Source organism: Vanellus vanellus (assembly GCF_965231255.1).
Source record: "Vanellus vanellus genome assembly, chromosome: 22".
NCBI classification, from domain to species: Eukaryota; Metazoa; Chordata; class Aves; order Charadriiformes; family Charadriidae; genus Vanellus; species Vanellus vanellus.
The window spans coordinates 4,537,074-4,767,972 of NC_138927.1; the positions used below are offsets into that span (position 1 = coordinate 4,537,074).

General features: G+C 50.3%; 11 protein-coding genes and 1 long non-coding RNA gene across 20 annotated transcripts; 6 read left to right on the top strand and 6 right to left on the bottom strand.

Annotated features, from left to right (window-relative positions):
• Positions 1–5,193: 5,193 nt before the first annotated feature.
• TRIM63 (tripartite motif containing 63) lies at positions 5,194–8,876 on the top strand. 2 transcript variants are annotated; one of them, XM_082494238.1, is made up of 9 exons: positions 5,194–5,380; positions 5,560–5,726; positions 6,887–7,055; positions 7,363–7,458; positions 7,627–7,860; positions 7,998–8,020; positions 8,196–8,320; positions 8,433–8,510; positions 8,618–8,876. In XM_082494238.1, exons 1-9 carry the CDS (start codon positions 5,222–5,224, stop codon positions 8,626–8,628), a joined length of 1,062 nt encoding a protein of 353 aa, XP_082350364.1. In that variant the 5' UTR covers positions 5,194–5,221; the 3' UTR covers positions 8,629–8,876. The 2 variants fall into 2 exon arrangements, with proteins under 2 accessions (XP_082350364.1, XP_082350365.1); XM_082494239.1 differs by having other exon boundaries at positions 6,890–7,055.
• Positions 8,877–9,898: 1,022 nt separating this feature from the next.
• SLC30A2 (solute carrier family 30 member 2) lies at positions 9,899–12,340 on the top strand (the record flags this gene model as incomplete). Its single annotated transcript, XM_082494152.1, has 8 exons — positions 9,899–9,948; positions 10,147–10,346; positions 10,566–10,712; positions 11,005–11,158; positions 11,246–11,402; positions 11,592–11,697; positions 11,789–11,923; positions 12,011–12,340. The coding sequence occupies 8 exons, from the start codon at positions 9,899–9,901 to the stop codon at positions 12,154–12,156; spliced, it is 1,095 nt and encodes a 364-aa protein (XP_082350278.1). The 3' UTR covers positions 12,157–12,340.
• A 389-nt stretch (positions 12,341–12,729) lies between these two features.
• Positions 12,730–20,128, bottom strand: EXTL1 (exostosin like glycosyltransferase 1). Of its 4 annotated transcripts, XM_082494226.1 has the most exons (11): positions 18,783–20,128; positions 15,578–15,671; positions 15,386–15,493; positions 14,827–14,946; positions 14,609–14,741; positions 14,409–14,527; positions 13,963–14,058; positions 13,794–13,880; positions 13,433–13,593; positions 13,187–13,358; positions 12,730–13,099 (listed from the first exon to the last, which is right to left on the bottom strand). In XM_082494226.1, exons 1-11 carry the CDS (start codon positions 19,715–19,717, stop codon positions 12,914–12,916), a joined length of 2,211 nt encoding a protein of 736 aa, XP_082350352.1. In that variant the 5' UTR covers positions 19,718–20,128; the 3' UTR covers positions 12,730–12,913. The 4 variants fall into 4 exon arrangements, with proteins under 4 accessions (XP_082350352.1, XP_082350350.1, XP_082350351.1 ...); XM_082494224.1 differs by having other exon boundaries at positions 12,730–13,358; XM_082494225.1 differs by having other exon boundaries at positions 14,409–14,741.
• A 4,050-nt stretch (positions 20,129–24,178) lies between these two features.
• On the top strand, positions 24,179–28,276 carry PAFAH2 (platelet activating factor acetylhydrolase 2; the record flags this gene model as incomplete). Its single annotated transcript, XM_082494236.1, has 10 exons — positions 24,179–24,268; positions 24,407–24,557; positions 24,717–24,813; positions 24,949–25,017; positions 25,134–25,248; positions 26,655–26,768; positions 27,127–27,218; positions 27,333–27,503; positions 27,624–27,772; positions 27,978–28,276. The coding sequence occupies 10 exons, from the start codon at positions 24,179–24,181 to the stop codon at positions 28,070–28,072; spliced, it is 1,143 nt and encodes a 380-aa protein (XP_082350362.1). The 3' UTR covers positions 28,073–28,276.
• An 11,207-nt stretch (positions 28,277–39,483) lies between these two features.
• STMN1 (stathmin 1) lies at positions 39,484–43,883 on the top strand. Its single transcript, XM_082494248.1, has 5 exons — positions 39,484–39,508; positions 40,984–41,054; positions 41,804–41,976; positions 42,793–42,984; positions 43,381–43,883. Exons 2-5 carry the CDS (start codon positions 41,042–41,044, stop codon positions 43,447–43,449), a joined length of 447 nt encoding a protein of 148 aa, XP_082350374.1. The 5' UTR covers positions 39,484–39,508; positions 40,984–41,041; the 3' UTR covers positions 43,450–43,883.
• Positions 43,884–46,062: 2,179 nt separating this feature from the next.
• Positions 46,063–50,081, top strand: PAQR7 (progestin and adipoQ receptor family member 7). 2 transcript variants are annotated; one of them, XM_082494233.1, is made up of 2 exons: positions 46,063–46,208; positions 48,771–50,081. In XM_082494233.1, exons 1-2 carry the CDS (start codon positions 46,092–46,094, stop codon positions 49,851–49,853), a joined length of 1,200 nt encoding a protein of 399 aa, XP_082350359.1. In that variant the 5' UTR covers positions 46,063–46,091; the 3' UTR covers positions 49,854–50,081. The 2 variants fall into 2 exon arrangements, with proteins under 2 accessions (XP_082350359.1, XP_082350360.1); XM_082494234.1 differs by lacking the exon at positions 46,063–46,208 and adding an exon at positions 47,867–47,895.
• Positions 50,082–51,213: 1,132 nt separating this feature from the next.
• AUNIP (aurora kinase A and ninein interacting protein) lies at positions 51,214–54,917 on the top strand (the record flags this gene model as incomplete). Its single annotated transcript, XM_082494235.1, has 3 exons — positions 51,214–51,306; positions 51,793–51,928; positions 53,744–54,917. The coding sequence occupies 3 exons, from the start codon at positions 51,214–51,216 to the stop codon at positions 54,700–54,702; spliced, it is 1,188 nt and encodes a 395-aa protein (XP_082350361.1). The 3' UTR covers positions 54,703–54,917.
• A 1,515-nt stretch (positions 54,918–56,432) lies between these two features.
• MTFR1L (mitochondrial fission regulator 1 like) lies at positions 56,433–69,139 on the bottom strand. The gene is made up of 7 exons (XM_082494244.1): positions 69,067–69,139; positions 68,764–68,889; positions 67,679–67,783; positions 66,094–66,203; positions 65,110–65,321; positions 61,819–62,131; positions 56,433–57,476 (listed from the first exon to the last, which is right to left on the bottom strand). Exons 2-7 carry the CDS (start codon positions 68,776–68,778, stop codon positions 57,371–57,373), a joined length of 861 nt encoding a protein of 286 aa, XP_082350370.1. The 5' UTR covers positions 68,779–68,889; positions 69,067–69,139; the 3' UTR covers positions 56,433–57,370.
• A 2,958-nt stretch (positions 69,140–72,097) lies between these two features.
• Positions 72,098–88,013, bottom strand: SELENON (selenoprotein N; the record flags this gene model as incomplete). The annotated part of the gene is made up of 12 exons (XM_082494232.1): positions 87,896–88,013; positions 82,855–82,972; positions 81,910–82,040; positions 81,206–81,418; positions 80,225–80,349; positions 79,287–79,424; positions 77,557–77,638; positions 76,403–76,591; positions 75,226–75,331; positions 74,282–74,394; positions 73,477–73,578; positions 72,098–72,268 (listed from the first exon to the last, which is right to left on the bottom strand). The coding sequence occupies exons 1-12, from the start codon at positions 88,001–88,003 to the stop codon at positions 72,098–72,100; spliced, it is 1,596 nt and encodes a 531-aa protein (XP_082350358.1). The 5' UTR covers positions 88,004–88,013.
• Positions 88,014–95,865: 7,852 nt separating this feature from the next.
• On the bottom strand, positions 95,866–159,949 carry MAN1C1 (mannosidase alpha class 1C member 1; the record flags this gene model as incomplete). The annotated part of the gene is made up of 12 exons (XM_082494231.1): positions 95,866–96,966; positions 97,632–97,747; positions 98,584–98,756; positions 100,920–101,139; positions 101,333–101,448; positions 105,023–105,116; positions 107,633–107,756; positions 112,052–112,146; positions 114,332–114,412; positions 116,624–116,739; positions 138,808–138,904; positions 159,371–159,949. The coding sequence occupies 12 exons, from the start codon at positions 159,947–159,949 to the stop codon at positions 96,849–96,851; spliced, it is 1,929 nt and encodes a 642-aa protein (XP_082350357.1). The 3' UTR covers positions 95,866–96,848.
• A 352-nt stretch (positions 159,950–160,301) lies between these two features.
• LOC309680455 lies at positions 160,302–161,400 on the bottom strand. Its single transcript, XR_014269946.1, has 3 exons — positions 161,358–161,400; positions 161,148–161,177; positions 160,302–160,394 (listed from the first exon to the last, which is right to left on the bottom strand). It is a non-coding gene; the product is annotated as an uncharacterized lncRNA (long non-coding RNA).
• Positions 161,401–181,098: 19,698 nt separating this feature from the next.
• Positions 181,099–199,118, bottom strand: LDLRAP1 (low density lipoprotein receptor adaptor protein 1). Of its 4 annotated transcripts, none has more exons than XM_082494002.1 (9): positions 198,967–199,118; positions 196,170–196,312; positions 194,775–194,887; positions 191,881–191,995; positions 188,949–189,021; positions 188,427–188,510; positions 186,878–187,005; positions 185,192–185,226; positions 181,099–183,185 (listed from the first exon to the last, which is right to left on the bottom strand). In XM_082494002.1, the coding sequence occupies exons 1-9, from the start codon at positions 199,049–199,051 to the stop codon at positions 183,041–183,043; spliced, it is 921 nt and encodes a 306-aa protein (XP_082350128.1). In that variant the 5' UTR covers positions 199,052–199,118; the 3' UTR covers positions 181,099–183,040. The 4 variants fall into 4 exon arrangements, with proteins under 4 accessions (XP_082350128.1, XP_082350127.1, XP_082350126.1 ...); XM_082494001.1 differs by having other exon boundaries at positions 186,878–187,008; XM_082494000.1 differs by lacking the exons at positions 181,099–183,185; positions 185,192–185,226 and having other exon boundaries at positions 186,375–187,005.
• Between the last annotated feature and the right edge of the window lie 31,781 nt (positions 199,119–230,899).

Here is a 230,899-nt window from a genome sequence, read left to right on the forward strand (position 1 = left end):
AAGACCTTGAAAGGCGGGAAACAAAGAAACAAGTGGTGAAGCAAGAGGCAAGAAGGAAGTGAAGAAGCAGAGACAAACAACTTTGAGAAAGTATGTTTAGTTTGAAGCAACCGATTATATTAGCAGCTTGGGCGCGTGAACAGCGTGTTTTGTCCAATAAAAATTCGTTGTGATTCGCGTGTTCCGTGAGAAAGGATATATAAACGCTTGCTTGAGCGCAATAAAGGGTCTTCTGATTCACCTACTTCAGGAGTCTGTGCCAATCAGTCTCTGACAAATGATGATGCCGACGTGATAGCGTTGAGACGCTGCGGCGCCGGGAGAAGCTCCAGCCCAACGAGTTCGCTACGGCAGCAGGACTGACCGAGCACATATACCCGGGTCAGTCACCTCTCCGCTTGAGTGCAGGTGAGCGGCTGGATAGCAATTAAGATGGGAGCACATGTGTCTGCAGAAGAGAAAGCTATAGTACAAATTTTGCTTAAGATATTGCAGAATTGAGGTGTTAAATATGATGAGTATAAGATAAAACTTATGTTAAAATGGTTAAAGGCTAACGGCACCCACGTCGACTCTGTAATGGCGTTTGAGGTAGCCACGTGGGAAATGGCCGTTGAAAAAATTTGGGATGCCACATCTCACGGAGATTCTACTCCAAAGACATCATGACTACGTGGAGACTAATTCTAGAAACTTTAAAGGACAAAAAAGCTGAACACAAAGCTTTGGGGGCAGCTGTCGCAGCACTTAAATCAAAGGAAGGCGAACAGCAAGCCGAGGGGGCGAGCTCTGAACATACGGGACGTGACTTGATTGATCTATCGGGCCCTGATATCAATCCCACTCCAAAGCCTCCCTTGCCAGCCTTTGATGAGCCATCTAGGGAGGAGCAGTGGCCTTCGCCGCTGACTGCCCCAGAGCTTAGGTTTGACCCAAAAACTAACGCACCGAATGAATGGACTCCATTTCAGTGGGGCCACATAAAAGAAACACACAAAGCAATAATGGATTACGGTCTAACTTCTCCATTTGTGATGCCTCTACTAGAGAATATACTGGCAGGGCAGACGGTTACCCCATATGATATTAAACTCTGCCCAAATGATATTAACACCCACTCAAAAAACTGTTATGGGAAAGTAAGTGGAAAGATTTATGTCAGGCCGCCGCTGTAGAGAATCTAGACAGAGACCAAAATGATCCAAGATTTGGCACCGGTACTCCACAGTTGATGGGTGAAGAAGATTTTACTGACCCGGCTCGGTTACATACAGATATCTTAAGCTGCGGAGCTCGCAGTACGAGCCATCCGTAAACTCCCTGAAGTAGGGAGACCAAAACAGTCCTTTACAAGAGTGATTCGGAGAAATAATGAGACCTTTATGAAATTTGTAGACAGACTGAGAGATGCAATAAACAAGTAGATAATAAAGAAGCCAAATAGGGTCTCATAATGAAGCTGGTAATAGAAAATGCAAATACCGATTGTTGGAAAATCCTTAAGGGTCTTCCTGTGGGAACCTCTCTCGTGCAAATGATAGAAGTGTGTAACGCCGTTGGCTCAGTGGAGCATCACATGCAAAGTTTAACATTAGCTTCTGCTGCTGCCTTGAAAACCGGGGCAACGCCGAAGCAGTGTTATGTGTGTGGCAACCCAGGGCATGTGAGCTACAATTGTCCTAACCAAAGAGGGGGGAATCACGAGACCCGCCGTGACTGGAACAGTGTGCCCGGAATATGTCCTCGCTGTCATAAGGGGCGGCACTATGCCAACCAGTGTCGATCAAAATTTACTAAAGAAGGGAACCCACTTCCCCCGCGATGAGCAGAATTGCCCAATTAGTCCCATTTAAATCACAGACTATAAGTAAAACAAATGTTGCAAGAGGAGACAGTGGCTTTGGTTCTACCGGTATAGCAGAACTTTATTGGACCATAAAAATCAGGGAAAGAAAACCATGACTGTAACCATCACTAATCTTGCAGCGACACCTAGAGAGGTAAAGCTAACAACGCTACTTGACACTGGAGCAGACATGACGGTAATTGGTGCAAAACGTTGGCCGAGCGCTTGGCTAACGCCAACGCCTGGGAACGGACTCATGGGTGTAGGAGGAGTCTCGCAGACAAGACAGAGCAAAATACCCGTCCAAGTAAAAACAAACGATGGCTCAACCTGTCACGTTGTGCCCCTTGTGGCAAACATTCCGATGAATCTCTTGGGAAGAGATGTCCTCAGCCAAATGCAGTTTGTGTTAACAACACAAGAAGATTTACGGCGATGGCTGCTGATCGGCGACCTATACTCAAGCTGAACTGGAAAACAGAGAACCCAGTTTGGGTAGATCAGTGGCCATTAACAAAAGAAAAGTCGCAGCCATACAAATGCTAGTAGAAGAACAACTATCACAAGGGCATATAGTTCCATCAACTAGTCCATGGAATACTCCCATATTTACAATACCCAAGAAAAGCGGAAAGTGGCGGCTGTTGCACAACTTACGAGCAGTGAATGAAGTAATGGAAGATATGGGATCATTGCAACCAGGAATGCCATCCCCAAGCCATGATTCCAAGAAATTGGGACATTTTAATCATCGACCTAAAGGATTGGTTTTTTACCATCCCGCTACATCCTGAAGATGCGCCGAAATTTGCGTTTTCTGTTTGAACAGCAAATAGGCAAGCACCCATGCACCCATTGGGTAGTCTTACCCCAAGGAATGAAAAACTCACCAATGATGTGCCAGCATTATGTGGACTATGCATTAAAGGACATACGAAAAAAGAATGCCAACCTTGTGATCTATCATTGTATGGATGACATATTGATAGCGGGAAAAGCATTAGGAGACCTCAATAAACCGGGATGTTGGCTAGCCAAACAAACAAATTTATCCTCACAAGCTTTGTCCGCTTTGCTTGTCCATGTAGATTCTGTAAGACACACCACTTTGCAAAACCGAGCAGCAACAGACTTTTTGTTGTTAGCACAAGGTCACGGATGTGAGGACTTTGAAGGTACGTGTTGCATGAACTTGTCAGACCACTCGGAATCAATACATAAACCAATCCAAAAACTGAAGGAACCCACGCAAGACTGGAACATGGCAATATAGGCCGTCGCGAGTGGCTGAGTCAGTGGGGCATAACGGGATGGTTAAAAGATCTGGTGGTGCAAGGTGGTACGATATTGTGGGTCCTAATGGGAATTGTATTGATTATACCTTGTTTGTTACGGTGTGTTCAAAAAATGACTGAAGATGCGACGAAAAAACTCTGGATTGTAGAAAAACAAAAAGGGGGAATTGTGGGGAATATTGACGCAGATACCGAAGGCCTATGGAACGACCTTGAAAGACCTTGAAAGGCGGGAAACAAAGAAACAAGTGGTGAAGCAAGAGGCAAGAAGGAAGTGAAGAAGCAGAGACAAACAACTTTGAGAAAGTATGTTTAGTTTGAAGCAACCGATTATATTAGCAGCTTGGGCGCGTGAACAGCGTGTTTTGTCCAATAAAAATTCATTGTGATTCGCGTGTTCTGTGAGAAAGGATATATAAACGCTTGCTTGAGCGCAATAAAGGGTCTTCTGATTCACCTACTTCAGGAGTCCGTGCCGATCAATCTCCGACACTTGTGCACCCGTATTACCTGTACACCCCATACTTGTGCACCCACGTAGCCCTGCACCCTTATACCCATGTACTCATGGACACATGTACCCCTGTACCCGTGCACCCCTGTATCTATCTACCTGTGTACCCCCGCACACACGCACCCCTGCACTTGTGCACCCATGTACTCACGCACCCACGTGCCCCTGCAGCCACGTACCCCTGTACGTGTGCACCCACACACCCCTGCACCCGTGTACCCCTGCACTTGTGCATCCATGTACCCGTGCACCCACGTACCTGTACACCCACGTACCCCTCCACCCACACACCCCTACACTTGTGCACCCATCTACTCATGCACCCACGCACCCCTACACCCACGTACCCCCATACTTGTGCACCCACGTACCCGTACACCCACGTACCCCTCCACCCACGTACCCCTGCACTTTTGCACCCACGTACTCATGCACCCACGTACCCCTGTACTTGTGCACCCACGCACCCCTGCACACACGTGTCCCTTCACTTGTGCATCCCCACTCCCCAGCACCCCTCCCCTCCTGCCGCAGCCACCGCAGCAGCAGCCACCCCCCCACCCCACCCTGTCCCCCCGCCAGCGTGACCCACATGCGACGGCGCTATAATTACCCCTCTCTCCTCCTGCAGCTGCCAATATTTACAGGTCCCGCTGTGGACGGGCGCTGGCATTTGGCACGACACCCTGTTTATCGCCGTGCCAACCGGGCACCGTGTGCCGGGGCTGTTTTCCCCGGTGGGTGCGGGTCCTGAGGGACTGTGCTCGGCCCCTTCCACCCCCCCCCCCCCCCCCCAAGAGCCTTTTCTGGGTCAGGTTTTGCAACCGAGCGGAGGGGCTGGTCGGGTCATGGCCGCGTACGCCAGCGCGGGGAGCAGCCCCAGGAGCCCTCCCTGCATCTACCTCTGCATCTGGGGGTACAGAAAAGCCCCCCAACCCCTGCCTGGAGAGGGAAGGGGGGACCCCGGTACACGTGCCAGGGCTGGGGGCTGCGTTGTCCCCTCCAAGCACAGCCCAGGCACCCGCTGGCGAGCTGCCTGTTTGCACCCCAGTAGTGGCGGCATTTTGGGGGTGCAAAGCAAGATGCTCTCTGTAAGCCACTCCCCCCACCGGTGCTGGCCCAGCTCTGCCCCATTCCTGGCACCGTCACACTGCCTGAACCACCGCAGGGCTGGTTTTAGCCCCTTCGTGCCCCCACCCCGATGGCCTTGTGGGGTCCAGCCTCAGGATCTGGCCACGCTGTCCCCTGTGTGTCCCCCCCAGGGTGTGCGGCCATTTGGCCCTGGGGCAAATCCTGGCCCTGTTTAACCCCCAGCTCCATTTTCGGTGTGCCAGCACCCGCGGCACGGGCGGGCAGGGCCCCCCGAACAGCCTGTCCCCAGCTTGTTTACCGCCGCCGGCGGCATCCTGATGGCTCAGTCCCGTGTGACAGGTGCTGCTGCTTCCCCGGACACCCGACCCCGCGTCAGGATTTGGCTCCTCGTGACCGGGGAACGACTTATAAATAGCGGGACGAGGGGTGCTGCCGGCAGACGAGAGCGGGTGAGAGAAGCGCGCCGTTGTTCCGATGGATTTCCAAGCCGGCATCCTACAGGATGGCAGCCCCATGGAGAGCCTGGAGAAGCAGCTCATCTGCCCCATCTGCCTGGAGATGTTCAGCAAGCCGGTGGTGATCCTGCCCTGCCAGCACAACCTCTGCCGCAAGTGTGCCAACGACGTCTTCCAGGTGAGAGGGGGTCCCCATGCCCGTTCCCCTCCTCTGCCGGGGCTGGAGGTCACTGGGATGCTTGTGGGGCTGTGGGGACGCTCGTGGGGCTGTGGGGATGCTCGCGGTGCTGCAGTGATGTTCGCGGTGCTGTGGGGATGCTCATGAACCTCCCCCCAATGTGCATCTCCCCCTCCCAGGCCTCCAACCCGTACTGGCAGAGCCGGGGCAGCGTGATTTCGGGGGGCCGGTTCCGGTGCCCGTCGTGCCGCCATGAGGTGCTACTGGACCGTCACGGTGTCTACGGGCTGCAGAGGAACCTGCTGGTGGAGAACATCATCGACATCTACAAGCAGGAGTGCTCCAGGTGGGCATGGGCGGCTGTGGCTGAGTGCCTGTGCCTTGCCCCAGTGAGGACATGGGGTCATGAGGACATGGGGACGTGGGGACATGGGGACGTAGGGATGTGGGGACGGCCATCTCTTGAGTCCCAGCACCGTCATTGAGGCCGCAGGAGACTGCAGCTGGGCGAGAAATTGTGAGGCTTAATGGTTCCTGACCTACATTTTCCTCCCTGACCCAAATCTTCCTCCCCGAACCCAAGTCCCCCTCATCCAGAGAAGTTTGGGTCTCCAGGTGGCTCAGGGGGACGATGGGTTCCTGGGGGTGCAGTGGCAGTGGGGCAGGTCCTGCCTCCCCCCGCCCCGTGCTCTGCTTCTGCTGCTGGAGCGTTCGGTGGGAGATAAGAGGTGTGGGGGACAAATCCAGGCTCTGCTCGTGACAGCGGACACTGCTGGCTGATAAGGGGCAGAGGGACAGTTTTGAGGGGGGGGGACACGGAGGGATCACAGGTTCTCAAGGCAGAGTGGTGGCCCCGGCCAAATTCCCCGAAGCGCTGTAAATATTGTTTGAGAGCCATGGGGACGGGGACGATGGCACGTGGCAGGTGTCTGCGGCTGCCGGGGGGGGACAGGGGGCTTGAAGGGCCAGCCCTGTCTTTGCCTCAGTGGGTTGGCTTGTCCCCATGTCCCCCCCCCCCCCTTGCTGCAGAGGGGACGATTCGGCTGCAGCCCCTGGCTGAGACCCCCGTCCTGGTCACGCGTTGGGTGACAACAATAAATCCCGGCAGCCCAAGGCTAAAATTAGGCACTTGTGCAGCGTCCCTGGAGCGCAGCCCCAGGGCCACCCACCCACCTGCCGTGCTCAGTGCTGCACTGGTTTAAACTGGTGCTTACTGGGCTTGGGGCTTAGGGGGGCGCAGAGGTTCATGGCTCCCAAAGGAGCAAGTGTGGGGCTATGCCAAGATCTGCCCTCTTCCCCGGGGACCTGATTTTGGGGTGACTGTACAGCATCAGTGGGGATGTCACCGCAGTGGGGGTGATGCTGCAAGGGGGGGTATCACCACGGAGGGGACGATGCTGCAATGGGGACATCATCACAGCAGGGATATCACTGCAATGGGGACATCACCCCGATGGGGATGTCATCCTGAAGGGGACGTCACCGCGGCCGTGCCGCTCTCTCCAGCAGGCCCCTGAAGAAGGGGGAGCACCCCATGTGCAAGGAGCACGAGGACGAGCGGATCAACATCTATTGTGTCACCTGCGAGGTCCCCACCTGCTCCATGTGCAAAGTCTTCGGTGCCCACAAGGACTGCGAGGTTGCCCCCCTGGAAACCACCTTCCAGGGACAGAAGGTGCTATGCGGGGGGGAACGGGGGGGGGGGGGGGAGGGGGGCTGCAGGAGACACGGCCAGTCTCGGGGTGATGTGCTGAGCTGGGACGGCCACAAATAGCACAGGGACCCGCTCACGGGGTATTTATAGCCCCCGGGTGACTTCGCCCAGGAGACAGACTATATTTAGATTGGCCGCGGCTCAGGGGGACGTGGGGGGAGCAGAGCTGGGGCCGGTCAATGCCCAGCCCGTCCCCGTGTCGGGATGGGAGATGTCCCTGTGTCCCTGTTGGGGTTCAAACTGTTTGTGTCCATCCACCCCTGCCCAGACCGAGCTGAACAACTGCATCTCCATGCTGGTAGCGGGGAACGACCGGATCCAGACCATCATCTCCCAGCTGGAGGACTCGTGCCGGAGCACCGAGGTGAGGACAGGGGGAAAAGGAGCCCACCAAAACCCGGGGGGGGGGGGTGAAACCTCAGCCAGGGGGGCATTTGGGATGGCCAGGAGGGAGCTGGAGCCCACGGAGCAGGGATGCTGCTGGTGCCGAGGGACATACACATGTGACATCCCTTGTCCCTCGTCCCTGCAGGAGAACAGCGAGGCGGCCAAGAGGGAGCTGTGCGCTCGCTTCGACGCCTTGGCAGCGCTGCTGGAGGAGAAGAAGTCGGAGCTGCTGCAGCGCATCACCCACGAGCAGGGCGACAAGACAGGCTTCGTCCAGGGCCTCATCCGCCGGTACAAGGAGCAGCTGGAGAAGTCAAGTCGGCTGGTGGAGACGGCCATCCAGGCCATGGAGGAGACCGGGGGGGCCACCTTCCTCATGGTGAGACCCCCAAATCTCTCCCTCCCCCCCCCCCCCCCCCCCCCCTCCTGCTGGTGCTTTTATGTGGTCCCACCAGTTTGGGGACATCTCGGTGGCTGCCATGTGGCTTCACTCACCTCTCCTCTTCCTCCCCACAGAACGCCAAGCAGCTCATTAAAACGTAAGTGCCCAAATTGCAGAAAATTCGGTGATCCCCAGCCCCTGCCCTGCAGATGGCCGTGGGGTGCTCAGGCGGTGAGCGTGGGGATGCCCAACCCCTCCACGCCAGCACCCCACGGTCCCCCAGCCTGCTGAGGGGACAGAGGGACACACGGCCATGCTCTCTCTGTGCCCAGGATTGTGGAAGCCTCCAAGGGTGGCAGGCTGGAGAAGATCGAGCACGGCTACGAGAGCATGGACGCCTTCTCAGTGAGCCTGGACCACCTCGCCGAGGCAGTCCGCGCGTTGGACTTCGACCCCGGTAATTCAGCCCCTGAACTCCCCGATGCCCCTTTACCAACTCCCACCGACCTGGTGGCACCCGCCATCTTTCCCGGTGGCACCACAGTGATGTTTTGGCTGCCTGTTTGCAGCCGAGGAAGACGAGGAGTACTTTGATGGGGAGGAAGAAGAAGCAGAGGAGGATGAGGCGCCCGAGAGGCCAGTGATGGGTAAGAGGGGTCACATGGCCAAGCCCACCTCCCCGGGACCCTCAAGCTTTGGGGGAGCTTTGGGGGCTTGGACCCCACTCAACCCCTCCATCCTCTCCTCCTGGCAGCTCCCCAGTAGCCACAGCGACGTTGCCGGCGCAGGAGAAACGCCGCGGGCGCAGGATGTCCGGCGACGGGACTCGGGACAGTGGGGGGACACACTGCGGGGGCTGGTGGCCTTGCGAGCCAGCGCCTGCTCCAGCACGGGACACTTTTCTATACGGGTGCAAACAGGACAATTCCGCACGTTTTATATCTTCCTTCTTTTGTATATAAATGTCACGGATTTGAATTTTGTGTATTTTATAAAGAAAACTGGTGTTTTGAGTGCTTGGGTTTTTTTTCCCTCGCTTCTCGTTTTCAGCTCGCCGGCCCCGCGATGGGCACTGGGGATGTGGGAGGGTTTGCTGAGCTGGTGCCGTCACCAGTGTCCTGGCTCGGTGGCCAGCGTGGTAGAGAGATGCCTCCTGGCCCAACACTTAATTGTCGGCCTCATTAGCACCTCTGGCAGCGCTGGCACCCGGCGCCTGGCCGCCCGCCCGGGGATGTAACAGGTCAGCACCCGGCAGGATTTATCTCCTGGCCATGGGGTGCCCGGGGCCAGTGCTTGCCCAGGGCTTGGGGATGCAGGGGGTGGTGGGGGGAAGAGGATGCTCCAGGCTGTGCCAGTCCCTGAAACAAGGGACAGATTCGTCATTGAGCTGCCGGTTTGCTGCCAGCTGAGCTGACACGACTGCAAAAATATACCGCCACTGCAAAAATATACCATGAGCGCTTTTGTCCTGCGCCTGGCCAAGGGGAAACTGAGGCAGCACCCGCAGCGGTGCTCTGGGCTGTGCTGTAATTGCAATTAGCGCTGGGGCAATTAGCACTGCCCTCCCCCAGGGCGGTGGGTCACTGCCATTTGGGGGGGGGGGGTTGTCTGGCCCCAGGCTTAGCTGTCACATGGCTGCTCCATGGCTGGACCTAAACCTGGGAGGGCCCCGAGGTGGGGAGGGGGGTCACCGTGTGCCTTTTGGGAGGGGGGACAGGATGCTGCTCCATCCTCCCCCCGCCTCGGGGGCTGCATCCGTGTCCTGGTGCGTGGTTCCTGGGGGGTCCATGGGGGGGGTCCTAGGGAAATGTCCCCCACCCCACCCCCCGAGCCTAGCAGCAGCCCCCCGGGTGTGGGGCGAGGGGGCAGGCGGCCACGGGTGCTTTGCAGCCGGCCTGGCCCTCCCTCCCCGCACGGCCTTTGCACACGAGTCCCCACAGCTTCACACGAGCCGAGGCCACCGGCGGCCACCGGCTGCCACCAGCGCCGGCCACACACCGGGGTCACCCACCCTGGCCCACCGCCCCAGAGGAGAATGGCAGCCGGCGAGGAGAAGCGGCATCTGCTGAGCGAGGGCGCAGGCGGGTATGGGGGTGCCCCATGGGGGGTTGGGGACATGGTGTCCCCTCTTCCCTGTGGGGCTCCCAGGTGGGGTCCCCCGGAGGCATCCAGCCAGAGAAGAGGATGGGGGGGGGGGGGAGGGGAGCGTTCAGGGTCCAACCCGCTCCCCAAAATCCTCCCGGGCCCCCCGCTCCGACCCCCGACGGCCCCTCTCGCCGACAGGTCCTACCTGGGGGCTGTGCAAAAGAACGGGCACAACTCGCTGCAGGGACAGGCGCCCGCCCTGGAGCTGGGGACACGGCGCAGCCGGCACTGCCACACGCGGGGGGCCGACGGCCACCCCAGCCAGCAGCAGCGGGCACGCAGGAAGCTCTACCTGGCCGCTGCCATCTGCCTTGTCTTCATGGTGGGGGAAGCCGTGGGTGAGTGGCGGTGCAGGGTCCAGCTGGGACGGTCCCCAAGGGCCACCCCAAGTGGCTGCCCGCAGGGTGCGGGCAGGGCTCCCCGCTGCTTTTCAGTGGGTCAAAGCACTCAGTGGGGCCCCCACTGCAGCACGGGGTGACCTGGTCTGTGTCTGGCTTGGGGGGAGGGATCCCCCACCCCAATGCCACCCCGATGTCCCTGCTGTCCCCTCTCCGCAGGCGGGTACTTGGCGCACAGCCTGGCCATCCTGACGGACGCAGCCCACCTCCTGACGGACTTCGCCAGCATCATGATCAGCCTCTTTGCGCTCTGGGTGTCCTCACGCCCCCCCACCAAAACCATGAATTTCGGCTGGCACCGGGCAGGTAACGGGGTGGCACCACCCCCGGGGCTGCCATCCGGCTCCCGGGGTCCCCAGGGAGCACCCGGAGTATCCCAGGGTGCCCTCTCCATGGGGACCAGATGCCTTGGGGAGCTTTGGGGGGCATGGGGAGCCCTGGCAAAACCCCGGCACCATGGGCACGGGTGGAGGCACCAAACAACCGGGATGGGTGCTGGGTGCCCACCCCGAGCCCTGGTGCTGCCGGGGGCTGGAAGGGTGCTCAGGCTCGGCCGGGTGGTGAAGCGGCAATGTGGGGCCGGGGGGGCTCTCCGCAGAGATCCTGGGGGCCCTGCTCTCCGTGCTCTCCATCTGGGTGGTGACGGGCGTCCTGGTCTACCTGGCGGCCCAGCGGTTGCTCTCGGCTGACTACGACATCGAGGGCGGCGTCATGCTCATCACCTCCGCTTGTGCCGTGGCTGTCAATGTCGTGTACGTATGGTCAGCTCTCACCCTCCCTGGGTGTCCCCCATCCTGTGCCTGGTGGCCCCGGGGATGTCACCGCTGTCCTGCCCACAGGATGGGGGTGGCTCTGCACCAAACGGGACACGGGCACAGCCATGAGGCGGCCGGCGAGCAGCCCAATGCCAGCGTCCGCGCCGCCTTTGTCCATGTTGTGGGGGACCTGCTGCAGAGCGTCGGTGTCCTCATCGCATCCTACATCATCTTCTTTAAGGTCTGGGTGGTCATGGGGGCGAAGGGGATGCTGGGGACATAGGGACATGGGGACAGTGGCTTCAGCCAGCCCTGGCCCAGGCACAGGGGTGAGATGGAGAGGGCTGTGTGCCCTTCCCACTGGTGCTGATGTGGATTTGGGGTGGGGTGACAGCACCGGATGGACCTCACTCTCTTCCACTCCCCCCAGCCCGAGTACAAGTATGTGGATCCCATCTGCACCTTCCTCTTCTCTGCGCTGGTGCTGGGGACAACGCTGACCATCCTCCGTGACGTCCTTCTTGTCCTCATGGAGGGTAAGAACCCACCAGGGGGGTCCAGGCCACGGGGCCACCCATGGGTGCCGTGGCCCCCGTCCCTCCAGCGCCCGCGGCTCTCCCTCCCCAGGCACCCCCAAAGGGATGGACTTCAACGCCGTGCGGGAGACGCTGCTGGCGGTGGGGGGGGTGGAGGCCGTGCACAGCCTCCACATCTGGGCGCTGACGGCGGCGCAGCCGCTGCTCTCGGTGCACATCGCCATCAGTGAGTGTCACTCCCCAGGGAAAGCGATGGGGGGAGGGAATCTGGGGTTCACCCGCACCCCGACATCCCCTCCCTGGCTCCTTGCAGACGCGGGTGCCAGCGCGCAGGAGGTGCTGGAGGAGGCCAGCTCCCGGCTGCAGGGCACCTTCCACTTCCACACCACCACCATCCAGGTGGAGAGCTACTCCGAGGAGATGCGGGACTGCCGGGAATGCCAGCCCCCCCGCGACTGAGATACCCCCCCGGCAGCTCCCTCCCATCCTTGGCCGCAGGGGGTGGGGGGGGCCACTTTTCATACGTGGAAAATAAAGCGGAGCAAAGGGTTGGCTGCGTGCGGGGGGGGCGATGTTGGGTCTGGTGGCGCCGGGATGTTATCTCGGGTGTCTGCTGGGAGTGAAGGCAGCAAGGACGGACCCACGGCTGCGGCGGCTGGAGGAGAGCAGCTGTTGGAGGCCAGCGGCCTTAATTTTCCCTGTTTCTATTCAGCTGGGGGGAAAGACCGCTGAAATTACCCTTTTCCCTTCTTCGGGGAGCGTTGGGAGGCAAGGGGGGTGCTGGGGCGCCCAGGGGCTGCAGGGGGACCCATCGCAGCTGGGGGCAGGGAGGACACGCTTGACACGCTCTCGCCTCTTATCACTCCTCTGTTTGCCCTTGGGAAGCCAAAGGACTCACCCTCCCCACGGCGTTGGGGGCCCGGGGGGGGCTGCGTGTGTGGCCGGGTGCTGCCCGGGTTATTCCCAGGGTGCCTGGATGGCCGCCGACGGCAGCAGCACCGGTGCACCAAACCACCCGTGCTTCCAGCGCTCCCTCCCAGGCATAGCCCGCTCCCCGCATCCCGCAGCCGCCGGCCGGACTCTGCCTCTCCACCCACCTTTATTGCACTGGTAAAACCCAATAACGAGTAAAACCCCGTTAGCAGCAACTGGGAGGGCTCCGCGCACCGGGAATAGGGCACCCGGGGCCGACCCCGACCCCGCTCCCCGGCAGCCCTCAGAGTTTCTCCAAGCGTGGGTATTTCTTGCGCAGGACGGAGACCTGGTCCTTGAAGAGGACGGGGTCGAGGCGCAGCTGGGAGGACACGAGGGGCATGTAGCCAAACCAGTCCACCAGCTGGTCGAGGCAATCCTGCCGCTGGGAGAAACGCCGGCCGCCGGCCGCCCCCGCCGTGCCCTTCACCTTGGCAGGAGGGGAGCGTGGGGGTGAGGGGCTCCGCTCCCCAACCGGGGGATTGGGGGTCCCCGCATCCCCATCCTTGCACCCTACCTGCTGGGGCACGGTCTCCTTGTGCTGCTTCCGCTGGGTGACCTTGATGGGCGGCAGCTTGGTGACGGCGGCCACGAGGACGTTCATCAGGATGTCCTCGCAGGCGGCCAGGCCGTCCACCAGCTCCCGCAGCCCCGCCGGCAGGTACTCCGTGAAGAGGCTGTGATAATACCTGGGGAGGGAGTGAGGAGGGGGGCAGGATGCGGCCGAGCCCCCCACCCCGCCGGCCTCTCCCTGGCCAGGTACCTGTGGTAGAAGGCAGCGGCGGTGAGGACGATGGAGAGCTCGTTGGTCCATTTGGAAGTGTAGCCCCAGCGCCTCTGCTCGGGGTCCCAGAAGTGGCTCTGCGTGGGGAAGCCCACGATGCGCTCGGGGAAGCTGCGCCACACCACGAAGGCAAAGTCCACCTGGCACGGGACGGGGGACGGTGTCACCTGGCTGTGGGGACCTGCTGGAGGGGGCTCACCATCGCCCCCAGCACGGGGATATGGGGACAGGGGGCACCGCTCCCTGCCAGCCCTACGGCGACCACTCAGCATCCTTCCCGGCTCAGCACGGGGCTTGCCCCAGCTCCATGGGGTGGGGACCACAGTGCCCGTGGCCTCACCTCGCTGGTCGAGAGGCTGGTGTGCTCATCCAGGCTCAGCACGGCGTCTGTCTGGATGGCCGCGTAGGGGAAGAAGCGGTCGCTGAGCTACGGGAGAGGGAAAAATCAGGTTGGGATGTGCCATGGGGTGGATGCCCCAGCTCCCTGCCCGCATCCCAGCTCCTCTCACCTTCCCCCTGCCCTGGATGATGGTCAGAGGCACGGTGGTCTGGGGCCATTTCCCGCTGGGCGGCGGTGGCTTCTCGCAGCTCCACAGCACCAGGATCTGCAGGGGGAGGACCAGTGTGTCTGGGGGTGTCTGGCCGGGCTGACCCCTCAGGGTGCGTTGGTGCATCGGTGTTCCCAGGGCTGAGCGCTCCCCAGCCCCGCAGCAGGACCTGCTTTAACCCAGCTCACCCCAAAACCATCTCACGGTAGTTTGGACCCCAATAAACCCGTGGATGGTTCCACCTCCAGCCCGGTGGGCTGGGGAGACAGCTCTGCTCACCCATGGGTGACACCACCAGCCACCCCATCCCACCCCCAACCCACCCTCGCCCTTCCCAGCCCACGGGACTCTGCCCCATCCCTCCCACTGGAGCTGCACCGAGCGGTGCGGGGCTCAGCTCCCCCTACCTGGGCGCAGTACTGGGATGCGGAGACGGCCTGGATGAGCCTGAGGATGGGTTGGGAGAGGGAGTCAGACGGCGAGACGGCCCGGATGAAAGCCGTGAACTTCTTGGAGGGGCTGGAGCCTGGAAAAGGAGGGGGAGAAGGAGAGATGTTGTGGCATGCACTGAGTTGGCCGTGCTCAGCCAGGGCAGGCGGGGTCCTACCGTGCTGCAGGTAGTAGAAGGGAAAGTCCCCGAGGTGGGTGGAGAAGTCGGGCAGGGCCAGGAGCCCCCCGGGCAGCGTGTTCCAGAGGAAGCGGGAGCGGGAACGGTGCGGGTGCAGCCGGTCCTTGATGATCTGCCAGAGGTTGGGGAGATGCTCTCAGCACCCTGGTTGTGACCCCGGGGTCTGGATGGGGGAGACGACGGAGGGAGGAGCTCACCTCCAGCGTGGTGTGCACGATCTTGTCGACGGAGGAGAAGTACGCGTCCCACAGGAACTGGGTCTGCTGCTGGAAAGCCAGCACGCGCTCCGGGTGGATGCAGCGGACGGCAGAGGGAATCTGCAGCAGGAGGGAGGGGAGCGCTGGTTTCTCACCTCATCGTCGTCCCCCCCAGCGCCCTGGCAGGGCTGCCTTGCCTCTGCCACCTCCATGCCATCCCGAGGGACACCCTACGGCCAAAGACGCTGTGCCACCATCCCACTACGACTCTGCCACCTCCTCTCCGTGGAGCAGGATCTAGCCCGGGACCCTCAAGTGCTTTGGGTCTGGGGAGATGTTCAACACCCCCCTGAGACAAATGATGTTACTGGCATGGGACCCCCACTCTGGGCTGGATGAGACCCTCCTGCATCTGCCCATGGGAGGGCTGCTGGGCTCAGCTGCGGAGGTTTCCCCCCTCACCCCTCCAAGCTTGACTGGGGGCTCCACCACCACTCTGGCATCAACATTTGGGGGGGCTCCCTCGTGTCTGGCGTGGGACAGAATCCAACCGCGGTACCTGCAGCAGCAGCCTCTCATTGCCCACGACGGCAGCTTTGCCCCAGTCGATGGCTTCGGCGAAGGGCAGCTCCCAGCCGTCGCTCAGCAGCACGGGGATGCAGGCAGCCTGCGGTGGGACCCCACACAGGTTGGGACAGAGCCCCCAGACCCCCAGGTGGGGGTCACCCATCCCCCCCTACCTGCCCCATACCTGCAGTGCCTCCAGGAAGCGGAAGGAGCCCAAGCGCCGGCCCCGGGGCACGATGCAGAAGGTGGAGTTGTGCAGCAGCTCCTGGTAGTCGAACCTGGTGATGGGAGATGGGATGGGGGTCAGGCATGCCCCCCCCCCCCCCCCCAGCCCACAAACATACTGCGGGGGGTCTCACCGGCACCTGGCAAGGCTGAGCATCCCCCCCAAAGGGGCTCAGGGCCAGCTCAGGGGGGTTAGCATTGATCGGGGCTGATTTTGGCCCTGAATAGCCCCCAGCTCTGCAGGGCCGGTGGAGCGGAGATGCCCCGGGTGATGGCGCGATGTGCCTGGGCACCGCTTAAAGAAGCGGGGGTGGGGGGGTCAGGATAGGACCCCGGTGCCCTTCGAAGGCATGACCCAGCTCCCTCCACCCGCCTGTAATGAAACCCCACACAAAGCCAGCACCCAAACCCCCGAGCCCGAAACTGCGGCGACTCCTCTGCCGTGCCCAGACTTGCCGGGCAGGATCGGCCCTGCCCGCCCTGGCAGCGTTTCGGCGGGGGCAGAGGGCCGGCTGCCCGCAGGGACGCAGGCAGCGTGCCCCCCCCCGCCCCGGGCTGGGCTCGCACCGTGGGGCTATGAAAGCCCCTTCTGTGCGTCCAGGAGGGAGAAGTGCGTCCGCTGCCGGGTCCCCGCGACCGCGCCGGAAAATCCAATATTGACATTAGGTTGGGACAGACCCCGTCTGTTCCTGCCCGCAGGGAGGGAGGGACGGGGCAGCCGAATCCTGGATGGCCCCAGGGAGGGGGGACACGCGCGGTCCAGCCAGGGAGAGCCGCAATGCCAAAGGGCTGCTTGAAATGTGCTGGTCCCCAGGGGGAAGGGTCTCCCCACACTGGGGATGGGATGTGGGGCTGGTGCCAACCTGGGGGTTGAGGACGTGTCCCCTCCATGGGGGCTGGAGCACCCTGGAACATCCCGGCAGCCTGGGATGTGGGAAACCGGCCCCAGTGCCAAGGCATGAAGTTTTGCCATCAAAATCCGCCTCCGGAGGAACCATCCCGACATCTCCAATGGATGCTGAAAGCCCCATTAGAGCACTCTGCCCCGTTAACACCCCGGCGACCTGCTGGAGGGGCGAGAGCGGCTCAAACAGAGCCCAGACCCCCCCTCCATGAAACCGCAGCAGCGACAGCCACGTCCCCGGGGCCGGACGCTGCCGGTGCTCGCCGTCGGGGCACCCGCTCCTTGGGAACTCCTGCCCAGCTGTGACCCCCAGCACCTCCGTGGGGTTGTCCCCACCGCCAGGGCTGGGTGGGCAGCAGGATGCGTCCCTGGAGGGGGCTCAGAATGGCCGCGGGCAGCCTCCCCTCGCAGGCAGCCGTCGTGGGGAAGCTGGCGCCGGCCGGGCTGCGGGGCCAAAACCTCCCGATGGAAATACTTTGCTCCTGACGCGCTGCGGTTTCCGGGTAATCACGCCGTCAGGGCTTCCTTGTTTTGTTAGGAGCCGAGACGGGCGCCCGCCACGCTCCCTCCGCCTGGCCCCTCCGTGGCTCCGGCCGGGCACGGTGCCGCCAGTGGGACCCGTCGGCTCCAGAGCGCCTTTCCCAACCCACTTCTTGGATTGCTTTAAACCCGGGGCAGCGCCCAGTGGGGCCGGACCGCAGCGCTCCTACAAGCCACCCTTTATCTGGGCACAGAACTGGTTTGTTTTAGGCAGCGCCCCCCCCAGCCCCGGGTGCGAGGAAGGTGATGGAGCCCCCAACAAGGCCTTCCTCTGGTCCCGGTGCTGCCCCCCACCGCCCCGAGCAAACGGGGATGCCCCCAATGCACTGGGTGAACAGGGCAGCCGGGGTCTCACTTTGCCAACCGTGGTGTGTCCCCTCCCCGCTGGCCCGTCCCCACCGTTGTTCTGCCGCCGTCCCAAGGTCTAGGGACATCTCCTCCTGGGGTGGGGGGTCATAAATCCCCAGGACGGGGTCGGGCAGAGCTGGCCAAGCACGATGGAGACACTGAGGACTTTTTGCCCGGGTGTCCCATGGGGACAAGTGGGACAGCAGAGGCTCGGGGTCACGCGCGAGCACGCCGTCCTGCGCCACGTGTTGCCCGTCTATCTGCTGCTTAAAGCTGTCCCGGACGAGGTGTAAATCTCCCTGTACTTGCAAACAGCATTAGGGGATTACCTGGGCCCGTCAGGAGGGGGATTTCCTATCCCACCACCCCTTGGCACAGCGCAGGGCTGATCTTGCCCCCCCCTCCCCGTCCCACCCGCCTGCGGCATCTCTCACTGTCCTGCAATGCCCTGTCCCCAAAAAAGCTCTGCCGCAGGGGCTGACCCTGCCGGGCTGGTGGCACCCGCCGGACGGGGCCATGCGGTGCCTGAGCCGCCCCAAAGCCCCGGCTAATCCCGGTGCCCACGTACCCCAGCTCCGCTTTTACCTCCCGGCACCTCCTAAGACGCTTTGAGGATGATGCCCAACGTGGCCTTTCCCCATCTGCTCTCCGGCCGGGTGGCTGCGGGATGTCCCCAGGCAGCAGGACGGGGACCTGCCCATCACTGGCGGGACAAGGTCTGTGCTTACCAGCCCTGGAGCTGGTGACGGGTCCCATGCAGCAGGATGGGGAGGTGAGGAATCAGCATACGTCCCTACAGCACGGAGCCCCCCAAACTCACAGAACTTTGTCCCCCCAGTTTTTCCATCCCACACTGCTGCTGCCGCCATCCCTGTTTGCAAGAGGGGACCCCCTATCCCATCACATTTGGGTGACCTCAGGGACGCCCCACACTGGGGTGCCCAAGGACCTGCCAGTTTGGTGGGATTTTTAGCAGAGCCAGCGAGGGGGGGATGTTTCGGGCTCATCTCCAAGAGAAACATTTATGTTAGGGGAGGGCGGGAGGGGGGAGAAGAAAAGCATCATTCATCAGCGTTAGGAAAAAGGGAAATCGTATTAAAGGCGACCACGGTGATTGCAGATAAGCGCCGCTCTCACCAGATTACTTGAACTTTAATACAGAACAGGAAAGCCCTGAACAACCAGTGCCTCGCTCCCCGCTACGGAAAGGAAACTCTCATCTATTTTGGGAGAGCCCAAAACTTTCCTCTCTCCCCACGTCTGGAGGTCCAGTCACCACAGACAAGCACGGCTGCGCCCCACAAAGGGGCAGGAACATTTGTGGGGTGTCCCCCCCCGCCAGACCCCCTTTCTCACCCCATCTCTGACTCACTTTTCGTAGTCGACGTTATCCTTGTCGCAGCGTGTGTCCTTGTGCTTCTCCCAGTCCTTGCCGTGCTTGCAGGTGGTGAGGGAGACAATGTCCTTCCCGTTGTGGATGTGGTGCAGCGCGTTCCTGGTGCCGGAGCCAATGCCGGTCAGGTACCGCTTCCCCTTGAACACCAACAAGTATTTCTTTTTTGGGGGGATGGAGTCCTGATACAACCACCCCCTCTCCCCGCCACGCTGCGGGTGGTCCTTGGAGAAGAGAGGGATGGAGATGTCAAAGCCAGGCCTGAAGTTCTCGGTGTAGAAGCTGGCTTTGGCCAGGATGGCCTGGCCGATGTCGAAGCCCAGGTCCTCGGTGTAATTGGGCCAGGTGCCCGAGTAGAGGTTGAAGATGAGGTGGTTACGGCCGCCATTCCAGAGCGGGAAACCACGGATTTTCTCATCGACGTTACGGACGTATTGACTTGAGAGATGGTCGCGGTCCAGTGTGTCGATGCTGAGGATGAAGAGGCAGGCTTCCTCGGGGTTCGGGGTGTAGTAGCGAGAGCGCTTGATGGAGGTGAGGATTTTGCTGTAACTCTCCGAAAGGGGCTGGTCCCTCTCCCGGGGGTAGGTGAAGACTTTGAAGCCGTGCTTCTCGCACCTGGAGAAGTCGAAGCAGGTTTCCATCCGGCATCTGCTGTTCTTGTAGATGCTCAGCCGCGCCGCCCGCCGCTCCCGGGGCGATGGCAGCGAGGGATCTCCATTGCTCTGGAGCTCCTCAGGGTCTGCAAAGCTTTTGAGGACGGACCGATCCGTCCAGAGGGGCCAATTCCTCCGGGCTTCTGTTTTCCTCCCGGAAAAGAAAGCGAAACGGCGCAGCTGGTCTCCTCCAAAGAAGAAAAGCAGGAGCCAAGAGGCAAGGAAAGTCAGGAAAATGTATTTCTTCCTGGTCTGCATAGGTTCATGCGCAGCCCTGGCTCCTCATCGGGCTCAGACTGGCACCGGAGTCCGGTCAAAAGGCCGATGTCCCGAACCCTGAGTGGGCGGTGGGACGGCTCCCAGTCCCCAGGTATTATTGTCCTGTGGCCCTTGCAGCCCGTGGGAGCGTGGATGAACCCCACGGTCCTCTTGCTGCCCCTTCCGACCGGGGCTGCGCTGGCTTTTCAGGGCCGTCGGTCTCTCTGGCTGCGGAGCAGAGCTCGGTGCAGCAGCGTCCCGCTCCCTTCCCTCCGGCGCAGCGTTTTACTTTGCTGGGCCCCTGTGCCGCGACAATGACATTTCCATCGCCACTTGGCCCAGCTTCAAATCCCTGGAGAAGGGGAGAGGTCACGCCGTCGCCGTCCTGCTGCCACCAACTGTGTCACCGCAAGCAGCTCCCCACGACAGGACATCCCCCCACACTCTCCTTTTCCCAGTCTCCCCCCGGGAATAAAACCCCCCACTGCCTCCGGAGCCCCCGGTTCTCGCCAAACTGCTCCTTCCCCGTCTCCAAGCCCGGTCCCCCCCGTTACCTTTGGGGACACGCAACCCCGGGTGGCTTTCGGACCTCCGTGTCCTGAAGTCTCGATACGCGGCTCCCCGCGGCTCCGGGCGGCATCCCCGGCCGGGGAAGGCGGCGGAGCAGCCGCCGTACCGCCCTACCGGGCTCTCCCCGCCCGTCGCCCAACGCTCCCGGTGCGCGGCCGCACGGAGGAGCCGCTGCGGGAGGCTCCGCGCAGCCCCGGTCCCGCGGGAGTGTGTGTGTGTGGGGTGTCTCCCCCTCCGCCCCCCTGCCCCGGGGGTGTCCCCGGAGGGGTGCGCCTGCCAAGAGGGGGGGGCTGGGGTGTCCCCCCCCCCGCCTTGTCACCTTGTCCCTGCGTTGGGCTGACTGTCCCTCTGTGTGTGTGTGTGTGTCCCCGCTGCTTGCGCCCCCGGTGGCTGCCTGTCCTCCTGCCCCCGTGTCAGGCCGCCTGTGCCGTGTGTCGTCCCCCCCGCCCCCGGAGCTGGCTGTCCCCCGTCCGTCTATCTGTCGCCCCCTCCCCGGGGTTAGCTGTCCCCTGTCCGTCTGTCCGTGTGTCCCCCCCCGCCCCGAGCTGGCTGCCCCCCTGTCCCCTTGCCTGCCCGTCTCCTCCCCGGTCAGTGCCCGACCCCGCTGCCCGGTGGGTCCCCGTGGTCCATCACCCTCCGTGATCCATTCCCCCCCCGGTCCATCCCCCCCCCCGCCGTCCAGTGCCCCCCCCCCCCCGTCCGCATCTGTTACACCGCGTCCTATTCCCACCGTCACAACATTCGCCCTTGGCCCCGCCCACCCGCCTTCCCATTGGTCTCCCGCGCTCCCGTAGGCGTGGCCCGCGCCGGCCAGCGGACACGCCCCCCCGCCCTGCGGCGCCTTCCCATTGGCCGCGCCCGCCGCCCTCAGGGCGCCCACGTGGGACGGGGGTTCCCCGCTCACCCAAGGTGGGGGGGGGCCGGAGGGGGGGGCCGGGGCTCCGCAGGGTCCCTGCGCCGCCCGCCCGCTGTGGGGCCCCACGCGAGGGCCGTCCCACGTCCCGCCACTCGCGTCCCTGTTCGAGGGGGCGTCCGGTGCCGGGGAGGCCCGAGGGGAGCAGCCCGTCCCTCTGGTCACAGCCCACGGGGCTTCATCCCCCCCCCCCAGCCCCTCTGTGCCCTGGAGCCACTCGGGGAACCCCCAAAGGGACGGGGCAGTTATAGGGCAGCAGGGACAGAAACAGCTGGGGCCACCTCCACCAGCGACACCCTTGGGCTCCAATGTCACCCCTGGGCTCCAGCGACCCCCGGGCTCCAGTGACACCCCCGGGCTCCAGTGACACCCTCTGACAGCTCTTCTCTAAGTCAAACCCGGCTCCAAACCCATCCACTCACAGGAGTCGGGGCCACAGCACAAACCTGGTGGTGGACTGTGGGGTTCACCCTCCCACGGGGCAGGGATGGGGGTCTCAGCCTGGCCTGACTGTGTCCCTGTCCGTCCCACCCCCCCCCCAAATCACAAATCCACAGCTCACGGCTGTGAAAACTCTTGATGGGGTGGCTGGAATGGGAACCGAGCGGGACCACGGGCTGAGTTAATTAATCCCTTTAACGAAAGCCCCTGTAAACGCTGCGTGAGCCCAGCGTGGGGGAGCCGTGGTCAGCAGCAAAGCCAGCAGGCCCCCAGCGCTCCCCCCCAGCACCCCCCATAACCGGGACCCCAGAGGTTTGCTGGCGGGACCCCCGCACCCCTGTCCTGCAGGGCTCCATCGGAGGCGAGAGCGACATGGCCCCCCACAGCAGGACTCGAGCAGCCCCCACCATCTCCAGCCGGAGCCCTCTCCGATGTGGGGGTGCAGAGGGGGGCTGAGCCCCACCGTAGGGAGCCAGGCGTGGGCTGGAGCGGGCAGCGCAGGCAGGTCGGGGCTCGCCTCTCCCACCCTGCCTCGGCATCCCCGGCCGCACCAGCCACCCTCCGCCCAGCCCCGCCGGCCGGGCAAGCTGGGACGTGATGCCATGCTGGATCCCGTCCATGGGTGTAACAACCTGGCCGGCCTCAGCCTGCGGCTGGTCCCGGCCTCTGGGCACGTCGGGTGCTTGGCACAGGGCACCCCAAGGTGGCTGTGCCGGTGGGTTCGGGATGGGGGGATGGGGTCCCCTCTCCCTGCTCCAGCAGCCGGGTGGGACCCTGGGGACAAGGTGACACCGGAATAGCCCCCTTTAGTGTCCATCCCATGCCTCAGTTTCCCCGTGCACCCAGGAGACCGCGCTGGGGAGCCCGCTGTGGGGTTGCATACACAGCAGCTCGGTAGGGATGTTTTTTACCGAATCTTTGGATATTTATTTGCCGGGCCCGGCCGAGGGGATGGCTCGGGAGTTAATCCCTGGCCGCGGAGGGGATTACTGCGGGCATGGGGCTGCCTTAGCTGGAGAAAGCGGATTAACCAAAGGACAGAGAACGTGGGGATGGGCAGCTCTGGGGCAGCTCTGGGGGCTCGAAGGGTCTCGGGGGGACACACACGTGGGGACAGTCCCCAGCGCCGGGGGGGTCAGGAACCCAGCTGGGGTACAGACAGGGCCAGGGCAGCCCCGAGGTCAGGGTGCTGCCGATGGGCACTGCCCCCCCATGGCACCCCACGGAGGGGCTGCTGCTGTGGTGGGGGGATTGGGGTTGTGTCCTGCACTGGGGGTACTGGGAGCTGTGGCTTTGCACTGGTGGCGCTGGGACTTGCATCTTGCATTGGTGGCACTAGAAGCCGTGATTTTGCACTGGTGGCACTGGGAGCTGTGTTGTTGCACTGGTGGAACTGGGAGCTGCGACGTTGCATTGGGAACTGCGATGTTGCACTGGGGGCACTGGGAGCTGCATCTTGCATTTCTGGCTCTGGAAGCCGTGATTATGCACTGGTGACACTGGGAGATGTGGCTTTGCACTGACGTCACTGGGAGCTGTGTCCAGTACTGGTGGTTACTGGGAGCTGTAGTCCACGTGCACGGGTGGCACTGGGAGCTGTAGTGCAGGACACACTGGTGCGTGCTGGGAGCTGTGACCCGGTGCACCGGTGAGTGCGGGGGGTGGGGGGGGGCTGTGGGGGGGGGGAATGGGGGATACTGGGTGTTGGGGGGGGCTGTGCTGGGAGCTGGGGGGCACAGAGGGAAACTGGGAGCTGGGGGAGCCCTGGGACCTCGGGAGGGACACTGGGAGCCGCAGGGGGAAGCACTGGGAAATGCAGGAGTGGGGGCACTGGGAACTGCAGGGGTGAGGGCACTGGGAGCTGAGGGGAGTACTGGGAGCTGCGATGGTAACTGGGGGCGCTGGGGGGAGCACTGGGGGCTCTGGGAGACGGGTACTGGGAAGCACTGGGATCTGTAGTTCAGCTGGGGATACTGGGAGGTGTAGTCCTCAGCCAGGGCTATACTGGGAGTTGTGGTTCCCCAGCCTGGGGAGCTGCTGGGAGCTGTAGTTCTGCACTGGAGGGGGTGCAGGGCTCCGTCCCCCCTGTGTCCTGGGTGGATCCCGTGGGTGCGCAGGGCTCGCAGACACCATGTCAGCCCCACACTGACCCCTCGCTCGCACACCTCCCGGCCCCCCCAGCCCTGCAGTGCCAGCGCCCCCGGGCGCAGGGGGAGATGGGGACGGGGATGGGGACGGGATGGGGACAGGGATGGGGACAGGGATGGGGACAGGGATGGCTGCCCCGTAGCAGGGTGGCCGTGGGGCAGGTTCTGCCGAGCCCCACCTGCCTCGTGGGAATTCGGGGGGGTGAGGGGGGAACTGGGAGCCTCCTTTCTCCTCTTGGTGCCGGTGCGTTTGCTGGTGCAGTGTGGGGGGATGCCCGGGGTGTGGGCAACGGGAGAGAGGTGCGGGAAGGAGGAAGGACCGAGTCGGGGTCCCCCGGGTGGGGGACAGACCCTGACCCCATGCCTTTACCTCGGCTGGGCCGTGGCAGCATGGGGGGGACACCGTCGCTGGCGCTGCCCCTGGGGAAGGGACCTCACCACGTGGGCTGCGCGGATGTCATGGTGGGCCACACGCGGCAGGTACGGGGACGGGGTTCCATGCGCAGCAGGGTGGCTGCAGCCAGATGGGTTTTGCGAGAGCTGAGCTCACCGAGGACACGGCCACCGCTGCTCTGTGCTGTCCCCACCGTGTCCCCCCCCTTCCCCTCTCTCCCCCAGGGGCTCTTCCTCCGCCTCTTCTACCCCTGCCTGCCCCGGGCAGGGGCTGAGCGGCCCCTCTGGATCCCGCGCTACGAGTACTGCGGCGGACTGGCCGACTTTGCCCACCGCAGCCGACGCTGGTGCGCGCCTCTGCTCAACGTCACCATCGGTAAGGGGGCGGCCAGCACCCTGTCCCCCATCCCGGGTGCTCCCCCATCCCCTGGGCACCCACTCCCTTAGCGGGGTTTGAGGACACCGAGCCCGTCCCCAGAGCCGAGCCGATGCCCATGTCCCCCGTCTTTTCCTGGGGGGTTTCTCTTTCCCACAGGCTCCTGCAGAGTGCCCGTGAGCTGGAACGGACCTTTCAAGCCCTGCAGCAGTGGGTACCCACTGATCATCTTCTCCCATGGCCTGGGAGCTTTTCGGTAGGATGAGCCCCAACTGGGTCTGGGGGTGCTGAGCCTGTGCTAAGGGCTGGGACGGGGACACGGGTGTCCTGGGCCCACGGTGGCCCTGCTGCCTTGCACTGGTGACTCCGCTCCCCCTCGGCTCCCTGGCAGGACCCTGTACTCCTCGGTCTGCTCGGAGTTGGCATCATGGGGATTCGCGGTGGCAGCGCTGGAGCACAGGTGAGTGTCCCTGTCCCCACCGAATTTGGCAGCCGTGACGGGGCTGGCAGGGCATCGTGGCCCAGGGAGCTGCCGGTGCCCCCGCGACGCGGCTGCCTGCCTTCCCGCCGCTGCAGGGACCATTCTGCCTCCGCGACGTATTTCTGCACGGCAGAGGCTGGGAGAGAGGAGTGGATCCCCTACCAACGGGTGCCCCAAGGGCAGAAGGAGTTTTATTTCCGAAACAAGCAGGTACTGGAGTGGGGGGTCAAGGGCGGGCAACCCGGCAGGTGTGAAATCCCTCCTGCAAGCCAAGCTGGCCCCTCATCCCTGGGGTCTTCATCTCCCGCCCTTCCCAAACCCGTACCGCCGTGGTGCTGGGGCTGAGCTCCCTCCTTGCAAGCTGAGAAAAATCTGTTCAACCTGTTTATCTCTGTTTCATGGGGTGTCTCTGTCTGGCTCCAGCTGACCCTGGCAAGAGCCGGGCTGGGTTTTGCCACGTCCCCCCCGCGGATGCTTAATGTCACCCGCACCCCGGGGAGAAACGGGCTTTCTGCCCAGCCCAGCGCCGCCGGCTGGCGAGGCTCCGGACCGGCTGCTGGGTTTGTTCACACTCTGATTTTTGTCTCTCTGGGATTAGCCCAGACAGCTGCTTGCTGGGGAGCAGGAAGGTTTCCTGCTGAGCCCGGTCCCCCCCTGCTCGTTTCTGCCTCATTTAAAAGGACAACATCGAGTCGAGATTTGTCGTAGAAAAGCTCTCTAGGAAACGTAGTGGTTGGAGGTGCTTTTGGCAGTCTTAAATCCCCTCCTGGCCTCTTATTTTTGTATATGCTCTGTCACACGGCACATTGCACAAAGAAGGGAAACAGTTTTGCTATAAAGATGAACCCATGAGCATAAGTGTTGAGGGTGAATGAGAAATATATTATAAATAGAGGGAAATGGTTGCCAGGTCAGCCTCGGTTACGGCATCTTCTGTGTTAGAGGGAGCAGGGAGGAGCGGAGAGGGGTTTTCATCTGAGTTTTTTGTCACTTGTCACTTTGGGGGAAGGTCTTTAAACGTGCACAGCCAACAGCATTTGTGTCCTTAGGGGAACAGAGGACTTAGTCCCAAAGTGGCTCCAGGTCGGGGCTTCCTCCCCCCAAATTGGCAGTTTGAGCTTTTGAGCCGCTCCTGGATGGAGCCCCCGAGCTGGGATTCGGGGGGACGTCCAGGTTTGCTCCTGGCAGTTGGGGGGGAGACGGGGGGTCGGGGCTCCCTGCGGGTGTTCGCACCGGCGGATGGCTTCGGCAGGATTGGCCGGGGGGCAGCTGGCGAGGAAAGCGGGCTCTGCCTCCCCTGCACGCCCCGCTCCTTCCTCCCCGGAGCAGAGATCTTTTGCTCATCTCCAGCCGTCTGCGCTATCAGATTAACTGAATTAAAACCAAACCAAACAAGAAACCATTCCAATAAATTCACTGCGGCCCCGCGGGAGCCGCTGCGGTGCAGCCTCTCGCTTGCTTTTACGTTTGCCATAATTGAGGGAAAGCCCCGTCGGGTCTGAGCGCTGCGGTTTTGGAGGGATGAGCGTGGGTGGACGCTGGAGGGAGGATCTGGCCCCAAACTTGTGGGGTGGAGGAGCTGGGTTAACTGGGGAAGGGGCAATTCTCACTCCCAGGTTCATCAGAGAGCAGAGGAATGCGTGCGAGCGCTCCGGCTCTTCGAGGACATCAACAGTGGTAAATCTGTCCCGAACGTCCTTCACCAGGACTTTGATCTCTCCGTGCTGAAGGTATCCGAGTCGGTCTGTGCTGAAGGACCAGCCAGGGGCATCGTTTGGCTGATGGGGGGGTCCGGGTGCCCTTTGCTGGCAGGATCAGTCCTTGTTGCATGAGTCTTTTCCTCCTGGGACAAGCAGGGTCTGTGCAGGGCCACAGCATTCCACGTCTCGGCTTCTTGGTTCCTCTCTTCTCCTTTTTCTGCCCCGTGCATGCCGGGGAAGCCGGGTCCCATTGCACCGGTGGTGAATATGGGACACGGTGTCCCTTGCAAAGGGCTTTGCTGATCTTCCCTTGGCTTTCTCTTCCATAATGAGGGACTTTCTGCAGTGAGGTTTGGGCACAGGCTCCTCAGCCTTCTCCTTTTTGCAGGACAGCATTGATCTGACCAAAGTCGCCGTCATGGGCCATTCCTTCGGCGGGGTGACAGCAGTGCTGGCCTTGGTGAAAGAGCCAGGCTTCAGGTAAGCCGCAGCAGGGACAAGGAGCTGTGGGAAGCTCCAGGGACACATGGCTCATCCCGGTGGGAAGGGAAGCTGTGGCGTGGGCGGCAGCGCCGGGCATCCGTCCTGCCGCAGGTGCGCGGTGGCTCTCGATGCCTGGATGTTCCCCCTGGAGAACTCACTGTACCCGGAGGTGCCCAAGCCCGTGCTCTTCATCAACACCGAGAAGTTCCAGACACCAGAAAGCATTGCCAAAATGAAGAGGCTGAGCTCCAGAAACAGCCAGACAAAGATTATAACCATCCTGTGAGTCAGGGGCTGGTGGCACCCACCCGCTGGTACCCTCCTGGGAGCACCTACAATCTGTGTCCCAGCAGGAGGACCTCTCCCCAGCTCCCGCTGAAGCAGATCCCTTCCCTGTCCCAGGGGATCCGTGCACCAGAGCCAGACCGACTTCACCTTTCTCACCGGGAAGCTCATCGGCCGCGTCTTCGGTGCAAGGGGGACCCTCGACCCCTACAGGGGTCTGGATATCACCAGCCGGGCGGCTCTGGCCTTCCTGCAAAGGCATCTCAGTACGGCGCGGGGTGGAGGGCATGTTGGCCGGGGGTTCGGGAGGGCACGAGAGCTCCCCCGCTTGCAGGGGGCTGCGAGGCGGCCGCTGCCTCCCTGGGCTTGGGTTTGGTGCTTCCCATCCCATTGCACAAAGCTCCTCCTTTACGCCTGGAGCCGGGCTGATAATCGCTGTAGTAACCCCGTCACCATCTCTGCCCCGTGCAGACCTGGAAGAGGAGTTCCATCAATGGGACGACCTCCTCGAAGGCATCGGAGACTCGGTTGTTCCAGAAGCACCGTTCTGCCGCTCCAATCTGTAGCCTGCTCCGAGGTCGCTGGTGGGAGCCGGGTACCAGGAAAGAGGCGGCTTCTTGTCCAGAATCAGCCGGCCCCAACAAGGGCAGGAGGACCCATGGGGAGAGCAGGACCTGGGGACCATGCTTGTAGGATGTCTGGTGGCCAGGAGAACCCTCCCTGCTCCAGCGAGGGCTGCAGTGAGGGCTGTGGGGCTAAGGGAATAAAATCCCCAGGGATGAAGACTGAGTTGGCTGTCACTTGGGCCCGAGGTGACACCCTTCTTGCACGCAGGGGGTAGGTGGGCATCGATCCCGCGCTGGTCCTGGCTGGATCTGCTGCAGCTGTGGCACATCTGGCAGGAGCAGGCGGTGGGGTCGTTCGCCGCGGGCTGGGGGTAGTTCAACCACGGCCGAAAGAACCGGCGCAAGGAGATGCGGCCTCAGAGCTCCAGGCACAAAGGTAATGAAAATCCTATCGTTGTCCTGGAAAGCTGGCCAGATCGCTGACTCCACGCCTAAAATCCAGGGGGCAAAAAGCAAGAGGACGGTTTTAAACAAGGGGCCGGCTGGAAGTATGTCTGAGCACCCCAGCAGCACAGGGGATGTGAAACGGGGACTGAGATCAGCCCCAGGGACGGAAGGAAAACAGCCCAGCCTGGTTTTGCAGCACGAAGAGCAACGCTGCGGCAAACGGGCGCAGGCTGGCGGTGGGAATAAGGCACTTCGGAAGTACCTACAGCGCCTTCCTGGGTAACGCCAGAGATGTTAGAGCAAGGGGCGCTTTTAAAGGGGGGTGCGATCCTCATCCATCCCGAAGCAGGGCTGAAGCCAGTGGAGCTGCGTGGATTTACCCTACCGGAGACCCTCCCCAGGGTCGTCGCTGGCACTGCGGCGGGAGAGGCGGCAGGCAGTCCTGGACACGCCGCCTCGGCAGCTGCGGGGAACGGCCGGGCTCCGGGCGCACCATCTGCTTTTGCATTGTCCCCGCCGCCACCGGCACGGCATTCCTGGCTGGCGTTGCTTCCCCTCCTGCCATCGCAGAGAGGAGCTGCTGCAGACGACAGGCAGGATCTCCTGGGGTGCCGCGGCTGGAGGAGAGGGGGGTTTGGGTGGCACATGCTGTTCCTCCCCCAGTGACAGCAGATGACACAGGTGCCAGCGAAGCCCTTCTCCCAGGGGAAGGAAGGAAAAGCAGCATCTCACTCTTCCTGTGCCTGAGTTGTTTGTGTCACCGTGATGGCCACATCCTTGCCACCCTGGTGGCCCCTGGACCCTTTGAGGGTGAGTCCCAGGGCTCAGGATGCTCCGGGATGGCCTCGGTGGAAGGCGCAGGGCTGTGCAGCAGCAGGGAGGACATCTTTCAATGTCTTCTCCGCTCTCCAGTGACACAAAGGACTGATGTGAACAGGACCACAAGACCCCAGTGCTTTTGAGGCTTCCAGATATTTTTTTTCTTTAATTGTTTTACACCTAAACCACCATTTCTAGCCCTGCGAGCAGGCTGGGCTGTGACAACCCAGGGAGCCTCAGGACTGCTCCTGCTGAGATGCCGAGGGGACATTCAAGGTCGATGTATGCGATGAATGGTGTGGGCGAGCCGGGGGGGGACGACACACACAGAGCCCGTCAGGTCCCATTTTAACAGTGAAAGACAGTGACTGGTGCAGAAATCAAATCCCATTTTCCTCCCCGAATTAGCACGGCCAGGATCTGCGCTGGCAGCTACAGGGGAGCAGCCCCGGTGGTGGCTCCAGCACGGCACAGCTGAGACAGGCTATAAATTCTGCAAGAGTCTTATGTAAAGGCTTTCGGGGAAGGGGATGGCAGAACCCGACTGTGCTCAGAGGGTGACTCTGACAGTCGTTAACCCTTCGGTTCACAGAAAGCTGTTTATTCCCCTCCCCAGTGCCCGTGGGGCTGGGGGCATGGGGAAGCGGGCAGATGTCCCTCCGTCTGCAACAGCATCCCTTTGCTCCCCACTCCAGAGCTGGTCTCTGCTCCCGGGACCCTGTTCCCAATTGCCCTTGTGCCTCTGGAGGAAAACCCCGCCAGAAGAGAGTTCAGAAAAGCCCTGGGGCCACTCCAGCAGAGCAGATACCCTTCTTCCTCTGCTCCATCAGCCCTTCTCTGCCCTCTGTGGGATGTGGCTGTGCAGGAGCCCTCTCCGAGCATTTTCTGACTTCACTCGCTGCTTTAAATTCCGACTCGCTGCATCTGCTTTAAAATCCAGCCCGGAGCCATCTCTTCAGTCAGGCTCCCCTCGCAAACAGCGCTTTCCTCCAGGTCCCCATTGCATGCTCCAGCCCCGAGGCCGGAGGCAGCGTGCATAAAAGAAGCGGCACAAATCCCTGGCGTAGCACGCCGGGGAAGGTGTTTTCCCCACATCGCAGCTTGCCTGGATTGCTTTGCTGGGCCCGAGAGGTCGGAAAGGAAGGGGCTGGCAGAGCTCTGCCGGAGCCGGCGTTTCCCAGGCCAGCCATGGGCTGGGATAGAGCATCACTCCCGGCCACCCGCCGGGGCCAGCAACTGGAGGGGAGTCCTTCAGTCTTTGGGGTGGCCCCAGCTGCTCCAGGCTTTCCTGTGCCACACTGGAAGGTTTTCTGGGAAAAAGCAGGAGTGAAGGGTTATCCTGGTGTGCGATCTGCCACAGCAGCCCACCAGCACCAGTTCCTGGTTGCTGTGTCCTTACAAGGCAGAGGTGCGGGTTTGAACGTGAACTAGCCAGGTTTTATATTCATAAATCCCCTGTGGTTTACCCACAGAGGGATTTTGCTTCTCAGGGACGTGGGAAGGAAACACCGGCTCCGTTACCTCGGGGGTTCGGCACCCGAGCACCCACCTGCAGGTTGGCAGCCCAGCCGTCCCCTGCTCCGGAGGGTTGTGCGGTGGAAAGAGTTCACTTCCAGCCAAGAATTTCAGTGTGTCTGTTCTGCTTAAATATTCAAACCGGTGGCTTTAAAAAAAAAAAAAAAAATAAAAAACCCAACCAAATCAAACCCGTTGCCCATTTATATTCCCCTCACAGCTGTGCTTGCAGCACGGCTGGGGTATGAATGGACGCATTCCTCTTACCCACAGCTTATCTCCGCAGAGCAACCTCCGCTCTCCCACCGGCTTCAGCTTCAAAGCTTTCCAACTCTCCGGGCTCGGGGCTGAAATTCGACAGTGTGTTAGCACAGACCTGGCTTGGAACCTTTAGTGTCTCAGAGCTGAGAGTCTTCTCATCCTCCCCACCCCCAGCCCATCCCGCCTGCGGCTCCCTCCCTCCTGGGAAGCCCCTTCCAGCCGGCAGATCCCTCCCCAGCCCGCCGCACATGCAGGCAGCAAACTGGAGATACCAGCTCCAGCCTGCCGCAGCGTTTGCTGCTGCTTAGGAAAAAAAAACTCATTTACTCAATTGAAGCTTCCCTATCGATTTAATTAATGCAAATTGAGACATGTGTTAAAACCTCCTTGTAATTACCATAACGCTTACTGTTGTGGGGTGGTTTTGTTGTTTTGGGGTTTTTCTTCCTTTTTCTTGTATTTTTAAGGAAAATAGTAAGGCCTGGATTCACGACAGCTTGTAAAGGTCCGCGGCCCTGCAAGCTGAGCCCAGTGCATGCAGCGAGAACCGCACAAGTGCTGATAGAGGAGCTCGGTGTCCGGCTGTGGGCTGCGATACAAACCCCGAAGACCAGCGTGGATGCAGGTGCGGTGCTGACCCCGCTCCCAACCCAAACCCGGGCAGCACCCTCTTGAGCAGAGTTCCTTACATTCTTTTGACTGGTAAGTATGTGCTTGTTTCTATGTTGATTTTTCTCTTGGCACTTTGCTCTGGGTGAAGTTCCGAAGAAAAATTGAGTTTCTTAATCTCTGGAGTGCATTGTTATCATCTAATGTGTCAGCTTCCAGGATGCCTTGAGCTGGAAGCCCCGGATGCTCGCAGTCACGAGGGATTTGGCTCAATTTTGTCATCTTCCCAAGCACCAGTTCCTCCCGCGCTGGGTTACAGGGCAGGACCCGTGCTCTGCTGGGCGGGCAGACCTTTGGGATCAGGCGCAGGGCACGTGCTTGTCGGCTTCGAGGTGCGATGCTGCAGGGCTGGGCTGCAGGCGTGATGCTTGCTGAGTTCCTTGGCTTTCAAAATGCGATGCCGCGGGGCAAGAGAGCTCCTGTTCTCTCAGCTGGCAGCATCGAGGGTATTTTGATGGCACAACCATTTTTTCAACAGTTTTCACTCTGCAGCAGAAGCCCCGTTTCAGGCTGGAGTGGTCTCTTGCTGACCCTAGAGATGATTCCTGAATAAACAGGGGAAAACAGGACTGAGAAGGAAAACTGAGGTGCTGGAGGAGAGAAGGGGCTGCATGAGGTCTCTCTAGTTCCAGGCTACTCCGAAAAAAAACCTGGAACAGCTTGGAGGGATCAGTTTTGGTCAATATCCAGATTTCCCCCATTTTAGGAAGGACAGGCTGAGCTCAGCCCCGTGAATGCTGGCTCCTGCTTTGCCCCCAAGCATGGGTGGGGGAAGAGGGGGCTGTGTGAGGCGGGGACCCCAAATCCTCTTTTTTAACCCCTTGACTTACATCGTCACCCTGTACCGGGGTGCAGGGTGGTGCTGAGACTGTCAGCACCCCTCCCCAGGTGACACGGTGGTACCAGAACCTCCCCAAACCACCAGCTCCAGGATGCCTTCGTCTCCTCGCGCTGATATCAGCCCTCTAACGACGATCATCACGCAAGGCCTGAGTTTGGGGGGGTGGTGGACATGTGGGTTGTTTTTTTTTTTTTTAATTAAAATGAAGCACTTATGTTGGCAGTCGCAACATGAGCGCGTCTCTCCGGGTATTGATTTTAGCGTACGGCAGCAGTTTGCTGGTTTATCGCATACAAGAGAGATGTGTTTTTCCTGCAGAAAGGCTGGCTTTGTTCGCCTCTTCTCACAGCTGCAGTGGATGTGTCTGGTCTTTTTTCTTTTAATATATATATTGATGTATTATGAACTCAAATTAGTGGGCGGGGGGGGGGGGAAGGGATCAAAGAGCACTGAGCAAATGTTAAGTGCAGGTATTGTTTCCATGCTGGTATTGCTGAGCGATTACAGGCAGTGAGTGAAGAGCCAGCGGGGACGGAGCAGGAATTAACCCATTTTGATGCAGAATTGTCGGTGGAGACAGGAGAGGAACTGCTTATTGTCCTGAGAGGATCTAAAGTGCCAAAGCACAGACCTGGACCTCCTCATTGGACTGAAGTCGAAAGGTGCCATAAAAAAAACCCAACCAGACTCGTTTCCTTGGCTCACCGGTCCTGTGGGAAGAGGTGTGTTTTATTGTGCCCATGGTGTCTGACAGATCTCGTCCATAAACAGCACCTATAGATATTGCCAGGGAAAAATGAGCTGCGGCTGTTGCACTGTGCAGGTCAGGATCTCCCGTGTTACCCGAGTGCGGGGCTGGATGTAAAGAAGGGGGGGGACACGCTTCAAAATGCTGCCTTTGGAGCTGAATTCGACCTCGCGCTGTCGTCTGAAGCGAGCCAGGCACTTGAGAGTTGCAAACCCACCTGCTCCCCAGGCGGCAGGTTTCTGCAAAAAAATCAGTAAAACCTGTTACCACTTGGCTGCGCACCGATTTTGTCAGTGAAATAGCTTTGACAGCAAACGGCCCGAGAGCCCCGCGTTGAGTATTATTTTCAAATTTGCTCTTAGTGGGAACAGGCTCAGTCTGGGGGCTGTTACAAGCTCATTCATATTGTTTATTTGACATCGGGGAAGTCATATTCCTTTAAGAGGATTTCCATCCCTGAACTCCTCCCATCGTGACACTTCCAAGCTACATTTTGTCTTGAAAGGGTGGCAGTATTTTTAACTATATCACGCCAGGAAAGTATTAATAGCACAATAGGCTTGCTGAGCTGCTGGTAGAGCTGAATCCATATTTTAAATTCAAGGAACTAATTAGGAACTGGGGAATAACTAGTGCTATACCCAGTTTTTCTCCCCACCCCCCCACCCCCCCTTCATTTTCAAAGAGCCAAAGCAAATGTCTTTACTGGAATCTTCTATGGCTGTTGAATATTTGATGGCTTCCCTATGCATTGCTATTCCATGGGGTTGTCAAAATCACGCTGTCTCCTTTGCTCTATCCCAGCTGAAATGGCTGACTCTGACACTTCTGAAATATAATTAGTGCATCTCCTGTTGGCTCACATGTAAAAATAAAAGCCAACCATAACCCCTTTTCTCCGTGCTTCTCTCCCAGCCGCTCGCTATCCCCGGGTGATGCAGCTCTGTGCAGCGCAGTTATTTTTGAACCCTCGGCAGTGAGCTGTTTACGGGCTTCCCTGAATAGCAAAGCTCTTGGTGCTCCATATGGGAAATGCAAATTTGTAGACTCTGGTTGGGAGCGGAAAGGGAAAAGCAGCGAGGATGCCGAGAAATGGGTCGAGGCTCCCAGCTTGGTTGGGAGCTATGGGAGTAAGGAGGAGGGGAAAGCGGTGCGAGGAGATCTCCAGGCCAGCTTTCATTCCGTGTTTCTGGACGTAGTGGAGGTGGGAGGCAGTGTCCACATAGATCTGTCCCTACGTTTGGCAGGTAGCTGCCGGGAGAGCACAGCTGCGCATTAGCGTCTTGGAGGATCTGCTGGTGCCGCAGACAACCAGCCCTGAAACTGTACCCGCTGCTGGGAGTGCCTGTGATAGCTCTCCTTGGTGTGAAGTCTCTGGTCTCTAATAATAGTTGGGCTTGTGCTGAAGCTTTTTGCTCACTCTTCCCTCTCCCCAGCCATCTGTTTTCAAGAAACTTGTGGAATTCATGGCACTGAGCTCTTATCCATATTTATCGGAGAGGCAGAGACCGGCTCGCAAAGCTAAAAACTGGGAGAGAAGACTAGTTAAGAGATACAGAAGTAGTTTAATCATGTAAAACCTCATTTTCTGAGGAAACAAAGAATGAAAAACATGCCAGGAGATCTACCAGCAGGCTGGGAAGGGAATTCTGCTGTTCCTTTGCCCAGGCTGGATCGAAGGCAGAGCTCACTGTTCAGGAGGAAGAGCAATTCTCGTTCAGCATCCTGCTGCAGCCAGGGTGAAGGTGCTCCTGTGTGGGTACCGCAGCCGCTGCCCTTACTTCAGGGTCTGTCGCCATTTCAGTGTGTTGGAGAATTTGTGGGCAAGGACAGCACAGCACTTGTGAGGCCTTTGTCTTTAGTTCATTAGAAGCTTAGATCATTTTTCTACTCTATTTAGAGCCCTCATCATCGTAGTACTTGGATATCGTGCAATACAGTCCTACGACTGCATTTGAAGAGGTGAGTATGACGTTTCAGGGTTATATTGCCCCAATAACAAAGCAATTAATTTATATTTTCATCTCTCTTGCTGCAGGCGCAACTGCCATCTGTGGCGAGTGCTTTTACTTGTCTCATTTTATGGAGGGAAGTGAGTTTGAGTGAATTTCTCAAAAAACAAATGAACAATGTAAGCCAGGCGCCCTGTCTCATTCGAAAAAAAAATAAAATGTGTCTAACAACACATCGGCAAGCGCAGATTTTATTCTGAAGGGAACATTTTCTTAATGGCATTTTTCAGCATAAATATAGTATCAGCCTAAACACCTCCAGTAAGCAAATAACAATTTCCTTAAACATTTCTTGCCTGTGGAAGAGCTTTCATTGTGAGGGAGACACTCCCTACAAGTCTCGTTTTAGTCTTCATGTCCGCGGACTCCTCAACTCCATTTAGATTAAAATGTATTTTTACCTGAAGATCAGTGAGACCTTTGCAGCCACTAATTTTCCTTTCGAGACCTTTGTCAGGCAGCAGCACGTCGGTACAGCCAGTGTGAAGATGGGTAAGCTGCGGTGTGGAGAAAAATTTGCTGAAGGTTAATACAAAGACTGAGAAACCCAGAACGAAATCTTTTAGCCCTTCTCTCTACCTCTGAGTGCAAGTTTCTTTTAAATTAGTCTCCTCTAGCAGGTTATTTATTAAATCAGTTAAACCGATTGACTCAGGTCAAATAACATATCGGATTTCTAGTTTTAAAATGAACTTTGCTAATGCAGTGACTGTTACCAGACTCAGCAAATGTTTGCTAATATTACTTACCGAGGTACTTTAAAACATTCTCTGATTAACAAATAAGCTGTCAGTCCATCCACCATGGATGCCTAAGAGTGGCAATTTAATACTCAGAAAGCACATTTTCTTAGTGGAGATTAAATATTTTTGCAAGTTAAAAGAGCTGCCGTGGGCTGAGTTGTCACCTAATTATGTCAGTCTCTTTGTGGGATATTTTGATAAGCACATCAGAGGAGACGCTTTAATCTTTATGCTAAATCTGATCACGTCACGTCCTAAATTCACACGTACAAGGAGTCCTCCTGATGAGACCTTGACTTAGATGTTTCACTGAGAGCGCGGTGTGTTGAACCGCAGCCGAGGGTCCCCGTGTTTTGTCTGTGCTGAGAACGAGCCCACTTGAGCTTGCTCTTTTTTTGGAAAAAAAAAAAAAAAGGAATTATAGCAAAAAGCTCTTGGTGATGAGGAATCCAGGAGACAAAAACTACTGCAGCCACATGCCGCTAGGCTCCACGAAAGAAGAGTCTGTTTGGAATGGCAGTAAATGTGTCGATAAACACAAATCAAATGCAAATTAAATAAAAGCTTTTCATATACTCCGTTCTCCTTGAAATCAGGCAAAAATAAATGCCACATAAACAAATGAGTTTTATGAAATGTTCCAAAAATAAATCCACTCTTGCAACGAGGCCAAAAATGAGATCGTCTCCATGCCTTTCCAGCTGCTAAGAGCTGTTATTTCTCTTTGTGTCACAATAATACTCAAAGATTTTGGTTTAAATTGAAACCACTTGTGGCAGGTGGTGTAAAGGGGTTGCTACAGAGTCTCAACCTAAGTGACACGGCATGGAAAATCTCGGAGCTGAGAATAGATCCCGAATCTGATTCCCCGCTCAGTGCCTCTCATCAATAAACCGCGTTGTCGCTCGCATAGGAGAGTTCTTATCTGAAAGAAACATTTTTGGCTTTAAAAGCAATCTGCAAGTGAAGGTAAGTTACATTTGGGTCTTTTTCTTTTTTCTTTCTCTTTTTTTTCTCCTGTGAGAAGCCCAGGAAATAAGATGGAAAGCCCTGAGAACAGCCCCTGCATGACTCGTAGTTTTATCTCAGCCTGCATCCCTCCTTCAAAAGCGGTAAATGATATTTCATCATCATCTCTCCGGGGGGTGAGGACGGACTAAAGGCAGTCACACAGGTACGAAACAAAAAGCCCCGAGCCCAGGAAGCCTTGTTTTCTCTGGGAAATCCTGAGATCATCCCAGGGTAAGCTCATTGATTTTACTAAAAAGCATTAATATCAAAGCATCCAACACATTGTTGATCTAGACGGATGATAATTAATAAATGATAAAATAAAACACAGGCTGGTGGCATGGTCTCTTGGCTGCTTTGTCTTCCAGCAACATTTGATGCAATTTAATCCAAGCACGCAAGATGTTTCATTTAAAAACACGTGTGTCGTATGTGAGATCTATGCATATACCACTGGTACTGAGTCAGAACCCCGTGAATGTACCAGGCATTATCCAGAAGGACCAAGCAGCCAAACCATTTTGGATCTGAAATCCCTTCAATCCCACAAAAAGGTTATACCATGCTGCTGGAAAATGGCTCTTCCCATGCCCAGCGAGCCACTCCGGCAGAAACCTCTCCCGGTTCTAGCAGCTCGGCTGCTGGATGTGGTTTCCATGGAAATAGACGTCAGATCAGCAAAAAACAGGGCAAGTGTTTAAAATAATCTCTGTTTTGAAAGCTTTATGCATTTCTGTCACAATATTAACCTTCCTCAAGGTAGGAATTTTTTTTTTGGGTGCAAAATCCTTGATTTTAAGAGTGTGCACAAGGGTGGGTTCCCTCAGAGAAGTCCTTTCTTCGGTATTTAGGGTACGGAGACCACTGGGCTGGGCTTGTGTTGTAGCAGAAGATCTGTGCTGTTCTCCAGCCATCTGCCTTTTATGCGTGTTGACTCTTGGTGTAACTCCGGTGACTGTAGCGTGGAAACTACCCCGGGAATTGTACAGGAATCAGTTGCACGGAACACGCGAAAATGCAGCCAGTTCATTTACAGCACATTTGCGCGGGAACCACTTCTCTGCGCTTGGCAACAGCGTTATCTTGGGAAGGGAACTGCTCCCAGTGCAGCCCGTGGGACAAAGACAGATCCTCTTTACACAGCTGTTATGTACATACTATGGAATCTGCATGAACGATGGCTTTTCTGGACATGCTTTGACTTGCTGGTGTCACCCCAAAGGAGAGGGTGGCCATGTAGCTGTCCCCCAAAACACACTGCCAGGGGCTGTGGGGCCAACGCATTGTCAGACCCAAAGATCCTCTTTGAGGTTGGCCTGTGGTGGCTGTGACCCTGAAGTGACTGAAGGAACATGGTGGTCATCTTGATGATGACCAAGAGCCCTGAGGTTATTGTGGCCCTGAGATAATGGACTGGCCCTGAGGTGACCGTGCCCTCAGGTAGGTGACCATGGCCCCGAGGTGACCATGGCTCCAAGGTAAATGGTGATGATGCTGAGGTGACTGTGGTCCTGAGGTGACCAAGGGCCCTGAGGTAGGTGACTGTGGCTCAGAGGTGACCATGGCCCCAAGGTAGGTGTCCATGGCCATGAGGTAACTGTGGCCCTGAGGTGAGTTGCCATAGCCTTGAGGTGACCATAGTCCTGAGGTGACTGAAAGTCCTGAGGTAAGTGGCTATGGCCCTGAGGTATCAAGGGCCCTGAGCCAGGTGACCATGACTCTGAGGTGATCGTGGTCCTGAGGTGACCACAGCCTCGAGGTAAGCGGCCATGGCTCTGAGGTGACCATCGTCCTGAGGTGACCGTGGCCTCACGGTGACCGTGGCCCTGAGGTAAGTGGCCAGTGCCAAGGTGACTATCCAAGCCACGGCTCCGCTCCTGCCGAATGCCCCTGAGGAGACCGGCGACCCTGACCAAAGGAGGCCACCACGGGGCCCCACTCCTCTCCACCACCGGGGTGGGAGACAAAGGGAGTCTCACCACCAACCAGGGCGTGGAGGGAGAGCACGGCGCTGGGGGCCGCACGGCCCCGGGGCGACCCGCGGAGACGAAAGGCGTCGCGGGGAGGTCCCGCACCCTCCGCCCGGTCCCCGCCGGGCCGCGGGGGTCGCCGCCCCTCGCCGCCACCGCCCGCCCATGGCGGACTACGTTTCCCGGCATGCAGCGGGCGGCAGCGGGGAGGAGGGGTGGTGGTCGCGCGCCCCTCGCCTCGCCCAACCCCCCCCCCCTCCCGCCCCCCCGGCGGGTGGCACGTGCCGCCGCGCTCGGCCAATAGGGGCGGGGCGGGGCGGGTCACGTGCCTTTGTTTGGCGCTTTTGTGCGCGGCGGGGCGGGCGGGAGCGGAGTGTGACCGGAGCGGCGGAGCGGGCAGGTGGGTACGCGGCGGCGGCGGGACGACCCCCGCGGGCCACCCGGGGCCGGGGCGGGTCCCCACGGGCTACCCGGGACTAGGGCGGCCCTTCGGGTGTCGATGAAGGCGGAGGCGATGGTTCGCGGAGGTCCATTCTCCGCGGCGGTGGGGCTGAGGAGGGCTGTCAGGGCGAGGGGGGCGGTCGGGGGGCCCCGCGCCGGTCCCTTTTGTCCCTTCTCCTGGCGGGAGGTCGCGCCCTCCCCGCCCGCTTCTGGGGCGTCGCGGTGACAAAAGGAAGGGGCTGCGGGAGACAATGGGTGGGGGGGTGGGGGTTGTCTCCCGATGGAAAAGGGGGTGTCTATTGTCCCGGGAGCCGCTGTGTGAGGGGTGACGCCCTTCTGGCGGCGGCGCCCCCTCCCCTCGCTGACAGGACCCCGCCATTGTTAGTGGGGAAGGGGCGGCGCCCGGCCGCGCCCCGACGCCATCGAGCTCGGAGACCCGCCGTTGAGCCCCGTTTGGCGGCGGCGGGGTGAGGGTCCGTTCCCGTCCGTCGCCCCCCCTCCCTACCCCCCACCCCCCCACCCCGAGGTGGAGGCGGGGGCCCGCACCTGCGGCGGGGGGCGGCAGGTGCCCGGATGTTACCGTTAGCCCCGCCTTCCCTCGAGCCCCCCGCGCGCGGGCGCGCGCGCGCTCCCGCTCGCTCTTTCCCCGGCGGTTTGAATTCGGTGCGGTTAGGAAGGGGGCGGGGCCTCCGCCTCGGCTCCTATTGGTCGGCGGCGGGTGGGGCGGTACCGCTGAGGTCCGGGTGGGTGCGCGGTCCTAGCGCCCGTCCGTGCGGCTCTGGGGCGGCGCACCCACCCAGCCTCCGCTTCGTCGACAGCTTAAAACCTGGGAAAAAAATAATCCTCCTTTTGGGGTTTTTAGGGCCTTTTATGGCTCTTTTTTTATTGTGTCCCCTTATAACAAGAGGTGCTGGGCAGCGTGCGTGCTGCCTGTCTGTCGTGATGCACAGCATCTGGTTCCGTGCACAAATAAAATTTTAAATTAGGTCAATGTGCGCATTTAAGATCTTTCGGTCGTAGCAGGCATTCTGGCTCTGCTGGCCCGTTGTGTGCTGTATTTTATTTCAGAGAGCTATATCTGCTATGTGCAATATTGGTGAAATATCCATAGAACCATACGCTGCTGACTTAATGGTAAAATGGGACTCTTTGTTTGCATATCTTAATTACGGTGGAGTAAAACAAGGACTCGGAATGCCTGGTTATGCAGTCCTACATGCAGATCCTGCAACCCCAATAACAGAGCATTTCTGCTGTTCCTAGCAATGTACATCAGCCTCAGCCTCACAGACTGACTGGAATTACTGACTGCAGTAACCCACCCGGCTGTCTTTTGTTCAGCAGGTCTAATTACGCTTAGCAGTTTTTATTAGGAGTTAGAAGAAATAAAATTCATGTATTTAATGTTCAGTGGCATGTCTCTTTGTTATCTAGGAATCCAACCGATTGAAGCTCTCCCAGAGTTGGCTTCTAGAGTCATATTTTCTTGGTCATGGCTACTTCTGGTATGTAGTATTATGTACTAAATGATCTTGTGTCTTTTTTTGTTCTCTTAATTTCCTCAGAAATAATTTAAAAATCTAATACAGTAAAATAAACTGTCATCACCATGCTTTTTTCCCCATCCCTAGGCTGCTTTGGAGAAGCTGTTAAAACTGGGTGCTTGTGAAAACATACCAAAAGCCCTCTCAGATGAGGTTGTTGGCAGATGGGCTTCAGCTCATCTGCATGCCATCTGCTCTGCTAACAGAGCTGACTATCATCTAGGCGTCTTGGTGATCAAAACTGGTGTGTGCTGGTACAACTGACACTGCAGGGCTGACGTGCCTGTTCAGAGGTGTTTGAAGAGAGAACACTGGCTTACATATTTCTTTGAAAACTGGTTTCAGCTCTTGGCTGTGTCAGGTCTTAAGTGAACACCTTGAATTCTTCCTCAGACTTGTCATGGGAGACAGAATTATTATTTTTTTTTTTTTTCATTTGAAGTGCTGATAAACTTGCTTTCATGATGCTGGATATTAATGCCTAAAATAAAATATTGGGTGCTTGTGTAATGTCCTATCAAGGAAGAATTGCAAACAAAATTTCCTGCCACGTATTTGAATGGCAGTGCTGCTGCTTTACATCGGAACTGTTGACTCGGATGCTGTGTCCCTAAGTGAGCCTTGTGGTGTTGAGTTTTTGAATGTTCAAGTTACCTTAGCCAGTTCCTGGCTTTAAAACACTGTTTGTGTGTTTTTTCCCATGTTCCTAGATATTCAAGTGAAGGAACTGGAAAAGCGTGCTTCTGGGCAGGCCTTTGAGCTGATACTCAGTCCTCGCTCAAAAGAAGCAGTCCCAGAATTCCCTCTTTCTCCCCCAAAGAAGAAGGATGTGTCATTGGAAGAGATTCAGAAGAAGTTGGAAGCAGCAGAAGAGAGACGCAAGGTAAACTTTAAAACAGGTTAAGTGAGCTCTGCTCAACCAGTCCGTGCAAGTTGTGTTGGTTTTAGTATTTTGTTATTTTTTTTTTAATTTACTTGTTGCTAGGGTCAAGTGATCAGCAGTTTGTGTATGGTAAATCAAATTGTAATTGAACTTTGTTGGAATATCTGGAGCTCTGGTGAACCTTTATTATGGTCTGCAAGGCCATGCCTTTGTTCCCAAAGTGATCTGGAATGGTCACATGAAAAAACGGGAGAAAATGTTTAATTGAGTGGTGATCTTCTTTCATGAAGAAGCTGTTTTTTTTCTTGTCTTTAACATAATAACAGATCCATTTTCTCTTAGAAAAATGTAGTGGTGAATCTGTAATGAGAAGGTTTGTCTGACTTGTTGTAAGACCTTGCTGTTGAGATGTAGCTTGGAGCTCTTGGCTGTGCAGAGGCTTACTAACTGAAGTGCAGCCTCCTGTGTGACGTGAATCACAGCGATTCATCATTCTGAGAAGCGAGAATCTTCTAGGAAACATTTATCAATGTTAATGTAAAAAAAAAAAGTTCTTTTTTTCCAGAAAAATCCCACTTAATGGGAATTGCAAGTGATAACAGAAACTTAACTTTCCTGGTAGTTTGTAATGGTGAAATATGGGTTATGTGGGTGGTGGAAGCACCAGGGAGCTCTGTCCTGCATCGCAAAGTTACGCAGTTCTCCAGTAAAATAGCAGAAGATATTTTTCTCTCGGGAGTTGTGAGCAGCTCAACTATAGTTGTCTGTGTAGTTCATGTGGTTTATGTTCAAAGTGGGCATCCTCTCTTTTGCTAGTCTCATGAGGCAGAAGTCTTGAAGCAGCTAGCTGAGAAAAGGGAGCATGAAAAAGAGGTGCTTCAGAAAGCAATTGAAGAAAACAACAACTTCAGCAAAATGGCAGAGGAGAAGCTGACCCACAAAATGGAAGCTAACAAAGAAAACCGTGAGGCACAAATGGCTGCTAAACTGGAACGCTTGAGGGAGAAGGTGGGTGTAGAGTCCCAGTTCCCCTTTGGGGGAGGGATTATCCATACTCCTTTGATAACTGGTGAAATAAAGCCAAGTAAATGGGGGGTGAGGGTGGGGCGGGGGGAGGTACTGTGAATAGATGGACATCCTTGGAAGTTCTGTGGTGGTCTAATCTTGAAAGATTATTAAATCTGCAAAAGTCCTTGCTGGAACCCTCCTCTTGGGGGCGGGGGGATGGATGGAGTTAGAGCAGCATCTCTCTTGTAAAGCTTCATCCTGTAGCCCTCGCTCATGGGTTCCTGCTGTGAGCTGGGGGGTGGGAAGCAAGCAGGGGGTTGCTCTGCCGGCCTGGAGCACTGCCCCTCTGCGCCCGGACAGCTAACTGCTTCCCTGCTGCTGTCTTCTGTCTTTCAGGACAAGCATATTGAAGAGGTTCGAAAGAACAAAGAAGGCAAAGACCCCGGTGAGGCTGAAACCGACTGACTTAATTCTGGAAACTGACTCTCCCCCTCCTCTAAATATCCAAAGACTGTACTGGCCAGTGGTTTTATCTTTGGTTTTGTTTTTGTTTGGTTTTTTTTTTTTTAAGTTTCTAGAAACTGATGTAGAACTGTAAAATTAGATCCAAACTGTACACTTGCTTTGGGGGCTAGAGGGGAGACCTTACATGTTTCACTTTTCTAAAGTGTTGTCTTTCCAGTGTAGCTATCTTCTTGTTGCATCCTTTTCTACTCCAGTGCGCTTGCTACTGGGTTGATGGCTAGTACTGTATCAGCTCTGTAAGACATTGTGAAAGGAATATGTAGTATACTGTTCCATGCTGAATATCTGTTACACTTCAAAAATCTGACTGTCCCACTCTGCTAAAATACTGCTGTAACTGAGTGACTAAATAAAGCTGCACAGTGCTGTTATCATGAGAATTACTTCTGAAAATGATATGAGAAACAACAAAAATCAGTTGGCTGCAAGAGCCATCCTTACCCTGTGCTGGTGGAAAGGGCTGTAGCAGCACTTCTCCTTATGCCCCTGGGCACGCTGCGTGGCTGCCTTCCCTTAGAGTGCACTCATTGTCTTAATTTTACAATCGGAGCTTTGTTTTGACACCTCAGCAGTGGTCAGCTGTTGTGTGTTTTTGTTAAAAAGAGTTCAGAACCACCTCCCTTTGGATGCTGACACTTCAACAAACAAGTCCTTGTTACCACATGACTGATCTGAGCCTTGGAGTTGGTTTGGTGGTGTGTGTGTGTGGTGGGTTTTTTTTTTGTTTTTTTTTTTTTTGGTGAGGGTTTCTAGAAGATGACTTGTGCTATTGAATGGTGACTTGTGTACCGCTTCCTGCATAAAAGTTGGAAACCTGTTCTGTGCTGGGCTGGTGAGCCTGCCCCAATTGAAAGTGCTGTTGGGGATAAGACTTGCTCTTGTTTTGGTGTGTGCCGCAGGTATGTTGGGATTGTATGCTGTGCCACAGGGCCAGTCTGAAGATTAACTCCTTCCCACAACGAGATGTGTATCATCTTTGTTCTTTCTGGGGTGTGAGAAATGAATATGGCTGTACTTGTGCTCTGAGGAAAGATGCTTTTTAGGTGGATTGGGTTCAGAGTTGCTGTGTTGTACAGGTGCCTTAAAAAAAAAAAAAAGCCAAACCAATCCAGATCCTTCCTGTAAGGACATCCACAGGTACTCATGCCGATCTGCGGTAAAGACAAGGTTGCCATCTTTTTCAGTATAAACACCACGGTCTGAAGTATGGCTTTAAGTGCCTTCCCTCAGAGCAGGGAAGCTGTGGGTGTCACAGCTTCTGTTAATGCCACTTGGTGGTGCTGGTCTCACTGAGGGACACTCGGTCCTACCTTCCCCCAGTTGTGCCCTTGATCTTGAGGCCTGGCTGCCAGGTTTGTTTTCGGGTTATCTCCACACCTGGAGCATCTGGCACTGCCCCAGTGACAGAGTTGGTGACAGGTGATGTGTTCTGAGGATGGAAAAGCTGGTACAGAATTTATTTTAAGGGGCTAATTGAGTCCTGGAGCACTTGGCCCGTCTTCTGGGGCTTGCTAAAGCAGGAACCTCAGTTTAGAAAGCTTTCATGTATCACACTTAACACTTTTGCACCAGAGTTGTACTTGACCCAAAGCTGATATACTCTTTGAATGAAAGAAGAGCAGTGAGTTACAGCCAGGCTCGGTGCAGTGGAAGGCTGGGGTCAGACCCTTTCCCTGACGGATTTTCAGAAGCATTATGATACTTCATAATTTAAGGTAAGAGACTGTACTTCTACCTGTTGGGGAGCAACTGCCTGTCTGCAGTGGGGGCAGTGCAAGTTTGGGGGTTTTAATGGCACACACTGATGTTGGGTAAGCTGAGAGCGTGGGGCAGTGGGGAGGACAGGGGGATACAGAGCTGAACTTTGAGACAAAGGCTTGAACCCCTACATAATGCGCTCACAAAAGAATATCTTGTGCTACATAATGGAGGTTTAAGTGATCGCTGGCTCAGATCCCATATGCAAGATCAGGCATAAGTAGCAATAAAAAAAAAGTCAGGTCTTTCTTTGAATGTATTTCTCTACCTGCTGAGACAAGACCAAGTGTCCCAAATCCTGTGTGGAGGGTTTTCCCCCCATCTCTTCAAGGGGTGGGGAGGAGGATGACAGCACTGCCAAACCCCAAATGGCGTTAAGAGCACAAAGAGATGTTAAATGTGAGGTTTTGACTTGCCAGAGCTGTCAGATCTCAGCTTGGGGCCTTCTGTTCCCTTGTCTGAGTTCTGCTTTACGTGGCTGCCTGCATTACGCTTAACTGGAGCTTAATGCACGGGGTCTGAGCCCAGTTCCTCTGCGAGCTGCTGGGGAGGAGATGGAAGGTTTTTGAGGGGTGGGAATGAGATTGGGGAATGCAAATAGTGAGAGGATGGTAGTGATGTGAGAAGGGAGTAAGAGGAGGAGGGGAAAAACTAGCATGGAGATGGTGCTCAGGCAGGAGAACAAATAATAGCTGGACTATAAATAGGTTGGTTTAAAAAAAAAAAAAAGACAAAACTAAGACAAAAGCTCCAGAGCTGTATTTCCTAGGCTAGACAGCCCACCATGCGGCAGCAAGTCACAAAAGCAACTGCAAAGCCTCCCGATGGGTGTGGTAGGGGAAATTGGAGAAGTAGCGATTGGAACCCGCTCGGCCATGGGCAGGGGCTGCGCCGGGGGCGGCTACCCCCGCCGCTCTGATTATCCTCCCGATCTGTGGCAGGTAAATCATTAAAGAGAGAAGCCCAGCCCGCGGCCGGCGGGGCGAGCCGCTGGATGGGGAAACGGCGCATCCCCGGGGGTGAGCGGGCGCGGAGGCCTCCGGCGGCGGCGGTCCCGGTGTGGATGCGGGGGGGGGGGGGAGGGGGCGGCCTCTGCGGGGCTCGGCGGCGGGGAGCGGAGCTGCGGTGGGCTCGGCAGGTGCCTTGGCCGGGGGGGGGGGGGGGCTCCCGGGGGAGCAGCAGGTCCTGTTGGGGCTGCGGGAGGGGAAGGGCACGGTCCCACCGACCCTGACCTCCAGCTGCAGCCGTGGCCTGAAATACTCCCCTATATGCACACCGGGGGGGGGTATCGATCCCTGGGTGCCCCAGAGGGGTTTTGGCAGGGCTGCTCTGCCGGGAGGAAGGAGAGGCTGCCTGGGTGCGGGTCCTGGAGCCCAACCGCCAAAAACACCCTGGTTTCTCACGTACCGCAGGGACTCCGTGAGTCTGTGCTGGGAAGAAACCGGTCATCGCTTGAAAGAGATGTATTCGTGCTTTAAAAGGCTAAAGATGGACGTGTGCGCAGGAGCAGGCAGGGATGTAAACAGCTGGGGGCTGAGTCTGTATCATTGAGAAAAAATTCAGCAGGATGGGTGGATGCTGGTTGAGAAAGGAAATACTCCATAGGAAATAACAGGCGTTTGAGGCAACGTTATTGACATCTTGTAGGTGCGCGGAGGTTATTATTCAGAGCACAAACCAGATTAATGATTTCCAGCGCTGCGCAGGATGCGCTCCCTTCATAGCTGAGCGTTGCTCAAGGCTTCGTAGCTAGGAACAGCTTTGCAAACTAGGTTCTGCTCCGACAAGTTTTGGAGGACCTGAAGTAAACACCGCTCCCTTTCCTGCCACGTGCCTGGCCCCGCTGAGCACAGCTTCTTCCCGCTGCTTGTGCCTGAGCAGAACCAGGGATGCCTTTCCCATAGAAATTTGTCTTCTGGCAGCTGTGACGAGTTTGGACGTGGTCTGGAGCTGAGCCCCCTCCCCGCGTACCCAGGCGTCTTCGTGGGCAACCCTGGCACAACAGGCAAGTTCTCTGGGCAGCAGCAGGGCAGCAGTTTCTTCTGAACTGCCCATCAAGTTTTGTCAAAACAGCTTAACCTGGGAAGTTCTGCTTTTGCCCGCTTCTCCCCAGCAGGACTCGAGGCTGTTTCAGTTCAGTGCAGTAGCTGCAAAATCCGGAAGACGTTTATGAAGTTAATTTTTCACTGGCAGCCCGCGCGTGTTGCAGTGCTACAGGAGGGTTTAGGAGGCCAAGCAAGGGTCAGGACTGCTCGCTGCGAGGTGCTGCCCTGATCCAGGCGGGTTGGTTTTGACGTGGGGCCTCTTTAACCATGCGAGGTGGGAAAAGAGCATTCAAGAGGGGAGCTGAGCAGCAAACAGCCTGTTTTTTAGCTGCATCTGTACTCCTCAGCTTCGGGCAGGCATGAGTTACAGACCTATCTGCTCTCTTTTTATGGGGAAACTACAGAGATTTTTAAAATAAACAGTCTCATCCTCCTCCTCCTCCTGTTCCCAAACTTTGAAGAGCTTTTCCTGTCTGAGCTGTCCCTGAAATGACTGCACTTGCCAGGAGTTGAGGCGTAAATTGGCACTGGAGCTGGACGGGAGTTGGGCTGTTTTCTTCAGAACTCGTCTGAACAAGAGCAGGTAAAGAAAGGGGGGGAATCACGTTTCGAGTGCGTTCTGTTAAATGTGTTTTTAAGGCTGCTGTGAAAAGGCAGAACAAGCCAGCATGGCTGCCTTTATCTTGGTAAGGACAGCGGCTTCAAAAATGTAAATATGGAAAGGCTTGCTCGCAAAGATTACGCTGCCGGACCTCGGTGATGCAACAGGATGAACTCACTTGAGCTGCGTCGTTTTCGTGCAAAGCCGCATGGAAAATCAGGAGCTGAAAAAAGACGGTAAAACCTCTAAACACAGAAGTTACATCTTCTGTTACTGGCGTTACAGATGTTTTTTGTGTTCTGAAACGTACCACTCATGAGGCAGAGCAGGTCGTCTCGGGGCTTGTGGGAACGTGGTTTGTTGTTACTATTGAAGACAGATACTGCAAACAGTTTACAAGGGGGAGAATCTGGGCCGCCTCTGCAGCGGGGAGTTTGTTTGGGATGTTTCATTTGTTTCCCAGTTCCCAAACTGCTGGGAAAGGGGTGAGCTAGGAACTGACGCATCCTGGTGTGTTAATTATTGTATCAATTAACCCCATACTCCTGTCCTCTACCTCTGTAGTCCTCCAGACAGTCTGTCGCCGGTGTAGCATGGGGCACTCCAGGGGGGATTTTAAATCTCCCTTGAGCCTCCTTCCTATTACTATTTTTGGTGATTCTTTTATTTCAGCTACAGTGAGGCCATTCTCCAGTCACATGTGATTTTACATGTCTTTGGGGAAAAAACAAAAAAACAAAAACAAAACAACAGACAAAGCTTTCAAACAGCTCCTGCTTGTTGATTTTTTTTTTTTTTTTTTTTTTTTATAAAGTCACTGTTAAATCCAGCAGCAAAACTTTCTTTCCATCCCAAAGGTTGTTTTGCGTGGCAGGGACCCAGAGTTCAGCTGCATCATGGCAACGGTCGTCACCGAAAAGCTTAGCCGCCTCTTCATTAATGTGCGGCAGGTCCCTCAGCTGCTGACCCCCCTCTCTCCCTCCACTGTCAGCAGTTCGGAGGTGCCAAAGGTCTTCTGGAAGCCCTACATCCACACCGGCTACCGGCCGGTGCAGCAGACCTGGCGCTATTACTTCTCGACGCTCTTCCAGCAGCACAACGAGGCCATCAATGTCTGGACCCATCTGGTGGCAGCACTGATCCTGCTGCTGCGGTTCCAGCAGCTCTCGCAGCGGGTGGATTTTGGGCAGGACCTGCACGCTCAACCCCTCCTCATCATCATTGTGGCATCCATCACCTACCTGACGTTCAGCACCCTTGCTCACCTTCTGCAGGCCAAATCTGAGTTCTGGCACTACAGCTTCTTCTTCATGGACTACGTGGGGGTCGCCATTTACCAGTACGGCAGTGCTCTGGGGCACTACTACTACGCCATTGAGCCAAGCTGGCACGAGAAGATCAAGGGGTTTTACATGCCGATGGCTGTCCTGTTAGCGTGGCTGTCCTGCGCTGGTTCCTGCTATGCCAAGTACCGGTACCACCAGTCTGCTCGCCTTCTGAGCCGGCTCTGCCAGGAGTTGCCCTCCGGCCTGGCGTACATGCTGGACATAAGCCCTGTGGTCCACCGCATCTATACCGCGCCACCCTCCTCCGAGCAGGCTGACCCAGCCCTTCTGTATCACAAATGCCAGGTGCTGTTCTTCCTCATCGGTGCCTTTTTTTTCTCGCACCCTTACCCCGAGAAGTGGTTCCCTGGGAAATGTCACTTCTTCGGGCAGAGCCATCAAATTTTTCACGTGTGCCTGGTACTCTGCACGCTGGCGCAGATCGAGGCAGTGGTGTTGGACTATGAGTCCAGGAGACACATCTATTCCACTCTTCAGGGTGATTTGGCACACAACTTCTCTGCCCTATGCCTCTTCACTGTGACCTGCTCTGTCCTCACAGCCGCTTACATGGCCCAGAAGGTGAAGAACAAGCTGAGCTTCAAAGAAGAGTAAGAGCCCTCAAGGAGAAGCGTGTGAGCTCACCCAAACGGTTGATGTGCAGCCATCTGTGGTGATGCTGGCATGAATCCGGCCACAAACTTCGAGAAGAGGAATGTAAAGCTTTGCGAACTGTTACTCGGCAGTGCTCTCTGTAGGGAGGGAAAGTTAAGAGCTGCTTTTTATGCTTTTTTTTTTTTTTTTTTTTTTTAAATTCAGAATTAGTTCCAGCTTGCTCTTGAAATGGTACACTGGTTTAATTCACGTATCTGAATAAACAGTTGGAACAAAATGTCGTTAAACGCTGCAGCCCTGTACCCGAACAGCAGTGGGCTGGGAAAGGTTCTTGGAGGCTACCAGGTCTTACAGCAGAAGGTAAGGAGGTGCCATCCACCCCCCCATTAGCACTGGCTAATGGAAACAGACTGGGGTAAACTTGTATAAAGCACAAACAAGGGTAGAAAATTAATTTAATATCCCTTTGGGGCCTTTTTATATGGCTTGGGGAGTTGTACAGAGGTATCCACACAGAGACAGGGCCCTGTCCCTTCCCTGGTGAGAGCATTGGGCGGGAGAAAGGCAGGGACCCTGTCTGTAAAAGCACATTAGGACACAGAGAGGGCACCATTGGGGTTGACCTGATGGAGGCTGAGCCCCGGGGCAGTAATGGGGAACCTCTGCACCCTCTGTGGTGGATGAGGCCCTGGACTCAGGCACAGCTCTGTCGGTTTGAAGCACAAAGCCTGGTGTGAAGAGAGGGCAGACCTGAAACTTGTAAAGGCAAGGTGAGAGGGGCTGGGGGAGGATGGGGCTGGGGTTGGGTTTTGCAAACAGGTGGGCTGGGGGCAGGGGAGAGAGAGGAAAAGACCCAGGTGTATGTGCTGCTCCCCCTCCCACCTGCACAGCAGCCCCTGTTTCCCGTCCCCCGTTGGTATCTCTGCCTCCGCCACCAGCCACCCCTCTCCTGCGCTGGTCAAGGCAGCCGGTCCCGACCTCGGGGGCCACGCGATGCCGCCTGTCCGCAGACCCACCGCAGCGCCCCGCTACCCGCCGCCATCACTCCTCTCAGAGGGCCGCCACCGCCCCGGGCCTTATGTAGAGCACGGCCCAGAGTGGGCGGGGCTCCGCCTGCCGCTCATCCCGCTCCGCCGCTCGGATTGGTTCCTCCTCACCACGAGCGCGCGCGGTGGCCGTTGGCGGCCGTTGGGCGGGGGCGGCCCGAGCGCGAGGCGGGAAGAGGCGGTGGAGCCGGCGCCGGCGCCTGAGGGAGCGTCCGGCTCGGCCCCGCTCCGCTCCCCTCGGGCGCCGCTCCACCGGCGGTCTACGCCCCGCTCAGCCCTGGGGTCGCCGGCCCGGAGCCCGCCCGCTGCCGGGGATGAAGCGCAGGCGCAGAGGCGGCGCGGCCCGGCCCGTCGGTGCGTGCGATGTGTGGCTGGACATGGCCCGTCTGAAGCAGAGCGCGGCGCAGGTGCGGCTCGGCGCGGGGGGACCTGGCCCGGTGGGGGGGGTGGTGACGGTTGTTTTGGTGCTGCAGCCACCTCCAGCGCTGCCAAGCGGGGTTTGCCCAGGTCCCCGTTCCGAGGGAGCGTGTGGCTGCCCGGGGTGGGGGGTACCGAGGTGGTGAGAGCCCGGAGTGGCCGGCTGTGCGCTGGAGAAGGGTCTCAAGAGGTGCCAGAGGGGCGGGTTAGGGTTGGCAGAGCTCGGAGGCTGTGGCAGGGCCGGGCCAGCCCACCGCCTTGGTCCTGAGCATCCTGCTGTGGGGGACCCTGCCTGAGCAGGGGGCGGACAAGGTGACCTCCACGGGCCCCTTCCCACCTCAGCCGTTCTGTGATGGTGCCACAGGGAGAGCTGACGCATTTAACAAAGGTGGGAACCGTGCCACGATGCTGGAAGAAGGGTAGAATTGTTTTTAATGGCATGTGTTCAGTTTCCACTTGTTTCTTTCCCTACTTAGTCTCTGGTAGCCAAGCCAAAGGCATCTAGTCGAGTTCTGGAATGGAAACACACCTCAGTCGCTTTCACGCAGGCAAGCGCCTCTCAGCCACGCACCAAGCAAACCACCATCTCTGCCTTCTTCAGCGCGCGGACAGGTACTGTGGAACAGCCTCTGCCCCTGTAGGAAAGTAGTTTCAGGCTGTAATAGGAAATCATCTCGCTTTATTTCTTGGCAGCTTTACTAAGCAGAAAAATATATTTTCTAGTGAAGAGGGTGAAGGTTAAAGGCTTGAATTCCCAGAAATAATTTTATTGTGATGGTTAATATAAATGCAGGCACCTTTTACAGTGTTAAGAGTGTTACTGTATAAGTAACAGCAGTCACAGTCAGTCTTCACTGGAGAGCAATCTGGACTCTAAACAACGCAGCAGGCATTACTCCCTACAAAACTGGAATTTTCAGAGGAACGTTGGGAAGCCTGGCTCTGCCCAAGCGCTGATACAAACCATCCAGGTAGCAAAATGTCCAGTTCTGTGTTGCCGGCTGGTATTGCACAAAGGACAATCCAGTCGGGAACGCTGCTTGGGCTGGGACAGGGTGCCGTCTGGGCAGGAGCAGCAAACCTGGCTGTGTCCTGTGGGCAGCTCTCCCTGCCTGGGGAAGGTGCAGCGTCCAGGGCGTTACATGCCAGGTTTGTTCCAAACGGTAGCAGCTCTAAATTGTCAGTTAAATACCCTTGGAATTATAGCTGGAAGTGAAAATTCATGTTACTTGGTTCAAACAAGCTCCCTACAAGGGGAGTCAACAGGAGGTGTGCGAGGAAAGCTTTTTATGAAGGGTTGGATAAAGCCTTTTCTAAAGAATGCAGTGTTTAATCTGAACTGAACCAATGAAGGAATCACAAGGGAACTGGAATATTTAAGCTAATTAAGTCGGCTCACGACCTCTGAGCTTTTGAGGCTGCTTTTATGCTCTGGAATACAAGAAACTGTGATTTGTCTGTGGGTCTCAAAGTAACAAATATGGAGAGAAAAGAAATGGATGCAGAAACCAGTAGTGTAGGATTGTGTTGCTGTTTGTATATTGTGAGTTGTGTGAGGGCTTGTTCATCAACACTGAACTCATTTAGCAATAGAGAGATGGGAGGAACCATTACATAAATTGTACAATTTAATTATTTGACAATTTTTGTGTTGTGACAGGGCCACTGATGGTTTTTGCTTTGAATTTATTATTCCTCCCCTTTTTTAATGTGTTGTGTGCTTTCTCCTTTGTTTTCGTTTGATTCCCTCAGCGAATTGCATTCTTATTCACTGTGTGTGTTTGGATTCATTGAACTCTGCTGCTGTTTGTCAGAGGGCTGTAGGATTTAAGATGCTGGAGTATTTCTTAGTTGTATTTTTTTTTTCTGTTAGCATATCCTGAATTGAGGATGAGCTCTCTTATATTAAGAAGTTATATTAGATTTTATATTAAATGGTTTCAGAAGCAAATGTGGGAATTCATGCCTTCCAGTGTTGAAGGTGAGCTGTAGAAGTTTCACTGTGGACAAACAAACAAACAAACTGTGAGCAAACAAACAAACTTGTTTGTTTGTTTTGTGTTTTTTTTTGTTGTTGTTTTGGTTTTTTTTTTACTCTTGAGCTGCTGCTTTTAAAGGGAATGTCCTAGGTGAACTGCCTGGAAAGCTGAGAGGAGGAAGGCAGAGAAGCCGGAGACTGCCACAGTTGGAGACGCAGCTCTTGCATCTCACTTGAGGGAAGTTCACTTTTTGGAACTACTCCAGCGTTTTAGGCTGCCATTCCATCGCAGCCTCAGCAGCACAAATGCAGATTGTTGTGAGGAGATGGAGGGCCCCTCCAAAGGGTAGTTCTGAGTCAGGCATCAAGGAATGGTGCTGTGGGTAGTGACTAACCCTGGGAAACGTGTGTGCCAGCTCTGGCTTTAACCAAATCTGTATTGTTTTCAGATGAAAAAGACAAAGAAAACACCAGGCCATCTCCTTTCATCCCAAATGAAGACTGTAAAGAAAAAAGTATTTCTTTGGCTGATTCCCCTGTGAAGATTTTGGCTTTGCCACAGATGGAGGAAGCCCAGAAAGAACTGTTCAGAGTGGAGGTGGGGATGGTGCAGGGTACACCCCAGCACCATGTACAGAAAGCACCAGCCTCACTGACTCCTTTGCCAGACTCTTCAGTGTCACAAGCAGAGTCCCACAGCAAGAGTGAAGCCTCCTGTGGGGCAGGAGAGGATCGCTGCTTCTTCAGCTTCACCCAGGATTCAGAAGGCAATCGGATCATCGCTCACAGAAATGTGTCTGATTTATTTGCTGGAGAAACGGTTTCAGCACGTGGCAGGGTCACGTCAGAGTGTGGGACAGATGAACGAGAGGGCCAGCCACTCCCAGAGGAGGCACAGACCAGACTTGATTTCCAGCCAAGGCTTGGTGCAAACCAGAGTAAGAAACCACATCAATCGAGTAGTGTTAATTCTTTATTTGATTTCACTGAGACTGAGAATATAAATCCTACTGTAACAGAGGACGGTACCTGGGCTGTTGGCTTCTATTCATCTCCACAAAGACCAGCTGGAGCACAGCCTCTGAGGGAGCGCATCCTGAATGCTGGTGCTGGTTCAGCCGAGGAGGGATGGGGCAGTAAGAGGGGGCTGAGCAGTCCCTGCAGGCAGCTGTTCACCCAGGATTCCGAGGGGAACAGAGTAATCTCTCACCACGGCCAGAACCTCCCATCTCCTCGCAAGGACAGCGGCAGAGCTCGCAGGCAGCTGCCGAACTCTCCCTACCAGGGCTGGTCCAGCCATGCTGCAAACAGGAGCCTGAGCCAACCGGGGGAGCAGCAGCTGGATGTGTGCTATGATTTACTGTTCACGCAGGATTCGGAAGGGAACAGAGTGATTAAACACTGGTAAGTGACCTTCAATGGGTCCCCTAATGACCTCTTCTGAAGCCTCATGAAAGCATTTTTTTTGTAAGAAAGCAGTCAGAATTAGTTAAGTGTACCCATTGTTTCTGTATGTGTGGTCTAGCCAGCACATGCAGTGGACCCATGCAACAGGCAGGACCTTTTTGTTCTCTGAAATTTTGATTTAATAAAAATAAAACTTTGAAGGCGTATGTTCGTAATGGTTCAACTGTTTCAATCACGATTACAGCCCGTGTGTGGCTAAGGCCTGGCTTTGGTACTGCCTGGGGCTGATGTATGTCATGGTCAGCCTGAAAGCCCACATGGCTGTATTTCTCAGGATCCTGAAGTCCAAATTTAAAGGTTTTCTAGACTCAGCTCAGGAACCACACCGTCCGCTTCACCTTAGCGGCCTTGAGGAAGCACTCAGCTCAGCTGCATTCTGCTTAGTTGCGGACTGCGGTTGCACCAGCCCCTTTTCGTGACAGCTGGCGTGTGTGGCAGCAAGGGGAAGTTCATGTTTTTCAGCTTGTGCATCTGGAGCTGTGAAAGCTGCGCCTCTGCTAGCTGCAGGTGGGATCACAGCACTTAACTGCTGTTGCCAGACTTACCAGAGGTTTAAAGCGAGGAAGACTGTGACAAAGAGGAGGGATTGTCACAGCGCATCTGTTCTGGGTGAGTCTGAACTGCAATCCTGACAGTGGACTTGCAGCTCTTTCACAGGCGGGGACACAGCTGGCTGGAGTGCGCTGTGCCCTCAGGCTGAGTCCCTCAGTGTGGCCCTGCTGAGGTGAAGAGCGGAGCAGTGAGCGCTGCGGGCTGCACCAACGACCGGTCAGTATTGGTTTATCTGCGTGTGGCAGCTGCCATGTCTCACCAACAGTGGCGGTGTTTCCTGTACACTGTTTGTAGGGCTTGTTCAACATAACCCCCTGCTTTGAATACACAGCATTTTGGATGGGTGTGCTTTAGATTGTATCTGGATCCGTCCCTGAAGGGCAGGGACCAGCTGCTCAAAAACCCCAGGGGTCATGCGCAGCAGAGGCCATCTGTGACCACGATCACACTCCAGAACAACAGCCTCCTTTGTCAGCAGCAACCGCCCAATTTTTTACTTTTTTTTTTTATAAAGTGTTGAGTATGTCTAACACTGCAGGTGTTGCCATTTAAGCTATCTTTACTTTCAGTGCAACAGACCAAACTGCATTTACACCATAGCCCAGAGGTTAACTGCTCTGATGCACGCCTATATCCAGCCTGCACATGGAGCACGTTCCCAGGAACAGGGACTCTGGGTTACAGCTCTGCCTTCTCCTTAGGCGGGTGTATTCCCACCAAATCATTACGCAGTGGAGCCTTATTGGGACAGAGGGAGAATGATTGTATGCTCCAGGGGCTCTTGGTGTGCATCTGAGGGGGGAGAACTGTAGCAGCTCCCTATAAGGCTGATTAAGTCGTAAAGGGTATTTCTGCTCTCACCCACTGGGTGGCCAGAGACAATACAAGCGCCTCTTCTCTCACTTTTAAGCTTGGGATGATGGTTTAATTTTCCAAGGGCTGAGCCCCCGGTGGATTAGGAGAATCTTTGGCATCTGAGTACATTCATCTGCAGCACCACCAGCCAACACCTCTGCTGCAGCAGCTGAAATTCCACACACCCCTCAACCTCTCAGTGATACAGGCACTGCTGCTGACATGTGTGAACACCTGTGTGTTAATGATATCAAGGACAACCACTGTCTTATTAAGGCTCCATTTTATATAAAGGAAAAAAATCATACTTTAAATACAGCCATGAGGAACATTGCAGAGAATGTGTAGCTGAAGGAAACCTCCTTCTCAGTTAGTGAGAACTGTAGCCACAGACAATGCCAAGTTCCTTCTTCCCTTTTCTCAGATGACAGCTCCTGTGGTGGGTGCTCGGTTCTTAGCATTGGTGGTTCAATAAATAGACCTTTTGAATGCTAAATAAAATACATTATCTGAATACAAGGACTATTAATGAAACATTACATTACTGGCAAGAAATTAAGGCCATTCTGTCATGCAATTGTGGGGATAATTTGTGAGTTGAGAAAGACAAAGGGCATCCTAAAACCAGCCAACGTCCCGCAGGTGTGAGGGAGTGGTTTGATCATCGACTGCCATCGGGTCAGGCAGAGTTAGCGGGAAGACGCCTTTTACCACTGTGGTTCAACAGCCTCCCGAACACTGAAAACGTGCAAGCGTTCATTAGCTTATTCTCAGTAGCTCTGTACCATACTCAGAACAGAGAAAGAACTGGATGTTTGACATCCGTTTACACTGGAAATGGTAACTAGTTATATTGTAACAAGGCCCTTATAAGTTAATGCTTAATTTGAACTTAAGGAAAATCATAGGTAGAAAGAACGTCATCCAGCAACACTCATTGCACTCTTCAGAAGATCCTTATCAATAATCAACATCAAAATACAGGTGGAAAAGAATTTCCATCTTCTTAAAAAGTTTTTTCTTAAATATAACAATACATGGAAAACACATCAAATCCATAGGGTCTTTCCTAAGTAAGTGTCCGGTGCAGAAACCATTTCTAATTAAAAGAGGCAAAAGGCTCAATCCTTAGGAAGGCAGCTACTGTGGAGAAAATTTTGGGAGCATAACACTTTTGCTTACAGAGTTTAATGACAGTAACATCATTTCTCCTTCATGGCCAGATCTTCATCCTTTAGGGCAAATTTTCTTCTCAGAACTTCTGCGATAAGAACAGCAGGGTCGTCTTCCTTCACTGAAGTTCGGTTTCTACATGGAAGACAAAAGCACAGCAAACGAGTAAAGAGATGTGCCAGAGCTGACAGCTTACAGCTCTGCTTAGAGTCCTCAAAGTATTTTTCTCCAGCCTTTATCATCGTTTTTTTGTCGCAAGTGGAAGAGGTGCAAGAACACCACAAAACAACAAAAAGTAGCTGAAAATTCAGACCTTTCGTGTTGGCTTTAGAAAACCCGGAGCTCAGTTTGTGGATCAAGGGGCATCCTGAAAATCTCAGCACCAAAGCTCTTCGTAATTTTTATTCAACTGTGTCAATAACAGGTAAGTAAAATAAAACTTCACGAGCTATTTACAGCCTACATACCCTCAATATAAATCTACAAGTGGTGTGGTGTTTGAGTTGAAGTCCTAGAACTAATTTTTCATTAATTTTGCTACACAGTGGGTATATACTTTTATATTTAAATAGAGGGAATTGCAGGTATTTTACAGGAGGGCTGGTATACGTTTCCCTCTGCTTAGCTACTGCGCTTGAGTCTTTCTGTAGCATTCTATTCCCAGAGCACCCTGCCTCTTTCAACAAGTTAGACGAGCAGTTCACTGTAGTAGTAGCTTATTTTACAAGAAGCTAAAACCCATTTTTTTTTTCCCTCAGATCTTGCCAATTGCTCACTAAGGTTTTGTTTAAAACCTGCAATAATAATTTCAGAGCTTAACTTTTTTTTATAGCTGAAGTCCTCCCTTGGTTAGAAAACATTATGGGTGTTTTAAAAATTCCTAAAAGAAAAAATCCCCCCAAAGTATATCTATACGTGTTCAGGAGGGGCGTGTTCTCAAATTAACAGTGAAGGCTTTAAGTAATCTGTGTAAGATGCCATCGAGCTGCTCACGGGTAACCCTTAGCGCTATGTCAGATTTGTCTGATACAAGTTCTTAATTTACAGTTGCATAAATGCATCACTATTTAAAAGATGATTTTGTAGCCAGAATCATGCCTTTGATTTCAGCCGGATAGAACTGTTCCTTCAGAAAAGGGTGCAGAGGAAGCTCAGAGTAGAGGGTCTGGAGCCCTCCCCAGACTGTTCCTTCCACACAGGCGAACCTGAGAATTCAGTTACCCACGTGTCCGTCAGCTGCCTCTGAAGAGGGACGGGGAAAACCGAGGCAGCCAGAGGAGGAGGTGACACTGACAGCAGTGAGGAGGAACAGCACTGGCACAGCCTCAAGCTGTGCCGATCACAAGGCAAAGCTCTCCCAGGATGAGTGAAGAGACAGATAACCCACACCGGGGTGAGAAAAGGAACCTCTCCTACCAAACAGTACAAAGTCCTACAGCGAGGCACAACCAGCAGCAGACCACAAAGCACCAGCATTCACCTTCAGTGTCTCAGCCCTTTACAGCCGCTTGAGGGGCCAAGGAAATAACCGTGGACAGATTAAGTTGTTCAGCCCCGTACCAGTAGTACTTACAAATAAAAGTGTACTCACAGTCCGAGCAGCTCCTCACGCTACCCGTCTCCCCCCCGGCCAAGCGCGCGGCTCAGCAGGCACACCACTCAGCCACTGCCCGCGCAGGCGGCACCACAGACACTGCCACAGGCTCTAGTTCACATCTGTTGAAACACGCACATTTCTGCAAGCGATTCTCACTCATTCCTGAAGCTTCCAAGGTTGTGTTTTAAGCACCAAGTCCTAAATAGGAGCATCAGAGAAGCATCTATGTAGTTATCTCGTTAAGCACCATTTGGTACCTTCATCCACTTAAAGAGTACATGATCCTTTTAAGTGTTACCAGCACTGCATAGCTACACCAGCAAATCCACTCGGCATAACCTAACAGCATGTCCGCACAGTGAGCACAGCGGTAGAAGTGTGGGGCTGCTCATAAAACTGCACGGACACTGGAGGATTGTGTCTAGGAATGAAAGCTCATCAAGTAATGAACACCAGTAATTTATTTAATGGAATTTTTCAACTACCTGTGATTCTTCAAACAGCTTTAATTAAGCCGTAATAACCGTATCCTAAAATGTCACTGTTGCATGTAGGAGGCTGAGACAAAGAAACAGATGAGAGGAAAAGAGTTAAGCCCCAGCAAGAAACGGTCTTCAGCTTTTCTATTAAAGTGTTACCGGCCTTGACGCAAGCAGCAGCGGCAGCAGCAGCTGCGAGGGTGACCCAGCTCATCAGTCACGCTGTCGCAAGGGGAGAAAGGGGTCCCGGTGATTCAGTTCCTTTGCCCACTGCACCCCAGTGAGGAGGGGTTTGGCAGCCATCCCCTTCCCCCAAGTGTTCCACAGTACAAAATCCTTGCTCTCCCCCATCCCCTGTAACATTAAGATCAGCGCTGTTGGTAAATCCCGCCCTTGTGCACAAGCCACCTCTCCCTCCCCCTCACGCACACAGCTTCTCGCCCACGGTAACAGCAAGATCAAACGCCGTCACATACTGTTAGCTGTTCTCATACATTCTGTCGAGGAAATTGAAGTCAAATTGTGATCCATTATATTGCAATGTTCCCCGTCACCTACATGCTGCTTTTCACGCAGGATCAGCTACACGGCTGCTGAAGACACACTCACGTGCCCCACAACTGCCACATGCAGAAGGGTAACACGGACAGCGGATTATCCCAGCTTCAGCATAACACCTGCTAAGGGCCCAGCACACGAACCGGGCTGTGGCTAACAAACACTCATACATACATGTCACATTTTCGTTTCTGCCTCATGGACTTGCTCCAGCCCTCCTCAAAGGCTTCGCAAACAGCCTCCCCCCAGTCAGCACCCGGCTCCTCGCGATTCCGGGGCTGGCAGGAGCCTTGCTGGCATAGCCAGGCATGGATAAGAAATGCCTCAGATCTCCCTACCATAATCTCTATTTGTACAAGTTTGGTTTTTCCCCCCCAAATAATGCATGTTTCCCTGTCTTCATCTGGCACAGATGGTGGCAGTTTTCTTTCCTGAAGAGTCTGCTTCCATAGTTGGCTGACATACCAGTCTGCACTAATTAGAAGATTGATAATTACATTGTTACATGTGAATGCTTAGTCCTACAGGTACACGTGTTTCTGATAAAGTTAAAACATTACATGTCACAACATGAAGCATCTGCGAGCTTTTTCCGGATTTAACAGAGCCCCTGAACGACCATGAGCATGGCACAGGTAAGTCACCTAAAGCCCAACCCAAACCTCTCTTGAGCCAATGTGGCCGAGTCGCACACAACTGCAGGTGTTTGTCTTGAGAATTCTCTCTCCCTTTGACTAATAATTCAGAATTATTTTTGGATGCCCAAAGCATTGCTTTGCAACAGACAGAAAGAAAGAAGAGGAGCAATTCATCTGTGGTCCATGAATTCTACTCACCCTCCAGAAAGGTTATAGGCATTTATATATAGCAAGTGAGCGTTTAAGCTTTCAGTAATATTTAACGCTTAGGAAAACAAGAGCAAAAGGGTACAGTGTGAATTATGGATGTGTAATACCATACTGACGTTTTGCATGCAAGCTGAACATATTTCTCTCATTTGACTATATAATTTTTTCAGTGCCGAGAATTTAATTTCTTTTAAACTGAATTAGGCACAGAAATTGTGAACAGCCATCATGCAACATGTTATTTTTGGCCCAGAATCTTACTCGCGCAACATAATGGCTGGATAGATCTTCGGGCTGAAAAACGTGGAAACTGAATTTCATCACTGTGATTTCACAGGTGAGACAAAGGCAGCACAGCTAACAGGAAAGAAACTACTTTATCAGCGGGGCAGAATCCCGTCTCAGCCATGCAGCAGCTGGCATGTCAGCAGCTTGACGCGCTCTCATGATCAATGTGTAAACTCATCAAGAGACAAGTGAAAACTCATGCTGCCCACGCTCAGAGCTGGGCCAGAGGCAAAAGCTGAGAAGCTGAAAAGTTCCGTGCGTTAATTCCTGCATGTGCCACATGGAAAAGGTGCTGAGCTTCCCAACTGCCTGGGGCTGCAGGATGGTCTGAGCACCTGGAACCACTGCAAGCAGAGCGGCCCCCACTGACAGTTGCCAATACACATGGTTCTGGTTTTCATCTGGGCAAAGACAAGCTTTTTTTCAGGTGAACAAGTTGAAGCAGCCAAACACAGTGCTAATTGGTTTAAGTGCCCTTCCATTGCTTTCTACCCAGGCAGGTAAGCCATCATTAAAAAAACAAACCCAGAAACATTAATGGTTAGCAAGTTCTGCTACCAACAGGTATTTCCTCCCTGTGAATCGTGAATATAGAGCAGCATCAACAGCAGCATCAACAAGCAGTGAATGCAATGTCCAGTGTCCACAATGATTTGACCACCACCAACAAAAAGATATAAAATCAAGAGAGTTCAGGAAGTACTTACAAGTCTTTGCTCTGCTTCATCCTATGAATGTCTTTAAGAATGCCCATCATGTCTGCAAAACTGCTGGCCTTTGAAAGAGACACGGAATCTTCCTCGTCAGGATCCTTTGGTTCTGGTTTACAACACTCGGAGGTTGTAGAACAAAGCATGGAGACCGATGGGAGGTCGGGGCTTTCGAGTTCTGCCTCCTCCTCTGTGATATCGCTAATGACAAAGGAAGTTGTAGATTGGAAAGAGGGTCCGAAACAAGGTAAAGGAGAAGATGCATTTGAACTTCCTGGAGATAGTAAATCTGGTGTTAATGAAGCAGAAGCTGAAAAAGAAAACAATATAGGTGGATAGATAAGCTAATACCAAACCATGTAGATATTTTTTTCCCCAAAACCAACAGAATCTAAATCAAGAGGCATCGTCAACCACCCTCCCCCATGCTCTAAGAAAACAAATTTATCACATTCTGCTACTCTCCACGTCCACTCTGCTTCCTATGACGCCATGTTGCAACACAAGACCTTCTCCAGTACCTTTTATCCCACCAATCCCCTAACGTATCTCTATTCCTATCATGCCCGTCACTGTATCACCCCTCCAGCTCACACACTGCGCCCCGTCCCTGCAGCAGTCAGGCAATGTTTACTTTTTCCATTTTTACAGATAAGAAATAGAGGAACAGAGATTTAGCTGCTGCTCAGGGCCACAGAGGGAGCCTGTGTCAGAATGTCAGTCTTAATTGTCTTAACTCTTCTCTTTTTCTTCATCGCCTTGAGAACTGTTTGCCTTTCTTTTCCTTTCGGACTCTTTCCCCCATAACCACTACGCCTGGTGAGAATCCGGAGCTGGTTTAGGAGCTCCAGCGTTTTACACTAGACCGTCCCAGCAATTCGCTGTGTGACTGAAGGCTTTCTGACCCGTTTTGCTTTCCATTGCCATCTGTACAGTGAGAATAGCATCCACCTATTCCACAGGCCACATGGGATTTATTTGTTCATGCTTTAAAATGCAGTGAGGGGAAGAACAGCTATATAAATTCTGAGTTATTAAGTGAAAACGAGTTACATATTTCCAGGGTAAAACGCTAAGGGAAAACAACTACAAACCCAGAAAAATGCTTAGTGCACATCTCCTTGAGAGAACCTCCTGTATTGAAAACAAACTGTACCTGAAAGCACTAATGCCCTTGGCCTCAAGAGTAAACTTGTAGATAGTTATCAATTTCCAATTAAGAGATTTCTCTAACAGTATATAATAAAGCAGATTGCACACTATTTCTTTTTTGACATCGATCTTTCCAAAATAAGCCTGCTAAATAGTTATCTCCTTCATCAGATTACTGAGCCACAGCTCAGCCCTAAATCACAGCTCCCTGTTATTGACTTAGAGGACGTGAAGTCAATACGGACTGTTCTCAAATGCCAGCTGATAACAACCAGGCACGCTGCTGAGTAGAGAGAGAGAGAAAAAGGTATTAAATGATTAAATCATTTTTCTCCCATCTGGATCTCTAATTTTCCTCGTTATTACTCTCCTTGAATTAAAGTGGACTTTTCCAGCACACAGCTTAAGCAACTGCAGAGCTAAGACAGCACTTAGAAGGGAAAAAAAAAAAATAATCACAGAATTTCCCCTGTTCTTTACTCCAATTCGGTTGTTCCTCTCATGCTGCATAAAGAAGAAAGACACACGCAGCCTCTCTGATGCCTTGTTTTATGCTTATTCCCTGCAGAGTTGAGGGCAACGTGGCTCCCTCACCCCCAGAGAGGCTTCGCTTTACCATGCTGCTGCGAGAGTGGCACATGGGATCCTGTGTACTGTGACAGCACCAAAGACGACACAAAACACCAGCACGCGCATTATCTCACAACAGCCCTTTACCACGGAAGTGAACAAATATCTTGTCTAAATACAACTTCACATGCCAAAAAATATATATATTCTCACGTGATGGTATATATATTTACACTATTGATATCAAATAGATTCTTACGAGTCCATTGATCATCACAGAACTGAAAAAGAACCCCAAGTCTCCCATGTAGAAACCAGCATTTCAACTAAATCAAACACCACAACTCTGCTTCATGTTCAAATGCATTTATGGCTCCTGGATGGCTGAATCTAACATAATCAGTCATTAAAGCTACAGGTCCCTTGGGGCTACAATAATCAGACAACCACGTCATCTTTTGCAGATCACCAGAGATTTGGCCTCGTGCACACACTACACAGTGCAGCGCAAAGGAGCAATCTGGGAATGAAAAAAAATATTTGCTTTCAGATATAGGATGAGGACAGTTCTATCAGCCACTATTACCCATCATAAACAGGAACTAACCCGCCTGATATAATTTCAAGTGTGGCACAATCCTGTTTGGTTTTTTTTTTTTTTTTTTTTTTTTTTTAAAGTAGTGGGAATAATTATAGGTCCTTCTTTTCCTCTGGAAAGCAGCCATAACACAGCTGTTGCCTTAATTATTGGCAAAAGTATTCTGCATAAAAGAAATGCAGCTTTTAAGAAAAACTGTCTTCAAGAAGGACTAAATTCCTTTACTTTGCAAAACTGTTCAATGTTTTTTGAGTTAGGAGATCAACAACTCTGCCTTCTGAGTACTCCATAAATAGTTATCAAGGTATTTCTGTCTTACTAGTTTCCGCACTCTAAACTGGCAATTGGTTTTAACAAGACTTGTAGAACCCCTGAAATTTGGATCCTACCAAATATCTCCGTATTTTCAGAGCTGAGTATACAGGAAAAGCCATGCAAGGAAGAGAACAAGTCTTTCCTCATGTTTCCGCTTTGCAGCTAAAACACGGCTTACAGATTTACTAAAGGACATAAACGAAGCAGTTCAGCTAGGCTTTTCCCCAAATACCTCATTTGCTACAGAAACGGCACTGTCATTTTCACAACAGAAACAAAAGACCTACATGTCACTCCTACCCAAATCAATACATAACCCTTGCGCTCAGGGCCGATTTGGAGCAGGAATGGCAAGAATACACCAATGTTTTCATGAAGCAAGGTGCTTGAGATGAGCCGGCCTCTAGATCAAATGCAGTCACAAAGCAGCATGTGGCATTTCTTAAAAACAAGCTGGAATCCTCCAATGAAACAGATGTAAACATCTAAGTACAGAACCAGCACTGAGCTGACACCAAAGACTGCATCCCACCAATGGGAGCCACAGCTCAGCTGGAAAAACAACACCCAAGTCTGGTTTGTAGGGAAGAAATAACACGGTTCGCTAACCCAGCCCTTCTCATTCAACAACAAAAAGCTCATAATATTCCTACCTGACTCTGCAGCGACTATTTTAGCTATCTGACTCCGAAGGTGACTCAGCTCATCCTGGAGCTCTGTTGTTCGGCTCAGTGCTGGTAAACCAGGTTTCTTCAAGGCGAGCAGCTTCTCCTCCTGCTTCCTCAGGTTGGGGACTGAAGCATTTCGCTGTATAACAGTGAAGGGACTCGGCTTCCACTTGTGCTTCAGCGGGCGAGTGTCACTTCTACAGGACAAAAACCTGTTTGTCATTTACAAGGCCCAGACCCCTCTGTGACAACAAAGCTCGGCACCACTCTGCCTCCACCTCAGGACAGCAGACAACTTCAACCCAACAAATGAAGCCTCTGCACCACTAAATCTATGCTGTGCCACTGTATGTGCTCTCTCTGCGTTACAAGGAACAGAAAGTCTGTCACAGAAATCATGACCCAACGGCACAAGACGTGGTGAGAGGACACAGGGGCAAAAGCTTGGGCATGCTCGCATGGTTGCAAGTCATTTCTCTGTGTCTCCATGCGCACTGGATACACGTGGGAAACGTCACTGACCCGTTAACTTTTGCCTCTCATTTCAAAGTCCAATTTATCTTTCACAAGATACCTATTAATATTGCCCTGCTTTAAGGACAAAAGTTAAACTGCCCAGAACCAAACTCCTGGGGACAGAGCATTTCAATCCCAGGAGAACTCAACTCTTCAACTTTCTAACCAAAAAATACCATGGATCCGGGGGGGGGGAGGTCTCTCTGCACACATCTTTCAGTGAGTACAATAAGGTATGGCACAGGCTCTTAGCATTTCCTACAGGAATTCCTCCCAGGGTCCTTTGTCCATTTTTTTTTTCTCCTGGCTCTTGGGAAAAATGTCCTTCAAGTGGCACCAGATCAGACCTTGAGGACTGGAAGTTGTGAGTGTTTGATCAATGTCTGGCCTATGCTGAGCGAAATAAACCAGCGGATAAAAATAAGGAGCAGCAGACACAAAGAGGAAACCAACCTGACTCTGGCATATGTTTCTTCATCATCTGCTGCTATCCACACAATATCTGCCAAGGTGGGGACTGGAGGGACATCATTTAAATAGAGATCTGAAACATTTGGTAGAACCTAAGAGAAGAAAGTTACATTAAGGAGATGGTGGTCCTGTCCGCTGAAGCTGCCCCAGATGCGCTGCACAGGCTGTCAGAGCCCTTCTCCTCCACACCAGGTCAGCAGCTGCATCTGTCAGATGTGTGACATCAACACCATTGGGCTTATGGAAATGTAGTGCTTCCATCTGTTGGCTTCTGCACGTGTTTTTGGGTGCGTTGCTGTGCTCTGTGAAACTGAGCAGCAAGGCAGCAAAGGGACACTTGATACAGCTTAGCCCGCTGCCAAGGCCACGTGCAACACTTTGCCGCTGCAAGTCCCAGCGCTGCCCTTGAACTTAAACAGTGACGTAAGCGTTTCCATAAACCCTGTTTTACTGTTTTACAGGCCCAGAGGGCATGTGGCTTGCTGGAGGTCGTACAATGAAGCACTGGTTCTGCAACTCCTTGTTTCTGTCTCCTCTAGCTTGCTAACCCAGCCCACGGACACTACTCGAGGAGGTATTTTCCTCAAGTTGCCAATGACTTATTTACAAGAACAGAATTTCAAAAGCAAAGAATTAAAAGAACCCATCTTACTATACTGCTACATGAGTTTTGTGAATACAACTCTGCAGACAGATGCGGCTGACAGAATCACAGAATCCCAGACTGGCCAGGGTTGGAAGGGACCTCTGGAGCTCATCCAGTCCAACCCCCTGCCAGAGCAGGGGCACCTACAGCAGTGGCACAGGACGGCGTGTGTCCAGGCAGGTTTGGAATGGCTCCAGAGTGGGAGACTCCCTCACCTCTCTGGGCAGCCTGTGCCAGTGCTCTGCCACACTCACAGGAAAGAAGTCCCTCCTCGTGTTGAGATGGAACTTCCTACGGTCAAGTTTGTGCCCGTTCCCTCTTGTCCTGTCACTGGGCACCACTGAACAAAGATGGTTCCCATCCGCCTGTCACCCTCCTTCTAAATATTGATAAGCATTAATAAGATCCCCCCTCAGTCTTCTTTCCTCTAGACTAAAAAGACGCAAGTGCCTCAGTCTTTCCTCGTAAGAGAGATGCTCCAGTCCCCTCATCATCTTTGTAGCCCTTTGCTGGATCCTCTCCAGCAGTTCCCTGTCCTTCTTGATCTGGAGAGGCCAGAACTGGACACAATGCTCCAGATGTGGCCTCACCAGGGCATAGTAGAGGGGGAGGATGACCTCCCTCAACCTGCTGGCCACACTCTGCTTGATGCCCCCCAGGATGCCATCAGCCTTTTTGGCCACCAGGGCACATTGCTGGCTCATGGGCATCCTGTTGTCCCCCAGGACTCCCAGGTCCCTCTCCACAGAGCTGCTCTCCAGCAGATCAGCCCCCAACCTGTACTGATGCATGGGGTTATTCCTCCCCAGATGCAGTACCCTACACTTGCCCGTGTTGAAGCAGCTTGTGACAGTGTCTTGCCGTGCTCTAGAGCAGCAGCTTCCTATACACCATCACCAAACCCCTTATGAGTCCACTTACCTCAAAGGTTGCTCTGGGACAGGGTTTTAAAGGGAGGTTTGACCCAATTCTCCTGACAACGCTGCGTGCTGAACCATGGGGTTTGTTCTGCCAGATGGGGATTGTCTACAAGAAACCATGTGATATAATTAATATTTCATATCAGTTGTCCTTCTTAAAATTTACTTAGTTGGAAATTGTCCCATACAATCTACTCAAGAGCTCTGATCTCTGACTTTTTGTCGACTGATACTTTTAATTGGGAACCTGCTAATAACTAAGGTCCTCATTCCATAAAATGGTGTTTCAGCTGAAGACACGTTAAAATCAGCCAGTTACTAAGGGGCATTTTAAACAAGGCTGTAGTATTTTCAGAACTGAAGACTAAAAGCACTCAGTAACAGATGCTGAGCTCCAAATGAAAACATGCTAAAAGGAGGAAAACAGCATCACATGAGGGGCCCAGAAGAAAAATTAGATCAGAAGAAAGTCTCACTTGCAGGAACACTCTCACTTTCACATGATCTTTAATACAAGCAATACTGATAATCCTATGAACATCTTCTGTATGATGGCAAAGTGACAGTGTATGCAACGCCTATCCCAACTGAGGGCTGATGAGAACAGCCTTGGAGGGTGTTTTCAGAAGGAGCAAATGTTTTAGTGATCTCTGGATATTTTTAAAACAGATTCAAGGGGTGAAGTTCTGTCCTTTGACTGTGTTCCCCTCTGCCAGTTTTACAGCCGTCACAGGCTCTCGTGACAGGATGCAGCACAAGACCGGACAACAAATACCACAACGACAAACTGGAATCCAAACAGGTTATTTCACTCAGTCCACCAACAAATCCACTAACGTATTTATCACTGGAGCTTGTTATGGACACAATGCCTGAACATTGGTCTTATGCAGTTAGATTTAAAACTCCTGATGTGTGTTTTAAAACTGAATCTCCAAGCTGGGAGTGCACTGACTGCTGTCATGGCCTCTCTGGCTACCGGCCACGGGGGAGGAAGGGGCCGGGAGTAGGGAAAGGGGCCCGGGGGGTTGGAAGGGGCCCGGGTGCCCGCCGGCTGGGCGGTGTTCCGGGCGGCGTTCCACTTACGGACTCCGCTGCCATCTCCGGCTCTGGCGGCGGCCGCCGGGGCGGTCTCAGCGCTGGGTGCTACGGCTCCCGCGGGCGCGGACCGGGCTCATCTTACCCCGCTCCCCGCCGCGCCGGCGCTTCTCACTGGAAGACAGAAGTGACCCGCTGCGGGCCCTGCCCGGGGCTCCCGCCGCGCCGACCCACACGGAGCTCCCCGGGGACGGCCCGAGCCTTCCCTCCCCCCCGCCGGGGGCAGCAGCGACCTCCCATCCCTCAGCCGGTGCCCGCCCCGCTCCCTCCGTCCCGGGGCCCCGCCGGTACCTGAGGGGCGGCGGCGCAGCTCAGCCCCTCTCCCTGCCCCTCCGCCGCCATCACCCGGAAGTAGAACCCGCCCCCACACTTCCGGCGCCACCCGCGCATGCGCCGTTACCGCGGCGGAGGGGTGTAACGGCGACCGGGGCCCCGCTGCCAGGGACCGGCCGCCCCCTGCTCGCCCCCAGCCGCCCCTCTCCCCGCTCCCCCAAACCCGGCCCGGCCGCCCCCCACCCCCGCCCGCCCCGGAGGAGGCAATGACTGCAGGAGGCCGAGGGTGGTGGGATGGGTTTAACAAGCGCAGCTACAGCCAGGGCCCGACGGCCCCTCCCGCCGACCGGCACCGAACCGCGCACGACCGCTCCCCCCCGGAGCCTCGCTGGCGGACATCGGCTCTGACCCGCCGTGGGTTTCAGACCAGAGCGTCACGAAGCACAGGAGGTGGGGAGAAGCAGCTCCTCCTCCTCCCACCCCACCCCGAGGTACCACAAACCTATCGGAAAAAAAGTTTACAAATAGGAGACAAAAAAGCTTGGCACGTACTGATAAGTCTCAGGCAAGAGCTTCTGTCCGGAGCCCACCCCCGGCAGCCAGAGATCAATTAGGCAGGTGCGCAGTTAATAGGGACACAGTGGAGTCCCCACGGGACCCCCAGACTGCCCAGGGGCGGCTCCGGGCAGGGCTGCGAGAGCCCGGCCTTTCACGAGGGGAAAACCGAAGTACTTCCAGGGATCTCCGAGGCCTCCTGCGAGCCCGGGCTGGCCACGGGCCCTGCTTGCATGCAGAACTGTTGCTGGCACGGTCTCTGCCAGGCAGCTCTGCGGCTGCAGGATCAAAGGTGTGACGCTGCCCCTTGGAACTCCCAACATCGGCACTGCAGGAGGCAGAGGGGCTGCCCTGGTCCCGCAGAACCGCTGCCGAGCCTGTTTTGCCAAGCCTGTTTTTCTGAGCCTTGAAAGACAAAAGGAATCCCTGCCTGTTCAGCCACTGCCCTCTCCGGCCTCTTCTGCTGCAAAACCGGTGGGAAGAATAAATGGAATGAACTCTCCACCTGAGCACAACTGACCGACACCACTCCCAAGACTGAAGCCCCTGAGGGAGGGGCTCGGGAAAGGTGCAACAAAAATACCCCGGGTGAAGCTTTGTAAAGGCCAGAAGGGCAGATGTATACTGCAGCTGTGCCTCCCACACAGCTCAGGGGAGGCAGGCACTTGGTCTCCGCTGCTGCTCTCTGCTCAGGGCAAAGTCCCCTGAAGGGACAAGACCGCTGGTGTGACAGAAGCTCAGTCTCTAACGCTGCCTGGAGGCTTTGGCACTTTCTGCAGCTGAAAGTGGTGCCAGATCCAAGGCTGTCATTACTGCAGGCCCCTCGGAGTGCTAGAAAAGTGCAGAGCTAATGCATAGTTATAAAGCCGATACTGAGAAACATCCCAGGGGTAATTAATCTCACTAGAGCAATTAGTGAAGCTACACTGGTTCTACCCAGAGGTCCATCTAAGCTCCATCTCCAGCCATGGATACAGACAGGAGGGCTGGGGCAGGGCAGGGACAGGGTAATCACCACCCCTGGGTTCCTACCAGGTCCTGGAGCCCAGGAATGAAAACACCCCTTCCAAAAAAACCAGTCCCCCCACCCCCCATTTGATTTGGTCCAACAAAATTGTGCTTCAGAGAGCAGAAAAAGCATCAATAGCCATGGCTGTTTGCAGCCACTTACTGAAGATGCTTTGTCTCCTCACCTATCTACAGGAATATGCTTTAAAACCTGTTTCATTTAACCTTTCCTTCTCCAAATTGCACTCACTCTCTAGCCATGCATTGGTACAGAGTAGTAGCAACTGTTCAGGGTGGTTACAGATAAGACAATGGCATTCTGTCTGAACTATTTCTTTGGAAATATCTCCTGAAAATTTCTTTTAGTACTGCTGGCTTTTAAAACTGCTTAGTTCTCAGCCAGTTTCTGCTCTCAGAGCAACACTGAACCTCATGTTCCCAAAGGGAACCTCATTGTGGTTCATCATTCAGCATGACTTGGAAGCTCAAAGCAAACAAGGACGGAGCATTTCACCAACTCTGAGGAGACCCTGCGAGAACAAAGCTCCCAAAGCTGGTGGGGTGGGAGCGACCCTGGGCTGAATGGGATGGGGGCCTGGAGTGCACATGCTGCACTGGTGGAGCTAATCAGGGTTCTGGCCCCTAATTCCCCGAGTTAATCCATGCCTGACATCTCTAAGCACCACCGTACCTCTAAGGCCCTCGTCTCCGTTCCTAATTTCACTCTGTCAACCTCAGCACCTCCCTAAGATATAAAGAACCTGAATCAGCGAGACCACTCTCCCACCACGTCACAAAGGGTGCGGGGAGGAGGCTACTCCAGAGCTCCAGCCTCCACAGTTTGAACCTCCTGCTTTCCTGTCTACGCTTTACCAGCCACAGTCTCGTTATGCCATTGCTGTCAATAAACACCGTGGTGAAGAGCTGGCGTCCAAGCCACAGGGCAGCTTACAGCTCTGAGCTGCCGCTGGCGATGAGGTGAAGAGGACGCTGGCGACCAGGAGGGAGCTTCCCACTTGCGCTGGGTTCTGCGCCTTCACCCACAGGGCACAGACGCTCACCACGAGTGTTTGGTCCTAATGGCAATGCTGTTCCCCGTGATTCAACGCGCAGTCCAGTCCTTGAGATCAGATGGTTCCGGGTGATGCTTGGTATAGCTGTTACATGAGTTTCATCACAGACTCTGAAGAGCAGCTGGAAAAGCACTGGGGTGGGTGGCAAACCAAGGCATATGCACTGAGAATGTTTATAGATTCAAGTATTTTCACTCCTGTAAAAATTTGCCTGAACTCAAAAGGGCAGGTTATGTAAACTGGTACCACTTGAAACTTAGCCTCAAACCAACATCCAGAGCAACGCCCCAGGCCTGGGACTGTCTGCATCTTAACATCAGCGTCTGGCATGGAGATGAGGAAGAATTTCTGTAATCAAAATAGAACTCTGAAGTCTTTGGCCATCTCTGTGGGGCATTCGAGTGCCTTTGTTTTTAGGTCTGCAGGTATGGTTTTGCTCTTTGCAGTCCTTCCTTCAGGAACTGGAGGTAAGTTGCAGTTGAAGGGTCTTCAAAATTGGTTGAGAAACTAAAGATGCTACTTTCAACATCTTCAGGCTTCATAGAAGTAATATCCAGGAAGTAGTTGGCATTGATATGGTGAATCTGGGAAAGAAAACAGATGAGGAGAGGAGACTTTAAAGGCCAGAACAATTCCCCAACCACTGCCGTGGCCTCTTGCCAGGACATAGCTGACAAGACTGTAACAACTCTTAAAGAATCTCTAACACTTTGTGAATGCTAATTCAGCATCCAGGATTCAGGTTCGAATTTTACAGTCAGAGGAAGATGTGTGAAAGAAAACGGTCTTTCCCCCCCCCCCCCCCCCCAAGAGTGCTGACCCCTCACTTGGGTTAAGAAGATGAAGGCGATTTGGGAAAAATCACACAGGCATAAAACCTCGCTCTGAGCAAGGGCTGGGGAGATGGCAGCCTGACCATGCTGACTGCTGGGGTGCGTGCTCCCAGCCCAGAAGAGCTGCAAAACCAGCTTCAAACCTGAGCTTCAAATGCCTCTGCGCTTTCTGCTCCCCCGTGGAGGTGGGAAAGCAGGACACGCAGCCACTGACCACAGCAACCTCGACAGCCTGAGCTGAAGCCACCCACCAGCCCACAGCCTCATCTGGAGGGGAGCCAGCAAGGAGTCACTGCGTGTGTTACTAACTAATAGCTGTAAGTGTGGGGCACGATCAGATTAGCCCTGGCAGGATCCTCCACCGCAGACGGCCCAGCTGCTGACACACAGCAAAGCGCCACACTGTCAAGTGTCAGGAACCGTTGTCGTTCTTCAAATCCAAGGCAGGGGGGTTGTTCGGGGAAACAGCAGAGCTGAAGTGTGCGGACTTGCTAATGGCTGATCTGCTGTGACACACGTGGGGAATGAAGAGAAAGATAAATGTGCTAGAAGGTGCTGATAAGGAGAGATTTTCTCCAAAGCACGAGCACAAGGGACAATGGGTGCAGGAAACAAGCTACAATGGCTTCCCAAAGGTCACTGACTCCAACTAGGTACAATGAGGAAACACAGGCAGACATTTGGTTCAAGTCTGATTGTTTCCCCCCAGCCCAGAGCTGCTGTTGTTCTGTCTCTTGAATAAAGAGACATTTGTTTCAGACTTCTTCGTAGAGCTGCTGTGCGTCTGCTACAGCATCCCTGAGAGCACAGCACTGGGAGGGCCTATGGCCCCACAAAGGCTTGGGAAGCCAGGGTATGGCTGGGGGAGTGGACACTCACTTCAGGGTCTGAGGACGACCCTGAAAAGATCACATTCTGATGGGAAGAGCCAAGCCCAGCTAAAGGGGTAATGAACGTACCACCGTGCCATTGGGGAGGCAGATGATCATCTCCACAGGGAAGTTGTATTTCTCCAGGTGCAGGTCAGCCAGCTTGCTGTAGAACTCATTCTCTCTGTTGGTCTGTAAGAAGCCCCCAAAGAAACACGTTTTCACACACCAAAACTAGCAGAACAGTGCAGGAGGAGTACACTGAACACAGGAGGTGTTTTTGGCAGACCGAAAGGCTGCTCTGCAGCATGGTAGTAACTGGCTCCATTCTCACCATCTGCTTTACTATTCCACTTCAGTCAGTCTCCCCCTCACTTTTCAGCTGCAGATTTTCTCCCCAAACAATAAAATCACCCCATCACTGGCAGTTCCCAGACACACCAACAGCCTGATCCCAGCTTTTCCCAGAGTCTCCAGCTCCGTGACTGACCCCAGCTGACAGCATAGGCCCAGGGACAGGCTGATAAGTGGGGAAAGGTGAAATCAGGAGACTCAGGGTTCAGACAGTATTTGGTTGCTCCCTGGGTTACAGAGAAGTCAGTTTGTTGATGGCACAAATGGCCTTGGGCAGGGCTATCTCACAGTGAAGCATCTGGTTTAGCTTTTAATATTGATACCATGACAGAATGAAGGGGGTCATTGTGCCATTTTCGTAGCCTGCCTCCATCTGGTGTTTGCTTGGCCCCTGCGATTGCTAGGACACAAGGTTTGGAAACAAAATCCCCCACTGGCACAGGTGTGAGCTCCCCCCTCGTGCTGGCATCCCCATGCCAAGCACTGTCTGCGTTCACCAGCACCAAATGCAAAAGAAGGCAGAAGTGGCTGCAACACTCACCTGCAGCTCTTCCAGCTCTTTCACCAGTGACCAGCTGCTAATGAAGCTCTCGTTCAGCAGGGTGAGGATGGGCGAACTTTCCAGGACAGTCTCCCGGAGAGTTCGCCCTGAACCTGACATAGGAGGAGAGGCAGACAGTGGTTTGCTGTGTTTCCCGAGATGACTGTTGCCATGTTTGATGCCACCGCTCTGGTTGCTGCAGCAGCTGGCTCAGGCTCCCCCTAGCTCAGCCCATTGTCTTTTTTCTCCTTTGCTGGCAGTTTTCCACAGCTTATTGTTTCCCGTGTGTGCTGCTGGCAGAGAAGACTCACCAGAGCAGATCCCAGCCACTTGCAAGGCCACAGAAGGACCAGAAGGTCCTTGCACGCCATGGAGGCTGACTAATTTGGTGCATTTGGGAAAGGATCAGGCCCTGTGGATCCACCCTGAATGCCCCTTGCTGTTTATGCCGAACAGTGCTCATACATGCTGGAGAGTTTTTAAGGGCAGATAGGACTGCCCCTCTTCCACCCATCACTCCTGCTCTATGTGGCATGCAAGTTCTTAGGCATGAGGGGTGGAAACAGCTACACATCAGGACAACCCCAAGCCCACATCTGGCTCTGGCTTCTGCTGTTCAGGTGTCAGAGACAAAGCAGAGAGCAGTGTCCCTTTCACCCTGCAGATGCTGGCTCTGAACTAGACCCGTGCCTCCCCCTCAACAAAGGCACTTGAATTAGCAGGTTGGTCTAGGGCTTGTCTCAAGAGATCTGATCCTGCTACTGGGGACCTAAGCTCTCATCAGTAATTCCCCACTTCCAGCTCCTTTCTATTCAGCATCTTCAGTCCCAAAACAAGTAACACAATGTTTACCGCTGGTGTCTGACCAGCTCCCTGACCCCCAGCCACTCTCACAGCCTGAAGAACACGCATCATTTCTCCAGCCATGCAGGTAATATCCTCACCTCAGCAGGACTGGTCGTCCAGGGCACCCCACAGCAGGATTGAGTGCACCAGTTTCTTTTCTGCTTTTGCTCTCTCAAAAGCTTGTGTGAAGGGAAGATAGGAGACCTGGAGGCAGACAGACAGCTTGAGAGATAGACACAGAACAGCCCATCTCAAATACGAGCAGGGCCTGAAGGAACCAGACCTGCTGCATGCCACAGGTGACACACACAGAGTTTAATCTGCAGTAGGTTCTGCAGATTAAAGCAAATGACAACTGTGCAGCTCTCCCCAGAGACAACTTCATCTCCTGGTGAGATTGTAGCGAGACCCTCCCAGCGTGCGGGCTGTTACCGGCACCTGCAGAGCTCCACCTTTACACACTGCAGAGAGCATCTGCACAACTGCGGGCAGACTGTCTGCAAACATACCTCAGCAGCCTGGGAAATCTGGTCTTGAGATATTTATTACAAATCCTCACTGAAACAGCCTAAAAACTGGCTGTGAGGGACCCTACACAGAGATTGTTCCAATCGCTCAAATGAAGGGAACTTTATTAACATTTTGGCAGCTCTAAGGGACATTTGTAAGCTCAGGCACAGGGAGGCAGCCATTGAAACGTGTCCCTTCAGCCAAGGAAGCAGTGACAGGCAGTAGCCATCTGCTCCACAGGCTACTGGCATGTTAAATAGTTTGGGTCACCCAATGCTATAAATTTGTGTCTCACTGCAGAATGCAGAGGCACAGGCCGATTGTGTGTTTCCTGCTGATAAGGAAAGCTTGGTCCAAAGGTAGCTGAACATTGCAAAAGTAACGCCAGAGGAAAATAATTTGTAAGCAGTGTGATTACCTGCCTCGCTCAGAAATCGTGTCAGCAGCTACTGATAAGAGGAAGGAAGGAAGAGCCTACATTTACAATACAAGCCTGGGACACATGACATCTAGGCTTTGCTGCTGTGCAACCCCTAACGGCCTTTCAGAGGTGCTGTACTCCCTCATCTGGGAACTGGAAGTCCATCAAGCCACCCACGCAGTGCCTGGGAGGCACAGGCTGAGCTGGGAGACCCTCACACTATTCTGAATGCTGATCAGGTTGTGGCCTCTGGTTTCTGCTGGTCCTCGAGGTGACTGGACATCTCAGTGAAGATGACCTGCCCCAAATAAACATGCCAGGGAAGAACCTGGCCCCTTCCTCACCTTCTTAAATGGATACATGGCCACTTCCAGCTTCTGGGCTGCCTCTTCCCAGGGGATTTCCTGCTGCCAGGTTATCTCTTCAAACACAAACTGGATGGGCTCCCCTGAGGGATCCCTGCTGTCAATCACATTTCCGTTCTCATCATGGATCACAGAGGGGATTGAAGGCCCTGTTGATTCCAGCTCCATCTGCAGGAGAAGAGGCTGAGAGTTGAGCACTGCAGATATCCCACTCCCATTTTTTCTGTACTCCAGGATGGGATAAAGATGCAAAATAAGACTGTGCAGCTTCTAATTCAAGATACAGCTTGATCTATTCTCTTCTGGAGCTGCACTTTACCAGTTGCAGATGTGTTTTACTGAGGAATAGCAGGAAAGCAACTTCATTTCCTTCAGTTATTGTCTGACTGTGCTCACTAGATTGGGAACCCATGAGACCTGTTCACTCCGTGTTCCCACCATCCCAGTGGAGATTTTTGACTGTGGGACACCAGACCCTTAAAACCATTGGGATCTGCAGGGCTAGTTTGAAGCTCTTGTTCATACTGACAGCACAGCCCTTACACAGCCCGTGGCTAGCCACAAGAGGGAGCAACAGGGAAGGCTGTTCAGGAGCTCCCCAGCAGTTCAGTGTTGTGGTACTTCTGAAATTATTTTGGCTTTTGGCAAATAAAAAGAAACATGGATCTAGTTTAGGAGAAAACATGACTGTTAAATTCAGGCATTCAACATCCTGACTTATGTTTCCTGTCCCAAGAGCTGCGCTTACCACAAAATAGAGGAATAACCTCACACAGTTTCTAAATTCAAACACGCTGCTGTTCATACACCCCTCTGGGCTCAGGGCCTGGGTTCTGCTCCTATTCTTCACCCCCCCGCCTGTCAGACAACTTTTTAAAAATGGAAAAAGTCACATGACTCCAGGAGCTTAGGATTCAAGCCACACAGAGGGAAAAAATAAAATATCACAAGCACTGGCAATAGGGAACCATATTGCTGCAGAGGACATACACAGATCATCAGACATTATATTGTTATATTGAAATGTTCAAGAGAAAGCTCTAAAGAACAGGGTTATACAGCTTAGGGACATGGCAGCATAAATCCCTGCTGGGATGCTGCATGCACACAGAGGGCCGAGAGTGACTACAGACCTGAGGCAGGTAACCGATATCCACTTCCATGTTGCTGCTTTCACTCGCCCCATACAGCCATTCCATATCAACGTTCAGAGACCTGCAAGGTGAACCCGATATGTTCAGAGTCATCCAAGGCTAAAGCTCTGTATGGGAAACCCCAAACAAATGAGAACATCCAATGCTCCTTTTGCAGGGTCAGCACGGAAGTCCAGAGCCTCTGGCTCCTTGGAAATGACCATGCTCCCTGCATGAGACCAGCAACGCCAGACCCCTGCTGGATCAGGGCCCAGGCACCCACCCAACACTGGGCAAATGTGCTCACACCTTTGAGTACTGTCAAAGCACGGACGAGAGAGGTGTCTTTGCTCTCCCTTCCTTCCCAGCACTTAACTTGCACATTCTGATCCTGCTGAACTTTTAAAAGCATTTTTTTTGGAAGCAAAAGGCTTTTGTAAGGAGTTGCTGGCAGAGCCGTAAGTGTCTGCTTGCTGTAACAAATGTGCTGACAGAGCCGTAGGGATTGAGTCGCCAGGGTAATGTTATAATAGAATTTTCACTCCAGCCGTCATGAGCAAAGAGATTTGAAGCTTCTTTCCCCTGAAACGCTTCCAGCTGCTTTCCAGAGAGCAGGAATGAGCTAGTGCAAAGCTATGCACACAAAGCCTTAACCTGTGAAACACCAATCAAAAAATATGCTGAAGCAAGAGCATCAGGCTTTGCTGAACTTCAGTGCCTTAAGCCAGGCACTGGGATTGCCAGGAGCTGCTCTCCACATCCTTCGCGCCTCTCCCCATCCTCCAAAAGGGACAGCTACTGGTGAGTGAATCAGACCCTGAAATGGGTCAGGGATCCTCAGCGACTTGTAGAGATGCACTGGCCAGTTTTACAGTCAACTGCAGAGCTCAATTCACTCAGATTTTCCAGGGACTTGGCTGAAAAGCATAAGCTCATCCATCACAGATGCCCAAGGAGTCTTTTGCAGCTTGCAACAGGTATCCGACATCTGCAAGAGCCCCTGCTACAGCCAGGGACTGCTGGGACAGGTCAAGGGGAGCAGTGCTTACAGCAGTGCTTGCAGAAGAGGCTGCTGCCTGTCTCTAGGGTGATATCAGGACAACCAAAATTCCCCATCCCTGTGTGTCCTCCCATGTGCCTGAGGTACCTCCCTCTAAAGTGGTTTGGCACAGGACAGCTCAGGCTTGGACACTGTTGAGGCACGTGCCAGTTGCAGCCAGGTTGTGCAAGGACATCCATCCCATGCTGCATGTCCCCAGCAACCTCTGCCCTGCTTCTCCTGTCCTTCCTCTGCCCTTGTCCTTCCCTGCCTCTTCCAAGCCAGATGCCCCCCAGACCTGTTGATAAACAGACCCATTCCTGAAAAAATTGCATCAGAACCAGTTTAGGGAGCAACTGTATCTAGAGAATTGAGGACACGATGACCATGATGACCGCTGGCGAGAAGGATGTGTGGGGAAAACAGATAAGCTAACAACAGAACTAGCCTGCCCAAAGCTCAGGCTGCAGATCTGCCTTCCCTGCACGGGCCAGGACGCCCTCATACTGCAAGGGACAGGGCTGTCACTGCACTCCTATGTTCATATAGAAAGAGCCCACTAGCCTCTCCCCACGCACGGCCCCTGGTCCTGCACAGGACAGGATCCTAGAGCCCCTGGCTTTCACTGGACCTCATTTATAACAATCCTCAAGTCTCTTTAGCACCCAGGAAGAGAGGGAAAGAGCTGTACCTGTTGTTAGGGACAAAGAGCTTAAACTCTCGGACGTGGGAAGAATCCTTGGAGAGGATGATGTGACCTGTGAACTGGCCTGGGGAAAACCAGAAGGGGAAGTCTGGTGGCTCGTTCAGCTGGAACTCAGCGTGGATCCTGAAATGAGAAAGGACCCATCAGCTGCAGTGCCGGGAGGAGGGAATGGATCATGCACTGCAGATGACAGTAGGGAAAAGTTACCTCCAGGCACCAGAAATTATTAAGCTAAATTGGGGCAGAGAGGTTCCATTCAAAAAGCTTTTCATGTCACACAATGAAAAGAGCAAAAGACTGGAGCAGATCCCCTGGGTCAGGATCACCTCCAGGATCAATGCCTTTTGGAACCGGGCAATAAGTGTCCATCCAGGAAGGATGAATTACATTATCATTCCTTGAAACACAGGAACAGACTAAGACCCTTTCAGCCTCCCTTCCAGCTTGATCAGGCAAATAAAAGCTGCTCCCAGTAAAACAAAAGAACAATTTCCCAGACTCTCCCCCTTGGAAAGGCACTCCACCCCCGGATTAACCAAAATCTAATATATTTCTTGCTCATCAGACTCCCCTTTCAGCCAGGCATAGCTCCAAACCAAGGGTGATGGAGAATGGCTGCTGTCCTGCATCTGGGCAACAGTCCCCACCTCACCAGGGACCCAGCGACACTGGGAGCGCGGGTGCCCTCTTCGGGCGTCAGCAAAGCATCACACACGGGCTGTGAACCACCCTCTATCTTGAACTGCTTCACCTCCCTCCCAGCCAGCACACATCTGATCTTGCTTGGGAACACGACTGCCTGTGCAATGACACACACACGCTCTGCCACGGGCTCACAGCAGCCTTCTCCACTCCCTGAGATATGGAACAAATTCAGAAGTGCCCCCAAGCCCTCCTCTAACACCCCAGACCTGTGGACATACCTGAACGCTATGGTGTAGTAGAAAGTGCTGATGGCTTGGATGCAGGCCACAGCTCCTTGGGGAGCAAAGCGGGTTTTTACAAAGGGGCGTGGGTGGAACATGCTCAAAAGCCTGTGGATTATGATCTACGGAAAGAATTGTAAGAGAGCAAAAATGAGAATAGCTCCTGCACCACAGGTCGGCTGCAGCTCCAAAGTAACTCTCTCCACCAGATCAGGGAGGCAAGGCAATTGCTATGGCTTAAAAATTAGCTCAGAGACCTACCTAATCACAAAACAAGGAGATAAAGCAAGAGACTGCTTTTAAAAATAAATCCATCTTCCACACTTGTTATGCTATTCCCATTGTTTGCAAGTTTCCATCATCCCAGTCGGTTGAACGTCTGAGTACAGTAAACTGATCTACGAGGCTGCCTCCATCAATACTACTTAAGACTTTGAAAGAGTGGGTATGCAATCAATAAACACACTGGGCTGGGAAGGTATATCAACTATGTGATCACTAACACCTACTGGGCACCCCAGGGGAAAGTGTTACACACACCTACCTTTACAAACTACGTATACGCATCCTTTCACTTGTCAATGAAATGCTCACCTCTGGGGTGGCACTTGGCAACTGTTCCACAAGGCACCATCACTTCATACAAGCGCTTTCTGAATAACCCTCTCCCCTTCCTGTCTGGGAAAGACTAGCCCAAAACCCCACACATTTAAAGAAAGCAAGATGAAGATACTCAAGTCAGCCTCATCTGGTCATGACAGACACCCAGAACTTTTGCCTGCTCTCAGTTTTACCTCCAATTTAGGAGACGGTACTCCTGGCTGTATGCTGCAGCCTTTTTGCTCACCTAGAAAGTCCAGGGAGACATAATGCAATAGTCTTGTCACTCTAGAGATTCTTGCGATTCATCTGGGCTATAAGGCAGAACATTACACACAATACCTCTCAGGTATATAGAAATTGAGTTTCATATCTCACCTCTTTGCCCTTGGGAGGCGGAGGGTAAAATCTGTTGTTGGAAAGATACCCAGTGAAGATGTTCAATTCACTAGGAATTATCCACCATGGATCCCCAAGATCCAGTTTATTCTTTGGAGGAAGAAAGGCTTTAAACTGCCTGGCAAGTATCACGCTCATAGGGGCTGCTGGGGCAGTCCAATTCCTCAGCCCAGACAGAGCGACATGAGAAATCTGTGAACAAAAGACACTATCAGAGCCTAGACCTTACTCTTCAAATATGCAGTAATGCTGATGGATGTAACTAGGCTTTGGAGAAGGGTGAAAAAAAACACAACCCAACCACGTTTTAAATTCTTCCTACCACACCAAACACCACCAAATAGTTCTGTCAACTTTCAATTATGTGAGTAATAGGAAATGGGAGAGAGAGGAACATACCACGTAACACCACTGCTTTTGGACTTGGCTCCAGGAGAGCCATCACTAATGTCTGCTTCAAGCTTCCCAGGAAGGGCGTAATAATCGGGGCACAGCGCTGCTGAATGCACTGAAAACAACAAAATGCTGCAGAAAGCGATGACTTTGCTTGTCAAAGCAAATCCCACGGGCTTGAGCAAGACCATCTCCTCCTCCTAACACGCTAGCACTTATTCCTGGTGATGTTATGAGCCCATTGGATGTGGCCAGAATTTCTGGCCATACACATCCTGCATGATACCTACTCCCAAGAAACCATCTTTGCTCTTCGTCATTGTTTCCATGACCAAAGGCTGGAATTTAGCCACAACGGACAAGGTCTCCCCGCTTGGATCAGGTGTTTCCTCCTCTTCAAATTCGGAGATGGGAGCAACCCCTAGACAAAGGGACAGGAATTTAAGCAGCTGTTTCCCCTCCCTCCCCTTTTAAGTAATTGTGAAGTGATTACACATTTATCCTGGCAAATCCCAGAGCACTGGGAGCTTCCCAGCTGTCTCTACGCTGTATGCAGCAGCAGAACTCAGACCCACCCCAGAGACCAGCTTTGGCTGCATGAATTAAAGGGGAGCCCTCCTTTTAGCGGGCGACTCTCTAAACCCCATGGCTCAGTTAAGCAGTCTCCTTTCACCTAGGAGGGATCAGAACACAGAATTCATTACAGCACAAGCAAACAACTGTCTGTATTTCAACTGTACTGTAAGCTCTCCTGTACATTATCGTCATCACACTTCTTCCTGCTTGGCACCACCATGAGACATTTGCTACACACTGATACAGTCTCCAAACACGATCTCTCACAATTGCTATCTGAGAGAGACCGCTACAGCCGCAGGAATGTATCAATGAAGTGCTGCGACTCACTAATAGATTTGGCCTAGCCTGGGCTGAGCTGTATTTGTTGCATTCACCCATCCCAAATCCCCTTTAAGCTCTAGACAAAGTAACTTATGTACTTTGCTAGTCCAGCAATGGGATCTTCCGTCTTATAAAACTCTACTTTGTGAAAGTGATGTCTAGTGCTTAAGCCTTTTCAAAAACATGTAAAGCTCAGCAGCCTCTCTTCATGTAAATAAGACCCAAAACAGCACCCAGAAAAAAATAAAGATGTGAATAAAAACTGCTGAGTGCATTATCTTTGGCTTTTGCTTGGTCTGTGCAGAACGAGCTCTGTGAGGTAGATAGATACCTACCCGTCAGCTTCTCAGCTATCGGCTTGAACTCTTCTGGACTGAGGTACAGATCGTTGTTTGTGTCCAGAGAAGAAAAGAGAAACAGCCCCTCACTTCCCAAAGACTTCAGTGCCAGCTCCTAGTTCAGGAAGAAGATGCAAGTGAGATTTCATTCCAACCTCTTGCAGAAATTCACTCCGGCCCCTCTCAGCTTCAGAGTTTATTTGCATTCTTTCCAGCTCACAAACACAGCCATCAAATCGAAAGATTAACGCCCTTGGCAGGATTTTGTGCTATTTACAATAGGGATCGGTGTCCAGGAACTGTTGGCATGAGCATATTAAAACTACATCTGGCTGAGTAATTCAAACTGAATCATTTGCTCAGTCAGCCTCAAAGTCTTTTGTCAGAAAAATTTCCAACTTTTTCCACATAGTTAGTCCTAAACCTGTAGATATTCAGAGCACCTGGAGATCGTGATTTCTGTAATTAACCGATGTGCAGTGAAACAAAGGCAGTCAAATACATAACTATCCACATTACAAAAACACAAATGAAATGAACCGAGCCCTTGTAACTCTAATGGAAAGCAACTTAACTTAGACCCGTGCTGAGATCCATGCCAGCAGTACTGCACGCAACTGCCCTGCTCTAGTCAGGTTCCCCTCCAAGTCCCCAGCCTCAGGACTGGACGGAGCATTTTGGCCCCTTGCTCCGCAGGGAGCGCTGCCTATTCATACATCAGGCAGCCACAAATCCCAGAATCTTCTCCAGAAACTTCTGCAAGATCCCAGCCACCCCCAGCCTCAGTTTCTCCCTCTGCAAAGCCCACACGGAGATCATCCAGTGGAAAACACCACTGAAATGCAATGTCTCCCTTGGAGCAGCCCCAGAAAAACTCTAGATGCTTCTAGTCACTTCTACTCCACAGCACTCAGCACTGAAGGGAAGGGGACAACTTGCAGGCATAACAAGAGAGCTCCACGTTGGTGTGAGAGAAAAAGAGAGACACACAGCAAGTCAGACAAGCCACATCACTGCCAGCCAGCCTGCAGCACATCCCCTGTGACCCATCATTTGGGGCAGCTTCCCCTGCCACCCCCGTAAAAGCCTAAAGCTGCAAGGATAAATACTCTGTATTCTGCTGTTTAACCGTGTTTATTCTCTACTGCCTGCAGCACCATTACCATCCCCAGAGCTCCTGAACTAGTTTATTTTCCATCTGTTGCCTGCCAGCCTGAAGCAGCACTAATGCAGCCTGGAAGGCTTTGCTCCCGTCAACTGCAGCAACAAAAGCACTTAAGAGCTTTCCAGGGCAGTACCAGGACCACAACAGACAGAAATAAAGACCCTGGAATACAAACCAGAGATCTGGACACAGCCATGGCTGAGGAAAGACAAGGACGGGAGTGCGCAGGAACTACACAGCTGAAAAAATGAATGAAGGAACAAGATGGTTATTTATCTACACACAGGAACAATCCACTCTAGCCTGTCCACGTTCCTGGGGCAAAAACTGTGCCTTCATTCCCCAAATGAACGGCGATGCACATCCTTGGCCCTGCACACAGAAAACAACATTTTCTTGAGCAACTGCCCTGCTCCCTGACAGCTGGGTGCTGGGGTCATGTCGCGAAGCCTCAGGCCAGGCTTCAGTACCCCTCTCACCTCTAGACCTTGCTTGTGCCCGGCATGTAATGCGTAATGCATGAACCTCGTCAGGTGTGATTGCCCACTGTCTGGGAGCCAGCTCATGGCGCAGGGAAGCGTGCGGGGAGCGCATGATGGCCTCCCCCTCTGCAGAGGGGGCTGTTCTGGACGTGTACTGAGCTCTGAAGATATGGTCCATTTCCTAGTCCTCTCCACAGTGCGTCAGCGATTCCCTGCTGATGAATCTTCTTTTTGCACTTCACAGACATGGACCTCAAGGGATGGGAGGCAAATGAGCGACAAAGTTTTTAGTTGGTTAGACCGCCTGCTGCTGTACTAAAAAGTCATGATCGTTTACTTAACAGGGCTGAAGGCAGAAAGAGAACCAGTTATGCCCCACACATACAGAAGAACATCTCTGACTGCGTCTAATGCAGCAGAACATGAAGGGGGGAATATGAGTGCCTGGTGTTGGACGTTAGCCTCCAAAAATCAATCTAAATTGAGAGCATGCGCCCATCCCCTCAGCCTGCACTTTCACATAGGTTAAGCAATGAAAAGCCATCGGCTGCAGAACCATCAGATAATTATTCCTACAACTACAATTGGCCTGAGACATGGTAGCTTTGCGGTCAGGCGACTTATGTGTGCGCACACATCTCACACGTGCCAGTGGCTGGCTGAACGCCGCCTCCTGGCTAACAGGATCAGTACCGGGCTCCTGCCTGCTCCAGACGATGCTGCCCTCTCCAGAGCTAGTTAAAACAGCCACTTCTCCAGCAAAGGCGCGCTCCAGGCAGTATTGGCACAGCGCATCAGTTCCACACAACCCTTCAGGTCAGATCGCTCCCTCTGGAAACATTTATTTACACCCTCACAAAGCACGGCAGCTCAGTGGCAGCATCGCGCGAGCCCCTCGCCACCAGGACTGCAGGGACCCACTCGGCCGGAGATAAGTCCCCAACCATGGAGGAACAAAGATTTCCACTGGTCCTGCTGCACTCAGTCAAAAGGAATGATAAAAATTATGTTTAAAAGGGGAGAGAGATGTCAGGGCTTGGCCTTTTGCTTTCTGATAACATTCACACTAAAGAAAGCTCTCCAGAGCTTGTGGTTTTTTTTTCATTCTAATCTGAGATTATAAGAAATAAAGTTTCCCTGTTTGTGCCAGAGCAGTAAGACTGAGCTTTTTCAGTCTTTTCGTAGAGAAGGAGAGTTGTGTTTTTCACAAAGAGTTTTCTTCTCCCACCTGCTTGTGGGTTGTTTAGCTAAATAAACATTTCCATAGAAAGAGACAAGACATATGTTTTAAGCAGGACGAAGGAAAATAAAAACCTTGGGCTGCGCACATGTTGTTCTCCTCTCCAGCAGCGCCTCTCACAGCCCTCTGCCTGTCCTTCAGGAAAATCAAAACCTCCACAAGACCTGGCTCTCTGTCAGGCAGGGCTGAAGTCCCCTCAGCCAGCCTGCGAAGGACTGTCCTGACCCTTCTGTCCCCACCGGAAGAATTCTTCTCATTAACTGTTTTGAGCCATTTCCCCCTTTTTTTGCAATGCAAGAGACAAAGAAAAGAGGCATCTTTTAAAACTACTTGTCTTTTTACTATAGAAATATCAAGAACAAGAAGTCTGCTCTTTTTCGCGAACCTTTTTAGATGTTCAAGGATGCATGCTGAAGCGAAGAGCCAGGGGAACGGGACCTTTAACAAAGGCATGCTTTCTCCAAAGCACGCAGCTGTCATTTGAATTATACAGATTACAATCAAAACCAATGTTAAACACCTAATTTAAAAAAAAAAACAAAAAAACCCAAACAACAAAACACAAACATAATAAAGCCCCTAAAAAAACCTTCCCATTTTTCAGCTCATGTTCTCCATTCTTTTGCTGCTTCTACAGTCAGAGTTGCTTCGGGCACACAAGACTTGCATTTCTAGTATGGCACAAATCCACAAACTTCTGAGTTTTGGGCCTTTTTTGCAGGGAATAAAGCAGGAAGGAGACACCTTCTGAGGCCACGTTGAGAGGAACTGTGAAGCGTTACGCCAAGAGCAGGGCCAGGGTCTGGGGCTCCTGCTCTCCCTCCATCTTCTGGCAGGAGCAGCTGGCATCAAAGCTGGTGCCTGGTGGTCACCACCTGTGGTTGTTTCAGCTGGGTGGTAGCCACCACAATCCCCATGGCCACCTCAAGCCTAGTGTCCACCACAGCTCTACAGAACCTCCACCTGGCAGTGGCTATCTCAAGCCCATAGCCACTGACATGTGATGAGCACAATGGTAACCTCAGACTGGTGGTGGCCACCACAGCCAGGCAGTGGCCACCTCAAGCTCCACAGCTGCTGATACATGGTTTTCCCCACAGCCTGACAGTGGCTGCCACGGCTTCATGGTCACCACAGCCCGATGATGGTCACCTCAACCCTGGCAGCCACCTCAAGACTACAGCCACCTCAAGACTACAGCCGCCAATGCCCTGTGGCCACCACAATACAGTGGCAGCCACCACAGCTCTGTGGTTCCCTCAGTCTGATGATGGCCACCTCAACCCCAGCGGGCACCTCAACCCAGTAGCCACCAATGTGTGGTAGTCACCTCAGCCTGGTGGCAGCTACCTCAGCTCCTGTGACCACCTCACTCTCAGTGGCCACCACTGCCTGGTGGTCACCTCAACCCCAGTGGTCACCTATATGTGATGGTCCCCTCAGCCCAACAGTGGTCACCTCAACCCCCATGGCCACCAATGCCTGGTGGTCCCCTCAACCCAGCAGCGGCCACCTCATCCCCAGTGGCCACCTCAACCCCTGTGGCCACCGATGCCTGAGGGTCCCTTCGACCCTGCTGGCCACCTCAAGCCCCAGTAGCCACCTAAACCCCCATGGCCACCGTTGCCTGGTGGTTCCCTCAGCCCAGCAGCAGCCACCTCACCCCCAGTGACCACCTCAACTCCAGTGGCCACCGAAGCCTGGTAGTCACCTCAGCCCCAGTGCCCACCTCACCCCCAGTAGCCACCTCAAACCTGTGGGCACCAGCGCCTGGCAGTCACCACAACCCTGCTGGCCACCTCAACTCCAGTAGCCACCGCTGTCCGGTAGTCACATCAACAGCGGTGGCCACCTCTGCCTGGCACTCACCTCAGCCTGTCCATGGCCAACACATCCCCAGTAGCCACCTCAACCCCGGTGGCCACCGATGCCTGAGGGTCCCCTTAGGCCAGCAGTGACCACCTCAACCCCAGTGGCCACCGATGTGTGGCGCTCCCCCTCAGACCAGCAGCGGCCCCCTCAGCCCCGCGGCCGCCACAGCGGCGGGAAGGGGCCCGCCCGCCATTTCATCCCTCCCCTCCCTGAGGGGCAGCGCGGCTTCAGCACCGCCTCTCCCCTTCCACCCGCCAACCTCTCTCTCCTTCCCGTTACCTGCTGACGGGCTACTTCACCGTCTCGGTAATACTTAACGGCAACCAGCGCTGCCAAAGCGGCCAGGGCCAGAGCCAAGCGCGGAGGGGCCGCGCCGGGACCCGCCATACTCGCGTCGTTCAGCGACGATGCCGCCGCCCCGCCGCCATGGCCGCGCCGGCCGGGGGAGGAGGCGTCAGGCGGGCAGGGCCCGGCGAGGAGGGGCCGGGGCCGGAGCCGGGGCCGGGCTGGAGCCGGTGTCCTCCCCGCGGGGACCGGAGGGGGGGGAGAGGGGCCGGACGGGGGCCCCCGTCCGGCCCCTCTCCCCGCTTCCGGGTCCTCGCCGAGATTTTCACGCAATCCTGAGGAAAAAACACTTTTTAGCCTTAAATTTATCCGCTGAGGGGACTCTGGTAGGAGAATCGTCACCACCTTCTTCAGCGATCTCATTGCTTTCCGTCGTTTTGGCTTTTAATTAATGATGGGAGCAGTGGCGTGTGTGCGCCCCCCCCCCCCCCCCCCCGCCATTAATTTCCAAAGTGGTCGTTGGTCCTTAATTCACCGTTCCCCCTCCCCCCAAAAAGGAGATGTATCTCGCTCTTCTACTTGGTTTCAGCTCACCAAAATGGATTTCTAAAAAAAAAAAAAAACAACAACCCAAACCAACCAGGTATTAGCGTTTTCATTTGCAGTGATTTCATGGGGGTTTAAGCCCCAGGACTGCAGGGACGGGAATGACTTTGCAGCCATGACCGAGCCTCAGGTGTCGCGATCCCCAAATTTTGAGTCCTGTCTGCCATCACCCCACATTTTGAATCATTTCTATGGTCCTTTACGACCCCCCCCCCCCCCCCCAAACTTTTCCCCCCTCCCTGTGTTCTTTGTGCCCTTCAGGTTCTTCTGCACGGTTGTCACATCGCTCCTTAGCGGCAGCTTGGCCAAGAGATATATATTTAGTCATTTTAATCTTTCCTCATAAATCAGTCTCCTGCTCCTCCTCACATGCGATCCTGCACCGCCACCGAAATCCCCTGATTGCTGGGGAAGATTTAGTACCATTTTCTGCTGCTGCAGGGCTAACGGCGCAGAATGTTTGATCTCTCTAAGGGAAGCGTTAGCATTTAATCCTTTGAAGCTTTTGCTGTTTTCCTAAGCCTGCCTAATCATTTTTTTGTTTTAGGTTTAAAGAGCGTTTTGGTTGGAGATGAGGAGAGCATGACCAAGCCATTAAGAGAGTGGTGGCAGCTGCACCGAGGACGGAGGAAGAGGCTGGTAATCCTGGGCAGAGCAGGCCAGGAAGGTTGGAGTTTTGATCAATTCCTGGGACAAGACAAAAAAAATCCCACTGTGCATTTTCTTGTAGACCACGGCAAGGAAGATCGGAGGCAGCAGGACTTGGTTGGTGAAGAGGAGCCTTCTCCCTGGGACTTGGGCACCGTTCCTCTCTCTGCCGCAGATCCCCGCGTCGCCCTTGATGTTTCTTTTGCAGCCATGGTGCAAGCTTGGGCAACGCAGCGCACCAGGCTGGGGAGCCCAGCAACAGAATAAACTCCGGGTTATTTGTAACTCAGATCAGTGCTGGTACATCTGCATGGCCAAGGGAGGAAGGACAGGGTTCCTTCTGCCAGCTCCACCATAAAATAAAACATTCACGAAACTCTGCCACCACTCTTCGCCCTCTACCTCCCTATCCGTCAAAGAACTGGTGCTTGGGAGGAAACAAATTAACAGAGCATTGAAATAACATCTGGGAGCAGAGATAGGTGTGAATGAGTTAAGCGCTCAAGCACTTTAAGCAGATGTGCTTTAAAACTTTCTGGACTCATTAGGTTGGGCAGTGAGGTGTGGAGAGCTTTTGCTTACCTCAAATAACCTAGCAGGTACCTTTAGAGCACAAAATGTAACAGGACGAGAGAGCTTTGAAACAGGATAAATGTACTTGGGTGTCTGGGAAATGAGCAAGAGCAAGAGGTGATAGGAGATGACAAAGCCTGCAGACACCCCGATGGAGAAGGCAACCTGACAGGGTGGCAGGAAAAGCCAAAATGATACCATTTAGACGAGAAGCAGAGGGGCTTATTTTACATCTGAACCGTTTCCAGTGTCACCAGCGACCACATAAAGATGACAAGCAGATAAATTATTTGATAGGAGAAAGAATGAAAGACAAAAGGTGAAATAATTCAGGGCATCCGCTGGGAACTAATCCTCCTCAAAGGAGAAAAAACCCAGCAACTCCTGGCTTTACACTGCTGGTTCTCAAGATTACAGATTACAGCGCTCAGGAAGAATTTTAAATATCCAGACATCTGCTGCATGGCCCACCCAGGCACACTTCTATCAAAGAAAATCCTCGTGACAGAGAAATAACAAGGAAGATTTCCACCAAGAAAACTCACCCAGCAGGAAAAACTATCCCAGATTCCTTTGCCAGCAGGGAAAGAGTCTGGCTGAAAATAAGGAAAATAGTGAGAAATTGGTAGCAGGGATGAAAAGCTTGGAGCGACCTTTTTTGAAGTACAGGGGTGGGTTTCCCATATGCTGGAGTACACACAGTAACTCCACGTTCCAGGGCGGCACGTTGCGAGAGCAGAGAAACCCTGTTCTCATTTCAATTGATGGCCCCATTCCCATAGCCTGAAACCCTGGCGCATTCTATAGTCAAAGCGAGCACAGTGTAATGGAAGGCGGCATTAAAATCTGAGCTCTGTGCACAAATGGAGAAAGCACCTGGAAACAGAAATCCCCTGAGGAAGCAAGTCCTGATCAGACTGAGGCCCAAAAATATTAATCCTCTGAAAAACAGTAAGGAACAAGGAATATCCAAGTCTGGTTTCACATGGGGCTTTTCGAAGGGGATGAGAAAACCAGTGCTGCAGTAAACCTGCAGAAGAGGGGTTTGTATCCTGTGACAAAGCTTCACACCCACGGAAAACATACGATTCATCCCAGAAAAAGAATGGCCAGCAAAGGCTGTGGAGTGAAATGACCTTTGATTGAGACGTTTCAAAGTCAAGTTGAAGAGCAAGAGCCAAAGCCTACCCGATTCCCAAGGGCCTGCACCCCTAACTCCCCCATGGCCTTTCCCGTTCAGTCGGAAGCAATCCGGTCTGGTGGGTCACTTACAGTTCTGACGCTCACTGGCTCTTGCCAAACGAAAGCATTTACAACACAGGGGTGTTTTAGTGAGAGGATTCCTAATTACAGCACCAGTACCTGTTTGAGGCTCCACGGGGAATGAAGCCAAAGACCCCAACCATGATCAGAAGTAACTGCTGAAAGTTTGAAACTGCTCGCACTGGGCACCAGCGCTCCATGCATCACATCTGAAACAATCAGATAAATAGATCAGATCAAAATGTATATGGAAAAATACTACGACTGCCAGGCTTTTGAATTCAATAACCAATTCTGCTGAAAGCCTTCCAAGGGAATTTAATAACGCCGTAAAAAATGAAGTGTGGGTTACAAAAAGATGCATTTGTTTTCTGGGTAGTTTTGTCTTATCTCCTTGTATGGGCAGGCGACAACAGCCGGCTGGTCTACAAGTGATAGTTATTAGTTTTAATCTCTACCATTAACGTACCTTTCTTTTATCAGAATTTCATTTACAGGAAATTCCTTCTGACATAAAATAGGGCCACATGTTCTAGTGGTGAAAATTAACATGGTAATTGCGGCTCCTGAATTTGAATGTAACAGGGGAAATGGGAAATTACCTAGGCTGGTCACATTTCCTGGTACGGTGACTCAAAAATAGAAAAAACCCTTCATAAATCAACAACAGAATTCCCGCTGGTGTCCCACATGCCTGAGACTGAAAGGCAGGAAAGCAGCTCAGAGATACACATCTTCCCAGATCCTTTCCATTAGACATTTAAAACCAAACCTCTGGTTCAAATGTAACAGCCCATTTATTTGTCTCCTCAAAGCTCCCACCTGGACGAACAGAAGTCGTCCCGCCACCCCTGCCAGGCAGGAAGCATATAGGGGGGTGCGAGGTAAGTGAGGGGAAATCCCAGCGCCCGCTTCCGCGCACAGCGCTCCCAGAGCACCCAGCCAAGGCTCGAGGTGCGCAGAGGAGCGAGGAAAGAGCTGAAGTGTTTCAAGACACCAGCGGGGCAAACGGTTCCGTTACCTGCATTGCCGTGGGACAGAGAAATCCCAGTCGCGGCTCAGGGCCAGGCCTTGGAACAAAGCTGATCCTTGGAACAAATCTCTACTCCCGCTGAACTCATGCACGCAGCTCGGTGACTGTAATGAATCCCCTGGCCTCAGGGATTTAACTGTGGCTATCTGCGAGCACAGGGTGAAGTATTTGCAGAATTGTGGTCTATGAGAGCAGAAATTTTCAAGCACAGCTGTTTGCAACAAAAAGCTTTTGTTGTGACTGGTGCTGAACTCCATACCAGTGTCTTGGTAAGCAAACTTATCAGTAAGCTGTGTATCGTCAGGCATGCTGGGCAACTCAGAAGCCTCCCTACTTGCGATGCAGCCACTGACCTGCAGGAAAGCAGCAGCTCTCCTCCAGAAGTGTGTGTGACTTTACTAATCCTGTTCCTGCTCACTTGTGTGGAAGAGAAAACAAGAGCAGAGTTTTAATGGAACACCAAGGATCTATTTCTAAAGGAAACTAGAACCATACTATTTGTTTTGGGGGTTTAAATTTTGCCAGGCAAAGTGTTTTCAGTTACTCCAAGAGCAGGACATTTTTATTTATGGAATTCCTTAATCCATTATAAAACCCCTCTGAGCTAAACCAAATTCCTGGTACCCAAATCTCTCGGATAACACAACTCACTCCCAAGATGTTTATTTACCAATAACCATTCCTCTAGACCAAGCTTACCAGCCAGTATCTTTATCCCTGGGATAATGCTAAGTCCCCACCTGACAACTTTATTTCTCTTGGGGAATTACAAAGGCATGAACTTACAAGCACATATTTTTTTTTTTGTTTTCACAACTTGCTCAAAGCAACTTCATCTTCCCGAGTTGCTGAATAAACCAATTATCAAAAGAATGTCACAAGAACGAACAAAAATGTTCCACGCGGTTCTGCAGTGACCAGAGGAGAGACTGCTGGGAGAAAGGATGCTGATCCCAGATCCAGCCCTTGTTGCAGGTACTCACAATTGCCGGGGTGAGAACAGGAGCGGCGCACGAACACCTGTGCACAGCCATCCTGCTTAGAGTCACAGAGGACAGCAGGCTAAACTGTGGCAGGAGGCACAGAAGAATCTGGCTTCAATTTTTTCCTGTCTTCTTATTCTGTTACTTCAGTCCAGAAACAATGTATATCGAAGAGCAAACTTGGATGGAGATTATTTATTTTTTGCTAGAAAAATAAGACATTTAGTAGAACTTCTGCTAACTCGTATCAGATGGTGAACAAGCAATTTAAGAGAGCTGGTGCAGATGGGAATTGCTGTCCATACACTGGCTAGATTACTCTGGAAATCAACATCTATTGTGAAATATTCTTGAAATCAACCAGTATTGTCACCTAGTTATTCCAAGCATGATGTAACAGGTCTTTGACAGATGGCTTTGAAGAGAATCAACCCAAACATGCTTTTTATTTTACAAGACTTTTATTCTGTTTCACAGATCTGACTATTACAGCAGTGAAATTATTACAAGTGACTCATAACATTTAGTTCCAAATAAAAGTAGAAAAACACAAGAACGATAAAGGAAAGTTAAATGAGACGTGATGTGTGGTAAATGTGTTTTAAGAGCACAGAAAAAGTATATAAAAATACATAGGATCAAGAATTTTGTGGACAGGTTTTGATCGAGTTACAATTTTGACACCACAGAATCACAGAATCACAGAATGGTTGAGGCTGGCAGGGACCTCTGGGGATCATCTGGTCCACCCCGCTGCTCAAGCGGGGCCACCTGCAGCCAGTTGCCCAGGACTGCGTACAGGTGGCTTTTGAATATCTCCAAGGATGGAGACTCCACAGCCTCCCTGGGCAACCTGTGCCAGTGCACGGCCACCCTCAGACTAAAAAAAAAAGTGTTTCCTCATGTTCAGAGGGAGCCTCCTGTAGTTCAGTTTGTGCCCATTGCCTCTGATCCTGACACTGGGAGCCACTGGAAAGAGCCTGGCTCTGTCCTCTTTGCACCCTCCCTTCAGGTATTTATATACATTAATATACAAATTTATATATTTAATGTATATAAATACCTAAGCCTTCTCTTCTTTAGGCTAAACAGTCCCAGCTCTCTCAGCCTTTCTTCACAGGAGAGATGTTCTAGTCCCTTAATGATCTTTGTGGCCTTTTGTTGGACTCTCTCCAGTATGTCTTTGCCTGTCTTGTACTGAGGAGCCCAGAACTGGACTCCGCACCTCAGGTGTGGCCTCACCAGTGCTGGGTAGAGGAGAAGGATCACCTCCCTCATCCTGCTGGCAACGCTGTGTCTAACGCAGCCCAGGATACCCTTAGCCTTCTTTGCAGCATGGGCCCACTGCTGGCTCATGGTCAATTTGTTGTGCATAGGACCCCGAGGTCCTTTTCTGCCAAGCTGCTTTCCAGCCAGGTGCCCCAGCACCTATCAGTGCATGGGGCTGTTCCTTCCCAGGTGCAGGACTTCGCACTTCTGCTTGTTGAACTTCATTAAGTTCTTATCAGCACACTTCTCCAGCCTGTTGAGGTCCCTCTGGATGGCAGCACAATGCTCTGGTGTATCAGGAGCCCCTCCTAGTTTGTGTCATCAGCAAACTTGCTGACAAAACATTAATGAAGATGTTAAACAGGACTGGACCCAGTATTGACCCCTGGGGTACCCTGCTAGTTACTGGCCACTAACTAGACTTCGTGCCACTGATCACCACCTCTACGCCCAACTATTCAGTCAGTTTTCAACCCACCTGACTGTCTGCTCATCCACCCCATACATCAACAGCTTGTCTATGATGATCTCCTTTGATAGTGTCAAAGGCCTTCCTGAAGTCCAGGTAGGCAATATCTGTTGCTCTCCCCTCATCTACCAGGCCAGTCATTTCAATTGTAGAAGTTTATCAAGTTGGTCAATCATGAATTCCCCTTGGTGAAGCCATGCTGGCTACTCCTGAAGAGTTTTCAGTTGTTCACGTGCCTGGAAATGGTTTCCAGGCTAAGCTCCTCCATCACCTTCCCAGGCAGTGAGGTGAGGCTGACAAGCCTATACTTCCCTGGGGCCTCCTTCTTGCCCTTCTTGAAGATAGGAGTGACATTTGCTTTACTCCAGTCTTTGGGCGTTTCTCCCAGTTGCCATGATTGATCAAAGATTACTGAGAGTGGCCTCGCAATGATATCTGCCAGCTCCCTCAGCACTTGTGGGTGCATCCCTTCAGGGCCCAGGGACTTATCTATGTCCAGTTTGCTTAAGTAATCCCCTGACCTGATCCTCTTCTACCAAGGGCACATCTTCCTTGCTCCAGCCTTTCCCCCTGCTCTCTGGAACCTGGGATTCCTGAAGGTTGGTCTTCCTAGTAAAGGCTGAGGCAAAGATATTTAACATTTCAACCTCTTCCATGTCCTGTGTAACCAGGTCCCCTGTCTTGTTGAGCAGTGGGCCCATATTTTCCTAGTCCCCCTTTTGTCACCTATGTTCTTATAGAAGCCCTTTTTCTCATCTTTGACATCCCTGGATGAATTAAATTCCATTTGGGTTTTAGCTTTCTTAACATCAGCCCTGGATGCTCAGACAATGTTTTTGGAGTCCTCCCAGGTTACCCATCCTTGCTTCCACCCTCTGTACGCTTCCTTTTTGTGTTTGAGTTTGGCTAGGAGTTCTCTGTTCGTCCACGCAGGCCTCTTGGCATTTTTGCCTGACTTCCTGCTCATTGGAATGGAACTTCTTGGGCTTGGATGACATGATTCTTGAATATTAACTGGCTTTCTCAGGCCCTTCTTCCATCCAGGGTCTTATCCCACAGGACTCTTCCAAGCAGATCTTTGAAGAGGCTGAAGTCTGCTCTCCTGAACTCCAGGGTTGTGAGCTTGCTTTTCACCCTCCTTCCTGCCCTCAGGATCCTGAACTCCACAATCTCATATGGCAGCCAAAGCTGCCTTTGATCTCCACATCCCCAATGAGCCCCTGCTTGTTGGTGAGTGTGAGGGCCAGCAGACCACTTCCCTTTGTTGGGTCCTCTGTCACCTGGAGGAGGAAGTTATCATCAATCCACTCAAGGAACCTCCTGGATTGCTTATGTCCTGCTGTGTTGTCCCTCCAGCAGATATCGGGGTGGCTGAAGTCCCCCATGAGGACCAGGGCCTGCAAATTCAAACCTGAGGCTGCTCCTATCTGTCTGTGGAGGACCCGATCCTCTTGTTCTTCCTGGTCAGGTGGCCTATAGCAGACACCCACTATAATGTCACCTTTACCTGTCCTCTCTTTAATCCTAACCTGTAAGCTCTCAGTCAGCTCCTCATCCATCCCCAGGCAGAGCTCCACACGCTCCAGCTTCTCTCTCTCACATAAAGGGCAATGCCACTTCCTCCTTCTCCTGTCCTGTCCTTCCTAAAGAGCCTAGAAAGCCTACCGCCTAGAAAGCACAGTATATTGAAAACTGTTAATTAGAAAGGTGATAAATCCAAGAATATATAAAAGGCAAAAATGAAACAGAAAAACAAAAGGAGGATGCGTATGTGTGTGAAGTCTATTTTATGGCAAACTTCCAGTCCTTTGGCCACTATAAAGCAAAGTCAGTGGATTTCATATAAATTCTCTGTATAAAGGAATGTCTATGAACTGTGTACAATATGGCCCAGAATAAACATCTCATTATCAGGCTAATAAAGCTCCTCACAGAGGAAAAGAAGGTGCTTATGTCATGGTTTCATCTCCCCAATATAATACTGTCCGGAATTGGACTAGTGCCCCAAAATACCATTTTAGGAACAACGCAAATTCCTTTAATGGAAAGGAAGTGCAGTAATGCGCCGATGCTGCAGAAGCAGAGCGCTGGGCAATGGCCTTCCTACTGCACGCTTGCTTTAAAGTTCGTGTGGTTGACTGGCAGGGGGTGAGCCTCTGTGTTGAACACCCAGTCGTCCAGGGACAGCACATCATCTTCACAGAACAGAAGATAGAGGTACCTGGAGCCATAAGGCGAGGGTGGGCGGGAAGAAGATGGACACAAAGGGAGATTAAAAGAAACTCAAGCGGTACTCTAAGCATGCACAAGCAAGCACTGTCAGCAGGACTGTGATGGGAACTGCCACTGGCCTAAGCTGCCACAGTGACACATTTCCCACCTCCCTGCCTCACTCTCCTGCTGGAAACTACCACCCCTGGTGCAAGGGTGGCAAAATGGGATGGGCATCTGCACTCCGCCACCCTGCAAACATTAGCTCACGCTACCAGCAAGGGCAGATCTGCACCAAGGGGCAGCAAATTCAGGCCATAGTCACACCTCCTCTGCACGCAGGACATTAACCTGGCAGGGGACACAGCTGCCTCTTAAACCATCAGCGCTAAATTCAAGGGAGCTCAGCAGTCAGATCCTCCCACTTCGGGCAGCTCTAAATCACGGGAAGAGTCCTTTAAATCCAGCACATGAGCAGAAACCTTGAGAGTGCCAATGGCAGCAGTGTTTCTACAGGAGGAAACTACCAAAGCTTTGCGGCACCCATAGCCTTGCCCAGTCTTCCCCTCAGAGAATAAGACTTCCCCCTTATTATTTGAGTCATCTTAGCAGGCAAGAGCGTTGATGCTGCAGGAATTATGCTCCTCTGAAAGACCTCTGTGATACTACACTTACTTCAGAGTCTCTGCGAGGAAAAAACTCTGTTGCATGTTGTCATGGGTTGGGGTTGTGGTGTAAACATCTCGGATGCCAGAAAAACCAGCTTCTACTCTACAATGTTTTTCCAGGGCCTGAGAAAAGAAAAGAAATCTCAGTAACACACAATAGCGTGGAGTAACTCATTAATCATCATCAGTTGCATTACAAGTCAGCTTTACAAATCAAATTCCAGGTTTATAGTAGCCTCTGTCTCTTACTGAAGAGCATGGTGATTACTCCAGACTCTGGGAATAAAGCTAGTTCTAATGAAACAGCAAGAGAAACATAAACTGCCTAAGTTAGTTGATTGATTGACCTTGACGTTACACACAGAGCAAAAACACATCTCAAATGGCAACTACAGCTGTTTGCGGAGCCTCTTTTCCAGGGCAGTAGACAAATGACAGTTCTGCCACTGAAACGCAGCCCCTGCTAGGATGTGGGGCAGCAGCCAATGGGCTATTGTACGAGCTAGAAAGAGGTGAGGCACTTTCTGGCTGGGAGGTCTTTGTGGGAAGAAGACAAGACAAAGGGCAAAGGCAGGTTTGCTGATTTTCCCTGGCCGGCTACGAACCAGTGGTTCTGAGCAGACCAGATATTTCAAATAGAAGGCTGACTTCTTTTTGCAGAGGGCTGTTACATTAATAGCAGGTTTTGCTGTCTGCAGCACTCATCTCCATAAACGTCCATGGTTTTGATTGATTGATTGATTTTAGCATAGCCCAAAAGGGAGAAGAAAACATTCACAATGATCAACAGAGACGCCACACTAAATTGAGCTATTCTGTGTATTCCTGCCCCATTGCTAACGTGTCTTAGTGTCTAACATAATTTAAATAATTTCTGCTCTTTTTATTGACTGAAGGAAAGATCTCTGTAAGAATCCAGCCGCCTGTAAGAGTTATTACTGTGAGTTTTCCAATCATACCTTCACAACCTCCCAGCCCCACTGCCTGTATTTGGGATCATGTGTCAGCCGCCACATGTACATGTAGCTTTCTACCACTTCTGGGCGTAGGATGTAGTAGCGCTCGCTGAGTCTGGTTGCCATGGCTTCAGTTCCAGCATCAAAGCGAAAGGCTTCAGGGCCGAGTTTGGTATCTAGACAAAATCACACACATGCGATGGTCAGTTTGAGGAGAAAGCAAGTAAACAGACTGTCCAGGGGCTTTTATGCTGCTCAGGCTGCCAACATTTAAGTAAGGCTTGTGGGAGGTCAGATGAGCAGATCAGTCATGCCTGGGTATCACATCAACCTCACAGCTGATGTCAAAACAGGGGCAACACCACAGAGTGCATGAACTGTGCCCACTGCTGCTCCAGGTGTTGCTCATCCTGTGGTACATCTGGGTACTATCTAGGTGAGGATAAAGTGTTTCTGAGGGTGGATACAACTGACAAAACACAGACTTGGACCACCTTTGAGTGTGGAGAGGGCAGATACAAATCTTCCCCATGCCCTAGCACTTTTGCTGGGCTGGTATTTGCTCCTAGGAATTGCGCTGCCCCTGACCCTGAGAGCAGAATTTGTCATTGAAGGCAAACTCAGAACCCAGATGGGAAAGAACAGAGAAGCAGATCCTGTCGTAAAGCCTCAAAGAGAAAACACATTAAAAAGAAAATCTAGCCATGCAGCTGACCCTGCCATAACAGAGATATTGATATGCTGCTCCCAGGCAGGGGGTTTGTTTCACAATTATCAGTCCACCTGACTGAGCCATTTTGCCTGCACTGCAGCACAGAGGCTGTAAGAAGTGGTACCTGGGACCTGCAATCACTTCTTCTGCCATTCCTTCTTGTCCACTAGCGGCCTCTTTGAAAAGAAGACATCAGGATGATGGGGAAACCTTAATCAATTTCACTGGTATTTTATAAATAAAACATTAAGAGTACCTTGGTCCTTCTGAGTGTCCCTTACACAAGAATCTCAATCTCTTGCAAGCATTAGCTAGCACTCATCCCTACTTTCAACACCAACCCTCTCCCTGATTAAAAAAACAGGGAAACTGAGCATAGAGGCTGCTTATGATCGTGTCATGAGGTTTCTCTTGCTGTACGCATGTGTCTACCACAAGGCTGTATTTCAGGGAGTCATTTTATTTCTCTAAATATTTTGCATGCTTTCCCTGGGCCCTCCACTCTGTGTGGGCATCTAACAGTGTTCACTAGCTGGACTATTTGCTGAGAGCCAGGGTGACATGCACAGACGTTCTTTGCAAAACAACGAGCTCGCTGAAACGACAGCACCATAACCAGTGTGGGCAGCCTTGCTATTGTCCTTTCTATGCTGATGGATACTGCTGAAGGTGAAAATTGGCTCCAGGCACTCACAACCAGAGGGTTATTAGTTCGGGTGGCTTGTTTTAGTTCTTTAAGTGCTGGGGGGAAAAAAGAGTTATTTGCAAATATCATTTCAGGTTAGCTTGAAGTTTATTGGGCAAACATGCTGGACACCAGCTGCTGACGTGCACTTTCTGATGTGGGGAAGGTGTGAAACAGCCTTTGGGAACAGTTAGTGCAGACAGACCTGTACTTGACAAGGTCCTGGAAAGCAGACTGCTGCATCGCTGCCTACAATCTCAGAAGAGCTACAGAGATGCCTACAAAGAAAGGAGCAGAATCCAACGCAAACTTATCATGCTGAAAGCCCTGCAGGCAGAGAACTAACCCAGTCTCTCATTCATCACCAGTCACTGCTCTCCCAAAGCACTGATAAGCACGCCGGGTGGCGAAACAAATTTTACTGGACTTGTGAAATAGAAAGACTCAGCCAGCCTCTGCTTAGGCAGCTGAGAGAGGCTGAATAACTTCACTTTTTTTTGGCTCCTACCAGCAGCTGCAGGTCTCCAACACTCTCCTGTTGGGTTTCTCAGCTGCTCTGCTGCATATAGTGGGACACCCTGCAATTAATCACTATTAATCTCCCCTTCTTGTCTGCAAAGGGGTGTGGAAAGGCAGACACACACTATAGCCTTGCTGGGAGAAGGCTAGTTCTGGGACTGGGAGGCGGGACTAGGTATTCAGCTCTGGGTTCATTTCCCAACTCTGCCACAGGAGCTCACATCTGCCTGTCCCCCTCGGCTCCAGCTCTCCGCTATGTAAACCATATTGCTTTCTCTTCTAGATATCCCAGAAAAGACAAGTGAAAATCATACACAGGGATACAGATACACAAAATACCCTACTGCAAACCTCTGCCACACAAAAGCTGAGTCTCCTAAGGCTATCCCTTACCAACATTTTCTAGGCAGCCCACAGGTTTACCTGAGCGTGCATAAGACTCGTGACATGTGTTTGTTATTTCTGCAGCGAGGTCCATGTAATGTTGCTTTCTCTCTTCTCCAGCATGTTCAGCTCCGAGTGCTATCATGCCCCCAGAGAAGCAAGCCAAATGGCCCATTTTGTGATCCAAGATGCCACCCCTCCATTCAGCAATGTAGGTCAATCCTCCAGCAGACTTTTTGACCAGATGCTTTTCTATTGCCTAAAGGGATGAAAATCATGATTTCAAGCTACTCAGAGGACAGTAAGTATAACTTACTTACTAAGTAATTCAAGATACTTAGTGGACAGGAATGAATACCAAGGAAACCCAAAAATCTGAGATGTTTTTGCCTGAAACATTCTGATGAACAATGTCCCACACAAAAAATACAGAGCAGCAACCTGCTCCTTACCTCTAGTGCATCGTCGTACATCTTTTTAGCTTCAGAGTCTTTCTTGTCTGACATCAGCCAAGATTTGATGAGATACTCATAAAAGCTGTCCCCAAGCCCCCCAATGGAGACATGGTCTGTAGTGGGAAAGCCAGAAAAGAACTTCAGGTTCATGATATACAATGAGCAGTTGCTTTACAAAGAGCAAACAACCATGTCCTATTTAATGCCCTTGTTCTCTCCTCCCTCTTCCCAGTTTCCTGGGGAGACCTTGCAGCATTTCTTTTTCAAAAAGGAAGAAAGGTGGAAAGTGCAATCAGAAGAAAAATGTTCTGTCATTTTACAAAGCATTAGTATCCCTTACCAAAACTATTCAGAAGCCCTATTTTACAAGTTATTTATACTGCAACTTGAAGATGCTTCCTGTTTATGAAGCAATCACCATAAATCCCAGCCTCATAAACCAAAAGCAATGGCAGGTATCGATGGATCTCAACCTATATGAAGCCACTGGGTGCTGCCTCCCTGCCTCGGGAAAGGAATAACGCACGTTGGATCACACAGAGCTGCCAGCAAGGGGCTGCTGTAGGGACCTCTCGATCGTGCCATTTGTATTCCTGGCTCATGGCGGGACTCTGTGGCCTGGGGAAGGCTGGGGTTGTTGGCGTATTAAAATGATAAAGTCAGGTACAAGGATGTGCACTGAATATTTTCTTCTGCAGAAATCGGATTTTCAAGGCTATCTCTTCAGAGTACACAATGCTCTGACCTTACTGGAGAGGAGGATGCTGAAGAATTGTACTGTGAAATGGGCATGACAGCTGCAGGTTTCTGCCTGGGGGGAACTGCTGGATGGATTTATATCTTTGAACTATACCACAGGGGGAAAAGCAGCACTCATTCTCTCAAGCAGCCAAGTAGTCCCCTTTTTAGAAGAGCAAGATAAATTACCCACCGTGGACTGAACCATCCCTGTTAATTAACAGTGTCCACCTCTGTGTCTGCACGCATCCTCATTTCAAACGTAAGCAGATGCAGCAGGGTTTTCAGAGTTAGCTGTTCAGATTTTTATTTTCCCTTTCACTGTACATATATAAAGTCCTAAGGCTTATTCTAAATGCTAAATCCTACCGACAGAAGAGATCAACAGCCATGCATTTTCCTGACCTGAAGAGCAAATATCCCTGATACAGTGTGTCCAATGATCCATGGAATAATCCATAGCAAAACAATGAGATTAGACGCATGAATTCAGAAAGAAAAAAGAGGACAGACTATTTGCAAACACTGGCTGCACAGCCTGTCTTTAAAGAGAAGCTCTGTGATCCTAAGTGTGTCATTCATAAAATCACCAAAGCAGGAGCTCTGGTACATAATTGCTTTCCATATGGCATCAGCTTTGCCAGCATTTGCCTCCTAGGCACTTTGCATAAACAAATCTCTTATTTCAGCAGGGGACCATGCTTTAATTTTCTAAAGGTAACAACCGCACTCAGAAGAGGTACAGCACTGCCTCTTCATTTAGAAGATCTGCTCATTCAGCCAGGTCAAAGATACACCTTTTAAGAAAATCACAGCAATTCCAAGAAAAACAGCTTCCCGCAAAGAGCTTTAATGACGAGAGAAAATGAGAGCCTGGCACCTACAGGGAACATCTCTGTGGCAGGCTGCAGCTGCCTCCCTACTTTGGTCCTAATCTATTTCTCACCAGCAGTATTGGAGATGCAGAAGAGGCTGATCAGCCTTTTCCCCCACTGGAATACGGACTCAGACCACAAGGTCATGTTATGAGCAACTGCCACAAACAGCCTGTGCCATGAGTTGCCCTCTTGACATAAAACTCTAGGAGAGAGGTTATCTCTAGTCCTTTTGCATAAATCAGCCTATCCCAGAACAAGTAGTCAGAGGTTACTTTTAATAAGCTCCAAGAACCAGCAAAGGGCCCCTCTATATGTCAGCAAGGGGTGGGAGTGGGTCAGTACAATGAAGTAACATTTGCAGACATAAATAGAATTAAATTAGTGGCAGAAGAGATGAGTGCTGAGTATCAAGCTGAGTAGTTTAACCATCTGAATTAAGAGCACAGCTCTTCAGTTTCCCAAAGATTCTGTAACGATCAGTTATGGAAACAGACAGGCACTTCTTCTCCTCTCAGCACCAATGAATAGGCAGAATTAATGCTTGTGTCTGGGAAAATGTGCAGTGTGGCTGCCAGTTGAGAATAACCTAAAGAAAATGGCATCTCAGGGGTGCAGTAGGGGATGGGAGATTAGCTTTTCAAGTGGAACATATTGCAACAACTCTGCAGAGACAAATGTGGAGGGGAAGCTGAACTGCTTACAAAGAGATTGGATAACTTTGAAGATCAATTAATGGGACAAACACAGAAGTCTACTTTCTTTCCTCGTGGCACCAAAGGACAGCTCTGGTTTAATGGGACAACCACAACCATCCAAGATGCTTTGTTAGGACACCTTTCAGGCCAAGCCCTGTCAATTACCGCTAGAGATGCTGATGTGGCAGTTAAAGGTCAGGGATTGCTCACAGCTAGGGCTCCCTTACTGTCTCAGATGATGGCAGCCATGCAACTGCCCATCAGTTACAATCAGAGCTATTAATACAGTAGTTGTAAAGGTCTGGAGCAGAGCAAACAGTGCAACGGGACGTGGGGCACCAGGTAATGCAATGACTCAAAGAAAACTACTTAAATGATATAAATGCAATCCACTGACAGGTTAAAAACAACTTCTGCAAAAAGAGACTTTTCTTTCCTTTCACAGAGAAACACAAAATCCAGCAACCCTCCTTTGCCAAAACAAGCAAACCCTTAACAGAGTGGAAGGTTGAGGTCAGAGATCTGGGGCACAGCAGCAGAAGTAACCTCTCATGTTCCTACCAGAGAGTAAGCTTCTGCCCTTTGGTGGCACAAAAAGAGGGGTAGAGTCTCTTCTCTGGGTAAGGAAGGAGCTGTGTGTGTAAAGTAGGAAAGTAAATAATCTTTCCCTGGGCACACTGCTTCTAATATTTCCTTGCTCTTTTCAAGCCCTTTCCTGGTTATTGCTCCTCATTTATATCAGAGCAGTATCTATTTATTGCCCATGTCTCCAGTGCTGGCCAGGGCTGGGTTCCCAACAAGTGAAAAGAACACCTGCTTGTCTCACCCCTCTTGCACAACATTGCACTATGTGCAGGTACCATGGTGACAGGTACACAAATGCACACAAGAGAACACATCCCTAGATCCTAGGGGAATCTGAGACTCTGTAAGCCCTCTCCCTCTCCAGGTGGTTCCTTACTTGCTGCAGCACACTCAGGAAGTAAATCTCATAGCGCTTCTGCTCACAGCCTTCATGTGCAACTCCCAAGTAGGTCTGTGGCTATGTGATGACTGCAGGATGAGGTTTTAAAGAGATGTACTGATTTCTAATATCTGTGTGATGAACCATGTACCATTATCCTCCCCTGTGCAAGAGAGGCCCTAATTCTCTCTGGAGGTGAGACACTCAGCTGGAAACAAGGCTGATGGAATAAGTGTACAATTACTATATTGCATCTTACAAATCAGGTTGCATTATCTAATCACATGTATAACAGGCTGCCTGACATGACACTTCTTTGGCTTGCTACTCTGACAGTTGCCATTGCTTCCAAAAGAATAATGGAAAGACTGAAATGCTCCAGGCAGGACTCTCAACGCAGAGTGATACCTACGCTGCACCCAGTTCCCTGTCACTGGGCTGAGAAAGTTGGGATAAAGGCCCTGCGGCTTCTCAACTCTGTTCAGGACTTTGCGGATGTTCATCACCTAGGAGAGATGAGAGACAAGAACTATGTTACTTCTCTGCTGAAAAAGCCGACGGTTTTGCACTGTCACCAAGAACTCTGTAATTCATCAGTGCTGATCCCTGGCTGAACAAGCACAGCAGCCTGTAACGCTGTGAATCATCATGCAAGCAGAACCCAGTGACATAGCTCTCCGGTGAGAGGGCTGATGGAGAAACTTTCCTGCTGGACTCCTCAGCACAATCTTTATCCAGCTCTGTGGGATTTTAGAAATGATTCTAAAAACCCTGCAAGGCCCCATTTCAGCAAGCAGTGGAAGCAGTTCGCTAACAGTGGTCCAGAAGCAATCCTGAGGATTTGAGGTTTGGGTGGAAATGTATGAGATGCAGAGGGTGATTTTTTTCCATGATCCAAAGGGAAAGGTGTGGCAGGGATGAGTGACTCACACAGTACTTATATTCACCATGTGGTCATTTAACATGATGAATTGGGGCCTTTAATTTCAACAACAGACAGCTCCTTTAATATGCTAGAACAGCTGTACTTATTTTCTAAAACCTCCCTTGGTTTCACCCCCATTAAATCCAATAGGCCTTCCCCATAAGAGACAAAGTTAAATAGTATGCAGCATAAATATTCTATTATAACCTACAGAGCAGCTAATACACTCTAAACCTTTTATAAAATTAGACAATTTGTACGCCAAAAGCTGGCTACAGACTTAAGTCGATGCTTCCAAGTAAGTCGTCAGGCTGGATAATATTTACTGAAGTTTAGTAGCATGGCATATTAATGACATGTTTGAATAAAAGACACAGATGGACTTTATTCTTGCTAAAATCACACAAGTCCCAAGCTGCAAGTTAATGAGTTGATCTGTTCCTCTGAAGTAATTTCCCACAGGATGGGCTGTTTGAGCCCACATCATCCTACAATTTTTCTCTCAGAGGGTGTTAGGACGAATGTGATACATTTTCTGTGGCACACATCAGGCATGCTCAGCTCAGGAGAGTCCGTGAGCAAGGTTCTACCCTTATCCCTCTATGGGCTTAGCAGGAAAAGAGGGAAACTTGTTAGGCTGGGGACAGAGACTTGACCCTGGCTCAAAATACCACAGTTTGAACCCGGAATATGGATGCAATTCTAGTTTTTAACAGTGCATCTTCTTGCCCTTGTGTTTTCAGTGCTCATCTCTCTTCCCTCCTCCTTCATCTCCTTCACACACATTTTCTTTCCATGCTGCTGTTCCCTTTGCCGGTCTTTTCTCAGCTCCCCCCTTCCTCTGAGCAATCTGTCATTATCACTGTCCTAAGGAATCTTTAGCTTGTCTCCTCTATTTCAAATCACCAGTCTGTCTTTATCTTCCCTACAGTTTCCTGGGTTTCTAGTTTCCCTTCAACCTCTGCTTTTCTCTCCTGCTCAGTCCTCTGCAACATTCCTCTTGCTCACCCCACCCTTATTGCTTTCCATACACTCCATCCTATTCTCCATTTTGCTCTCCTAGCTGCTTCTTTCTCTTTCTTCCTGTCTTTTCTGCAAATTCTCTTATTGTTTCACAACTGACAGACCTGCACCACAAATATCCTGGAAAAGTACCATTTCGAGCTTCTTTTTGACAATCCCAGAATCACTGTCTGTTTTCACCCCACCGTGGGACTCTGGACAGGCCCCATTTCTTTTGGGCTCATGGGGGCAGTTTGGATTCTAACTGGAACAATTTGTCTCCCTCAAAGCTGGTTCCTCAGGGACGTGCAGTGAAGGCTAATGACCTGCTGGTATCCAACAGCATATTTATTAAGTTGCTCTCGCATGCACTACAAGATCACTTGTGGAAAAAAAAGCTCAAGGTAATGTATAATATTAATAGATTTTCAGTTACAAGTTACACAAAAGGAATCCAATATGTCAACTGTCAGGGCTTTCCTACATAAGAGACCTCAGCAGAAATCTTGCTGGCTGGAGCATAACATTTAATGCCTGTTTAGAGTAAAAAGGTCTGCAAGTACAAGGCACTACTATTAGGATATCAGAATTAACAATTATCTTTGCAGTCTGCATCCAGCAGATGGTTTAATTTTGGCTGTGCCCTTGTCTGACTAAGTTTTTGCTACAACTTCACATGACTGAGACATTGGGAAAAACATTCCCATCTCCCCAGTGGCTGCAAGTGATGGAGAGGCAGATGAAGGGGCTACAGCAAATGTAAATGGCCAATGAAAGCACTGGGGTAGCTGCCTTTCAAGGCCTATTGGTGTGACGGGATCTCCAAGAGGAGCTCGCTGTGACCTTTTCAGCGAGCTGGTGCACAGGATGCTCTGAGGCCTGGGAACCTCTGCAGCCTGCAAGGCGCAGGTTTCTGAACCCGTGTCGCACTCTGGAAGGTTCCTCCTCTGTTGAGTTCTACTGGGACTGGTGAGAAGGAGCACTTTGCTGCCACGCTGTATGCTGCAGGCAGAGCACAGTGCTGCTCTGCTCCAGCGCTGACCCCAGGAGTACGAAGAGACCAGTTCACTAAACACCAAGTTGGGAAGTACTTGCCTTTTCTGCAAACACTGGGTTGCCAGAGAGCTCCGAGAGGTGCAGGAATTCTAAGTGCAAGGTACCAAATTCTGCTAAGATGCTGCTTCCGGCAGATGCCCAACCCCAACTCCAACTCATGCCGCTGCAAGGAGAGAAAAGGGAGCCTTCATTGCAAGGAAAACACAGCCAAAGCCTGAGGTCCCCCCACCACCCCAGTGCAGATCGTGCCCTTGCTACGTGCATGCAGTGCACACCTGATGTCAACAGGGGCCATGTAAAGGACATACACAGATTTTTAGGACTCTTTCGTGGAACAGAACAGTTCTAGTGGGATGGATTGTTTAGGACAGGGCAAACACACAGACTGTACCTACTGTGAAACTGCAGGTTTTGTGGGAGAATAATCCTTCCCAAACAGATCGGCTTAAAGGAAACTTTGGAAGAACACTGACAACCTGCCCTACACAAGACATTTTGGAATATAACATGTCTCTAAGTGGCTTGGGTTGAACTCTCGCATCTCAAATGTCCCACAAGTCCAACAAGGCTGCTACTTTATGGAGAATCCATACTGTCCCTAAGCACCTTGTTTCAACAAGATCTCACACTCTTTGTATGTCCGTGACACTGACGTTCCCAGCGTATGCTCGCTTGCAGAGGATAAAGCACACAACAACATCAGCGCTAGAGGAAAGATGTCATTGGGCAAACCTGAAAAGCCATGGGGAACCTTGTGCCTTGCAAGAACAGGAGGGCCAGCATAAACCTACAGAAGCTGGCAAACACTGTCTGAAGAAGCTATACAAAGTGCCTCTGCCCCTACTTTTGATGTACTGGGATCTCTCCTCAGTTTCTGTTTGTCTCCCCTCACCCTGCCAAATCCATGCAAAGAGAGAAATCAGCACTGAAGGAAAGCAAGGAGTCGATTCTGGGGATGAGGAGGGCATAACTTCTCCCTTAAATCTCAAAGAAAACTAACCAGAGGATGTGGGATGGCAGAGCCTCTTCCAAGCACTAACAGCCTCACTCTTGGATTTGCTTTTACATTCAACCACTTCTTGGATCCCACTGCTACAGATTCCAGCTCTGCGCCTCTCTGAAACCTACACAAACATGAAAATGCCCTATATCCTTAAGCCTTGGTCCCAAACTAGCCTCTGCAGGTGTGGGCCCAGGGAAGCTTGGCTAGGCCATCTCAGAAGTGACGCGGCTTTGATTTTCACATCTCTGCGAGCGCTGTTTGCAGTTGATACTGATGAGGTAACAGGTTTCCTGTGTTGGGGGGGCGGGGGTAACACTAGATGGCGCCTGAAAGCTTGGCTATCAGAAGAAAAAGGTTCCTGTTGTTTACAGGAGGCTAAAACTAATGATCTTTTTTTTGGGGAGGGGGAAGCTTCCCCTCCATGTGATGTACGGAAACCCATTTCAGGTCCAGAGCTGTTTGTTTCGCCTCCAGACAAAAAGAGCCATTAGATAAGCAATATGTTCACGCTGTTTCAAATTGCTCAGTCACTGCCAACCGTCAGCCTTCCCTGTAAACTGTCAGGAGGCTGTATCACCAGCTCTTCATTTGAAAAGACTGTGTGCAGCCAAAAAAAAATAGGTACCTCAACGACATTGAGTGTTTATGGCAGAAATCTCCCTGCGCAGGCAGAAAGGTCCTCCAGTCTGACCAGGTTGATGTTGGTTTTAATATTGCATTGGACATATCTGCTGAACCTGGCAGCAGCTGGCCCTGGGACAGGTGTGCTAAACAATCCCAGGGTGTTCTCATATCTATAAAGAGTCAATTACTTTTTCTTTATTTACTGCACTGAAGGGACCTTGTAACAAATACGATCTCACAAACAGAAACTGCCTTCTGAGCTAGTTCAAATGAGCAGAGCTTGGAAGCAGCCAAATGGGGCCGCGTTTGTTGTGACAGCCGCTATGTGGGGTCACAGCAGCCAACACAACCCTCCTCTGGGAACTTCTGTCCCAAACACGCAGCCAGGCGTTGCCTGCAAGGACCACGCTGCTGAGGACCCGAGCCCTGGGTTACAAATCACAGTAACGCTCAAGGAGAGCTGCTCTGGAGGAAACAAAGTATGTCTGCAATGTGTCCCTGGGTTAAAGAGCAGCCTGAAATGACCCACTGCAGGAAAACAATTTTTCAGCACTACGGACTGGACAAACTGCATCTTCACAGCTGCTTTATAACATCTCAGAGGAAACTATAGTTTAAAGGACCTTGGTCTTCAAGACAAAAGGAAATGCCCAGAGCTCTCTTTATCCCCTAGATAAGTGGGTCTTCCTTAAACACTGTCCAGTGCAAGCATGGACTGAAAATGTCTGCGTCATCTCCTTCCCTCATGGAGATCCAAAGCAGCAAAACACTGCCAAGTCAAGAGAGAGAACGGGAGGGGATGATGACAAAAAATCTGGAGGTGCAGAAGGTTTAGGGGAGATGTGAAGGAGATCAGAGGCCAGGGACTTTGAACAGGAGACATGGGGAGAGAAAGCGCAGCGCAACGCACAGGCAGAGAGCACAGAGCAGCAGCTTGAGAAGACAATGTACTCTAGGACCTGGCAGACAACGTAGCAGTTGGACCAGCAGGATGGAAAACAAGCCTGTGTGAGATATGATACAGTGCCTGTGTGAAAACAGAAGGCCACAGGGAAGCACATCAGCAGAGAGGGGACACAAGAGGAAAAGGTGGTGTGAGGTGATAGGAAGAGATAAAGCCAGCTGGCTATGAGAAGAGCTGGGGGGATTGGGTGTCTTTGTACTTGGGTCCTCAAAAATGTACACACAGAATTGACTTAATGCCAGCTTTTGTTCGTTTCAAATTTCTGAATATCATTCTTAACCCATCCCCCCAAGCTACCACCACCAAAAGCCTACACATGCTGCAAGACTCTCCTCCATTTGAGATGATGAAGTAGAACTGGAGAGAATTTCTTCTTGCAAAACTCTTCTGGGCATTGGTTTGGCCCTGATATTTGGGTCAGCGCACTCTCACAGCATCACCTCACTCTCCCCTGCTTCCACTTCCACACACGATCTCACATAGAGTAACTCCCTTCCCCTTTGGGTTCACAGCCGTTGGCTGTTCATCATGTTCCTGTGGTAGCCAGACTACAGATTTAGCTTGCTTCATCCTTGCTTCTAAATCAATTGATTCTCTGAGCCCTCACAGCAGTTTCATGGCCCTGAAGCCAGAGCTCAAGCCAATAATATGGGCTCTGGATTGTGGGCTCAGTGTTATTTTGATTTTCTGTGCTCTTAGTCAAGGTCACCAGCAAAACATTTCGGGAATGTCTAGGCAGACAGAGTCTGTTTCAATTGTCTTCACAAAGGGCAGGGGAGGGTTTGGCATTTCTGTGAAAGGTTAGTCTATGCTGAATCTTTATCAGCCACAGAGGAAGCAGATGTCTCTTCTGTAAGAAGAGACAATTAAAGACATGGTGGTGGCTCAAATTTTCACTGGAATCACATGCAGATAAGCCAACTGAACAGTGACAGTGATATTTGAGCAATGGATCAGCGTGAGCCAAACATTTGAAAGTCTTGCACTTCACAGATACATGAACCAAACAGGAGATTTGGGCTAAGAGATGAATAATGAATTTCATGGCTGCTGCTTTGAGTTTTGCAAGAGGTGAGGAGAAAAGGCTTTTCTTAACCCACATTTCCTGCTGTCTCTATTTCAGCCGGCATGCAGGTTTTACCCTGCGGGATTTGTTTGTAGGCATCAAAATAAGCCAATGAGCCCTTCTTGGCAGAGAACACTTTCTACTAGCAAGAATCAGAGACTGGGAGCCCAGTCTCCAGGTTTGCCTCTGTTTGCTGAGAGACCTTCAGCAGAGTATTTAACCCAGCTGCCTCAAAGCTCCCCTCCAGCACGAGAACACCACCTGCCTGACAAGAAATGTTGTGGCTCTAAGTGAAGGACACACACCTGGCTGAGTGCTGCCAGAAAGGAGACAACTAGAGCATCTGTATACTCCCCCCTTTCCAGCAGCAAAGCTGTCAGTCAGTCCCATCCAGTTCCTTTCCCAATTTTTCCAAACATGGAACCTGTATAAATTCACACGCACCTAGTTGGGCACACTGCAAAAATACAGAGAACACCGCATGCTACGTGCAGACTACAAATAACCTTTCAAAGAAAATGAGAGTGAGGAAAATGCTATTGCAGCAGGGAGCCCTGCCAAGAGGTAGAGGAAGAAACTGCGGATAGCCCAAAATTAATAAAACACAGCTGGGTTTAACTTGAGTCACCTGCAATCTCTGCCAAGGCACCTCTTGGTTTTGAGTTGGCAAAACAAATGACCTCGAAGAATCTGCACTAGAGGGGGGCACCTCTGAGGAACTGCTGCTGTTCCTGCTTGAATCCTGGTCTTTTACAAACATTCAGTAATAAAATGACATGCTTGTAAGGACGTGTGTCTTGCCTGCCCAGATTTATGACGCCACGTGGGATACCAGTGGGGGTGTTAAAAGCTGGCAAAAGTTTCTCTCCAAGTTCCAGAGCTTTACTCTTGAACACCTGTTAAAAGAAGAAGAGAGGATAAATATATGATGGACTGCTTGTGAATCCTCATCACACTGGTTTCTTGCAAATCCCCATTTCCAAACATACCGTTATAAAAAACTAAAAGTGCTGCACTGTAAGAATCTACCATTTCAGGTATGCTGCTGCCCTAGTTCCACTGCACAATACATCTGAACCAAAAGTCATGCTGGTATCTATCCAAATGTCCTCTAAAAACCCACACTAAACCAGTCCCACATCCCCTGCAAAACCCTCAGCTGGGATGAGAGCAGCCAGAGCTGCAGAGCTCAGAACACCCCAACAGCAAATTTCTGTGATTGGAACTGACCCATAAAGTACTCTTTGGGTACAAATCCTTCCCTTTTCCCAGGGTGGCAGAGGACACAAGGAGGTAAAATGACTGAATTAAAATCAAAAGAAATCTTCCTGGGGTGAAGCATTGTTAGATTTACAACATGGGTTTGCGTAGCTTGTGTCATCTCCTGTTGCAAAACATGATTTCCAACGAACAATCTTTTACTTGCAACTCTTTTCCAGGAAGGATTCATAGATTCATGGCTAAACTGCTCCTTTTCCATTTGTAATGCCTCAGTTTGGGGCTTTCAAATCAAATTATAGCTTATGGTGGCTTGCAGCACAAAGCCACCATACACAATTACTTTGGGACAAACTGACACAAGCACTAATCTTTGCTCCAGAGATTAGTCCTGATCAAGGGAAGCCTGTAAGTGACTTAGGAGATAAAGCACAAGCCTTTTACCTCTAGCCCCCCTATACCAGCCCAAGATGTCATAGTAGTTCTCAGAAAGCAGGAATTTATTGCTCTAAAAATTTAGCACTGAGGAAACCTGAGCTCTCCTCTGGGCTTGCAGACCTTTGATACCCACACAAGGAGATAGGGGGTTGGTTCAGAAGGGAAAGCAAGAGACAGGGACTTGATTTTTGCCTTTCAGCCTGTTGACACTGACTGGGTAACGTGACAGGCGCTGCCCTGGCTGCTGAGCATTGCTGCTGACTGCACTTCAAGAGGTCACTGCTGGAGTTTTATGGTTTAATGTGGTTTCTTTTTGCTCTGTTGATCTGAAGCCTGTTGAAGTTGTGACTAAGACAGGCCCCGAGTTGGGGCACTGAGTCTTTGAGAGTTTTCCCTGGGGGGAAATCACAGAGAGAAGTTATTCCTGGAACTCATTTAAAATGCAACTAAAGTAACAGAGCTGCTCCTATGACTCTACGGATCAATGGTGCCACCAGGCAGTGATGAGCCATCCCATCCTATTATGGTGGACAGCACCCAGCCATGGTCAGTGTATGGCACGAAAGCTATGCTCTCATTTAAGAGCCACTCTTCCAGTTCCTTCACTCACAAAACTCCTCCTTGAATCAGAGTTTCTGCTTGCCTAAGACTTCCAGGGCAAAGGAATAATCTCTTCATCTCTCTACAGCCAGCTGTAAAATTCCAGTCCAGTCACATTATAAAACAGATTATGGCATTAAGCCCTGGCCTCTGCTGGGCTGCAGGGAAAGAAGGAAAGTGGAAGCGAGAGCCTCCTGCTTTAGCCAGGACTGAACGACTGCTCCACCATGCTACAGGAGGGGCTGCGACGCCTAACCCACACGTGCTGGGCAAGGGGACATTTTGTGGAGCTGTATCACTTTGTCACGAGTTGGCAGCATACAGGCACCCTGCCCTGGCAGTCTGCCACCCTCCTTCCCTGTACCCCAGGGCACTTTATCTTAGAAACTACTGCTACAGAAAGACTGTCCGTTAGAGTTTGGAGCACTTGCCACTAATCAGCTGCCCTCCTTAGTCCGAGGCAGAATCTGGAATGATGTTTGATGAAATATTGCCTATGTTTAGAATACAAAGGAACAAGTACAAAGACAAAGATCACTGCAAATGGCATTTCACTAGGGAGCAATGTGTCCAACCGAAAACATGTCTTGCTAGAATTGCCCACAGGAGAAAAGATCTTTGCAAATGAGGCATGCACGGTGTGTGCAAGGTAATTATGCGAGACTTAATTAAAAGAACATTAGTGGCATTTCGATATTCATAAAAACGATAGGTTTAGCCTGTTGTTATGGAGGGATTATCTGATGCTCAGAGAAAAGCTGCTGGAGAACCCTTTCAGTTCATTATTGGTGACTGTGTGAGACATGCAGAGCTGCCAAAACAAACCTCTTCTCCAGTTAAGTAGTATGCGGCCAACAGTCCTCCAATATAGCGGATGTTCACCTCAAACAAGGATGCTTCTCCGTTCTGAAAATACATAATGATATACTTGACTTGCAAAGTCTGCACGCACAAATGGCAGCTAAGGGGAACAGATTGTAGGCAGGTACTTAAGTCTCCCAGTCCTCACCCACAGTGTAACACAGCTTTTTGTCTAAGATCTCACAGCACTTTATTTGCTCTACAGTGACAGGTGGATTCTGAAGGGAAGAGAAACACCCAAACTACCCATTTATCACCAGCTGACAATATGTAAATCAGTTAGGGCAGATGTATTGTCCATCCATCCAACCCTGTCTTGGGTCATGCCTTGCAAAAAGCTGTGAGTTAGTTTAGGGGAAAGTTTGCCCCTTGAAATATTTTATTTAAACAGAAAATTGGACAGCCACACGGAAAAATTACTTTATCCATTTTCTTGTGAAGGGGGCACTGCATTAGATAGATGTAATGCACTTCCTGCATTAGGTAGATATTTTCTGTCATTCAAGGACTCACCCCAGTCTGCAGGCTCAGAGAGGACCACAGCCTGTACGGTGCCTGTCATGGACAGGCTTATGGAGAGGCAAACTACGTGATGTCCATGTGCCCCACCACCACAGACAGCAGACACAGATGGACAGGGTTCATTGAAACGCTCAAGAACCCACTCACCTGGAACAAGTTTTGCTCTATCTACTCAGCTGATGATCAGCAAATGTCAAAACGATTGCATTCAAAATGTGCCTTTAAAAAATACATGCTCCTGGCTGTTAAATCTGCATGATAAACGATTCCTACCCTCACGCAAATGCATAAAGCCAAAACCCAGAAAGATCTTCCACCAACACAGTGCTTTCAGTGAGGAGGGCAAAGCAAAGGGGCACTTGAACCTCTGCACTAGCAAGTTACCTGCAGGTTACAAATCAGAGCAAGTGCTTTCTTGAGCTGTGACTGAAATTGCATGAGACAGATCATGGCACCCAGTTTCAAACAGAGCTTGTGGGCCTTGGAGTCCCTGCCTCACTTTTCTGGACTACCAGAGTTCCTTGTACAGAGCCAATTTTTAATTAATTTCCCTCCTTCTCTCCCTCTGCTGTGCTTTCTGACTCCACCGATCAATCCACAGCATTCATTCTTGTCTTTGCAGATCAATCTATTCTGCAGGCCAAGATTAAAAGCTTTTATGAAATCCAGATAAATTATCTCCCAGTTGATTTTGTCCCTTGTTTATCGATTCAGTAACGCACTGAGAGCATTCACCAAATTTATCAGATGTGGTCTTCCTTTTATGAATATATGAATGCCAGTCGTGCCCTCCCAAATGATGCTTTTCTATAAAGGCAGCTGCATGCATTGTTCCCAGGGGGAGAACCATTTTTCACAACAGACAACTAGGCTGGCATTAAAAAAATAAAAGTCTGAACTGCACTCTGGTTTTAACATTCTCCGTACGCCACTGATGTGATCCCATCAGCTCTCCCATGAGAAACACAAGAGCCGGCTTGGAGACCAATAATCAGAGCTATGGCAAGCGGCCCCAGCCACAAAGTGAGATAAAGGATGGCATCCTTGATTTGATAGCGCTGCAAGGCATGTGTTGTACCCAGAGTCCCAGCACGTCTAATACTAGCTCTAAGAAGTGGCTAGGAAAGCTTCAGGGGCCACAGACAGTGAGCATCTCTGGTGATTTTTAGAGATCGTGCCCTTCCTTCCAAATCTAGGCTATGTGCTCCCACTTTGCTGCCAAGGTGCCACGCTCCCTCCCACTGCACGAGTCCCAGCAATGACATACCAACAAAGGGCCCAGTCAAGGAGATCAGAGTTTTCAATCTTAATCTATAGCGTGTAAAAAGAAAACTTGCCTTACCACAGGCAGGCATTTAACTGAAATGAAACAGAACTTGTTCTTTGATGAACAAAACTTCCTTAGAATATCTAATAATTACATCTGTTTTTATAACCCAGACCAAAACACAAAAAACATTAAACACTGAATCTCATTTTCAGCCAGACACTGTGAGTCTGATCTGGTGGACCCTGGCTGGAACCCTGTGCCGTGTATAGGCAGAAAATGGGGTGAATCATCACTATAGTCCCTTTGGCCTCAAAAAAACCCCCAAATCAGAGTTGAGTTGTTTCTTCCCCCACAGACTTCATAGTTTCCCTTCCCAAATGATTCTTAGAGAAGACTGTGATCAGAACTGGCCAAACACATAGCACTTCTGTGACACAGACAGGCATTCCCAGTAACTGACTCACCACATTCAAGTCAAAGCTCTTCTCCACCCACTTCTTTGCTTCTTGGAATTCCTCCTCAAGTTCCATGATGTACAGAGTATCTAAGGCATCTACCACCGTAGCTCCTCGAAGGCCTCCTGCATTGCAAACAGAACAGCGTGATGAAGCCCCATTGATGCAGTCATCTTTAGCTCTAAATCAACCAGCATGGGGCTGGGATAGGCAGCAGCTTCCATTCCCAATACTGGGAATGTCTGGATGGGATCCAGACTGGCCATGGTCTAGGCCGAGATCTTCTAACAGGACTGAGCTCTGCTACACAAAATGGGCTTCTTTGGAGAGGCCCAATTTTCAAAGGCCTGACACTTCTGAAAGAATACCCCCAAGGAACAGCTCAAAGTCCACAGTTTAATCCACCAGTCATGACTGCAAGCCTTGCCCTTCTTTTCCAGTCTTGTCTTGGCCAAAGTGGTCAGGCAATTCCACCCCTAATTTTTGTTCAGCTGTAAACCTAAATTCAGCCTCTTTCTAACCCAGTTACAAGCATAACACTCTTCTAAGTGAGAGAATTTTATTTTTGTTGTGCAAGAGCATCCAAGACAGGACATTGATCATTCGGCCCTGGTGCACTCTGTGTTAGCTGGGGCACAAAGTATTTTTGCACCACGCCATGACCAAGGATTTCCCACTACCATATACAAAACACAGCTTCATCTGGCAGCAGAGAGACCAGAAACTAATCTTGATGAATCTTGAATGGAGAGTGAGTGACTTTGGGGACAGTTCCCTTCCTTCGGCTAACAGAACAGTCCCTGTGAGCATGCTCACCATTCTCCAGCAGATGGCAATGGGACACATATAGACAAAGCAAATGCCAACCAAGTACTTGGACCAACCACGTCATCCATGTAAAAAAATTGCATGCCAAGCGTTGTCTTACGCAAATGGACTATAGAAGAGCTTCCAGTGAGAGAGAACGACGTGGCATGCTATGCCAAGAAAACTACGCAGAGTGTGTAGACAGACAATCTTGTAGCAGTTGAGATTAAATGAAACTAGAGGTGATAACAAGCCTGGGTTTGGAACATCTCAGTGCTAGAGTTTTATTTCTGGTAGGGTTCCCTAAAATTATTCCTAGCATGGGAAAGCAGAGGGTATGAAGCTCATTGTGACTCAAAACCTTTTGTGCTTTAATTACAAAGCCCATCACTTTCCTGGGTAACACAGCAAAGACAAATCCTCACGTGGAGGATGCCAGTTTGGAATCATCATCACTCATCTCTCTGCGGATGTAACGCACCAGGCCATAGGCGTGAAGCTGCCTCCGTATCGCCGTCAGCAAGCTGCACGTGCAGGCCCACACACACGCGCTGCTCAGTTGCAGCCACATTCCTACCCACCCCCTGACAGCCAGACCTCTTGGAGTCTCTGGCAGCAACGACGCTTGGATGAGGTTCAGGTTTCATTTCTGCAGGAGAAACTGCTTGTACCGGCTCTGTCCCTATCATCTCCCTTTCCAGTGTAACCACAAAGACACACACACTGCTTATGCCCAGGGGCTTTCCCGAGAGGTTATTTCTATTTGGCTCAGGTCAGTTCCTTTTTCTCACTAACAGACTTCAAAATACTACCCCAAATGCCCCCGGCTTACCCAGCCTTTGACTGCATGCTCAGATTGGCTTGGCTCTTTTATAATACCTTCAGTGTTACTTCAATTCTAGTTCTGCTTAAGAGAGGAAAACCCAGCTGGATGCACTGTCGAGGAACTACTGTGGAGGGGAGAGGAAGGCAAAGGTGAGCCATGTGTCATGAACCTTAAGACTTTGGTCTTTTCTTATTAAGGAAAAAAAGTGATCCTGTCTGATGTACATCATGCCCTTTTCCCAGAGGAGAAGTGCTCAGATCCACCAATTTCATGCAGGGCTCATTTATGCTTTCAGCATTCCGCTCCCGTAAGAAAGGCATCCTGCCTTATTTTGTTGATGTTACAAGATTGCAGTTTTGACACTTTTCAGCCAGTCAGCACATCATTGCTTTAATAAAAACCCAACCAAGACTTTACTGCTCAACTACAGATTGCTGGCTTTTGGATGCTGTCTGCATCAAAAACAGAGGCTGTGGAAAAGGGACGAAGGCAGCAGAGACAGCCTCTAGAAATCCATTTATTCCTGCAGGCTTGCAAAATGATCATCTAACTGGAGCTATCTCTGAGAGTACAATAGATGGAGTCAAACAGCCACTAGATCAACTGGTGGGTTCTAAAAAACAACTGAGCTGATGTTTGTATGGCATGTTTTCCAAAGGCAGTGACCATGAAAAACAACATCACTGCAGTTAGAGCTGCTTTTATCAGCCTTAATGATTCTTCAATATTAATGATTATGTGATTTTTATACACTTTCCTATTAGCAAGGAGAGACACACCAGCTCAGAGCAACACAGACGTAGGCAAAGCATTTTAAAAAGACAAGGAAAGGCAATGCTGCCTGAGGCACAGCCCATTACTGTGATATTCTGAGAGTAACACTAACAGGCTCGATTTAATTTGATGATATAATCCACAAAGCCTTTCATAATCTGCAGAGAGACAATGAGAAAAGTTGGATTTGCTCAAACTAAACAGAGACAAAGACAATAAAGTTACAATTTTCTGGGATGATTAATCGAAGTGAAAAATATTGCTTGAATTGACAGAGCCTTTTATGTTTTTAGCAAGTAAGGCCTTTAAATACATGAAATGCATCGGGGATTAGGAACATGCTCGGATCTTCACTAAAGCATCGCTCGCAGTTGCTTAGCTTTCCTCCTCTGTATTTGACAAAGTGGAGGGCAAACCTTGCTTCCCCACTGGCTTGTCTTTGTGTCGTTTTAAACATTTGTTTTAAATATTCCCCTAAACACTCTGTATCTGAAGAACTGCTGGCTGTGTGTTTTGTACAAGGGTCTTGTCGATGTTTCCTTTCTTCTGCACCAGCTTTGAAGCAACTGCACAATGCACGTCTGACTTTTTTTCCTGCAGCTAACAAAGTCTATCGCAATACCAAGAGCTACTGTGTCAGCTTCTGCCGTCTCATGAGAATGACAAAAAAGAACCTCTTTCACCTCCACAACCACGCAGAGAGCAAACTGGGCATCAGGACTTCACCGTTGTGTCTCTGTCACTTGACAGGACAGACAGGACATCTAGGAAAGACCCTGACCCCCCTGTACACACTGGCATGTTACTTCTTTGCTCCAGGAACATCTTTATTCCTTCCTGCTCAGACTTCACTTCATCAGACCATGACAGAGCTCATGATACAATGTCCAATAGCTCTAATTATACTCAGCTGTCAAGAGATGGTGCTATACATACCCCAGGATGTTTATTCCAATATATATGCACCCATTTATAAAGGTGGTGAGATTTGCTTGACAAGCTGCTTACTTTGAGAGATGTTGAAAAATAATCACCTTTCCAGATCTACACATTATAATGTGAGGGATATAATCAAAGGGGAAGCAGCTTCAAAAGGAAAAGGAATCAAAATCCACTCTGTCACTTTTGACTCTTGCTGACACTCCCCTCTCTAAATTACTGGTTTCAGCCTCATTGTACTCCCTCTGAGGGAGTTTTAAAGTAGAAACCAAGAAACCCTCAAAAGAAACCCTTCTGAAAGTACCTAGAAAAGGTCGTGATGCCTTTTAAGCAGAACTCCATGTATGAGATTCTACCTATCTCCACAAATCTAAGGCCGCATGTGCTATGAAAAGCTCCCCCGATCCTGCTGCAAAACTGGCTTGAAGCAGAGATACACCTCGCTTGGCAGAGGCAAGGTCACTTCGTTGATGGCCGAAAGGGGAAGTGCGTCTGTTGGACACAGCTCTGGGATCCACACCAGCTCCTGCAGTGCCCAGAGGGAGCCCAGGGCCATTCTGAATGGGAAAGAGGAACCCTCCACTGGCACCAGCAGGAAGAACTGGGACCTGAGGCAGAATGCAGGGATGCTCGTCCAGGGGCATTTCTAACCAAAGGACTTCTTGGCAGCTCTTGGGACAAGTGGCAGGGTCTCTGCCTGGAGTTTCATCTGTGAGAGAACAGCCATACACCAGAAGCAGCATCTCATGGTAGAAAGACAAAGGTTCATCTCTTCCTGAGCTGAAGGAGGGCCTGTACCACTCCGTCCCAAGCCACAAGTGTATTTGCTCTTTTGTGCAGGAAGAAGAATGGAGACATCCATGTAGGCAACAAGGCTGCTCTGTTCCTACTTCCACCCACCCAGAGGAACAAGCATCCACCCGCTCGCTTGTGAACACTGCTACAGAAATCACTTAACAAATGTTACATTAATTAACATAATTCTTGTGAAAGGTGCTGAATGGAGCACTCCACGGAGAAGAGATGGCATTGTACGCACACCGTACCCCCACAGCCTCAGTGGGAATGTGCTTTAACACCAGTCTGGAGGAACAAGACCATTCAAGCAATACAGTCTCCAAAGAACCTTTATGGGAATTAATGGTAGCGCTATCTCTAAAAACCACAGATAAAGCCCATAGCAGCTTGTTCTAGTCTGGGGTAGATAAACTGAATAGAAGGGCTCATCCTTTTCTCCTATCCCCGACTCATCCCTGCTGCCTGCCAGCTTAGGGGTTCGTTAAAGCCACTCGTGGCAAGAGTTTATAAGACAAAAAACAGTTCCAAAGGCTCATTAGGAGGTTTAGCATGTCTGGGCCAGAGGGGGAGCACTCTGGCAGCCATATGCCAATCTCAACAACCAAAGGAACTGACAGGTACAAAAGCCTGCCAGGTTCTCCGGGTAGCTGCCAGTTAGGCTCCTCCTGCCAGGCAAGGGACAGCCCTCTCCGAACCTGCTGTGGAGCACAGGGCAGCAGAGAAGAGCTGCCACTGCAGCCCGGGGCTCCTCTGACCCCAACACGAAGATCTATACCAACTGTGAGCCCAGGGACTACAACCAAGAGGTGACAGATTTGCGGTCCCGACCACAAGCTGAACGAGGATTGTAAAGGGTGAAAAGCTCCAAGTCAGCCGAGTGGGGAACCTACGAGTAACAGATGGGACCCCCGTGACACACGCACAAGACTCACCCATTTGCAGGTGTCCCACAGCCCTGCTCTCCTTCAGCATCCTGGCAAGCCAGCGTGTGAAGGAGAAAAGGGAACAGCTTTCTTCTCAACATATAGTTTAAAGGGAGGCCATGAGGGCTGATCAAAGGTGGAGAATATCTACCCTACCACCTGCCAAACTTGTAAGGGCTAATTAAGGCTTGAAAAGCACTGCAAAGTGCCAAGCAGGGACTAAGTATAACTGTGGTAACAATCACAACTGCTGCTGCATCTGTGAACTTCCTTTTAGCTACCCATTATCTGCAAATCAAACCCACCAATTTAGGCAGAAACAGGCCAATCAAACATACCAGCATCAGGTACACAACAAAAACTCCACTTTTGATCATTAGCAGAGCAGTAAGAGTTTACACCTGACGTGCTGAAGCTTTCATGAGCCACCAAATCCACATGTGTGATTCAACTGATGTGAACACTGCATCTGCTTGCGTTTACAGCCCCGCTTGCCTAGGAGCGGCAAGGGATTGCCACAGGTCGTATTGGGCTAGAACATTGATCCAGGCACTGCTCACACAGCACAGTTGAGCTCCCCGATTAGAAAGGGCCCAGAGGACAGAATTACATTTTTTAGAAAGGAAGATGACCTACTGAGCAAAAGACAAAGTCTTCACACCAAAGAATTGTCTTTTATCAGGAGACCGTGAATTTATCCCGGGTTTAGCTCTCCTTCAGTCTCTGTGGGAGCTACACAGAACAGAAGACAGTCACATCAGAGAAAGCCACAACTTTTCATACGGCTTCTTGCAGCCAAGGTCAAAACCTTCGGCTTCAAAGAACCTCTGCCTCCACCCTCTGCACCCTGCAGGCAGACAATAGCACGCTGAGATGCACAGTACTGGGTAGCTTTCTCTTAAGAGCAACTACATGACTGAGGAGTGAGCAGGGACTGAAGGAAAGGGAAGAGGGACAGAACCAGACTGTGAAGAAAGAAAAATGAAAAACAAAGAGACTGCAGAGCACTTGCAAGAACATCCAGGATATTTTCAATGCATTCCCTTGGCACCAGAAAATAGATTGTGGGTTTTGCTGTGCTTAGAAAATGGTTTGTCTTCCCCTGCTCTGCTCCTGCTCTATCAGTTCAAACTGCTAAAGTGTTGCCCATAATCGAGGAAGAAATCTATCAGCCTTCTGGGCCATGGAGCCCAAGCCTCGTGCCATCTCTCCAGCCTACCCAGCTGCCTCCGAAACAAAGCCCCATCACACTCCTTCCAGTGGGAACAGGGCCTGGCGTCTGTCAGCTGCTCTAATAAGGTGTCAGTGACTCACTGACAAGAGAAGAGACAATAGTTAGGCAACAGAGTGACTCACTGGTAACAAAGCACAATTCATTTACCTTTATCCTACCTCAGAGGGTTTATGTTAAGTAGGATGCAGAATAACAGGCCCAAAGAGAAGGGACAGCCAGTACAGCAGCTTGCACTTCAAGGACCAATCTCCAGAATCTTATAGAACACCCTCGTATCCTTGCACAGGTGAAACAAGCCCTCAGTCTGCCTTCTGGCTTTCCCAGCTCCGTTTCTATGAAGTCCAACCAGCTCTCTTACCTGATAGACAGAATTCTCCAGTTACACTTTTGGGGGTCAAAAAGCATCCCTTTGTCAAAATCAGTTTTGTAGTGGTTTTTGGGGTGGTTTTGCTTTGGTGTTTTTTTGGTTGGTTTGGTTTTGGATTTTTTGTTTTGTTTTGTTTGGTTTTTTTTTGTTTTTTTTTTTTTATGTGTGTGTGTTGGAAGTTACTCAGGCTCTGGGAAGTAATTTTGGCCAAAATGAAATACCTCCTTGGGGTGAGGTATTTACAGGATGGGGATCTACCTGTTCAAATCCTTTTGCTACCAGACTTAGCGCACAGACCCACACCTGCTTCTCCCAGTGGCTAAACAAGTGGCCTAGCCCCAGGACATATTCAGCCTCCACAGCTCAGCAAATGTTTTATTTTCTAGCCAAAGTGGAGCAGCTGTGATGGGAGGGACAGAGAGAGTCGCCTTCCCTCACTCCCCTCTTCCCAAAATAGCCAACTTGGAGTATCACAGGCCAGATAAGAGACTTGAAGGGCTCCCAGCTGCAAGTCTGTCCCTTGAGAGCCTTTAGAAAAGCTGTAAAAGTGACGCTTCAGCAAATGAGTAGCTAAGAGTGGGGTCTTTAATAGCCCTCTTCCTCAGGAAGGAGAAATGCCTTTTACCAACGGCTTTGCCTTACTCCCACTGCCACTCTGTGTTTGGGCAGCCACTACGCGTGATGGCTTGCAGGTGTGTGATCTAAGGGGTGGCTGCCCTGCTGCAAAGCCAAAATGGCACATACATCCCAGGCAATGAGGCAGTCTCCCTGTCTCAACTCTCAACAGCTTTGCTATCTAGGTGCAAGGAATAATGATGAATTTAGTGTGTACCTAGATGCATTGCCTTTACAAGGCTGGAAATGGTGCAAGGACTCCCAAGCAGCAGGAGATGGAAGTATCTTCACCAGCTTTTCAACACTATCTCTGTGATGTCAGAGTTTAGCTTGAACAAAATTCTTCTTTGTGCCATATCACCTGCGTTTAGAGAGCCACGGGCCCCTGCTGTTGCCATTACGTTGCTGTTATGAATTGTCTGCCAGAGAGATGGATGGAAGCCCAAACTAACCTCACCAACACACCTATAAAGCAGGCAGAGCCAAAGCACTAGAGCAAGCAAGGAGGTGAAGGAATATCGTCTCTCATGTCACAGAGAGAAGACCCAGGGGGCCTGGTCCTGCCATTTGGCAAACAATCCTTTATGAAGTCTCTCAGTAAACAGAAACCAAATCCTTCATTTTCAACGAAGCCATTTAAAAAATCTGTACAGTAATGCATTGTGCCAATGCTTAAAATGAACAGCACAAGTCATTAGGAAGCTATCATACTTAATCTTGCATATAGCAGGACTGTTTAAATGCTACAGAACAGAGAGTTTCAAATAGCTTTTTGCTAACTTTAATAACCAAGTTTACAACTGAAAGGCAAGAGCGAAAGGGGGAGGAATTTAGATCAGCGCAATGTAAACCTAGATCAAAAATGAAAGGTCTTGACTCCCACTGTTCTTATGTCAAATCATATTTGTCAAAACAAAAATTAGTGCTGAAATCTTGTTTGGAATAAAAATTAGGATGCAGTTTCTATGAAACATGATGAACTTGTTAACTGTTGCGGCACAAAAGACTCCAGTTGTTACTGGTTATTTATCTTCACCTCTTGGGGTGCAGGCAATGCAGGGCAAAACAAGAACTGAAAACACTGAGATCCCTTCTTCTGGTTATGCTGGTATAGAAGGCTTCAAAGGATTGAACTGGCTTTGATTAAAATCAGTGCCTTGTTAAAACAGGAGTTTGAAAAACGACCATCTCTGAGTGCTGCTTTTCTTTTTCTTTTTGGTTCTTTTTCTCATTGATAGTGCTTGGAGACCAGACTGAACTTTTGACATTTACCCAGAGATTTGTGCGAAAAGCCTGGGAGCTGGCTGAGACCACGTCACCAGACATCTTCTGGGTGGTGGCACACGGTCGAATTCTGGGGGAAATCTACACAGAGACATTTACGCAGTTCAGGATTATCTTGGCAACAAAGTAAACTGTGAAAATCACTGCACAGTTTCTTGAAAAATCTGCTTTGCAGTGAAGATTTGCCAGTCCTCTCTGCAGAGGGCTCTCGGTCAGGCAGAACAAGTGGTTGGGAGCCCAGAACTCCTGAGATAAGATCTGGGTTTAGGCCAGAGCTCCCTGCCTGCATTGGGCCTTAGTTTCTTCTGTCAGCAAAAAAAAAAAGCAGGAGACATTTTCCTCCAAGTTTAAAAAGAAAGAGAGTTTAAATAAGATAACATGCTGTTTAGAGAAATAAAAAGATTTAAAAATCCACATTCAGGGAAAGTGGTGCAGTGTGCTGACCAAAGTTTTAGCTTGTTCTGCTCAGTACCAGTTACAGCAAGACAAGGAACAAGAGCTACCCCTGTGACACTAAGCAAACAGCCCCTTGTGTTCTGGCCTGTTCCCTCGTCAGCTGCTGTCTCACCATCTCCGTTGATCACATTAGTTTATCCACCATCATCTGACCTGGCGTTTCTGTCTCTGTTCAACCTAAGCACCTCGCACTAGCCATTCATCTTCCCTTCAGAATGGCATTGCTGGCCACATAAAAGCACTCCCACCAGTTTACTTTTTACCTTTTCCTTTCATAATTGTCCTCTAGCACGGAAACCTTGCACTAAGTATCGCCACTGGAAGGTACAGTGCAGTTCCAGAAGATATTCTCAAGAAGTAGAAAGAGAATCTGATCACATTATGAGTAGGATCAAGTCAGTTGTCAGTGATCTCTAGGACTGGGCTGGTACTATTTGTTCAGCTGACATAAATTAAACACCAAATCCAAATGAAACTAGGAAATGGTTTACAGGCCTTTTCAGGAAGAAAGATTTCTCAGGAAAGTCTTCACAATTGTCTCATTACAACCTGTCCTCCAGCTGCCTGTGAACGGTACCTACATCCTGCAGATGAAGCCTGCAAAGCCAAAACCACCAGACTTGAGTTACAGCCTTGCCACTGTGTCTTATTTATTGAGGTTTTTGTCTGTGAACCTGATAGCTGTAACACAGAGTAACGTTATTCCCTTTATTTAAGGTAAACTAAACAAATTACATCTGAGCAACAAGGTAGCAGCAGAGAGAGATAAAGGGGACAAAAAAGTAGTCCAAGAATTAGAAAAGATCTATTTCTTTTCTTATCAGCACATTCTCCTGCAGACTAAAAAAAAAAAAAAAGTCCATTAGCTTTTGAGCAACCTCATTTTTCTTTGCTTTCCAAATAAACCACTGCACCTACACTTCAGGCACTTCATCAGAAAACACTTCATATCCACGGTTATTTTCCCGTCCTCTTCTTCTTAATCTTCCTCACTCTCCTCTCCTGATATTGGTCAAAAGGTCACACCCCAAATTCTCTCCACCCCACACATGCTCCCCTGTGATGTACAGAGCAAGGGGTCACTACACAGAAGAGTGGAACCCACCTTACAGAGCCCTTGGCCTCCAGAGGATCACAGACAGCTCTGCTGAGCAACGCGCCACGGGCAGCTCTGTCCTCCTCTCCCCTGCCAACCTCAGCTGTGAGCAGCCATCGATGGAGGGTCTTGGGGCAACACGCTGGGCATGGTTGTGGCTCCCAGCTCACTAACTGTACTGGTTCTGGTTGGCTTCAGATTCTGTCTCTCCCTTGTCCTGCTCTGCAACAGGTCAGCACTGCAGCAGGGGCAACAGACATGGGGGGGGGGAAATGTGCCAAGCCCCCACAGATCCCAACAAACTAGTTCCATCACCCTGAGACACAAACGACTCTTGATTTCAGTTTATGTTGATGTGCCACACCTGATCTCTTCCACCTCATGGTTCCTGATAGATTTAGCACTGGTAGCTGACAGAGCGATGACCCTGCTTTGTAGGCTACCAACTGGCTACTAATCTCTCCAACTATCAATCATCTGATCCCAGAGATCTCAGAATTCCAGCATCACAGAATATCAGGGGTTGGCAGGGACCTCTGGAGATCACCCAGTCCAACCACCCTGCCAAAGCAGGGTCACCCAGAGCAGGTTGCACAGGATCACGTGCAAGCGGGTTTTGAGTATCTCCAGAGAAGGAGAGTCCGCAACGCCCCTGGGAAGCCTCTTCCATTGCTACTGACCCACCTCCCACCTAAAGGCAAGGAGTTTTGAAGACTGGCATTAGGCATATTGCCTAAACATCCAGCCCATGAGATAGCTCAGTCTGTTTTTCGTTGTCAACAGGAACAATCTTCCAAGTTCATGGGAAGTGATAATGAATCACAATTCCACCTGCACTACACGATGGGTGTTAGCATATGTGCTGCACAGTTTCTAGGTAAATCTGGCATCACAGAGAAGCATCTTGAAGTGTTGGCTTTTAGGTTGCTATGATCAAATTTAATACAGAATGTGTTCCAGCTGGGGAAGAAATAGCTTTTTTGGATTACAAACCACTCATGTTTTTCAAATATCAATTTCCCCTGAAGAATTAAGTCTATCATTCAAACTGAACTAGCAGTGGCAGCTTCCCCCTGAACAAGTGATGGGTGAGAGAGAAAAAGGGAGCTCATGCTCATTTAGGAATGTGGCAAAGTAGACTGTGTCTGGAGGAGATCAGGCTGGTGGGAACAGGTTAGCAATATTCTTATTATGCACTGGAAAAAAAAGAAAAGAAGGGTGTTCAGCATAGAAATGAATTTCTTGTCATAGTAACAGCCCTTCAGATAGTTACTTCCTTCAGTGGAAGGGGAGAGAAGATATATGATAAGCACCTATTGCCAACTGACTCTTAAGCATTTAATACTTGGCAGCAGCTCCCCAGTTTAATCCTCTTTCCCCAGTTTCTCCAACCATCTTTCATCATTTAGTGATCCTCCAACAACAGGCACTGCCCCGTCACTGCATGACGCCAAACCTCCTGGAGCTCAAATCAAACTGTTTCTATTCGAAAGTGTCATAGAGGAGGAAGCGATTTGACTGAGCCTCAGGAACACAATCCTTGATACAGGAGAGATACTGCAAATCCACTCTCCACGTGTATCCAATCCGTTTCCCATGACACACAGATTCTATTGCAGGCAGACTATGTCGGCTATAGAGAGCTCAGCGGAAAATTGAAAGCAATAATCATTCAAATGCTCCTTCGGGAAACAGGTTTCCTCCTTTGTTTGGGCAACAGGGCTCAGATGTCACTGAAGCAGAGGTGATTACTTCTGGCAAAGATGGGTAATCTGACAAGCAAGGAGTAATTCTGGGAGGAGCAGATCAAGAAGGTTAAGCAGAAGACAACAGCAGCAATACTGGTAGGGCAAAATACTGCTGGACTCTCCTCTCTGGATGTTCGAAATTCATTTTAGACTGGTTAAAGATAATCTGATTATATACTATTTATTGCTCCTTCACACCCTCGAGGACTTGCATCATTTAACGTGAGGGGTCCCAACAGGCCTATTAAAACAAACACACACGTCCTACCTGTAACTATTATCCATGGACTCCGAGACATATAGGTAGCAGTTAATGAGCAGAGACTGCTAATTCATCTTAGAATTCAAAGGAGAGACATTTCGTTATAATAATCAGGAAGAAGGTGCCCTTCTATTGTCCAAACACGCTTCCCCAAAAATGGCTGTGGCAGATATGTTATGACAGCACAGGAGAGAGATGCGTGTAACCCTAGACGGCATTTTTCCCACAGCAGATAAGACACGTTCTGGAGGGGCTTTGCAGAACAGACAGTGCATTCTAGTTTGGGTTATAAAACTGCTCATCCCTGACATGGTTTTATCTATAGTCCAGACAAGCAAACACCACCTCCCATAGCATGTTCACAAAAATTATCTGGTCCTTAACACAAAACCAGGTGTGAGAGCAGAGTTCAGAGATACAGAGAAACTGCCCTTTGCCTCAAAATAAAGCTAATAGGATTAGTTGTGCTGTTCAGTATGCAACAGAATGGGAGGTGCTGGGCCTGGACACCTGCTATCAACCCAGACACTGCTAAGCACTCAAGTTACTGCTCACGAGCTGAGCTAAGGTCCCCACTAATCAACAAGGAAAGAATATAAATACATTTTATTTGTGAACGCAATGGGTCAGGAGAATGCAAATGGTCAATTACCATGTCTCGGCTGATGAGCAGGGACACATTAAGCCATGGTAACTCCATCACTTGGAACCATCTGTCCATATTCTTCCTTTTCTCTCCTATACTGTTAAAGTCACACCAACAAGGCCCTGGCTGAAAGACTCCAAATGCTCTCCAGTATGTTGCTTGACAGGATTAGATATCAAAATAATCTTAGCAGATTGGGAAAATAGTCTGAAATAACTGGGATGCAATTCAATAAGGACATACAACGTATTTCACCCTGAGGGAAGAACAACAAACCACAAAGCATAAGGAATAAATGGCTAGACAGCGTTCTGCAAAAAATGATACCAAGGCTACAGCAGATCACAAATCAGCTCAAATCAACAATGTTGTAATGTTGTAAAAAGCAGCAAACCCTACCCCAGGATGGGCAAATACTGTGTCTCGCACACGTGACATGAAAGGGCTCTTGCAGTCCACTCCACACTGGCAAAGCCTCAGCCAGGACAGAGTCCACTTCAAGAAACATTTGGCTCATCTGGAGACTTCAGAGGGGAGCAACGGCACTGAGGAGGCGGCCACAGAATGTGACCTGCAATTAAAGCTGGAGAGGTCTGGCGCTGGTCAGCCTTGAGGGGAGAAGATGGAACGGAACTCAGCAACATTTTGCAGAGACATAGAGAGATGCTGCAAAGAATAAGATGGTAAACCATTCTCCATGTCCATGGGGAGAGTCCAAGAAGTCACAGCTTAACTTTCCGCAGGAGAGTGAGGTCAGACACCAGTACAAGCTTTAAAACTGTAAAGCACTGAAGCAGAATGCCTGCGGTGACTTTCCAACATGGGGTAGCTTAGGGATGGCTTAAAAAGGGAAGGAATACATGACCTCTCGCTGTCCCTCTTTTATTCTGTGATTACTCACCAAGATGAATGAACATTGCAGGTCTCCAGAAAGCCTCATGAAGATGCCTCTTGGAGATGCACCAAAGTGATTCGGAGGGAAGGAAGTGCTACATAAAACGCTTTCTGATGGCTCGATTCCCTGCAAACCCCCAAAGCTACCTTAGTGACAGAGTACATCACAGTTACAATTTTGGATGTACACAGAAGTCAGGAAATTAAAAATGCTGGTTCCCACAGCAACCAGGATGCAGCCTGCCAAGAGAGAAGGAATGTTCTAGCCTAGTCAAAAGGTGTTAATTCTAACGCCTGAAGGCGATTTCCACTTCTAGACACCTGAAGAAGGCCTCCGTGAAGTCAATGAAAGCTTTCTGATCTCATGTATGGGAAAAACTTGATCCTCAGTTTCTTCATTCCTGAATTATCTGCTCTTGCTTGCACAGCACAGCACAGATTTGATTTTGGAAATTAAGATGCGAGACAAACGAATCAAAGCTGCTGTGAAGACCATCACCGGAAATGCTGTGATCTTGGACCATAATACACTTTGGCATTCACATAATTTGTACTTTCCCATCCTCCAGCTCTGTGAAGAAATGATATCCCTATGTAATCACGTATTCAGATAAAAGCACTGTGGCGAGAAATAGGCGTAACTTAGGTGTTCTTAATTGCATGTTTGTATCAGAGCAAGGATATTATGGGTATATTGAAACTGGTATGGAAACAACCTCTGCCTTTAGAACTTTCTCTTGAAACACCTTCATTTTCCTGCACTGATTTTTTTCTCCTTTTTTCTTTTGGGAACTGCCTATAAAGTGTGTTAGGGTGCAGTAGATTTTTTGAGAATAAAACATCAGAAGAAGGATGAACAATTTTAGTAAGTCCAAAAAAATCCTCCCTGTTTTTCACACTGATGCCTCAAGCAAAGGCTAAGGGATTTTCTTGAACTTCCAAAAAATTGTCTCTAGAGACAAGAACAATCCTGAGAGGCTAAAAGAGAGCATTTTTTAAAAGTATAAAGGTCTTCAAATGACAAATGCCTACCGCAATATTCTGAACACAGATCCAACCTTGAAACCAGTGACAAATCTGAAAGTTGACGTCCTATGGGATGACGTTAAACCTACTGATTAAGCGAAAGATATGACTCCTCTCATCCCAAAAGGCAGCAAAGAGAAAAAAAAAATCAGAAACAAGTACCTGGAGAAATTATAGAAAAGGAAATTCTGTAGGAGCCATTTGAAATGCGATCTCCTGAAGGCGAATAGAAAAATGTCAAAATCTAACACTAATCCAGATGAATATCCAATGAGATACATAATGAAGGTGGCAAGAAATTTCAGCAGTAGCACAAAAAAAGACATGATGAAGCAGTTAAGTTCTAAATGTGAAATTGAACACAGCAGAGCTAGTTCTGAACCTGCCTAATCTCTTCAGAATTTTCAAGAGTGGAAAAGAGTGAATTGAAAACAAAGATGACAACTGGGGTTTCTGCTACACAGTTTATAGCTACCCATCTCCTCTGAATGAACAAGGAAAAGCTAAACACAGAGGGATAAAGATAAGAAAACCAGAAGTCTCGTATTTCCAAAATAAAAAAGCATGGCTAAAAGTACATCTTTTAAATATTCTTAACTTGCTCTGCTTTTTTACACAGTTTCTGGTAGTACGTGTCAGCAGGTGGGTTTGCATCTACAGCGGAAATTATATAAAGCATCTGATTGCAAACGGTGGCTAGAAGACAAACGGCACTTCTGAAAGATCTATTCTGACCAAAGCAGAGGTATCTGTCTAGTCAGGAGCCTCAAGTCTGGTATTCCACTCTGTATACTCTGTGTTATTACCAAGTCGACACAGAGGGGTGCCATTAAGATCCTTGGAGTGGATGCTGGATGTTAGTTCAAGCCAGTTGGAAGTGCCAAACCTCCAACTCAGCTTTTGCTGTGGAGTTGCCACCAACGCCTCCATAATCCAGAGAAGAATCAGTGAGCAGTCCAACTACACCCACTCTCAGTTGGCTGCCTTTTAATCACACGCTCAATATCTCTTAAGATTAGACAATTATTTCCGCATAATTAGTGTCCGGAATGAGGCACAAACAACATCCATAACAGGGTGATTTAAAAAAAAAAAAAAAAAAAAAAAAAAGGCAAAAACCTTAAAGACAAGCTCGCTGTATTTTGAAATACAGCCCCCAGAGTCTGAAAAAAAGAAGAAAAAATAGTTACAGCCTGAATTGTTCCCTTGTCTACATGGTAACGGGGCTGCTCATGCATGGCTTGCTTCCTCCACACTGGTGTACATTCTACTCCTCAGCATCTTGAAAACAGGTCCCAAAGAATGCTCTCTAGTCACAACATCTCAATGCATTTTTCTTTCTTTTTCTGCTTTCATTTGCTACTTTAACGGCTGTTTTTCTATTTATTTTTTTTTCCTTCTCCTCCATTTTGCTGTGCAAAGCAGTTCTGACAAATCCCAAGACACTTTCCCTACTTTTAGGACTCATTAAACTCCAAACGCTGTTCAGGGTCAACGGAAAGTTCGTGAAACTCGTGAGGAAGCCTGGGATGATTAATGGTTTTACACTGAAGATAATGCGAAGTTTGCTCAGTTTCCGGCTAAAGACAGGCCCAGACCAAGCCCTTGCTGTCCAATCTTTGCAGCTGTCCTCCTATCAAAGGGATAGACAAACAGAGAGACACTGGAACGTGCATCTCTGCTTTTGCATCTTGGGTCAAGGCTGTTCTCCACTCAGTTTTCCAAGTTTGTTTTTTGTTTTCTAAGATGTAAATCTCAGCTGAGAGGAGATTAATCTATTCGGTTCAAATCAATTTTTTTTTCAACAATCACTGCCACAACGGAGCTGATCAGGTCTAGCTCAGCCCCAGAATAAGGGCTTTGATAGCAAAGGTGTTTGAAGAAGGCCCTAGGCCACTATATGTGACTTTAATAGATTTTTTTTTCCTGTTTAAACTTTTTAAATGAGTATTTCAAGCTAATGAGTTAGTACCTGTCATCTGAGCCACTGTAATAAGCTTAAATCTCTCCGTGTGAGGTTTAAGGTTCAGCGGAGCCCTGATGTTTGAGCTAATGCTTGAAACGGCACATTTGAAGGAAGCCACCATTCTCAGCATGACCCAAGGTGAGAGCAGAACGGGAACGGATCTCCTGCAGTATTAATGACAACCTTGGTGTCTGGAAGGAGTGATCTTTGGCAGGTGGAAAGCAGGGGAAAAAAAGCCCGTAACAGGGATAAATGTCAGCTCTAACATGAATCACACAACCAATCTCCAACAAGTTTGATATTTGGAGGATATCCTGATTCACTGCTTCCTGCTGACAGGAAATAAGTTTACTGCTACAGATTTCAGTGACAGCAAAAGCCAACGTCAACTCAGAATGCCCTTCCTGAAAATAACACTTAACTGGGTAACATTCCACATAAAAAAAAGATGATGCCAGGGAGCAACAGTGTTACAGCAACATCTTCATTACAATATATTTTTCTCTTTAAAAAGTCCATGGAGCCAACTGTGTAATGTCATGTGCAATAGGCAGCAGGAATAATCCAGCATACAAATTCAGAAAGCAATTATTATTATTATTATTTTAATCACATAAAAGGACACTCCAGGGTTTTGTAATTTTGTGATCACAGGGAAAGAGACTCACAGGCAGAACAGAAAAGCTGCACCAAGTGATTGCACAATTGGAGGTTACCATTTCTCTTCTGGTAGTTAGAATGTTGCTAAATTAATATTTTCATCCAATTACCTTTCCCATATTAAATATTCATACATCAACTCCTGTTGCTTCTAATTGAGGTAGGCCTGTTTCCTGCCTGCTTTATGGTTTCCTAGCTAAATCACTGACGAAAGAAGCAGCTACTTAGAAAATGTTTGGCTCAACAGGCTAAACTGGATGGTTGGAGGGACTTACTCTGGGATGTGGAGCCTTTTGTGTCCAGTTGGGCTCAGGACGTGAGCTGGTGGTCAAAGAGCACTCTAGCTGCTGTCAAAAGTTCCTGTGAAAGGTGCCTGGTGGCGCAAGTCCAGTGGAGACATGTTACTTGAATCTCCATCCAGATCAGAAACTGGGCAGGTCACAGTTGTCACAGTGCAGTGAGGAAGACCGGTAGGATTGCACTGCATTTGCCAGGGAGAAAAAAATTGAATGTTTCTGAATTTCAGGACAATCAACTTGGTACTTCCTGGCGGCCTCTTTGCATATACTCACATGGCCACTACTTTTCTTCTCCAGCCACTTCAATCTCTTTTTATCCTGGAGAGCCAAAATAGCACTATTTCCAGGCAACCGAGACCAATGACCTCCCGTCTTCAAAACAAACTGTCAGGACAGTTTAGGCCAAAGTCTGAGCTGAGTACACAAACACAGCCTAAGCAGCCACTGATTTTCTAAGAACTGTTATCCATCCTGTGCAGAAAGGCCTCTGTATGCTGTCACCAAGCAATCAAACGTGGAACAACATGGAGGGCCCTACATGACGACGAACTCTAAATGCCTTACATCTGTTAGATCCAGCTGCTGTCAGATCTTTGCCATCCAGTTCTGGTGACCTGGCTGTGGCCTAGATGTGACAGTTGTCACATGGATTCACATCAGATAAAGCTACAGAGCCTCACAATGATCACTAATTCAGCATATGCTGAGAGAAGCAATGGCTGCGACAAGGCAATTCATAATTTTAGGTGTGATTTCAAGTGGGGAGAGAGGAAAAAAGAGGGGAAACCTAGTTAAGGATTGCTATTTTTATACTAAAATTAATATACTAATGTGCAGTTAGGTGGTGAAAAATGACTGTCTAACAGCACAGCAAGGTTCCATATTTACTTACTGTCACTGATTTCAGAGCAAATTGGCTCAGGTTATAAGTCAAAGAAGGATTCTTCTGCTGCCAGCACTGCACACTTCAAGTGATATCTGAAAATCAGGCTTCTTACCTTATCATTGTTAAAAGACTGTGCAATCAAAACGTAACTGACAATTCAGCTGATGCATGAGCAGAAATAGATGCCAGCTCACTCTCCCATAGCTAGAGAAACTCTGTAAAGCTAACAGGATTTAAAAAACATTTTGTCAGAAAAATAAGTGGCTATGACAGACCCAGGGAGCGGGCAGAATAATAATTCAGCTATCTAATGCTGGATATCACAGTGACAGGTGCATTTGAAGTGCTGCGCTACATAATACAGTTGCCCTCTCCAGCAGCCTCAGTCCAAGGAATTCAACATGCTTTGCAAACATCAATTAGTTTAATGCTCACAACACCGAAGACAGGAATGCCGAGATGCTGGGGTAAGAAGGGTTAAAATAACTAGATCAGCACTGGGAATCGAATACATACCAGCAGATCTCTAGCCTTCACCATTAGCCACAAGTCCAGCTGTGCCGTTTTTTTTTTAAATAGTTCTCCTAAACAAGCCTGTTTTGGGCCTGATTTTAACATTGGCCAGATACTCTGCAGGTCTTCTTGAGTTAGCTTAAATACGCAGAGAAATTTTGCAGATAATTCTGAAAACCCCGCAGTTGTGCAGTCATTCACACTGGAACCTTGTGGTGCAGTTTTTATTCTAACAGAGATCATCCTTCCACCCTAATAGTATGCTTTGCCCATTTTCATGGCGTAATTTCCAGGCAAATCATCACACATCTGAAATGGCTGCAAGTCTAAAACCTGTTTACCCCACTGGAGGGCATGGGATAGAATGTTTAGCATGGCACATCTTATCACAAGCATGACAGATGAATAAATAACGCTTATGAAAGAAGCACAGCTAGTAGGTTTAAGGAAAGGGCTTTCAAGTTGCAATGATTATAAATGACAGCAATCAGAAGATTTCTGTACAAATAAGCTATGTCCAGAACATGGGAGAATCTTGATGAAACTGATGCCCTAGGAATAGGATCTGGAGAGCATCAATCACAAGTAGGAATGTAAGATCAAGTCACCACATCAAAGTCCAAGTGAGTGGGAACGCTGCCTTCCAGCGTACGTAGCAGCCTAGCACTTACTTGGGCAGCAGGCAAGTCTAATCTTTGGGTATGATGAAGTATGGAAGCTGTACAGATACTCTCCCAGGTGCAAGCTGCCACCTTCCACGGCAGAGGAGAAAGGAGATTAACCAGGGTGGAGATACAAGAGTTTTTCTGCCTGTGATTTTCCTGCCATCGGGGCAGATGTTGGAGAGGGATGCTAGCTCACAGCTGTTAAGAGAAGCAGAACGCTATGTAGGAGCAGAAGGTGAGTGTTTATCTTGTATTTCTACTTTGATTAGAGAGAATATTTGATAAAGAGCGGCTCCCCTACTTTCCCCAGGGTGAGGCTGCTAAACTGAAGGCCAGGCTACAAGTGAGCATCACATCCACAACAGGAAAATGTATCACCCCTCAAGAACTCGGTTGCTTCTCATACACCCAAATATACTTCAAAATAGCCCAAAAGAGGTTCCTTCCCTCCCACATGGAAGCAGCTGCAGAGAAATCTCAGCTTCATATTGAAACCTCCAGCCTGGAGAGTGCCCAATTTGCCTGCGTTACATCTGTAGTTTGGAATAAAAAGATGTGACAGGACGGGGGATGCACAATGTAGAAGGCAAACCAGTGCCCTGTCCTGATCTCTAAAAGCCTCTGAAGACAAGAGAGATAGAGGGCTCCAGCAACAGATTGCCTAATGCTTCCGTTCTTTACCAGCCACAGTTAAAAGGAGGAAAAGCCTATTAAGAGGCTGATATGTTCTGCGTGTAGCTTCTTTTCTGCAATTGTCTGCAAATCCTTGTGCTCCGAAGCATTTTCCTTGAGAGTGCTCACAGACACGCTACAAACAAGCGTAAGTACTGCCAATTGTTTTAGCATGATAAATGCATTTAAAAGCTTTCAATATTTTTGTCTGTTTATAGGCATGCTCCTCAAGGAATTTTGACAAGCTTGCCAGAATGGAAAAGTTGCAAAATGTTTAACTTAGTGCTGAAGTTAATGCAAATTCTCAAGTAAGAAACCTGGGTATTCTTGGGGCATTGAAAGAAGGCAAAGGATGAACAAACCCAAATCACTGCTCCGGACAAAGTGAGACTGGGCAAGAGCCTGTGCTAGTACAAGGCACACTTCCAAAACAGCTTCCTCCAGATACCCCAGCAATCCTTAACGCAGCTTCCATGCAACTTACAACATTGCACAACCAGCTGTGAGTTAACTCTCCTGGTACTTCTGCAGGAACTAAAGAGACGAGTGCTTCATCTGGGGCAATAAAAGGGCTTGATGGTGGCACCACAAGCAGAACACCAAGGTTTCTCCCCATCTTGTGGCTAAACTGAAAGCCAGACCTTCCTCTGCCACCTCCATTAGGGTCATCTGCACTTGCAGTCCAGAGGCCAAACAGGGCTCCCAAAAGGCCATCCTACATGACACGTGCTGCTATTTCCACCTTCAAACCTTCACTTTCACACATGTCTCACCAAAAGCTCCCCAAAGCTAATGAGGCCTGCGTAGGAGGCTGTACTCAGTCTCCACACAAAGCACATCTATAGCCTGAAAGATCATGCCTGTGCCTGATGAAGAGAAGGACTGGGACACCCAGAGAGTGCAAAACCAGGAACGGGAGTGTTTCTTCATACTGTATTAGTCCAATCCCTTTGCCCTGAGGAAATAAAGCTCACGGATAATTTGCCCACTAAAGAACTCTATTCCACCCTAATCTGGGTGAGGGACTCTGGGAGATAATCTCTGCAAAGACGAGTCCTGTGGAAGGAAGCCAAGAGACCTCTGTACAGCAAGTCTTCCCCAAGGAAAGGTGGGAAAGGGCTGCTAGAGCAGATCCTGCCGGCCTTCTCACCATGGCACGACCTGCGCAGGCAACGCCAAGCTAGGGCAGAGTGAGAAGAGCAGGGAAACGCTTTGAGTGCAAATGAGGAAAAAGGCAATTTATATCCCAGAAAGTCAACAAGTATCCCACCAGAATGAACAGGGGAATAGCACTGAAATTATTTAAGTGGCTCACATAAAAAAAGGTAATCTGCTAAAGAGTAAAATTATACAAGCCAGTAAGCACATAGTATAAAGAGCCTTTAATATTGATTAACTCACTCAATATTTCATGGAATTCACATCTTGCTCAACAGTGGAGAAACGGGAGAGAAAATGCTCAGTTTGGTCAGGTCCTGACGTCTACAAGCTTAGACAAATAGCAGCATTGTCAGGTTTGGACTGACTTCATGTTTTAATAAAGACACTGGTTGGTTTTAGCACTGTTCTCAGACATGGTTGGTGCTAAATCTGTACACAGAGGTGATACAGACTGGGCATTGAGAGATGCCTGTAGGAATGAGATTCCCAGCAATGGGATATGGATAGGTAACCCATAGGAGCTGTATTAAAAGTCTCACTTCATAAAAAAGGGAAGAAGAAAGAGATCAAAGCTGTTCTAGATACCTCACTGCACTGCAGAGAAAGGAACTGATGTGGACATGTGACCTCAAAAAAAAATGTAATGAAATTGCACTACAGTTGATTCAGAACTCACCAAACATGTTACCAATGTGGCCGTTCTTAGTCACCGGTCGCAGTTCATTTTTTCCAAGTGCATATTGTCTGTAGTTATCCCAAGCGAATTTCATCATCTGTAAAAAGAAAAGTTGAATGAAAGCACTCAGCAGAACTGAAAGTTTTCTGAACTTCAGGTCTGGAAACAAATGGGAGTTTCCCATCCACTGCTAAATCCAGCAGCCAATGGCCCATTAATTATAAAATCTTAATTCACACTGAGCACCGATGGACGGGGCTGCATTCAGCAGTTTGCTGAAGTCTCAAACTCACCGCTCCTGATGCGGAACTTGGGACTGACACATTTCAGAAGTACCACAGTACCCACCACACTGAGAGTCCACTTTTCCCCTGGGTTGTGCAAACCATGTGGGAATTTTCAAAAGATGCCCCCATGTCTGAATTTCTGATCTTTTTCAAGGAGTATCAGTATTTCAGAATGGTAATTGAAATGGGCTAAAAATGTAAGGCCGAAGCGGATATATCCCTAACTGTAGGGATGTTACCTTCTGAGTTTTCGCATTTCTTTATGATAGCGATAATGAAACTTGACCAAACTGAAAACCCACCCCCATCTGCCCACCTTGCAGTAGTTACACACAACTTTGGCAAAGCAGCACCACTGAGGTACACAATGCACTTAATACTGTGGTGAGCAAAGGAAGAAACTGGCCTTTGTTTAAGGACTGCACAGAAGTTTTCTTCCTATTAATTAACAGAATAGCTTCATAACGGAGAAAGGGGAAATGCATGACATTTTGATATCTACTTATCAAAACTCAAAAGTGCTTTCTTAACAAAGTCCTGCAGATGGGCTGGGTGATTTCTGAGAAACCCCTTCCAATTCAAACAATTCCTTTTGGGACATTTGAACTGTCCTGCCTGGGCTCAGCACATTAACCCTTTCCTGAGGACTGCAAGGCAGTGGGGTTTGTGTGAGTGCCAACGCATACACACCCCCCCCACACACCACTAGCACTGCTTTTTCTGTCCTCCTGCCCCTTCAGCTCCAGCTGGTAGGAAAAATTAAACCTGCAAGTATCCTCTCTGCAGCTAGGATAGACTAGGACTTGTCAGCTTCTAAGGAGTGCCTTAAATAAAGCTCCCTTTTATAATCCACACAGCCTGGCTCTGAGCGGCTTCAGCCCCACGTCGCAGTGACCTGTACATTCTTTGATTCAATCCCTGGAAAAAAGTCAGATAACAAAGAGAAAGAAGGCAGCTTCAGAGAATCAACAATATTCTCCACTGCCGCTCAACAAAAGATAAGAGTCTTCTAAAATGCTTCACTCAAACAAGATATTTGAGAGAAAAGGACAGTTTAAAACAAATCATTCCTCCACAGAGTGCCCCTGTCTAGCACTGCAACAGCATTTACTGCTCTATTTCAGGATCAGAATATGCAGGTTACTTTGGTCTGAAATTCCTACTGTCATTTAGTTCTTACTTTTGTCCTTCCCTCCAGCTGTGTGTTTCACAAACCCAACATCGCAGGCCTCTGGCAGTATCCTCCTTAATTAGCACACATACACAAGAAGCCACATCACCAGATTTCTCCCCGCCTTTTTAAACATCAAGCTTCCAAAGTAAAGTTTCACAGAGCTGGTCATATGGACGAAGATAAACATTTGCTGAACTGATTGATAACATTCAGACTCCAACACCACCAGGAGAAGGAATGTTGGACAAACAAATAAGGTCCACTTGGGTTTTAAAAACTCAGTGTGGGATGAATTAGTCACTGGAGCACTATGCTCCGAGAAAACTAAATAATGACTTGGGGGGGGGAGGGAAGAATCTACTCAAACATGTCTCAGTCATATGACTTGGGGTGTTCTTTTTATTTTTGCTACATCTCTGGGTTTTTTTTCAGTGGCAATTTTATTCTAAATGGAAAGTTTTCATTCTTCATTAATGTAACAGGGCAAATCTTTGAGGAACTCCGGACTCTCTCTGACAGTACTGAGTGAATGTTTTTATGTCTCAGAGCCTGATCCTGAAACTTACTGCAGGAAAGATGGTGTTTCCATAAAGACAGCTTTCCCACAGTGAGCGACAGGGCTCCTGCACCAGAAAGGAAACAGCTAGGCAATCTATTTGGTTCATTTCTCTTCTGAATGAGAGCTGAGGAAGGAGGACCCACCCTTCTGGCACAGAAAGCCTGGACACCAAAAGGATGTGGAAATGATTCTATTTTGTTGCACAAAACTCCTAACGTTGTAATTCTGAATCAGCCTCATTTTAAGCTGAGTATGAAATTTAAAGTTATTTCCTTCCCTCAACTTTTTTAACCCCTCCACTCCAGAACGTCCAAAGTTCCTTCTTCAAAGCTATGTGATAAACCTAGGTGTCTCTGCCCCACTGGTGCAGATGGCTCTCTGGGATCCGGGGTTCGCTGACACCTCCATCACAGGCAAGAAAACTACCTGGGGTTTCCCTTCAACCGCCACTTATTTCCTACAAGGGAAATCTCCTCCTCTCCTTCCATCTTCTTACACAAGGATGGACTGCGTGAGGTCTGCTGACAGACACCCCAAAGTGTCTCACTTTACACAGGACTCCCAAGCGCTATTCGAATAAATAAGTCTATTCTCCCATTTAAGCTGCATTTGTCATGGTGTTGCAAAAAGGTTCACTACAAAACGATTTCTCGGGCTGCGCCGGCTGCAGTGTCTTAAACTCTCCTGCTCTGTTCTGTCCTGAGCTGATAATCAGGCAGAGGATGGATGAGATTGGATATGCTGCCTCGTCATACTAAAGGGTTGTCAGTTTTCCTTTACGTGAACAAAATTTTGCTCACTGCTTTTAAACCCTGTGTATTTGGGAGGCAAGACGCATGATGTGGTACCCTTTCATTTTCCAAGATCAAGCTTTCCTCTCTCTAACAAGGGGCCCAAAAGCAGCAACTGGAAAAGTTTAAAAGCCAAAAGCATCTGTGCTGCTCTGCCCATTCTGGCTTTCTGCAGCTGTCTTTCCAATCCAAATTTAGCAGTACAACTTCCAAACCACTAAAGAGATTCATCAAGTTTCTAAAAGTGGGGACTCCGCATTTATATACCGTACAGAGCACTGAGATGGAGCTTTCAGAAGCTTTCTCTGACAGAGGTTCCAAATGCCAGGCTGAAACGGAAGGGGATGGAGCCGAGAGGCGCAAAATGGAAATCTACACGGTGAGGGTTTTATGTCCGCTTTCTGATGAGACGCCAAGGTTAGAAGTGAATATTTTATGCCATTCTAGTCATGACAAATCACAATACATCAGCATTAACATCGTGACATTTTAGACTTGAAAAATGGCACCAGAACCACAAAAATTATGGAAATAGATCCATAATTTTAGATTTTGTTCTTACCACTATGCCATCTGCCATCTAATAGACAATTATCTATTTGGCCCTGAAATTCTAATCACCCTAACTTTCAGCTGATTTATAGCAGAGACTTCAAAATTTATAATTGAGTTTGTCAGATTGCTCTTTCTTTTCTATAATCTGCAAGTCACATTTTACTTTTGAAAGCTTCAGCTACCCAGCTAGACAATTGTATATTTAAATCAACTACAAGTAACTAAACTAAATTCTGAAAACCTGCACTTATCACTTTTCATCATTTAGGCCATTACCTTTTCTTGTGCTTTGCTTCATCTAAACCCAAAAAAGATCTTGCTCTCAAGCAAGTAGTTCATACGGGCAGCAGCCTGGCACAGGAGCCAGGCACCATCTCCTTTAAAATATTGGGCCAAACACTAAGTATCGTGTCCCTTCAAATACTGCAGCAGGAAATCATACAAGTATTTAATGTATTCACTGATACCCCAAACTTCTCCATCTGCTAAGCCTAACAAGCACACCACAACAGCACCTACACCACTACACAGCTTTGCCCATTCTCTCGTCTCTGTTTGCTCTTGCCATGTCTTAATCAGCAAAAATACTTACATTTCCTGAGATCAAATATACCAAATCACACATTAAAAATCAACTCTCCGGACTCATTAAATAAAAGCATCAACCAAATTGTTAAACTCCCTCTCCACACACACTACATGACATACCACTGTCCCTCGGTCCAGCAGTGCCTTTATGATGCCACCCAAGCTGTAACACGGGAGATACGGACCAGCTGGGATTTACAAACAATTTCTGCCCGTATGTACTAGTCTTGATTTTCAGTGTGCCACCACTTTACTGATTTTCAAGGAATCTGACGCCAGTGGAAAGGCTGTTGGGAAGAATTCAGAACACAGAGGCATTCACGAGTTCTGTGATCCAGATAATGAAGAAACAGGGCTCAGGATAAAAACTTAACCAAGGAGGAGTTTTCAGTCTTGAAGTGATGCACAAATCTGATGTTTTTTAATGTATGTAATAACTACACCACAGAAAATCCCTGGGTTTATGTACTTCCAAAAAGCAGAGAGATCAGAGAAATAAAGAAAAAAATCCCCCCCACTATCACTTGCCCTCCTTTTGTTACCAGGGAAGATTTAAAAATGCAGAACATTCCCAAACAGCTATTTGATTAGTTTTATCCATCTAGGCTGGGATAATTAGTAAATGTTTGAAAGATGAAATCTAAATATACCAACCAATCAGCCCCTTCCAAGAACTTCCAAGGAACATTACACAAAGCCATTATATTTACAAGATAACCACTTTTGTGGCTCTTTAGCCCTCTTTCTTCAACTCCCCTTCAAATATTTAACTGTTAAGCTATCTAAGAAATTCCTGGTTTGGGTTTTCAAAAAAAAAAAAAACCAAACAAACCAACCCCCCCAAAAAACCCCAAACCAAACATCCCCCCCCCCCCCCAAAAAAAGGGTGTTGGTGGGTGTAATTTTAAATATTTCTTTCCCTATCATACTTCTTACTTGTTTTTTCCCACCTCGAATTACCAGACAGGTTTTTCTTCCTTTCTCTGCAGTTTGAGGAAGATTAGTTGTCATATCAGTTTCAAAACTAGGACCTGTTCTTTCCCATCTCTAACCTTCTTGCTACCCCAAAATAGCTCTGTTTTAGTTCAGATTTTTAACCTGCAATATAATGCCATATATTTTCCCCAGCTACGTAAAAAATAATTTGCCACATGACAAGATGCGGAGAAAAAAAAGGAACCGACTGTCAGTCTTGCAGACAGAAGAAAAAGTCTGCCTGAACACATCAGGATAAGCCATTTATAGTTGGAATAATGGATGATATTTTTTTTTTTCTAATCAGACTTGCATACACTTGTATAATTCAGGATTGACTGTGGGAAAGGCAATTAAACAGTACTATGTTTATTATCTGTTGCCTATTTTTAATATTATCACACAGAGATATAAATATCCAGACGAACACCATGGCAGAATGTTATAAAAAGGCTAGAATTTATTTGAAGATATTTAATACAAAGCTGAGCAACTTCTCAGGCTACTTCTTTGGGACACTGTCCATAGAAACATTTTTCGTAATAGCAAAACAATAACAAAAAAGCTGCTTGTTAATGCCAGTTGATTGAAAGGTTCCATTTAGGCAGCCACTAATATCCACAGGCTTTTACTTCATGGGTTTAAAAGCCTGTAACTCGCAGAACAGACCCTGCTTTAGCACATGAAAGATGTTACCAAGCAACCCACAGAAACAGACACCAACACTGATAATCCATTCTAAAGTAATTACATTTTATAATTAAAGATTACAGTAAATCCAATAGATCCCAACAGGAACTTGAGCAATTTGGAGACATGCTAGCTAACCTGCCTGTTTTAAAGCATCCATGTTAGCTTCCGTCTTTGAATAAAACATTAAATGAATTGCAGAGATTTTCATTTAATAGGCCTTCAAACAACTGATAACTGTTACAGTCTCACCCTGGTAAGTGTTAATCTAACATCACCTCATTTCTCTAACTTCATTCTTCGTTTAACTGCTGGTAAAGGGGTGACTGCCAGTGAAACCCAAGTCTGTTACTACCAAATGAAAGCCCTGGCAAAATCAAGTGAACACAATCTCTTTGATTTCAACTGCTTTCCGTTCCTGACCCCTCTTGTACACCCGCTGGGCAACTTCCACTACCACGTGCCTCAGCTTATCCATCTACCACACAGACCTCATCCTTTTCTCCTAAGAGCACCATGCATAATAAAGAGAAACAACAAAAGTGTATTAAACAGTGTGGGACTGAGTTCTCTTGGTGAATTCCTGCTCAATATTCTTTCGCCCAGTGATCTTACAAACCCAGAACCATTTTGCATGAGACGGCAGTGGCAGATTCAGGGTCAAAACTCAACGCCTGTCTACACACAGTTGGTGTTAGCCATGGCTTGCCATGGCAGCAAGAGGTGTGAGTGCCTGGGCACAGTCCTCGACTCAGAAGAGCAGAAGTTATTCTGCTGCAGCTGCATCAACACAGTAACGTACCTCTTAGCCAGAGGTGATCCGTGCAAGTGAACACTGGGATTATACACACAACCATAACAGGCAGGAGGTTGATTAGCCTCCCAGATAACCCATGACTGATTCCTGTCGCGAACCTGCTTCCTCAAAAGCAAATTTCTGCAAATACACCCTTTAGAACAACGCCCAAAGCTCAGGAAAGCCTCAGCTCTGTGACAGCTGCCTTTGCCACTGTTCTACTCAATCTTTCCTTAAACACAAGATAAAGGCTCATGTTTCCATACCCAAGGCACCAGCCTGAGTACATAACTCCTCCCTTGTGCTCTGGCTCTTTATAAGGGATTCTAAAACAAAATTTCCAACCTTGTCAGCCTACCGACTGTAAATACATCAGCTGATTGTTTAGTGTTAGATGGTAGATAGATACTGTGAATTACTTGCTATATGTCACTTTATCTCGAAGTAAATATAACAGTAATTCAAGCAGCAGATGAGTGGGGCTTTGCTTCAGATTTTTCTGGCGAAGTCTTGGCAGCTTGTTTTCAAACGTGCATGGGTGGTTTTTTTATTACATCAGTTACTATCACAGCTCGCCTTCTCTTGCACAATAGCCAAAGACACAGCAGACCATTGCTCAGAAAGCTGATCTCCATCACTGGAAGCAATGGAGAGAGTCTTTACGGAGTTAGAAGGAATCACCTTCCATCACACAACCACAAGGCACCTTCCAGCAAGTTGTAATAAAAAAAAAAATTTCAACTTCTGCTTGCTGTTCCCAGACAGACGGGCAGCTGAATAAAGGAGAGCTATTCAGCTCAGATCTGCAGAGGTAAGCACTCTCTCCCCACCACAATCAGGAAAAAAGCAGGACTAGAAGCCTGATTTGCACTGGGGGAACAGAAAAAAACCCAGCAGAGTAGTCCAAGGTCATTAGTGTTAGTGACAAGGACAGAAATAGAACTCGAGAGTCTTCCTGACTCACAGCCCCTGCTAGGAAAGCTGAATGGGAAAAAGAACAGCTCAAAACACAATTAAACTACATCCTAATTAAATTCCTAATGCAACTAGATTTAACTGTGTCAAGAGGGGAAAAAAAAAAATTATCCTTCGATAGGACTATCTCAGGCATTAAGACCCAGCTGGATCCAGCTGCATCTAAATCAGGAAACATGTCAGCAAGAGCAGTTGATTTTGCAGTTAGTTTCTTAATGAGATGCTAGACTGTAAGAGGACGACAATGGGTTTGAGAACAAATTTGCAAGTCTAGACCACAGCACAGGGTGATTTAGTAGAGAGACGAGAAAAGCTGTAGTCTCATCTCCTTCACTTCCCAGAATCAAAGCTTGTGGAAAATTCTAATAGAAATAAAAGGTATTTGTGTTCTCGGTCACCCTAATGCTGTCAGCTTTGTATTCCTCCGAGCCTCTATAGCTGATCAAACATATGATATTCCAGAGCACAACTGAAGCCAACACTGTACAAGCCCAGAAATAAAAACGATGAAGATCCTTCTGGTCCTAAGCTTGTTTCCTCTAAATGCTATTCAAGCACTTGCTGTCATGAGGTTTAGAGAACTTGCCCAAAAAGGCAATCCACAATGTCCAGTTTGCACCCGGCAGTCTTAGCCAGAGGAATTGACCCTATTAAATTGGCAGGATGATTTCTTTCATAGATGGATACTCAAAAGGTAATTTGGCATGGCTGCAAAAAAAATGGGGTCAGTGTCAAAGAGCAAATCTGACTATAAGTTGCATGATGCAGACAAAAGTGAAGATGATGTGCCAGCAAACATACAGAAAGTGAACAGAGATATAAAGGAAGATTAAAAATTGGAGAGAGGACACTTCAAGAAAGATGAGCTTAAAACCAAAGCAATAATTCTGATCTCCCTTGTTACTACTACAGAATGAAGGCAGAAGTAGCTCTTTGAGCAACATAAGCATGAGGAAATCGGAAAAGAAATTTAAGGTCATTATAAAACATTGGGGTTGTTTTTTTATATTGTGCAGAATTAGAACTTAGCTCTCTTTTACTGCTTCCATGCAGATTTCCTACCCAAAACAGATTTCTTAAATGGAAATTTAACTTGCGAGTATATACCTGCAGCATTAAAAAGTGCTTTCAAAGGTGGAAGATATCAATTCAAATACCAACTGAAGACATGAAATCAATCTCTTTTTGTAAAATACTAGACTACTAGCTAATAATATTCTAATATTAGATATTTAGAAATATTAAAATATACCTATGAACACAACACAGTGCTATACTTTACCATGATGCTAATTTCAGGAATTATTGTATGTGCTGCACTTTGGAAGTGAAAAGGTGCCATATATCCAAATACATATATACAGACTTTCACGCACAAAGAGGCATATCAAGCAAATATTTTCCTCAACACTACTGCGATGTCACAAATCATTACCTTTACATTCTAATGTAATGGTTCACTTCACAAGATTACTTTTGCTTACAAAGTTGCATATTAGGAGATGTCTGTCAAACACACAACAACTCTTTATATGGCTACTGCCAGGGGTTGCATGCACAAAGGACAGCAGGCGGACCCGGAAAGCAAGCAATACAATTGTGTGACACCATTATTTGGATTTTTCAAGTCCTTTTAACTCTAGGTTGGGCAGTCTGGCAATGGCTTTTCTTAGTGACCACTATTTTATTCCAGCATGCTTTGCGGAAAAAAATTACTTAGCTAGTAATTGTGCTTCTTCAAATGTCACCACAGAGTTCCCCTCCTGAGTTTTGTGCCTGCAGCATAAATCATGCAAGAAATTCCCCTAGCTCTTAAGATTTTGGGCACTGTGACATACCTATAGGCTGCCTTGAGGGCTCTTACATTTCAACAATGTTCCTTCAAGCATGTACAGCACATGGTCTTTATAAATCCCTAATTACACACAGACGACAAATTTTCCATAAAGGTGACCAACATTCCAGGTGGGCGATGTACAACAATCAGTTAAACATGCTGGCCAGAATCCATGAGCTCCTCACCATAATATTCCCACATTCAAAGGGAAGGTGAAGAAACACAAACACGGAGCAAGATTGTTTTTCCAGACCTGCATTATGACAAGGTAAGTCATTTTCTCTTTCCCTAAAGATACCATCTGCACAGGATTCTCATTTCTGGAGAGCCAGAGCCCAAGGGGATGCTCTAAAGAAGCTGTAGCAATAACTAACCAAAAATGGGCACACCACAAGGTAAAAAAAAAAAAAAAAAAAAAGAGTGTGGGGACATTTTTCTTTTCTTTTTCAAGGAAAATAATAGAAGGACAAGAAAAAAGTGTCTTCAGAACCTATTAGTCCTACCTGTTTGACAGCCTGTGAGACAGACATCAAATAGATCAATTACGAAAAGAAACAAAACAGAGAAGATACGAGGCTTTGTACTCCTGAGCCATGGATGTGGGACCACGGCAGGAATACCCTGTGGGTGTGGAAGTGAAAGACGAAACAGGGGCCCCAGTCTTTCTGTGTAAATCTGCCACAGAGCTGTCCTGAAGCAAGTTAATAAAGCCTTCCTCGCCCAGAGCAGAAATATCCTGACAGCCACCATGAAGCATGGTTATGGAAATTACGATGCACCAGAAGGCCAGGGTTCTGTGTAAGGCTCTGAAGCCAGCAGCCCAAGTTGGACAGCTGAAGAGCTCTAATTCAGCCAAAGAAACATTTCCAAAGCATTTTCAGATATAAAAAGTGAAGACCACCCTCACCATCAGTCACATCCTCTTTTGGGAAGAAGAGATTTCTCAGCCTGGGACACAGCAAGACGCTTTTGAACAGGAGTGACTTGGAGCTGCTAAGTCAGCATAGGGAGCCAGGTGAATGAACTGAACTGATTCACACCACGGCTCGAGGTACAATCTTGGCTAAAGACAACCTAAACATGTTGAATAGGCCTCTGTTAGGCCCTTAAATCTGGAAGAGGGAATCACAGCTCTGAATAGGACCCACACTGTAAGATACAAAAGGAGTCCTTTCACATTGGAGGAAAAACTTAGCACGGTCACAGGTTCACTCAGCAGCTCAATATACACGTCTTACTCTTTCCATTTCAGGACTACGCATCTGATGTGCTTCTTTCCTCCCAGCACTGGCAAAGCGTGAATTGCTTTTGACACATGGATAGCTCAAGGGCCCAAAAAGCAGTCGTAAGCAGATGGGATAACTGAAGGAAGGAAAGAAAGAAAAAAAGTAAATACAAGCTGAGAGTTACCCTGCATTGCTCCTGTTTTGCACTGTGAGAACAAAATTAGGGAGCGGAAGAAACATCTGTTTGGAAACTGTCTTTGACTCGGTCCAAATGCTGGAAGAGGAGAAAAGAGGGAAGTCGGGAACTGCCAGCACACCTCATGATTTATCTCACACTTGGATGGCTTAACAGGAGAGATCTGGGAGGATGAGTTTAGTTTAATGATTTCTTGCTGGTTCACCTGCTGCCCATCTGTCTTCGTAGTCCTTGCTCGGAGGGACAGATTGGAGCGTTGCTGTCCTCTCCCCTTTCAAGAGTTACTTGTGATTTTAACTTCTGAAGAAAGGAACAGGGCAATTCTCAAGCATTAAGTAGTCAGCAGAGATTAGCCCAATAATTTATCAAAGCTAATAGCTAATAACAGACACAAACTTGCTCACAGCCTTCCTAGAGCCTCATGTCAGAGTTGTCACCTTACAAAAGTGTTATAAGAAATTCTTGGACCACAGCAGCAAATTTATTAGCCAGAGGCTGATAAACTCTTCAGGAGTCCCTCAGTCAACAATAAATCATACAAATTAGGTTGCAAATACTGGATCTTTAATAAAAATGAAGTTGGCGTAGTGGATGTTAGAACAATGTTAGAATTCAGCTGGCAGGAGGAAGGGGACTCGCTTTCATTCAGCCTGCCCTCCCATCATGAGAGGGACCAGGGCTTGGCCCTGGCATCATTCCAGCACTACACTGGACAGTCATCATACAACAGTGATTAACGAACTGCTGAAAGAATAAAGCAAGAAATGGAAAGTCAGGAGATCTGGGCAATAAACTAAAGAAAAGAACCACAAAGATTCATCAAGATTAGAGACAGAAGGTACCTCCTAGGTCACAGGCTCCATGTCCCTGGCAATGTAGAAGTGGCTCTCACAGTACTGCTTTGGCCGGTGCTTCCTTTCAAGACCTAAGCAACAAGCTGCCACTCTGTTTCACTTACCAAATTTCAACCTAATATTCAACTCAAAATTTTATTTATTTAGGTCCTTGAATTCCAGAAGAACCAGAAGACAGCTGTCTACCACTTTAACCTACGCCAGCCAAGGAGTTGCCTTTCAAAAATCAATCTTTTGAATTATTTCACTGTGCAGCCAGTGATGAGAGCGGGCAGATCTGCACCCAGCAGCAACAATGTTCTAGTTGTTGGAGGGCTCGCTAACATGCAGAGCGAATGTCTGATGGATAAGATAATCAAATACAACTATGACGTTTCAAGACTGAGGAATTCTAACTTGGTATCAGTATTGGAGGAGGACCTTCAATAAAGCCAAAACAGCACCAGAAATCAGCCAAGGGTTTGTTTGGGTTCATCGACCACAAGGCTGAACCACCAACATAAATATGCGTCCTTCCTAGATAACTTCAGAGGAAAATGGCGGCTCAGATGGAAGAAGAGCCAGAAACATCCACATTTCCACTGAAAGCATTTTATTTGTGAGCTGGGCTGCTAACCCAGACAGCAGGAGGGTTTCAGGATGGATGAAATGTGATTACATTATAATTATCTTTTGTTACTTTGCAAAGTACATGGTTATGCACTTTCTTTACTGCCCAGGGAAATTATGTTAACACAATTAGAGCAAGAACCCTGTTTTAAACGCAGTTTGCTCGGATGTTACTAACATGGTTCCAATTCTCAGTACAGACAGTCTTCAGAGCCATCTTGCTCCATAAATCAGTGGGAGTTGTCTGAAGCAAGTACCAGCTCTTAGAGAAGAGACGTTCTCTAGGATGCACTGAACATATAGCTTCACTGTATATCATCATCCTGTGCAAGCGCTGTTGGCAAGATGAGATGCTGTAGAATTTCTAAATCTCTTGCATTTATTATTCTTTGCAGCCTTACTTTTAGGGTATCATTCTACCCACTAATAAACTAAGAGAGAGAGAAGTATAACAACAGCTCTATGGCCATGCAATAGAAGTGTTGGAGGCCAGATTAGAACTAATGAGTTCCTGGCTTCCAGTCAATCACAACCATCAGAACAATTAGCTCAAATAAGCCCAAAAACTCTTTTCTGCTCAGCTGTCGTCTGCCCATCCTTCCCGGTAACTTCTGAGCTGGAAAACTTCAATTGGGTTTGACAGAGGGTAAAGGTCACAAAGAAACTAAAGTTCAGTACAAATTGCCAGCAGACTGGAGGAGAGACCCACAGAGTGCCCCACTAAAGGCAGGAGAACAGCACAAGCTCCTGCTCTGTTCAGCCACAACCCACTGAGCAGCAGGCAGCTACGGGCACCACGTACCCAGAGCTGGATCATTGCCTCTGGCCCACCCACACAGCCAAGGGGGGACACTGGGAAGAGCTACAGATACCACGGGACAGGGGTGGGTGACACAGAAGGAACTACAAGCAGAGGGATGGGGAAAGTCACAAACTGCGTGAGGGGGATCTAAGGACATATAGGGGTTTCAGCACACAGGACTCCTATTCCTAGAAAGCTTCCATTACCTTCCTGCTAAGGCAAGAAGTCAGTCTTAAGAGCCCCCTTTCCCCTTTCAAAGACCATTGAGATCCCTCCTTTGATTCTACTATGCAGCAGATACACACACACGCGCACACGGTCTCTGCATCTTTGCCAAGGTAAGTAGACGCAAAAGGGAAACACTAAAGTCACTTCAGTTCAGTGCAACCTCCAGCTATTACTTACACTCCAGTGTCCTCCCAGGGAATGCTGAACTGCCCGAGAGGAAACACTTTTGCCACTTATTAGCTTACTGGATTAGGGATAAAAAAAAACAAAACCCCATTTTAAAGAGGTGCATACTGGATCCATACAGCAACACGACGAACCTGCTGTCAGGGACAGAACCAGGACCAAGTGTCCTGTTCTAATTAACAGTAGATCCTCTGCCCCCTTTAGTAAGAGTACAAATGAGTAACACCCCTGTCCCATAAGGAGAGAATGTTTATTATGTAGTCCTTCAGTGTTCCTGTTGTGCTCTCTTTCCTACAACGGTTTGGGTCCATCATGCACAATACACTCGCATTACGCACGGATCACTGACACCACTGCCCATGACAGCTTCTCTGGAGCCCTTCCAAAATATTGTGTCATATGATGAACTGAAGTGCCAGGGGGATACGCAGTAAAGACAGCAATCATGGGAGCGTGTTCGCTCCTCATGCCAAATCCATTCACGGCATTCAGTAAAAAGTACTTTTTTGGGGAATGTAAATTTAGTCTCTTTCCTAAGTTTAAAAATTAGAATGCTCCAAGCACAAGATTTCCTCTTCCCACCAATGAAGGGAATACTCTTTCCTGCTTTCTCCTTTTGACAGCTTCATGTCAGTTTTATATGCAGAGCTAAATGACAGACTGATCTAAGACACATTCTCCTTTCCCTCTCTGTCTCCCATCTAAAATCTGAATTGTTTTAAATACTGAAAAACATATTCAAAAACAACAAAACAAAATGATAAACAATCTAGACAATAATAGACTAATAGAGCACAGCAAACATGATTGATTAACATCATCCGGTAAAGCCTTGCATACAGATCCAAAGGAAAGAACACTAGACACAAAAATCTTTCTCCCATTAAGGGGCAAATTTAATTGTTGATTAAAAAGTTAATCAGGAGTCTATAAATATTTTGGCTGGAAAAATGGAATCTTAACCAAGGTGACTGCTTTTTAGTAAGTATTTGCACAACTGCATGTACACAGTCCCCAGACTTGATGGCAGAACAGAGCGGGAGGTGACAGGAGCTTGGCCTGCCTCCGGCACCAGGCAGTGAGGCACAGTAGGCCACCTCACCTAGCGTAGCCCCCCAGCCATGGGACCCCCCCCCCTTCAACCACAGCCACGTTCAGTCCCGCTCCCCGAGGGTAAGTGGATGTGGTTACAGCAGGATGTTACCGTCAGGCTCCAGCCCTGCTGCCCTAAACCCCTTCTCTTTATATTTGAGACCTTTCAAAGAGCTTATGCGTATTTACTGAAGTAATTCAGCAAGGTGCAGGTCCTGCACAACACGCTTGTGGGTGTCCTAGAAACTCATTTCACCATGTCCAGCACTTGCATTCAGTCATTATCTGTAATCTGCCTGGAGAGGTACACACTCCAACAATTTTGCTGGTGTGCGAATAGTGCATTGTCTTTAAGTGGCAGTTTATAAACTAGTCTCGCACCAAATTTAGTTGTTGTGGAACAAGTGCTTTCAGTGCTAGATTTTGTAGATAAGAACAAATGTCTTCAAATTGCACAGTACTTCCAAATTCCAAAATGCCCTCAGCTCGAGTAATATCAGTAATAGCACGCACTAAGGTATCATTGGCATCTCTAAGGCAAGCAGCACTGTAGCACAGATCACAGCATGTGAAATATTTTCTATACTCATGCATTATGCTAACAGAAAAAATATATTTTTAGTCAATTAAATGTATACTTTACAGTCAAAAGAGGCTGAGACAGGTTAGGTCTAAATTTTGTTTGCATGAATCCACCAGGGGCTAGTGAAGCAAAAAACCACACTGTATGCACCATTTGTGGGATTTACAGTACAGTATCCTTTTTCACAGGTTCAGTAAATAAATGCATAAGAAAGAACATGGAGCATAGGAAAATTCCAGCAAGGCTGGAGCCAGCCAGTGCTTCAAACTGCAGAGAAATTCTCTCATTGCACAGGTATTTCTACCCCAGAGAAAGAATTATGACTCGATTGCAGTATACCTGACTGGTTTGAGATCATCATTCTACCCCATTATAATAAGTATTTTACTGAGAACAGTTTTCTTTACCTGCAGTGTCCGAAGTAAGTCTGCTGGAAATCACTGGATTTACATTTGACCAGCACAAAGGATTAGACGTTTTCCACGGGTCTCAGTGAGAACGATGTGCATGGGGAGCTGCACTTCCATCTAGAACTGTGCATGGTGCAACTCACGTACTGAAGCCACTGACAGATTACATTATTTGCTTGTAGTACTGTTCATCCCCAGATTACACAAAGAAAAGGCATTTGTTCTAAATGGAAGAATAGAAGTTGCACAGTGTAGGGAAAGGGAGACGTCTGAAACCTTTTTTTATGGCTGGTTTCAGAAATGAGATGGCTCAGGGACGACCGATAATGTGATTCCCAGCATTGTATCAACAGGCCAATTGTAACTCAAACCGAGAACTGTTTTGAGCCCCACTTTCAATAAATTGGTGATCACAATCCAGTACCCACGTAAAATCCCCAGAGAATAACCACAGCTTGCCTCCACGAAGGTGTGCGAGGTGGAAGGAGCGTCTGACCAGATACTTCTCCCACCAGGGGTCAGGGCTGCGGCACAAATTCAGAAGCAGAACAAGCTGCACTTCCCCAGCTCTGCCCCAACACCACCCGCTTTTTGCTTTTTCACTGCAGAAGGGATCAGTGGTCAGAACTGTCAAAACTACACAAAGGGAACTCAGCAATCAACACCAAGTAACTTTCCACAAAAGTTGAGCTCCTGATAACATTTGCGGTTCTTGCCAATTATCTCATAGTGACAAACTGTCAAGATATTTGTGTTTAAAAGACCGATCTACCTTAATAGGTGCTAATCTGCAGAGTGATGCAGGATAACTGTGTACACGGACTCAGATGGCCGTCTTCCCCCTGGGGTCTGATTTTCGAAAGCAAATACATCTTTAGAGCTGTGTTAAAAGACGACAGCAGACAGCAAGGTGAGGCAAATGAAGGTGGAGACAGGAAGAAAAGCCAGAATGAAGAGCACTGCACTGTAAAACAAATAGGCTTCAGTATTACTAATCCGGAGGAAATGAATGCATGTGTCAAACCCAAGGGTACAATCCCAGCAGAGGACTAAAAGCCTGCCTGAATTTGACATATTCCCTTACTTGAAAGGGACAAAGGACACTGTCAGGTTAAGGTATTAGGTATTCTCAGACATCAGGCAAGGAAACTTGCCTTCTGCACCCAAAGAGGAAAAGAAAAAACAGCGAATCTCTTTCACCGTTCACATTTTTCCCCACATCTCATGAGTGGAAGTAACCTAGCTAGTTTCATTTCATTGATGGATACTTTCTGGTCTAGCTGGTTACAATGGTTGTCCTTAAGCATTAGTAGGGGTGGTATAAAAAGACTTTAGAAGAATGCTGTTCTCTCTCCCCACTGCTTCCCTACCTATGAGACCCATGAAGCCAACACACCAACAGTACAGCAAGCAGCAGTCTGTTTTGCTTCATCCATCATCAGCAAAACTGTCAGCTCAGCTCCAACAGCAAAATCTTTATTACTGGTTATGATGCAAAAGGCAGAAACCACACGGTCTGATTTTCCCAGATCTGAGGCTGAGTTTGCAGTAGCAGCAGTTGGAGGGGAAATCATTTTGACTTTGCACTGAGCCAATTTGATCTGGAAATTGTTGAGAGTGAATAAATATGGAATCCCACTGTGGCATTTCTGCAGTCACTTTCAGACAACAACCACTTCTTTTTGTTTGGTTGTTTTTTTTTTTTTCTTGAACATCAGTGATTTAGTATTTGGCACATGTAAAAAATTAGCTATTCCCTGAAGCCATGCATAACTGATCAATTACAGAACTAATACGTTTTTCAGAGGTCAGTTTAAGAGATGAATAATCCCAGGGCCTTTTAAATTTCCCAACCTGTAGCATGGGGAGATTGTTATTTGGTTTTATTGCAGTTTTCTTCAAAAGGTCAGAGTGCCCACAGTCCTCAGCTGCCCACAGTAACGCACAGCAGTATATCCTAGGCAATTCTCCAGGTGACCAATGACCTTTTGCAGTAAGCAGTCTGTGCAGTACAGGTGCTCTCTTTTTTCCTTCTCAGGAAAACAACTGCTTATTGACTCCAGACTTGTCTTTGAAAAGGTAAATCGAACCTAAGAAGTCTGCCACTCTTTTAAGTTACCCACCAGTGCAAAGCAGCATACCTGCATACACACATCAGCTCAGCTCACTGCAGCACTTACTTCTTTAACAGACTTCTACGTGCCATTTCAACTTGCTAATCCATCTCTTTTCCTTTCTGCACTACTAGGAAACACAGCATTCAAAGCATGCAAGTCAGGGAGGCAGATACACCCCCAGTCAGGCTCCTTAAATCTGCAAACAGCTCCGGTGCTCACAGCTTTCCCAAAGAGCATTAGAGTGGAAGACACCACAGTGGTGGGTTTCACACTCTGGAAAACACTATCTTTTAAGCAGAAGTCGTCTAGCAGGATGACATTAGTCAACACTTTCCACACATAACAGCCAAGAAACTAATGACACACCCTCCACTTTGGCTGAAGCATCACGCAGCTTAGAGGTTGGGTGGGAAAGAGCAGACAGCTGCTCAAACTCCTGCTCAGACTGAAGGGTCCTACGAGAAAATAGAAAATTCCAAGTCTCTAGGTTGGGCATTAGCCCTAGCCTTTGATCATGCACCAGTTCCTTCTCCTGGCTTTCATCTAGGCACTGGCAGACAGATGGGGGAAAATATATCAACAAATCCCATCTATATCAATCTTCCCTGTTATATAGGTGCTGACCTATAAGAATGGCCTGAGGGGAGAAAGGAAAAAAAACCCAAAACTTTTAAGTACCAGGGAAGCTTGGAACACATTTAACAACTTACAGGGCTTAAAAGTCTGGAAAAAGGAGGAGAGAAAAGCTACTTGCTGCTACTGCACCCAACACCTTAAATCGGCCAGCAAACCTGCTACCTGCCCCTGCTGGCGTCTCTCACATCATGTGAAGAGTATTTGCTAACCCAAATGCCAAATGACTTATTTCTTCCTTGCAAATCTTTTTTACCCATCTGTTTCTTTCTATACAGTATTTGTGTCCTAACCTCTCCTGGTTTGTTTCCTTCATGTCCTTTTGATTTGCAAAAAAAAGACACACCTCATCTCTTCCACGAGCTGCACCACCATCCCTTGTTTTGCACATTCAATCTCATATCTCAGCTCCGTATTTGTTTCTCTCTCTCCTTCTGAATAAATAGAAGTGCAGGCACTTTTAAGGAATCAGGGCTCTGTTTGAAGAGTAATTAGCCGTCAGCATAAAACTAGTATTTATGGATTCTCATCCTTGAAAAATCTAACTCTGCTACCCGGCACTGATTATGGCTGTTATAAACAGATGGGGCTGAATCCATACAACTTGCAATAATCCTATATTTAAAAAATAATTAACTACAAATAAAGGACTGAATTCCACTAGCTTTCATAAATTTGATTTCCAATTTGATTTGTTTGTACAGAGTGGAAGCTGGGTTATGCGTGGCTGTCGTGCTATCCTAGCATACCTTGAAAGCGGGAGTCTGCAGAGTATTCAAGCACACGCCTTGCAACTCCAAACACACGCTCGGGCCACATACTGGAATATTCTGAACACCCCGCAGCTGAGACACAGAACGAAAGGATGGTTCAATCATGCCTGGGATCCGAAAGACACCCAGCACCCCTGGGTGCGCTGCGTGTGGTTGCCTGGCAGAGAAGTTGGAATTTTACCAGCAACGCAGCCTTTGTTTTAATGACTGACAGACATATCAGGAGGGGAGCTTTAAAAAACTGTTTTTAAAACACAGGTTACAGCAGATGAAAGCCCTCAGTGAGTTATTCTTTGACTTCCTTCTCTGTTCAACCTGGGGCAGCATCTTTGCTGAATGCCTGTATCTCTAGGAGAGAGCAAACCCAGGAAATGTATACTCTGCTTAATTAAACCCGTGCATTTTACTTATTGGCACCTCTTACTAGACCAAAATTCACTCCAAGTTGGTTATCCATCATAGCAAAAGATACAACAAACACAACTGAACACTACACAGAATCTATAGCTCTTGGTTAACTAGGTCACAGATTGCTCTGCAAGCTTCGCCAGGCTGCCGGGCTTTTATGCAGGAACTGTAGGCACTGGGCCAAATTCTGCTCCCTTCCACCCCTGTAACCCTGCCGATGAGGTTACCCGGGCTCGGCAGGCTCTGAGCGAGGGCAACCTTCAGGTTGCCATTAGCGGGTAAGGAGTCCCCAGCCAGCTCCACCCAGAGTAAGCGACAACATAGTTTACGGGCACAGCCAACCTCGCGCCTCCTCCCCGATGTCTGCGAGGGCACATCCCGTCCGTCCCTCCATCCCCATGGACCAGCGCAACTTGTGCCATCCACCAGCTTTTGGGTACAGCGGCCACGTTTACACCGATACCCCCGGAGGGAGCTGCCTGCACAACCGCAGACACCTCCCGCCAAGCAAGTTTGGTTCCCCCCCCACCCCCCAATAACCAGACTGAAATTTCCCTTTGCCTAATTTAATCTCTTTAATTTCCAGACACACCCTATCAGGCTGCCCTAACATTTCCTCTCCGGTGAGAGGAGGTGTGTGCCGGCGCCAACAGGCGCGCGTGCCCGCTGACACCCGGCAGGCACACAGCCATGCTGCGGGACACCCCCACACCCCCCAATTCCTGTCCCCTTCCTTGGGAAAAGGAGGGAGAAAGGGGACTCCGTGGGAAATGGGGGCAAGGCTGGGGAAGGGAGGGGGGGTGTGAGGAGAGGAGGAGGCTGTGAGGGGAGGGAGAGGGCTGACTGAAGGGGGGACATGGCCGTGAGGGGCCAATGAGGGCTGACTGAGGGGGGGGGACATGGCCGTGAGGGGAAGCGAGGGCTGACTGAGGGGGGGACACGGCCGTGAGGGGAAGCGAGGGCTGACTGAGGGGGGGACACGGCCGTGAGGGGAAGCGAGGGCTGACTGAGGGGGGGACACGGCCGTGAGGGGAAGCGAGGGCTGACTGAGGGGGGGACACGGCCGTGAGGGGAAGCGAGGGCTGACTGAGGGGGGGGACACGGCCGTGAGGGGAAGCGGGGGCTGACTGAGAGGGGGGGACACGGCCGTGAGGGGACGGTGTCGGCTGACTGAGGGGTGACATGGCCGTGAGGGGAGGGCGGCGCGGGGGCTCCTCACCTCTTTAATCTTCATCCTGCGGGCGCGGGTCTCGGGGTCCTCGCCGGGCCGCCTGCCCCGCACCGGGTGGCGGAGGCTCCGGCGAAACCGTTGGTAATCGAAGCGGAACGGAGCTCGCGTCTCCCGGGCGGGGGGAGCCCCGGTGGCGGGTTCGGCTCGCCTTTCGCCGCCCTGCACCTGCTGCCGGGAGCCCGGTGCGGTGTGGGCCGGCGGGCCGGCCATGCGGGCGGCGGTGCGGAGCTTCTCCCGGAGGCGGCGGGGGGCGGCGGGGCTGGCGTGGCGGGGTTCGGCTGCGGCGGGGGGGCTGCGGGGCAGGTCGGTGTCGCGGGTAGAGGAGGAGGAGGCGGCGGAGGAGGAGGAGGCGGAGGAAGAAGAGGAGGAGGAGGCGGCGGAGGCGGTGGCCCGGCGGGGTAAGAAGAGGCGCTTGAAGCGGGAGGAATCGGGCAGGAGGAAGAGGGCCCCGAAGCACAGGGTGAGCAGGCCCGAGAGGAAGAGCAGGAACAGGAACTTCTGCGGCAGCCGCAGCCCCAGCGCCGCCGGCCAGCCCGGCATGCCCGGTAGCTTCCGCAGCACCACCATGGGGCACCGGATCGCGGCGGCCGGGCGGGCTCCGCCGCCACCCCCGGGGAGCACCGCCTGGTTTCTGCGGCGAAAGGGTCAAGGGTGCGCCCCCACCCCCCTCCCCCCCCCGCACCACCGGCTGGAGCGGGGGCGCCTTCAGCGGGGACCGCCGGTGGGTGACACGTGGATGGCTCCGGACCGGGCTGAGCCGCGGGGCCCCGCCGCTGCCCGGGGTCTTCGCCCGAGAGTCTCGCAGGGCGCGGAGCGGCGGTTCAGAGTCCCCCCTTCAGGCATGAAGGCGGCGGCGAGCGCATCCCGCCAGAGCGGCGGGGCTGGGCTGCTCCCGGCGTCGGTCCCTCGTACAGGCTCCCCGCCGGACGGCTGCTGCGGGGCTGGCTCAGGGAGCGGTGCCGAGGAAGTGCGATCCCTTCTCTCTAGGCGGTGGGTTCATGCTGCAGCATTTCTGCGAGGGAGGGGGCGGAAGGAGAGAAGAGCGCGTTCATTCAACACCGAGAGGGATGCAGCCGGCGTTATAAGCCTTTGTCCCGGAGGATCTGCCGCCTCCTCAGCCGTTCCCCCCCGCCTCCAGCCACACTAGGTGGTTTTCCCTCTCTCCGGACTTGCTATCAACTCTGTATCGAGCTCTCAGCTCGACACCATCCCCTACAGCTCCGGGCTCTTCTGGCTGGCCAGCCCCGGGGCCGAGAGGAGGATCCGCGCCCAGATGAGGAGCGAGGAGCACCCGACAGGGGCAGGGTGCCCAGGGACACCGAGAGACCGACAGGGACGAGGCGGTTCCGCTCCTCCCCGGGTTGCCAGGGCTGCCTTCGCCCGCAGAGGGCTAGAGACGATGGGGCTGCAAAGAAACCATGCAGAAAGCTCGGCTGGGGCTAAGTTTCTTGAAGAAAAAAAAAAATCTATAAATTTTGTTTTTGCTAAATGGATGGCAGCAAATTACCCATTTCACCCAAATCTCTGCTTCGCTCTTAAGAGTTATTCATTCCCCCCACACCTTACGTGCGCTGGAAGAGACAGAGCTCAACTTTCAGACCACGAAAGCAAGCAGGTCCACTTTCAAAAAGCACGACGCGTTTTAAAGACCCACCTACAAGCCCCAAATCACCCCTTCTCCCACGGGCAGGAACGGCTGCCCCCCAAACACGCCGCCAAACCCACCTGGCGGACGCTTTCCTACCCCCATCCCTGTTTTACTCACCCCTCTGACAAATCCAAGTCACTCTGGGTCCTACAATGAGGAAAATCTTCTCAGTCCTGCCTGCGCATCTCGCAAGCGGGAACCCCTCACTGCTGTCAGCGCTCTCAAAGTCCCCGTTAAATTAAGAGGAGCGAGAGCCTGGCTGCCTGCCGGGCTCTCCGGCGAGCAGCTCCTCTCTCCTGCCCATCCAAGCATCCAGGAGGGAAGTACCTAACTGCATCAAGCTACTTAGAGGCCTCTGCTTTTCACCACCTCCTCCTCGCCCCGCCTTCCTCCCCGCCGAAGGGGACCCGCCGGGCTGCGCTGCCCACCGCCCGCACCCCCGGCCCGCCCGCGCCGCCGCCGCCGCTCACTGCGACAGCGCCGACAGCCCCGCCCCTCGCCCCGCCCCTCACCCCGCCCCTCCTCCTGCCAACCGTCACTCGGGGGAGGAGGCGGAGGCCTCGCCAGCCAATCAGCAGGCCAGGTCCTGCCCACCGTGACGCGCGCCCCCGGGGCCGCGCTCCGCCCTCGCTCGCTATTGGCTGGCTGGTGGAGCCTGGCCTCGCCCGTTGGCTCTTCCAAACGCCAGGAAAACCGGGAGACCCTCCCGCTTGTTTACCACAGTTGCCCGTCTCGAGCTGGGGGAGCGCCTCGCCTCGCCCCTTTTCTCCAGTCAGCCTTCCATTGGCTGCGAGGAATGCCCCATCCCCGCTGCGATTGGCGGACGCAGGGCCCAGCTCCTTTAAATACGGGCTGCGGGCTCAGGGGTTTGTGAGGGTTTGGGTGTTGAGGGTGAGGTGGCGGTGCCTTTTCTTCACCTCAGCCGCTGGGCGGGCTCAGGAGGGGTTGGATTTACCCGCGCAGCCCCCCCCATAGTCTGCCGCCTGAGGTCTGGCGTGTGCCTCAGGGTCAAAGCCCCCAGGAGGGACCATGTCCCACAGGGCTGGTGTGGTGGCTCATCCCGGACCAGGAGCTGGGCCTTCAGGGAAGGGGCCAGAGATGGTTTAGGAACACATTTCCTGCACACAGAACCGTCCTTCCTGGGTTTTATCAGCCCAAAGTCAACTGCTGTGAAGCACATCTGAATCGCAAATACTTAAACCTTCATCATACACCTTAACCTTCAATGTACCATACAAGAACTAACCAAATCTGACTGTCACCCTGTGAGGTGGTGCTGTATCAGAAGTGCACTGAAATGTTTCTGCTCATAAATGTTAAGACACCCTCCCCTCAAACCCTGCGGAATTAGCAATGAAAGGTAAATAAAGGGCACCACCCAAAACTGAAGGTATCTGAAACCCCTCAGAAATGGAGTGTGATGGGTGGAGGTCGTCACCAGAGCTGGTTTTTGGGTGCTGTGAGCGGGAGAGAGAAGAGCCGCAGCAGGAGAAGGCTTTTACAGGAAAGGGTAAACTGCAGCCGCCCAAGTATTGATGTGACTAAACTTGGAAGAGCTAAAAGAGAACATTTTGTAGGCTGGAAAGGAGCTGGAGCTGCGACGAAAGGAATCATCTGCTGTTTGCATCTTCCTGTGCTCAGTGTGCTCCTTCGTTGTAAATAATGAATGCCACAGGAAAGAAATACCTGCTCTGATTGCTGGGTCCAGCAGGAGCACATTGCAGGGCCCCACGTTTTGAACTGTTCATCTGAGAATTGGTCACGTTGTCATTTTCCTGTGAAAAGTGCTAGAAGTGACACAAAGCAGGTGGCAGAGCAGCTCTAGGAGCAGGACGGGGGAGCTGCCATTGACCTGGCGGTGCCCAGGGCTGGCGATCATCCTGCCTTACCCTTCCCTTCCAACTGCTGCAGGTTCTCATCGAGTCAAAATAAAACTAAAAAGTAAGCCTTGTGCTTTTGGCTGTCTGGTGGCTGCCCAGTGGACCTTGAAGGCAACCACCCTCAGAGGCAAATTTGCATCTTGATTATTTGGTTTCGAAATGTGTCCTCTGAACCGTCCCCTGTGGTTTTGCCGGCAGGACCAGTTCAGCCTGAGCAAGGGGGAGACGCGGGCACCGTCTCCCAGCCGCCGCTTAGGGTTTGGTTTCCTCCGGAGCAGCTGCTCAAGGAGCGCCGAGCCCTCCGCACAGCTGCTCTCCTTTCCTGGCCCCGGAGCTGCACCACGAGGGAGAGCGGAGGAGATTTGGCTGCTCCGTTTTGGCAGGTCGCACCGGAGCCTCGCTGAGTGTGGCAGATGCTCCGCAAGCTTCTTGGAACCCAGGGGAGCTCCTTGCAAAGGATGATTTGGTTTTGCTGCTTTGCACGCCTTCGCGGGGCAGCTCAGGAGAAAGGGGAGAAACCTGAAAGCCAGCTGCCGGCTCCGTTATTTGGAGCATCGATGCGGTTGGGAAGGCTTTTGCTGCTGCCCTGCCTGGTGCATGTATCAGTGGTCCCCCAGGGACCAGCACCAGCAAGAGCCCATTGTGCCGTGGGCTTCCATCGTCCCTCCTCCCAACACCTACCACCTCAGACTGAATGGAAATAATCCTTCGCCCCACTCTGATCTCCTCGTCCCTGGGGACACCTCAAGCAGCAGGCTGCATTTTGTCTCAGCCTTATAAAAAAAAACCAACACAACAAACAAACCAACCAACCAACCACCAAACCAAAAACCTCTGCCATTGCAGTGGTGGTCCCTTGATCTGCTTATAGACGGCCCCAGGACCGAAAAGGTTAGATAGCTCTGCTCTCTAAGAGGATTTGGGGGCATCAGGCAGGATAATAAAATCGACAGCTGAGAACAAACCAAAGGGATAATAAAACAGACAGTTCTGAACAAACCAAAAGGCTATGCCTAGCTCTTCATTTTATACAGCAGTGATAGCAAAGTTGAAGGCTTATCTTTTAATTAAGTTAAATTAAGAAATCTTTTTGTTTTGCTTTGTGTTTAGCATAACATTGTCTTGAAGGTAAATGCTTAGAAATTAAAGGTTTTCTAAATTAGGTTAAATTAAGATATCATTCTTCTTAAAGAAGACAAAGCATTGTCTTCAAGGTAAATGTTTAATTACATTTTTAAAGCCATTTAGTCTGTGTAATAATAAGACAGAGAGCTCAGTCTCTGCATATGACTGCAGTTCCAGACATAAGCCAAATAAATTGAGAAATTGGTGTTGAAGGAGTTAGGAGGCAGAGTGTAATTACTGGAAAGGTGGGGGGCCTGCTGCATTATGGTTCTTGTTTTTAGCAGGACTGAAAGAAATAATTTGGAGAAAATTACTTTTTTTATGGCCATAAGAAAAATAGAATTTAATATCTACCTTTCTGTGAGGAAGAAAACTACAGAGCGATAGATAATAGTCAAGGCAAAAGGGGTTTGGCAAGATAATTACGCTCAAGCCTCCAGCCTATCTTTTAGAGTAAGCTTGATTCCCCCCCACCCCCAACCCCCGTAGAAAATGCTCCTATTCTGGCTGCCGGAGTGCCTGGGACGTCTCTCGTGCTGGAATAGCACTCCAGTTCTTCACCAGAAAGCCCTCTCTGACTCTCAGAACCACTCAAACCTGTGATTTTTAGGCATCACAGCAATGAAAGGATCGAGCAGGCAGATGGAAGAAAGGCTCTGTATTGCTGGCAGACAGTTTCAGAGTTAACATAGTTAGTTTGGGGGGGGGGGGGGGGAAGAAAAGCAACCCAACAACCCAGGCTTGTTTCATTGAAGTGGAAAGGGATAGTACATTTAAATGCATCCTTAAAACAGGGCAGCCTCAGCATGTAAACCAGATGCCTAAACTTTGTTGATAGCTACTACAAAGTATAGATAGTGACAACAAAACCTGGTGAAATTGCCAGCTCTAAAAAGGAAGGAATCCTTTACCTCTAAAAGAACAAGCACGGCGGTTGACAGAACAAGGTGCCATCTTGCGACGCGTAGTTAAGAGATTTCTGACACTTTACCGTGGCGTGGAGCCTAATTTGTTGCTCGGCTTTCTGAAGCCTGATCTTGTGAGCTGCCGAGCCGCCCGCTGGGAGCGGAGGGCTCACGCTGTGTGGGATGGCTGCTAGCTGCTCCCACCCCGGGCTCTTACTCACGCGTGGCCCAGCGGGGAACATTTTTTTGGGAGGACAAAGCTGCTGAGGCATCTTTCGTCTCCGTGCAGCCCCAAGGCTGCTTTCCCTCACCTGCAAGCAGCAAGGTCTAATGTCTATTTAAAGGCTTAGATGTGTGTAGGCTGCCAGGCCCGCTGCAGCTACCGTCATTTTATCTGGTTGTGATCAGATAAGGGGAAATCCTTACATTTAAACTGGCTGATACATTATGCAAACATCAGCCCCAAACTTTCTCGAAGCAGGGCTCATCTACACGCAGTGAGAACGAGCGAAACAATCCCTGATGGCCTGTAATGACTCAGGACAGAAGAAATCTGTCTGATATTGATTATTTTAAGGTTTTAGAAATACAAGCAGAGGACACAAGGCTCCCGAGAAGCCTAGATAATTAGGAACTTTGTTATCTGCTCTGTGAAAGTGGATTGCAGTTTCCCAGTGTATGCAGTAGCTTGCTTTTAACCTAGGAGAGTCTGCTCTTGCCTTGTGTTACTTAAGGAACAAAGAGTGGAAAGCGTGATTGCTTGTTAGATTAGACCATGTGCTGATGGATTACGGGGATTGGTAGGAGGTATCCTAAGAAGACACTTGAAAGGCTAAATTGTAATAATAATGCAACCATGGCAATGTCAGCTAGACAGGGTGGGATATACAGCCCAGATGAATTCAGCCAACTGAGTGAGTTCCCTCCAGCTACAGCCGGGAGTACCAACCATATGCAGGTGTGAGAAAACTAATGTATAAAGTAAACGATAAAGGTGTAGAAAGACATGTTTAAGGCATGGCTCTTTGGAGCAGCCTTCCTCCTCCTCCAGATGATCCCATCAGCATCTACTGACCATCTTGTGCTGCCAAGGAAGAGGTTTGCAGGCTGTAAGTAACAAGAGCAGATAAACTAGTAGCGGAGTTTGCCGGTTTCATTTAGTTTGTGCTGTGCGGGCGTACAGTTTTCATCTGATGGTTTTCATGAGCTAAACCTGCAAAGTGAGGGTCTATTGAGCCCCCTCGTCTCTTTACCAGTCAAGAGCGAATGGCTGATGCAGAGAAGGCAGCTACCTCGCCCTGCCTATGAAGCTATCGAAATGCTAGTGGCAGCCTCAGCCAAATTCAAAACACAGAAAATAGCATATTTAGCCCCCAAACCTCTGAATTGAGAAGCATCATCATGCACCAATCTGCAGGTTTGACTGATTTTCTTTTAACTCCACATTCATACATACAAGATATTAATTATCTGAATTAAGACTCACATTCAGGGACACGTGGAAGCCTCGCTGAGAATTCAAATGGCAGTTCTCTGCTAGCAGGAGAGAGATGTTTGCACAATGGAAAACCTACCACCATCTCAGCCAGAATTATCAGTTTTCTAAGAAAAAGGGAAAAATCTATTCACATCTGACATAACAATGCGTTCTGTGTCCCTTAAACCAGAATTGGGTAGGAACGAACTTTCACAAGGGGAGTAATCTTGCTTAATTATGGTAAAAGTCTATGTCTCAACAATCTTACCTCTTCTGTGCCAGGGAAAATATAAAACAAGATGAAAAATGGTGCAAATGCAGAAACATAGCATAAGGTGCATGGAGGAAAGAGCGGCAACAGTTCTAGTTTATTACTTTCTTGCAACACCGGGTGACTAACGTAGCAGGCTGCACGAGCTTTTTTTCATTAAAATCAGCATCATCAGAATGACTGTATTCCATTTTCCCCTACTTAAGTGAGATAAGAGCCACAAGAATGCAGTGAATTCGCTGTTGTGACTGTGGAGCAACATCCTATTTTAGATGGCTTCAGAAATAAGATCCTAAGTGGAAAATGTCTAAGAATAATTTTCAGAAGAAGAGTTGACTCGTCAGAAAACACAGTTTGGGCTAACCAGAACTGCAGACAAATCGGTGATGAACTTGGTGAGTAGTTTTGTCTAAGAAAAGTGAAACAAGACTACTTTTCAACAAACAGAAGCATTAAGAAAACCCAACAGTCTTAAACCAAACTTAAATATTTGGCTTGGGTCAAAAAAAACTATCTGGAGTCAATCCAAAAAGCAGTTTGCATAAGATGTGGTAGTCCCAACAGCATCTGGGGGAATGAATTATCCTCTGTCTATAGCTAAAATAGTTTTTTATCTCAAGTTGGTTGGAGCAGGAAGATCCACTCTCCTTTTCAGGTAAAATCTGGCTATTCAAAGCTTCTTCCTAACAAGTCTGCAGTCATCTCAACTATTTGGAAAGAAACCAGGAGGTGACAGTCTCATCTGACACTGGTGGGGACCAAGCACAGCTCAAAAATGTGCCAGAGGACCCTATTTGACAAATCACAGGAATTTTCCAGCCATAGAAGGAGCCAGCCAGAACGATGCCTTTGGAAACTGCCAGGCTTCTGGGTAGTCAGTAAAGACAGGTTCAGTCGTTAAAGGAAAATAATCTCCCAAAGGGTGAATTTCCATTTATTTGACAGCCATCTGTGCAGTCCATTGTCGGTCCCGAATCCAGAGACATCGTCGTATGTCTGCGGCAGTCGCTGCTTTCCCCCAGATGTGATAATCTCTGCTCTCCTTGAAGGGCTGGACGAGGTTTGCTCTGAGAATGTTGAAACCAATGCATATTTCACAAAAATCTTCTTTCATCATACAAATATATCCTGCTGCTTTTTAAGAGTGGATTTCAAGGCAAAGCCAGGAAATAATGACCAACATCTTCAAATGCTGGGAAGATTAATCATCCTGTGGGAGCAGGGGAGGAAAAGTCTTTCTGTTCATCCTATTCATTGTCCACAGACTAGAAGGAAAAAAAAAAAAAAAAAAGTTCTTTCGGTTCTGCTCTGTGTTTTGGCCAAAGATGAAACACAGTCATACATTTTCATTACCTGCCTCAGAACTCTTACGGTTTGTGTCAGCCCCACGAGCAACGGTCTGCTTCGGACCCGCTGCCGGAACTGGCACTTCTGCTAATAATTATGCCGTGGGGTTAACGATGTCAGCAGGGCTTTGGCAGTTTTCAGCTCTGGTGCTGAGCCTAATGAGGATCGTGCCCGAAGGGGATAGTTTTAGATCAGGATTAGTATGTGAAGTCTTCTGGGCTAATACGTAAGTGACAGTGATCTCCAACTTGCGGTTAGCAGACTCTTGGGGTTAATGCACTGCTCTGTAGCAATCTATTAAAAAAAAACAACCAATGAAAACAACCCAAGTTCATATAAGCCATGTGGAAATCTACACAGAGGACATTTGCTCTTAGGAGACCAGAAGTCAAAGACTAAAACCCACCAGTTTATGGAGGCTGCAAAGAAACTTATCAAAACAGCTGTTACAGGACAAGCAGACTTGGTTTTTTCAGCAAGAGAGAACAGTATAAGAAGCCGTTGGGTTATTAACGAGAGCTATTAGACTTAATGACAAGTGATAACTCCATGAGCCATGGAGGTCCTCTGGCCATTTGTCTACAGATGGGGTAAGTTACTGTCCACCATTGCTGTCTTTGGATTGGATTCTCTCTGGCACTGTGAAATCCTCGATAAACTCGTCAGATCAAACCTTCGACCCCTCTCGATTATTTCCCTGTGCTACTAAAGTGATGGAGAGAGACCCCGAATCAGCTGCAGAGACACTCCCCTGCACACTGTGAAGGAGAAGCCTGTGCCGTTACGGAACAAGCGCCTTCCTGAGGCAAACAGCTCCACCTGACAGAGGAAAAAAATATTTTCCTACTTCCCTTGGTGCCAAGCTCATTTCCCTTAAAATTTGATGCTTTTGAACTAGGCCATTATGAGCCAGGCCAAGAGAAATAAAGACACCTTAGAGCATTTAAATGGGATAACGTAAATATTTCCATTAAGGGGGGGGGGGGGGGGGGGAAGAGAAGCATTTCTAAAGAGTTAAAAGTCATTTAAACTATGTGCTGCAATGAAAATTCCAGCTTATAGCGCTATATATTGGCCATCCTCAGGTGACCACTAAGGCTCTGTTAAAATCATTTGTCAACCGTACAGGAACGTACACTGGAGGGTAAAGTAGGTCAGTAGATGCCCTTTGGGCGATTATATTGAGATTAATACACGGGTTTCGGGGTATTTTATTGGCACTACTGCGGTGTTACCAGCCTCCTTCTGTAGCCATCTGAAGCTGCCAGGTTATTGATGGGGATAAACGCCTCCTCGCGTGTTTTGCGTGGATCCTGGGGCCTGGCAGGTGACGTCCCTCCTCAGGGACTTTCGCGGTAAGCAGAATTTAAACCTCTTTCAAAGAGGTCAATAGTGCATAGGAAAAAAAAAAAAAAAAAAAAGAAAAGATAAGGTTAATGGGGCAGATGTTCCAGCAGCTAAATATATTTCTATTCCCTGTAGAGAGGAGTAAAAGTTGTTGGAGCGCTTTGCTATGCCTTGCTTTGCCAAATTATGGAATTACCCTTTTCCCTATCCAGACATTAACCGATACAGAAAAACAGAGATACTGTGGCGTTCACATTTCCAGAGTGGGAGTTCCTGTGTCAGCTCATTAGTATCCAGACAAGAAACAGGAGTTAAGATTTTAAATGATCATGGCAAGTCAGAAGCTGAAGCTATAAATGAAGAAGAATCTGCACTTTGCAGACATGCTGCTGTCACAGTCCTATTTTGCAGGTTATTTTTCCCCCTGAAGGGCAGCATTGTTGCTCTTTTTAAAAAAACAAAATCAACTTTTCCCCTGAGTGCCAACGTGCCCCCGCGAGGCCAAATGCACCTCGGCCGGTTGCCGTCTCTCTGCCGCGCGCCGCGCCGCGCTTCCCGGTGAACGCTGAAAGATGGAGAGGGCTCAGCGTAGCCCTGAATGACTTTTGAGTCATCTTCAGGCTGAAGTTCATCTGTCCCAACCTGAGAAACGGGTCACTCCTGCCATCGCTCAGATGAATCACTCTCCGCGCTGTATTTATACGGGAGCCTGGGGAGGTCTATGCCGAACTGTTGACATTTTGCCAGTGTGAGCCTGGGGAACAGCGACGTCCCGTCTAACTCGTGGCATACGTGAGCAAAACACGTCCCCTGACACAGCTTGTAGGTGCCCCACGGTCCCGGCGTCGGCACTGGAGGGGCAGTTGCACTCCACTGACAGAAGAGCTCTGTTTCCCAGTATCAGCCGCCTCCTGACTGGAGGGCTTTACTGGTGCGAGCGTGCCGGCAAAGGCTGCGCTGTGGGAAGGACCCTGCTGCCTGTGGGTGGGAGAGACGGGGGTTTGATCCTCCGGTTTGCTGCCCATTTCAGGAACATCCTCCTTGGCTACCTTTCAGTTTTTCCAGGGTCTGTACAAAATAAAACAATTTTAGCTGCTGAAACCCTTCGAAACAGGAACATGACAGTCCTCACCTGGCGTCTCCGGGTGGTACCAGCCCAGACTCACTGTCCCGTCATTCTCCATCTGTTATCCCATGGAATGACAAATGTCCTGCTCGGATCCATAGATTCAGTTACATTTCAGGGGACGTTAATCTCTCCTTTTCCTACCTTAAGCTTGTACATGGGGCAACGCCTAATCAGCACGAAGGAAGAAGAAAAATCTTCCTTGGATCCTTATCCAGGCTCAACAGATCCTCTTCAAGGACCTGAAGGGACCTCGGATAGGTTGGTGCTTTCTCCCTCTCCCAACGCCCGTGTCGGTGCGAGCCGGTGTGCTCACGCTGCAGCCGGACGAAAGAGGGGGGAGAAAGCATTTGTATTTCTGTGCCTCGAGCTGCTGGATATTAGCACGCATTTTTAAACACGGGTCTCTATGGGCTGCGCCAGCCGTGCTCGCTGCGTGCTGATTAAAAAGCCTCTGACCAGGTGGCCAGGCTGCAAAATAGAAAATGAGAACTGGGGTGTATAACAAAGATGGGATTACAGAAATACCTGCCAGGTATCGGACGTGCAGGGGAGGGGGGGGGAAATCAGGTCGTTATAGGGAGAGGTAAGGAAATTAATGTTTCAGGGCAGTGTCCCCCTGTCCCTGCTTCAGAAGGGAAACAAATCCCAAAGACTTCTCAGGCAAGAGGCGAAACGCGTGACCTGCGGGGACGCAGTGTCCCCTGGCCTGGCTGAGGGGCTTCAGGTGCAACAGCAACGGCGTTCACACTGCCCATATTCCCCCAGGGTTTGCAGCTCTTTGAAGCCAGAGACGCTCAGGACAAGCTGAGCTTCCACGGGGCGCGAGCCCCCGGGCTGTAAATGCTGTATGGGATATGGCGTTAATCAGCGTAGCCGGTGCTGAGGCCGCGGACTTTCAAGCACGTTTGTGGGAGTCAGCTGGCAGCGGGGGGAGGTTGTAATTGCCCGTTTTCTAACTGGTCGGTAGGGGAAAAGCAAGGTCACCTATGCTGATCTTGGAAGGTTGTTGCTTTGTGGCTGCTTCCATTCCCCAGGTGGTTTTTCCAGCCACGGCTCTGACACAAGTCACCGAGTCCGCGGTGGCCCTCGAGGACGACCCGCGGGCTGTGCGGCGCGGAGGAGGGCAGACGTACATGTGTACCCCGTGCGCTGGGACTCCTCGCCTGCGCGATGGGAGGAGCAGCATCGTCCGGCAGCATCGCGAATCAGGGCCGGGAAGAAGCCCGCAGAAACCGGGGAAGCCTGTGGGCACTTGCCAAAGGCAAATTCAGCTCAGCCTTTAATGCTTCGTCGATGGGCAGCTTCCAAAGCCTTTCCCTCAGCTTGCTCAGGGCTCTTTCCATTTCAGCCCGGAAAAATCCTCCCGGCACTGGCGTCAGAAGCTCCAAGAGATAAAAGAGGCGGAACTTCAGCCCTCAAATAGCCATGGCTGAGAGCCGTCCTGGCGACAAGAGGAAATATCCAGGGAGAGACGATCAAATGGTGGACTGCAGAATGCCGCTTTACATGGAAGGGGCTCTTCTCTTGAGCTAGTTGTCCGCGTTCTTGCTCTTTGAAAGCACTTGTGCACCAGGTGGATCAAACTTTTGAGGAGATGGAATACAGTATTGTATCAGGGCTGGAAAGGTCTTTCAGATATAGGAAATCCTTGTCTTTTGGTTGGTTGTTTTTTTTTTTTTTTTTACAAGTTTGAAGACTGTGCATGGTTTTAAAGAGATCTGGTAAGTCAGATGGAAGTTTGCAGTTCAGCACAGATGTTAGCAAGTGATATCTTTAAGCCACGTGTATAAAATCAGACGAGACACCGATAATGGTTTCCCCTGGCTTTACAATCTATTGCACTTATTTGCACCACGCAGCCAGAAACCACCTCTCCAGATACTGCGTTATGTTATCACCTCAGCACCTTCCTGAAACGGCCTTCGCAGGTCCCAAACCAGATAAAGCCCGAGCTCATCGGGGTAGCCGGCATTTCCAGCAGGCTTTATCACCCCCTGCTTTGAGCTTTGCAGCCGCGGCAAGAAGCACGAGGCAGGTTAGGATTAGGCTCACCTCGCCCCAGACTGAACGTTTCCCGGATTCTGGCCACAAATCTCATCTCCCGGCTCAGCCTGTGGTTCATACTGAGGGTTTGAGAGTTAATCACTCCGAAGAGGCTGATTCATGATGTTTAACTAAAGCTGGCAGGAGCGGCATGAGGGGAGAAGTGTTGACGACACAAGGACAGGACCACACCTGCACTCCCTCCGAATTAAATGAGGAGATCGGCGCTTGCAGCCATCAGAGCTGATCATGGGCCAGAGAGGGGGTGACAAGTGGGGTCACGTTGTCAGCGGGGATGCAGAGGCGGCCTGGGGACACAGCCTAGGAAGGACCTCCAGGGCTGCAGAGTCCGTTCCCCGCTCCCGGAGGAGTCACGGCGCAGACTCTCCTTCGTTATCACACAGAGCCCAGCCGCTCCGCAGGCATCCCATAAATCACAGCTCGTTGCAAAACACACGGGTGGGTGCCCTGGGAAGCTCTGCGGTGCTCTGAGCCGGCCCAGAGCCCATCTCACGCGGCCGCGGCAGTCGCAGGCGTCAGGCGGGAGCACCCGGAGCTCCCCGCGGGCTTTCGGTTAGCCGGGTGACATCCGAACGTCTCATCTCCTGAATTTCGCTCTGAGGAAGCAATACTTCTAAACTTGTTTGCAGCTGTCTCTCTCATCTGCTGCTGCTGTGTCAGGCAGGGAATAAAGAGATGTAATTTTGAGCTCAGCAGTATTGCACCTCCTTATGCAATCTGGTTAACGAGACGAGGGAACACTCGTAATTTAAAAAGAGCTGCTCCAGCCTGTGCCGGCTCTGCCTTAGCCCGGCCTCGAGAGACCGCGCTCTCGTTTTGAGGAGGTAAAAAGCAGAACTGGAAAGGCACAGAGCATCAAGGGCAGGGGGAAGCACCGAGGAAATGCAGCCAGCGCGTTAGCCAAGTTTCTCCTGTCATAGCTGTGAGATGACTTGTATGGCTGTACCTGTCTGAAGTCCTTAAATAACTTCACCAGAGGTTTTTCTCGTTCTCCCATCCCACAGACTTGAGTCAGATCAGCTCCATGTATAAATGGGAGACCGTGACAGAGCAAGTAACCCGGATTCTGACAGTCTTCCCCCAGAATTTAGGCTTGACCCACACAACACCAGCCATCCGCTGGATCACAACATTTTAACCAACGTGAACAAACACCACCCGCCCGCTTCTCACCCTTAAAAGCAAAGGTCTCGCCCTCCCAGCACCGACCGTTCTCGGCAGCATACAATCACAGTTTGATTAGCTCTGACCCCCTGCCCAGCCCCAAAACGCTTATGGATGCACCAAAGCCTCAAACGTAAACCTTGAGGATCAAATCCGGCCCAATTGAAGACGCAAACCCCAGGCGGAGCGGCACAGACCCACCTCCCCACCCACAGACATACCAGTGGATGACAAACGCTCCCGACAACGTGGGGCCGTGCGGCTTCTGGGATTTATTTAATTACTCCGGGCTGCGAGGAGGTGGGTTCAGGGAAGCTGTGAGTCAACGACCTCCACCTGCGCATTAGGGCAACCTTCCTGCTAGACCTGATGCCCGACAGCCGGGAGGGAGGTGATGCTGGGAACCTCCGAACCAGTGAACTCGCTGCCTGGTGTCCAAGGTCGGCACTCAGTGTTTCTCTATCATCTCGTGTGCTCAACGTCAAGTAAATATTTCTGACTCCAGCTGGACCCGTGGCTTTAATAAAGCTCCATGGGAGCGAGCTGGATTGTCTCCTGGCTCATGCATCAACCACAAAATTACAGGTTCCTGTTATAGACTCTTTATTAAAAGGTGATTTCACGGGAGCCATAAAGAGGGCGATTTTCAGACGTGAGCCGGATCTGCAGGTCCAACAGATTTTTCTGCATCGTTCTCAGTCCTGTTTACCCACCCACCTTCTCTCACTCTGACTTTTTTTTTAACTCACACGTGAAACCCAGTTGATCTGAAAGTCCCTGACAGACGCTACACCCGGTTCCTCTAACAGCGTTCGCCGCCGTCACCCCGATGACAACCGTGTTCGCAACCTGCCAGCTCTCTCCTCGGAGCCCCCCCTCTTTTTCCGCGGATGTGGAGCTCCCCCGACCCCTCCTTACAAACAAGTCAAACCAGCCAAAGGACTCCGCCGCCTTTTCTTGGGTTTTACCATTCTCGCTTTGGGCTGGCCTCGGCGCGCCACCACCGCCTATCTGCACATCAGCTCTTATTCCCCAAAGGTTAAGCCATAAGTAATATTTTGTATTTTTAAGGACTGCCTCCTTCCTCTGTCATTTGCATGTTCTGCTCTGCGAATATTTCCTCCGTGAATTGCAGCCACCTCTGGGGGAAAAGGGGGGAAATGATGACCCGGGAGCGTACCACACGGCAGCGGGAGAGAAAGGACATAAAAAGCAAATCTCTGCTATTACTGAACACGATGAGATCCGAGATACATACAGCCTTGGTTTAAGATCTTGTTACTATGTACAGGTACATTTATTAAGCCTTTGTTCTTAACCTGAGCTTTCCAAGAGAGCCTGTAAACATGGTTTACTGCCATAATTTCACTTATAACACAATAATACATGAGCTTAGAGGTAGGCTATCAGCTGCTGCTTTTTTATATATAAAATCCTTCTGGCTGAGCAATTTTGACCTACTATAGATCCAGATGATGCATATGATTCCTATAATTGAGACTGGAGAGAAAAAAAAAAAGAAGTCTTTCTATTTCTTCCAGCGTGTTTGTTTCTTACGTTTGACAGCTCAGCCGGAGCATCGGTAGAGCTTTTTTCATGGCGAGGTGAAGGAATTTTCCAAGAGTGGAAAGCTATAACTGCTTCGGACCAAAAGTCACCGAGGGGGCTCAGATATAGGGATGGTGGCGGAAAAATATCTGGAGGTTTTCCCACTGATCGCCTTTTGAACGTTAAGCAGCTGCTGAAGTTGTTTTCTGGGGGTGAAAAGTAGGAATTCTGAAAGAATAAAATACAAGTAAGACTGACTCCGGCTTGTAATCGAACGAGCAGGTTTCCAGTGCTGGAGGGTCAGCGGTCTTCCCCTTCCCCTTCCCCTTTCCCCTGATTCAAGACAGACTTTACATCAGCTGAACTCGACGGAAATTCTCCAGTTTCACCCGGGATAACGAGGAGGCACCGACTCGGATGAGAAGCCTCGTGTGAAGGAAGGATTGCCCGAGCTAAGCCTGGAACCTCCCTCTCCGGGTAACGAAGCGCGCTGGCAGTTATTCGGTTTAGATCTTTCCGTAGGCAGCATATTGATGGGGAAAGTGCTGTGTATACAGTTGTTTATTTGCAAAAAAGGTAAAAAAAAAAAAAAAAAAGAAAGAATTCTATTAAAATCCTGCACCTCTGGGACTGTCTTTGAAAGGCGTGTGATGTGACTCCAGGAGAGAAGTGATCAGCCTGTAATAATTTAGATGTTCCTGTTGCTATGGATACTTTCTTTTTTTTTTTTTTAGTGAAGCATACCATTGTCATTTAAATTTCCAGTAACAAAAAAAGGTAGCATATTAAAAGTAATAAAAAATGCCAGAGACATAACCGCTTTATTCTTTACTGTCAGTTTTACTTGTGCTGTGACAGTATATAGAAGTGATAAAATTGCCGCGTCTGAGGAGATTTAGTACTTTTACACCTTTTATTACATTAATTAGACCTGGGGCTCATACGTACGAGCGTGTGACACAGGCAATAGCCAAGTGACAGGCCCGGTGCTGGGATGTCACATTAAAATTCGTGCCGCCGAGCAGGGGACGGGAGGAGGGCTGTAGCTAAAACAAGACCTGACAAGCAGCGAGTTCGGGGGCTGTTACGGCAAGATTCGGGTCGGGAGATGGAAACACAAAGGTACAAGCCAAATAACTCCCTGCAAACTATCCTCATCAAAGCTGTTAAGCAAAAACTTTGCCTGGAGCGGTGGTACCATCCATGGGATTATTAACAGCCCAGACAGAAACTGCCGCTGCGGTTTGCAGCGAGAGCGTCGGGAAAACTCAGCCCTGGGCCCGTTTCCCTCTTGCACGGAGGTGGAGCGTTCGCTGGGGAAGAAATCGCTGATGGCGATGGCCGGAAAGGTGAAAAAAAAAACACCCTCAGAGGCAGAAAGTGAGTGATCTGGCCCCAAATTGGCAGAGGGGCTGGCTTGAGAGGAGGGGAAGGAGACCCCCCCGGGGCATCACCCCCTCTGCCTGGAGGGACGACGGCGCAGCGGTGCCCCGAGCGCCTGTTGGCTGCTGCTTGCCCGAAACGGAAACTGGGATGGCAAAAGTTTGGGGCAAACAAGGTGCCTGGGGAATAAATCGAAACAAAAAGGAAGGCAGCAGGAGTTTTGGTGTCTAAATACCAGTTTTCTCGCACCGTGGTTCAGAAGAGGCGTGTGAGGGAGGAGAAGGCGGCAGAGTTACCCTCCGCATTGCCGCCTGGACGGCTGTTTTATTTCAGTAACGTTGTTCCTACCCCGTTTCCTCGGCCAGGACAGGAGTCTTGGCCTCACTCTGTAGGCTTTAAAGCCAAGCTTTTAACAATCCATATTTTTCCCCACCTCGCTTATCTTTTCCAAGCTGCAAGTAGCAGCTGGGCGAGCGATAAATCGCAGGAGTCAGGAGGGATTTTGGAGCCAGATCTTGGCGGGGTTGATGTTTCGCAACCTGCCTCTCCCGATATTTCCTTTTGGAGGGAGAGGAGCGACCCCGCGGCCCTGACGTGGGAACAGTGACGTCGGTGACGATCACGCCTGGCTCCTGGAAGGGAAAGCGAAGAGGAGGGCTGGAAGGTGGCACCGTCCCTGCCCGCGAGCGCAGCCGGCACCGCTTTTCCCGGCGCTCCCACGCTGGGTTTGCTGGCACGACCCGGCTCCTGCGACTCCCGACGGCTTCCAAGATCGCGCCGCGGGGAGGTGGGGGGGATAAGGAAGGAGCACTCAATTGCAAAGACACGTTTCTGCGCTCACAGCCGGGGCCGACAGCTTTCCAGCGGGTTAATGCCCCGGGAGATGGTTGATGCTGCCAAAGGTGAGCGGCGCCAGCCGGGTGCTGGCGGGGACGGAGAGCCCCGGGCTCCGGCTCCCTGCGGCTGGCCACAGGCCAGCACCGGCTGACGGCGGCGCGTGGCCCCGATAGCCGAGTGCTAATCCGCTTTCCGGGCAGAGCTGAGGGTCCCTTTGGCTCCGTTGGCCCAGAGAGCCGCCGCGCCGGGAGCTGCTCCAGAGCCAGGAGAGAGAAGCAGTCGCTGCTGACGAAGATCAGAGCCCCAGCGGGGCAGGGACGAAGCGCGTGTGCGGCGTGAGAGGTCGGTGACAGTAAATTAACCAGCACTCGGTCACTAATTACCTTCTACCTGCACGCGGACCGTGCGACAGCCTCCAGTCTTCCTGCGCTCCCTACATCTGCTTTCTGGCTCCAGCTCTCTGGCTCCATTTCCACTCCTATCTCAGAAGGTTTCCTCTTCCCGCAGCTCTTAATGACTTGACATCCCTTCTTTTTGTAAAGCCAATGTTTCTTCTCTGAGCCAGGAACCAGCTGGAGATGTTTGCTTTTAGCAGGGAAGAAAAATAACAACCAACCCCCAGCAACCCACAACGCTGTTTCCCATTATCCTTCCCTCGGGCTTTAGCGGAGAGGTGCTAAATAAATGAAGTAATGCAATATTAAGACTCCCTCTGTCATAAACAGTATCCACTCTCTCCTGATAAATTGCTCGCAGTCAGTTGCCGCCTCGCTGCTAAAAGGGCTTCCGAGCCCAGGGCTGGAAGCTGGGGCTCCGCTCGCTCGTCTCTCGTTTGCGCCGGGTAATTTCATCGGCTTCTGGCCCTGCGGCTGCCGGTGTGAGCTCCCGGGTCCCCCCGTGCTGCGGACAGGGAAAGCTTCTGGGTCCTCCTGATGTCCGCGTTGCATTTTGCTCAGCTCCAGGTGCCCGACGGGGCTCGTGCTGCCTCCGCAGAAGGAGCCGCTCCGGGAGGTTTTATTTAGCGCGACGGAGCAGGACACGGGCACCGTCAGCCCCACGCTACCACCGACCTGCGGGGTCGAGGCCAGAGGTTTCAGGGAAAGGAGGTCAGCGGGGTTTCTTCTAAAGGGGGGGCATAAAAAAGTTAACTTTTTGACAAGTTTATGTTTTCTTGGCACCGAACTGGCAGGTTTCCAGAAGGAGGTACTTCCATGCGCAGGAGGGCTTTGGCAGAATGGCCCCACGCCCCCCGTGGTTGGTGCGGATGGAGGGCGGCCGCTTCGGCGTGCGGCTCCGCAGCTCCCTGCGATGGAAAATTTGACGAAAGCCATTTGCTAACGCTGCATCGCCGCTCCGGCCTCCCGCTGCGGTATCGCCTCCCGCCGTTAAGTGCTGCAAACCGGGGAAGAAGTTCAGAAGCAGAGGCAGAGACGCGCTTGCAAAGTACCCCCCTCAGCGCCGCTCGCTGCCCCGCGGCCAGCCCCTCTCCGGGTCCCAGCGAGGCCGGCGGCGACGCTTTCAGCCAACATCGCCTTTGCCCGGCCTTTTTTCTGGTTCATCTGCCCTCGGCTGCCGCAGGGACGGCTCTCCGGGGGCTCTGGCGCTTCGCCGCCGCCGTCAGCGAGGCTGACGCGTCACTGCGGAGGAGAGCAGTGCTCAACCAACACCGCCCCTCCATTCCCACCCCGGTGCCCCCCTCCGTCCCGAGCCAAAATGCGTTCGCGTTTCTCCATCAGGACGGTTATTTCTTCTTGCTTCAGAGCACAGGCGGCCGCGCAGAGCAGCCCGCAGCTCCCGGGGCTGCGATAGAACAGCGTTCAGGTGCTCAGATGAAATGTCGCTCTTCTTATTTGTGCTTTAAAAAAAAAAAATAAGGATCTGGGTTACAACAGCCTGACAGCTCTCGCTCAGGCTCGGCACCGATTTACAAACTCCCCCGGTGCTCCGGGGAGAGGAGAGAAGTTGAGAGCTCAGCGCTCGCCGGGCTCAGCCCCTTTCAACCTCAGAGCCGGATTTGGCCTCGACTCTCATACCACCACTGACCATTGCCCGAGAGCGTGGGCTGAACAGGGAGAAACCGGCAACGCTTCATGAACTTAACGTCTGCGTGTAAACCCAGCCCGCACCTCGGCAGCAAGGGGCTGCGTTTGTCATTGCAGTTTTGGGAGATGCATTAAATGGGTTTAATGAGTTCCAGCAGCAGCAGGTGAAGAAATTGGCTCCAAAGCACGTGGCTTGTGCTAACTGCAGGTTTTGGTTTCTTAGCAGGTGCTTTCGGGGGAGGGATTGAAGATGGGCTCTGAGTCAGCTTCCTCGCAGGAGGGATGGAGTCGTTCGGTCCCATGCACGCCCCGTGCCAACGCAGGGTGACAGCAGCGTTTCGCAGCGCTGCCGCCGCTGCTGGGACTGCACGGAGGCAGGAAAAGGGGCAGCAAAGCTGCTCCGTGTCCCCCCACCGGGGAAACGTGGGTCTGGGGTGGGCAGAGCCAGCGGCTCCCCCAGCTCGCGGTTGGTGCTGCAGCCCCCGAGCAGCCCCTTCCTCCCTCCCCCCCTCCCTCGCAGGCAGCCCGCGCAGGCGACGCGGACGGATGCTGCAAGTTTCTTAACTGGCACTTAAAAAAAGGTCACATCAAAACTGAAAGATCAATTTGTTCCTCGGTGTCACCATGGGTTACGCGTGACGGCGCAGACCGCCGGTACTCGGCACTCGCAGTCTGGGATATCTCCTCACACTGGGACAGACCGTTTAAACACAAAAATGAACTTATTGATTTTATATTTTTTTTGTGTTAGTCTAACAGCGTGGGAAGAGAGGCCTCTCTGCAAAGCCCCTTTGCTCTGCCCGCAGCCCGGCTCCGACAGCCCAAAGGGAGCCTGGGGGTACGCGCAGGTTCAATCTGTTTGTCGCAGCCCCAGATGAGTTTCTCCGTGTGCTTCCCGGACCAGCGGCAGCGGTGTGGTTCGCCGGCCGCTGCGGGACCCCGCTGGCTCCAAGCAAGGGCAGGAATCGCAGGGGGAGGCCGAGTCCCCAGGGCAGTGCCGGGCTCTCCGGGCTGGTTTTATTTAAAAGGCAGCTGTACAAATAAAAGCTCCCCCCAAGGGAGAAGCACTTTGCACAGCGGCTCAGAAACTCAATCAATTAAGAGATTTTGTTGTTTGATGTTACCAGCACCATGTTTACCCGCAGACGAACCCGAAGCACCAACCTCCCTCTTCCCATCCCTTGTCACCCCCCTACCCGGAGGCCGATCCGGCGATGTAGGGATGGATTTACTGCGATGGTCTCCTCCCGGCCCAGCGCGGGAGAGGAGGCGGCCGTTGCGCATCCCTCTGTGCATCCCACGTGGCCGCATCCAGTCCCGTAAGCGTTTCCCGGAGGCAGCACGGCGGGGTAGTGTCTAACTGCTGCCATCGTCCCGCCTGGATGGCGCTGGAAAGAGTCTTCTAACGGACACAAACCTCCCGCGGATGTTTCCGATCGCTTACTGCTCTGTGTCAAGGGAGATGGAGAATTCAACCAGTTAGAAATACAAAGGCTTCTACGCGTTCAAAGGACCGTGGTAAAAATAAAGTCACCCAGCACACAGCCACTCCAAAAAATGGGAGAAGTTTTATTTTCCTCAGTACGGATATTCTTTACAGCAGAAGGTTTTCTTAAAAAACTATATACATACATATATAGTATTGTGCATTTCGGTCTACGCTCCTAGAGTCTCTAGAAAAGGAGAAAGATCAATGTACAGAGAAATCCTCACAGTCCATCCCTGCAGCCCCACCTCTTTCCCCCCTCGGCGGTGCCGGGACAAGGCGCTTCCTACAACCACTTCTGCGCAGTTTTGGTGTTGCTTATGCGATAGGTTCATGTCTCTACCGTGTACCTCTGTAGCACAGACAAACTTGGAATAATTCCTTCAATCGCGAGAGACTGATGCCACACATAAGTCATGAGCACAGCAGTTTCAAGATGTAAAATTGCTTTTAAACACAATTTTGCAGGATAAACAGAGCACACATTTTATTAAGAGACATGATGAGTCAGCTTCACAAGTCCTCCATACCTTATCACAATAACACTTGGGGGGGGGGGGAGAATCAAATCTAAGTTAGAGTCACTCAGCTGTTACCTAATAAATTCTTACAGCTGACAAAGAGGGGTTTATTTTTTTTTTTCCTGCAAGCAGTTTTAAGAGAGTTATAAAGAGCTATCTGGGGAATGAATTAGTGTTTCAAAACCAAGTTACAAATCTATAAAACAGATTAGTATACTTCACATAAGGCCACAAACACTGCAAACTGTCAGTGCGACTATTTAGGATCATTAAACTTAATCTTTTAATTAGCATAAGCTTTATACCTCCATTACTTATTTTCAATTCCAGGAGCAGATGACGACGGCTTCCCAAGCCCCGCGGGATACGAGGCTGCCGGGGGGGGGGAGAGGACTGCTGGAAGGGGCACCTCTTGCTAATTGAACATCCAGGTATTGGTCTCGCCTAATCCAATTCCATTTGAGTCTATCGAGTGAGCAACAACCAAATGGTTTGGAGACAGCGAAAAGGCACGCACAGCCAAATCCACTTAGCAGCGCTCCCAACACAGATCTATCGCGTGACCGGGTTCACCCAACCCGCAACTTTCAACGCGCTTTAGCAAAACAAATGGTTACTCCCTGGTGGTTTTGCTTTTAAAGCCAACAGTGCAACGGAGCCTGAGTATTTGGAGTCGCATCAGAAGCGGTGCACGCGAGTAGTCAGTTTTGAAACAGATCTGCAGCATTGCCGGGTTGGGGTTGGGTTTTTTTTTTTGGGTAAATAGCTTCTGAAGAGAAGTTACAGGCACTGCTTACCTTGACAATTCCGACCGCTGCTTTCAGTTCGAGTTTTAAAGTGCAAAACTTCATAGAGTCTTTGGGTAAAAAAAGCGTCAATTCCCATACGAAGCTGGCGAAGAAAGAGCCAGAACACGTAGGGGTGATTGACAACTGTGAGAGTATCACAGACATTCACGACAAAAGCAAGATCTCTGCCACCTCTTTGATTTTAACACTGTTAGCAGCTGCTGCAAATCTCCTCCCCCTGCCTCGGCAGGTGATGTGGTGTTCAAGAAACAGTGGATTAGTAACAGTTGTGCTTGCCATTGCATTTGCATCTGCAGACCTTTGTCTAGAAAAGTAGAGACAGAGAGACTTTGGTGTTGCATAGTCTTTTTCAGAGAGGAAGAGGCACTGCTGAAGGTTCTCCCACGGTATATTGCCACCTAATACTGTAGATGCTCTGCACACCTTCCAATAATATATGTAAACTGTAACGGCTATGAATAAATATGTTCGAGAGCATCTCGTGGTTTAGATAAAAGCAAGGTACGAAAATCTGCATTAGATTTCTAAAGCTTTGGTCTAAACTGTGCTGTAACATCATCTGACTTGGTGAGGAGCCCTCGGAAGGGCCCCTCGCGCACAGCACCCGGCACAGCATGATTCAGTTCATAGACTTCTAGTGGTTATCCTCTTGTCAGCTGTTGGATGCGTTTGACCTCAAAACATGAACAGATCATCTTTCTCGCCCGTGTTGGAATCTATTTTGTTCCAGTCTACAGGTGAGAGCGTTTCTGCACTCTGGATGTCCTGAGCCGTCAGTCCCGTGTCGAGGACGTGAGGGTTCGTTCTCGACTGAGCCAGTCTGAGAGGGGAGAAAAACAGAAGGTAAGGACACAAATCCGTGCGGTTTATAGCCCGGATGCCTGATGCATCCGTAATGCCGAACCCTAGCTGCAGTTCCACATTTCAAAATCCTCCGATGGAATGAAGTAATTCAGTAAGGGGAGAGCTGGCACGTAACATTTGCAGCTCCCTCAAGTTTGTTGCAGCTTCGCTGCTGGTTTATCCTAACATTTCCCCTACAGGCATCCAGGGAATTTGCAGTCTGGACATCCCGTATATTAATGGTCTGGCAGAACGGGGCCGTCTTCCTCCCCTGAGCTATACTGCCGGCGGGTGCATCGTTAGCTGGGATCTTATCTCAGCGTAAAGGCTCCACTGACCAAAGGAGCAGCCTCAGTGCAATCACTCAATTTTCACGGTGGTGTGTCTGGACGCGATGCAGCGTGTGCCGTAGCTCCCCGGCCCCAGCGTTTAACTCTTTAAGCCACAGCGGGGCTCAGATGATGCCGAAGAGCCCACAGGGTCGGCTTCAAGGGGTTTTCAGCTCAGCCCATCCCAGACATTTCGCAAAACCTAACAAGCCCCAGTTTGTTGTCGTGTTATTAAATACCTGGGCGAAAATGTAACACGGCAGCATCAATTCTCCCAGGGCCAAAAGGTTAACTCAAATATTTGGTGTTTCATCCAGGGAAGGCACGGTGTCAAATAAGCCTCAGATTAAACTAACCACGTGCACGTTTTTTAATAAAAAAGAAAAACGACCAGCCGTGGTGTTGCGGCAGGAACGCTTTCAGAAGCATCCGCCTCTGTGGGTGAGCAGTCCAAATACTGAGTCACCAGAAGGCCACGGGTGATGCGACAGCTCGGCATCCAGCAATGCAAAACAAAAGACCGCAACCAACAACATCTGCTTAATTAAGTAGAGCAAGGAACAGAGGTGAGGAAAACAGATGACATTAAGACATAAATTCAAGCAGCCCCTTTAACAAACACGGCTCGGGACGGGGCTACCGGGGAAGTGGAAGCTGTAAATCGTTCCCGAGAGCCGAACAAGGCACGAAGGTCTGTCTCCTTGGGGCTGAGCGTGCAGTTTTTGTGCTGCTGCAAACCCCGGCGGAGGCGAGCGGCTCTCGGGGAGGTGACGGCATCAGGCTCAGCCCTGCTGCCGCCCGACCCCCAGCCGGAGGAAGAGCCCCGGCAGCTCTCTGCTCCCGTAGCGGCGGCACCCAAAGGCAGCTCTTTGCCCAAACTGGGGCCTCCGCAGCCCAAACGGCAGCCGGGCGGCTTCGTGCCTTATCTGGAAGATGGGACTGGTGAACACTAAAGCATCCCCATCACCCCGCCGGGCCCTGCCTGCACGAGGACAGACAGGAAAACTCACCTGAAAGAAAACGGGTTTGTTTAACATTGCTGGAGTGCTCGGCGTGCGTGTGCAGGGAAGCTCTTAATTTGCGTTGGAAAGTGAACTAAGCCACAGCCACGAACTCTGAACGTGCTCAGGTGTACGAATTCCAAACGGGTGCATCAGAGTCGCCCTGATGCAACCACGCTGCGACAGGGACCGGTGGAGCAGGGAGGCTGCCCTCCGCCATCGCTGTTGGTTTGGGGACAGACGGGAACGAAGTCCCAGGGTTAGTCCAAACCTCATGGAGGGGCTGAGGAAAGGTAAAGCGCCCCCGTGCCAGAAGCTGGTACCAGCATCGCCACAGCCAGCACGGGGGCTGGAAACAGGCAGCTTCAAACCGCCCTGGCAAGCGGGAGCGGACACGCTAACTGCTCGGGGAATTAAATTCCCTATTACATACAGCCTCTCTCCATCCTTAAAAGCTTGTCAAAATATTTGGCTTATCAGCCAGCCTCAAAGCCTATCTTTCAATTAACAGCTGAGGCACTGATGGGGCAGCTGCCTAGGTCAGATCACGGGGGCTGATTAGATTAGAAGCGTTATTAAAAGCCCGTCACTAGTCGAGTCTCCCGGGCTGGTCCCCGGTGGTGTGAACTTGTAAAGGGAGTTATTAGAATTACCTTGAAAATGCCTCGTCGAGACCATCATCCATTTCCTTTGTTAAAGAGATAAAAAGAGAGAGAAGTAGTTGCTAAGAGAACACACAAAAGTGTATTTAGAGATCCGGCTCTGCGCTTGAGCGCGGCAGGCAAAAAAATATATATATTGACTTCCGAGTGCCGAAAGCAACACTCCTCTCGGCACTCTGCCTCCTCGGGCAGGTCTTATCTCACCCTCCGCACATGTCCCAGGGTAAGAGGCGTACCGCCGGGTGGTCCAGGCTTCCTCAGAGCAGGTCCCAGGGCTCGGGTCGGGGATGCCGCGCTCCCCTCGCAGCCCAGGGACGGGGCAGGGGCTCAGCCCTTTCCCACCATCTCCAAACCAGGCGAATTCTGCCCCACTGCCTGCACGGGCTGGATCTGGCCCATCAGCTGGGTGACATCCCCCTGCGGGGTCAACCCAAGCCCTTGGCTCCTCTAGCTCCCACCACGAGACTGGCACGTGCTGCGGGTTCCCGCTAAGAGGAGGGACCCGGATAGAGCTCGGGAAGATGCTCCAGGCTTCCCTCGGGGCTTTTCTGGATCAGGAACCTGGAAAGTGACTCTGCAGCAGCACAGGGGGAACCTGCACTGCTCGGAAGCAGCTTTGGGATCCTTTATCTCTGATCTGCTCTTAAGGTTTCCCAGAGAAAGCGTTTCAGCTGCTTGGAGGAGAAAGGTTTCCCATGCTGGAAGACGGGCTCTGTGCGAGGGCTTTGCTACGGACAGACTTGACTATTCCCAAAATCTTGTGATGTACTTACAGACTTAATGTAATATGTAAAGTATGAAAACTCGGCAAGAAGGGAGGGATCGGAGACCGCTGATAAGCCTCCAGGAGGCTTAGAGCTGATCTTCAGGTTTAACCTGAAAAGCCTCAGGCTCAGACCCGGCAGACGCAAGAAACAGGCTCCAGGCAAAGGCCTTTATCATACAGTTCTCCAAAATTTAGCAGAGGGAATTTTTCCAGAGAGGGCACGTGGTGGGGACAGGGTCTTCTTCAAAGATCAGCCCCAGCCCAGTTGGTGATGGAGCACTTCAGCACGGAGGAGGCTCCCCGATGGCTGCACACCCAGACACAAGCTCCGGGTCGTGATTTTTCTATTAGCGGTCCATGAAACAATTAAGCCAGATGACTGAGGACATTTTAGAGAAGCCATCCACGCTCACACAAGCAAGATACACCCGCAAACAAGAGCGAGGGAAAAATAAGAGTACTAATGAACATAAATATAAGCTGGTTTTAGTGAACAGTAAACAAAAGCCACCAACATAATGATTTTTTCCCCTGAACAGAGCAGTTAGGTGGTCTCTCAATTAAGTGACAAACCACTGAGAAATGCTGCTCGAGAATAAGTAATATTCAATTATCTGACAGCGGCGTTTCTCAGAGCACCTCGCAATCTCATTCATTTATTTACAGAGCCTAAAAAGGGCAGTAGGCACTCGAACACTAATCGATCATTTCAAGTAGGACACGGAAACGTGGCTTTCCTGGGCACCTCCGAAACTCTGCCCCAACGGCTCAGCCGCCCCAGAGCTCCTGGCAGGGGGGGAGTTTATTTGGGAAAAACCCCATGATGGGATCCGGAGGACATGGAATGGAGGTGGTGTCGCTCCCCCCACCCTGGCTGGGCAGATGCCGTGGTGCCGCGGGCGCACACTTACCCACACCACGTTGTTATTTACAGAGGAGCTGGGCCCAAACACGCTGTTATCTAAGTGCGGGGAGTTTGCGCTGCTGGTCAGGGGCGATTTGGCAGGATCTTCTAAATCCAGTAAGTTCCCCGTGGCTGCTGCTGTGAACACAGAGGAGAGGGAATGAGACAGAGGAGGGGAAAACAGAGACGACATGAAACCAAGCCTTTCTGCAGTAATCGCTTCTCCTCAAGAGGGGAACCAAAGGGTTCCATCAAATTCCTTCAGGATGGCCCCAAATTTTAGCATGGAGGAGCTGCATTCCCCCCAGCTGGGGATGTGGTTTCAGGCTGTGTAATTCGTGACACTCAGATCAGGCACTCGAAACCCTCTTGTCAAGGATGCAGGGGAGCATCGGCCAGCTGGTCCCTCCAGCAGCCACTGGGGGAGGCTCCCGGGTACCCGCTTACGTTCAGGGTGAGTCAGGATCAGCCCCGAGCACAGCTGACACATCCCGTCCCCAGGACTTCCCACCCCAGGACATCCCATCCCCAGGACTTCCCACCCCAGGACATCCTGACCGCGGGGTGGGAACAGACCCCGGACGATATCCTCAGCTCAGCCCACGGCATCGATTCAGCATCTTACAAAGATGCATCATTATTTTAAAGGACCGAGGGATAATCCTGCATTGGGTGAAGACCAGTTTATGGCGCGGGGGCTGCTGGTACGCCGCGGGCCGGGTTGTTTCAGGGAAGCCTCAAATCCCCCCCATCGCCCTGCAGTAAGGGCAGACGCAGAAGAGTCCCAGCGGCAGAGCATCCCCCAGGCAGATGCCAGAGCCCATTCCTACACCCGTGGCAGCCTCGGGCCTCATTTATCCTGATGTGCCACCGCTTGTGACAGATTCCTCCAGTCCTGGGCCTTCACATGAAGAAACTAGATGTGCCAGCCTGGAAGGAAGCCCAGTTTAATGCTATTTTCCTCCATGCCAAATCCTCTTATCTTCATGGCCAGCATGGAAGCGAGATCAGCCTTTTGTCCCACTTCTCCCTGGCTACGCGTCTTGCGTTTCAGAGGCAGCGGAGGACCCGTGGCCAGGCACTGAATTATGAGGGGCTTTTCTATTTAATTGTTTTATTTTGACATACTTCTCCTTCCTTAGGGGAGCCGGAGGCAGAGTGGCACCTGGATGTCCACCTCCTTCAGCCGATGGGACGGCAAGTCTTTTGGGTCCGAGACAAACCCAAAATCAAACTCGGGATGTGTGGGTGCACACTAAGCTCATAAGGATATTAGGACCAATTTGCCTCAGACAGAAGTAAACAGATTTGGGATGGCAGGAGCCGTGTACGAGGGGCTGCACGAGATATTCAAGGGGGAGATGGAAGGACTCGGCAGGCAGCCACCACATCCCGAGTGCTCCACTGAGGCCAACATCTCTGCTACGACCAAAATATTTGCTCCTCACTGGTCTCCCCAGCCCTCCCCAGAGCCTGCCCCAGTCGGAAAACCCCGCAATGCTCCGGCTGTTCCCCACCCCTGAGCCCGAAGCCAAGCTCTGCTGTTGGTGACTTACGTGTGTCAGGATGAGTAGGGGCTTCCGAGCTGGGGCTGCTCGTCCCTTCTCCTTCCAAGATGGACCTTTCCCGCTTCTCCTTCTCTGCAAAAGAAGGAGAGCCCATCACTGCCCGCAGAGCGCTCTCCCGCAGGCTTTTGGGGAGGAAGGATGGGGGGGACAGCTAGGACGGGCCACCAAGTCTCCTCTGCCCACAGCAGCCCGGGCTCTGGGTGGTTTTATAATCTTGTGGAAGGTGAAAGCAAAAGTCCCGACAGCAGCAGGGCTGAGGTACCAGAGACAAGCACCAGGTCCTTCCCACCCCACCTGCATGAAAGAAGCGCAGCCAAATCTCGGCCGGACTTACAAGGCTGTTGAGATAAACCTGTAAGATGCCTTAAATCGCACGAGAGGTTGGACCAACTTTAACAGCAGCCCAGAAATTTGGAGGGCGAGGGGAAACAGCACTTGAAAGCTGGAAAAAACCCAAACTCATCCCTTGAACTTTCACGTGAAGAGTGGGAAGAGGGGAAAACAACTTACCTTCCTTAGCTGCTTGCCAGAGCTCAAATGCAATTTTGAAGGCCTGGGCTACGGTGAGGGTGACCGCTTGCGCCTGGAAAGACAGTGGTGAGGCAGCACGTTAATGGGTGGGTCCTCGTGTAGATTTAAACCATTTGGAGGCTTTGCTTTGCAGATTCATGTTAACCTGGATCCAACCAGTCCTCTGCTCCGCACACTCCCCGCCTGGCTGGGGAGGGGTAATCAAATATTGATGGAAGCAGAGACCAGCTCCGTGTAGGACACGCAGCTCATTGCAGACGCATCTTTAGGGGTAATGGGGAGACGGAGGAGGCAGGGACACGGCTGTCACAGCCATCGTGCTGATGGATGGGGAGAGAAGAGCTGCTCCTGACCGCGGGGGCAGGCGCAGCTCTTCCTTCACCCCACACCCGAGCGTGATCGAAACAAGAGCAAGTGCTGCACGGTCCCAGGCTCGTCCTCACGGCTCCCCAAAGGATTGTGGCTCCCCGCTCCGGGGCTGTGCTGCACTCGCCGCAGAGCATCACCCACCAGAACAACCGACATCTCAAAGGGAATCAGTGCCCGGGCTGAGCCCTGGACCGCACCGCTGTTGGCCACACTGGCGCTGGGGAGGGATGCGCAGAGATGCGCTCCATCCCTCCCCGGCACCGTGCACAAAAGTGTTCAAACAGGGTAAAACACCATGAATTTACAGTTCTCTCCACGGGGGAGCAATGTTAGAGGCAGGACAAGAGAGCCCAAGGTCTTCCCCTGGTTCCCCCGTGCTAAGCCGGGGTCTTGCTGGCTCAGACCAACAGTTTGGGATTGTTTAGGAACAGCAGGAGCAGGGGCACCTTCCCCTTCACTCCCTCCATTCCTCACCAGTCCAAGAGCTTGAGCAGCATTAAAAAAACCCCACCACTTTAAACAGCCCAAGTTGCTGGAGATGTATAAATAGTGACATAAATGCCAGTTTCATTAGGAGAAGGCAGAGCTCACGAGCAGTTTAAGTGCAAGGAGATAACGAGTAACGCTCTGCAAGGCTGGCGCGCCGCAGGATCCTCGAGGAGTGAGTTTGTTTTACCAAGTTGCAAACTAAACAAACCCAGATGGGGGTCCGTAATCCGCAGCCCCCGGTAGCTGGGAGGACGGAGACATGGGGGGAGCACAAACAGAGCACAGGCATCCCCCAAAAGCCAGACGCTCCTGCGCGGGAGGAGCGAGGAGACCCAGCAAACCTATCGCTGCCAATTAAGCCTCGCAAAGCAGGAGAGCTCATTTGAATGTCGGAGCTATTTACATCTTTGATGGAAGTGCAAACGCTTTATGGCAAAAACTTAAATATGGTAATTAAGTATGAAACTCCTCACAGCTGTTTACAATTTAAGCTGTCACATCTGAATCAAGTTTAATAGACCCAGCTACCGTTGAGAATTAACCATGAACTAAAAATACGGACTAATTATATGCCCGTGACTGGTAGCTGTGCGTACATTCAGGGACCCTGCCCTGGGGCAGGGACTGTCCCTGGTCTGGGAGCAGGGCATCACCTCACCAGCATGAGGTTCATGCCTTTTAAAGACAAGGAAAAAAAAAAATAATCTAGTTTTTGCCACAAAAGGCCTTGGAGAACTTTATTTGGAGGGAGACGCACTGAGTTGATGTACCACTGAGATAATTCTTTTAGCACTGGAGAGATTTAAATTTTAATTTGCAAAGCGAGGCTTATCTTCGCCGTGCAAGGATGGGAGAGCACACTGAGAAAAGGAGAGACAACTTGTAGCTTCCATTATTCTCTCCCCGGAAAAAAAGACCAAGCCGGGAGAAGTGCAGAATATTAACAGAGCTGTGGTGGCCACGCTCCGGGCACAGGGATGCTCATAAGGACCAAGGAATTGCTGCTCCGGGATGCGCCCGGTGGGAACGGCTCTTCAGAGGTTGTTTATCTGCAGATCCAGGATATCCCACTCTTTGCTCAGTCCCCGCAACAGGCACCAGGGGAAGGATTTCTGGGGACAGAGGGATCTGAGCTGCCCTTCCTCTCCCCCAAAGCCCTGTCCTGCTGCAGGGAGGGGGCTCAGCCCCAGCTCCGGCTCCACCGGAGAGACCCCCCCAGTGCTCTCCTTGCCCCATTTTCAGCTGATGCCCAGTGACCCACTTCTCTCCCTCCCCAGCTCGTCAGTGCTGGGTCCCTGCCCATCCTGATGCACTGCATCAGCAGGAAAAAAAATCCCAGGAGCGGGTTCAAAGCAAGAGCCAAAGACTGTTTTCTACACACAGGTCTCTGCTCCGAGCCCCGTCCTCGGCACGCAGCGGGGTCTCCTGTGCTGCTCCCGTGGGGAGGACATGGCCCTGTCTGCAAAGATGCTGCTAAAAATCGGGCAGGGAGCTTCAAGGGCAAGAAATGGAAGGAAGCCAGGGCGGCGAGCCCAGACCCGCTGGCTAAATGCCTCCCATCAACAAGGCTGCCCCCGGGCACCTCGCTGCCAGCCTCCCTGGAGACCTCCCCGCCTGCCAAAGCCTCTCCCCACACCAGGCTCAGACCGGTGCTGACAGCCCCAGGAAAGCGGATGCTGAGCATGGAAGAGTCCCAGCAGCCGGGACGGCAGCACGGCATAGGGGTTTCAGGTGCCGGTGCAGGGCCAGGTCCTCTCACCCCTGCTCCAAACCTTGGGGCAGAAAGGCTTTTATCTTAAAAACGATGGGCTGAATCCAGCCTGGAGTTGCGCCCGCTCGAGAGCGATGGCTGGGCACTGGGCAGCACTGCCAGGACTACGTGCCCGCGGGCAGGCGGGGATGGCAGCAGGAGGGTGGGTGCTCTCCCGCGGCCGTTCGCTGGGGCAGGGAACCTCCTCGCTCTAACCAGGGGCAGAGCTGTTATCTCACCGGCACAGCCCCTCTCTGCTTCCTCCTCCTACAGCCACATCCCCATTTCTTCCTCTGGACTGACCATTTTCCGTTTGGTACAGAGGAAGGCATGGCACTCCAGGTTCTCATTGAGCTGGTTCTGGGCAATGTAGGCAAACACTTTATCGTGGATCTTGTCTGCTGTGCAGTAGGATATCCTGAAAGACAGAACGAAACGTCTTGTCTGGGGCACTGCTGTGCACAAGGGAGATCAACCAGCCCCTCCTCTGACCTGCCAGCCAGCGTGTACCCCAGGGCTTCCAGCTCCGGGGCAGGCAGGGAAGGCAGAGGGAGCACAGGAGTGCTATCAGGCTTCAATGCAACTCCTTCCCAAAGCAGAGGAGTCGATGCCACTGGCTTGAGCGTAAGAGAAGCCCAGAGCAACTCCCGCAGCCATGGCGTGAACCGCGTGCATCACACACAGAGGCAGGAGAGAAGAGAAAATGTTTCACCTTATGGGAAAGGACAGGTTAGAGAAGGTAAAGACTCTGCAGTGTGCCAGCCTAGGACTATGCCTGACAAATGCTCTGCCTTCAGAAGAGACACCATAAGATTTTCCTTGGAGAATAAGCTCACAAGGAGAGAAAGACTTATTCTCAGCCTGTGATTTAATCCTGAGGCTCAAACTAGGGAAATAAATTGATGCAGGGGTGCCCAAGAAAAGCCGTAGAAAGGCTGAAATTCAGGCTCCAAGATCTGCAGTAGCAGATGCACAGGATGCTCCAAGACCCCTGAGCACACAGGATGTGGAGAAGGAGGCTCAGCCTCCTCAGTGGAGCATCCCCAGGATGCCTGTGTCTCTCCCAGCCCCTGGGCAGGGCAGGGCTGACTCCGAAATGCTGAACAAGGCTCTGGAAGAACAACAGGCTGACCTGTTTGGGGTGACCAGGCTGTGACCGAGGGCTCAGCTCCCTTCTGCAGGGCAGCGGGTCCCTCAACATTGGCCATTGCCACCTCCCATGGGTCCATCCACGCCGGGAGCTGCAGGACGGAGCATCTCGTCTGAAGCCAGCGAGCACAGGTCGGAGCAGCCCCGGAGGTTTAGTGCAAGGCGGCAGGCGCTGGCAGCGAGCAAAGCCCCTTCCCTGGGCACATGATAGATCACACAGTTGTTAAGGAAAGAGAAAACTCGAGGAAAAAGTGGGACACTTGAGTGAAAGTTTTCCCATGACCCCACGTCGCTCCATCAGCTCCCGCTCTTGCTGGCCCCAAGAGTTTGCAGGGAGAGGACTGGAAGGTCCCAGTTCCCAACAGATGCTGGGACTTAAAAAGCCACATTCAAAATTTATTTACACCGCATTAGTTTTTTGTTGTGTGTGAGGATGCCTCTGCTCAATGGCCTATATTTTGTTTTCCAGAGCTGAGCCATGCGCTGGATTAAAGAGGCACTTGGATGCTCACCCTTTTCTCCTGTTTGTCCCCAAAGCGGCATGGCCACTCCTTTAATAATCGTGACACAGCCACTGAAGGTCATCTGCGCAGGCACGTGGCCGCCTTCCAGCAAACCCCAGCACTCAGCTCGATATACGATGGCCGTGAATTTCCAGGGAAAGGATAACTCACACCACCCTCCAAAAAGAGCCAGTTTTCGGATGGAGGCCTCTGTCAGCAGCACATCTGGTGACAGTGGCCGCACTTCAGCCACGAGCACCCTGTCCTACCCAAGCAGCTGACCTGGGGAGAGAGCTCAGAGCTGGCATCTCCCCGGTGAGTAGAAAAGCCAAAGAGAAGACAGTAGAGGTGTTAGAGGAAAGCCCTGGGACCACCACTGGTGGAGATGACTCCCCACGCACACAGACCCCAGCTTTTGCCATGACTCCCGCTCCCACAGCACCAGCGTCTCTGCGGAGCAGCATCAGTCCCCGCATCAACAGCCTATTTAGGATATGCTGACTTCAGTCAACTGAATCAAGGGGATGCTCATACACAAGCAGTGACTGGGAAGAACAGCTTTACTGCTGGCTGTTAAAGTGTCCGGGCAGAATTTAAGGCAGCATCTAAAAAGCCCGGCCCTGCAGCTCGGCCTGCTTTCACACCAGCGCAGCGATCCCGATCAGCTCTGGTCTTTAGCAGTGGGTTTATCTCCGGGGGTGGGCTGGGGCTGAGCACCAGTGGCTGTCCGTGACTGCTTAGTCTGAACTGGAGAAAAGCAAGCGGGTTAGTAGCCTGGTCAGGGAGAGCGCCCCAATCCAGTGCTCCCCATCCCACATTTAGCAAAGGGGGACAGAGCAGGAGGTGAAGGACAGATGCAGAGTGCAGGAGACAGAGAGGGAGAAGGGACGGAGAAGATGGAAAGGGCCAGACCCGAGCTGAGCTCTGCTCTGCCAGGCCTGCGCCTGCCTCCAGCATCTTTGGCAGAAATAATCGCCAAAGCCTGAGGAGCAGATATGTGTGATCCATCCTCACCCTCCCCACACCGGTACTGGGTCTCAAGAGCTGTCCCAGCCCCGCTCTATGTCAGAGCCATTGAAACACATCAGAGGCGCAGAGCAGCCAGCGAGGGGAGGGCAGCCCCGGCTCCAGCATCCTCGCCTGATCAGAGATGCTCTGACCATCCCCTGTATTCGACTCTTGCTGTCACCCCATATGCTTTGGTGCTTCTATTGCCAAGAACAGGCGGTAAAGCCCTGCGTGGCCATGGAGCTCTTGGCTGTGGTCTGCACACACACTACACTGCCAGGCTCGTCACGTCTTTCCTTACCCCCAGCTGAACAGTTATCGCAGCAGACAGAAATTTACCTTAAATTTAGCAACCACCTCCTTCCCCACACCTTTGCAAGACATGATGGCCAGCGAGATGTCAGCTCAGCCCAGGTGGAGACCGGAGCTTGCCCAGGCGAGGGGCTGTGACACCAGCGCTGACCACCTCCTCACCCTGGGACGAGCAGACCAGGACCTTCGGGACACGCACCCACTGCAGCGCATCCCGTAACCCACCTGTATATGGAGATGTTCTCAATCAGCTCGTTTGTTCCGCTGTCATTTAACACGATCCCTCTGGGCGAGACTTTCAGCGTCACTTTCTGCAGTTTCTTTCCACTCGCTTTTGCCTTTGGAAGGAAAAGAGGGAGAGGAAAAGTTACAGGCTTTTAACACCAATGCATCCAAAGGTACATAAGCAGAGCAGAGACGCCAGGTACACGCTACCTAATAAGCATATTAATAGCACTCGTTACTGCTAGAGACTGAATTTACTACCAGATGCGATAAGGCACTTGTTAAAACTTTTCTCTCCCTGAAGCAGTGATTTTTGCTGGCATCAACAAGGACATGCACCCTCCACCCCACCCCACATGGAGGTGCTTCCAGCCCAGCAACTCCACAAGAATTTCCCCATGGCCACCAGCACCAAGTTTCTCTCGAAAAAAAAATAAAAATAAGAAACACAGAGCTAGCTAGTTGCAGGCTGCAGACCTGGATCCTCAGCCCTGCTCCCTGCAGACCTCACTTGAGCTGCATCCAGACCAGCCCGTGGTCGGTCCTGCCCCTCCGAGGCTGGCCTCAGCCCTGGGGCTTTTATTTAAAGGCTCCATTCTCGGCCGATCAGCGCAAACGTGAAGGGCTCCGCCAGCAGCTCTCGTTTCATGTGAGCGCTCCCCTCCCATCTAGCCCAGCACATGCCAGGAATGGATCCGTCATTACCCAGCGCAGTTCACCACCCCATTGAGTTTTATGACGGTTAACTGTACAATTGGGTCTTTGCCTCATTCAGTTTTATAAGGGCTTAAAGAAGCGTTAATTTTACTTGGAGCCCGGTGAGCAGGGGCTCCAGGGAAGCTTGGTGCGAGAGGATGGCTGAAAATCGGTCCCTCTTGCATCAGAGGTTATAGCAGGACAACAGATGTATTGGCCGGGAATCGGAGCAAGCTGTCCCGCTCCCTTCTCCTCTTAACCCTCCAAATCCCAGGAAGGAAAACCCAGCAGCTCTTAGTCGCGTGCTGGCTGCACTCAAAACGCTTTCCCTGCCTTGCAAGAGGAGAGGTGGCCCTGGGGAAGGCTGATTTCACCAGGTCAGAGGGTTCTTCCACACCCAGGGTCACCCAAGCTTATCAAGGGGAGCCAGAGCTCACACGTGTAACGCCAGCTTTCCGCAGCCTGTTCCATCCACGGGCTGGGGCTGGTCCCCAGGGTTTCCCAGTGCCGCTGTCTGCATTTCTACCTATACCACCAGGTGCCTGCTCACCCCTGGAAGGGCTGGACCTGCGATCCGGACACCCTCCAGCCTGCAGACAGACAGCACCGCCTCCAGACCTGTGGCTTTGGAAACTCTCCCCAGCGACAGACTTGTTCGAACAGCAGGAGACAGTGCTCTGCTCCAGCACAGACACTCACGGTGGCGACGATCCTTTTGACGGCGGCTGCGGAAAGCTCCTCGCCCTTGGGCTGCTCCACCAGCGTCATGCCCATGTACTTGAGGGTGAAGAGCATCCCCTCCAGCAGCGTCTCACGGGTATCGGTCCAGTTCTCCGGGAGCTCTAGAGAGACAACAAAGAGGCTCGTGGATTCCCAAATGCACAAGGATACCCCTGTCAAGCCCTGAGATGGAGGTATGAGCAGGCTGTTGGTCTACCTACTGCCTGGACCCCCATGCCCGAGCGGCTGGGAGCTCTCATGAGGCGCTGGGGAAGGAGACGGGGCAGAGACAAGAAAAAAAACCCAGAATTTTTTCCACAAGCCACAGCAAATAGTAGCAACCCTTTAAGATCCATCAGCTCCTTAGTTTAATTGCGAGTGCCCAGGCCCGCACCATAACCAAGCGGACCCTGAGCATCAGCCCCAGCCAGGCGTAGGGGAGGGCTCGGTGCCACCCCGTGCACAGCAATAACCTTACCCTGTGCTACCCATCACCTACCCGCAGAGGCTCAGACGGGATTTGCTGCTAGCTAAGCCCACGCACAGCTGCAGGGATTCAGGTGATGTGCTGCGACTTGCTAAATCGGTCACCAACAGTCCTGAGGAGCCCATCTTCACCAGGGAGCGGTCTCTGCCCTCCCTTGAGATCACCAAGGAGGCCACCAGCTTCTTCCCTTACATGCTAGGGGGTGGGAAGGAGGGTCCTAAATAAAGACCTAAGTTTGGGACCTAACTGGAAGTCAGGTGGGTATTTCTAAGCCTGAAATTGCACTGCAGGATCTAACCTCCACGTGTGGAGGATCTGCAGCTCTTCTGTTTAAGGAGAATCTTGCTTTGGGCAGGAGGCAACAAACCACAGCCCTCCTGTGGTGCTCCACAGCCCTGGGGAGCAACAGGACTCCTGGAGAGGAGTCTCTGCTCATTGCAGACAAAACACGTCCCTGAAGGCTTTGCTGCCTTGTATTCAACCTCTTTCAGCCACCTCCAAGCAGCGGGGCCAAACTCTGCACCTCCCTGCAAACCTGCAGCGCCGGGAGCACAGTGCTGCAGGGGGAGGATGACAAGAGGTGCCCCTGGGGTAACCCGCGGTGACTCAGCCTCCTGGTGAAGGCGAGACAGGAGATAAGCCGTAAACCCTGGCACCACTCCCCATGCCGGGTGTGGGTGCCGAGCGGTGAACCACCCCGGCGCTGGCTAAGGTCGAAGTGACGGAAGACGGGTGGGAGCAGTCCCCTGGGGAGACAAGAGTTTGCAGGACAGCCGGGACTCCACGTCCGACACACGGCAGCAGGTCCCAACCCTGAAGAGGGAAATGAAAAACCAGGGACAGGAGGAACGCTGCATCCACCTCACATTCCAGCTAGGAACAGAGGGTGTTAGTGAAAAGCCTGGATTTCTCAAAGCCGAGGGTGCTGCCGCTGTCCTCCCACCCGGTGGCCAAAGCTGGGCGAGCACACTGGGGTGGAGGGCAGTTCGCATGCGATGGACGGGCAGCTGCCTGCCCCACGCTCCCCACCTCGCTAGCCAGGCACAGCACAGGCCCCCGGTCCCATACCTTGTGCCTCAGGGCCGCTCAGGGCCTCACCATTACTGGGGACCCGCAAGCACCCCACACTGCCTGGGACGATGCCACAGCTCGTACCAGGCTGGGACAGAAAAAAGGATGGTTTAAGTGCAGCCACTGAAGCGCTTTCAGAAAGGAAGGAGCACCTGAGGCTGCACAGACAGACAGACAGACGCCCCGCCACGCACCCTGTTCTGCATGGCTCACCACCGCGTCACCCACCCTCCCGTTAGCACAAACAATTGCATGGGGTACGTCTGTCCCACGGGGCGATGGCGATGCCCCCCATCCCGCGAAGGGCACAGGGGCAGCTTGCAAGGTCACAGCAAATGCAAGGGCTGCTGCGTCTTGAGGGGCCTCTCTGCCGGGCACGTCCTGCGCGGCCACCTTGGGGCAGCACCCCACGTCTGCCATACAGCCCCCCAAGCCCGAGGCTGCCCTTGGCCAGCTGCCCCTTCGCGTCCCGCAGCTGTTGGCCATTAATCCTTGCAAAAAGGCATACTGATGCCGGGTCAATCTCATCAGATTAGTAAAATCAAGAAGTTTGATCTCGCCCGTGGGCGGGAAGGGGGGCAGGCAGGGCAAGGCACCCTCCTGCTGCCCACCGTGATGCTCGGGGCTCTGTGGCAGGGTGGGGGTCAGCCAGGCTGGTCCCCCCTTTCCCAGACGCAGCGGGAGGACGCCTGGTGGGGGCCGAGTGGCTGCTTGCCACGGGGCCATCGATCGTGTGACGGAACCAGCGGTGGGACGAGGCCAGTAAAAGCCCGCTGGGCTCCAGCCCGCACCCCAGCCTGAGGGACGGGGACAGCCCCCCACCCACCCACTGGGGGACGGGGAAAGACACCCCTCAACCTATCCCACCCCACTGCTGCAAAAGGAAGGGGTGGGGGGAGAAGGTGGGTATAAGAAGGTGGGAGAAAAGTCAGGGGCAAAAAGGGGGCGTAAAGGAGGGGTGCAGAAAGGGGTGCGAGAGGAGTAAAGCAGAAAGGGGGTACAGCAAAAAAGGGGTGGGGAGAAGAGCGGACCGGGTAAAGCAGGGTGAAAAGGGGGTGCAGGAGGGAGGAAGGGGGTCCTCAAGGAGGGAGAAAAGCGGGTGCGGGGGGGGTGAAAAGCGGGATAAAGGCGGGAAGGAAGAAGCAGGGGGTGCAGGACAAGGGGGGGGGGTGCAGGACAAGGGGGGGTGGGGGGGGGAAGCGGAGCGGCGGGTCTCACTCTTGTGTCGGCCGCCGGCCCAGGAGGGTTTGTGGACGCTGGGGCTCCGCAGCAGGGCTCGACCCGCCGACTTCAGCGCGTCCATCCCGCCGCCCCCCGCCCCGCTCCGGCCCCGGCCCCGCTCCGGCCCCGCCGCAAACTTTCCTGCGGCGCCAGCGCTGACCGCGTCCGGGGGCGGGGATCGTATGCAAATCAGGTGGTGTGATGTCACCTAGACCACTCCCCAGCCACGCCCCCTCGCTAGCACGCACCAGCTCCGCGGGGGTCCCGCCTTTCCCACGGGGTCCCCGCTTTTCCCACGGGGGTCCCGCACAGACTCCGGGTGGGAATCTCTTTCCCGGGGCTCCGCGTCTCCCCACTTCGGCATACGCAGGTGATACCGAAACAAGTTGGTTTTGCCCCAAAAGGTGTTTGATCGCCCCCACCCTGAGAGGGGAAAACGTGATATTTTAATATCGCGTTTGATGAAGGTTACCCTGAGCACCGGCCGCCCCTCTGTGTCACCGCCAGTGCGCTTGTAACTCAGCCTGAACATAATTGTATGGAAGATTAAGGCCCTCAAAGGCTTTCCAAAATTAAAGGGATAATAATGAGGAGGTTAAACCCCATATTTAGGATTTGTAGAATAATGCCTTACAAAGCCTATTATTCACAGAAACATTTGTGTGATTGAAAATCCCTTTTTAGTTAAAATTTAACATTCCCCTCTCGCATTTGTAGCCGGGAGCTAAGGCACAGGAGTCATGAAGCTGAACCACCGGGAAGGAGACAGTGGCGGCTGGTTCCCCTCCACAGGACACAAACGGGTGGTGGAAAGGTTGAGGAGAATTTCCCTTCCAAAAAGCCCAGCCGAAAACAGGATGGTGCCACCAGTACGTCTCAATTCAGTGCCTGGTTTGAATCCGAGCACACAGGGGGAGAGCTGGGGACGGTGACTGAAACTTGAAAGAAGCAGCTTCCCCCGAGGGCTAACCACATGGGAGCAGCTCTCTAAGGGCAGCAGCGCACAAAATACCAAAAAACCTGAAAAGTCACTGCCTCAGGAACAAAGTTAAGCATATACAGAGGTCCATCTCCCTGCAGCAACACACCTAAGCATCTGCACTTACTTGAAGCACTTGCTCAGACCTAACTGAAGTCCGGGGTTTTAAGCACAGGCTCAAATGTTTCACGAACTCATCGATGAAGCTCAGCTCCCGCCCAGCAGTCTGCATTTCACCAGAGGGCTTCCCGCTTGCCAATATCTGATGAGTTAAGGCAGACACCTTTGCAATTAATTCATTGATAAACTAGCCTGAGAAAGCCACCCGACAGGTATCAGACACATCCATGATTTATTTTCCTGTTTCTGTATTTTGCACCACCACTGGCTAAATATATCACACCACGCTCCGGTTCGCTCGGGCAGCGGCTTCTGCACTTGCGTGCTGCTCTGCTGCTTCCTTCCCATCGTTTCCTCCGCAGCAATTTCACAGGGCAGTTACTGGCCATGATCCCGACGGAGGAAGATCCGCAGTGTTCCTGCTGCTGCAATCCTCCCCTGGTACAGCCGCTCCTGCACTGACCTTTCCAGCTCCTTTCAAGATGCACAAGGTGCATTCCCGTTCCTCTGGTTGTTATTGCAAAGGGTGCGAGACCCAGCTGCAGCGCTGCCTTCCATGGCTGAGTTTTCCCACCAAATCCCAGCACTGGTGCCGATGTTTGCCCCTCGCTTTGCTGACTGCGCTGTCTCGGGTGGTTGTTGCATCGTGAGAGCAGCAGAATGTATTTCTTCAAGCGTCACCACTCAAGTTGGAGAGTGAAGGACCATGACAGCAGCCTGGGGGAGAGGAGTCATCAAATCAAGGTCTCGAATGTGGCTGTGCCATCCAAGCCAGACTCCCTGAAAGTCATAATTTGAGTTTAAAACGTCCCTGTGACGGTAAAAAAATACTAGTGTCATCTCCACCCAGGAAGGTGGAACATCAGGCTGCTCAAAATCACAGCCCCGCACCCATCCACCGGCTACGGCACTGGGCAGCCCAGGCTTTCCTCCCCATAAGAGGAGCCCCACAGGCGGATGGGTCCTGAGGGTCAGGCAAGCAAAGTCAAACCTATTTATTTATACCTGAGCGCTGAGCATGGCACCACAGTGATTTTTTGGAAACCTTCTTGCTTTCTTGCTCGCTGCGAGCACCGCGTGGCTGACCTCCGCTGCCCCGCCGCGCTTGGCCGATCACCACCCATCCATCTCCCTGTTAATTGTCGTCTCTCCTGACGAGCCACCGGCTCTTTCCGCACGTACTCTCTCAAGGTTATTTTCAGCTCTGCAGCGTCACCAAAACACACGAGTTTGCGTCTCCAGGATTGCAGCAGCGGGGCTGCTCCTCTCACTGTTTCCAACATCCAGCATCACCTCTTCTGTCCAAGAAATACAAAGAAATCCTCACCGCTGTTCTTCCCTGCCACGGGGTTTGCACCCACGAATCACAATGAAATAAATGCAGCTTTTCAGTGAAACCTCTGCATTTTTTTGTCACGCTGATGTGTTTTCCCAGCTGGTGGGGCCACAGCTAAGCAAGCCATCCCTGATTTCTTAAGAGCAACCTTTGCGACACACGCGCAGCCCCAGACATTAAGTTCAGTGACAGTCATTACGCTTTACTGCAAGGGTGGATGTTCATTTGCTCCCTGCTTTGATTAATCGAGTCAGCAAAGCCGTGCTGTCCCCCCCAGCTGTACTCATTCACTTTACCGTCTTCACATTTATAGCAAAGTGCGTTTTTAGCAAATTAGCATAGCTGGGGCTGGTTAAAAGGTGATCACTAATGGAAATCTGAGCTCCTTCCACTCCGTCAAATCCATCTGAGGTTTGCCTCCTAATAAATTGGCACCTTTGCTGAGAAGGCCCGTGTCTAACCGTCGATGTGATAAAAGACCAATTGCTGACATTTGCTGCTGTTTTCCCTTCCTTTGACATTTCATTAAGGAGAAAATAATACCGGCAACTACAAATGCGCTCCCGTTGACGTTTGTTGGCCATAATGTTGTGAGTGGCCCTTATTAAGGGAGTAGCTGGCAAGGGGGACGTACCCTGTCTCCAGGATGACAAAACTCCTGTTAGTCCTCCCACGGCTGTGCAGCGTCTCAGGGCTCTGCGGAAGAGGCTGAGCTGCTCCCCGTGAGCTCCCCCGCGCAGAGAGTCACCTTAACTCACCCCACTGCCATCAGGCTGAGCCGTAACCAACCCAGACCTCAGATTCCCCACTTCAGTCCATCAGTAAAAGTTCTAATTGATAAGAATTAAATTACCAGTCATCAACACTTTGTTAATGAGTCAATTAACACGCTTTGGGATCTATGGAGAAAAGCATTATAAATATGCATAGTATCAAATATTGCAGAAATAAGTATCTGGCTGTACCGGTATTTGGCCAGGAGCTGCTGTTGATTGAAGCGAGTGTACGGGCTCTAGGTCCTGGGGGATCGCTCACAGCAGTCCTGGTGTCACCCGTGCACAGGGCTCTCCGGAGGCGGCAGATGGGACCAGCTCCAGCATCACCACACACGACGCCAGGATGCCCAGGATCAGCATCGTCCAGAATGCAGCAGCAGGCTGGAGATAGGAAACAAAACCTGGCATGAAGCGCTCATTTAAAAGGAGCCAAATGGCTGCTGTTAACCACAGTGTGGGGGTGGGCTTTTATACTGAAGTTTTTGCCACCCAAAAGTAAGGTTTTAGGCATCCTAAAGAAGCCTGGAGCTGCATGCAGGCCAGAACCGAGAGCCTCCGCTCTCAGAGCGAGGGATATCTGATCTCTCCCTCCCAGATCCCCGGTCTGGCTCACGCTGCTTCTCACTCCGCTCCATGCAACTGGCAAATGCAGAGGGCAAAGCCGCAGCTGCTCTCAGCCCCCTTCCATCCCCCTGCAACCCCGAGGGATGGCAGGTGGGCTCACCCCTGGCAATGCCAAATTAACATACTAATTACCATCCCCACTGCCAGCACCATCCTCATGTGCTCCCCCCACCCCAAACCGCATGACCTGAATTTTCTACTTATTGCGACCTCTTTTGTGTCACACTCTCGAGCTATTCTCACATCTCCGGAGCCTGCCTGCTTTCGCCTGCATCACCAATAAGATCAGGCTGACGGCTGCGCACGCTGAACTGCCCGTGCTGATGGAAAACAAGCCCAGGGCATGGAGCAGCAGCAACTTAATTGCAATCAAGGCCTGTCAGCCTCGTCAGCGTGCCCGATCAGCGGCAGCCGATGGGCCAGGGCTGGGAGCTGAGCGTGCAGCAGGGAAACCGGAGCTGCGTTTGAGAAGGTTGCAGAGATGGGACTGCCAGCGCTACTCTGCATACACACCACCTGCGCGGCATTTCACTTCCAGGGATGCTCACTGCCAGGCACTGCAGAGGATGGCTCAGGAAATCTCCTAATCCCTAGTAATTAGAGGCTGGCTTAAAATTTAAAGCATAAGACCTAATATCTCTTACCAAATTTTGTATGTTAATTAGCCCAGCTCTGCAGACTTTTGGGTACCAAGAAGTAAATCTCACTCTTTTTTGGAGCTCTGCACACTTTTTGCTCTGAACAATGTTCCGCACATGAAATCCCACAGCCTGGCTGATGTCTGTGACCAGTGCTGGTCCTCAAAAACCTGACGCTGAAGGAGCTCTCGTGCTTTGCCCTGACAGCAAATTGTAAATGAGGCAGGAGCTCAGGAGAAAAGCAGCCTCCCTCCCTGCTCTGCCGCTGGTGGAGGCAGTAGGTGCCTTGTACGCCCCGTCACGGAGGCATACCCCCCTTCTTCAGAAGGAAGAAAGGCTCCCGTGACTGGGGAGGAAGCCAAGCTGGGGAGCTGAACGTGGTGGGAGGGATGAGGGATGGAAAATCCGCATCAGCATCGATGCTGTCCGGGAAAATCGGAAGCTGCGCTTGTTCCCAGTGCGTGCTTGTGGTTTGCTCCCCTGCAGACTCGCTTTTTCTCCCCCGTGCAAACATGTGCCCCCAGCACATCGTCCCCTGCTTCCTTCGGGTGGCACAGCACAGCCCTGACTGCACCGCAGGAGCCAACTGTGCCCTCGGACACTGGGGAACAATCCTGACCTGGCGGGCAGCGGCCGGGGGAGCAGATACCCTGGGGATACTTTCCAGCTCCGTCTCATCGGTGCCTGAGCACTGTCTCAGGAGCGGTCCCTTCCTGCCCATCTCCAGGGCCGCATCTGCTCCCGCACGCCGCATCCTCCCAGCGGACAGCCCCATGTGAGCTCCCCCACATTTCAGCAGACGGCGGCTGAAGTACCGGGGGACTGAGCACAGCCCCAGGGAGGGCAATGGGGAGCTGGGCAAGGAGGGCACTGCAGACACCGCGCCGCAGCCTGCCCGGGCACAGCAGGCTGCTCTGGCACTGTGGTGTTTGGGATAAGCCCCCGCCGCACGCACCAGCCCCCAGCACGCAGGGCAGAGGAGGCTGCCCGGCCCCAGCGCCCACCTGAACCCTGCAGATGTTGATCTGCTGGAAAGAGCAGAGCTGGCATAAAGCGCTCAGAGACTTTGGCTCAAAAAATACCAAGCGGCGGCAGCGGCTGTAGCCACCACAGAAGGATTCGGCACATTTTTTGCTGCCCGGGAGTTAGATGTCTGGTTGGAGTTTGTGCGTGCAGCCGGGGAGCTTCCCACCACCTCCTCACGCATTCCGTTCTTCTCAGTTTGTTGTGCCAAGGTGATTTGCCTAATTCACGAATAGTTTAGTTCCCCAGGAAGTGTCTTATTTCATGGTGAATTTAGTATTCACCAAAAAGATTGCTCAGCTTTAATGGAGGTGGAGAGGAAGATTTATTCCTTGTGCGACTTCGCCAGTGGCTTCACCAGGTTCAAAGCTTTCAGGAGGCTAAAACTACGGGGTACAAATTCTCCTGGCATATGCCGAGGATGTAGCTGAGAGTGAAACTTAGCTCGTGTTGATTTTAACTAATTTTCTTAGTCTAAGGACAGTGGGACCAGGCCCTCTTTGAGGAGTTTAGTCACTTATATGGGTTAACTCTACTTTTTATCACAAGGAATCCAGTCCTCATCTTGGCTTGTGTTAAACTGGATTAGATTTACTGCCAGCGCTGGAGCTCTCAGATTGACACCAACATAAAACTTAGTTATATAATACAGCAAAGATAAAAATACATCAGGGTAAAATATCAACTGTTAGAGGAAATAACCAGAGCGCCCACACATTTAATGCATTCTGAAGAAATGGGGAGAGAAATCATGGCACTGTAATGCACAGTGTTCTGGGGCATCTTTTATCAGAGGATATCGAAGCACTTTACAAATCATTACTTATTTAAGCCTTGTCACATGCTGGTCACAGAAGAGAACAAAGCTGGAAGCAGGGCATGAACCCAGGAAGCATCAGAAGAGACAAGGAAATATTTAAACTAAAGTGTTTTCCAATGGGAAATGCTGTTTCACCAAGATTGAAACACTTTGCTGGAGCATATTGATGTCAAGAAAGTTTTTGACAGAACAATTTCAAAGCAATTCAGCATCAAAACGGGATCTGGTGCAGTCAATATGTGGGGGAGCGGCTGGAGGTTTTATTTCAGGACAAGGTTTACTGTGTCATGCGTATGTCCCGTGTAAATAGTTGTGGCTGACCTTAGCTAAATGTTTCTTTTCAGTCTTCTCATTCCCTGATGCACTCGTGGTTTCTGCTTGCAGGGATGACAGCTCAGCTCTGTCAAATAAAAAGCCCAGCACCCCCATCGACCCCCCCTGCGCTGGGGAGAGCATCCCGGGGTGGTCTCACAGCATCAAGTGCTCATTCTTCAGCCCACGAGAATTTTGCAAGGTTAAAGGCTGTAAAACGTGACTTGGGTTCTCACTGGCACATGGTGGCAGATTAAAATCGGGCACCCGGAGCTGCCACTGCACGGAGCATTGCCCCTCTGCCAGGCACTGCCGCCCCGGCAAACCCGTTGCATCCCCTTGTGCAACGGCTCCTGAACTGCCGTAAATGAAACGTCCCTGCCTCTGGGTGGTCACATCCATCAGCAGGACAGGGGCACCTGACAGCCTGATTTTAATCCACCGGCACATGTCTGCCGGGGACCTCTGTGAGGCCAACATAAATCAGTGTGGTTCTCTGGAAGGGAAAGTGATGTTGTGCTGATTTACAGCAGCTGAAAGCATCTCTCTTCCCTGGTGCTACCAGGTGGTGAAAACTCACCACAATCGGCAGCGAGGCTGATTATCACCTTGCCACAGAAACAACCTTTGTGAGCATCTGATTAAAGACAGAAAGGGCTCAGCAGAGAGGGGGGACAGAAGACAGGGGATATATTTCCAGCTCTACCCCTTACCTGCAAGGGCATCTTGCTTGAGTCACTTGAACTCCTTGTTTTCCTTTTGCCTGTCAAGCCTGCGGATACAAATGCACCAGGAGCAGGTTTCCAGGTCAGACTGAGCCAAAACATCAAACCAGTTCCCAAATGCAACCAAGGTTCACTCAGGTCTTCAGTGACTTTGGGGAGAAAGAAAAAGACAACGGTCATTTCAGAATGGTCTTTTCTTAGGGCTATTTAAGCTTTTAAAATGTTTTCAATTATTCACCAGCAACAAAACATGACAAAAAAATCCATTTTGAGACAACACTTTTGGCCCTGCCTAAAAAAACAGCATTCAAAAAACCATCCAGGCACTGGAAGTCCCCACCCTTTCCAGCTGAAACTTTTCCCCTTGTTCGGCCCGAATGATGAAGGGTGTTTGCAGGTACATCCCGGACTGCTGGGATTTCGGGCTGCCCATGCTCTACTCCCCCAGCGGCTGGCTCTCGCTGTTAGTGTCATGCCTCTTGGGATTAACCATTAGGGCTCGGCAGCCTGACGATGTGCCTTAGGTGTACCCGATGAACACACCTTGCACCCGTGTGGATGCATTTATGTGTTTTGAAAGAGTTGAATACCGTGAGCAGCACAGCAGCGACGAATTCACATCTCAGAAATGGTTTAGATTCATACCCCCCTGTGCACACACACTGCCCCATACATACAACCCTCCAAAATTGCACTGCGTCCAGCATCCTTCCCTTTCAGAGGTAAATCTTCCCCTAGAAAATAGCCCCATTGCTCAGATGAGGATTTCTTAGGAAAAAGCCTGCAAAATCCATCCCTTGATTCTTATGTATTTCCTTTGAAAAAGGTTTCATCCTCTTCCCATCCCCTAAAGCAAGCTCCTGGCAGATTCTCCACCCCCCTCATCTCATGGCCTTTGCTGGTGCGGCAGCCCTGAGCAACATTTCTCTGTCAGGTTAGAGCAGACGTGGATAAGGGAATTTATAACACAAATGCCAGGGGAGTTAATTTGAACTGTGTGAAAAGCCACGACCGCCTCATGTGATATTACCACTCAGCTCAATTTAATGTGTTCTTAATTATAACCATTTTTCAGGTTTTCCTTAAGAAAACTCTGTGTTGCCTTTTGTCTCTGCCCAGCAGGGCTGCCTCTCTCTTCTGTCCCGGTACCGTACCGCATTTAAGATGTTATTTCTCTCTCTCCAACCTGTTTCTGCAGGGCTCTTCTTCCCCAGCTGCTTCCACCCAGCCAGCTTCAATACCTCCAGCACTGCATCACCAGTGTCAGATTTTGCTATTACTGGTGTTGCTTTATGTTCAGGTTTTACCAGAACATCGAATTTAAGGTGCAGACAGGAACAAAACCATTGAGGCCGTGTAGATGTAAAACAACAGATGGGCAGTGCCTTGCTGCTCCGGTTGGGCAGATTTTGAAGCTAATAATAATTGTAAACATCTCTCTCCATCTTGTTTAATCCTTATAATCTCCTTACCCTCCAGTCCAGACTGTTGTTTTCTTTGTGTGCAGAGATCGTTCCTTGTAGCTGGGACATCTCCGCGAGACCTGTACCCAACCATCCAGATGAAGACTTCGTTAGGAATTTCTTTCCCAACAAAACGTCCTTCATCCTTCCCATGAAGAAGGGGCAGGCAGGGCTGTGGCACTTTGAAAGATGTCAGCATGTTAAAAAAGAAAAGACATAAACATTTCATGATGAGTACATGCAGAGAACAGGGGTCACATTTTATTCCCAGTTTCGCTCTGGATGTGCTTTTTGGAGTGGCCAGCTCCTACAAGCCGTGTTGTTTTACACACTGCCCCTAGGGTTATGTTATCAGATTACAAGTCTTTCCTTCTGTTAAAACATGAGGTTTCTAGATTTTTGTGGTTGAAAATATGAAGAACAGAAGTTCAAAAATCCAGACAGCAAGCAGAAAAAATTGATGACTTTTTTTTTTTTTTTATAAATCTTTAGACTCGGGGGAGGAGCTGACTCAGGGGTTTTGAGCTTTTAATAGTAATACTGGAATCTGGTCACGTGGCTGATGAGGTTGGCCCTCCCAAGGCTGAGCGCTCAGATCTCAGCTGACCGCAAAGGGAAGGGCAGGCACTGACCGCTCTAAAAAGTCACCAAATCCTCTTCTGGAAAACAGTCTTGGCCTTTGCTGGCTTCTCTTGTGTTTGTTTGTTGTTTGTTTGTTTGTTTTTTTTTTTTCCCACTGTTGCAAAGCAAAATCGTTTCCTGATTTTAAAGTGGTTTGAGATCCCTGTGTGAGAAATGCAGTGCTCAGCAGTGATAACGAGCCGGATTCTCTCTCCTCTCACCCACAAGCAGAGCCAGCGACGGGAGGCAGCACCATGGACTCGGCCGACAGCAAATCCACCCACTCTGTATCTGGAGCACAGTGTTACAGGGAACAACAGCTTGACCAAGGGAGTCTCTTCAACCTGGGAGACAAAGAGATCATATCCAATTATTGAAGGATGAAGCTGGATAAATTTGACTCAGAACAGATTGTTGGGTTTTGAGTTTTTGGTTTTTTTTTTTTTTGGTTGTTGTTGTTTTTTTTTTGGTGGGGGGTGTGTTTGTTTGTTTTGGGACCTTTTGTTTTGGTTATTTTTTTAATTTTTTAAAAATTTTTTTAAAGAATGAGGATAATTTGCCATTGGAACAATTTCTCAAGAATTGGATTGGAACCTCTAGCAATGGAAAAACTTAAGCAAAGCCTGGTTGTCCTGCTGAAAGAGAGAATTAAGTCCCGTGGCTTCTACTATTCAGGAATTCAGAGGGGCAATCGCAGCCTTCCACTCTGACCTTTTATTCGCTAAACTGGCTGCACGCTGGGTTTCAGGTTGTTCCGTGCCAGGTGCATCTGATAAATAAGTGTGTTCTGAATACAGCTTCCTTTTCCCACGGCTGTTGGTCTCCTGACCATATGGCAGAGCTACACATCCCCCCATGCCCCTGACCCGCTCCTCCACAGGCTGCTGGTACCTGCATCGTCTTTACATCCCGTGCCCTGGACAGCACCGATTCACACCCCGACCCGATGCTGAATGTCTCTCTGCTCTCGTTTGTACTGAATCAATTACATTTCTTTGGAAACCTATCTGCTTTGAACCTTGCTAGGAGGTACAACAAACCAGAATATGAGTATTGATAATCCCACATTAATAACTTAAAAGAAGATAACCGTCCTTGAGCAAAGAGAGGAGACGTTAGAATAACAATCTCCCCAGGGCAGGGGTTACCATGTTTCTTGTGAACACCTTTGGCACAGAGGATCAGTCCCTGTTCTGCCTCTGCCGTGGCAAATGATGCAGCCAGACTCTGCATCCTCTCCTCCAGCACCGAGACCAACAGGACCTTTACTAACCCCAAAGGAAGCCGGAACGGTCCCCGCTGCTGCTTTTAGCTCTGCCACCGCACTAAGACAGCGGCCACCCCACGTGAGTCCCGTCCTGGGGCTAACCCTGGCTCCCTGCAGCCCTAGGGCATCTGCCACCCTGGGACAGGTCCTGGGGACCCCAGCCCCAGGGACTGCCTCTCCAGGGAAGTCCCGTCCTACGCTCTCCTGCAGGGAAGGGAGGATCTGCCACACCGTAGCAGTTTGGGCCAGTGAACGCATGTGTTAAGCCCTGCTGCTATTTATGGGGCTGTTTCCAGGACAGATAATAATAATACCATTGCGACAAGTGCGTGACCACCCCAACAGCAAACGAGGGGTTTGATTTGTGGCTTTAATTTGAAACTGGCTAATGCCAAATGCTGGCTCTTTGCATTATGGCATGCTCAGGCTGCCCGACTCAGATGTCTAGGGATGCAGCAGAGCATGTGAGAACAGGGATGGATTAATGTGCATCCTCTGGTCCTCCCCAGCCCTGTCCCCCGCCACCCAGCATACCAGGTCTCTTCTGCTGCCTCTCCTCTGGGAAGTCCCTCCAGCAGCCTCAGTCCCATTGCGTGATTCCTGATCCACGAAAAGCTGATTATTTTTGCTGTACTGTATGCAAAAGCTGTCTACATATTTACAAAAGTCCATTATATCCTATTACAGTCTACAGCTCCCCCTTCCTACCCCCATCCCCAGTCCCAGCTTTTCCACCACATCTCGGCAGGAAAATAAAAGAACAAAGAGCAGTTACCTGGAAAACAAAACAAAAAAAGGTGAATGCCAAGGTGAGGCAGGGAGATGTCAGTCCCATAGCAACAAGAGGTTGCAATTAATCACATGTAAATCGGGATGCAGCGTAAATCGGGCACTACATTCGGCAGGGTGCTGGCGGCCAGTCCTCAGCTAAGAGGTTCCAGCTGGAGAGGACAGAACTGGTGCTGGAGCTGTGCCATGGCTCTCTCTCTGGCCACCAGCCCTGGGTTGCAGGGGGTCACTGGCCACCCTTCAGCCCCAAAATATGTTGCTACATCAGGTGCTGCTTCTAGTTAGAGAGCAGAGCTGACCGGACAGTCTGTCCTTGCAGTGATAGAGGCAACATGGCACCTAAGTTCAGGAATACAAGAAGTGCCTGCACAGGTCCTCAGGAATGAGGCGATTGTTCTGAGGAAGAAGTACGCAGCCACTGTCTGTGCCAGCACATCCATCCCAGCAGCTCCTGGATCCAGCAGCTGGTTTCCCCCCAGCTTGGCAGAGCAATGAGGTCCCAAAGACACTGATTTCCTTCAAGTTTCATGCACTCACTAAAGGTGGGTGATTTTTACCTCTTCTCGAATGCCAGAGCCAGCAAGGCACAAGCCCATGGGGAGCCAGTCCCTCAGCTGGAGCAGGAGCAGGACCTGCGCATTTGTCCCACAGCTACAGCGGCATAAGTTCTGACCATGAGCCATACCCTGGTGCCCCCAAACAGTGGCGAAACCCCCAAAGCCATGCTGGGAGATTTCCCTGCTGACCTCGGGGAAGAGACGCAGGGTCTGGCTGGCAGGAGCCCGGCAACTCAACTGTTCCATCCAGGAGGAGGGCATTCCTTTTACTAGTGCTGCACGAAATCAAAGCAGGTCCCACTACTGCAGGGAGAAATGTCCTTCCCATTCGTTCAACGATCCCGGAGGAAGCTGGGGCTGTGCAGCAGGCGATGGGAGTGCTTGACTCCCTTTTGCTGAAGTCCCGCAGTGTTTGCATGTTTCCGAATGTGGCATCTCCACTTGCCGGGAGCTGCAGGTCAGGCAGTGCAGCTCCCTCCGGGCTGTAAACCCCCCCGGCCTGCCTGCCTGCCTGGGAAAGGATCATAAAATATTGATTATTCTCAGCACACTCCTGTCCTCTAGACGTTTAGCAGCTCACTCTTCCTGCAGTCAACAGCAAAGCAGTTGCTCCTCAGCAAATCCTTGCTGGGTGAATGGAAGTGCAGGGGCAGGTAGCTCAGTGAATGCAAGAACAGGGAAGACCTTTGAAACACATAGGTCTGGGCGTTTTAATTTTAATGAGGAAAGAAATACAGCAGCTGAGAAGCTTGTAGGAGCACTGGACAGTTGATGTGTGTGGGGAGATGTAGAATCCACAGATCAGCAAAGTACCTCGTCTACCTGCAAGCAGGACCAGATGAAGTGCTGCCACCCCGGCGTATTAACGCCCATCCGCATGGTCTGCAATACTGCTGCTCGCACCGACTGCTGAACTGCTGCTCTGTGCACAAAGCAGGGGCTGTGCAGAGCCGGGCCATGGGCTCTGACAGCCCCACATTAGCCCCATTTGCAAGAGGACATGAGGCCTTTCTTCAAGCTGACAGCGGTCAACGGTGAGGGAAGGGGTTGTACAGCCCTCTCCTCCCAGAGCCAGCCATGAATGACAGCACTGGGGTCACCGCTGACATCCAGTGTACGAGCAGCTTCTTGGAGTGATGCTTGCCCAGCCTCCCTTGCCATGACAGGAGTGACTGTATCCCGCTCCTCACAGGTTCCCTGCGGCATTTGACATCTGCTTGTGTAGACAGGAGCAGTGAAGGGACTTGTCTTGGCTTGCCAGTCGCCAGCACACAAAGTATCTCCTGGATCGCATCTCCTGCTCTAGCCCTTGGGTGTTTCTATCTTCCCAGCTGCTTTCCGCAGATCCACCCTCAATCAGCATGTAAATTGGCTGGGAAGTCAGCCTAACCTTTGCGGAAGAGCCCGGCTTTGCTGGAGAACTTTGCTGGCATGCAAAGCAACGACGTCTGAGCTGTCTTTGCAGCCGGGTGCCGGAGTCTCACCAGTTTGTGGGTCCTGATGCGGGCTCTTCTCCACACCCTTTACTCATGTTACTGGTGAACAGCAACGGTATCTCCTTGGGGAAATTTGGAGCATCCCAGAACAGGGAGATGAAGGGAGAGGAGAATAGAAGTATTGCTGCAAAACAGTCTCAGGAAAAAGAGGTCAAAGCACCTGCAAACGAGACAACACGTGGCTTTGCTTCCTCTCTCAGCCCTGCAAACCGCTGTGTAAGAAATGCCTTCTTTATTTGGAAATGCTGCTGTAAAATGGGTCCCAACGGTGTTTTGAAAGCTCGTGGCTTGGCTACAAGCAGGAGCATCAACAGAGATTGCCGGGATTCCCAGATGGATGGAAAACGTGTTTATTTCTGCCAAGGCATTTCTACGTGCTCTCTACATTAATCTTGTAGGAAGTGGCAGTGAGACAAGAGGAGAGCGCGTTCGGTGGGGGCCTGGCAAATCCGCAGCGTGGTGTTTCTTCCTGCTCCAGCCCTGCGCCTCTGCCGCGCAGCTTTTCATCTGCAAATTCTCTGATGCTGCTGCCAAAAGGGAAACCCAAAATTCATGGCCAAGAGGATGAGCTGCAGTGGCAGAGAAGTTGTTTTGTGTTTGACTGCAGCAAGCAGCTGTGCCAGGCTCTGGGATTTCTCCCCCTGCTACATCGGAGGCTCGTACATACTTTTGTGCTGCCTGGAGGAGCTGGGAGAGTTGTCCTGGCAGAAGTGTAGAGGCGCTCAGCACCCAGCCCTCTCCTGGATGTGCTGACGGTCAGTGCCAAAAGCAGGACCAGGGCACACAGGCTGAACTAGGAGCACAGTCTGGGGTGGGTGGGACTGGGTGGAGGAGGATGGAGGGCAGCTCCCAAGAGGGGCACCAGCACACAGAGCAAGAGCTTGTTCAAGCCCTTTTTAGCAGCCGCTGCAGCTGCTTACCAGCACAAACCAGCTGTTGGTTTAGCAGCTGGTTCTACCTGGCTGGGCAGGACAACCCCCTGCACATCTGCTGCCACTTGAAGCTCCTCTGGAAACACGCACCCCCTCCGCCCCCAGTCACTTTGGAGATTTAGCACACGGCTTGAAGGAGGAGAGGGGATGCGAGCCAGTGATGAGGTAGGGACCAAACAGCAATCTTTGATACAAGTTTCTTGCTGCTTGCGGCGCTGCCAGCATGCTGCAGGAGGAGTTTGAAGACACAGAGCCCGCCCCCAAAGGCTCCCCATCTAATCCTTAGATGCCATTATGACTAATAAATGATAAAGTGATGAAGAAAAGATGTTAAAAAGTTGAGGAAAGACCAAAGGAGACAGCAGTAACCCTGCTGACTTGCTCAGCTCTGACGCAAGCTCCTTTTGACAATTCAATTACAATGCAATGCTAATTACTGAGTAGATGGTATTGAGCGCCAAGGCAGAAGGGCACTACAAGAAAGGGATATTGATAGGGGAAGGTGGCAGCAATAGCACTTCTCGCCCAGAGAGATGCCAAACTGCATCAAGGGAGCACTGAAAAGGAGCCAGATCTGGGGTGGAGTGCGGCAGGGAACAGTAACGTTGGATGACAGCTCAGAAAGGGAACGATAATGAATGTGATAGTCGTCTGAAACAGAGGCTGATCTTGCACAGGCAGAAGACAATTAGCTAGGAGAGGGTTTCAGATCCGGGCTGGCGTAGATGCCTCTCCGCTGTCAGCCCTTTAAAAGCCTGCAGCTGGGCATTTGAACTTCTCCTCTCAAATCTGGTGCTCCCAACTGAGAGCAGTCACCACACTGTGGTCAGGGACCAAACTCAGACTTCTGACACACCAGGAAAGAGCCGAGGGGTTGGTCCTTAATCAGATGAAAGCCACTGAAGGGTTAAAGTCACTCCATTGTGCCTCAAGTCCCATTGCTCACTGCAACACCATAACAGTGCCTTCCCTGAAAACAGGGTCACCAACACGCTCACCTTCACTAATTCCATATTTAAAACACGGCTTCTCAATCAAAGAGATGCTATTACCCACAAAGCAGCTTAAATTGTCCCTTAGATTTAAATACAGCCTGTTGCATAAAACATCTTTTTATCAATTTCACTTAGGGCTGACAAGCGCTCCCCCGCGCACATCCTTTTAATAACGTCAGTGTGCTTCACAGAGCCCTTAAGTGCATTCCTCTGGGAAGCAAATACCCTTAAGGGCACCTTTTGTCATTGTTAGTTTTCTGCAGTTGCTGAAGAGGGACTGTGCTGTGAAGCGATGGGCTCCTATTGCATTTCGGGAACAATGCTCTGCCTGCAGTTTCCAGGAGGTGGGTGGAGGGTGCCCGGCTAGAAGAAACATCCTCAGCTGCTGTGCAGGGCACAGGAAGGGATATTTTGCTTCTCCTCCAGCCCACTGTCTGCCCAGTGAGAAATGCATGTTTGGTCTGTGTCTGGGTATTGGCGAGCAGAAATTTAGAGCATTGCTGTGGAGAGGGCAATGGAAGGTCTCTTCCTCCCCAAGGATGCTGTCAGCACCTACAAGCTCGACATGGGGACTAACTGCTGCAACCCCAGTTGCCCGTTCTTGGCAAAGGAGCATCAAATCCCCCTAGCCTGCGCTCCGGTCGCTGTGTTACTTATTGGACATCAAGTGACACGCTCTTCTGCAGAGCAAGAGGCACAAAGTTTTGAGGTAGTTTGGGGAATTCATTTGGGTGTAGCCACTCTAGCACTTTAAGAGGAATCAAAGAGAGAAATAAGACTAATTTTATCAAATTTTATAGGGAGAACAGGACGGAAGCAGTGTTACCTTGTGGTTAGTGCGCTGGTCTGGCATTTGGGGAACTTTGGTTTACTTTGGCTTCTGCAGATGGTCTCGATGGGTGACAATTGACCAAAATGTTGGTCCTCTGTGGTTTAGTTTCTCCATCTGCCAAGTGAAGAGAACAAGACAAATGAACTGATGAACAGTGCTGCATAAGAGAGAGATTATGTGGTTAATTAACAATGGCAAGAGTTCAAGGTACAGGACTTCCACGGCGTTTTCTCTCAGGCCACAGCACTCCCCTCGCTGCACGCTGGAGTGCTGGGTCAGGAGCAAGCCCAAACCCTCCTGCTGCCAGCAGCTCGGTGCTGGAGCTGGCTTCCCGTGCAGCTCAACCGTCTGTGCACCGAACCCAGCCTGGCTTTGTGAGCAGGCTTGATTACAGCATCACAGGCACTGCCAGCAACCGAGGACCAGACAGAAAAGGCATTGACTACTCAGGCTGTTAAAAACTGCTCGCTGCTGGCACGGCGAACTTGTGTGGCATCCAGACATTGAGTTGGACTTCTCAGCAGCTGCTGTGCATTAAGGTTGGAGATGGAAGGGATAGGAAATACAGGAAACTTTGTTTAAACTCAAACAAAAGGAGGCTTTTTAAAAGACAAAAAAAAAAACAAACCCCCAAACAAACACAAAACCCACAAACCTCTATATTTTAAAAACATCCATCAGAAATGTACTGGAAAATCTGTATTGCCTGCTGTTTAGTTAAATGGCTCCCGTCTTGTCATTAGCTGCTAGAACTTGGTTTATCAGAACTGTGCTTCTGTAGAACAACTGCTTTCATATTAATGCCCACAGGCTCCCTGCCAGGGGGCTGTGCTCTCCATCAGTTTTTGATCACCTGTGCCCCCTTTGATGCTTTGGGTTTTTTTTTTTTCCTCCCTTTCCTGAGCTTCAGGCTGACATTTGCTCTCTGGGATTAGGAGGTCACCACCTTCATCACTCTCTGAGGAGGGTTTTCACCCGAATCTCCAAGCCCAGGTTCCAAAGCATTAAAATTGCTTGTGAAAGGATGCTGGGAGCTTTGAAGTCTCACTGCAGTTGATGGATGTGCCAGGCAGAGATCAGACAACCAAGAACAGTGAGACACTCAGCTGTGAAGCCCACTTACCACATACTCCAGCCCACGTGCCAGGGACTCCTTGAGACCATCCTGCTAACCAGCCGGCCACCGATGCAAATGAAATGTGTTTGCAGCTAAAGTCCAGCGAGCAGTGTCACAGCTCTCTTCTGGGTGAGGGCTGAGGCTTGGCAAGGCCAAACCGTTGAGAAATCAATTTTCTATTCTTCTTTTTTTCTTTTCCTTTACGAAGAGAATTTCAAAGTCTTTGTGCGTCTTCCTCTGCTTTCCAGCATAGCCAACACCGCCTGCCATACTCCCCTTTGAATCAGCGCCCCCGTTACCATTGCAGAGGTGCAGAGTCAACACAGCGGGAGCATAAACCAGACAGATTGGGGTTAGCACCAGCTACAGTGGATAAGTGGACTGACGGATGCTTTTAATAACCACAAATGCTATTCTTGGTGCTGATAATTTAACAGTTATCATAAGATACAGAGGGAATTGAAATGAATTTGGGTACTTTTATCTATGCCCACCTGCTGCCTGCTGGCTCGGTTCTGGCTCAGGCTGTTACTGCAGGGAGATACCACTGCCTTTCAGCAAAGGCTCAAAATCCACCATCGCTTGATTTAACAGCTGGAATATTGCAGTCTTCTTTCTGCACGTGGTCATCCAAGGTCACTGAAAAACATTGCAAGGTTATATTTTGATTTTTGTTTTGGCCCAGAATAGAACCTCTTCATCTCACAAGCAAACGCCACAAAACACAGGCTGAGCTAAGTTGTGTCATTAGTTACTTGGTTAAAATGCATTTTTTTTAAAAAAAGCTGTCTAAGTACGTGTGAATTTTTCAAACGCACAGTGGGTTGCAGTGTTCCTCTTTAGTCCAAGAGAGATCATAAGGCCAATCATGAATGGTGGAGTAGCCCCTCTCCAGGTTTGGGTGAAAAACACAGGGACACCACAATCCCCTTTGAGCAAGAGCCAGAGCCGCAGCTCCCCAGCCGCCACTCCAGCCTTCCCGCATGGAACTTGCTGCTCTCCGTGTTCGCAATTGGGGTCTCCATAAAGACCTTTTAAGGCAGCAGAAATCATTGCACTGAAAGGTTTCAGGACAGCAGAGACATTGGGTCTTAGGAATTTATGAAATTTTAATGGCTTTTTCCCACCAGTTTTGAACAGCATGGGTCCAGTAAATCTATTTCTACTCATGCTCTGAGCACTGCAGAAATACCGGTAGGGCCCTTGTCTGGGTGGCTAACGCTGCAGGCTTTTAAGCATGCGCAGTACTACAGCAAGAATGACCCGAAAAACCGAGGCAGGGGCCACAGAATCGAGAAATCTGGCAATTGCAAGAGAACAAATGTGAAGTGAGAGACTAACTGCAGGAGCAAAGCAGGCACAGCTCTGAAGGCAGAAGTTGTTCCCATTACAGGACAAGCGCAGCCAGACTAGGACAAACGTTGCACCTCTGCTATTAATGCCTGTAAAGCGTGCAGGATACTGGCTCATAGGTGATGATGTTTCAGTGGCTCATCAAATCCATCAGCTGACACCCGTCAGCGGTGCCACAGTGGCTGCCCGAGCTCGCACAGCCCCATTGGCACGGGAACACCGCCGGGCTGTGGGCAGCAAGGACCAGGCACTGCTCAGCCGGGGCAGAATCCGCCTGCCATCGGTCAGGGTGTGCGGCTGGCAGATGGCACTGCACCACCAGTTAAACACCATCACCTTCAAATACGTGCTTGTAGCCCGCAGATGGGACTACCTGGGAGTAGACAAGTCGAGACTTGGCTACAACTGATTATTCCTTCAGATTTCCCAGTCCTGGCTACATGCACTAGAACTACAAGTTCCCGGGGCAAGTCAGGCAACAAAAGGCTCATTAAAATAAAGTGGGTTAAAAGGTCACCGTTTTGCTTCGCACAGATGACTGAAAGGGGCAGGGAGAACCCAGCTTCCAGGCATTTACTATTGTATTTTTCATTGCTCTCCAATAATTTGAATTTTTGCATTCATTAATTCAGCATTATCAATTCTCAACATTACCGCTTGCCTCATTTCCTTTCTCATACAAGATCTCAATTTATTCTATTCAAATCCTCAGAGACAGCTTCCCGCGTCCCTATTCTAACCCTCTTTAATGTTTAACTCTTCTCCTGGTACCCCCCAAGCCTCCCAAGGAGCAGGGGTCACTAGACTTGCTGCCCTGTGGATCCCCAGCCCTTCCCTCTCTGAACGGGGAAGGAACAGCCTATTCTCCCGCTCTCCAGCGTGCACTTTCCTTCGGCTCCCGGGTCCGCTTCTCCACCTGCAGCTCCCCGGGCCCCTTCCCCACGGCTCAGGCATGAAGTTGATCTCTCAGCTCTTGTAAAGGGGAGGCCAGTTTTTGCACAGCCTTTGGATGCGGCCCCATCTCCCCTCCACCGGGATATTTTGCCATTGTCTATTTTGAAAAGGAAGGGAAATTGTGTTTGGAACATTGAAAGCATCTTAAAAATGAGGTGACATTGTCGCTGCCGGTGCTTCCATGGCAACCTGCATTTGTTTCTCAGAGCTGTTTCATAATAATTAATACACCACTTCCATTCACGTGGCCCATGTTCAGAGCACACGGCACAGCCCCCTCCCCCCTGGGACTTTCCTGGGTCGCATGAAATATTTATACCAAAGAATCAGAAGAAATAACTTTTCTGGTGTGTTCTGGCCACCGGGACAAAGCAGTGACACACAGCCGCCCGATCGGCCCTTTGCTAACCCAGCTAGCGGGAGCACGTTTGCTGACGGTAGGCGGGCAGAGCCCGTAATGACATCCCTCCCACGCGGTGACAGGGCAGCCAGAGGAGCCCCGGTCCTGTTGATCACACCAGGATGGAACAAGACAGGGCTTGTTACGCAGTCACAGCAGCGAATCCAGGACTCTCCTCTTGATGCACCGGCACACGCAAGCTGCCCTGCCTTGCCACGCTGTGTTGACGTGTCTAGACGTGGCCAAAAGCGAGGGGATTCGGGGAATTGCACCAGCGAAATCCTCAGGTGCAGAGAACTCGCATATCTCGCCTCCCTTCCCCACTGCAGGCTCTGGGGGAGCGTTCAGCGGAATGTGGGAAGGCACCGGGGAGAAGCGGATCAAAGATGTGGTCGCCCACCACAGCAGTAAAAGACAAAGCTGCGAGCGGAGCCTGCAGGTGTACCGCCTCTGGGCTGCGACCCTGCCAGATCCCGCACGCCAAGAAGGCGGCTCTCAGCTGGCGGAACCTGGGTAGGGACTGCCAAAGAAAACTCAGGTGCCGCAAGCTGTAGCTAGGAAAGATTTGGTAGGTGCTACTCCATAGGCTGAGCTCCAGCAGGAAGCCAAAGGGGTTTGCTGCTCCAGCGACTCCCAGCGACAGGGCTACGTAAAACCCAGTGGTTGGGTCCAATATAGCTATCAAATACCCAATGGCACTTTCACAGGAGGAGGAGGAGGGTGAGCCCCAGGGTCCTGGCTGAACTCCAATTTAGATAATTCTATTCTGCCAACCTTCATTCTTCCTGCAGCTTCAATTGGATACAGGATTTGGAGGCTTTTCCCTGCCGAGATGTATTTCTGGCCCTTTTTTCTGCTGACTAGACTCTTAAAAAAATAAAACCAACACGAAACAAAACAGCAACAAAACCCCACCAACACTTCATGTGCAGCCTGGCCTGTACCCCACCGGCATCAGGCTGGGAAGAAATCAGTCATCTTCATGAGCTCTGAAATGCGTTTCATGAAGGCACTTGCACATGAAGTCTGGGTCCCTGTCACCCGCTGTCCGCATCCTTCCATAAACAAGAGGCTCTGCCACAGACAGCTTACAAATACTGACCTGCTCCACGGCCAGAATCCTGACATCCTTCACCAGACACTGTAGAGACCCGTAAGTGTCGGACACTTCCTGAAGAGCCTCCTAAAGAGCCTGGCATCGCAGACGTGCAAGCCAAGAACTCTGCTCTCCCTTGTTGACCTTTCTTCTGCTGAGTGAAACACTCGAATGGGGGATATTAAGTGATCAACAGCAAGCGTAAATTAGGGTAGCGAAAGGGAGAGACCTCTCGCTGGAGCTGTGCCTCGGTATCATTTAAACAGGCTTGAGAGGCTTAATTGTAGGCTCTGGCAGAGTACCGACAGGCTGCTTCACCCCGCACTCGTGTAGTCACAGCTACGAGCAGGAACTGCCCCAGCTCCCGGAGTCACACGGTCATTCACTGCCTAGCAGTGCTGATGTAACTGAAACATTCCCATGTCCCTGGGAATTATAGTGAAAAGACGGCTGATAAATCTCTCTTGGCCGAATATACAAAACCCCTCAAGTCCCAGACAGTGTGTGTTTGTTTTCTCGCCGCTGCAGCTCCTTGTGTTCTTGCTGCTGTGGCTCCTGTTGTCAGAATCCATCAGGATATTTCTCTCTGTATTTTGCTATGCTGGGAGCACGTGCGGCTTGGATTCTGCTCAATCCCCTTTGATCAGCTTAATTTGAAGCTGCAAAGCAAGGGGCCAAAATCCCAGGAGATGGGAACTGTTCCTTTGAGCCTGCCTACGAACATCTAAGAGGTTAATGAAGAGATCCCCAAAGTTGCAACAATTGCATGGACAGTCCATGAAGTGCAAGAGCTTTAGAACTTTCCTCTATCAAATGGGCAGAAAAATCTCAATTCTCTCCCACCTGACGATCTCTCACGATCCTTTATCAGACTGACAGGGCTTCTCCTGGTGCTACGTGTCGCAGGAGACATCTCAGATGTCCTCATCCTCTTCTCCCTGGTGAACAGTGCTTTCATAGCAGACACTTCCAAAGCCCTTGTTAGTTCTGAAAGATAAAGCAGCAGCTTTTATTTCTGCATGTCAGCGATCACCCTTTCCGACTCTGCTTTTACATACTGACTACCTTGTTTACTATAAAGAAGGTTCTTTCATTGTGTCTTTTGTTCACTTGAGGTGTAGCTGCACCAAAGGGTGTTTGGCTGCTCCCCTCCTTTTCATTTCTGACTGTTCACCTCTGGCCAAGGAACACCTCTTTATATTCCTCCTCTTACCACGCTTCCTTTTGCAAAACACAGTTTTCATCCCTCTGATGAAGCAATGAGCTAGGCAGCGTCTACAGGGACTTGTAACATTATTAATGCCTAAAACCCAGCAGCTACATGCAATGCTTTACTCAGAGGGTTTTGTTTTGTTTTAAATTCTGAAGTTAAACATCCGGTCTCCTAACAACTACAGAACTTGGCAGCACGGTGACAACGCCCTTCCTACAAGGCTCTTGAGGGCTTTTCTCAAGGTTGTACATTATCATCCTCATTTTAAATAGGAAAAAAAGTTCAAAGCGCAGACAGGTTAAATGCTTTGCCCGAAACCACAAAGAGAGTGAGCGGCAGGGTTGGGAAAAACTGAGGTTTCTTCTCACCCTTGATACTACCAACCATCATTTCAGGAAAATCAAAATGTTAAGCTAGATTCTTGATGTCCTTTCCAATTAGCTTTTAGTAGAGGAACATAGTCAAAGCGCGGGATTCGGTATTGAAACACTGTCACAGGCTCTGGCTAGCCTGCAGGTAACGTGCCCCTACGAGATCGGATCAGAAAGGCTCAGCAGCATGCCTTAGACCTGGAATTAATAGAGGAGATCATCCTTCAGCGGGAGCAATGGGATGCCCATCTCTTTTGGGGAAGATACCTGCTGGTGCCATTCAATTCAATTACACCTGAAGACTGTATACGGGCAACTGCACACAGAGGTTTCGGGATGACACCTCCCAGCCCAGTCGCACAGCAAGCTGAGGTTTTGCAGCACAGATTATTGCTAGACACTTCTGACTGCACATCATTTCAGCACAGATTATGGGTGTAAAAACATAGCACCCGCTCACTTCCTCTGCATATCTGCCACGCATTAATTGAGCTCTCAGGAAACTGTGCAGCGCAGCTCTTTGGGCTGCAAAACACTACAAACCACCCTCAGTTGGCGGCTCATTTTCAGGTGGGGATACAGAATGAGATGCCCATGCCTCATTCTAGGAAGCACAGTAACTGAAGTAATTGCTCCCACTTAATTAAAAAGGGTGACCTTTTGGGTTGCAGCTGTCCTACAGCAAAACAGCTCTTCCCCCAAGCTCATTGTTTAGGATGATCAGGCAGAGTGTAGTAGAGAGCACCAGTGCAAATCATCACGAGAAGGTAATTGTGCTTTCACCTGCTATTACAGAGACAGGTTTTCTACTCAGGCTTGCAGATGACCTTCTCCAATCAAACATTAACTTTGCAGCAAACAATCATTAGGGAGCATTTGCAGGCTTTAATAATTAACGCTTTTATTAATCCACTGACTCCACTTCAAGCAACAAGTCTCTCCAAAATTAATTCTGTTGCCATTGAGAGGAGAAAGAAATGAATACCATTTCAAGGCATAGAAGGAAGAAGGTATTTAGATTCCACTGCACTTTCTAAAGGTACTGGATCTGCTCCTAGAACTGTAATTATGCAGCTTATTAACTGAACTGCCAAACATAAGGCTAAGTAATTTTCAAAGCCTGGACTTTGAGAAATAGTATTTCTGGCTGCCATGCAATCCACAATTCAATCAAGAAAGACCACAAACTTTCAACAGGCTGAAACTCCATCAGCTGGGGATTGGCTGCAAAAAGCAAGGGAGATGAAGAAAGAGGTCCAGCTAAGCAAATTACCTCCTTTAGAATAAAGGACCTGCTTCTGTAAAGAGCCAAGCAGCGAGTGGAGGGAGATGTACATCTTCAGAGCTGTACTGCATAGAAAGCCCAGCTGGGAGGGAATAACTTCTACCTGTCAAGCAAGATATCTCAGCTCAGCGATTGCTTCGGCTTGTGGGACTTCGCAGCTGTGCTGAGAGCCCCAGGAATTTTAAAGGTCAAAACAAAAGCAACAGGGACCCCAAAGCATGGCGTTGCTCAGTTGCCAGTGGTGGTTTTGAATCCCTGTCCAATAGCTCTTTTTAAGTGCTATCACAGAGCAAATAAAGTTGCTGTTTCACAAGCTTACTAGAAAGTCAACCAGATCAGACAGACAAACTGGGAAGAACAGTATGTCTTACTCTTACATGTTTTGCTTTCTTGGATCACCATCTACTTCAGCGCAGGGCAGGCACACAGCTGGTGCAACTGAAACACAAAGAAATTGCAAAGTAGACTCAGCTAAGGGCAGAAGGGAATCAGTACAAGTCGGTTAATGTAACTACTATTAAACACACAATGCTGAAAAAAATAAGGAGGAAGTGCTGAGAAAATTCTGCCATTTAAATCCTTCTCCCTCCTATGTCTTCCCATTATCTCTCCAGATAGTTTCTATGGGGTGAGAAGCTGCCTCACTATTTTTTCAGTTAAATCCCCCCTTTTTACAGCAAGTCACAGTGACAGGGCTGGGAGCAGACCCCAGTCTTGCTCAGGGCTTTGCAGAGCTCTGCTTGAGCCACCAGATAATGGTCCCTTTTGAGTGGTTTGGTACATGTGGAATAATTGCACAGGCTCCCTCTGCAATGAATAACTCTTGCTTTTGTGTTTGAATACTTGAGGAGCGTTTTGACTTTCTAAGTATTGCTGCCATTTAGAAACACAGCATGAAAATCAGACTGTTAATGCATTACATCGTGCCATAAAATGTAGTAAAACTCATGGTTTCAATTCCTCCAGCTTCTCCCCTGTCAATGCCTAAGTGGGGGTCCTGCTGTTCTCCACCGCATTACTACATTTCCCTCCTTTTTTCTTTAGCTATGGTAAATCAGAAACAAATTAAAAAGAGAGGGACCAGAAGATATCAGAATCTTTTGTTAAAAATATGCATATATTTAAGTTTTCCTTTTATAGTTACTAAAGTTTTGCTGCTGTGGGCAAGATAAGACATAGGAGGAAGCCAAATATTTTACAAAATATCTGCCAGAGAAATTCCTACCTGTAAATTATTACATGCAGCCTCTGCATTCCTGTATGCCTGAGCCCAGTGAAGTCCCCCTCAGAAATACTGAACATTTTAATAACGCTGTAAAATTTTAAAGCAGCAATGAACATGCAGCAAGCTTTAAAATATTTCCCAGAGAAGCCAAGAAACAAAAATCCCATTTTATAGATGGGTAAGCAAGCAGAGAAGTTAAATGATTTTCTCCAGGATACATACTCATCATGAGGAAGATGGTATTACAGTTACCATCATCCTGGTTTCTTGTCATCATTCAAAATTGGCCATGACCCTCTAAAGCCCAATACGCAAAATTAAGTTTTTGTAGCAAATCAAAGCAGACTCGGTGCTTCAAAAGCCAAGCATGAATGGCAAGACTACTGTTTGAGAAGGAATAACGTTAATTTGTCGTGAGCCAAGCCTTTGTTTCAACAAGTACAACTTGGTTTTAAATAGGCTTGAAACACAAAGTAGTTGCACGAACACACCACCTTGCAGTATCTGCAGTCCTGGGGATATGGGTCTCCTGATTAACTATAAAGCCTAAGAAGACACGACCTCTACGCAAGGCTCTTCCTGCAGCAGCTGATGGTATCCTCCTCCTCTGCGCAACTGCCTGTTTTCTCAAAGGTTGTAGGAACTCATGTATCTTCAGCATTACTGATCGACTGCTAGTTTTAATTGAAATGGATTTAAAAATTCAGCTGAAGTAGACAGCTAGCCATTTACTTATATTTCGACATGAAGACCAGGTAAAAGAGAGTAGGAAATATACTTTCAAATTTCTGTATTAGAGCTACAAAATTAAGAGTATCAGGCTTTATCAGTCTCCACCTGTAAGGCGCAGCTACTGGCACTCAGAAATATGTTAAAAAGATTACTTAAAATGCATAGGTTTTTTTGGTTTTGTTTTGGTTTTTTTTTTTTTTTTTTTTTTTTTTTTTAAACGTAATGGCAAAACACAGGTGAATAATACTCACCAAAATTCAGCCAATTCAAACAAGCATCTGGAAAAAACGTGTCCTTGTGAAACATTAAAGGGATCATTTGTACCTGGTAAGCCGGGTGGCCACTGATGGAAAGAGCCTTAAGGTCTCACTTTGCTGCAAGCGGGTTTGGAAAGTTGTGCTAATGATATGTAAAAATGCCATTAGGAAAGGGCAGGTCCATTTTTATACTCTGCACTCACATTGATGTACTGACTCCTCGGAGCAGCGGCCATGAATCTTTAGACGTAGCGACAGTTTAAGCCTGGATTGCTCGGTCTTATTCACGGTGCCAGCTCTGCCGAGGGCTTGAACATGCTGAAATTCACACAGTCCGAGGAGTTCTGCGAGGAGCTCAGCTTCCATCTGAGCACCAGGATATGCGTGGAGCTGCTCCGCAAGCCGAGGCCCAGCACAGCGGTCTTTGAGGTGGTGGAGGAGGGGAAGCAAACCCCATGTACTTGCGCCTCGCTAGCCAAGCTGTGAAACGGGAATGCCGCTGTGCTTCTCGTTTGATTGATTTCTCCCCGCTTCTTCTGCAAGTCCACTCAGGCTCTGAGCACTTCAGGACAAAACGCCCCCTCGTTGTCTCTATACATATAACACAAGGCGCAAATGCTCTGAGTTTGGTCCAGACTTATAAGCACTACTTATAGCTTACTAATGGAAGTACTAAAAAAGGAGTTAAAAATAAGTAAATGGAAGGGGGAGGGTTGGGAAAAGGGAAAGCAAATTCATTCCATAATCCTTCTCATCTTCTTAAAAGAATAACCTCCCACCCACGGGCCCTCTCGGTGCTGCTGTACGGCTGCGTGGCGACGCACGCTGTACACACCAGGCGATGAGACAAAGCACAGAGTTTAAAGGAGCCAGTGTGGAGAACTGCATTTAAATTAGGAAGCCAAAGGAATGAGCTAATGAAGGTCAACTCCACAACAACAGGGTGTTAGTAGGACATATTCCAGCACTTGTGAGGTTTCTCCCTGCCCCATGTTAAAATTTGACATAAAGTATTAATTTGTCTAAGGTTAAAAAAGAATATTTGTAAACATAGAGTATTTTTAATGTAGTGACTTTCAATGCTGGACATCTTTACTATAAATTGAAGTTTAATGAGAAGAATTACTCTCAACAGAAATCTAAACCAGCTCCTCCACACAAATCAACATGTATCTCGTACCCCTTTGCAAACAGAGGAGAGTTTCAGCAACTTGGTTTTAGCCCTAAGTCATCGGATACTGGATCAAAAACTGGACTTTGGTCCAGAACTAAATGTTTTTTGCCTCCATTTCTACATAATACCTTTCTTTTAGGAAAGGTGACAATTCTACACTTTTGAATAGCGAAGACATGATGGCTTGTAGGATACCGTGAACAGGCACGGATCTTTGAAAGGTATTTAAGCGGTAATATTAGTGTTCCCCAGGGAAAAGAGCTCCTGGCAAAGTGCGGCTGAAGCAGGCAGACACCCAGGAAAGGCAGTTCAGCAGGTGAGTACCGTCACCACAGACGGAAGATGCGTGAAATACTGTAGGTCTATACACGGTGGGAAGTCTCCTGTATTTGCAAACTTCAACCAAGGATCTATATTGCTTTGGTTTCTGCAACAGAAAGGCTTCTGGATGTGGAGAATAAAGCAGAGCATTCCTTCTTCCCTTTCGTTGAATCTCTGTGTAGTATCAGATGGAGAGAATGTTTGCATATTGATTACACTTTTATTATCACGCAAATCCATGTATCTCGGAGAGCTCTGGCCTTCCCAAGATGAATTTCCTATTCTGTCACATAACAGAAGGACTATGAAATAACATTCAGATGCCCGTTTAAAAAGAAATGGATTTTTTTCCAGGGTTTTGGTGGCCGAGCGATGTTCACGACTTGCTCTCCAAGCAGGACCAGGCTCTCTCCGGGCATCCTGGGCCCTCTCGTGGCTGTTTTGGAGAGGACACGAAGTGCTTTTGCTTTCAGCAAGTTCTCACTTTCAGAAAACTCCCAAGACATGTCCTCTTCAGGCCCTCCAGTTCCCAAATATTTTCATTAAAATTGAAAACTGCTATTAACCACAACGTTTCGTTTTGGATCCAAATTTACTTGGCATTTAGGGCTACACGGATATATATATTTTTTTTTTTTGCTTTGAAGCTAATTGCCAACAAAGGACTACTTCTGTTCTCCCCCATCCCATCAAGAGTTCAATATTTCAACAGTTCAGTCTTTAAGGATGGCATACGATGAGGCTTCTTCACAGCCGTGGGGCCCTCCAAAGAGCCCCAGGGGCTTTGCAGACAGAAATGCATTCCCATGCCTAATGGATGCACCCTATATAATCGCTTCGGTTTGCTTTTTGATACATGGGACTAAAAGCAGTTGAAGCATAAATCTTCTCATGATAAAAATTGCTTGCAATTATTCTATATGGCAGTTAATTCATAGAGAGGTCTAAGGGAAAAAAAAAACACCACCCTAGGCCTATTTAAAAAAAAAAAGAAGTTACAGATAAACAGATGGTTTTAAGTGACAATACACCTGACGAGGTTCCAAAAAATAGAGAGACTGCGTAAAACAATCATCAAGAGACCAAATTGTTTAGTCAAGGTTAATGAAAGTTAGGATATAGTGGCAAACGCATGAGGAAACAGATTAGATTAAGTGAGCAATTATGGAGATAAAGATTGTAAAATGCTGGTTATTTCAGTCTTGTAAGGATCCCTTGGTTTTAGCACCGTCTTAAATTGTCTTTAAAATGCTTGTCATGCATTTTGCATAAGGAATGTTTCAATCAGACTTTGAATGGAATGGCTTGAAAGCAAAGGATGGGAAAATTCACCTGCAGCCGACACTTGGTTTACGGTGAGGGTAGTGCATCACGGCTGCGTGTGTTAGGAAAAGGAAATTGTTAAGCTTTGGGGTAGAGCAAGAAAAGCTGCATTCCCCACAAAAACTGTACTGCTCCTGGAGTACTTCCAGGAACGTAAAGACAGCAGGCTACACTTTCACTAACTGCCACTATTATTTTATTATAATCCAACCATTACTGTTCATACCAGCTAAAGTTTGATGGGAAATAATTTCTTGTTAATTACAAAAGACATACAGTGTAAAGATTTTCATTGTAAGCAGTAAAAGCCAATATTTTCTGAACCTGACAACATGCTCTACAACAGCATAATTACCACTCAGAGGGATTATAGGTAAATGAGCCACTTACATTTGAACTTGATTGAAATGGATTCTTGCCCTTTTTTTCTGCCTATTCCCCTTTATTAGAAATGCTTTAGTCAAACGGTTGTGTATTATTTTAGTGCATCATAGATGCTGATTCAATTAAGATACTGTGGCATCTCAGATTTCACTTTTATAATCTATTATAGTCACTGGCTGAAGGTCTATTTCTGACCTTGACGTTCAAATTGCGATACAAGAAAAGGAAGTGTCCAGTAGTAAAGAAACACATCCCCTGCCGCACGCTAACTCCTACATGAAAATTTAATAACCATTGAGCTTATAACTAAAACTTGTGAGGTTTAAAAAAAAAACAGAAAACAAAACAAAAAAAAAAACAAACAGGTGATCAATTCACCGCACTACAGTGGTACTTAGTGCCGGCTGTACACAAACCTGTGTGGAGGAGGTGGACTGCGGACGGCTGACTTTGGGTTAGGCTCTTCCCTCTCTCGGTTGCTAATCTTGGGAACAGTCTTATTCTCAACAGCAGGCACTACTGGCAAAGGAAAAGGGTTAAACTTGTTTTATAGAGTGTTTTCTATCGAATACTCTTGGAATGAGCCTGATTTTTATTTGCAAGTGCAAAAAAATCCATCTGTTGCACGCAAATATCATCAATAACAGCATATTCGGAGCAGCTAGCTCCTGGACGGAATAACGGCCCATGAGGAAATGCCGGACGGCTCGTTTCTTTTGGTCGAAGAAACCGTCTTGGAGCCAGTTACTCTAGTGTGGAAATCCAGCGTGCTTACCGTAAGCAAGCAACTTCCAAATCTGATTTTAACAATTGAGGAAGAAAAAAAGAAAGAAACCCAAACCACAAGTTTGTTCTGCTTAACACACTTGTGAGGAAACAGCTACTTGAAGGTAGATGGAAGTTCACCTGCTTTCCTGCACTCACGGTGGTATCTCCGGCTTCATTTCCAGCTGCCCACAGAGGACGTTTCGGTCAAAGCAGCAATTTTGGCTTTCTGGAAGTTATTTGATGAAGTACGACCGAGTTCAATACATGCGTTTCCGCCCTCCCTTCCACATCACCATGAAATATGCAAAGAAAGGGGAGCTAGTTCATCTTCGCATGTAGAATAGATTCTATGAATAAAGGAGCCTTTCGTTAAATATTAAAAATAAAATTACATACTGCTTTCCACTCTACTTAAAATTTTAGTGAGGATAAACCCCAAGGTGCTCAAAACCATTATATATAAGCTCTGTCTATCCATTACCTTTTTTTCCTAGACTTATGCTGGCTGGAAGAAGTTCTGGCCACTTCAGTTTTTCTTTGGCAGATCTCTCTAGAGTATTTATTCTGCGGTAATATTTCAAAATTGACTGTAGAAAAAACAAAATATCCTAGGTGACCCTTCTGCAGTCTTACATTCTTAAATTCCCCATATATTAATCTTGCAAGTACAATTTATGATGAGTCATTAAGATATTTTCCATTTCAGACATTTAAATATTTAAAGATCCCGAGGCTGGCTGGGATAAGATTTGAGTGCTTAAATTATCTCCTTCCACTTACCCTTCACAGCAGACCGGTGCCTGCAAATACTTTCACCTTTCCTAAAGGAATACATCCATTTGAACTGAGATGGGTACTAGAGAACGCACCTTCTGCTACACTGCAACGTGATCTGTTAAAATTGCAAACTTATCTGCGATGTATTTTGAATTTTTCCTTTCAAAGTGGGAAATGATCTATGTGTATGTCAAACTGGGGGTGGTTTGAGAAGAAAGAAAGAAAAGTTAAAAAAAAAAAAAAAAAAAAATCAATGTGTCCTCATGGAACTGGGTGGTTCCGACAGTGCTTGCAGCAGAACCACAGAGTAGTTGAAGTTGGAATTTCTTGGTACCTGAAAAATTTAACCCGGAGATTTACCTGCTGCAGGTTGAAGTAGAAGTTGGAACAGACACAGTCAGAGATGAACACCCATGTCAGGACCAGCTACGGCAGTAGGCAAAGCAAAAGATATACAAAACAGCTCATTTATCCTGAATACAACTGCAGGATTCCCAATAAAAAGATTTACAACAGGAACGACAAGAATTGTTGTGGCTGCTACAAGAATTAAGCAGATACCGAAAACCAGGGACAAGTTGTTCCTTTTGTCCAGACAAGGACAATGCTTAGACCTCCAAATTGTCCACCTCTGCTTTGCTTTTGCGTAAGAATGACTGAAAAGAAACACAGGCTGAATTTAAAGACATACCTTTGCAATTCTCAAGAAATTTACTTTTTTTTTTTTTTTTTTTTTTTTAAGAGCCCACAGACAGGGTAACTTGCAAAGTTTATACGTCAAATACAAAAAAACCCATCTGTTCTTCCTCCTGTTTCACAGGAGTGAAGTTCTGCTGCAAAAGAGAAGACTTACCTGGAATAAACGAGTGCTCTTT

What these genes read in the sequence shown, in the direction of transcription:
- EXTL1 (XM_082494223.1), bottom strand. Translation starts at nt 19,717, where the DNA reads ATGCAGACCAGGAAGAAATACATTTTCCTGACTTTCCTTGCCTCTTGG. An exon ending in GCTTCCTGGAGGCACTGCAG is followed by an intron (nt 15,494 to 15,577) that starts GTATGGGGCAGG and finishes GTCCCACCGCAG; the next exon opens with GCTGCCTGCATCCCCGTGCT. An exon ending in ATGAGAGGCTGCTGCTGCAG is followed by an intron (nt 14,947 to 15,385) that starts GTACCGCGGTTG and finishes CTCCTGCTGCAG; the next exon opens with ATTCCCTCTGCCGTCCGCTG.
- LDLRAP1 (XM_082493999.1), bottom strand. Translation starts at nt 199,051, where the DNA reads ATGGACGCGCTGAAGTCGGCGGGTCGAGCCCTGCTGCGGAGCCCCAGC. An exon ending in TCAAAAGGATCGTCGCCACC is followed by an intron (nt 194,888 to 196,169) that starts GTGAGTGTCTGT and finishes TTCCTTCCAAAG; the next exon opens with GCAAAAGCGAGTGGAAAGAA. An exon ending in CCCTACTCATCCTGACACAC is followed by an intron (nt 187,009 to 188,426) that starts GTAAGTCACCAA and finishes CTGTGTTCACAG; the next exon opens with CAGCAGCCACGGGGAACTTA.
- STMN1 (XM_082494248.1), top strand. An exon ending in CAGCAGAAGAGAGACGCAAG is followed by an intron (nt 41,977 to 42,792) that starts GTAAACTTTAAA and finishes CTCTTTTGCTAG; the next exon opens with TCTCATGAGGCAGAAGTCTT. An exon ending in TGGAACGCTTGAGGGAGAAG is followed by an intron (nt 42,985 to 43,380) that starts GTGGGTGTAGAG and finishes TCTGTCTTTCAG; the next exon opens with GACAAGCATATTGAAGAGGT.
- TRIM63 (XM_082494238.1), top strand. Translation starts at nt 5,222, where the DNA reads ATGGATTTCCAAGCCGGCATCCTACAGGATGGCAGCCCCATGGAGAGC. An exon ending in TACAAGCAGGAGTGCTCCAG is followed by an intron (nt 5,727 to 6,886) that starts GTGGGCATGGGC and finishes CGCTCTCTCCAG; the next exon opens with CAGGCCCCTGAAGAAGGGGG. An exon ending in CGCGTTGGACTTCGACCCCG is followed by an intron (nt 8,321 to 8,432) that starts GTAATTCAGCCC and finishes GCCTGTTTGCAG; the next exon opens with CCGAGGAAGACGAGGAGTAC.
- PAQR7 (XM_082494233.1), top strand. Translation starts at nt 46,092, where the DNA reads ATGGGTGTGGTAGGGGAAATTGGAGAAGTAGCGATTGGAACCCGCTCG. An exon ending in ATCCTCCCGATCTGTGGCAG is followed by an intron (nt 46,209 to 48,770) that starts GTAAATCATTAA and finishes TCCATCCCAAAG; the next exon opens with GTTGTTTTGCGTGGCAGGGA.
- MTFR1L (XM_082494244.1), bottom strand. An exon ending in GTCCCAGAGCAACCTTTGAG is followed by an intron (nt 66,204 to 67,678) that starts GTAAGTGGACTC and finishes TTCTTCTCTTAG; the next exon opens with GTTCTACCAAATGTTTCAGA. An exon ending in ATGAAGCAGAGCAAAGACTT is followed by an intron (nt 57,477 to 61,818) that starts GTAAGTACTTCC and finishes TCTTCCATGTAG; the next exon opens with AAACCGAACTTCAGTGAAGG.